General features: G+C 35.7%; 4 protein-coding genes and 1 long non-coding RNA gene across 16 annotated transcripts; 2 read left to right on the top strand and 3 right to left on the bottom strand.

Moving 5' to 3' along the window:
• The first annotated feature begins 488 nt into the window (after positions 1 to 488).
• Sara (Smad anchor for receptor activation) lies at positions 489 to 6,217 on the top strand. Its single transcript, XM_073956264.1, has 10 exons — positions 489 to 553; positions 619 to 1,068; positions 1,138 to 3,894; positions 3,963 to 4,259; positions 4,326 to 4,825; positions 4,883 to 5,156; positions 5,216 to 5,462; positions 5,535 to 5,655; positions 5,726 to 5,905; positions 5,971 to 6,217. The coding sequence occupies exons 3-10, from the start codon at positions 1,290 to 1,292 to the stop codon at positions 6,121 to 6,123; spliced, it is 4,377 nt and encodes a 1,458-aa protein (XP_073812365.1). The 5' UTR covers positions 489 to 553; positions 619 to 1,068; positions 1,138 to 1,289; the 3' UTR covers positions 6,124 to 6,217.
• Positions 6,218 to 19,808: 13,591 nt separating this feature from the next.
• Fkbp14 (peptidyl-prolyl cis-trans isomerase Fkb14) lies at positions 19,809 to 81,299 on the bottom strand. 2 transcript variants are annotated; one of them, XM_073956291.1, is made up of 6 exons: positions 80,805 to 81,299; positions 69,335 to 69,459; positions 63,668 to 63,720; positions 27,419 to 27,507; positions 20,975 to 21,162; positions 19,809 to 20,687 (listed from the first exon to the last, which is right to left on the bottom strand). In XM_073956291.1, the coding sequence occupies exons 2-6, from the start codon at positions 69,455 to 69,457 to the stop codon at positions 20,508 to 20,510; spliced, it is 633 nt and encodes a 210-aa protein (XP_073812392.1). In that variant the 5' UTR covers positions 69,458 to 69,459; positions 80,805 to 81,299; the 3' UTR covers positions 19,809 to 20,507. The 2 variants fall into 2 exon arrangements, with proteins under 2 accessions (XP_073812392.1, XP_073812391.1); XM_073956290.1 differs by having other exon boundaries at positions 20,963 to 21,162; positions 80,805 to 81,025.
• Positions 81,300 to 98,204: 16,905 nt separating this feature from the next.
• MESK2 (misexpression suppressor of KSR 2) lies at positions 98,205 to 205,180 on the top strand. Of its 11 annotated transcripts, none has more exons than XM_073956253.1 (8): positions 106,083 to 106,601; positions 148,400 to 148,761; positions 178,538 to 178,621; positions 179,653 to 179,846; positions 179,922 to 180,042; positions 185,112 to 185,676; positions 185,743 to 185,827; positions 199,030 to 199,892. In XM_073956253.1, the coding sequence occupies exons 2-8, from the start codon at positions 148,544 to 148,546 to the stop codon at positions 199,113 to 199,115; spliced, it is 1,353 nt and encodes a 450-aa protein (XP_073812354.1). In that variant the 5' UTR covers positions 106,083 to 106,601; positions 148,400 to 148,543; the 3' UTR covers positions 199,116 to 199,892. The 11 variants fall into 11 exon arrangements, with proteins under 11 accessions (XP_073812350.1, XP_073812354.1, XP_073812357.1 ...); XM_073956248.1 differs by lacking the exon at positions 199,030 to 199,892 and adding an exon at positions 204,701 to 205,180 and having other exon boundaries at positions 106,120 to 106,601; XM_073956255.1 differs by lacking the exon at positions 199,030 to 199,892 and adding an exon at positions 191,282 to 191,475 and having other exon boundaries at positions 106,120 to 106,601.
• On the bottom strand, positions 155,147 to 170,150 carry LOC141387110 (uncharacterized). Its single transcript, XR_012408481.1, has 3 exons — positions 170,028 to 170,150; positions 168,663 to 169,070; positions 155,147 to 155,423 (listed from the first exon to the last, which is right to left on the bottom strand). It is a non-coding gene; the product is annotated as an uncharacterized lncRNA (long non-coding RNA).
• A 20,633-nt stretch (positions 205,181 to 225,813) lies between the features above and the next one.
• On the bottom strand, positions 225,814 to 226,128 carry LOC141406137 (uncharacterized). Its single transcript, XM_073991248.1, has one exon. It carries the CDS (start codon positions 226,126 to 226,128, stop codon positions 225,814 to 225,816), a length of 315 nt encoding a protein of 104 aa, XP_073847349.1.
• Positions 226,129 to 243,793: the final 17,665 nt, after the last annotated feature.

The following is a 243,793-nucleotide window of genomic DNA, read 5'->3' as shown; positions in this document are numbered from 1 at the left end:
AAATCACCAATAAATGATTAAAATACGGCTCGAAAAAGACTCCTAACAAAGGAGTCATTTATGATCAGAAAATGAGCACATATTCCATCTTTTTAATTGTGCAGTCGGATCAAAAAAGACTCGAATTTGATTAAAAATTTCAAAATATGCTCGCGGGAATAAACAGTTACGAAGTAACGTTAAAGGATCGAAGAGAACGAAAGGAACTATTGCTCTGTTCCTTTAGGTGCCTGAGGTTACCATTTCTTACCATTTTTAACCTGTTAAGTGTTCCCTTACTTTTAATAGCATACAATTTATATGATAGCAGTTTACCACTTTTACCATTTTCTGCCACTGTTACCATTTTTAAAAGTAAAGGAACAGACCATATATGAACGCAACAGCTGGATATAGTTCCAATAGTTCATTTTCCGGAATAGTTCCTTGGAACTAGTTCGTTCCGGAACTACACAACTCTACCTTCTTTCTTGAGTCCTCTTTGATCGATAAATTCTTTCCGGTTTCCGTTTGACTCTCGTTTCGTTTTCCGAAAAAAAAACGAAAAAAAATTGTAATTCCAAGAGATAATTATCTCTGTTTCGCTCTCTCCTTACGCGTTTTATCTTTTTTCGAAAGGAAATTTATCTGTGTTTGAATTTCAATTGGAATTATTGGAAATGCGAGACGAGGACGGACAACCAGGACAATCAGAGAATGAGGGAAACAAAGAAGGACAATCAGAGAATGAGGGAAACAAAGATAAAAAATAACATCAGCCAACCAAACAACAAAGAAAACATAAAAAAAAAACTACTAATGTTAAAAGCGGAGCTGATCAAAAACATTTCTTGTTTGTGCTAAAAATCCAAGATAATTTTCATTGTGCTGCGTGCGTGTACTATGATGAAGTCTTTGTCTAATGCCCTGTAAATAACATTTATTTGTTTACCAAACAAATAAAATCGGGCCGTTGGCGAGATTAAAATTAAGCAATAATTAAATCAGTGATTCATCTTTATCATCTCGACACACTCCACTTCACCACTGCTCCACAAAGGCTGCTAAAATCTTCAGATACACGATTGGGTAAAATTAAATAAAAAATTAAAATATTCTTAGTTTTCATGTCGATGTCTTTCGTTTTCCTCTCTTCAGGGGTCACTTCTGTATTCTTTCGCCGGCAGCTAATTGAACGATGTTGATGTCGAAGTAGGAGGTAGATGTCAGCTGTTGCCAGCTTTTAAGCAGTAATAATTTATTTTTTTGTCATTGGAATTGAAGAAATACTACCTATTTGACGTTGCAACATGGATTTAGTTGATATAGATCAGGTATTGGACAACTTAGAGCTCCATGAAGAGGCAGCAAATGAACAACAAAGAAAAAGACTTGAGGAAGCCAAGCAGAAGGAAACAGTAACGCAGCCAAAATCAACAACGAATGGATTTGGTACCCAAGCTAAGGATGGTTCTGGATTCAAAGCTGTTTCACAAGTTTTCAACAGCCTGGATGACTACTGCAAGAATGTTGAATCTTTGGAGACAACGGTTACATCTGTGTCAGCACTGCAGAAATCCGATGATTATGATGATTATGTTGGTAGACCAACAGAATTTCGAGAAAAGTCAGGTTTTCAACCGTCAGAATTGGTAGCCACTTCTCGCCAAGAATTGGAAGAGTATGAACACGAAGTCGAAGAAAGTAAGGATATACATAAATTCACCGAGAAGCCTCGCAGTAGAAACAAGTTGGCTGCTACTGTATGTGATAGTAAAGATTCATGTGACGATTCCACTAATAGTCAAAGTTCTGAGTCATTGACTACATCATCCAACTCCACATTCTCTTCTGGTCCTTCATTGGAACCCGAGGATTCTCTGGAAGAACCTTCCCCATTAACAAACTCGCCAGAGAATGTAATGCCGGCGGAAGAGACAAAACACCTAGAAATTGTAAATGGCAATAATGAAAGTCATGAAAAACCTCAAAAAGAAGATGATCCATGTGAGGATTCTATTAGCAATACCGAGGATCAACCTCAGGCTCAAGCTGTTAGTGAAGGAGCAGCATATTTAAGTGAAATTTCCAATTCCCTTGATTTAATACAGAAAAACCTGGGAAGCACAGCAAATGTAGAGGATCTGACACAGGGTCTGTCCTCTATATCCCTCACAAGTGCAAATCTACAATCCCAGTCTGTAATGCATTTGGAGACTTCAATGTCTTCGTCCATGGGAAAGGTTTTGGAAAATCTATCAGATACCAATATGAGCTCAGCTTTAAGTCAAACTAGAGATTTGCCCATGGCAGCAAATAACACGCCGAACGATGAATCTTCTGAGGCAGCAAATACTTCAGTGGAAGTATTGACTGAACAATCCGTACCTGAGATCAACCACCAAGAACAAAAGCAGCAATATCATGAGCAACAATTTCACCAAATATACGACTACAATCAGGCCAAATACGAGGATGCCAATTCTATTGTACAACAACCGGTTACATTCTGTTCCACTATGGATGAAATTTCAGATGCAGAATTGGATTCCATGTTGCAAGAAATGGATATAGACGATGAGGCCGTCACGGAGCACCCACAGCCAAATATTGATGAACCCAAGAAGGAGGCAGAGAGCCACGTTGTAAACGACCTCAATGCTGTTTCCAAAACAATCTCACACTCGGAGCAGGAACAAGTAAATATTTGTGCCGAACATTCAGACGATATTTTGTCCAATGTCAGTTCAGGAGACCACCCTAATGGCGACAGTTTTTCACAAGCTTCAACTGTTGAATTCTCGGAAATAAGACCCCAAAATCATCCCGACTTACCAGAATGTGAGGATAATATGATAATCAACTCGGCCGCATCTTCTTACAGCAATAGTGAATCATCGTCTTTGGAGGGTGACATAATACATGCCAAGAATATCGACGCCGATGATTCTGATCCTTCACGTCCCCAAAGACCCACGTCACTGGATTTACCGGCCATACAAGCCCTCGACATGTATGCCAATGCCGGTCAAACGCCACCTGGAGAACAACCGGAACCTTCAGATTCACATACTCCGCAACGAGATGGGGAGGACTTGCAAGCAGCACCATCACCCGAAGGAGGCGAGCCACAGGTCAACCCTGTCGGTAATGAAATAGCTGAAGCGACGGGCTACAGTGAAGACCCTCACGCTAATTTGGGTAAAATTCCTCCCATATGGGTGCCGGACAACATGGCTACAGGTTGTATGCAGTGTGCTGCTAAATTCACAATGATAAAACGTCGTCATCACTGTCGTGCGTGTGGCAAAGTTTTGTGTTCAGTGTGTTGTTCACAAAAATTCAAATTGGAGTTTTTAACAGAGCCTGAGTCCAGGGTTTGTGTCCAGTGTTATTTAATACTAACCCAAAGACAAACAGGGCAGTCATCAACAACAAACGTTACTGGACAGGGAGCAGGCGGCAGCCTGAATAGATCACCGAATCCAAACAACCCTATGGAATACTGTTCAACAATACCACCATATCGTCAGGTTAGTGCCGATGCCAAGACACCACCATCGGTGATTGTGCCAGTCGGTGTTTTGAAAAAGGACAATGGGAGCTACTCCTCGACATCCTCAAACTCCAGTGGACAGAAAGCCCGCAAACGGAAGTCGGTAATGTTTAGCGATGGCATTGCTCCGGGCAGTGACTTGGCTAACATAGATCAATGGAATGAACAGCCCAAACAGGCGCGACGGCAAAATTCAGCAAATCGTAATGTAAACAACAATAAACCAGCAACTCCTCGCTCGGAATATATAACAGATGCCACAACAATGGGTTTGGTGGCGCAACTATTTAGAGGCTCCATACCACCCATGGCGGCAGCTGCAACACTAAATACAGCAAGCCAACAAACAGCAGCTAGTGGTAGGTTACAATATGGATTTTTTGCTTTCGACTTCTGACTGTTTCCGCGCATTCTTTTCTATTTCTAGCACTCAAGCCATCTAATCAAAATATAAATACATCGCCTGTCAGTGGCACAACTAAGGCTAGCGAAACAACAAATCGCCCTAAGCGTGTCCCACCCTCTGGGTGCGATGATGATGGCTGTTTCATACCCGAAGCTAAAGACAGTTTGCCACCCATTGTTGTTACTAAAGATGAAACTGGTTGTGATTTTGACTACAAGGATGTGGCGAATAACTACGATTTAGTGAAACGTTTACAAAACGAGACTCTCAAATTTGCAGTGCAAAAGAATTTCTTTGTTTTTGTAAAAATTGTTAGTTGTAAGTAGTACAGATTCTTATTTGGTTATATGCACCAAATTTATTAACACCGCATTTATGTTTCAGTGAAATGTTGTTTAAATCGTACGGTAATAAATTTTACCACCTGTGGAATGCATCATGTGGGCAATGATGAAATTATCATACTCTTAGAATTCGAACCACCAAAATCCAAAGAAACCGCCAGTACGAGCTCTCTAATTCCTCGAGATATCTTTGTACATTTAAATGAAATCTACAATAATGCCGAGGCTGGTAATCCGATACAGGAATTGTCACACACAAGTCCAATACAGAGTACATTTTTGGGATCTCGTGACTATGGAGGGTTTATATTTATACGTCCGACATTCCAGTGTATGCTAGATGTAATACATCCCGATAAGCCATATCTGATAGGCATACTGATACATCGTTTTGAAATTCCTTGGGCAAAAATATTCCCCTTGCGTTTAATGCTGCGATTGGGTGCCCAGTATCGCTACTATCCCTGTCCACATGTGTCAATGTGTAATCGTGAATCGGTATATGCGGAAATAGCTCAGACAATAATTAACTTTTTAGCTGTAAGTCATGGGGAGCTTTTTGTGGTGGACAAACTTAATCATTTTGAATCCTTGCAGGATTTCCGCAATTACTCATATACCCTGCCATTCATCAGAGGTATGTACATACACATGGAAGACCGCCAAACAACGGTGGTCATACCACGCAATCGCCTGGACGATGTTGTCAAGGCAATAAACAATTCCAGTGAACATATATTGGCATTTGGTGGTAATTTTTCGAAGAAAGCAGATGGCCATTTGGTTTGTATGCAAAATGTAAACGATGAACGTTCCGAAATGTATGCCTACTCGACACAGGCCATAAATATTCAAGGACAACCGCGCAAAGGTAACGTATAATGGTCACAAGAACTCTTGTTTTTATAACTTAGGTAATTGTAATTTCAGTTACTGGTGCCAGTTTCTTTATTCTAAATGAGTCCTTGAAAGCCAATAGTGGCCTTAGTGGCAAATGTAGCATAGTTGAGGATGGTCTGATGGTACAGATACTGCCATCTAAAATGGAAGAAGTTCGTGAATCGCTTAAAAATCAAAAGGATGTCACAATTGTGTGTGGTCCCCTCGATGCTGATGAACAGCACACGGAAATTGTTTGTCTGAAATGGGTGGAAAATGATAAGGAATTTAATATTGGGTAAGATAGAAATGTCATTCGTTGGAACAGTATTGTAAGAGGATTTAAACCCTAACCTTTATTACGTTTTAGTGTTAAATCTCCTATTGATGATCGTCTAATGGATGGTGTGTCAAGTATGCGGGTTCATGCCAGTTTTAGCTACTCGAATTTAAACTATGCCATACGCTTGACCGATATCTATGTGATTCAGGTAAGATTTCGCACTTTATAAAATAAATATAGAATATATTTTTATTTAGAAATGTTTGTTAATGTTCTAGCATACCGATTGGTATAACACAAATTCTTCAATATTAAGTGCTGAAACAACATCCGATGTTACACGAATGACCGAACAAATCGCCCGAAGTACATCAATGGCATTGGTGCCATTCTTGGATCTTTTGGTGGCGAGTAAAAGTACGAAAATTGGTTTGAGAGCCACATTGCATCAGGACAATGTAAGTGAATGGGGCGACAAGTTTCTCAATAGTAGATAATTATTGAAATCTGTTTTATTTCTCAGGTTTGTTATGAGGCTGGTGCACGTGGCTCAAAATTGCCACCTCTCTACATGAATGCACTGGATAACCATTTGATTCCTACTTTACATGGCATCTCATCAGGCATAGAGGAGGCGCTAATTCTAGAGTTAATCTTTTACATATTAAATGTTTAGTTAAATCAGATTCTTCATAGTTACGAACGAAAACGAAAAGAAGCGCCAAGTTTTATTGAATAAACCTAACAACAGTGTCCCATTTATTAACGAACTAACTGTGCAATGATAATTCAAAATATCAAACTAAGGTCTAAGGTTAAGAGTTGGAATTCTTTTATTTAGAATAAGACCAAAACTAATTTAAACTGATGTCACATTGTTATTCTTCTTCTCTTATACACATTGAATGTGTAGATGGAAAATAACTTTCTTTCTCTTTTATAACTTTCAATCTTTCTCTTATCGGGAAAGAAACAAAAGATTTAAACAATTATTTTTAACATTTTATAGCTTTTATTTGTTACGTCTATTTTTGGGGGGACACCATACTATATACATATATATGAATAATTAAATATATAAACAATATAATGATATGTTATAATGTAGTAATATAAAATGTATTATAATGATAATAATATGCTCTTATTGTTTAATATTAATATCATTATCCAATCAATTTTATTTTCTTCTCAAAATTCAAATGTTTTTTGATCTATTAATAGTAATGAAAATAATCAATAAAGAAAAAAGTACCTTTAAATGAAGATGAATGTTTTTGTTTTTATTTCAAAATAATTTCTACATATTTGAGATTTGCTTTTCAGCCCAATTATGAACGGCATCTCACCGTGAGTTTTCTCTTTCTCGCCTCCTCCCCTATTATAAACATCATATCGCCGTGAGTGCTGTTATGTTCTCACTCTTCCCTTATTATAAACAACAAGAGGGTAAGCAAAACTCACGTTCGTGAAAAAATTAGCTATTACAAATGTAAAAAAAGTGAGAAAAAGAGGCAAATTTGTGCTGAAATTTCTCACTACCGAAATCAAAGTGAGTTGAACAAAAAAATTTAAGTGTGGTCATTTATTTTAAAAAATACGAATATTTTGTATCTGTAATGATAATTAATTGTATTTTAGGTTGAAAGCAACAAAAAATAATTAGAAATTTTTTATGTTTTGAGGTTATTGTTGACCTTTGGACGCTTTTTTCTTTGGTTTTAATTTTGGCTTGAGGTCAACTTAAGAATTAAATTTTTTTGTTTTTATTCTTATAAAAAGAAAGAAATATCATTGTTATTATAAATTTCTACCATATTGTTTATAGTTGCATAAAACAAATGTTCTTGTTTTTGAAAGCCAATCCCTGAGGATGACCATCAAAGATGGTTGAAATATTGGAAATGGAATAGATTCTACCTTATTGTGATAAGAGTTTCTTTATATTTTTAATCGCAATATGTTTTCGACAAAAACAAATATTAGGACATTTACCGCTAACATTTTTTCAGAGTTCTTTACGAATTCGGTCTGAATCTCTGAATTCTTTCAGAATTTGGTACAAAATTGGGTCTAACTTCAGTTCCAAGAATGGGATGTAACTATCCACTGAAGTTAAATGACTAGGTTTGGCATCGCACCTTTAAAAGACGAAGAGTGCTATGCATGGTGCTATCAACATTTGCCCTATAAGAATTTAGACGACTGCAATATCCCGAGTATAGTTGAGCAAAAACTACTCTGGTTGGACTTTATTCACACTATATTTCACACTATATTTGTTTACATTAGAAACTGCGACTATGTGAAAGCTATACAAACCTACTAGAAATGCTTGTTGAGCAAGGGGTTCTCTCCTGTATCGTTGGGCTTTCCTCTCTAAAAAGTGAAGATCATTCTTGATGGACCTAGTGTGTCGGGCCAACCTACTAGATGGTGATTGGGATGGCTCTCACGGTAACGCCCAAGCAAGTACTGTAACTAAAGCGTTCCCCGTTTTCAGGTATGGACAGATCAAAAAGGTGCATACTGTATAAAGCGGTTCACAAATATACAAGGACCCAATCTGGAGCAACCCATGTCTGCGATTGTTGTTCCTAGAGAGAGTAATGTACACGATTTGGAACTTTTGGGGTCGCAGTCTTGGAAAAAATGGGTGCTGGTGCTAAAAAGATGACATGTCCAATCACTTGCCCTCAAGCTTGAATAGAATCAAATATTTTGATGGAATATAAGTCCAGACCGTTGCCCCAAAAAGATCCAAACCATTTTGAGATCTTAATCACGTCATCGTCGATAACCCAGTGGAATGGTATCTACACCAAGCAATTTCCTGAAATAGTATTTTAAGTACCGGTTGTTATATGCCATGAACAAAAAAAAAATTGGAATTACAATTGAAATTTATTGAAATTGTATTTAAAATTCATTAAATTGGTTTAATTGTTGAAGAAAGCATTAGGAATTATACTTAGCATTCATAGAATTGGTTCTTATACTGGAGAAAATATCGGATGTTTCACGAATTGTATTTACAATTCTTGGAATTGGCTAAATGCTGAACCTCATTTGAACCAATCATTGATCTCCTGTGATGTCCTAACATCGCTGGTACAGCTTCCACTCCATTTCCTTGGTATTCCTCAGAACTTGCCATTTCTGTTATCACCCAAAATGCAACATTAAACATTTACTTATTGTAGCCATTTAATGACGTTTTTAAACGACATTTGTTCACTTATTTACGATTTTCCAATAAATTTCACGAATTCTTCAGTGTAAATAAACAATTTTCACATATCTGTCAAAACAAAAGAACAGCTGTTACAGATGTTGCCATGTTGTTTCAATGTTGTATTTTCTTTTACCAATATTCATGTTCTTTTACAGTGGATTTTTAATAACCGACATTTTTCTTGCTAGAAATGTTTATTAATTTGAAAATTTATTTACTTTTTATGCAAAAAATAAGAATTTAATAATCCCAAAGTTATTTGTGCAAAAAATGACGGTATGGTAACACAAATTATTATTTCAAGGGTTCACAAGTCGCGCCATTATTTTCCATTTTCCGACTTGTCAACCCTTGTTCACTTTTTGTGCTCCTCCCTGCCCAATCGTAATAGCTCGAGCAGGTGAAAGTGAACTGCAACTCACTTGTGAGTAGCTCCCTACGTGAAGATTCATAATCGCTATTTGTTTAACTGCGTAGAAAACTACAAACATACAATGAAAAATTACAGCTTCTATTTGCCAGTTACCCCGGTTTTCTTTCCTTATTACATGGTCATAGTGCAAAATTTAACATTTTTTATTATTTTTTTATTTTCATAGATTACACTGGTCAACATGACTTTTGTTTTAATCGAAGTTCTTGTTGTTTCTAAATGAAATCGGTTATTTATTTTCAAATCTCCATCTTCCAAATTTTTCTCCATCAGTAGGCCTATTCTGTAAATTTTTAACAACTTTACTCATTGTTTATTTTACAACAATTTCATTTGTTTGTTTTGTTTTTGTTACAATAACAAAAGAAATTTAAACAATGTCGATAGTTGTTAAAAGTTACAGAATAGGCCTACAGCTCTTGTTGTTGAGATATAGCTTAAAATCGTTTTTTACGAGTTTTACCCAGAATTTCGTTATTTTCGGATACAAACAAATATTTTTTGTGGAGTGTTCGACACTAATATATTAAGGAGATATAGTACGCTCGATAAAAAAAGTTTCTGAAATAATTATGGTGAATATATATCAAAAAATGTAGAAAACATACGACGAACCCTGTAAAAATTTAATATTTTTAGTAATTTAAGCTGTGATTACGTTACGAGGGAAGTCATAGGATCTTCATATGGCATACCGGATATGCTTAGGGTGTCTACTATATAGTCCAGTATTCAAATGTATAATATAAAGTTCAAATATATAATATAAATATCGTCTGCTCCGTCGGAAAAGGTCGTAAGTCCACTTTTTTTGGAAATCGCGTTTTTGTTACAGGATGATAGTACAAGTCAAAACACGTCGTATGATACAAAGAAAATGGTAGTATGTCGCGTTTTTCTATACGTTTTGCCCTTGTCGGAAAAGGTCGTACGTCCACAAAACGTACAAATTTGAGTACGAAAAGGTCGTAAGTCCACAGGAAAATGTATACTTTAAAAGAATACTACAGCTAATGTAGTTCAGATATAATGTTTAACGTCATCCATGGTTGGGGTACAATGTAAAGAACTAGCCTACACCTTTGGATGATAATCGGATGATATTTGGCGGAGTCTGTGGACCAAACTTTTGAACAAAAATGATATCATTTCTATATTGCAACGAAAATTTATATTTGAAATCTATTTTCCCCTATAAGCGAACTGATTATGAAGGATGGACTTCTGGCCTTTTCATTGATACAAATTGGGATGCTGTATGTGTTCAAATACCTCATGTATTGAAAAATTTGTAAAAAAACAAAATTTTTACTGTTTTTTTTCTGTCGTATATCTTACTAAACTTTATCAACTGGTAATTTGTGGTTTCTCTAGGGACATTTATTCATATAACGAGATTAGTTTGTATTCTGAATTCAATAAAGTAATACCTTCTAACGGACGGGTAAGTGCAATGTTTATATTATTAAATGATTCTAAAATAATAATTGATTGAAATGTTATTAAACTAAGAAGACATCATGGTTTTTACAGTATTTTATTTAACTTGCTTTGGTGTGTGTTTAGTTCAAATCTGGTAACTCATTTTTAACACGGTTGACCAATCGAACTGAAACTTTGCACACTTTTCAGATTTGGATGACAATACATGAATATGGGCCCAATATTTCCTACAGTCCCCATATAGCGGTACCATCCGATTTCAGCTATTTTGAGGATTTTATCTTCATTTTTGCCCGAATTAGCTGCCATTTGGCATTTCCAATGATACAGACATTTCCCCACCAAAAATTGTGAACATAGATCCAGGTTTTGATATAGCGGTATCACCCGACTTCAAATATTATGAGGATTTTATCTTCATTTTGAGACCGAATTGGCTGTAACTTGGCATTTGGAGTCCCCAATGGTACAGAAACTTCTCCACCAAAAATTGTTGACATAGGTCCAGGTTTTGATATAGCCCCCATATAGTGGTACCACCCGATTTCAAGTGTTTTAAGGATTTTATCTTCATTTTTAGACAGAATTGGATGTAACTTCGCATGTGGAGTCCCCAATGGTACAGAAACTTCCCCACCAAAAATTATGGACATAAGTCCAGGTTTTGGTATAGCCTTTATATAACGGTACTACACGATTTCAGGCATTTTAAAGTTTTTATCTAAATTTTCGGCCTAAATTGACTGTAATTTTGTTCTAAGTGGTAAAAAAAAATGTATTTACTAAAAAGTTAAAAATAAAATATAATTTAAAAAAAAAAATAAGTTTCAGTGTTTTATTTAGAAATGCACTTAAAACTAGAAAATCTCTCAAATAAAACGTTTGCATTTAAATTATAAATGGTGGCAAAATTAAACGGCAAGCGTTTTATTTGAGAGATTCCATCATGAGAAAGAATATATTTATTGAGGCTAAGCGACAAATTATTTTCTAGTTTTAAGTGCATTTCTAAATAAAACACTGAAACTTAATTTTTTTTAAATTATATTTTATTGCTAATAAAGACCAGTATGAATTTTGAATGGAATTAGACGATGGTGTCATGGGTCTAGTTCCCTATGGTTTTCACGGTGATTCTGAAAGCTCTGATGATAAACTTCCTAAACGCAGGAAGACATTACATGCAGAAGATTCTACATGGTTTGCAGACAAAAACAAAAGATGCAGTGAATTGTGGCAGAAATACTTGGGAAGACAAAAAAGGACACTATTTGGGATTGCAATGTAATATAATAAGAAACCACGTTCATTAACGGAATTAATCACGAACCGGTCCACGTTTCTGGCCCTTGAAACAGTTTATGTTACCTTTTCTTATGTCAATTTTTCATCGCAAATTAGTTGGGATATGCAAGTGAATATCAATACCAAGTAAGAACGTCGTAAAATTCGGCCAGGCCGAACTTGTTATACCCTCCACCATGAGTTGTATTGAATTTTAGTTCAATTAGTTTCCTTTATGAAGTAGACTAAATACCGAATTTCAGAAATTTCGGTAAAACAATGTGGCTAACCTTCAAAATACCGAAATTCGGGAGGCACCGTTCTATGGGGCTATATGAAGGCGTGGACCTATATAGACAAATTTATGGGAGAAAGTTTTATACCCGAAATGAAGAATAAATACCAAATTTCAGCCATTTCGCAGGAATATTGAGGCCACACCTTCAAAATACCGGAATTCGGGAGGGACCGTTCTATGGGGACTATATGAAGGCGTCAATACCAAACATTCTAGAAGTAATAGAAACTTCTATACCAAATCACGAAGATCTATCTTAAAAATTGCGAGCTGTATCTTAATTTCAAAAGACGGACAGACGGCCATGGTTATACCGACTTTACTCTGGTCGGGTCTTATTGTTTAAATATGTACCCACGATTGGGAAAACGGAATCGTTCGTAAGTTTTATATATATAGGGCATTTAAAAAATAGGGCACAGGTGTAACCCGCTCCTCCAAAATTCAACAAAATATATAGCCAAGGCACATCCCTGTGCATAATCTGAAAATAACATGGAATAAGTACTTAGGGTCAGAGATTCAACAACCGTTGCCTCGCAAATTAATTTTCTGACCCAAACTTTCATAACTTTTGCCCCTTCCGAAATTCAAAAAATATAAAGCCTATTTTCACCTCGGTTGTTCCTTGTATATTCTCTGAAATTTTCAAAAAAAAAAAATCGGTTCAGCCGTTTTTGAGTCTATGCGGAACATACAAACATACACACATTGTCTTTTATATATAAGATTTCACACAAAAGTTTTGGTCCATTAAACCCGCTAATAATTATCTCATCACCATGTTAAATTGCAAGCTTATTCTTTGTCTTAAACTCAAATCATTCTTAAAATTTAGCTTCGATCGGAATATTACTGCGATCTACAGGACAGCTACAAAGTCGGGTAAAAATTGTGGGTTTAGTCTATTTCACACCTTTCGATCATAACCAACATCTAATGGTGTCACTTCTGGTCGGAACTCGACCTCTCCACAAAATTTCGTGACGATCGGTCCAAAATTGAGGCCTGGAGTTTTATTACAATTGTTAATGGATGGACGGACACACATAGCTAGATCGCTTTATCTCGTCAAGATATGAAAAAACGGCGAAGGGAGGGGGTCTACGACGAATACTTCGCGATGTTACACGAATATTGGACAAAACAAGCTTATAATACCCTTTCCACATTGTTTTGTAAAGTATAAATATTTTATTTTAAAAACGTCCGTAAATTGTAGGAAAAGGTCGTAAGTCCCTACAAAAATACAAAACTGTACAAGGAAAAGGTCGTAAGTCCAAAGACATCCAATTATCTCCCAAACGCGTCGGAATTTTATCAAACAAAGTACAGGTATTGAAGCGGAATAAATAAACGAAAAATGCTGCCTTTACCACCATAATAAAATCTTTAATACAGAAAGCGCTGGAATGTTTTTTCTTCCTCCTGAAAAATTTATTGAAAGGGACTTACGACCTTTTCCGACGGAGCAGACGATATATAATATAAAATCATCATGAAGACTACTAAGGAAAAGTAAAGGAACTCCTTTCCTTTACCGACCCACCGCAGAAAATTATGAAAAAATTACCACAGATAGTGATTTTTATCCCGATACCAACCATGTATTGCTTTTGTTGTGGAAATGTATACTTCCCGAGTTATGGGCCTCCAAAGATCCACAAAGACCCTAACCTATAACTTTGCAAAACATCGCAGAAAATTATGAAAAAATTACCACAGATAGTGTTTTTTATCCCGGTTCCAATAATGTATTGCTTTTGTTGCTGAAATGTATACTTCCCGAGATATGGGCCTCCAAAGTTCCACAATGGCCCTAGTCTAAAATTTTGCCAAATTAGATATTTTTCTCTAAATAACCGGCCTTCGGCCGGGATTTAAGACTTTCTCCTATGGACAGGTGCAAATCTCGGGAACGGGAACAAATTTTTCTTTTAAATTTAATATTTTTGGATGCCTATATCTCGGGAAGTATACATACCCTTCAACAAAATAATACATCGTTGAAATCAGTATAAACATCAATATTTGTGGTAAATTTTTAATAATTTTCTGCGGAGGTTTGCCAAAATTTTAAACTAGGGCCTTTGCGGAAATTTGGAGGCCCATATCTTGGGAAGTATACATTTCCGCAACAAAAGCAATACATCGTTCGAATCGGGATAAAAAGCACTATCTGTGGTAATTTTTTCATAATTTTCTGCGATGTTTTGCAAAGTTATAGGTTAGGGTCTTTGTGGATCTGCGGTGGTTTGCCAAAATTTTTTACTAGGGCTTTTGTGGAACTTTGGAGGCCCATATCTCGGGAAGTATAGATTTCCACAAAAAAAGCAATACATGGTTGGAATCGGGATAAAAAGCACTATCTGTGGTAATTTTTTCATAATTTTCTGAGGTGGGTCGGTAAAGGAAAGATAAGCCAAAGTAAATGGCTTATGTGGTAATGATATCACTGGTAAATTATATCTCTTTAGCAATCTTAATGATGATTTTTAGGTTATGGCCGAATCATGGGCGCTATGAACTTTATACTTTATATTATTTAATAGTTACAGAAATTTGACCAGGAAAAAACTATTCTGAACCACTGTGCGGCGGCCAAGTCTGTGTACCGAATTGACTCGGAAGAATCTCCGACCAGGGGCCTAATTACGTGATTCGACATCGAGTTGTTTCGACCCGAGTACTCAAAGTTGGGATGACAACATTCGTTATCGAGTAAAATTATCGAGAAATTGAGCATAAATTTGCGAGTAATTTCTCGTAGCCAAATGGCCTATCGTAAACAAACAAAATGAAAGATTTCTTATTGTATTTGTGTTTAAAATGTAAAAAATTTTTGTTTATTGACGGTTTATAGAGGAAAAATGATATTAGTAAATAATTGTGAGCATTTTTTACACAAAATAAGAGAAATTGGGAAAAGTCCTTTTCAGTCGTTTTAAGAAATTGTGATAAAATTATAATTAAAATAAATACATATGCATGCTATCATTAACCAAAAATTAGTGTTTGCAGTCGTTAAAATATAAGTTGAAAAATAAGCATTTCTGCAAAACAAAAAATTATTTAATATTAATAGGCTTTATTTTATAGGTGAATAACTTTTAATAAAGTGCATTTTAAATAGTTCATCCCCCTTTGTTTACTAAAGGAAATACTCTCTCAGAGAGGCTAATGCAAAACACCCACCAAATTCTCTCATTTATTTTGAGAGAGAATTATTAAGGTAGATGTATTAGCAATCTGTAACAAGAATGACAAAACAATTTTGCAAACATTAATAATCTTCATATTTTCTTAGCACAAATTCATTCCAAAATTATTATTCAATGTATTGTTCAAAAAATTCCACAAATATTTACATTTTTTCATTCATAATTTTGTTTTTTTAGTTTTTGATTTGAAATAAACACATTTTTGACGTCTACCTTCATAACTTTCCCCAAAGAACACATAGTTCGATTACCGGTAACTCTCGAAACATTCGATCAGTGATTTCGATCGAGTCTTATCATGCCGTTTTTTTCTCGTGTCGAAAACTTATTCACGAGTAAATTCTCGATCGAATCACATAATTAGGCCCCAGGGTTACAACATCAGGAGCTCCGAATAATAGACCGCTAAGCCATTAAGTTTCAATTTGAAAACAAGATTATTTAAATTCTCTATTGGAAGTTATGACCGCCACATAACATCGGATATAAGTTACAAAAATGTTAGACGTTATGTTCTATATCAAGTGTATGATATTCTAATTTTTCTAACTCCTTAGGTTTGTGAAACGATTTTCTTCTTTTGTAACGTTTACTTACCTTCTCTAACATATTAGAAATCTGTCAAAATGCCTGTTCGAGTTATTTTATTTGTAATTCGAGTTATTCTATTTGTAATTCGAGTTATTCCATTTGTAATTCGAATTATTCCATTTGTAATTCGAATTATTCCATTTGAATTATTCATCGAACCACCAAAGTGGTATACCAAAAATATCTAACAAGTAAGAACGGCGTTAAGTCCCAATTTACATTAGGCGAGTTTACTTGCGGCAATTGTCAGTTTGTAGGTGAGAGAGGGGGCTGAGAGGCAAAGGGTTACCATATGCCTCACCTCTCTCTCCCTCAAACTGACAATTGCCGCAAGTAAACTCGCCTAATGTAAATTGGGACTATGTTCCGGCCTGGCCGAACTTGTTATAACCTCCACCACGAGTTATATTGAAGTAAAATGGAACAATTAGTTTCCTTTTGTTTGAAGAAGACTAATTACCAAATTTCAGCAAATTTCGTCGATCTATACCGACAAATTCATGCGGAAGGTTCTTAGACTCGAAGAAGACTAATTACAAATTTCCGATATTTCGGTAAAATAATGTGGCCAAAACCTAAAAAATACTAAAATTAAGAGGTATGCTTCTATGGGGGATAAAGGAAGACGTGGACATATACTAATAATCCTTTTCAGGAATACTTTATAACCCCCCTGGAAGACTAAATAACAAAATCCAGTCATTTCGGTGGGATATTGACGTCACAACCTTTCGAATTACGAAAATCGGGAGCTACCGTTCGATTGGGGGCTATATAAAGGCGTGGACCTATGCCGACAAATTTCATATGGAAAGTTTTATATCCCAAATAAAGACTAAACACCAAATTTTAGCCATTTCGGAGGAATATTGAGGCCACAACCTTCAAAATAAAGAAAATCGGGAGGTACCGTTCTATGGGGGCTATATGAAGGCGTTGACCTTTTTTAAAGTTGTATACCCCCAACAAAGACTAAGTACCAAATTTCAGTCATTTTGGTGTGATAGTGAAGTTAAAACCTTAAAAATACCGAAAATCGGGTGGTGCCGTTACCAAAACGTGGACCGATATAGCTCATTTGCAATACTAATCATCGTAGGAGTAATATAAACTTCTATACCAAATTACTAAGCTCTATCTTCAAAATTGTGAGCTGTATCTTGATTTCAATAGACGGACGGACAGACTGACATGGTTATATCGACTTTTATCCTGATCAAGAATATATATACTTTATAGGGTTTCCGATGAATATTTCGATGTTTTACAAACGGAATGACAAATTTAATTATACCCTCCATATTACGGTGGAGGGTATAATAAAGCTATTTTGAAATGTGTGTCCGTCTGTCTGTCCATTAAAAATTGTAATCAAACTACAGGCTGAAATTATAGGCCAATCGTAACGAAATTTTGCAATGAGGACGGGTTCGGACCAGAACCCGTATAGTTATTGGTGATGATCGCAAAATATTTAGTGAGTGAGGTGAAATGGACCAAAAACCAAAATCTTACCTGATTTTGTAGCGGCTCTGTAGGTCGCAATTATAGTCCGATCGATCGATTTCAGTAATGTTTGAATTTATGACAAAGAAGGTGGTTGCAATTTGACATGATGATCAGATAATATTTAGCCGGCTAAATGGACCAAAACTTTTGCGTGAAAATTGGTAAAAATTTCAATATGTTACTTATATTTTTATTTCTGGAAGGCACAATCCCACGTGAGTTATATTAAGAAGAGGAGCCTTTGACCTTTCCATTGATGTCAATTATGTTGATGTATCGGATCAGATAACAGAGTTACAGCCTAGAATATACTAGAGTTGGGCAATCTCGTTCAATTGAACGATCCGGATCACTGTCCAAAAACCAACGTGTGAAATTAAGTATACGCAGTTTTGTCAAAGAAGTTACGGGGTCCATTGAACGAGTTAGTGATCCGGATCGTTCAATTGAACGAGATTGTCCATCACTAGAATATACAAGGATTCCACACATTTAATTCTGTGTAGTGTCACCATAATCACGCTAGGGGTCGCAGGTATTGTTCAATACTGACAAAATTTTGCACGAGCTAAGAGTTTTGGTCAAGGAAATGCCAATATTTTTGGATAATGATTGGGAATATTTAGCGGGCGAAATTGAATATTATTTGTGTGGGAAAAAATCCAAAATTTAATAATTTGGTTTGACCCACATATTAAATTCTGGGGGTATATTTCGACAAATTACGGAAACAAAACTTGAAAACAAATGTAGCGGTTAGAATATCGTTTTGTTTATAAAGAACTATGTACATTTACGATCCATGCTACAAAATGTCGGAATCATGATTGAAGGGTCTTCAAATCATGAGAGAGAAATTCCAAGTTTTTTAAGTTGATGCAAATTACAACGCCGTACGGGTTCTTGAAGTTTTTGTTGTGCTAACATTGCACTGTGGTCGAACTTGTATGGGAAGAGCGGCCAAAAATACTTCCTGTGCAGATATCAATACGAATTTGTCAGTAAAGGCTAGTTTAGCAACACAAAAAAGGGAGCAAAAAAATCAACGTAGGTCCAACTTTAGATATAGCCCCCATAGAACGGTACCCCCTGATTTCTGGGGATCTTGACTACATCTTTCAATGAAATGGGCTGAAATTTGGCTATCGGTATTCCCTAGTGTTAGAAAACCTTCTTGCAAAAATTTTTGAATTGGGTCCACGTTTTGATAGGGTCCCCATATAATGGTATCACCTGTACCTGCAAAATGACAAAAACACCCTGAAAGGTACCCTTAGTATTTTTGGAACAAGTCCCAAAGTCGCGGAAAGACACAGCTGATACATATTTTGCAAATAGAATCTATAGACTACTACTTATCCTGTAAAAAAATTTCGTTGGGGAGAAAGAGGGGGACATAACTAAAACTTTACATGAAATTTAGGGGTCGATTATGGATAGCCACCCAACTCCAGTTGCGTTGCCCACAGCAAATTTAGTAATAGAATTTTCTATTTCCGCATTAAAATTTATACTTTATTACAAATAAATTAATAGCTGAAGTTTTAAAACACTGATATTGATTGAATTTGACAAAAATTTCCGTCTTTTTGCTGGTTTTAATCGCAAGATTTTCTCCTCTGGCAACGCAACTAAAGTTGAGTTGCTGTCCATAATCGACCCCTTAATTATCTTGAAGAAAGGACATTCAATATTTAATCCCAAAACTTAACAAACACAAAATTGCATAAAATTGCATTGTTTTTCAGTATTCGAATTAAGTTTGGTTAATATAGAGTTCATTTAGTCTGATAATAACATTTCTCTTTCACTTAAATTTTGCACTGAATTCACCTCGAAATCCAACCAGTTAAAATTTCTGTTTTTTGATGCTATTCTCAAAGAGTACAGTAAGAAGTAATCCATAACAAATTTATTTTAGGGACATTTAACATGTTAGGAGTAGATATGAATACATTTGGTACCAAAAATTGGACTTTATTTTTTAAATTTTGGCCAATGGCAATGCACAGTGGGCATTGGTAAGAAGTAATGTAATACCTCGAAATATTGGTCGTTTATTCATTGGGCGATAAAAATCGTCCAAAGTCTATTTCAAAGGTCCGGCTGTCCATTATAAAATAAGGAAATGACGGTGTATGTAGATGCAATATTTCTCACATGTTATCATGTATATCATCTTATGTATGCATTATCGGACGGCAAACATATTACGTGGAAACCTGGTGATGTTCAAGGGTAGTGGGGTAGGGTACCACATGGTCGGCCCCGTCCGACTATAACCCTCTCTTACTTGCTTTAAAATACTTACCGCCAACAGAAATGTGCATATTCTTATCATAAAACATTTGTTTTCTCATTAAATAAATTACTTTATTTACTTACAAAAATGTTGATTGTGAACAATTGTGTGTACATTGTTGTTGTTGTTGTTATTTTTTACAATACAAAATTAGAAAAAACACTATTCTCTTATTTATACACTTTGTCCAGTTAGTTGTAGTAGCAAAGAATTTGCAAGACGTCTTCTTGAACTGTTTCATATTAACATTTACAACTGAATTTCCCATTTTTTTTTTTTAATTTGTTGTTGTGTTTAGATTTTTAGGTTTAACTTAATTTAATTAAGTTTACATTATTATTACACAGAAAACAACAAAACTAACATGTGAAATAAAAAAGATGGGGAAATTCTAACTGAGCTCTTTAACAAATATGAACAACAAAGGAAGAGATAGAGAGACAAAAGAGACGACAAATCTGTCTACAAAACCTTTTTACTACAAATACTCTTACAATGAGAGTAACTTTTTTAAATTATCAATTATAATGAAATGTTAACAATGTTTCGATTTGTATATTATTTTTACATAAAAAAAACTTAAATTAAACAACCAAAAGAACGAAAAAGAAAAGCTCAAATGACATGTATGAAATTAAGAATTACTAAAGTGTTGGAATTGTTTGGTTGTATACTACTAATGAAGAATGGAAGGAAGGAAGGAAGGAAACACCTTGGCGCTTAGAATTGTAAGAGTAGCAATTCTTACAGTTCATCGTGTTTGGGTCCAGAGAATTCATCATGTGAAATGAAACCATTCTTGTCCTTATCTTCGTGTTGGAAGATTTCTTCAACCAATTTGTCGTTTTCCTTCAACATGTTTTTCAATTCTTCGGAATCTTGACCTTCGACGGCAGTCATTTGTTTCTTCAGGTATTCGCTGACCTGTAAGGGAATAATTAACCAAATAAATATAAAGAATGATGGCATAAAGATGATATATGTATATTTCAAAGTGCATTGTGTGTTAATTAAAATGAGTTTAGTGTTAGTGCTACAATGATGAACTCTGTGTTAATAAGGAAAATTATTTTTTTTTTGTTTCTTCTTCCAGGAGAAAGGAAGCAGAGAGAGATAGTATAGCAACCCATCACCACAACATGAGTGTTCCAAAACCAAATCAAACAAAAGTGTAGAAAATGAAAAAGTGCGATCCATACATATTGGTTTACCTCTTCGCGGCTCAATTGCTTGTCACCGTTTTCATCGATTTCCTTGAAGACATTGGTGGTTGGTGGGCTGTTGCTAATGTTGATGAGTTCAACATCAAAGACCAAAGTAGCCTTGGGTGGGATAACGTTGCCAGCACCGCGATCACCATAGCCCAACTCTGGTGGAATGGTAAGTTTACGTTTTTCACCTAAAGAAAAAAATTATTGAAATCAATTAAGACTAGGTTAAAAAAAATAAAATATTGAAATGGCATCTAAAAACAAACTATGAAATAATAAGCATAATAAACTGCAAAAAATAAGCTTTCAATTGTTTTTCACGCGAAAAACAAAAGACAATTCCGAAGAGACAAAAGAATACTTTTCTCATATTAAAGCATAGATGAACAAGATGAACAAGATGAACACTCGCCTTCACGTTTTCGTACGATTAACCATACAAATTCTCTCTTCGTGTTCATCAGTGTATTAAAGATTACAACTCAATTCTATTTTTGCTATTTGCATTAACATCAAACACTGTCACATCAACACATGCCCAATATTAGTTTGCTTTTAGAGGGCGATAACCGTCTGGTGCTAGGGGACTTCAATGCTCATCATGAGCTTTGGCATTCCGTCCTAGGTAATGACCAGAGGGGTACAGCGCTGGCAGAGCAAATCGATAGTTGCTGAATGAAGACGCTCCTACGAGGATTAGAGGGAACTGCCACAGTTCGCCAGATATCACCATTGTGGCACCAGGTCTGATAAATGACGTATCCTGGCAAACCGTCATTTACCTTATCATCGTCTCCGTAACAGACACGCGACTTCATAACTTCTGAACGCCTCACTTTCCTGAACCATAGGAAAGCTGATTGGCAAGGTGTCAGAGAATTTACCAATCACCGCTTCAGACAATTACCCACCTCCTCAGATCCTCGGGTAGCTGAGAGAACTTTCCGAGACATCATCACTAAACCAGCCGCTCGCTACATACCTGCTGGTCGAATACCCGAAATAAGACCAAATTTCCCAGCAGAGGCGACGGGACTAGCAAATGAACGTGATGAGCTTCGTCGTACGAACCCCGAAGACCCAAGAGTTAGAGAACATACTCTTGAAGTCAACAGGCTAGTGGGCGAACATAAGCGGAAAAAGTGGCTAGACCATCTGAAGCAATGCAACATTGGTGCAGGAATAAGTAAATTGTGGGCAACGGTTAAATCACTCTCGAGTCCGGAAAAGAAGGATGACAGAACGGCTGTTACTTTCAACGGCGTGACAGTAACTGACCCAAAGAGGTGCGCGTGTTATTTTAACCGGCAGTTCACAGAGCACCCCGAGAGTGATAGGGCGAAGAGAAATGTGCTACGCCGTATATGAAGAACTCTTCCAGCCGAGGAGGTACCACCACAATTTACGATGAGCGATGTTGCAGATGCCATCCGAAACGCAAAATCATCCAAAGCGTTGGGCCCGCACCGAATATCGATGGTAATGCTTAAGCAGCTGGATGAACCTGGAGTTGAGTATTTAACAAGTGTTCTCAACCTATCGTTAGCCACCCATGTTGTACCGGATGCCTGGAATGTTGGCAGGGTGGTCCCGCTACTGAAGCCTGGCAAGGATGCCATCAAAGGTGAATCGTACAGGCCGATTTCACTCCTGCCGCCAGTAGCAAAGATCCTAGAGGCGCTACACCTCCCCACGACGAGAAGATGTTTTCCAGTTGCCCAACATCAACATGGATTTCGGAAAATGCATAGTACTACAACAGCATTAGACGCCATATCCACACATATCAGTAGAGGACTGAACCAGAAAAGGCCGTGCGACCGAACAGTCATGGTGGCTCTTGACCTATCGAAGGCCTTCGATACCGTCAACGATGCCAAGCTGTTCGAGGATATAGAGAAAACTAATCTCCAGCTATGTTTGAAACGTTGGGTAATCAACTATATGTGTGGACGCCAGTCTTTGTAGAATTCAGAAACAAGAAGTCCAAAACCCGTAAAGTGAAACAGGGAGTTCCCCAAGGAGGGGTGATATCTCCGGAACTGTTTAACCTCTACCTTTCTGAAATTCCACACCCTCCAGACGTGATGAGATCGTGATGTATGCGGATGATTGTACGATCTTGGCGTCGGGTCCTATCGTCGATGACATATGTGATAGAGTTGCGTCGTTCATGAACGAACCGGCTCAAAGGAACGATTCCGTGAAAAGAACGAACGGATCCGTATCCAGCTCACTTTTTTATATCGTTCATTTAGATCCCCGATGGACGAGTCATTGCTGCTTACAAAATTAGCAGCATTGATTTTGCAGTCAAACTCTAAACAAATTTCCACACAAAACAAACAGTGATCCAGAGCTCTCTGAGAGCTACTCTCGCTCAGTAACTCACTTCATTCAGTAGCACATCTCGGTCATATCTTTCTTTTGCATCATTCGTTCATCTGGTTCTTTCATATCAAAACCACCACCACTACGTTCAGAAACAAAACCACCCCCTTAGCACACAAACAAACAAACAAGCAAGTAACACATCGCTTGTTTGTCATTCGTGACCGAACATTATCAAAAGAACGGTTCGGTGAAAAGAACGACGGAGTCATATGCAGCAGAGAACGAATGACTTCATAAGAAAATAAAACATTCAAATGTATTGTTGAACGAAAAAGAGCCAACGAACGAAGTAAACGACCCGGATCTTTTTGGTGAACGGAATGAAAAAGATCGATCCGCTCAATGAACGAGATTGCCCAACACTAATATGTGATAGGTTAAATGTCTAGATAGCTGACCTAGTCCAGCTCTTCCATCTGAGGAATATGAAAATATCCGCCGCTAAATCCACAGCCACGCTGTTCACAACATGGACGGCTGAGATGAGGCTCCCACTGAACATATTGGTCGATGGTGCACTGATTCCGACCACTAACTACCCTAAAATACTGGGTGTAACGTTCGATAGCATGTTCAAGTCGTCCGCGCATGCCACAGCTACTTGCAATAAGATCAGAAGTAGGAACAAGGTTCGCAAGTCGCTGGCCGGCAGCACTTGGGGTGCTGATATAGAAACCTTGTTGACCACCTACAATGCAATAGGCCGGTCTGTGGTAAGCTATGCGACGCCAGCGTGGTCTGCAAAAGTTAGCGCATCGCAGTGGAAAAAGATTCAAACCTGCCAGAATGCCGCACTGAGGACTGCAACAGTACGAAGATACAGTGGGAATGCCGTACTTGGAGTCCATCCCCCATCCATCGCAGCAGAACAACGCCAGCTGCCAAGGCAAACACTAGTGGTTGTAGCTCAGTTAAGATCCGGACGATGCAGCCGCCTCAATTCGTATTGGGCCAGAATTGACGCCACGATACCCAACATATGCCGAGCATGTGGATTGGGACCACACGATACTCTGCATTTATTCAAATGCCCAGCTAACCCCACTCACCTGTCTCCTCATTCTTTATGGACGCAACCAGTCCAGGTTACAGAATTCTTGAGTCTGGATACAGAGGAACTTGATAACTGAAATAATACATGAACGAACATACATGCGTTGCTACAACAACAACAACCAACCATGGATTTCTCCGGAGGCGGTGCAGTTCAATGCAATTTAATTAATCGCCATGATAACCATTACGGAATAAGTCGCAATCACCTTGTGCGACTGGTCACTAAAGTTTATGAGTGTGTGATGGAAAAGGTATGAAGCTACCCAGCAAACCAAATGTCTGATGTGCGACACGTCCGAACAATTTCGGAAGCAAAGTCGTTCAGATTTCGCTCCGATTTCTAAACGATTTTTCGGAGAGGAAATAGTTCAGATTTTGTACCGATTTCGTACCGATTTCGGAACAAATGTCGAAAAGAAATTTCCTTTCCGAATTTCCCAAAGATTTTCTTCAGATTTCGTTACGAAATCGATCCGATGTCGCTCCGACATTTCGTTCCGAAATTATGTCAACCACTTCATACAACTTTCGTTAAGATATCGTTACGATTTCGGATCAGATATCGGACGTATCGTCCCAATTTTGTTCCGATTTCATTACGATGTCGATACGATTGGTTTGCTGGGTAGCCACACGGGCTTTGCGTACTTATGTCTGAATAAGAAGTCCCGCCAACTGACACGAAAGTGTAACAAGTGTTGAGAATTATTTGTGGAAGTTTTTGATTTAGTTGTGTCGGCCAACAAATCTGCACTCCCCCTTGGGTTATTGCCTCACTTCATCTCTTCGGATGTTGTGTCACTTCTACTACGCGCGTTGTTCCACTAGTCAGTACATGTAGTATGTTTTAGATGCTAGCGCATAACATATGGGTATTTTACACGATATGTTTTTTACATATGGATTGCCACTTTTTATATACAAAATATATATGGAAAGTGACAACACATATGTAAAATAAAAATAACATATCGTGTAAAATACCCATTAGCACTTATGAACCACTATAACACGAACAACGGGAGGCCGAACACCTGAGTCACCAAGAGGTTTCTTTCAATACTTATCGGGAGGACAAACTGGCTAGACAGATTGGCTGTTCATATCTATATGAGAAAAGTTTTCCCTTGTTGCTTCGGGGATGTTGGTGGGAAAAAGTTTTTATGTGCAATAATAGCGGTATTCACTTATGGTGGTAAAGTGACATTCTAGATCTTGTAGATGTTATTAACTTTGTAGATCTACAACTGTTTACAATACCACAACAACAAAATACATGAAAGTTTAATTTACAACAGGGTTGTTAATTTACTCGACCTAAAAGTATTGTAAACATTCCACTGTACTTTTACAAGGGTGTAGAACAGCTGATTGTTTTGCCGCCATTTTGTTGTGAGTTTTATTTTTATGTCGGAGTTTTGTTTTGTGGTAGAAAAATGGGAACAATAAAAAGAATAAAAGAATGGAAGCCAAGAAAAAATATTTTTTTCATGAAAAAGTGTAATAATGCTATGTTTACATTTACGAAATCCACTCGATTTCATCTGTCAAATCCATAGGTTAAACGTCAAATGAAATCCAATGGATTTCAGATGAGATTTCATTTGACGTTTGAGCTATGGAATTGACAGATGAAATCGAGTGGATTTCGTAAATGTAAACTTAGCATAAAACTGAAACTAAAACATAGACACGGTGCGCCTTAACTAATTTTAAATGGAAGGTGTTTACACCTGGGAAGTTTTTGCAGATTCTGAAACTACAATGTTCATAGATGAGAAATATCTAGAAACACAAAAATCGCCGGAGGGATTTTCAAATAAATCGCGATTTAAGTTCACTTTTTTAGGGGTTCTTTGGGTTTTAACGATTTTGCTTCGAAACCGCGCGTCCTATGTAAATGGGCCTAAAGAAAATGTTGTAGCTGTGAAAATATTGACCTTTATGATACTTTCGTAGGTTTCATCGTTTTTGAGATATAGAAGTTTAAATTGAGACAATGCACTGACTGTATCGCCCCCTTATAAAACAATGTCATTACTGCAATTTCCCAAATAAAACTTATATAATTGAAAATTGCGGTTTCCAAAATCTTGAAGACTTAAGATAAAAACCTAAAAATTTGAACTGAACCTCTATATCTCAAAAATGGTAAAACCTACGAAAAAACCTAAAGGTCAGTCTTGTAGAGAATTTTCACAGCTACAGCATTTTCTTTAGACTCATTTCGATACGACTTGCGGTTTCCAAGCAAAATGGTGAAAACCTAAAAAAACAAAAACAAAATTGTGAATTTTGAACGCGATTTATTTAAAAACCCTCCGGCGGGTTTTCTGTTTTCTTAATTTTTCTTATCTGTTTCAGAATCTGTGAAATCTTCGCATGTGTAAGCGGTTTTCATCAAAAGTTAGTTAAGGTGCACCGAGCATGATATTGTTTTATAAGGAGGCGATACAGTCAGTGCATTGTCTCAAGTTGAACTTCTATATCTCAAAAACTGTAAAACCTACGAAAATATCATAAAGGGCAATCTTGTGGAGAATTTTCACAGCTACAACATTTTCTTCAGGCCCATGTACATAGGACTCCTGAGAACCTAAAGAACCCCTAAAAACGTGAACTTAAATTGCGATTTATTTGAAAATCCCCACGGCGATTTTTTTGTTTCTTGATATTCCTCATCTATGAGCATTGTAGTTTCAGAATCTGCAAAAACTTCCCAGGTGTAAGCACCTTCCATTTAAATTTGGTTAAGGCACACCGTGTAGGCTGACGATTATGTTAAGATGTTTTGATTTGTTTACAATATTCACAAAAAAGACGTTCACATTTCGTTGTAAAAACCCTAGTACATATACAAGAGTTTACCACCATGAGTGAATACCGCTAATGTTTTGTTTGACAATCTGCTCGACCTTCTTTTAGGTAATGATTTTGGATATTTCAATCATTTAAAGACAATTAATAAATCTTGAGAAGAACTTCACAACTTACCAACACACATATCAACTAAACCTTGATCCCAGCCTTTGATAACTTGTCCAGCACCCAATTGGAAGGTAAATGGTTGGTCACGATCCAAACTGAAAGAAATAGAAAAAAGTAAAAACAATTAGAACGAATTGAAGTTAAGTGTCATTCGAGAAAAAAACTGTTCTGCAACCACATGAAGAGCCCTTCTCGAAAACGATGTAACAACACTTCACATTTTTAACGTATGCTCGGCACATCATTTGTATGTCTTTTTCTCTAGGATGAACCCGGACCGCATGAACAATCCATCATTTGTAGGAAAAAAGGAAATGGATTAAAAAATGTAAAACCGTGGAAGGTGGTTTAAGCGAAGCGAAAATGTGATGTAAGGAATGATTCATATGATTTTCCTATTATGGTATTATGAGAAAAAAATATTGTAGATGGGATAATTGTGGGAATTTATGTCTATATAAATATCCATATGTATGTATGTAGCCATTTTTAGGCACAAAAAGTATGGGAACTGTCTGCAAGCACCTTTATATTGCTACATTCATACATTTAATTATTGTAATATTTGTTTACAAAACGTTTGGTTGTAACAATCAAATTTAATGCGAACATCTTCCTAAATATTAATGTTGTCAATGGGATTTTGTTTTGAGGTTGTGCCACCCATCCCCTCCGACACACGAAAACAAATGACACACGCGGGGCTAAATAAAAAATGATTACCATAAACTTAAACAACTTATCACAGACAGCGCTTAGGGAGGATGCTGCAGCAAATGACGGAATTTTTAAGAAATTTTTGCATACCTAATAATTTTGTTCTTACAAGACGATAATGAATGGAATGCTTCTAAGGAAATCTGTTTTGGTTTTACGGCACTTTAAAATGCCTCTTGAGTTTTTTTTTTTGAAACATCATTGTTAGGGGACATGTTATGAAGATATGGGCAAGTTGAACTTCAAATTGTAATTATTATTCTTTGTTTGAAAATTCACGCGGAAAGCCACGAATAGCCGTATCTGCCCTTATAAATAACAATTATCATATTTAATGAAAATAAATCAATGTTCCAATATTAGGAAGTTACGATGATACACTCCTCTTGAGTATTAATATAAAATCCATAAATTCTGATATACGGAAAAGCTTACAAAGATTTTCAAATGATAATAAAAACCAAACAACAACAGCAAAGGTAATAACAATACAAGCATATTGGGAAAACGTTGGCACACTGAATAACGCATAAAATTAGTTATGCATTTGCAAAAACCCAATAAAAAAATCTAGCATTTGAACCATAAAAAGACACAAACACACATAAGCAGTTTAAACAGTGACGTAGCATTGGGTTGATGTGAGTAACTTAATCATAATTGGGTATATGTAGCGCATCCACCCAAAACCCTACACCTCTGGTTCTAAAGACATCTGTGTGCCTTCACTCACATCTCGCAATAGAATCGTCTTCGTCATCATCATCATCTTTGTAATCTCTTAAAAGAAATCCTCCACAACATTTGCACGACTTGTTTTCTAGGTGTTTATGGCAAACGGACGGAAGCAAGTGTCAGTGGTTTGTACAAAGAAGCAAACAAACAGAAAAATGTTCACAACAAACCGAAATGCAATAAAAATTCAAGGTAGAAAAAGATGAACTCTGCTCGTATGAATGCGTCGTGTGTGGTGGAGTGGGGTTATCAAGGTATAAGCATGCATAACATATTGAAGTGCAAAAAAATAGAAACATAAACAGGTGGGGGAAGGCACTCATAATCCCCAGGAATCCCCCAGGTTCTTCAAATGTTCCTTTTTATAAACGCATTAATTTTAGAGTGTTAGATGCCACCGCAATAACGCGTTTCTGTTACAAATATTATACGTCCGTAGAAATGTGGTCTCTTTTTACAGGAATTCCATGACATTTAAAGGTGCTGCTGCTACAGTTCAACTGTCACCTCACATGGTTGTTTAAAACAACAACATGTTTTGCACTAACCTCATAGGAGATTATCCTCACTTCTTTTCTTCTTGCCACAAACAGTCAAATGTCGTTTGGGTGTCTGAAAAAACAAATCTACTTCATCATTGTTTGAAAATCATCATCATCAGTTAAGCTTCTTCTAACAGTAGCCGAAACACAAGTGTATGGGAATTGTTCCTCTTGTATTGTATTTACAAATGAAGACAACAGCAATATTTGAATTGTTACAAAGTCCCCCCAGAGTAAAGGCATCATATAAAATATTTAAACCCGCCACTTGTTTGGCGCGCTGGCTGTTAAATAAGCGTAAATAAAAAATGTAAACTTTGTAACCTTGTACCAAGAACAAGTAAAATGTGGCATTTGAATGAAATTTTCTCTCCATCATTTGCCGTCGCCTGACTTGTAGTCACAACAATTGTTAGTGCTAACTTTTTTAGTGTTGTTTTTATTTTTCCAAAAGTGTTGCATTGGGAGGCATTTTTCATCTGTTAAAAAGTTTTGTTGCACAAGTGATAATCATAAGGTCTGGATGATTTGCCAAAGAGGAGGACAGTTAAAAAAACTATGTAACTACTACTCTAAATTTATTAGTCGTTTGTTTTATTCTATTAAATTTAAGCCCAAAAAAATAGTCATACAATGAAAGGAAGAGGGTGAAATCAGGGTAATGAGATGGATAGAACTTTGATATTCGTTGCTAGTTTATGGCCATATAATTTAGGTAGATCCGAAGCATTGGGTCTTTATTGGTCGTTTCTTATTTCTTTCTCAATATTAATTGCACACAGAAAGCCTTGGGTTTGAAGTTCTTTAATCCCTCAGTGTAATATTGGTCTACATGCTCGGAGTATTTTAGCTATATAAAACTTCTTTACACACTACACTCCATTCGGACTCGGCGATAGGGAGTTTCTACAGCTTTAAAATATTATTGCAACGCACTCTTTAATATGAAGAGAGAAATAATATAAAATTTGATACGGCGTTAGAACTGGTAAAATATGGATATCAGTTACAATATTTCCAATTTAATCTGTCGATAACCATCCATCATTAAGGAAACACTGCGGACCTTAAACTTCTCTGAGTCAGCCAATCGCAAGATATGGTACTTGTATAAGTAGAAAAGACAACAAACAGGTGACAAGTCGGGTTATGATCTAGACAGTCTTTGGTTCACTGACAAATTCAACTGTTCGGAACATTGTCTTCTCGGGCGAAGGAAATTCCAAATATATGCGTCAATATAACCTACTGGATTTAATTGTGGATGAGATTAACTGCTGGAAGTTATTGCCAGCATGGGTGCCAGTTCCCCAGTGGGCCCAACCCACTTACAGACTATAATCACAAGCGAAATTCCTATCTACAAACCGGGAATTGAAAACTTGTCTGTTATGTATATACAAACTAATAATCGATAGTGATTTTCAATATAAAGTAGCGATATTGGCGATATTGTCCACGATTTTTTGTCAGTTCTGTGTGGAGTCCAGATAAGTACTGTATATGTTAACTTTTATTGTACTGTACAACGATATTTGTACTGGGCGGAGAATGATAAACTCTGCACACTTTTAGGCGCAAAATATATTTAACTAATAAATACTGACCCAGTTGTTCAATAAATAGCAATTGTCTACTTTGACATGGGCAAGTAACTAGTTACTCATGGAACCTAGTTAATTTACACCCAAAAATGGCACACAAAATAACCTATAGCCCGATTTTTTAACTGGAAATAGGCTTCCTTGTCTATCATGTCAATTGACTAGTTACAGGTAATGCGGCGTGTAATATATTGACTATTTTATAGACTACCGATGGATAGTGTAATAGACAATGTTTCTCTCTTGTAATCACTTTTCAACATTATTTCTTTTTTTAACAAAATAGAAAAAATAATCTGTCATTTTGTTCGTTTGTTCATAATTTAAAAACTTATTGATGCGTTTGTTGTGAAAAAATTTAAGATGCAAAAAAGAACGTGTTACCAGCTAAATCATAAGAAGGATGAATAATTTAAGAAGAATATTTATAATATATATGTGGTAAGTATTGATACATATCTTGACACAATTCATTATCGCGTCATTTCATTAAACTTCTATACATTTTATTTCAGGAACTTTTGAATGATCTGATGGACCCACGAGTCGCTGTATCAAGTAGTCATTCACTAGTTCCAGTACCAAGGATCAAGATCTATATGTATACAATATTATATTGTCCTTTGTAAAATATTTGCACTCCATGTATTAAAATAAAGTGTGGCTAATGCATATATGCATTAACCCATTTATCTGACTACAAGTTACTAGTATTTTTGGCTATCATTTCTGACTACCGAATTGACCGGTTACTCGTAATGCACTGAGGAGACAATTGTCTTTCATACGACTATCGAATTGGGTGGTTACTGGTAATGCAGTGAGGGGACAATAGACCCCTTCCTATGACCTCCCCATGTTAAATTCACCAGTCTATAACATTGCGAGTAGATTGGGTGGTAACTAGGGGTGTTTACCAGTAGCCAGCAAAATTGCTAGTTATTCCCTAGTTACCCGAACAACTGGGGAACTACCAGCTTTGAGCAAATTGCAGTCTAACCCCCATTATTACAAGTCTTCTTTTGTTATATTTTTGTTATATTTCGGACAGATTTAGAGCGTTCCGCTCAACTTAAATTTAAAAGTGATGATTGAATTTCAAGGAGGAGCTTCTTGGCATTAACTTTGAATGTAACAATTATATTTTTAATGCCTTCAAATTGGTTTATTTTGCGTTTTTAAATCCATTAGATAGTAAAAGAACACATACATATAATAATAACCCTTAGATTATTACCATGAAAATATGAAAAATTCGATAATCGTGGGTCAGTATTTAAAACATGTGGGCATCATAACCTCAAGTATACTAAAATTAATATTTTTGAAAGGATATCATCTACCTACCGAGAAAATCAAAATAGGGAAAATTTAACACGCAATACCTAAAAAGATATACCCACATATGGAGGCTATTCAAAAATTTTTGCCATTATAAAGTTTCTGAGAGAATCCAAAAATTAAACTACAGCCAATTTGGCTTTCATTTCTTTTTATAGTTATTTGTTGTTGTAATAGTGGTTTTTATGATATGTTTGTATATTCGTTCGTCTGCTAAATCTGGCTCAGGGTCAATCTTCAGATCCACTGGAGTAAGTTGAGTAGGTTTGGTGGGGCAGTAGAAAATTTGCCGTGTGTTGTGTCGTCGATCTATGCCCTATAGGAATTTAGACGGCTGCATCGTTCGATAGTTATCGTGCCAACCAGCGATTTTAGTTGGTCATCGAGAGATTTTCAGAAAGGAAGCATGGACTTTTTTACAGCATAGACTAGCCCACGAAAAACATAGTAAATAGGATAGAAAAAGGCCTCGAGTGCAAAAGTTCAAGTTTTGCCCACCCGATGCACTCCGAAATGGTGACAAGAGGCATTTTTGGACTAAAGGTATTATGCTATGTAGACCTTATTGGAACTTAATTTACGTTTGAATAAAATTTTACTAATGAACATGATCCGTGATGAAATGATCCCGGAGATGTCCTCGTGTAGGAGCTACCAGAAGGGATGGAGCGATATAGACAATATTCGAACCTTATCTATACAATACCTTATCTTACAATAGGGCGATCCAAAAAACAGCAGTTGTGTTTATAGAAGTCCTACCTCCTAATTTTTTTCCATTTGATCCAAAAATTTTATATATGACAATTTATGGCGATCGGTTTACGTTACTTCGTGAAAATCGGATAGAATTTTGATATAGTTTAAATATGTATATTCGGGCGACTGTGGGTACTTTTTGGCTTTTTTGTAGGATTCTATTTCAAATTTTTGTAGGATTTTTAGCCACAACAATAAACTGTGTTTTAATTGATTGGACCATAATTGCGACCTTTAGAGAATTTTCGTGAAAATGCACCTTTGGTCCCATACAAATAACTATGAAAACAAATATCGCACGGGTTAGCATAAACCGATCGATTTCATAATATAAGGTTTTTGGATCAAAAATTTAGAAGGTAAAGGCCTGGTTACATAAGCTGCATCGCCTGCTTGCCTTGCTTTCTTGCTTCATTTCTGTCATAAGAAAATAAAAGACTAAAGAAGGCCGAGCAAATTTCGAACTGGGTTGCCCTTTTCTTTTTTATTCTTTTATCAGAAGCAAGCAAGGCAAGCAGGCGAGGCAGCTTATGTACCTACACGCAGAAAAATATATGTTAGAAATATGTTTGAATCCAAACAAATATTTGTTTAGGACTGATTGCAAACAAATATATGTTTGGATCCATTTTGTAACATATCTCAATTTAATATGTTTGGGTACCAACATATTTTTTATTTTAGAACATATTTTTTATGGGTGGAGAGGATTTTGGTCAAAGAGGGTAACAACAGGGCTCTCGGAGCTACGGAATGCTGGTTTATAATAAAGAGCTGTGTGCATGTGCATTGTTCCGATTTCGTTACGATGTCGGTACGATTGGTTTGCTGGGCTGTTATTCCCTACATTTTCATCGGTCTCATCGCCTCACCATCACATTGGCAATGTATAAACAAACCACAACACAACCCCCACCATCGTCTCATGATAACATTGAGACTTTATCAACAAAACACACAACAATTACCGCTGTCGCGGTAGTTGTTTGGTTGACAAACCGACAAACCAAACAACTACAGTGCGTTTGGTGTCGAAAAAGCAAAGTTCGTATAGTCAAATACTTCGCAACTACAAATTTGTAATATCTTTAATATAAAGGCAACATCTAATATCTCAACCTAGCTGTGATAGACTCAACATGTATGTACATATTATTCATATTGTTGCTATGCTTACAAGCGATAACAACTACAGTGAAAATCTTTAGAAGAAATATTACAAAATAAAAGAATTAATAAATAAAAATCAGCAAAATTTGTCTCTGCTTTGTTTGGTGGTGTGTGGTGGTTGTTAGTTTAGTCAATAAACACAAAAACTTGCAAAAAAATCTCTCAGAAAAGCCTGTATTTTTTTTTTTTTTTTTTTTTTTTTTTTTGCTTTATGAAAGGCGTTGTTATGTTTGGGACTGCTTGCAAACAAATATATGTTTGCTGCAAAATATGTTTGAGACATATTTTAGGCCTTAAAGGAACTGCAAGAAGCTACTATTTTTTACTACCATAACATTTTTTCCTTTATGTTATCGAACAAAATATTAAAAATTATTAGATTCTTGCAGTACTTTAACAGACCATAAGGAAGGCCGAGCAAATTTCGAACTAGGTTGCCCTTTTTTTGGTGGACTGGGAGGAGTAGACCGACCGATCTAAGTTTGCATAAAATATAATGGGACCAAATCTGTCGATTCGTTCAAGAGTTATCGTACGCTCCAGCCAGTCAGACGAACAGGGCTAAATCGACTCCAAATTGTCTGAAACGGATTTCGTCCAAACACACTTGGGGTCTAAAACCATTATTTCGATGAGGCATATTTTTATTGTATCAACGTGTATATATCCTCATTAGCCTAAAGGCTGGAGGTATAAATATAAGAAATAATTTCTTTCAAAAAGAACCTAATAATAATAGTAAAATGTAATGTATAATGTACTGAGATATACTAAAATAATTTTAATCAGCTTCTGCACACATGGTTTTGTATGGAAACGCATTTTTCAGTTCTAGAAAATTGAAAATCCATATATTAGTTTAAATATTTTAGGGTTTTTAATAGATTAATGCGATAATTTGGCTTTTGACATGACATTAATTATAACAACAATCAGAAACAGTGGTTAAGGGTAATTATTATGAATTGTAAAATTATTTGGCAATTTTAATTATTTTCAATAATTGTGTCCAAACAATTAACAAATATTATTATTGCTGATTTAACATATTTGTTTGTTAAAACATTTTTTTATAAAAACAAATTTTCACCACAAATTTCTCTTGAAATGTTATTTATTATTGTCATGCTAGCGCCATTGTTAGCCCAATTGTAGCCTTTAATAGCTGCTATTGTATGCTGATGGTGATGATGATGTTGAGGGCATTATGTTTGAGAAAATCACTTGTAACACAGTTTAACTGATTGTTAGTTTATTTGTGTTGTGTTGTTTTGTTTATTTCAATATTTTATATTGAATACATATTTCCCGAGGCACAACGACGATGGAAGGTATTGCCTTTTACCGGAATTAATTTGTTATTGATGGTGGTGATGAATTGTTAATCGCCGTGTAAACAGTTAATTGGATTGTCACATCTTTGACTGTTTAAATATGTATGTATGGCGACGCGAGACGGAGACGACGACACCAACATATCATCATCATCTGGATCATCTGGGGAAGGGAGAGGAGTAAGGAACAAACCATGATAGTCTGTGCAATATGAATGAGCCGACTTTCATCCGACCCGAGAGTGAATGACGTTGGTACATACATACATACATATGTATGTATATATATCCATCATTATGATGAATATGGAGTAACCAAATATCGACAGGTGCTGCTGCAGCTGAGTTTTGATGTGTCATTCAAAAATCAACATTTCTTTTTATTTGAAATTTCAATTGAAATTCTTCTCAGTAGGCGAGGTTCCAAAATTAAGTGGTCTCAAATTCACTTAAATCAAATATTTTAGAGTGGTTAAGTAATGAAAGCTTCACGAAATATGCAGCAGCAGCCACACACAGATTTATGCTATGAATTCGAAATACATATGTCCAGAAAGTGATGAACTAAATAGCAACGTGGAAATTTTACTAAAACATGTTTAGGTCATTAGCAAGTATTTTATTACGCTTGTCGTCAGAGATGCACAGTGGTGGCACTTACTTGGGAAGGTGTGACAAAAATATTTCTAAATAATATATCGAACTGAAATTGTTATCAATGGGTCATAATGGCCTAAAAACACTCTAAGTAAAATATTGGGGTCCTAGGTCCAAAATTTCGCGTGGTTGCCATGTAATTAATCATTCTGGATTGAAGTATTTTACTGTTACCAACACATTTTTCAACCGAATTTGCTGTAATCCGGTACCAAATGTTTTTAATGCATAGTAAACCTCACTGCGAAAAATTGTCAGTATTGGTCCATTATTTGGTATACTCCCTATATGACTTTTATATCGATTTATTTAGGCAGATGTCAACCAAATATTCTAAGCGAATATGTTTTTATAATGAACCCAGACTTCAGAACACCATCTTATAAAGAAATGTCATATCGGTCCACTTTTGACCACAGCCTCCATATAGGGTTACCATCCTTTTCTTGGTACATTATAAGATTTAACCACATTTGTCTGCAGAATTACTTGTAATAATGTATTTTTGGTTCTCAGTGCCGTAAAAATTTCCACTTAGGGCTTCCCAAAAATAAAATAAGTTATTTGTTAAAGTGAATACGCCCAAATCTTTTTTCTTTTGCGAGTTTTCATCACAGTTCAAAGTTACCATGACCATATAAATCGCTAATTGCACAAAAAACATTATATTAAAACTAAATGTAAGAAAGGATAAAAAATTATCTAAAAATATTCCAAAAATATTAATTCAGCAACTAAAAAAGGGATTTAAACTTTTGGTCATAATTGCCAAAACCGCAAATTTCCGCAAAAAATTTTTACAGTTTTGAAATCTACAGGCGCTAGGCTTCAATTTGGTACTAGTGGCCATTCTTGCCAATTTTTGGAAAGTAACTTAAACTTTAAGTAAATCCATACATCTATATTAAATATTTTCATTTTGACCGATATTATAACTAACCGTCGCTGGAGCAAATATTTGCCTAATGTGACTGACCTTACCTAAAGACTTTTATTACGAATTATTGATGTTTTCGGTTTATCGACATTCCAATGTATATATTCGTACCATCTAGTATGCTGTCGCACTGATACGTCAAAAATGTATATTTAATGTATCCTAGTTTTTGACACACCATCTCCGTTGATAAACAACAAACTAAAATGTTAAGTCTATTAAAGAAATGTTATGGTCAAGGTGATAATAATCTCAAAGAAATGGGTGTCTAACTTAGGCTACGTTGTTGGCTGGTTGGTTATTTGGCTGTCACCACAAAATTGTCACACAAAAAATTGTAATGTTTGATACTGAAGTTAAAATAGGAAGAGGTTCAATCAACTCCAATATTGTTGACTTTCACTGCTCTCTCTACACTCACGTTTATGACACTTTAACACAACACAAAAAGGCAATTCAGACCCCCACTTTAACATTTATTCATTTTACCATCCACTCGGCGTCAGCCACCCATCTGTTTTGTAAAAAAAAGTGGTATGCCTGCATTCATGTAAAATCAACAACAACAAAAAATGCTCGCAATGTTGCAGCTTCATAGGACACGTAAAAATTAAATGCTCCGGAGAAAATATGAAACGAACTTGAATTATTTTTTGCTGCTTATAAAGTTAGAAAAGTAAAAAAAAAATAAATTGCATAATTTATATACACACATTCATACATTGTCAAGAAACCAGTCGAGGCAAGTGTTTCCAGTTTTGTTGCATGATTAAAGGTGTCTGGCCAAAAAAGACAAGAAATATGACCAACCGTTGAGGATTTTTTTCGGAAGTGAGATAGTTTGGCGAAAAGTTGTTACACAGTGGAAAGGAAATCCACAAAGCACAGTGATGCGTAGTTCGATTTTAACCGGCCAAAAGTCCCGTTATTTTTGTTATAGGATCCAGCATTTCATCGATTGTAACAAAGTATTCAACTGGAAATCAAATTGACTAAAAAAAATTCCAAACGAAGTTTTCCTATTTGGATGGGAAAGTCCATCGGAGTTTTACTCTTTTTATGCCCTCGACCTTTAGGCTTTAGTCTAATGGTTTTAGTTAGATCCCAAGTACGTTTGGACGAAGTCCGTTTAGACAATTTTTCAACTTTTTTTTCTGAAAATTTAATTTTTTCCATAGTAAAAACAATATATAAAAACTCATATATTAAAAAAATGTCCATTTGTGTAAAAAAGCTATTATTTATATGGGAAACGGTATTGAAAAATACACATTTTTACCTATGTAATTTCAAAATATTTAAAAAAGTGTTAAACGGACGGAAATTGACTGGTACAAAAGTATATGTGGGCAGAAAGAGGACACTCTCGGGCATCATTCTGTGGAAACTGAACTTTTTTCCAAGCTGTTCCTAAAAGTTCTAGTTTCACTAAAATTTAGTACCTGAAGAAAAATAAAAATGCCCACTTCGTGTAAACCCTACTGTAATTTAAAAACAACAACAAAGCCTAAAAAACAATGAACACAATATCTGTTATAGTTTCCGAGAAGTAGCTATTTCTTTCTCCAGAAATCGTCAAAATTTACGTATTTTCCAAAATTGCGAAAAAATGGTTGTTTTTGTTGTAACAGTGTTTTATTATTATGTTTGTATGTTCGTTCTCCTGTTCAATATGGCTCTGGGTCTATCTCCAGTTCCAGGAAGTTGGCTACTTCGATGGGATGTAACCACAGATCCACTGGAGTCAGATGAGTAGGCTAGGCGGGGCAGTTGAATAGGTGCTTAGTATCGTGCGGACCCATGCCGCATACTGGGCAGATGTCTTGCACGGTGCGATCGTTTCCCGCCCAATAGGAATTTAGGCGACTGTAATATCCTGAGCGTAATTGAGCCAAAACTATTGTGTCCGTGTGAATGCTGTTCAAACCTGCCTGATATGCCTGTTGATCTAGAGATTCTCTCCTATATTGTTGGACCGTCGTCTCTAGAGCATGAATATCCTTCTTGATATGCCTGGGTGTATCGGTGGCCAGCAGATGGTGATTGGGATGGCTCTCACGGTAACACCCGAGCAAGTACTGCAACGATAGCATCTCATTATGTTGTCGTACTGGATAAATCTTTGCCTCCTCATGTAGATGGTCCACTGTATATTTGAGGAGACACCCTGTTGCTGTTCTCAGGGCGGCGTTCTGACAAATTTGAATCTTATCCCACTGCGTGTCACATAAATTCGGGGACCAAACTGGCGCCGCATAGCTCACCACAGACCGACCTATCGCTTTATACGTGGTCAACAAGGTTTCTTTATCTGCACCCCAAGTGCTGCCGGCTAGGGACTTGAGGACCTTGTTTCTACATTTCAGTTTATCGCAGATAGCTGTGGCATGTGCGGACGACGTGAAAGTGGTGTCGAATGTTACCCCTATAATTTTGGGGCTGTTTGTTGTCGGAATTCTGTTACCATCGACCCTGATATTCAACTCTCTTCTATACTGCGCCGTCCATGTGGTGAACAGAGTGGCCGTTGATTTAGTGGCGGATATCTGCATATTCCTCGCGTGGAAAAATGTGGTAAGATCGGTTAAATAGGAGTTCAGTCTCTCACAGATGTCATCAGGGTAGGTACCTGACGCCAGGATCGTACAATCATCCGCATACGTTGATGATCGGCAACTTGATAGCTATTTCTAATGCTGGGGAGGACTAAGGCCTCAAGGTCTTCGCTACGGGTGACAAAAGCGAAATCGGCCTGTACAATTCACGTTTGCTGGCATCCATGCCTGGCTTCAGTAGCGGGACCACCCTGCCCATTTTCCAAACTTCGAGAGTGACTTAACCGTTGTCCACAATTTGCTTATACCGGCTACAATGTTGCAACTCTTCAGATGATTTAACCACTTGTTCCGCTTATGTTCTCCGACCAGCCTGTTTACTTCCAGTGTCAGCTCCCTGACTCTGGTGTCGTCGGGGTGGTTCGACGAAGCTCATCACGCTTATTTGCTAATTCCGTCGCCTCTGCTGGGAAATTTGGTCTTACTTCGGGTATTCGACCAACAGGTATATGGCGAGCGGCTTCAGCATTGATGATGTCTCGGAACGTCCTTTCAGCTACCCGAACATCAGAAGGATTGGGCAATTCTCTGAAGCGGTGATTGGTGAACTCTCTGAAACTCGGCCAATCAACTTTCCAATGATTCACGAACGTGCGGCGTTCAGAGGTGATGAAATCGGGTGGTCTGCTAATGGAGACAATTACGGGGAGATGGTCTGATCCAAGGGAAATGACGGGTTGCCAGGTGACGTCATTTGTCAGACCAGGTGACACGATGGTTATGTCTGGCGAACTGTGACACGCTCCTATAATTCTGGTAGGGGCGTCCTCATTGACCGAGCAAAACGTAGAGCTATGAATCTGCTCAGCCAGCGCTATACCTCTCTGGTCGTTTTCGAGGGCCGAATGCCACATCTCATGATGCGCATTAAAGTCCCCCAAGACCAGACGATTATGACCTTCCAAAAGCGGGCTAATGTCAAACTTATAATCTGAGATACAGCTATTTCTCGGCGGAATGTATACGTTCAGCAACTCTATCTCGGCAGTCCCACACCTGACTGCTACCCCATACATTCCATGTACGGGCCATTAGAGGCAGGCTCAAGCGAGATAGGTCTGTATTGAACAGACTTGTGTAATAGGAAAGCTAATCCCCCACCTCCACATCTTATTACGTTGCAACCATCACAACGTACCGAGCTGTGGTCGTTCAGCATGGTTTCCTGCACCGTCGCGACCGTGATCTTCTTCCGATTCATAAAGTCCACTATTTCATCGATCTTACCTCGGAGCCCATTGCAATTAAATTGCAAAAAGGATGCATTTTCTGGGATTGGAACAACAACGGCTGGTGTTAAGTGCTGCGCGTGCGGCTGCTGTTGGGGGGACTGCGGGGGAGTTTCGTAATCTGACGACAAAGGAGTTTCGTAATCTGATACTTTTTTACTTGTTAACGTTATTTTTAACCACGGTTCTACCAACTAACTATAAATATGCTGCTTGTCTCCTTTACATGTAACAAATTAATAAAAGTTTTACTTCGACATTGTAGCGCTAGAACTTTCCCTGGCAAATAAATATTTTTTTTTCGAAACTCTCATGCCACTTCTTCTAGCTCATCAGACGTTTTTGTTTCCTCCACCACGAAGATGTATGACATGTTTATATCATTTTAAATGATGAAAATGAAATGTCAACAGCATGAAAAATAAACATTGACTACAAAACAGCTATTTTAACAGATACATATACATATAGAAGGACAGGTATGCAGGCAGAGTGAAAAAAAAAAAACCGAAATGAACAAAAGAGTTATGAGTGTTTATGACTTTTGTTCGAGATCTGCATAAATAATAATTTCAATATTTAGGTTTTCAGGTTAGTCAGCAGCATAATAAACTAATTAGAGAATAAGGAGGAACGGAAAGAGAAGGATAAAGGACTTGTTGCTGCAAATGCTGTGGTTGAGGTAAAGAATAATGGAATGGAATTTCTTAGAACTCAAGGTATGATGGCTGGAGTGAGGAAAACTTGATAATAAAAAGTTATTCCGCCTTCAATTGCATTCTTATTGAATAGCTTGTCTAGATATTCTGTAATTTATGCTTTGTTTGCCCAGCCTATTATAATATTCTTCCTTAGCTTCTTTTAAATTGTCTACTGCACTCATTTGTCTATGGAACACGTGCTTCTAATGTTGTTTTGTTGATGTTTTGCCTGTCTCTGAATTTATGCTTGTTTTTATTTAACACCTTCTGCTTTTGGTTGGTTGGTTCGTTGGTTATGGCATGGAAAACAAAAGGCTGGGTGGAACATGATAATAAAAGCCTGTAAAACGTGACCATATCCTTTTCGTTAGCGTTAAATAATTTATAAATTGTTTTTGTTTTGGTTGTTGTAACACAGCTTTCAGAAAAATTGGAGGTGTGTTAGAGCAAAAGAGTGTGTCTTAATTATGTAAAATGTGTTCAAATGAGTCTTCCTTTTGGCATTTAAATCTTTTAGTTTATATTAAGTCTGAAAGCATTCTAACATATAAACCCAAAACAATCAAGGTTAAAGCAAGTGGACAGGTAATAGTTTCGGGTACAAACATTATTTTAACGTCTCAAATTATTATTTTAGAAATAAAATTGAGTAGAGAATCAACTAGAGTACCTTTCTTGATACTTATCAATGTGATCTTTATTAGTAGTGGGAGGCTGGGGCGTATAACTACTGTCAAAACGTATACGTAGCTAATTTATTTTGAGATAAGGTAATAAAAGGTATTCTTATACGGAGATTGAGTTAATTCTAGAAGAATCTATTTGAAAGACGAATAGGTGTAATTTTATCACTGGGAAAGGCCGAATCTAGTATAACATATGACAAATCGAAAAGAGTTTCCGAATTATTTGGATCTGAGCATCAATCTGAATAATTTGTGATTGTTGGACCTTTTAGAACGTCCCCATCGAAATTTTTATTTTGGTTTCTTTTAGATCGTGGGCTTTTTACACCAGTGTTCATCAGCAACAACAAATTCAACCGCTGCGTTTGTGTTGGGCACACACACGAGATTATCTATCCCTCTCCAGATAAACATCGTGTGCGTTGATTCATTGCCAAAACAAAGAAGATGATCGGTGGTGAGAGCAACGTTCAAACTCACCACAATTGAGATTGTGTGTGTTCACACAGACACGGCTCGCGAGCCCAGTGGTGATTAACACTGTTTTACACTGAAAGTTGTGGGATAGAAAACTGGCACTTTTCAAGCGATCGTAACTACACTCAGCGTAATGCTGGCACATTTGAAGATGGCAATTCGAACTCGGCAATTAGAACAGAAGTTACATATCAATTGAAATAAAAGGTAAATAGGAATGGTTCGGATTTGTTGATATGTATGACTAAAAAAACAGCCGCAACAGACCTAAATATCCCATGAACAGATCAGATCCATTGTGAATAAATTGCTTCTACCCTAATTCATTTATACACACCGAAGCTGCATTTTCCGTATTCGAGTTTTTCAGGACTTTGAAAAAGAGAGTATCGTGGAAAGAATTCGCTATTCTAATTCTAATCGAAACAATAATGACTAGAAATTGTACAAATTTCCAAAACCTGGATTTTAGCGGATATTTTAATATGTTTGTGGGGGATTTAGCATATTATTCAACTTTCTACACGAACATGGTTTGGTTTTTTTGAACTTTTAGTCCATTTCATCCATATCCAAAAAACAAAATCCTATCTTGGCAAATATCAAAAGATATACCCTCAGCCTCGAACCTAAAGAAATGAAGCATACACAATTCTTCTGACGTCTATGTGGGTTTTTGAGTTTTTGGGCCAATTTCTCAGGAAGTATAGATTCGCCTCGAATAAAATTGTACCGTTTTAACTAAGGCTGTATACAAAACATGTTGCCAAAAACTGAAAAAAACAATCCCAGATCAGTGGTTAAATAGCACTCTTTCTAATCTTTGTGTGGGAGGTACCCGAAAGTGTGGCCCGATGTAGTCGATATGCGGATATAATTCGAGGCTGTAAAGAAAACAACGATGTACAACGTTTGTACCAAATCGGTTTCTCCATTCGAGGGTTATCTTACGTACTGCTTAGTTTAGTTGGCGGTGGCAGGCTTTTGTGGAGCTTTTGGGTCATTATCTCAGGAAGTATGGACTTGCTCCCGAAAAAAATTCGCCGTAGTAACAGGGCCCGTAACAAGAATTTTTTGGAAAAAAATTCAAGACGATATGAGATGAGCTGCTAAACTACACTTTTCCCACATTTTGTGTGGGAGGGACCCGAAAGACGGGACCGATATAGTTCATATTCCAACATAACTTTTTCCGAATTTGTATTCTGCGTGGGAGATACCGGAAGGTACCCGATATAGTCAATATTCGAATTCGATCTGTACCTGAAAGTAATATTACCATATACAAAGTTATGACCAATTCGGTTACTCCCTGCGAAAGTTATTCTGCGCACCATTTTAGCGAAAATGTTTGTACTTTTGTGGGGGGAGGTACCGAAGGGAGCAGACCGATAAGACCCATCTTCGAACTTAAACTAAGTTTGGACAAAATATTACGAATGCCAAATTTTGGACACGTTCGATTGCCTGTGCAAGGTATTCTGTCATAGATAAGCTTTATAAAGCCTTCTGTCTGTAGAAGACTCTTTATAAGCTCTGCTTTAGAATACCTTTATAAGGTCGACTATTTATAGAAGACTTTTATAAGGTATTCTGTCTACGGAAGACGTCTTTTAAAGGGTCTTTTGTTTATGGAAGGACGTTATGAGGTCTTCTGCTTTAAAATATCTCTATAAGGTCTTGCGTCTTTAAAAAAAAAACCTTTATAAAGTCTTTTATCTATAGAAGGTCTTGATAAGGACTTCTGTCTATAGAAGACATTTGTAAGTTCGTCAATCTATAGAAGGCCTTTCTAAGGTATACCGTCCCTAGAAGACTATATAGAAGACATTTTATGAGGTGTTCTCTCCATAGAAGACCCTTTATAAGGTCTTCTGACTATAAAAGATTTTGTAAGGTACTCTTGTTTATAGGATGCTTTTAGAAGGTCCTTTTTTATAGAAGACCTTTATAAGGCATTCTGTCCCATTGAAGAATATTTGTCTATAGAAGACCCATTGATTCTTCTGCCTTTAGAAGACCTTTGCAACATCTTCTTTGTATAGAAGACCTTTATACGGTCTTTAGAAGTTCCATCTTTATAAGGCCTTCGTCCATAGAACACCTTTCTTAGGTCTTCTGTCTGTAGGAGACTTTTATTAGCTCTTCTGTCTATAGAAGATCTTTCGCAAGTCTTCTGCCTTAGAAGACCTTTTTTAAAGTCTTCTGTCCATAGAAGATCTTTATAAGGCCTTCAGTTTATAGAAGACCTTTCGCAGGTCTTCTGCCCATAGAACACCTTTATAAGGTCTTCTGTCTATAGCAGGCTTTTCGCCAGTCTTCTGTCGATAGAAGACCTTTCGCAGGTCATCTACCCATAGAAGACGTTTTTCAGATCTTCTGCCTAGGTCTTCTGTCCATAGAAGGTCTCTATAAGGCCTTCAGTCTGTAGAAGACCTTTCGCAGGTCTTCTGCCCATAGAAGACCTTTATGAGGGATTCTGCCCATAGAAGACCTTTATGAGGGATTCTGTCTATAAAAGAACTTTATATGGGCTTCTGCCTATAGAAGACCTTTACAAGATCATCTTTTTATAAAATACCTTTATAAGGTCTTTAGAAGTTCCATCTTTATAAGGCCTTCGCCCATAGAACACCTTTCTTAGGTCTTCTGTCTGTAGGAGACCTTTGTAAGGTCTTCAGTCTATAGAAAATCTTTCTAAGGACATCTGCTTATAAAATACACGTATAAGGTCTTCTGCCCATAGAAGACATTTCTCAGGTCTTCTGCCCATAGAAGACCTTTCTCAGGTCTTCTGCCCATAGAAGACCTTTATAAGGCCTTCAACCTATAGAAGACATTTCGCAGGTCTTCTCTTCATAGAAGACCTTTCGCAGGTCGTCTACCCATGGAAGACGTTTTTCAGATCTTCTGCCCATAGAAGACCTTTCTTAGGTCTTCTGTTTGTAGAATACATTTTATGAGGTCTTCTCTCCATAGAAGACCCTTTATAAGGTCTTCTGACTATAAAAGATTTTGTAAGGTACTCTTGTTTATAGGATGCTTTTAGAAGGTCCTCTTTTTATAGAAGACCTTTATAAGGCCTTCTGTCCAAGGGATATCCCTTCATAAAATCGTATTTCTATAGAATACCCGCTTTCAAGTTTCATCTTTCTATAGAAGACCTGTTTATAATAGAACGATCCTCTATAAGTGCTTCTGTCTATAGAATATCCATTTATAAGGTTTCTGCCTGTATAAGACCCTTCTTCTGTCTTTTGTCTATGGAAGATCCCTTTATACAGCCGATTGTCCATAGAAGGTCTCTTCATACGGACTTTTGTGTATAAAAGTCCCTTTATAAGGTCTTCTGTCTATGGAAGACATTTATAAGGTCCTCTGTCTATATAAGATGTTTTGTTTGTAGAGGATTCCCATAATGCCTTCTGTATATGTAAGATCCCTTTATAAAATATTCTGTCCATTGAAGAACTCTTCATTTACAGAAGACACTTTATAAGTTCTTCTGTCTATAGAAGGCTACTTCATAAGGTTTTGGATTTTAGAAAAATTTGATAAAAAACTTCTGTCCATAGGAAACCCATTTACAAGATCTTCCGTCTATAGAAGATCCCTATAAGGTCTTCTGTCTTTGGAATGAATATCCCTTAATAAAGCCTTCAGTCTATAGAATTACCTTCATAAGGATCCCCTTACAAGGTCTTTTGTCTATAGAAGACACCTTCGTAAGTTCTATCAATAGAAGACAATTTTATAAAATCGTATGGCCATGGAAGACCCCTTTATATAGTCTTGAGTCTATAGAAGACTCCTAAATAATACTTGTGTTCGTTATGGAAATTTGTGAGATTTAATTCAAAAATCTTTAAAATGATTTTTTTCGCACTCCAAGCAACCTTCATAGGCTCCAATTGGAACCATACCGTACTTGTGTTTCTTGTTTTCATTACCCATAAATTGTGTCTGCAGTCCATAACGTTGTTCAGTGTAAAAAACAAATGTTATTATGAAGTCAAAAGGTCAATGTTTACATACCCCCGCACCCCCTCCACCCCTTCACTACTACTCTCAGTATCTCCCTCACCATTGGGACATTGTAATTTTTTAACCGGATCCTAAATATTTAATAAGCTTCGATTTTCAATGAAAGCAGAAGCAGAGGAAAATAAAAGTCGGAAAACAATTCAACAAATGTTGCAAATAAAAAACCAAACAGACACAATGCCATAACATTTCGAAATCGCTTGTAATGTGAATGTTAAACAGGATGAATGAAATTGATTGCACTGGTTGCGAATGAATCCTGGCTAGTGTTTTGTTGTTTCATTTGCAACTGTAACACATTTAAAATGTAAACAAACCCCAAACATAAAAAAATGGGAAGGGGAAGGATATCAAACCACCACCATTATTACGAAGAAGGTTCAGCAGAATGGGTATGAATAAATAAACCAATAACCGGTGATAAACTCTGGCTCTCACACCAAAAACTCTACTCTCGCAAAAAAGCACGTGATGTTGTCTGTTTTACAGAAATCATATCATTTCCCACAACATATCCTAGCAAAAAAAGGATGCCACAAACGTTCATCACAAAGTCATAAAATAAACGTAGAATAAACATATCGATGGGATTCATTTATACATCTGCCCGTACAGCAATGGATTTATAACATGAAAAATCAAAATTCAGTATTTTCCAGACAGATGAGACAAGTTATGCCTCGACTCTTCCCTCCCTACTGTAAAGTCAAGTGTGTGGCAAAATGAAATTTAAAGTTTTTCCTGTGGACACAATTCTTCTTGCCTCCCCTCTGTTCTTCTCCCCTTTTCTGAGTCACTCACGCAGTGATTACTATGAGGTTTTATACCTAAGTATCACCTAAGGGATTAATCGTTTCTACCACTTGTTTGGGTGTCAAATAAAAGGATAACTTGGACAGTTTGTTCATCACTTTAACACTTTACAAAGTAAGTTTGGAGTTCATACAAGGAGGCATCGTTTATAAAACTCCATGGCTTTTGTGAGGGTTTAAGGGGTGTTGGTTCCCCCCATTGGACAAAGCAATTGCAATGTGCTGTGGCAATATATTCACCAACATTTTTTTGGGAAGTTTGCAAAAACAACACGTACCAAGATGCTCCTTTGGAAATGAATAAAGAACAGCAATACTTTTTTAGCGTTATTGCTTTGAATCCTTTAAATTATTCAAAATATTTTGCGATTATATGTTTCCATGTACTGCTCATCTTGGGTGGAACACGAGAAGCAGGCTATAAATGTACATTCCCTTTGCTATCCTTATAAGACACACCGTATCATGTGTAGAGAGTAGTGAATATTTTTTGAAGATTATTTTCTTGCTATAAAATTTGTTGAAGATGAAACAGAAAAAAAACAACAAACGTATGTTCATTTTTCTCATTGAGTTCGTGTTGTTGTTAAAATGTAAAGTTAATGTGTCTGCATGCAGTTGTAAATGTCGGAGGCTGTTTGTTATTCTTTTTTTCTTACTTGACGTAGGCTCTAAGGCAGAGCAATTTTGGGTGGAGAATTAGTAAAAAAAATAAAGGTTTATTTGAAAAAGACAACATATGATGAAGTTTTGAAATCTTATACCAGAATTTAAGGAGTTGAAGAGGATATTTTGTCCCTTGAAGACATGTACTATAAACTTTTTTGCAGAGGACCTGTATAACTACACGCAGAAAAATAAATGTTTGGGTGCAAACAAATAATATGTTTAAATCCAAACATATTATTTCTTTGCTGCATATTTTTTCTCCGTGTCCGCTTGAGTAAAGAAGACCTGTAGCAATACATGGAGGATCTGTATAAGGCTTTCTGTATATGGAAGACCTTTAGAAGTTATTTGATCTATAGAAGACTTCAAGGCTTCAAGACTTTCTGTCTATAGAAGACTCATTTATAAGGTCTTTTGTTATACTGCAATTTGTCTATAGAAAACCTCTTTATTATAAGGTTTTCTATCCATAAAAGTTACCGTTTGTATACTGTCTATAGAAGATCTTTATAAGATCCACTGTCTAATGGCCTTTTATATGCCGTAAAAGTCTAAAGAAGATCCCTTTGTAAAATCGTCTATCTATAGATGACTTTTTATAGGGTATTTTGCCTATGGAAGTCCCTTTTATAAACACTTCTCTTTATAGAGATTCCCTTGTAAGGTATTGTGTCTATAGAAGTATCACTTACAAGGTTTTCTAACGGTTTCCATTAAAAAAGATTTTCTATCTAAGGACAGAAGACCAATACAAGGTAGTCTATGTAAAGAAGGCCATTTTAAAATAAAGGAAATATTTGTAAAGTCTTCTGTCTTGTAAGGTTTTTGTGTTTAGAAGAACGCTTTATAAGATGCTATAACAGACACCTTTATAAGGTCTTCTGTCCATGGAAGATCCATTTATAAGATTTTTTGCCTATAGAAGACGTTTATAGAATTCATCTGTAAAAGACCTTCTGTCTATAGAAAACCCTTATAAGGGCTTCTGCCTATAGAAGGCCTTCTGCCTATAGAAAACCTTTATAAGGTCCTTTATGAAGTCTTCTGTCGTTAGAAGACCTTTATGAAGTCTTCTGTCTATAGAAGACCTTTATAAGGTCTTCCGTCTGTATAAGACCATTCAAAGGTCTTCTGTATATAAGAGACCTTTCTTAGGTCTTCGGTCTATAGAAGACCTTTATTAGGTCTTCTGTCTATAGATGACCTTTATAAGGTCTTCTGTCTGTAGAAGATCTTTATAAGGTCTTCTGTATATAAAAGACCTTTCTTAGGTCGTCGGTCTATAGAAGACCTTTATAAGGTCTTCTGTCTGTAGAAGACCATTCAAAGGTCTTCTGTATATAAAAGACCTTTCTTAGGTCTTCGGTCTATAGAAGACCTTTATAAGGTCTTCTGTCTGTAGAAGACCATTCAAAGGTCTTCTGTATATAAAAGACCTTTCTTAGGTCTTCGGTCTATAGAAGACCTTTATAAGGCCTTCTGTCTGTAGAAGACCATTCAAAGGTCTTCTGTACATAAAAGACCTTTCTTAGGTCTTCGGTCTATAGAAGACCTTTATAAGGTCTTCTGTATATAAAAGACCTTTCTTAGCTCTTCGGTCTATAGAAGACCATTCAAAGGTCTTCTGTCTACAAAAGACCTTTCTTAGGTCTTCGGTCTATTGAAGACCATTCTCAGGCGACCTTTATAAGGTCTTCTATCTTTGGAAGACCTTTATATGGTCTTCTATTTTTAGAAGACCTTTATACGGTCTTCTGTCTGTAGAAGATCTTTATAAGGTCTTCTGCCTATAGAAGGCCATTTTCAGGTCTTCTGTGTGTAGGAGACTTTTATAAGGTCATTTTTATAGAAGACCTTTCTCAGGTCTTCTGTCTTTAGATGACCTTTCTAAGGTCTTTTGACCATAGAAGACCTTTCTCAGGACTTCTGTCCATAGAAAACCTTTATAAGATCTCCTTTCCATAAAAGACCTTTCTAAGTTCTTCTCTCTTTTCTCAGGTCTTTTATCTATAGAAGACCTTTTTCAGGTCTTTTAAGTCTTCTGTCATAAGGTCTTCTGACTGCAGAAGAGCTTTATAAGTAAACCCCTTGATGAGATCTTCCCCTCTCTAGAACATGAGTTTTAAGTATATCCGCAAATCGTTTGTATACCCTCAGTCTTTAGGCTAACGAGCGTATAGACATATACACGACCAACAAGTAAAAAAGTATCAGTCGGCTTTGCCGACAGAGATATACCCTCAGCCTGTGCAAATTGAAACACTTTTTTCACAAAAAACTTATCTATTTAGGGGGTTTCAAAATTTTAGTCGTATGAACCGACAAAAATGTTGATTAGGATTAAAGTTCAAAAATTTTGCGGAAAAGGTACTTAAAGGAATGGACCAACATAGACCATGGGGGTGCCATAGGGGGTTTGTGTAAATTATGGACCAAATCGGTCCATACATTTTGGGGTAGGTACCTGAAGGAGTGGACCGATATGGCTTATCTACGAACTTAAACTAAGTTTGGAAACAATATTACGTAGGCCAAATTTTGGCCGGAATCGGCATATCCGTTCGAGAATTGTCTTGCGCTTCCACCCATAATCATGGTGTCATAGGGTTTGTTTTTCAACTTTCAGGCTATTTTTTCAGGAAGTATGGACTTGCCCCTGAGGAAACTTGTACCTTCGTATAGGGGACAGTGAATAAAAGATGTTACAACAAAACAAGGCGATTCGAGAGCAGGTCCTAAACTGAACTCTTCCGAAATTTTGTGTGGGAGGTACTCGAAGGAGTTTACCGATTGAGTCCATATTGGAACCTCATCTAAGTCTGGTAGAAATTTCATAATGTGCAAAGTATGAACCAAATCGGTTACCTCCTTCAAGAGTTATCGTACGCACAAATTTTCCGAACATTTTTGAACTTTTGTGGGGGAGGTACCGGAAGAAGTGAACCGATATAATCCATCTTTGAACTTGAACTAAGTTTGGTCAAAATATTACAAAAGCCAAATTTTGGACCGAATCGGCAGATCCGTTATCTTGCGCTCCAACCACTACACACGGTGTCATAGGGTTTTTTGTAACTTTCAGGCTATTTTCTCAGGAAGTATGGACTTGCCCCTAATGAAACTTACAGCGTCGTATAGAGGACAGCGAATACAACTTGCGTAAACAAAAATCAAAGCGATTCGAGACCAGGTCCTAAACTGAACTTTTCCGAAAATTTGTGTGGGAGGTACCCGAAGGAGTGGACCGATTGAGTCCATATTGGAACCTCATCTAAGTTTGGTATAAATTACACGATGTGCAAAGTATGGACCAAATCGGTTATTCCGTACAAGAGTTATCGTGCGCACAAGTTTTGCGACAATTTTTGAACATTTGTGGGGGAGGTACCTAAAGGAGTGAACCTATATGGCCCATCTTCGAACTTAAATCGAATATGGACAAAATATTTCGATAACCAAAATTTGAACCGAATCGGTTGATCCGTTCGAGAGTTATCGTGCGCACCAGCCAGCCAGACAGACAGACAAACAGACGGACGGACATTGCTAGATCTACTCAAAATTGTCTGAAACGGATATCGTACAAACATACTTGGGGTCTAAAACCATTATTTCGATGAGGCACATTTTTGGTCGTATCAAAGTGTAAATACCCTCTTGCCTCATCTAAATAACGGTTTTAGACCCTAAGTATATTTGGACGAAATTCGTTACAGACAATTTGGAGTCGATTTAGCCATGACTTTCCGCCTGCCTGTCTGGCTGACTGGTGCGCACGATAACTCTCGAACGGATTTACTGATTCGAATCAAATTTTTTCACATCGTAACATTTTGGCCAAACTTAGTTTATGTTCGAAGATGGGCCATATCGGTCCACTCCTTCAGGTACATCCCACACAAAATAAAGTGAAGTTTAACAACTCCTCTCGGATCGTTTTGAAATTTGTTTCAGTAAGTTGTCCATGCGGCTCCCTTTACGACGGTACAATTTTTTTCTTGCGCAAGTCCATATTTCCTGATATATTGGGCAAAATGTTCCAAGAAACCCGGACGGCACCACCCAAAATGGCAAATCCGCAAGATAATTATTGCAGGGAGTTTTTGATTGATGCAGACTTTTCACATCATATTATGTCATCCAGTCATGTATTAGGTTGGAATATGGACTATATCGGACCAACCCTTCGGGTACCTCCCACACAAAATTCGAATAAAGTGAAGTTTAAGAACTCCTCTCGGATCGTTTTGCATTTTTTTTTCAGCAGGTTGTCCTTGCAGACCCTTTACAATGGTACAACTGTGTTCATGCGCAAGTCCATATTTCCTGAGATAATGGCCTAAAATCTCCAAGAAACCTGGACGGCACGAACGAAAATGGAAAATCGCAAGATAACTCTCGCAGGGAGTTGCTGATTGGTCCAATATTCTTTGAACATCGTATTACTTCATCCATTCATGTATTAGGTTGGAATATGGACTATATCGGTCCCGTGATTAATGTACCTTCCACACAAAATTAGGAAAAAGTGTAGATTGAGGACTTGTCTCGGATCTATTTGAAATTGTAGTAGGTTGTATTCACGGTACCTATTACAACGGTACAATTTTTGCCGGTGTAAGTCCATACTTCCTGAGATAATGGCCCAAAACTCAAAAAACCCTGCCTGCACATATTAAAATGATAGTGCGCAAGATAACTCTCAACATTTTCAAAAATTTCTTCCAAACTTAGTTTAACGTTATTTTATATTTCGAGTTCTCTTTGAATCAGAAGTTAGATTACTAAACATTTTTGGTACACATATGTCAATGATTTGGTATAGCCCCACATTACTGTTCCTACAGATTCCACGCACTTTGAAGCAAACTTGTATTACAAAATTAATATATTTTATATTCGGCATAATTATTGTGTTTGCTTCTTTTTTTGGTCAAAGGCTGAGGGTATATCTCCGTGAGCACAGCTGACTGATGCTTTCTTACTTTTTAATGTTTAGAAGAAGAAACGTCTAACATTATAATTTTTTGTCTTTAGAATATTTCTGAGAAGCATTCCATAAACATTATTCCTAACATTAATCAAAATTTTCATTTAACAGAAGGACAAATATCCCTTCTCATTGAATAATTATTTTTCAGTAACAACCAAAAAATGCAATTATTGCATTTAATCCTTTTTATAATTAATCAGACACGTATGCCAACGAAAATTCAACTTTACATTGGCTAGTCCTCCGAAAAAAACAGCGAAAAAGTTGGCAAGCTTCCACTACAGACCATGAAGTTATACTCCTTTCTTCATAAAATGTTAGCGGACATTTTTATGGGAAAGACAAAAGGCAATCTAAAATGGCAATGATGGCCACAAAATGCTCGCCACAAACATGATACCTTGTGGCTCCTGCTCATCTACTCAGCATACATTTGTAGTCAGTCATGTTCAAGACATATCTAAACAATTGATTACCACTTACAAAAGAATCTTCCAAGCGTGGCCCCATAAAAACACTGTCATTTTCAGGGTAAATGAAAATTATCATCAAATTGAATGCAAGGAAATTAAAACACTGAAGAAGAAGTGAACAAAAACCTCCCCCTCTATAAGAAGATGGTGGAGCTAATAAATATTAAAGCTAAGGCGAATGGATGAATGAATGATCGGTGTACCTCATAGAGAATAAAATAGTTAATTATTTTATGTAGAAAAAGAGGGAGAAATAATTGTTTATCATTTGGACGCCTAAGTGCATCCTTCACTAACAGCTCTCTATGCCATTCTTACACCTGCCAAGATTTCCAATTGGAAATGTGGGTGGGTGTTAATGTCAGCTACTTGAGTAAAGCAAATGGGTTTTCTTTGAAGAAAGCCCAGACCCAGGGTGATTAAAAATGCGCGTATTTCTTGTTGTTGTTTGGTGGCTTTGCCTGAGTTGCATTAAATGCGGTTGTTAGTTTTTGACGCAACGATTTTTATCGTTTGTCTTGTTAGTTATTATTGTGGCCGTCGTCGTCGTTATTGTTGGCAATTTCCGGTAGAGCCAAACACGACTAACAACAACAACAGCGACAATAGAAAAAAAAAAACGAACCAACCTTTGGAGGAGAATGCAGTTTATATGCTTGAGTAACTTTGCTGCTCATCTCCGCTTTTGAGTTAAAGAAGGTAACTAACGATGCTCATCGTTTTTGACAAGAAGACAACGTTCAACACATTTTAGCTCTAAGCCAAATTGCTGTAACATTGTTAAAGAAATAAAAACAAAATCCCAGCACTTTATTATAAAAGAGTTTTGAAAAAGGCAAAAGACTTCCTTGCTATTTCTCCACCCCCCATATTCACTAATAATGCATCTCTTTACATGGCACACCTGGTTTTTTCAAGGTTCCCTTTTTCTGTTCGCTACGATGATTAAGTAATGCAATGTCTTAGTTTGTGTTGAATTGAAAAACCTGAATTATCCTGTCTTTGGTTATTCCACCTCATGACAGAGAAAGAGGGTGGAGTGTAACTGCCTGTATGCAACAGGTGTTGTCACAAGTCTTTGTGTTTACCTTGCCTTTCATCATTCAGCAAAATATGATGACGACAACGGCGAAGATGATGATGATGAACAACAAGACCTCCAAAGAGTGTGGTAAATTGAGGCAACACAAATAAATCTTGGTAAATTAAACACAAATCATAATGAAGCGGAGAAAAATAAGTCACCATACATAACACAAACTTTCACTTTGGGAGTACTACTTGAAGTAGATAGTTGGTAAAGGAGGATGGTGGAATGTGTGTAGACATAGAGGAAGAGTAAAATGTTGTTAAGCAAGAAATGACATATTTTTAAAAACCTGCAGGTAGGGAGGTTCATAGGGTGCGGGGAAATTGAAAATGAAATCAGAGCTTTTTGGGTCATAATGTCAAGAAGCATGGACTTCCCCACGAAAAAAATATATCGTTGTAATAAAAATCACAAGGACTACCTTCGATTAAAATTTCAACACAATCCTCGAACAGCCCTTAAACAAAAATTTTGTGAAAGGGGTACATGAAGAAGTTGGCTGATCAAGTCGACAGACCAATGTCAGTCAATGTCTTTTCCATTATCACCATGCCCATTTTTTGTTAACGTAGGAGTTTTTAGAACTTTGGACCATTGTGTCCGGAAATATGGGTTTCCCCAGGAAAAAATTATAATATGCCTGTAACGGGACCAAAATAAGTACCTTCGGTAAAACTTAAAAAAAATATCCTCTAACAGAGAACACATCTGTCTACAGAAGACCTTTATAATGTCCTATGTTTTAAGAAAACCTTTATAAGGACTTCTGGATATAGAACACCTTTATAAGGTTCTCTGCCTATAGAAAACGTTTATAAAGTCTTCTGTCTTTATAAGATGATTATGAGATTTTCTGTCTTTGAAAGACACGAAAAACATTGTATCATTGTAAGCAGGACTACAAGGAGCACCTCTGGTAAAAATTTCAAAACCATCCTCGAACAGAATTGCACTTAATTAAAATTTTTTAAACTTTTTTGAGGAAGATACCGGAATTAATTGTCCGATATAGTCCATCATGGAACATAATTTAAGTTGAAAAGAAATATTACGATGTCCAAAGGTCAATCCTTTTTTCCATACTTATCTTTCCATCCAGGCGTTTTTGGATTTTTAGAGCTTTTGGACCATTATGTCAGGAGGCATGGGTTTCCTCAAGAAAAACTTCACATCGCTGGATCAGGACCATAAGGAGTATCTCGGTACTAATTTCAAAGTTATCCTCGAACAGCCCTTAAACTGCACTTAAGCGGCATTTTTGAACATTTTTTCGAACTTGACTTAAGTTTGCAATAAATAATATTAATAACTGAAATAATTTTAGTCACCCCTTTCGATAGTTATCGTGCCAATCAGAAGTTTTAGTTGGTAACCGCTGGATTTTTTAGAGATTTTTCTCTGTTATGTCAAGAAACATTGACCTTCTGTAAAATTTCAAAACCATCCGATCAACGTACCGAACTTAAGCGAAAATTTTAAACTTTTGTGAGAGAGGTATCCGAAGATTTTATCAATATTTTTTTACTATAGTCATTATCTCATGATAATGATCCTCAAAGAGTCCGTAATCTACACTTAAGCGAAAATTTGCGGCTTTTGTGTGGGAGGTACCCGAAGGTACCGGTAAGAGAATGTGGCTAAAACTTAAAAAATACCGAAAATCAAAAAGTACGCTTCTATGGGGATGTAGGAAGACGTGGACCTATACTGATAATACTCTTCAGGAATATTTTATAACTCTTGGAAGGCGAAATAACGAATTTTTCAGCCATTTCGGTTGGATATTGACGTCACAATCTTCAGTATTACGAAAATCGGGAGGTACCGTTCTATGGGAGCTATATCGAAACGTGGACCTATACCGACGAATTTTAGTCAGAAATGGGGCAACATGAAAGCGTGGACCTGTACAGACATATTTCTGGCGAACAGTTTTATATCTCATTGAAGACTAAATACCAAATTTCAGCCATTTTGGTGGAATATTGAAGACACAGCCTTCAAAATACGAAAAATCGGGAGGTACCTTTCCATGGGGGTTATATGAAGACGTGGACCAATACCGACAAATTTAAAGGGGAAGTTTGAGTGCCCCACAACGAAGTCTAAATACCAAATTTCAGCCATTTCGGTGGAATATTGAGGCCACAACGTTCAAAATACCGAAAATCGGGAGGTACCGTTCTATGGGGCCTATATGAAGGCATGGACCGATAACGACAAAGTTCTGGAAGAAAGTTGTATACCACCAACGTAGACTAAGTACCAAATTTCAGCCATTTCGGTGTGATAATGCAGCTAAAACCTTCAAAATACCGAAAATCGGGAGGTATCGTTCTATGGGGGCTATATGAAGGAGTTGGCCGATACCGACAAAATTCTGGGGGAAAGTTTTATACCCCTAAAGAAGACTACGTACCAAATTTTAGCCATTTTGGTAATGAAGCTAAAACCTTCAAAATACCGTAAATCGGGAGGTACCGTTCTATGGGGGCTATATGAAGGTATGGACCGATACCGACTAAATTCTGGGGGAAAGTTTTATACCCCTAAAGAAGACTACGTACCAAATTTCAGCCATTTTGGTAGGATAATGAAGCTAAAACCTTAAAAATACCGAAAATCGGGAGGTACCGTTCTATGGGGGGCTATATCAAAACGTGGACCGATATATCCCATTTTTAATACCAACCATCCTGCAAGTAATACAAACTTCTGTACCAAATTTTGACTCTCTATCTTTAAAATTGCGAGCTGTATCTTGATTTCAACAGACAGACTGACGGACAGACAGACGGACATGGTCAAATCGACATAGAAGTTTGTGCTGATTAATAATATATATATATACTTTCTAGGGTCTCCGACGAATATTTCGATGTGTTACAAACGGAATGACAAATTTAATTATACCCTCCACCATATGGAAAAGGAGAAATAATACAATCTATATATATAAAAGAGTAGTGAGGTGAGTGACTGACTGACTGACTGATTGACTGACTGACAGACGAAACCGCTGAAGCTAGAAAGTTGAAATTTTGGGTGTAGGTTGCTGTTGGTGTGTAGGGGTGAGATAAGGCTGGATTTTTCGAAATTCGAACTGGAAGGGTACGAAAAGTACCAAAAGGTACTAAATATGGTACCCTTTGTATTACACGAACGCGTAGAGCTAGAAGTCTGTAATTTGGAACGTGGGTCCCTATTTATGTGTAGGATAGATGTACCAAAGGGTTTTTGGAAAATCGTACTATAAGTGTACGAAAAATACTGAAATGTACTAATTTTGGTACCATTAGGGATCATGTGAACGGATAGAGCTAAAAGCTTCAAATTTTGAATGATAATTAAGGTTGAGAACTAACGATTATATAAGGAGTTGTTTTCTGGCTGTGAACTCATGTGTACGAAATGTACTAAATGGTACTAAATTTGGTACAATTTCGATTGTGGGTGAACGAATAAAGCTGGAATCATGAAACTGGAATTTAAGATTACTGCAGGAATGTAGTCTTGAGATATGGAGATACTTTTGGAAATCGATACTTATGTGTACTAAATGGTACTAAATTAAGTACAATTTGGATTTTAGGTGAACGAATGGAGCTGGAATCCTAAAATATGGAATTAAGATTATTGTTGGAGTTTAGGATTGAAATGTGGAGGCAGTTTTGGAAAATCGTACTTATGTGTACGAAAAGTACTAAATGGTACTAAATTTGGATTTGAGTGAACGAATAGAACTGGAATCGTTAAATTTAGAACTATGATTACTTTTGGAGTGTAGGATTGAGATATGGAGATAGTTTTGGAAATAGATACTTATGTGTACTAAATGGTACTAAATTTAGTACAATTTGGATTTGAGGTGAACGAATGAAGCTGGAATCCTGAAATTTGGAATTAAGATTGAAAAGTAGAGGCAGTTTAGGAAAATAGTACTTATGTGTACAAAAAGTACTAAATGGTACTAAATTTGGATTTGACTATTCTTTCACTCAAATCCAAATTTAGTACCATTTAGTACTTTTTGTACACATAAGTACTATTTTCCTTAACTGCCTCTACTTTTCAATCTTAATTCCAAATTTCAGCTGGAATCCTGAAATTTAGAAAAAAAAGATTACTGTTTGAGTGTAGGATCGAGATATGGAGGTACATTTGGAATGTCGTAATTATGTGTACTAATTGGTACTAAATTTGGTACAATTTGGATTTGGGTGAATCGATAAAGCTCGAATCCTGAAATTTAGATTTAAGATTACTACTGGAGTTAAGGATTAGATTTGGAAATTCGTACTTAGATGTACCAAAGAGTTTTCGGAAATTCGTACTATAAGTGTACGAAAAGTACTGAAATATACTAAACGTGGTACCATTAGGTATTATGTAAATGGATAGCGCTATAAGCTTGCAATTTGGATTGATAATTAAGTTTGAGAACTAAGGTTTATACAAGAAGGTGTGTTCTGGTTTTAAACTCATGTGTACGAAAAGTACTAAATTTGGTACAATTTCGATTGTGGATGAACGAATAAAGCTGGAATCCTGAAACTGGGAATTAATATTACTGCTGGAGTGTAGGATTGAGATATGGATATAGTTTTTAAAATGCGTACTTATGTGTACTAAATGGTACTAAATTTCGTACAATTTGGATGAAGTAATAGAACTGGAATCCTGAAATTTTAAATTAAGATTTCTGTTGGAGTTTAGTATTAAAATGTGAAGGGAATTTGGAAAATCGTACTTATGTTTACGAAAAGTACTAAAAGGTACTAAATTTGGATTTGAGTGAACAAATTGAGCTGGAATCATGAAATTTAGAACTATGATTACTATTGTAGTGTAGAAAAGTCGTACTCATGTGTACTAAATGGTACTAAATTTAGCACAATTTGAATCTGCGTGAACGGATGGAGCTGGAATCCTGAAATTTAGAACAAAGATTACTGTTGGATAATTGTACCAAATGGCACTAACTTTGGTACAATTTGGACTTGGGTAAACGGATAAAGCCGGAATCCTGAAATTTAGAATTAAGATTGAAGATTATGATTTAAAAAATTTGTACTCATATGTAGTAAATGGTACTAAATTTGGTACAATTTGGATGTGAGTGAACGGATGGAGCTGGAATCCTGAAGTTGCAATTATGCGTACTAAATGGTAATAAAAATTTGGACTTGGGAGAACGAATAGAGCTGGGCGTGTTGGATTTGAGATATGGAGGTAGTTTTAGCAGGTGATACATATGAGTACTAAATGACACTAAATTTGGATTTGAGTGAACCAATAGACCTGTAATCCTGCAATTTAGAACTATGATTACTATTGAAGTGTAGTATTAAGATGAACGGTACTAAATTTGGTACACTTTGGATTTGATAAGTGAATATAAGAGCTTGAACACTGGATCTGGATTTAGAAATAAAGGTAATTTTGAATAATCATATTTATGTTGACGCGTTATATACGGTCTACATTCCCATGCACATTAAGTACAATTTTTTGTTAAAATTTTTTTTCTAACCTTTCATGCCACAAATTCCGAATTTCGGTTGGAAAATGTCCAGAAGATCTTCAAAATACTATAAATATTCAAAATATCTTTTCTAATGGATTGAAGTGGGCATTTTTTAAATTAAACTTTTATATCCTCTGAGTAATCAAGGTCCAAATTTAAAGAAAATTGGACGATATAGATTTGTTCATCTTTTAAAATACACTAAGTCGAGGGGTGCCGTTAAATGAGGATATACGAAAACGTGGGTTTTTATGGCCATTTTGAATGCCGAAAAATTTACTGACCTATTCGTGTTCTGGCGGAACTGCTAAAGCTAGAACCTTGAATTGTGAATGTGCGTTATTGTTGTTATGAAGGGGTGAGATAAAGTTTAGTGCTTGGAAATTCGTACTGGAAGGGAATGCTGTGTTAGTAAAGGGGTAAAACCAGGAGTCAAGTCTGAAATTTGCAATATGAGTCGCTGTTGGTATATGTCTGTGATATGAGGTCGTAGTTTTGGAAATTCGAAATAAAAAATATGATAGCTGTTTTGGGACTACAGTGTACAGTATTAAAAGGAATTAAAACGAAAAAATCTTGCTAATAAAAATAGGTCTTAGTACAACAGAATCTCCAGTGTTCACCATTTCCATATTATGCTTATATATATTTTGTTTATATATATTTTGTTCCCTTTCCGCATACGAAGTAGCGGGCATTTGCTAGTTGATTTTATATAATAAAAAGACACAAAAATACAATTTAGTTTTCCGGAAAATTTGTACGTGTGACTACGGACTAACTTTCTTACATCCTGAAAACCGAAAGCCGCTTAATTTCTATTCATTTCAATAGATTTTAGGTTAGGATTTTCTAGTCCGATAATTTCGACAGACAAAACTATTTATTAATATTGAATTTTTAAAAAATAATCGATACTATCGATAGTACCATCGATTTGTTGCTCTAATCAAAAAGGACCTAAACTCGTTTTTAGTCCACTTTGATCATAATCGAAAGATTGAAAAGTATAGTTTTCAGTTGAAGGTATAAATTGAAAGATCGAAAAGTCGACTTTAGACTTCCATTAAGCATCCCTAGGCTCAACAGACTTCAAATTGTCTGAAGCAGACTTCGTTCAAACCAATTTGGTACCCAAAACCATTATTTTCATCAGACTCTTTTTTGATTGTCAGCGTAAAGGCTGAGTATACCTCAGGTATCCGATTTAGCATTGCCAACCTTGCATTCAGACTTGCCGATTTATATGTTGGACACACATATCACAAGCTCCAAACACAGCTAGTCTGATCTGTCTGTTTATCTTATTTACCAAAATAAACTGTTCCAATGTCCCTTAATTTCATTCTTTCAAAATATTAAATTTAAATGGAAACCTATTTCTGCCAAAACCTAAATCCTTCGGCCCTTTCCTCTACTAAAATATGGAAAAACTGACCTTTTCCCTTAAGTTAGCATAATTTTCAATCTCTTTCAGTATTTAAATTGCCCATAACTTTTTAACATAAGAACTCTATTATTATTTAATCAAGCATATAACAAAATTTAAAGGACAAAATTGCATACCTTTCCCTGCGACTGGCAAAGCAAATTTGTTTGGCAATTTGCATTTAATAAAATCACAAAACAATTTCCCTTGAAATTAAATAAATTCCAAAACTAAATCTTCAAATTGGGTAATGTCACTAACATAGTAGTTGACATTTACAAATGTGTGGTTGAGTGCAGTTCATGACAGGCATAGAGAAGTACCACTCACATGGTGGGTTCTCAGCCCAAAAAAAGCAAAGCAATAAACTTCTAATCTTTGAGAGTATTTGGACATAAACAATTATTTCTAATCATTTTTCTTTTTTTGGAAAAAAAATAATAGAAAATCATAACAGCTAATAGAGAATAAATTTATTATCACAAATATGGTGTATAGGAATTATGCCTTGCCTGACAAAATGTTTGATAAGCAAACAGTTTGCCGCTCTAATAATAAACCAGCAGAATTTTGTTTCTTTCTTGATTTTAGTTCGTTATCATTTGGTGGATTTAGAAATTTTGTGGGTTATCAGGTTTCGTTCGTTTTGGGGGAGAGAATATATGCATATCATGTTGCTGTCAGCATATGGAGAACCCTTGTTTTCGCACCCAGGGTGTTTTTGGTATCAGACTTTAAATAATGACAACACAATAAAATTTATTTCGTTATGTTAAGAAAAAACATATCTTCATAAATTTTAAATTAGAGTTTTTCAATGTTGATAATTCGGTTTTCTGGTGATAACAATTCTCAGTAAAGAGTAGGGAGGGAGTTTTATGATTGAATTTGTTAAATAATTGTATGTCAGATGAATGCATAGTTTTGAACTTTAACGCGGCATTGATATGTAAAAGAGAAAGTCAAAGTTTTTGACATTTTTTCAGCCATCTAGCCTGAGAAATTAAGATAGGTGGAAGCAAAAAAACATATTTTGAAAACTCCTTTCACCATCCTACACTTCAGCAGATTGTAGAAAAACATTCAGAGTAGATGTGTAAGTAAAATGTACTCTGCTTTATAGTAAGGATATTATGACAAGGATTTTTAAGCCCTCCATCTTAGGGACCTTTGATGTGTTTGGAAAAAACCCCAGTCTATTCACATTGTAGTCAACGTTTTTCCTCTTTCAGCAACGTTTTTCCCTACCCAAAAAAATTGTTGACCATCATCATCGAAATAATAAAAGCAAGCCTCTTTAATTTGTGGCCAACAAAAGAGTTGAGTTCTCATTTTTGTCGCCGCTGTAGTCGCTGTTGTTGTTGTTTACTATTGAGAACCAAAAGATTCTTATCAATGATTTTTGCAGCTAATTTACGACAATGTTTATAGCAAACGTGTTAAAACGTTGTTGTTACAAACTAGGAACAATACCGCAAGAGTTGGATGTGAAACACATTATAATGGGGACATGTTGCTGTGGATGGCCCATCTTTTTTACACGTTAAACACACGCATACCCCTTTCGAAAAGGGACATAAATTAAAATAAGCCAATAAATAGGCATAACAATGCATTTTGTTTTTATCCCAAAGGGCCGGTCATGTTGCAGGCAGAACGAATGAATAGTAAGTAGGGACTGCGAGAAGAGAGAGAAAGTATTGTTCAAACTTACCTAGAATCGAATTTTTTGCCATCAGTCAATGTGCCGGTATAGTGCATGGTGAGCTGTAATGAAAAGAAGGGGGAAATATGATGAGAATTTGTAGGATGATGGATGAACATGGAGAAGTTATAATCAAAGTAAAGGTTCAAAACTAAAATTGAAACTTTTAAATTGTGGATTAAACAAATTTTGACCTAGGCACACGTAATCGAAAGCAAAAGTCGGCTTTTAAGGCTTCGGCTTTCTTGCTTAAGTCATTTCTGGCAAAATAATAAAGAACAGCTGAACCAAATTCGATCTAGGTTGTCCTTTCCCTTTTAGTCTTCTACCAGAAATAAAGTAAGCAAGAAAGCCAGCCGCTTAAGCCGATACACACATTCAAAAAATAAAATATTAAAGAACAATGTTGCCCTTTTAATTTCTTTTTCAGAAATTACGCCCAACTTTACTGAAACGTTGGATGTGTTTTCGGCTTTATGTACATGGCATTTTAGAGTTTTCCATTTTTGAATTCAGCTATAAAGTCGATTGGGTGACGTAGGGGATGGAATATACCAGGCAACGGTCCTGACCGGCTTTAACATGGCAAAGCCTAGGATTTATCTTGGTCCCTCTTTCATCTCAAGTGGACACTGACCTCCCCGTGGTGTCACCTGGGGAACTGCCTTTAACGCCCGTTAAAGGTAGTGAGCTAACATGTGCCGCGCGTTCACCCATAAGAACGTTAAAAACTTGGGTTTGGGCGTCGGGTTAGTAACCCTACCCTAGAAAAACAGCCTACTATGGAAAAACTCCCCTCAAAATCCCTCAAAATTTGACGACCCCCGCAAACGTTTTAAGGACCATGATCTGGGAATCTGCACCTGGAATGTTCGCACTCTTTACAGAGAAGGTGCAGTTTACGCATTGGCAGATGTACTGGAAATGTACAAGGCCGAGAATACTGTCATACAGGAAATACGAAGGAATGGGAAAGGCGTCACAACAACACCTAAAGGTGACGCACTGTATTATAGCTGCCATGACACAAAGCATGCGTTTGGTTGCGGATTTGTAGTTGGTCGGAGGTTAAAACATCTGGTCTCCAGCTTCACCCCAGTGAATGAAAGACTCGCTGCAATTCGATTAAAAGCAAAATTCTTCAACATCAGCTTTATTTGCGCTCATGCTCCCACTGAACAAGGACGAACAGACCAAACATATTTTTTACGAGCGCTTAGAAGAAACTTATGACCGTTGCCCTGCCCATGAAAGGAGAATATCTTTGGTTCAACAGTCGGGAAATTCAGTCTCCACAGTGAAACATCTGACAATGGTATGAGACTGATAGACTTTGCAGCTGCAAGAAACATGGTAGTTAGCAGTACCAGATTTAATCATCTCGATATTCATAAGGGCACCTGCCTGTCTCCAGATCAGAAAACAAGAAATCAAATTGATCATGTTGTGATAGATGGAAGACATTCATCGAGCGTGTTGGATGTACGATCGTTCCGAGGTGCAAACATAGACTCGGACCACTACCTCGTTGCAGCAAAGGTGCGTACCAGATTAACAAAGTGTGCAAACAAAGTGCGAACAGACACAACACGGAAGTTGGACATCGGTAAGCTGCAATCACAACAGATAGCCACAGCATATTCCACTCAACTGGACCAACTGCTTAATCAAAGCACTCCTCATCCCTATAATATATCAGCGCAATGGCAAAACATTGCCCACTCCATGCAAACAGCCGCAAAATCAGTACTTGGATACCAGAGACTTCCACCAAGGAATCCATGGTATGACCAGGAGTGTCATGCTGCTACCGAAGAGAAAAATGCGGCATATAGGGCTACTTTACAATCAGTAGCAACGCGTAGCGCACTAGAGAGATATAGGGAGAAATGGAGAGGGGAGAAACGTCTTTTCCGCAGGAAAAAGAGAGAGATGGAAAAGCGGGAGTGTGAACAAAGCGAGATGTACAGGAGACAGAATGAAGTCCGAAAATTCTACCAAAGAGTGAAGCATCAAACTGATGGCTTTGGTACAGGCACATTCTCCTGTAGAGACCAGCAAGGTAATTTGGTAACCGATACAGATAGTGTACTCAGGATATGGAAAGAACATTTTTCAAAACTGTTGGTATCCAATAGCACCGAAGACGACGAAGATACCACAGTCCCAACCCCAGAAGATGGTATTGAATATATACCGCCCAGCCAAGATGAGGTAAAGACAGCAATAAATCGGCTGAAGAATAATAAGGCAGCAGGAGCCGATGGCTTACCAGCCGAGCTGTTCAAATCCGGAGGCGACACGCTGATAAGGTGTATTTATCAGCTAGTTAGCACCATCTGGCAGGAAGAACGAGTACCCGACGATTGGAACCTGAGTATCATGTGCCCCGTCCACAAGAAGGGAGATAAGACTGTATGCTCTAACTATAGGGGCATAAGTCTACTCCCTATTGCCTACAAGATCGTGTCAGGTATATTGTGCGAACGACTAAAGCCAGTGATCAACGAGATAATTGGACCATACCAATGCGGCTTTAGACCTGGCAAGTCCACCATTGACCAGATATTTACCCTGCGGCAAATCCTGGAGAAGACCCAAGAGATGCAGATCGACACCTACCACGTTTTTGTCGATTATAAAGCAGCCTTCGACAGCCCGCTGCGTTCAAAGGTATTCCAAGACATGTCTGAATTTGGTATCCCCTCAAAGCTCATCCGTCTTTGCAAAATGACTTTAACTGACACGAGGTCCTCAGTTAAAATAGGAAAGAACCTTTCCGAAGAGTTTGGTACCAAAAGAGGTTTCAGACAAGGAGACAGCCTTTCGTGTGATCTCTTTAACATCCAGCTGGAAAAGGTTATACGAGAGGCAAACGTCAAAAGAAGTGGCACAATCTACACCAATAGTCACATGTTACTTGCTTATGCTGATGATATAGACATCATAGGCCGATCAGTAAAAGAAGTAACTGATACCTTTATGAAGGTCGAAGGAGAATCTGCTAAAGTGGGTCTGGCGGTAAACGGTGAGAAGACCAAGTTGATGGTGTCGACGCGCAATGCGTCCATTGAGCTCGGACCGACTGTGGAAGTTGGTTCCTATAATATTGAGGTAATAAAAGACTTCGTCTACCTCGGCACCTCCGTAAACACAACAAAGGACATCAGTTGTGAAATAAAAAGAAAAATTGTATTGGTCAACAGATGCTACTTTGGTTTAAGTAAGCAGTTTAAAAACAAAGCCACATCTCGTCAAACAAAAATAACGCTCTACAAAACACTGATACTACCCGTGCTGATGTATGGCTCCGAAGCCTGGGTACTTGCGCAAGCAGACATGGCAGTGCTTGGTGTGTTTGAGAGAAAAATTCTTCGAAAGATGTACGGACCAATCTTCGTTGACGGTGAATATCGACGTCGCATGAACCACGAGTTGTATCTGCTATACAACGACATCAATATTGTTAAACGTATCGAGATGCAGCCAACGCAATCGTTGGCTTGGCCATATCATAAGAATGAGCGATGATGAACCCGCTAAAAAGGCGTATAAACACGGACCGCTTGGCGGTGCACGCAGAATTGGCAGGTCAAGGAATATATGGCGCAAACAAGTGGATGATGAGATGAAAAGGCGCGGTATTCCAGAGTGCGAAGCAACAAATAGAGAGAAATGGAGATCTTTTCTTTGTTCGGCCTATGGAACATATATTCTGTAATGGGCCAGCTAAGTAAGTAAGTAAGCTTCATTATCCCACCAAAATGGCTGAAATTTGGTATCATCATCGTTGGGTGTATAAAACTTTCCACTTGAAATTTGCCGGTATAGATCCACGCCTTCATATAGCCCCCATAGAACGGTATATCTCGATTTTCGGTTTTTTGAAGGTCGTGGCCATAATAATTCACCAAAATGGCTGAAATTTGGTGCTTAGACTTCATTGGTGGTATAGAAATTTCCCACAGAAATTTGTCGGTATAGGTCCACGTTGTTGGGGGGTATAAAACTTTCCTCCAGAAATCCTCCATAGAGCGGTACCTCTCGAATGTGGTTATTGTGAAAATTAGCCACATTTTTTACCGAAATTGCCGTAATTTGGAATTTTGTCTTCTTCATACACGAAGGGAAATTGTTCCATTTTACTTCAATACAAATCGTGGTGGAGGGTATAACAAGTTCGGCCCGGCCGAACTTAACGCCGGTCACATGTCACGGTCACCGGTCACATGTGTGGATTCGAATCACCGGCTTTTCTTTTTCACATGCAAAAAATCTTCGGCATTAAGCTCCACTCCAACGAGAAAATTAAATAAATTTGTATTAAAACAAGTAAAAAAATATCGGTCGTCTTGTCAATGAAAAACATATTATCGCAGTAAACAGGAACACTAGGAGTACCTTCGGTAAAAATTTCCAAAGGATCCTTGAACACTTAAACAAAAATGTTGAACATTTGTGTGGGTAGTACCCCAAAATGAGAGGACCGACCCACTTTTCAACTTAAACTAAGCCGAAGAAATATTACGATTCGATTCGTGCTCACCAGCCACTACACTAGTTGGAAGTACGAACTTGCCACTCAAAAAACGTGTAGCATCGTAGTAGGGGCGTTGAGTACAACCTGTTGCAAACAAATCAAAACGATTCGAGAGGAGGTCATAAACTGCACTTCCCAAAATTTTGTTTGGGAGGAACCCGAAGCCGTTGGCATATATAGTCCATATTATAATCTGAACTATGTATCGTAAAAATAGTGCATATAGTATGTTTATAGTGCTGAGGGTATAATAATAATAGGCAAACATTTCCAAAAATATTTGTATTTTGACTTCTGTGGGAGTACAGGTATGTATTTTGTTATAGCCCTCATATAACGATACCTCCCAAGTCCACGTTCTCAACTGATATTGTCAGGGTGGTGAAAAATTCCAAATGGAGGTAATGGTATTAGTCCATAACAGCTTTGAATTTTCACGCCATTTTTCGAAACGATGGGGTGTTTTAAAATCGTTTTAACGCTATAAATTTATTATCCATAGCTTTGTTCCCGTTCTTTTTAAAAGTAAAACTCGTAAAAGAGAAAACTGTAAAAAAAATTGTTCTCACACAAAAATTTTTTTGAAATAGTTTGGAACTGAAAAATGGAAAAAACGTCAAAAAAACTGGAACAAATGTCAAAGTCGGCCAACCAGCCAATCAGAAGGCGGCAACCATGTTATAATTTTTTACACGCTCAAATTTGTCGTGTAAAAAGTTTTTAAAGAGAGCGTCATTCAGCTCTTCAGTTCTGGAACAAAGCTCATATTTGTCTCGGGAATGATGCAAAAATACCGCCAGTGGGTGCTCTCTAAAATATAAGCAGGATTATAATCTTTAGTGTAAACCGCCAAAATGCACAAAAATTCATTGCGGGGGCCTACTAAACCAAATATGACTTTTTTAGGAAGCGAAATGTGAATGGATAATGGGACGGGACCTGCGTCCCCTAGTGTGTACCATGTTTAGACTGTGTTGATAGGGTCTGTCAGTGAAATAATCAGGCAGACGGTTTATGCTACCTACCCCATGAAAGCCTAAAATTGTACGCTCACAGTCGTGGGTTGTGGCTGGGGCAAAGCCGATTGCTTGTTCTATTTTTTATTCGTTTTTAACTAAATTTTTATCAACACTTACCGTATCACCAACTTTGGACTTTTGTTCACAAACTTCGGGTACGCTGACGACATCAACTTTAAGATCCTCGCTGCGTACAGCAGCCACTAAAAGGCACGAGACAATAAGTACGGATTTGAACATGGCTGTAATGAAATAAAGAAGAAAAAGAAACGGATAAAACATGATAAAAATATTCAAAATTCAAATTTTGTCTTGGTTTCATAACAACAATAATGATTTTTGGCAAACAATCATAACCACGTCTACGTCTGGACCGACAGAGCAAGGTTAACTAAAGAAACAACTTCTTCGGAGAAAAAAATGTTTGTAAAACCAAACCGGCATAAGGGGGTAGTGGTAAATGCCACATAATGTTGCATCATAACCATGAAAATTCATGAAAACAAACAAATCTTTGCCGCAGATTTCATCAACAGCAGAGAGGACGCGACCAGCTTAAATGCATCCGCAACGCAGTTCAACGCAATATACAACACAGAGAAAAAAATGAAAATCCAAGCAACACCATCACTCATCTGTATGCCAAACACAATGGTCAAATCGCATAAACTTGGCTGGCTGGCTCAGCCATATCTCTTCCTCTCTCACTATCTTATTGTATGAAGTTCAGTTGGATGGTTGGTTTTTGCATTAAAGCCATTTATTGTAAACCACGTTGCTGTTGTTGCCATTGTCCATTTGTCCGCATTATAATTGTTATGCAATTGCGTTTTTTTGGCCAATATGTTGGTTGTTCCACGTCTCTCCTCAAAAACAAGACTTAAACGGCACAAATAAATGTGTTTAGCGTAATCAAATTGTGGTGAGAGGTGAGCTGAGGATGCCACCCTTGCACCTTTAAATTTATTGATTTCACTTTTAAACGTGTTTATGTGACGATAGCGATGACGATGATTTTGTGCTTATTTTTATCTTTTGCAAAAAAATACACTAAAAACATAAAGAAATTACATAAACAATTTGGCGATCATGTAATAGGCACAGTGGGACATGCGGATATGTCACAGATGTTCAAAATGAATTGATGGGAAAATACATACACAAGTATGTTAAAAATTAATGGTCTGTTCCAGAATTGCAAGAGTCTATTTTTACTACTTTTTTTGGTAACATAAAGGAAACATTGTTATCATAGTAAAATTTTGTAGATTCTCGCAGGTTCTCGAACTGAGTATACTTTTAATGAAACCATTGGTTTGCAAGAATGTACTAAACTAATTATTTGGTCTACTATTACTATTTTTCCATAACACAAAGGAAAAAATTTTAGCGTAGTAAAAATAGTAGCTTCTTGCAGGTTTGGAATAGACCAATTACTTTTTTTTCGATAACGTAAAGGAAACAAGTAAAAGAGTATCACTCAGCTTTGCCGACCGAGATATACCCTCAGCCTGTGTGAATTTAAATACTTTTTTCCCAAAAAAACTTATGTATTTAGGGGTAGTTTACACTATATGTAAATGTCATATGACATGAAATTTTCCATAGTAATATTGGAGATTTTCCTTACGTCATTTACTCTGTGCGTCCACACCAGCAAAAATGTAAAAAACTACGTCTCCACATTGCCTCCGTGGGTAAATATGGAATGTTTTTATTTCGTGTCATATGACATTGATAGATAGTGTAAACTACCTCTTAGGGGGTTTTTCAATATGTTGGGCGTATGCAACGACAAAAGTATGGATAGGATTAAAGCTCAAAAATTTGCGGGGATATCGATAGATAGGGTTTTTTTATCACACTAGCCTACGAAAAAGATAATATCGCTGTAAACAGGGCCACTAGGAAACAATTCGGTAAATATGTCCAAAAGATCCTCGAACCACACAAAAATGTTGAACATTTGTGTGGGTGGTACCACAAGGATTTTACAGATATGGCTCAAATTTGAACATAAACTAAGTTTCGATAATATGTAGATATCCAAACTTTGGACCAAATCAGTTGCCACGTCTATGAGAAATCGCGCGTACCATTTTAGCGAATATTTTAGAACTTTTGTGGGGGAGGTACCGGAAAGAGAGGACCTATAAGCACCACCTTCGGATTTCATCTAATATTCGAAGAAATATTACAATATCCAAAGTGTGGACGAGCGCAGTATTCGGTTCGAGCCCTCCAGCCACTACATATTGTTTTTTACAACTTTCGGGCTGTTTTCTCAAGTGAATTTATCCAAAATTTTTTGTGGAAGGTACCGAAATAGTGGACAAATATAGTCCATATTCGAATCTGATCTATATCTTGTAGATATTTCAGGATGTGTAAAGTATGGACCAAAGCGGTCACTCCCATCAAGAGTTATCGTGCGGACAATTTTTCCGAACCTTTGTGAACTTTTGGGGGGGGGGGAGGTACCTGCAGGAGTGGACCGATATGGCTTATCTTCGAACTTAAACTAAGTTTGCACAAAATATTACGAAGACCTAATTGTGTACCGAATCGGCAGATCCGTTCTAGAGTTATCTTGCGCTCCAACAACTACATACGGTGTCACAGGGCTTTTTTTTGTACCTTTCAGACTATTTTCTCAGGAAGTATGGACTTGCCCCTAATGACATTTATACCGTTATAGGGGGGACAGTGAATACAATTTCAGGGGGGCAGTGAATACGTACTATAACTCTTGAAGGGAGTAACCGATTTGGTCCATTTTGCAAGTCGTGAAATGTCTACCAGACTTAGATGTGAGTCCAATATGGACTCAGTCGGTCCACTCCTTCTGGTACCTCACATAAAAAATTTCGGATAAGTTCAGTTTAGAACCTGCTCTCGAATGGCTTTGATTTTTGTTTTAGCAACTTGTATTCACCGCCCCCTACATGATGGTAAAAGTTTCATCAGGGGCAAGTCCATACTTCCTGAGAAAATAGCTTGAAATTTTGCAAAAAAAAAAAACCCTATAACACCGTGTGAGTTGATTGGCGTAAGATAACTCTCGAACGGATCTGCCGATTCGGTCCAAAATTTGGCCTTAGTAATATTTTGTCCAAACATAGTTTAAGTTCGAAGATAAGCCGTATCGGTCTACTCCTTCAGGTAACTCCCCCACAAAAGTTTAAAAATGTTCGGAAAAATTGTTCGTACGGCAACTCTTGAAGGGAGTGAACGAACTGGTCCATACTTCACACATCTTAATATATCTACGAGATATAGATCAGGTTAAAATATGAACTATATTTGTCCACTCATCCGGTACCTCCCACACTAAATTTGGGATAAGTTCACTTTAAGAACTGCAATCGAATCACTTTGATTTTTGTTGAAGCAACTTGCGTTCGCTGCCTCAATTACGATGGTAAAAGTTTTTTCATGGACAAGTAGATACTTCTTGAGCAAACAGCCCGAAGGGTGTTAAAACCCCTATGGCACCATATGTAGTGGCTGGAGACACACTTCCTTAATGGTTAATCCATTCCTTTAATTATCTCCTTCGCAAAACGTTTGATCTTTAATCCTAATCAACATTTTTGTCGGTTCATATGCCTAAAATTTTTAAAATCACCTAAATACACAAGTGACTGATACTTTTTTACTTGTTCAATTATCTGTTGATGGTCAGTTGTTCAATGTTTGTTTTGATTTCATCATTTCTTATTTTATTAATTTACATAAATAAAGACATTTGTTTTGATCAAAACAAATACTTAAACGTCAAAAACAATCAAAACATACAACATATGATTCATGCGTTTTGATTGGTTAAATAAATTTGCCGCGAAGTTCATATGCCAAGGCAAAATGTTTTGTTTTTCGCTTTGTTTGCAAATTTTGATATTTAAATTACAAAAAAGTGGCTTTGTTATAGCAATTCGCCGATGCGCCTACCTTGTTAACTTTGCCATGGCGATTTCAATAATAACTTTGAAGGAGTTAAAATGAAGTCATGATTCTAATAAGGTGTCATATACCAATCTGCCAAAATCCTGAATAGAGGTATTGGATTAGAGATTCACCGGGTGTTGAGATTCCCTGTTAAAATAGTACCCAAGCCAATTTTAATATAACTGTTCAGTCTCAAAACTTTCAGTGCTATTCCTTGTAAAGCTTGGTTTAGACTATACACTTATACAATTATTAAGTGCATTATCTCGATTTTTTTTACATATATTGTATGAAAATGACAACTTAAATCCACCGGATTTGCGAAATCAAGGATAGTCTAAATGTACTGTAACCATCATAGCCAAATCTATGAGATCTCTGGAGATATTCACAATGTCAGCACAACTAATTTTGATGAATTAACTGAAATTTGAAGTCGATATAGAAATGCAGTTAAAATGACCTTGACTTAACATGTTTACAACAAATAATGTCAACATATTTTTTGTAAGATATTGCCAATTTAAATCAAGCTCATAATTGGAATTAAACAGTTTTTAACTACTCGCCTTTTTCGACCTTAATTTCAACAAACGGTTTTAAAATGCTCATTTATGTAATAACGTGTGCTCCAAATTTACCAATTGTGGCGAATAATTATGGTAAGATCCAAAAATAGTGACAATAGAATAGTCAACAGTCACTGTGACTGGGCGAAAAAAAGAAAGTCAAATATCATTGCTTTTTTCTCCGTTGTAAATCACTCACATATGGTCATGAAGATGGTGATGATGACATCTGACAATGATCATGAATGACTACATAACGATGGTTGGTGGTCTTCATGGTTATAATTATGGGGCTTTAATGGTGATGACCAACTATTTTGTGAGTTTAATATTCAATTGCCCTAAAAAGGTAATACCTAACACCACATGACGACAATGGTTCATTTTCAGGAGAAATCTTAAGTTGTTACATTTCTTTGAGCAGTATGGAAAAGTCGAGACTGAAAAAAAAAAACAAAAGTGTTTGTGTTAGAGATATGACTTCATTTCCGTTAGCTCACCAAAATTACCTTTATTAACTACAAACGTTTTAATTTCTCTTTTTTCAAAACAGTTTTGTTGATATACTCCGTTTTAAATGTTGGCTTAGTTCGGAAAAAAAACTCTACAAGATTTTACGCTTTCCTCAATTCAAAACAGATATAATAAATTGTATTTTTGTTTATATGGTATGGTGTGCGTACAATACCCAAGTTTTTTTCTTGTTGTTGTTCGTTTGGTATTTGCCCAACCTTGTCATAATTTAAAACATGATGTTGATAACACCTTCACTTTGGTTCCTCGCAATGATTTATAACTTCTTCATCTTAATGAAGAGTTTAAAGTTTCATAAGTGAAAATGCACCTTCATTATTAAGCGTAACGCTGCTACATATTGTCTAATTGGCCCATCATATGAGTTGCCCTGTTTAATTTTTCAAGCATAACCGCCCATGTAACAAATAATCTGGGATGAATATTTTTTGGATAATTAATGGGAAATTAGTTCATAATTAAAGCTTTATTATGTTATTGAGGCAATGAAGTTTTTATAAGTTTAGAGAAAGAAACTTGGACGGTGGAGGAATTTGGGGCATTTATAAGTTTATGAAATTTTGGTGTAATAATGGATATAAAATAAAATTTGTATACCTATAATAAAATCTTTAGTGGGTCAAATACTGACCTCTGAGCTTTTTATAAAAAACAAGCACTTTGTTTTCAATCACCAATCTTCTTGTCGATGCAGCTACCTCAGGATAAGTAAACCTAATCCATCAAAATTCAGTGATTGGAATGGGTGATATGTATTTATATTAAAATTTTATGGACAAAGTTAAACACCTAACATTTTATTTTAAATGTCATTATTTCACTGATATAAGGGTATGATACATATAAAATATAAATGGATTTTTTTAGGTATGTATTAGGACTTTTAAAAGTTTCATTCGATATTTTACTTGTGGACACACACCAGCGTTTAAATAAATAAACTCCCGCTATCAAAACGCTTCGTAATAGGTATTATTGTTTGGGGTTGAAAATTTTGTTTTTATAAAAGCAAACATGATCACGACATTGTTAACAATGTTTCTAAAATTTATTTTCAAAGAAAAGTGCAAAAACTTTTGTTCTGGGCCCTGATTTGTTCCTCTATCTATGGGGCAAGCCTGGCCGATACAGGACTTTCCATATGTCATTAAATTGTTTGTACGTACTCTAGAGTCTAGACATAACCATTAATGATTTTTCATAGTAGTTTGTTCTTAAGAATTAAGATTTCCGTTTATCGATGGAGTAATTTCAAACAACACAACAGATAGCCACAGCATATTCCACTCAACTGACCCAACTGCTTAATCAAAGCACTCCTCGTCCCGATAACATATCAGGACAATGGCAAAACATTGCCCACTCCATGCAAACAGCCGCAAAATCAGTACTTGGATACCAGAGACCTCCATCAAGGAATCCATGGTATGACCAGGAGTGTCGTGCTGCTACCGAAGAGAAAAAACGGCAAATAGGATACTTTACAATCAGTAGCAACGCGTAGCGAACGAGAGAGGTATCGGGAGAAAAGGAGAGAGGAGAAACGTCTTTTCCGCAGGAAAAAGAGAGAGATGGAAAAGAGGGAGTGTGAACAAATAGAGATGTACAGGAGCCAGAATGAAGTCCGAAAATTCTACCAAAGAGTGAAACATCAAACTGATGGCTTTGGAACTGGCACATCCTCCTGTAGAGACCAGCAAGGTAATCTGGTAACTGATACAGATAGTGTGCTAAGGATATGGAAAGAGCATTTTTCCAAACTGTTGGTATCCAATAGTAGCGAAGTCGACGAAGATACCACAGATCCAATCCCATAAGATGGTATTGAATGTATACCACCCGGCCAAGATGACAGCTATAAGCCGGCTGAAGATTAATAAGGCAGCAGGAGCTGATTGCCTACCAGCCGAGCTGTTTAAAACCGGAGGCGACACGCTGATAAGGTGTATGCATCAACTAGTTAGCTCCATCTGGCAGGAAGAACGCGTACCCGACGATTGGAACCTGAGCATCCTGTGTCCCGTCCATAAGAAAGGAGATAAGACTTTTTGCTCCAACTATAGGGGAATAAGTCTTCTCCCTATCGCCTACAAGATAGTGTCAGGGATATTGTGCGAACGACTAAAGCCCATGGTCAACGAAATAATTGGAATATACCAATGCGGCTTTAGACCTGGCAAGTCCACCATTGGCCAGATATTTACCCTGCGGCAAATCTTGGAGAAGTCCCAAGAGATGCAGATGGACACATACCACCTTTGTGCCGATTATAAAGCAACCTTCGACAGCCCGCTACGTTCAAAGGTATCCCAAGCAATGTCTGAATTTGGTATCCCCGCAAACCTCATTCGGCTTTGTAAAATGACTCTTACTGACACAAGACACAACAAACATTGTTCCACAACATCCCATACGGGACAAGGGAGACTTCTCTCATATCAATGAGTGCACCCCGATTCATATTTAGCTCAATGATATGGGACCTACTGTTTATCGCCGAGTCCGAACGGCGTGTCTTAAGACACCACTTGTGGAGAAGTTTTTCAAGGCTGAAATACTCAGGAAATGTCGCCAGCATTACTGAGGGGTATTTTGCCACCGTTGAAAAATGTTTGATGTTGACTGGCCGGGGAATCGAACCCCCGACCTTCTGCGTGCAAGGCGGGTGTGCATACCATTGCACCACGGTGGCACCCAACAACTGACACAAGATCTTCAGTTAAAATATGAAAGAACCTCTCCGAAGAGTTTTGTACCAAAAGAGGTTTTAGGCAAGGTGACATCCCTTCGTGTGATCTTTTCAACATCCTGCTAGAAAAGGTTATACGAGAGGCAAACGTCAAAAGAAGTGACACAATTTACACCAATAGCCACATGTTACTTTCCTATGCTGATGACATAGACATCATGGGACGATCAGTAAAGAAAGTAACTGATACCTTTAGGAAGGTCGAAGCAGAATCTGCGAAAGTGGGTCTGGCGGTAAACGGCGAAAAGACCAAATTGATGGTGTCGACGCGCAAAGCGTCCATAGAGCTCGGACCAACTGTGGAAGTTGGTACCTATAACTTAGAGGTAGTTAACGACTTCGTCTACCTCGGCACTGCCATAAACACAACAAACGACATCAGTTGTGAAATAAAAAGAAGAATTGTATTGGCCAACAGATGCTACTTTGGCTTAAGTAAGCACTTTAAAAACAAAGCCACAACTCGTCAAACAAAATAACGCTTTACAAAACACTGATGCTACCCGTGCTGATGTATGGTTCCGAAGCCTGGGTACTTGCGCAAGCAGATAAGGCAGTGCTTACCGTGTTTGAGAGAAAAATTCTTCGAAAGATCTACGGACCAATCTGCGTTGACGGTGAATATCGACGTCGCATGAACCACGAGCTGTATCTGCTATACGACATCAATATAAGCTTTGTTCATTTACTTTTTTAATGGTAAAAGTGGTAAAAGAGAAAAGTGTCAAAATTGCTCTCTCATAAACATTTTTACCAGAAAAGTAAAGGAACGGAAATATGGTAGATCAGTAGTGGAATTCTGTAACACATTTTTTGAGTTACCGACAAAAATCGGTCAAATATAAATACAAACTTATGAATGAAAAGTATCAAAAAAGTTGACAACACTGTTGCTATCGGTAGAACTTAGCGACAGCTTGATTTTAGTTGTTAATTTACCGAAAAATTTCGTTAATTACCGAAATTATAAGCATATTAATTTTACCGATTTTTGTCGGTAAGTCGAAAAATGAGTTACAGAATTCCACTACTGGTAGCAATGTCAAAAAGAAACATAAAAAATCAAATTTCGTCTTTTATTTCAAAGTTTTTAGTTTAGTTTTGTCAGCGTTCGACTTTTTCTTCTGTCTTTCGTCCATATTTTCTTCATTATGAAATAATCGTCAAACAAAAGTCGAAAATCTGTTCCACAATTTTTTACCTGCGGAAATTTTGCTAGTAGCCTGTGGTAGAAGAGAAAGGCATATGTGATCTCTCTCCTCTCTCACTCTCTTAAAAATTGCTGCCAGTTTTACCACTTTTTGGGGTTAAGGAACGCTTTGCACGTCAAAAATGCTATCAAATGGCAAAAATGGTAACTGGTAATTAAAGGAACACAGCTATAGTTAAACGTATCGAGATGCAGCGATTGCGTTGGCTACGCCATATAATAAGAATGAACGATGATGAACCCGCTAAAAGGGCGTATAAATTCGAGCCACAAGGCGGTGCACGCAGAATTGGCAGGCCAAAGAATAGATGGCGCAAACAAGTGGATGAAGAGATTACAAGGCGCGGTATTCCAAAAAGCGAAGCACGAAACAGAGAGAAGTGGAGATCTTTTCTTAGTTCGGTCTATGGAACAAATGTTCTATAATGGGCCAGCTAAGTAAGTAAGTAGTAATTTCAAACAGTACGGTATACTTTTCCAATTGTTGCCTCTCCATACAAGTAGAAACCACATATTTTAACTAAAATTTCTGCATTAACAGTCTGTTTATGTATGTCGATACGAATATGTGAGTGAGTAAAACACACTCAAACTTTAGTTTTCGAAATATTACTTTCCTTGCTTTTGCTTCAGAACAAAAAAAAAAATGGAAAAACACAAGAGTTTAGAGTATTTCTTATGCATTCATTTTCTTGTCGAAATACATAAGCTGGCTAGTATCCATTTTACATATTATTTTGTGTCTTAAAAGATTGAAGAAACAGTGATGAATAAAATCCAATTGATTTATAGTATTGGCAATAAATTTACAAAATATTTTGATCGCTCAATTCATATTCAATAGAATCTATTAGTACCTTTTTTGGAATATCGATGAAGACTTTATTGATTGTAAGAAGACCCACAATTTTTGTAGGGAAAGTAAACATATTTAAAGGCTCAGTTTTGTAATTCATTTTAGACAAAATCATAAAACTCATTCAATTCCCATGTTTGAGAGTGATAGAAACTTTAAATCTTCAGTCGTTTACCATTTATATTTATGGTATTTTGGACGATTAGAGCTTCTCGACATAGTTCTTGCTTTCTAATCTTTCAATCTAAAGTTGCAAAGTGTCCTTTATAAAATACTTGCTGAGCCTCCCCGAGAGTTATATAACCATAATGGGGTCAGTCATAAAAGGATACAAAAATATGTAGTATGTTTGCGTTTATGTCTATGTGGTTCGGGTCCCCGAACTGGTAATTTTTACACATTTTACTATACATATTTTACTCTCCCATAATCCATTGAGAAAAAATCATAATTTAGGAATAAGGCGGAAACAGTGTAGATATGATGAGGAAGTCAAAACTGTATCACCCTTTTATGCGCGTTCACCGGTAGAGCTGATTTCAGGTTCAATAGAAAGTAGCTTAACCAAAACGAAATTACAGCAAAGTTGGGCCTAAAAATGCCACTAATCCAGTTTACCTGGCAAAAAACAACTCACTGATAAACTGGTTTCGATAAAAAACGGTAGTCATAAATAAGCCCGCATTTCAAAAAAAAGTAAATTTGTCTTCACAAATGCCGGTTGTTTTTGTTGTACATTTTAGTGAAAATGTGTGAATGAACGATCCGTTGTCATCCCACTTCACAGTTGGCGGCGGCTTGTATCTGGTATCTCTCACCACTTCGTTTAGTTTATAGAGGAAAAAATACAGTTATGGTATGTTGTTGTGGAAACCACTTCTTCGTTTGTACAAATAAACGTGATGAGGTCCCCAACACTCCTCCTGCCCATGAACATTGCTGCGTTAACATGCGTAAATTTCGAGTTCAATAACCGTATAGCGTTTCGAAAAAAATTGTTTATTTTTTCGGTATTATGCCGACCAACATGAAAATATACAAACAATATCTCCGAGCATTGCCTCCACCCCCAATTAGAGTTAAATGGTGATCAAACAAGAATGATGGACAAAGGAGAATTGACAAAGATTTGTTTGTAAGCGGATTGTGATCAGTTTTTATGAATTCTTTTTTCTGTTCTTCCTCTGTTGCGATGAGTAGTATTAGTAACCCATTTTTTTTTTATTCCCACTTTAGAACGCAACACTCGTATTCGGCATTCTCTTCGCCGCTCTTTCGGTAGATATTCTTCAATTGCGAGTACAACAAACATGTGTGAATTACCCTCTCTCTTGACCTCTTTCCCCAAAAAAAAAAAGAAAAAAAAAACAAATATTGTAAATTCTTATTTGATTGAAAGATCACAACTTGCCGTACACAAAGGCAGAGAACGAGTTTTGTGACGTCAGTGGTACTACGAACTGGGTGAAAGAAATTTCATTGTCGAATTTCCAAAGATTTCTTTGATTTTGGAATTTGGAACTGATTGTATCGGTCGGCTGATATTAAGTTAACATTACACGTATTGTTGTTTTTGCTTTGTGGATACGAATTATTTATACACTGCGTTAGCATTGGAAACATACGACTCATAAATTTTCCCATTTTAATTTTTATTAAAATTAACATTTTCAATTTACAAAAAAAAACATTGTTTTTATTTTAATTTTTACACTAATTACCTTTTATATTTTTATTAAACCTTGTTTCTATTAAGGAATGTCAAAAAACGAACAACTTTTTTTGTACACACAACCAACACAAATCACGACTGAACCACAACCGTAAGTGTGAACGCTTAAACCTCAACTGAGAGCTGCCGTAGAAAACTTATGGAAAAAATACCTCACCGACAACGATCGGATCGCGCGTCAATCGACGCTGACAGAGAAGCAACGCAGCAACAATGCGATAAAACAATGAAGGAAAATAGTACAACAACACATGTCCACGTAATCAGTTGGACGAACAGTTGGAGTACAAGTTCAACATGAGAGATTTAAATATTGTACAGTTTTTTTCATTTTCTTTTGTACTTCGCTAGAAATATGGAGAGCGATAACTTTTGATCTCTTCAACCATCAATAAAATCTCTTATATTAAAAACGAACACAACTGCTAATACCCAATAAAACAGCTGATGATTTACGAGACCAGTTTGATAAGTTTTGACATCATTATAAAAATTACATTGGTAATGTGATAATTCGAAAGAAGGCAGAACATTTTTGAGCAGTGGATACGCTGATAACCCAAATCCAAATTGTACGAAATCTAGTACCGTTAGTACTTTTCGTACATTTCAGTACGAGTTTCCAAAACAATATGAATCCTATATTGGAAATAATAGGACGCCTACGACACAAGTTCATATAAACGTAGGCCAATGAATTTTGGTACAAGTACTAATTCTTGGCTGACAAAGTCGAGGGCAAAAAGTTAGGAAGGGACTGACTAGTCCCCCTATAAAAGTACTTCTCAATTTTTGACATTTTTATAATACCTAAATTGATCAACCAGTTGACAAAAAAAACGTTCACGATAAAAATTGTGGACATATGTCCACGTTTGGATATGGACACCATACAACGGTACCTCTCGATTTCGGTATTTGGAAGGATGTAGCCCCATTATCCAACTAAAGTAGCTGATAGTTGGTATTTAGACTTCTTAAGCCAGAGCCGCGAAACATTCATACAGAGAATTGTTTGAATTGGTCCACGTTTGAAGGTTTTAGCAACATTATCCATCCGAAATGACTGAAATTTGCTGTTCAGTCTTCGTATATTTTTGTGGGCTTATTGAATACTTCAAAATTTTATCTTTAAATAAAATAAAATAAAATATAATTAAAAAAAAATTAAGTTTCAGTGTTTTATTTAGAAATGCTCTTAAAACTAGAAAATAATTTGTCGCTTAGCCTCAATAAATTTATTCTTTCTCATGGTGGAATCTCTCAAATAAAACGCTTGCATTTAAATTATAAATGGTGGCAAAATTAAACGGCAAGCGTTTTATTTGAGAGATTCCATCATGAGAAAGAATATATTTATTGAGGCTAAGCGACAAATTATTTCCTAGTTTTAAGAGCATTTCTAAATAAAACACTGAAACTTAATTTTTTTAAATATTTAATTTTTAACTTTTTAGTAAATACATTTTTTTGACAACTGAGAACAAAACAAGTAAAAAAGTATCAGTCGGCTTTGCCGACAGAGATATACCCTCAGCCTGTGTAGACTGAAATACTTTTTTCCCAAAAAAAACTAATGTATTTACGCGGGGTTTCAACATTTTGGCCGTATGCACCGACAAAAGTATGGATAGGATTAAAGCTCAAAAATTAGCGGGAATATCGATAGATAGGGCTTTTTTATCACACTAGCCTGCGAAAAACATAATTTAGCTATATTCGGTAATATATTCGGTTCGATCCCTCCAGCCTCTACATATGGTGCCATAAGGGTTTTTTTTACAACTTTCGGGCTGTTTACTCAAGAAGTATGGACTTGCACCTGAAAAAACTTTTACTGTCGTAATTGAGGCAGCGAATGCAAGTTGCTTCGACAAAAATCAAAGCGATTCGAGAGGTGACCCTAAACTGAAATTTTCCGAAATTTTGTGTGGGAGGTACCCGAAGGAGTGGACCGATTGAGTCCATATTGAAACCTTATTTAAGTCTGGTACACATTTCACGATGGGCAAAGTATGGACCAAATCGGTTACTCCCTTCAAAAGTTATCGTGCGCACAAAATTTCCGAACATTTTCGAACTTTAGTGGGGGAGGTACCGGAAGGAGTGGACCGATATAGCCCATCTTCGAACTTAAACTAAGTTTGGGTAAAATATTACGAAAGCCAAAATTTGAACCGAATCGGTTCATCCGTTCGAGAGTTATCGTGCGCTCCAGCTAGCCAGACAGACAGACGGACGGACATTGGTCAATCGACTCCAAATTGTCTGAAACACATTTCGTCCAAACAGACTTGGGGTCTAAAACCATTATTTCGATGAGGCACATTTTGCCCGGACTTATGTCCATAATTTTTGGTGGGGAAATTTCTGTACCATTGGGAACTCCAAATGCCAAGTGACGTCCAATTCTGGCTAAAAATGAAGATAAAATCCTTAAAACACTTCAAATCGGGTGGTACCCTTATTTGGGTGCTATACCAAAACCTGGACCTATATCAACAAGTTTTGGTGGAGAAGTTTCTGTACCAATGCACACTCCAAATGCCAAGTTACAGCCAATTCGACCTAGAAATGAAGATAAAATCCTTAAAACACTTGGAATCAGGTGGTACCGCTATATGGGGGCTATACCAAAACCTGTACCTATGTCCGTCATTTTTAGTGAGAAAGTTTCTGTACCAATGGGGGGTCCCATTGCTAAGTTACAGCCAATTCGGCCTAAAAATTAAGATAAAATCCTCTTTAGGGGCTATACCAAAACCTGGACCTATATTCACAATTTTTGGTGGGTAAATCTCTGTTTCATTGAAAATCCCAAATGCCAAATGGCAGCTAATTCCGGCAAAAATGAAGATAAAATCCTCAAAATAACTGAAATCGGGTGGTACCGCTATATTGGGGCTTTAGGAAAAAATGGGCCCATATTCATGTATTGTCATCCAAATCTGAAATGTGTGCATAGTTTCAGTTCGATTGGTCAACTGCAACTGCGTTAAAAATGAGTTTCTAGATTTGAACTAAATCGGGTGTTACCGCTATATGGGGGCTATAGGAACAAATGGACCCATATTGGTTCATGTATTGTCATCCAAACCTGAAAAGTGTGCAAAGTTTAAGTCCGATTGGTCAACAGCAACTGTGTAAAAAATGAGTTACCAGATTTGAAATGCAATTTAAATAAAACACCGTAAAAACACTGTAAAAATGATAAAAATGGACCAATTTTGGTTTTGATTTCATATTCATGTATTGTCATCCAAATCTGAAAAGTGTGCAAAGTTTTAGTCCGATTGGTCAACTGCCACTGTGTCAAAATGGAGTTACCAGATTTGAAATTCAATTTAAATAAAACACCCTTAAAACACTGTAAAAATGGAACAATTTTGCTTTTGATTCCATATTCATGTGTTGTCATCTAAATCTGAAAGGTGTGCAAAGTTTCAGTTCGATTGATCAACTGCGACTGTGTTAAAAATGATTTACCAGATTTGAACTAAACGGACACCAAACCAAGTTAAATAAAACACTGTAAAAATGGAAGCCCACCCAAACGTAGCTTGTGGAGTCAGACTTTTTGGCGAAACTAAAGCCACTTTTGATGAGGTGTGGAAGGATGCTGCGGAGCAATTAAATATTAGTGGTCCACCAAACCGTACACCAGATGAATGGCACAGAGTGTCGACTCCTTTTAAATCCAAACTAAAGAAAAAATGTCTCAACATAGGGAGAACTGTAGTTGTAATGTTCTTCCTATTTTGAGGAAGTGGGCCATCACAAGCAATATCTTAATACTTAATACCTTTGACAATGTGGGTTGAGCCATCCCGAGGTTAAAGTCATTGACATGGGATTTTTGAAAGCTTCTTCTGCAAAAAACCTTAAAGCAGCACACACTTTAAGCAGTGCCTGTATTGCTGTTGATCTGTGGGTTTTTAAAGTCATTTTTAATGCCTCTAGTATATAAATAACAGCGTCTTTTGGAAGCCGAAAATAGGCTTTAAACCTAAAAAATTAACAATTTTTTTTTTGGAAACCAAACATACTCACAATACTGATGACAATTCTAAAGGATTCGATTTATCTCTTAAGTGTCGTCTGATAGATGCTACGTTAACTATATTTTCTTCTCTATCATCATAAAATAGTTCCACTGAGCTTATCATTTTAGAAAACTATAACTTTTGTGTACAACTTGTTCCGACAGTTTTTCTCATTTATTGAAATCAAAATAAAAAAAAGCTCCACTACAACAAGTTATCGGCGATTATTTTCTATCGCTTCACGTAATACAAATTTTAAATTTTGTCGCAGAGACGATTGACAACGCGATACGACTCGTGTCGCAAAACAAACATGTAGGCAAAGAAGCTGTAGATGATAAATGGAACAAAAGGCAGTTGACATGATCCACCGCAGCATCCGTTAGAGGACTTTCTTTATTAGAAACGGGAATCCGACACGCCGTTTGGTTTAAAATTCCAATTGGTAACAATTCAGAACATTCGGACTCGGAAGGCGACATGAGGTAAGACCATATAGATAATGACAGCTCGGATGGGAGTTATATTATAATACCAGATGACGATACCATCTTTCCATAACAGCCGTGATGCACGGTTTTAATGTAGAATCAGGAATCAGCAGTGAGCGAACTCTGAAGCAGATGGCAAATATGACAGCTCGGTTGATGATTAATTACACTGGTCAACACGACTTTTGTTTCAACCGAAGTTGCGGTTGTTTCTAGATGAAATCGGCGAGTTATTTTCAAATCCGGTCTCGGTTTTTCTCCATCAGCTCTTGTTTTTGAGACATAGCTCAAAATCGGTTTTTACGAGTTTAACCCAGACTTTCGTTATTTTCGGATACAAACAAATATTTTTTGTGGGTTTTTCGACATATACAAATCGTTTTTGAAATAGTTATGGTGAGTATATATCAAAAAATATAGAAAATACACGACGGACCTTGTAAAAATTGCATATTTTGAGTACTTTAAGCTGTAATTACGTCATCAGGGGAAGTCATAGGATCTTCATATGGCAGTGCGGATATGCTTAGGGTGTCTACTATTTGGTCCAGTATTCAAATATATAATATAAAGTTCATAGCGCCCATGATTCGGCCATAACCTAAAAATCGCCATGAAGACTGCTAAAGGGAAATCATTTACCAGTGATATCATTACCACATAAGCCATTTACTTTTCAATGGCAGTCTTCATGATGGTTTTTAGGTTATGGCGGAATCATGGGCGCTATGAACTTTATATTATACATTTGAATACTGGATTATATAGTAAACACCCTAAGCATATCCGAAGTACCATATGAAGATCCTATGACTTCCCCTGATGACGTAATTACAGCTTAAAGTACTCAAAATATGCAATTTTTACAAGGTGCGTCGTATATTTTATATATTTTTTGATATATACTCACTATAATTATTTCAAAAATGATTTGTATCGAGCGTACAACATCTCCTTAATATATTAATGTCGAAAAACCCACAAAAAATATTTGTTTGTATCCGAAAATAACGAAAGTCTTGGTAAAACTCGTAAAAACAGATTTTGAGCTATATCTCAAAAACTAGAGCTGATGGAGAAAAACCGAGACCGGATTTGAATATAACTCGCCGATTTCATCTAGAAACAACTGCAACTTCGTCTGAAACATTCAACTTTTTCAATTTTGTTGAGCAGTGTTATTCTTCCAGATTCTGATATGTATATAAATTGTTGAAGGAGATCTATTCAACACATTTTATAATTTATCACCATGTTATTATGGCTGACTTCCGAAAAGTCGTTTGCTTTGTATATTGCATGAAATTAGGAGTTCTTAGATCGAGTTCCCCACTACTGCAATTTCATAAAATTACTCTAGTATGGAACTCGATCTAAGAACGCCTAGTTTCATGCACGAATACAAAGCAACTAACGTTTCGGAAGTCAGTCTATACTTGTTTTTTCTTCTTTATTTGCAAATCCGTATTCAGATATTAGCGATCTTCTTCTTTATTTACATATTCGATCTCCGAATACACTGTGAACACAAATTTTGGGGCAGAAATAATTCCTTTTGGAGATGAAAGTCATTGATGAGTATATTATATAATTGTATTGATCGCTTATATCACTGTGCAACAAAATGGAGGTGAAAGTCTGGGGCACGAAAAATTCCTGTTGGGAAGAAAGACCTTGGTGAGAATATTAAGAATCACAAAGGACATATTCGCCGTGAGTCGAACTTCCGCGTTATGACGCGATGAAGTTTTTGGTTGAGACCCTTTAAGGCATTAGGACTTAGCGTTATATCTTTGTTCGCTGTTGTTTTGGCTTATTTTTGAGATGACATGTCTTCAGTCGAGTCGAATGAGGATTATTTTCGTAGAGCACTTCGACCTTCTAACTCGCTTCCTTCAATGTCTTTTTCGTCCTTTATTTTAAGAGCCGCTATAAAAGTACCACTAGATGACGCTTTTCAGCTTCAAAATTCTGCAAAAATGTCGCTCAGAAAATTTTAGGTACGGCTCTCATTGACAACTAATCGGTTGAAAGCGCCCAATACAATTATATATCATTATTTGTTACAAATATTAAGGTATGTTTATATATTTATCGTGATCTCCACAAGACATCTCTATTTCTGGCTTCACCCAGTAGGATTGAGAGTTGTCCAATGCCGCTCCATTTAAGAATATTGTCAATCCAATATGTTTCTTTCCTCCTCTGGATGGCTTCCCTTCTATTGTTCCGATTATGGTTTGGACAAGCTTGTATTTTGGGTTCCTTATACCTTTCAGTATTTTTCGTACTCTTCTAATTCGAATATCCGAAAACCCAGCCTTACACACCAATAACAACCCCCACCAATAATTTCAAGTTTTTAGCTTTAGCGGTTTCGTCTGGGCGATGATCTGTCAGTCACTCACTCATTCACTCCGTCTGTCCATCACTAAGCTATTTTATATATTAAGAAGATATGTATTTCGTTTTAATTTTTACTCACTGTTTGTTACAAAAAAAAAAAATTGACCACAAAATCGAATGTCTTTTTCAAATTGTTTAATTTTAATTTTGTTTAATATTTTTCGATATTTCCGTATACAACCTTGCTTCAGCGAACTTGTAAAATAAACTGTAGCATACTTTGTGGATAAGACCTAGAAAAGCTTTCAATGCCTACATTAAGGCAATCTAACAAAAATATGTTTAGATACAATGTTGCTGCAGACACAAGTTAACTCCGCCCAAATTAATTCAATGGCATGCGCAGCAAAATTTTACATTTTCACCAATCACAAGTCTGTTTTGTAATTTTTTAAGTAAATAATCGTAGTGTTATGTAATGTAAGTCAAAATAATTATTAAAACTATTGATGACAGTATTATAACTCCATAAAATGCAAAATTAAAAAATATTGAGGAAAAAGATATTTTTTTATATCAGACTCAAAGGTTTAAACTAAAAATATACATTCATACATCACTTCAAAATATGAAGTCCAAAATACCGTATAAGATATATAATTATATACTACCGTATATTTTATATAATTATATTATTATATCTGTGATTTTCTTGGAAAACGACACAAGTCTAAAAATCAAAATTTTCAGGAGAGGGAAAATAATATTTTTTGTAATATTTACTACATGTCGATGATTTTGTTTTGGTTTTTTTCTTACATATTCACAGAGAATGTCAAAAACAAACATTAGGAATTATGGTAGAATAAGAAAAGGTAGCAGCAATACACAGCTGACTGAACTGGGTTGTAACGTTAGTGTCAAATTTAATATGACATTTTATACATTTATTTCTATTTCGATGTACATTAGGGACATATATTTTTTGAGAAAAAAAATATATCATTCGGAAAAAACCATTTCCCAGAAAGACTTCTTCATATCAATGATATGTAACCTCCTCCAAGTTCGAACGATAAGCCGCGCAGTAAATCCCCGCTGGTAGAGGCGATACAACGTTTGTTAATATGTGAGGTATATTGTTAAAATTTAAAAAAATAAAACCCTAATAAACATGAGCTTCTTTGATTTCAAAAACAAAACATTGAAACAGCTTCTCCTTTTTCTATGAATTTCCAGCGACCCCAAACTTTTCTGCAAGAATTCTATTTTCTGCGAGAATGTATGCATTTAGTGGAATAATGTGGAAACATAAAAATTGAAAATGTAACGAATTTTCATTCATATTTTCCAAAATATTCAACCAAATGTGAAAAATTATTAGTTTCTTAAATTCCAATAATTTATAGACATATCCTTGTTTTGTTTACAAATACAACTGTCAGACAAATTCCTTTGTGGTTGTTGTTCGAGTTGTATTTGTTGTAGTATTTACTTTACCTTATATTTGTTCTACCATGATTAGGAATAAAAAAATTACAACTTTGTTTAAAAATATACTTTTTATTAAATTTTTTTAAAAACATATCTTTGCATGTTCGTTTTATTTCTTACAGAAATTGACACATTTATACTTATGTTGTTTTCTATGAAAAATAGCGGAGGAAATGGAAAATACATGACGAAAATAAACTAAAACAGAATCAAAGTATTCTTCATACTAATGATATTTAGAAATAGTGGGCGGTATTGTTACACTGTGACACAAAATGGAGGTGAAAATCTGGGGCAGAGATAATTTAAGGTACGACTCTCTTGAATCAAATTTAAATGGAAGGTGCTTGCACCTGGGAAGTTTTTGCTGATTCTGAAACTACACTGTTCATAGATGAGAAAAATCAAAAAACTAAAAAAATCGCCGGAGCGCTTTTTAAATAAATCGCGATTCAAGTTGACATTTTTGAGGGTGTTTAGGTTTTCACGATTTGGCTTGGAAACCGCAAGTCTTATTGAAATAGGACGAAAGAAAATGTTGTAGCTATGAAAATTCTCTACAAGTGTGATTCTTATAATATCTTCGTAGTTTTTACCGTTATTGAGATATAGGAGTTAAAATTAGGACAATGGATTGACTGTATCGCTTCCTTATAAAACAATGTCATGACTGCAATTTCCTAACATAAACCTATATATCTGCTATTAGCTATTTTCGTCCAAAATCTGAGAAAAAATTGCCATATGTCATATTTATCTTAAGTATTTCAAAAATTCGTCCGACTTTTTATTCATGCAAGATTTAAAAAAAAATATCGTTATTTTTACATTTTTCTACAGCAGAGAAATTCCAAAGAAATAACGAACAAAAATTGGTGGTATTTTGTTTTTGTTTTGTGCGGAACCTTACCTTATATTGCCAAAAAGTCACACAAATCGTTTCTTGTCCAATACACGAAGAATAGAACATAACGCTCAGTGCACACTGGTCCCACCCTGGGACAAAAATCGAAAAATCGATATCAGCAAATCTCTGCGACAATTCAGCAAATTGTCTCTAAATATATCATATTTTAATATTCCAGCACTGTTTTTGTAATTTATAACGGTATTTAACAAAACAGACGAAGTTGACATTTACGTATGATTTCTTAAAAACTTTAATAGCATTAGTAAGGTTGTGACTACTTACATGCATGGTAGAACAAATACAAGGTAAAGTTAATACTACAACAAATACAACTCGAACAACAACCACAAAGGAATTTGTTTTTGTTTGTAAACCTTAGTGTCAACGTAAATGTAAACAAAACAAGGAAATGTCTATAAATTATTGGAATTTAAAAAACTAATATTTTTTCACATTTGATTGAATATTTTGGAAAACATGAATGAAAACTCGTTAGATTTTCAATTTGAATGTTTCCATATCATTCCACTAAATGCATAATTTCTCGCAGAAAGTAGAATACTTGCAAAAATGTTTCGGGTCGCTGGTAATTCATTGAAAAAAGAGAAGATGTTTCAATCATTTGCTTTTGAAAACAAAAAAGCACATGTCTATTAGGGCTTCCTTCTTTTCAAGTTTAACAAAATACCACACATATTAACAAATATTGTACCGCCTCTATAAGCGATGTTTTAGTGTGCGGCATGTCGTTCGGACCTGGAGGAGGTTACATGTCAATGATATGAAGCCGTCTTTATGGGAAATAGTTTTTTTTTTTGATGAATAAATTTGTTCTTCAAAAATATATATCCCTAATATACATCGAACATAGAAATAAATACATAAAATGTCGAATGGAATTTGACACTAACACTACAACCCAGTTCAGTCAGCTGGGTATTGCTGCTACCTTTTCTTGTTCTACCATGACTTACATGGCAAGTAACTCACAATTGAAAGGATAAAATTATTTTTTTCGAAATGGAAGTTTTAGTACAGGGGTTTCTAATTACTTTTACATAAAAATGTGTACACATTATTCCCATAAAACGGGCTGGAAATCACATTTTTTATAATACTTTTTTGTGGATTTTTTTCCATGTCCTAAAAATTGAGGTAGAGTTTTACTAACTTCGCAATCCTTCGCCACTCTCCAAATTTTTTGAAGAATGTTCGAAATTATGTCAAGTTTACAAAAAATTTGGTTTCCGCTGCATATACAGTTGAACCTCGATTATCCGTGAATCGATTATCCGGGAACCTCCATTATCCGTGATAGAAAAGATATGTTGGACTTTTTTCCATTTCTTCTATTTTTCGTTATAAACTTCATTTCCCGGGAGTAAAAACACACTTTTCAATTAATCTGATAAAGCAAAGAAAAGGTAAACAAACGAAAACTGGAAATTCTCCCGTATTACACAATTTGTGAATCTGATGATGATGATATTATGTATCCCTTTAAAATTTGGTGGATTACCGTAACAAATTTAATAAAAATTGCTAATTTTCATATTATTGTACAATATTATGTCATTTTTACTTAAAAATATGTTCAAAAACTGCATAAAAGCTTTGACTCCATTAGAATTACAAATGGAATAATTCGAATTACAAATGGAATAATTCGAATTACAAATGGAATAATTCAAATTTCAAATGGAATAATTCGAATTACAAATGGAATATTTCGAATTACAAATGGAACAATTCGAATTACAAATAAAATGTTACGAATTAAAAATAGAATTCTCAAATTACAATTAAAATAATTCGAATTACATCTGAAAAATGTGTAGTGATGGGAAGGCAACATAAAAACCTTTAGGATGATGAAGCAAAATTAGATGCGGTTAGATTAAATGGAGAACGGAGGAACTCAAATGTGATTGATTTTAATGGAAACTTTTTTTAATTTGTGTTTATATAATAAAATTCTTTGTATTCTTGTTTTACTCAAATAATAAATGCATTTTATTTATTCTGGGATATTTCGCATTGGCTTGCATTTTTATTGCATCTTTAGACTGATTAAAAATGCAATCCGAAAAATGCCTTTAAATTTAATTCAAAGCACTGCATCTTTTGATGCCGTGGTTTGGATCGAAAATGGAGTGCATCCTAGCTGTGTGCTGTGGAAGCAAAATGGAGTGCATCCTAGCTGTCCGCTCCCTTGTAAAATTCATAAGTGAATTCATAGAAATAGATGTACTCCAACGGCACTTGTACTGTACACTTATAGTGATTCAATTGCATCGGCGGATGCAAACTTTTTGCTGGGTAGAATTAAATTTGCCATTCCGTTTGTAACAAATCGAAATATTCATTGGAGACCCTATAAAGTACATATATATTGTTTGTTGATCAGCATAAAATTCTAAGTCGAAATAGACATGTCCATCCGTCTGTTGTAATCAAGATACAGCTCGCAATTTAAGGATAGAGCTTTATAATTTGGCATACAAGTTTCTATTACTCCTAGGATGGTTGATATTGAAAATGGGCAATGTCGGTCCACGTTTTCTTATAGCCCCCATAGAACTGTACCTCCCGATTTTCGGTATTTTGAAGGATGGGTCCACGACTTTATATAGCCCCCATAGAAAGGTTTTCGGTATTTTGAAGGTTGTAGCCTCAATATACCCTCGAAATGGCAGAAAGTTGATATTTAGTCTTCGTTCGGGGTATAAAACTTTCCACCTGAAATTTGTCGGTATGGTTCCAAGACTTTATATAACCCCTATAGAACGATTTTCGGTATTTTGAAGGTTGTGGCCTCAATATCCCCTCGAAATGGCAGAAAGTTGATATTTAATCTTCGTTGGGAGTATTCAACTTTCCACCTGAAATTTGCCGTTATAGGTCCACATCTTCATATAGTCCCCATAGAACGGTACCTTCCGATTTCTGGTATTTTGAAGATAAGATTTTAGTCTAATTTTCCTACTGAATTGGAATTTTGTGTTCCCAGAAGATAGAAAACTTACTCGCAAAAAACTATCCATGTACATATATGTAGATTTTAGTCTAACTCCCATGGGCCGGTATCACACAATTTTATTTATTTCGAGGGGTTGTTTTTTGTCAAATTTTAGAACCGATATTAATTTATTTTGATATTGTGTTTAGACAGGGGATAGAAAGAACAACGATCACCTCTTTTTCAAGTGTATTTTGGAATCTCAATGGGTAGAAAACCTCCACACAGAAAATCATCAGTATAAAAAGGTTATCCTATAAATGGTATCGACTGTGGATTGGCTTCTCTATCCTAGAACTTTTTGGTTTTTCAAATGCAAATGTGTTTTTATACAGCCACGGATATTTGGCCGTTGAATTGTATTTCTTCATGACAAACGCTTTTCTGCGTTGCCTTTGAAGTTATGAGTTTGGCTTTGAACGCTAACACGCCGTGACAACATTTTTTCATATATTTTCAAGGATGCGTGTTCTAATTCCCACCCGGGCTCAGCCAGTTTTTTATTTTTGACATTTTGAAAACCCAAAAAGTTCTAGGACAGAGAAGCCAACCCACAGTCGATACGTCTGAAGAGCTGCTCAACTAACAGCGAAACCAGGTCACGTAATTTGGTGACTGTGTGGGTTCGAGTCCTTGGCTTTCCTTTTTCACTTGCAAAAATTTTTCGATCATCAAGCTTAACTCTAAACGAGAAAATTAATAAAAACCATTAAAAATTGATATTCGCCCTAACAGGAAAAATTTCAAAAAATGGTTATAATCAGTTAAGATATTATTCTCCTCCAAGGAATTATACTTAACGTAGAGAAAGAGCTTAGTAGTTCCTAATTGTTCATATTTACACAATACAGTGGTGGTGAAGGGTATACAAAAGTTCGACCCGGCCGAACTTAACGCCGTTCTTACTTCTTTTATTAATATCGCACATAATGGGTCTGTTCGATAACCCAAAAGTTTGTACAAATTTGTTATGAGTTTGGCTTTGAACTTTGTACAAACTTTTACAAAATGCTGTTCGATAACAAGCTTGTTCAACAAAAGAGAAATGAGAAGTAGTTGCAAGTACTTGCAAATACTTTTTACTTGCGAAGTTATCGAACAGGCCTAATATTATGCAATTGTGGTGGAATGCTTAGGGGTAGTTTACACTATATGTAAATGTCATATGACATGAACTTTTCCATCGTTATATATTCGCTAATATGTGCAATATTGGAGATTTTCCTTACGCAATTTACTCTGTGCGTCCACACCAGCAATAATGTAATAAAACTACGTCTCCGTGGTAGATATGGAATGATTTTATTTGGTGTCATATGACATTTACATATAGTGTAAACTACCCGTTAGCTGCTATGCCTGTACTTAGCATATCTTCTTGTACAAATCCAAATTTTGGGCGTAATAACCGACAAAAGTATGAATAGGATTAAAGCTGGAACATTTGCGGGGTTAACGATAGATGGGGCTTTTTATCACACTAGCTTACGAAAAACTAATATCGCTGTAAACAGGGCCACTAGGAAAACCTTCGGTAAAAATGTACAAAGGATCCTCGAACAGACCTTAACCATACAAAAATGTTGAACATTTGTGTGGGTGGTACCGCAAGGATAAGACAGATAGGGCCCAAATTTGAACATAAACTAAGTTGGACAATATTTAGAGATCCAAAGTCTGGACCAAATCGGTTGCTACGTCTATTAGAAATCGCGCGTACCGTTTTAGAAATTTTGTGGGGGAGGTACCGGAAGGAGTGGACCTATAAGCACCACCTTCGAATTTCATTCAATATTGGAAGAAATATTACAATATCCAAAGTGTGGATTAACGCAGTATTCGGTTTGAGCTCTCCAGTCACTACATATTTGGATTTGGGTGAACTTGTCCCTGAAAACTATTTTACCATCGTAAGTGCGGCAGCGAATGCAAGTTGCTTCAACAAAAATCAAAGTGATTCGAGAGCAGGTCTTAAAGTGAACTTATCCGAAATTTTGTGTGGGAGGTACCGGATGAAGTGGACAAATATAGTCAGTATTTGAACCTGATCTATATCTGGTAGCTATATTAGGATGTGTAAAGTATGGACCAATTCGGCCACTCCCTTCAAGAGTTACCGTACGAACAATTTATCCGAACATTTTTGAACTTTTGTGGGGGAAGTACCTGAAGGGGTGGAGCGATATGGCTTATATTCGAACTTCAACTATGTTTGGACAAAATATATATCGAGAGTTATCTTGCGCTCCAACCACCTCACACTGTGTCATAGGGTTTTTTGCAACTTTCAGGCTATTTTCTCAGGAAGTGTGGACTTGCCCCTGATGAAGCTTGTACCGTCGTATGGAGGGCAGTGAATAGAAATTGCTAAAACAAAAATCAAAGCGATTCGAGAGCAGGTCCTAAACTGAACTTATCCCAAATTTTGTGTGGGAGGTACCCGAAGGGGTGGACCGATTGAGTCCATATTTGAAACTCATGTAAGTCTGGTAGACATTTCACGATTTGCAAAGTATGGACCAAATCGGTTACTCCCTTCAAGAGTTATCGTACGTACAAATTTTCCGAACATTTTCGATCTTTTGTGGGGGAGGTACCGGAAGGAGTTGACCGATATAACCCATCTGCGAACTTAAACTACGTTTGGACAAAATATTACGGAAGCCAAATTTTGGATCGAATCGATTGATCCGTTCGAGAGTTATCGTGCGCTCCAGCCAGACAGGCAGACAGACAGACAGACGGACGGACATTGCCCAATCGACTCCAAATTGTCTGAAACACATTTCGTCCAAACATACTTGTGGTCTAAAACCATTATTTCGATGAGGCACATTTTGCCCGTATGAAAGTGTATATACCCTCGTTAGCATAAATGCCGAGGGTATAAATATAGAGTGCAGGGGCACCTACATTGGTGATAAAACTGATTATTTTCTGCAGACGAATATGGTCTTTTTTGATACTCATGGTACTTGTATAAAGATGTACATATGAGGAAAATTCATGATACGTATTTACAAACGATTACAAATAGCTTTTAGCCATTCTGGGAATTGTCGTGATGTCTTTAGGTAGATAAACAGATAAACTACAACAACCAATTGAACAGGTTAACAAACATCAACTGTCATTAATCACTGTTTTGTTTTGTTATTTTATAAACCTCTCCGACGTCTCATTACATCAACCTGCAAGCATCTTGGACATATGTACTACATGCATAAAATAATAATAAAACTTTCATTTTCCAGAATTCATTTCAACAAAAATTCCCTTTGTTTAGTTTCTTATTTCCAGTCGTACTAGCTGTTAGTCTAGCAAAACAAAATATTTCTAATACACTTCAGTATTTTTAATACAAAGTGGTTAAATGGTCGTTTATCGCAAAGCAAATTGTTCTGCTTATATCCATGAACCACAGAACTTATAAAAATTAAAACAAAAGAACTGCAATACTTACAGTGCACGATGGGGCCGATGATATGTTTTTGAGGCAAAAAATCACAGGGGCAAGCTACACCTTCAAAATTTCGTGCAGATGTTTATAATCGGCCTAGAAGCTAATCTGCCAAATTTGGTTGATATCGGTTCATATATAGATATAGCTCTCATATATATGTTCTGTCCAATTATGATGATATTTGGAATATGTGGACTGGAAATAAGTTTGCCAAGTTATTTTGAAATCGGTTCAGATTTGGATATAGCTCCCTTATATATTTTCGCCCGATTTGAGGTATTTCGTGCAACAAACACGCAATTTCTGTCCAATTTCGAAGAAATTTGAAACGTGTGACAGGATTTGGTCTAGAAATATGTTTGCTAATTTATATTGAAATCGGTTCAGATTTGGATATAGCTCTCATATATATTTTCACCCGATTTTAGGTATTTGGTGCAACAAACACGCAAATTCTGTCCAATTTCGATGAAATTTAAAATGTGTGAAGAAATTACGTCTAGAAAAAAAAGTATGACAAATTATATCGAAATCTGTTCAGATTTGGATATAGTTCCTATATATATTTTCTCAACATTATTGAGACATCATATTGAAATCGGTTCAGATTTGGATATATCGTTCATAATTTTTCTCTGTCGAAGTTAATTGTTTTCTCAATTTAGTTGGTTGATACCGAACTTCCTTGAGAACATAGTTTACATATTATTCTTTTGACATATTGGACGAAACAGAGGCGGCATGAATCAAAGGTTTGGTATTGCAGCAGACTTCCGAAGCAAGTTTTCTTCCTTCACTATAATCCACATTAGGGTGCCCTCTCTTCTTTTTATCATTACCTTGTTCTAGCGTAAATACTGTGTTGCTAGCTAGCCATAAGCTTTCAAATTGTAATACACGACTTTTTGACCTCCAATTTTTTATCCATTTTTGGTTAAGGTGTGCCCAAATATTATAAATTTGCTTTTTTATAAATTTGCTAAATTTTGCAGAAATCCACTCTATAAGGTGTTTAGGTTTTCATTGATTTTCCAACCAAAAATTAAAAATATCCAAATTTTAAAGTTTTACGAAATCTGGAAGTTGATAATTTTTTTATTCGCAAGTATACGCAAAAATTCTTTTCAAAATCTGTTAGCCGACATTGTCACCTTTCACCAGATACATATTTTTACGAGAAAGCACCCTGAAGCCGAAAGTTCTACTCCAAAGAACACATGGACGATACCACAGACTACATCAAAAACCATCACTTACTGACACAACAAATTATTGACCACATCTAATATTACATTTACACTTTTAATAATAATCTTAATTTACATAAGATTACCCGTATTTTCCATTTTTAAAAAATAGATAATATCAACAGATCAAGTTTTGGCGCCAAAATACTTAAATTGTTTAATTACGACTGAATGTCACAAATAAACGGAATCATAATTATGACATCTTTGACAGCTTGGCATGTCGCCGTGGGTCGTTGCCAGATTGTAATTTTTTGGTTTTGGAGGTTTGAAAGTGTTAAGAATATAATTCCGTTATCATTTGATTTCAATCGCTGACTTGAAAAAATGACTTTTTGCCTCAAAAACCTGCCATTGGCCCCATCGTGCAGTGTTGTGAACAATCCATTTATAATCTGTCACAAAAACGACCACGGTGACCAGAAGCGGGGTGAAGTGTGTCAATGGTGGCATTAAAAATAGGTTGATTTTGTTGCAAATATTTATATTGACATATTTATTGTTTCCACATTACAAGATTTGCGGTAGTTGTTGTAGCAATTGATGCCAAAGCTTCTGAGTTGAATAGCCTTTATATATGGTCACAGCAAGTGAAAACAAATACCGGTGATGAATAAACGCAAAACGCCCCTTTATTGATTGTCGCGTTTTTTTTTTCTATTCGGTTGACATTGGTCACTGGGGCGGGCGATCGATCGATAATTCGTAACACTCCCAAGCGTCGTCACATTTCAATACAAAACAAAAAAGAAACACCGGTGATGGTGATGATGCTATTCTTATCGCTGCTGTAAGTTCCACTTGATTGCATTTAAATAATTCCAAGCTGAGCTAATAGTAAATTAGATTAGATGCGATTTTAAATTGATGATCCACCAGAAAACGATTTTTCCAATTCAAACAAAATATAAACAATTTGTTTGTCATTCAAAGAGTTTTGTTTTTCAGTTGTATTTTTATCGGAAGGCTTTGCATTATTTCTTCATGTTTCGCTCGCTATTTTAGAACTTATATGTGCGGTATTGACAAACAATTGAGTTTATAGCCACAGTTTTGCAGTTTCTGTCGGTTACGGAATAATCCAACAACGGGCAAAACAACGACATATTTCAAATCATTCGCGACGTGATTTTCAACGCGTTAACAACACATTAGCCGCCAAACCATTTCGAAACTCAAAACTCGGACTCATAAATGTGTAATTTGTAAACAATTTGAAAATCCAGCAAGTGCATCTTCGCTAAAAAGAAAACAAAAACCACATAATAAATAAAATAGCTAAAAAGTCATAAAATTAGTTGTGTGATTCACTGAAGCTAAATCAAGTCAAACAAAAAATAGTAAAGTGTCAAATTAAAATTTATACGCCTGTTAAAATTCTAGTTTTTAAAAGTATTTTCTTCGCAAAACAACCTAAAAAGTATTTAAAACAATCAACAATATGACCGAAATGGAAGATTGGCAGACGCTTGATTTGGAAACAAACCCCGATTCAACGACCAAATCAAATAACGAAACACCTGCAGCCTGTGATGGTTTTGAAAATCCTGGATATCTGCCAGAGAAAAATGGGTAAGTTGTTGTGTGTTGCTGAGGTTTGTTTATCACGTTGTAGTTATGCCAAATAATGTTTATAAAGCTCTAATATATACAAGCTTTTAAGTAAGCAACATGTATCTGGTTACAAAGGAAATGGAAACAAACTTGAACTTTTATTGAAAGCTGTTTATCTTTTTCAATGAACATCTTTTGTTATGGGGAGTACACATCATCATTCAAAACTGACAGTCAACGTACTTTTAAGACAATATGTGTTGATAATTTTGTTTTATTTGGTCCAATTTTGTTTTCTATTGTGTATTATACCCCGGCTACACTAATGAAGGTTAACCCACTGGGTTTAATAGATCCAGTGGGTTAATCTTTGCTGGTTACACTTAGCTTTTCGAGGATACGTATACATACAAAATAACTAATAAGGTCGTGTTTTACACTTTTACAATTTCTCGTATGAGATATCGTCCACTCTTTGCTCATATTGGTATATTTTACACACAGGGATACATTTTTGTATCATGGTATCAAGTGTACTTTTTGTTAAAAAATTGTCTAATGTAAAAAAATAAATAATTTTATGATTTTCAAATAACTTTAGATTTATTAACTCCATAAAATCTCATGCGACCAATCGTAAACGTGTAAAGCACGACAAACGCTGTTGCAAAAACAGCTACAACTTTTGGTACTTTTTGAGTAGAGTTGTTTTTTTTTGCACAAATACCGAATACAACACTGTATTTTTGGTGGATTTGTGCCGGATTTAAAATAAACCCAGCCGTGAGAGGATTTAATTTTTGTATGGCAAATCTGGTCAGATTTGACCAGATTAAGCAATAAATCCTCATGAAGTGGGTTAACCCGGCAAAAAGCTGTAGTGTAACCGTGCTATTAGTTAAGCTTTGTCGACCTAATAGCACGCTTACACTACAGCTCTTTGCGGGTTAACCCACTTCATAAGGATTTATTTGCTTAATCTGGTCAAATCTGACCAGATTTTTCATACAAAAATTAAATCCTCTCACGGCTGGGTTTATTTTAAATCCGGCACAAATCCACCAAAAATGCAGTGTTGTATAAGATGTATGTGCAAAAAATTGCAACTATGCTCAAAAAGTACGAAAAGTTGCAACTGTTTTTACAACAGAGTTTGTCATGTTTCACACTTTTACGATTGGTCGTATGAGATATTATGGAGTTAATAAATCTAAAGTTATTTGAAAATCATAAAATTATTGATTTTTTACATTAGATACTCTTTTAACAAAAAGTACGCTTGATACCAAGTTACACAAATGTATCCCCGCGTGTAAAATAGCAAAGAGGGGACGATATCTCATACGAGAAATCGTAAAAGTGTAAAACACGAATTTATTACATTTTCGGCAAATGTTTTCTTTGATCACTACATTTTAATTTTTGGAAACAATTTTTTTGATATTTATGTGTTATTTTGTATGTATACGTAAACAAACATCAGCTGACAATTTATATCCTCGAAAAGCTTAGTGTAACCAGCAAAGATTAACCCACTGGATCTATTAAACCCAGTAGGTTAACCTTCAATAGTGTAACCGGAGTATAAGTTTGTGTAAATAAAAATTCGTTTTTATTTCATTGGTCCCGACGTTTCGTCAATTTCTGTTGACATCTTCAGGGGATACGTACTAATTTTGAATATATTCACCTGAAGGTTCTCGTCAAATAGCACAATGAATGGCAACACATATGGTGTGTCTTTTTACTTACTAAAGCTTCGTTCCCGTACTTTTTTATGGTAAAACTCGTAAAAGAGAGAACTGTAAAAAAATTGTTCTGACACAAAAGTTGTTTGAAATAATTCGGGAACGGAAAAATGGAAAATACGTCAAAAAAACTGGAACAAATGTCAAAGTCGGCGTATCAGCCAATGAGACGCCAGCAACCATGTTACTGTTTTTTACTCGCCCAAATTTGTCGTGTAAAAGATTTTTAAAGAGAGCGTCATTCAGCGCCATTTTTGTTTAAAGAGAAGTGAACATGTTACAACTTTTTTGTGTACGGGAACGCTTTTTCGAGTAAAATGTGTAAAAGTCGTAAAAATTGTAAAAACTTTTTAGTTCTGGAACACAGCCTAAATGTTGCTGAAACAATTTTGTCAGCAACGTTTCCTTTATACAACTGTCAAATGCTTGGTTTAAATTCGGCGTCGTTTCGTGATTTCTAAGGCGTTTCGTGATTTCGCGCAAAATCAAGCAACATTTATCATGATTTCGCATACAAAAATGAAATCATCTCATTTCAATTTCAAAATAGCAAAAATTCCCACAGAGCTAAATTTTGGTGGAGAGCTAGGGTTTGCCGTTAGAAGCAACGTCCTAAAAGTCCCCATCGATCCCATGTGTGCAAAAAAACTTATTCGGGGTCAAAGGTCAAATTTTAAGGGTTTTTAGGTTTTCGGATTTATTTCTTGAAAACGGTTGATCTAATCAAAAAGTTACTAAAGTAAATATTGTAGACAGAAAAATTATCTACAAGTTTGACTCTTATAATTTTTTTCTTAGAAGGAACCATTCTTGAGATATAGCTGTTCTAAAAAACACATAATTTTTATGCACTTATAAGGGAAATATGCACATATTCAGGCGAACCGGCTAAAATAAGCGAAGTAATCGGGTCTGTCCCCCAAAAAAATATATATTTTCTTGAAGGGCGAAATTATAGCTATCTTCTAAAAAAAAATTCCAACAAATTCGGAGTGTGTTTAGTAGAGTTATTCAATGTTAGAGTCATTTTATGCAAAAATAGCCCATTTAACCCACATGTATAATCGAAAGCCCAACGGGAACGACCCCAACGAAAACTCTACGATTTTTTCCAAGTTTTGTCCGAAGGTAGGGTTTGTTGCGCTGATTACGGAAATGAATATTTTCAACGGTTGCAGAACCGGTTCGCCGGTTATTCGACCCGAAAAGCCAAATTTAAAAACCGGGTTAAACCCGGTTCTACTGAACCGATTACTGCAAAGGGGATATCGTTTGAAAGCTTACGGAAGTATCTAACACATAGTGTCGTTACTTTAACCGGTTCGCCTCATAATGTACTTACGCGGCTAATTTTTTATTTCACCTTTAGATCGAGATATCTCGAAAATGGTAAGTCTTTTTTAAGAATCGTAAGGACCAATCTTGTAGACAATTATTGAATCTACAACTTTTACTTTAGCGGGCTATGTATTACCGTTTTTGAGAAAAATTAAAAAAACTGAATAATGCCTCCAAAAATGACCTTTGACCCCGAATAACTTGTTTTGCACACATGGGATCGATGGGGACTTTTAGGACGTTGCTTCTAATGACCAACCCTAGCTCTCCACCAAAATTCAGCTTTGTGGGAATTTTTGCTATTTCCCCCTTATACGCATGTCTATTTTGACCGGACTAATCAATATACACAATTAAAATATTCCTGTTCAAAATATACATATTAAATGTTATATGCTGTTTATATTAGAGCATTTTGGGAGGTTAACCTTCATTATCAGAATTTGTTTGACGTATATGTAATGGAATTGACATTTAAAACCCAGTGGGTTTGTTAAATCCGGTTATATATAAACGTACTATTAGGCTTTTAAATCTTTCATTTCAAACAATTCAACCAATTTGTCGAATATTACACCATGTTTACATTATAACTTGTTATGAGAATTTATACGTATATCCAATGAATTTGACAATTAAAATCCACCGGATGAAAAAATGAAATAAATATAGTTATATGTATGTAAAAGTAGTTTTAAGTACGATTTTTAATATTTAATAAACCCACTGGGTTTCAAATGTCAATTCCATTGCTTATATTTCAAATAAATCTTCATAGAGAAGGTTAACCCTGCAAAAGGCTATAATATAAACATGTCCTAAAGTTGAATTTTTCTACATGTAATTTGAAACATACTTAGTTTATATACAGTAGTGATTTAAAAAATTTCATTAGAAATTTGAATTATAGCTCTGTTCCTTTACGTGCCTGAGGTTACCATTTCCTACCATTTATAACCTGCAAAGTGTTCCTTTACTTTAAAAAGCATACAATTTATATAAGACCAGTTCACCACTTTATCATTTTTTGCCACTGTTACCATTTTTAAAAGTAAAGCAACAGACCATATGTTAACTTTTAATGAGCATTATTTCGTTTAAGGTGTGATTTTTTCTATTTCTTCTAAAAAAACAAGAAACTTTTAAAAATTGGAATAATTTATATACTTTTCATTTTGAAATGACGTGCATCTTCTTTTAAATTCCGTCATTCTACCGATATTCGTCGCTAAAATTTTTGTATCGATAACATTGAGTTACAGAATAGCACTTTCGGTAATTCAACCGAAAATTTTCGTTAATATCGGTTCGGTAGAAAAAAAAGTTACAGAATCCCACTACTGGCCTTAACAGCTTTAGACTTTTGTCATTAGGTGTGTTCGTTTACTCAATAATTTGTACAAGTCCAGTAACATCTTGTAAACGACTAAGGTCTTTTGTATTGTACTGAAGAGTAAACGAACAGCATCCAGTAACAATTTGTACAAATTTTGAGTAAACGAACACACATACTATTTTGCGAGAAAAATTGAACTCAATTAGTTCTACTTGTAATGCGCACACAAAATTTTTTACGTTGCGTTAGGCGACTAACTCTCCTTCACAATCCCTTCTGTTACAACTCTGTGAGTAGCACTCCCAGTGTGATATGGCAACTCTTAGCTTTTGATGGGAAATAAGTTTGCTGAATTAATTTAGTATTTATTGAATGAAAATAAGTTACAAAACACTGATAAATGCTTCACAAAAGGTCTTTAATGTGTGTAACTGATAAATGTGTGCGAAAATCTTTATAAGTAGTAACTAAAAGCAAAACATGATAACATTTATTTTAACGGACGTGTTGTGTGGTTTTTGTTTATTTCCCTTTTGTTTATATTTTTCGTTAGAACAAGACAGACAATTTTGTAGGGCTGCCATTTCATGGTGAGTGACGTCTGGTTTGATAAGTTCTCAATGGGTGCTGTTCTCTCAGAACAGTGATGCCAGATTTGCCGATTTGTCGTCATTTTGATGATTTTTAGACCAAAAAACAAAAATGACAATTTTTACCCCTAAAATGCCGATTTTCAGTTATGACAACTTTTTCACATAAAATCTGAAAGACAACTATACATAAATCTATTACCTTATTATAGTACGTTTATATATAAACGAATTTAATAAAGTCACTATCTTTTAGATGACAATTCCATTGTGCTTACGTCAAATAAATCCTTATAAATAAGAGCTTCGTTCCTGTACTTTTTAATAGTAAAACTCGTAAAAGAGAGAACTGCAAAAATTTGTTCACACACACAAATTTTTTGAAATAGTTCGGGAGCGAAAAAATGGAAAATACGTCAAAAAAACTGAAACAAATGTCAAAGTCGGCGTATCAGCCAATCAGACGCCGGCAACCATGTTACTATTTTTTTACTCGCCCAAATTTTGTCGTGTAAAAAGTTTTTAAAGAGAGCGTCATTCAGCGCCATTTTTGTTTAAAGAGAAGTGAACATGTTACAACTTTTTTGTGTACGGGAACGCTTTTTCGTGTAAAATGTGTAAAAGTCGTAAAAATTGTAAAAAACTTTTTAGTTCTGGAACACAGCTAAGGTTAATCCGAAAAAAAAACTATAATAAAAACAGGATATTAATTAACCTCTTAAAACTATATTTGCATTAGTTTTTTAAAGGGTCACTTCTAGTCGTGCAGCTGAAAAAAACACATCATTTTGTATGATTTTTTTTTTTCAAACAAGTAGCAGTCTTTTTTAACAGAAAATGCAAATTTTTGTTGAAAAATATTGCAGTTTTGTGGCAAATTGCCATATACGAGACACTGTTTTTTTTTTTAAATGGTCTTGCGGTGATCGCTCTATCTCTAAAACGACTAGACGGATCATCACAAATTTCTATTGACTTATTACGTACCTAATAATCTTGTCCTTAGACGACGGAATTTAAAAAATATAAATTTTTTAAAATGGTGGACTTCCAAAAAACTTTCAAAATTTAAAAAAACCGCTTCTTTAAAGAAAGGATTTGTATGTGCTTAATAAAATAGTATAATTGTTCCACAAACATCCCAGAAGCGACAAGTGGTGGTTGGGTTGGTGTTGTACTCAATAAGCCCACAAAAATATATGATGATCGGTACCTTCTCTACCTAAACAGTGTTTCGTAGGTGGTCATTTGTTACAAAACTGTTTTTTTTAATGAATTGGTAATTGTTTTCTTTACTCAACATTTTATTACAGTGCTTTATTTAACTTGCTTTGGTGTCCGTTTATTTATTTATACATATATTTGGCCTGTTCCTTTACTTTTGAAAATGGTAAAACCGGCAAAAGTAGTACAAGTTGTAAAGTGCTCCCATATGAATTGTATGGTGCCTGAAGTAAAGGAACGCTTTTCAAGTAAAAAGTGGTAAAACTTGAAGATTCTTGCACGTAAAGGAACAGAGCTATTAATAATTTTAACTAATATACAAGTTACATTGTATTTGACGATTTGAAATACTATTTTGCCGATTTGACGATTTTGGTTCCCGAAAATTGACGATTTTCGACCAAAATTATCTGGCATCACTGTCTCAGAACAGTGAGAGAGTGAGTGTAAAAAATTGAATCGGTGAGAGAATAAAAATGTAAAGAGAGGAGAGTGTTTTAATTTTTCCTTATTTCTTTTATTTTCATTTTTTCTTATTTCTAAACTACAAACCAACAAATCAAGTCAAAGTCTCGGAACAAGGAAAAGTTATTTTAATATTTTCTACACAAACTTTGGCTTTAGTTACCCAAAAAATAATACAAAATATTCCACGGAGGAAACTCTTAATTAACACAACGAAATCAAAGAAATTGAAAACAAAAGCTCAATTAAATTGAAACGAATAAAGACGTGTTTCGGTGTGTCAAGAAAAGCAAAAAAGTTGAAGCAAGAAATTATTGATTTTTCAACGAATTATATTTTGAATAACACTTTTTAATTGTGTAATTTGTGAGTTGTTTGTGGAGCGTTACATTGCCTAGGAAAAACCTTGGGGAAAATAGATTTGTGAAGTGTGACATAAAATTGGTATCGTCTGCTGTGCGCTGCCCCATAACGCGACCTCAATCTCTGTTCCAGTAATCAAAAATATCCCATTTCAGGTAAGTTTTATAAACAAACATCCAATTATCAATTATTCTGGTGTGGTTTAATTATACATCATAAGAGGGACATCGTTTGTGTTAAGTAAATAAGAAAAAAATATAAAACAAATAAGATATAAAAAAGCAAAAGCAGCTGATCTTTTAACATACACAACACCCACACATCTACATTGTCATCTAACACCGTCATCAATAAAAAAGCACTCAACTTGCTCCACCACAACAATAACCAAAAAATAAAATTAACCCATTTTTTTGATTGTCCACCATTCTTCGTTCTACCAACATTCCCCAAAATCCATGCAAAAACTCCCATTATATATCTCTTACATCTTCCATCCATTTGGTGTTGTAATCATTTGCTCTCAATTTTTTACACCATCCCTTTGAACAAAATTCGCCCCAATTTATAAACACCACCCCAGCCTATTTTGAGTTGATTATGGGTCTCCCCTTCTGTTTCTTGGGTTATAAAACTTCTCTTTGGGTGTTGTTGCTTTGCCTCCTGTCTGAAGTGAATTTGCAAAAATAAGTCAAGTCTTTTCGCAAAGATATGTATTTATAGCAAGTGGTTTTTGTTAAGGAATTCGTCAAACAGAAATTTTGTTTTTTTACCATGACGAATAATTTTTTTTTTTTTTTTTAAGTACAAAAATAATTTATATTTCCTTCCGTTTAAATATTGAGAATGTTTGTATTATAGATTTTTTGAATACTTTTCGTTTGTTTCCTCAGCCCACTTTTATTGTTCCGTTATTTGTTTTAGTCAACTTCCTTTTATGTTAAATTCGATTAAAAATCCAAATTTGGCATAAAGCCTAAAATGTGTATAAAAAACGTACGCCAGCAAAGACTACGACGACAACAGAGACGTGCCTCCAAAGTTTGCAGGTTGAATTGTTGTTGTTTTTGATAATGTGTCGTCGTTTTTTGTTTGTTTTATTAGAATTTTCTTCAATTTCTTTCGTAGCATTAGCTTTATTTTAGTCATGCCATGCCGAATGCGAATGCCTGGCTGCCTGCCTGCCCATTCAACTTGCTGCATATACTCCGTGGTTTTTCTTCGTCATGTAAAGAATTGTTTCCTCAGTCTATGCGGTCGCCACTCGCCCCTTCAAAAAACATTGTTATGTGGTCTGACGTAATTTCCACTTCCTAAGTGGGAGTTGGGACATTTGTTTAGTAGATTCCCACATCAAGTCAACAGTTTGATCAATTAACAATGCTTTGTTTTAATCGTATTGTGTTTTTGCTGCACCGTCATTCTTTTTGGCTTGAATTCAATTTCCCGGCTGATTAGAACAATTTTGAATTTTTTGTGTGAACGTGCTCCAGTCAATAACCCAACTTACTATAATTTGGAATTGCCTTCCGGCATTGTTTTTAAATTAAAATATACCCAGCAAAATGTTCGATGCCAAAAATGCCATTCAGTCATGGGTGCAAATGATCTGGCATGTCATTTCCACCAATGCTTTGACATGTAATTTTCATCAACCCTTTGCAACTTTGTATGAGTCCAAATGCTGATGAAAAGATCGGATTGTTTGAACCAATGCAACGGATGCCATGAAATCACGTCATCGCATGGAACCCCTTCTTCCAAATGTTGCTGGGTATTGTCGTTGCTGTGAGAGCACTACCTTTATTACGGTATGAAACGAATAGCTACGTCAGGATTTATAAGTCCAGTGAGGATACCTTTCTGCTTCCAATCATTTTAGGAGTTTATACCAAGATTACCATTAAAAGATCATATGAAAATTAATATTTAATTAACGCCATAGGTTCTGCGAAAGGAAAAAGTTTGCATCACGTTAGCACCAATCAGTTCGCGACTAGTCTATCCAGAAAGAGTACTCTTAATATCATCTTCAAATGTATTCAGTTTCACCTCCAACAAGTATTCATTATACCCTCAGCATTTATGCTAACGAGGGTATATACACTTTCATATGGGCAAAATGTGCCTCATGGAAATAATGGTTTTACACTCCAAGTATGTTTGGACGAAATGTGTTTCAGACAATTTGGAGTCGATTGAGCAATGTCCGTCCGTCCATCTGTCTGTCTGGCTGGAGCGCACGATAACTCTCAAACGGATGAACTGATTCGGTTCAAATGTTGGCTTTCGTAATATTTTGCCCAAACTTAGTTTAAGTTCGAAGATGGGTTATATCGGTCCACTCCTCCTCCCCCACAAAAGTTCGAAAATGTTCGGAAAATTTGTGCGCACGATAACTCTTGAAGGGAGTAACCGATTTGGTCCATACTTTCCCCATCGTGAAATGTGTACCAGACTTATATAAGGATTCAATATGGACTCAATCGGTCCACTCCTTCGGGTACCTCCCACACAAAATTTCGGAAAAGTTCATTTTAGGACCATCTCTCGAATCGCTTTGATTTTTGTTTTAGCAACTTGTGTTCACTGCCCCCATACGACGGTACAAGTTTCATCAGGGGTAAGTTCACACTTCTTGAGAAAATAGCCTGAAAGTTGCAAAAAACCCCTATGACACCGTGTGAGGTGGTTGGAGCGCAAGATAACTCTCGAACGGATCTGCCGATTCGATCCAAAATTTGGCCTTAATAATATTTTGTTCAAACATAGTTTAAGTTCGAAGATAAGCCACATCGGTCCACTCCTTCAGGTACCTCCTCCACAAAAGTTCAAAAATGTTCGGAAAATTTGTTCGTACGGTAACTCTTGAAGGGAGTGAACGAACTGGTCCGTACTTCACACATCCTAATACATCTACCACATATAGATTGGGTTAAAATATGGACTATATTTGTCCACTCATCCGGTACCTCTCACACAAAATTTCGGATAAGTTCACTTTAAGACCTGCTATCGAATCACTTTGATTTCTGTTGAAGCAACTTGCATTCGCTGCCTCAACTACGATGGTAAAAGTTTTTTCAGCGGCAAGTCCATACTTCTTGAGCAAACAGCCCGAAGGGTGCAAAAACCCCCTATGGCACCATATGTAATGGCTGGAGATCCACTTCCATAATGGTCAATGTCGATCCATTCCTTTAAGTATCTCCTCCGCCAAACTTTTGATCTTTAATCCTGATCAACATTTTTGTCGGTTCATACATCCAAAATTTTTAAAACCCCCTAAATACATACGTTTTTGGGAAAAAATTGTTTCAATATACACAGGCTGAGGGTATATCTCTGTCGGCAAAGCCGACTGATACTTTTTTACTTGTTTTCCTTAATATTGCCTCGATTTTGTAGCCAACAACACTTTAAGACCAATCAATGGTTTTCAAGGCCTTCCTGCAATTTTGATCAGCTCTAGATTTTAATGAAAGGGATCCAAAGCTTCAAGGGCAGCCTGTGCTTTTCAACATGACCATTGACCACACTACCCGCAATCTGTGATTTTTCCTTAAAATTTCGAAGGCTTTCGATACAACAAATTTTTTAATTCTCAAGGAGAGTGGAGCGTCTGACATCCAATGTTTCATGGACTCGTTCTTGTCTCCATATTAGAGCCATTAGTAAAGATAGCTGGATGGTGTACCCTGCAGCCACTCATTTCTTCTAGTCGAAATATCACAATTTTCCAGACCAACTTACAGAATGCTTGCATGACCAAACTGTGAGACACCACCTTACATACAGCTCTATGAAACTCCAAGTATTTCGAAAACGGACCAAAATATCAAGATAATTGCTTTTTTACATATCGGGTAATAAGAACTGATGTAATCCGCTCACAGTGATCAATTTGGACAAGTTTGAGTTATAGCCCAAGGCTTATTGCTAAAGAAGATACCCATAGGTTAAAATAGGTCAATTTAATAAATTGTCTGGCTGGCATCCTAGCCTCCTCATCAAGCTTATCTGCATATGCCCTCCCCTGGCAATCTATAGCATCTCGGAGGGCATCTTATACGAGCTAATTAAACTTCTATGAAGTCGGATTTTTTTGTCCTATAAAGGCAAGAAGTTCGTCGAAGATAAATACTCGAAGAAGACGGCTAAGAACGTTAACCTTCAACTACATTATCGAACTTCAATCCGGATCATTTCACATCTTGTATAACGGCATAAATAGGGTTTACCTGCGAACTTCCAATTCTACTGAAATTTTTGTCGCATGTAGGTTTCATTGTCCTCAATAGAACAATATATATTTTATCTATGGAAAGTCCATACTCACCAAGATATAGGCCTTCCAAGAAATCTCGTAGCCGTATAAGCCTTATATCCCCACCAGAAGGCCGGCTATTGGTACAAACTTATAACTTATAAGAAAGTTTAGTTCCCGTAGCCGATTTTGGCATCTGTCTATAGGAGAAAGTATCAAATCCCCAGCCAGAGTTCGGCTATTGGGGAAATAGTAGGGTTTAGTCGTGGCCCTGCGATTTCTTTGAAATTTTTACCACAGATAGGGATTGTTGTCCTGAACACAAAAATATATTTTTTATTTTTCGGCCGTGTAAAACATTGTTGTCTTTGCAGCATTGCTTTTTATGTTTGTGCTTTAACTTTCTGCTTAAAATTCACTGAGAGAGGTTGCTGGAACTTGCTGAGTAATTATTGCTGGGCAAGTTATCGTACAGACCTATTGTCAATAGAAAATTTGTCGATATTTATTTGCTTGTTTTGGTTTTCCTTTTTCTAATTTTGGACAATTTTTCTAATTTCGAACATAATCACTATAGATGTGAGCCTGTTTCTACTATGCTTCAAATTGTTATTCATCTTATTTCTAAGACGTCTATTCATAAAATTGTCCTTCTAGTCCATTCACCAACAAATCTAATAAGTGTATTTTTATTCGACACTTTTTTAAAATATCACTTTTACGAAAACACATTTTCTGCCACAGTTTAAAGTATAGCCCCAAGAAAACGTAGCCTGAAAACATGTTTTCCGTGGTGCTGTGTTTAAATATTTATAATTGTTGATACCTTTAGGATATTGGTATGCATGTGCATATTAAAATGTGTTTTCTTGCAATCTTTTTTTCTTCATTTCACCACTATTTAACCACAGGGCAATGAGAAATTTTGCTATATGTACACATTTATATAATCATCGTGTAAAAGAATGCAAAACAAATATCAATAACAGTCTACATCTGCAGCACCACACTGGCATTACCTTGGACTTTTAAATCAATGATAACATTGAATTCTTCTCCTCCATCTTCCTTATCGATGGTCAACATCGTCATCATCACCGTCAATGACAGCAATAATTTATACATTTTAATGACACTTCCACCATGCATTGCAAAGGATTATATAAAACTTAATCAATGACAACAAAGAACTTACATTGAAGTGGCTGGCTCTCTTACACAAACTATTCTCCATAAGTTAAAAGGTTTCCATGGTAAAATAATGATTACCTCTTTCTTGTGTGTTAGCAAATTATTGATATAATTTTTATGTTAATATCTACTTTACAACGTTAACATACATACTATTTATTAGTAATGATAGATTTGTAACAATAGTAATTCAGTAACATTTGCGGTTTTTGTTGTTGCTGTTATTATAATTGTTATGTAATAATTACAATTGTTGTTGTTACATTCAAGTACAATCGAGAATCGAACAATGAAATACAACAAAAACAAATTGCACTGCATATCTTCAAAATTGTCGGTACTAGGCACATTTGAATAGTTTTTTTTTCTTTCCCTGATTGCCTTTCTGTATTATGATAACTTTCGGTTTGCGTGATTGTTAATGACTTTAGTTTTTCACTTTGATAAAGTTTTTGCACTATTGTTATTGTTGTTTTGGGATTTTCTTTTTGATTTAGAGGAAATCAGAACTTACATGGTGGAAAGCATTTGTTTGCGGTTCAAAGGGAAGAAGAGTGTTATACAATTTTACAAAAAAAATGTTTTTAGCAGATATTAGAAAGAAAACAAGAAAATATATTTTTATATCTAAGATGAAAATAAGAATTATTAAAAAAACAAGTAAGAACAGACTATAGTCGGACGGGGACGACCATGTGATACCCTATACCACTAAACGCGTCTTCTTGGGATAAAGTTATAAGATGTGCATTAGAAATTTTACCAATTTTCACACAAAAGTTTTGATCAATTTAACCCGCTAAATATTATCCGATCATACCGTTGACTTGCACGCTACTTCTTCATCTCAAACCAAAACTACGTTTAAAATTTCGCGCCGATCGGACTATTATTGCGACCTACAGAGCGGCTACAAAATCGAGCAAAAATTTTGTTTTTGGTCCATTTCATCCCTTTAACATTTCACGATCATCGCCAAAAACTAATCAGTACTATTCTGGTCCAAACCCGACCTCCATACTAAATTTCGTGACAATCGGTCCATAATTGCGGCCTCTAGCTTGATTACAATTTTTAATGGACGGACAGACGGACGGACGGACGGACGGACACACATCGCTAAATCGCTTTATCTCGTCGAGATATGAAGTTTGGTATACCACATGAGGGGTCTACGACGAATATTTCGCGGCGTTACATGAATTTTTGGGAAAACAAACTTATTATACCCTTTTCCACATTGTGGTATAGGGTATAAAAAAAAAACAGTTATGAGATATATGCATACAAATATCCCACGATATATAGGCACCGATTATTTTCCTTTATTGGGGGTTATTCTGGAGTGTTTTGTGTTTTCTCACTTTCTCCTTTAATTTGAAACGACATAGAGACAAAACTCGCTGGGTCTTTACATTGCACGGCGCTCTTGAAACAATTTTAAATGGAAGGTGCTTACACCTCGGAAGTTTTTGCGGATTCTGAAACTACAATGTTTATAGATGAGGAAAATCAAAAAACAAAAAAAATCGCCGGAGCGCTTTTTAAATAAATCGCGATTTAAGTTGACATTTTTTAGGGGTTGTTTAGGTTTTCACGATTTTGCTTAGAAACCGCAAGTTCTATCAAAAGGGGACTAATGAAAATGTTGTAGCTATGAAAATTCTCTACAAGATTGACCTTTATGGTATTCTCGACGGTTTTACCGTTTTTGAGATATAGAAGTTCAAATTGGGACAATTCAAATTCAATAAAATTCTGTATCGTCCCCTTATAAAACAATGTCATGACTGCAAATTCCCAACTTAAACTTATATATCTAAAAACATGTTACAACCTAGGATAAGTTACTTTAGCCAGTCTTGTAGAGAATTTTCACAGCTTTAAGATTTTCTCAGGTCCCATATCGATAAGACTTACCGTATTCAAGCAAAATCGCGAAACCCTAACAAAAAAACCTAAAAATGTAAACTGAGCTTCATTATCTCAAAAATGGTACAGGCTGGGAACAAATGATAAACGTCAATCCTATAGAGAATTTTCACAGCTACAACATTTTCTTTAGCTCCATTTCAATTGGACTTGCGGTTTCCAAGCAAAATCGTGAAAACCAAAAAACCACCTAAAAATGTGAATTTTGACCGCGATTTATTCAAAAATCCCTACAGCGATTTTTTCTTTTTTTTTGGATTTTTCTCATCTATGAACACTGCTGTTTTAGAATTCACAAAAACTTTCCCTTTGTAAGCGGTTTTCATCAAAAGTTAGTTAAGGCGCACCCTTCATGACATTGTTTTGTAAGGGGGCGATACAGTCAGTGCATTGTCCCAATTTGAACTTCTATAACTCAAAAAATGGTAAAAACTACGAAAATACCATAAAGGTCGATCTTGTAGAGAATTTTCATAGCTACAATATTTTCCTTAGTACCATTTTGATAGGACTTGCGGTTTCTAAACAAAATCGTGAAAACCTAAACAACCCTTAAAAATGTTAACTTAAATCGCGATTTATTTAAAAAGCGCTCCGGCGATTTTTTTTGTTGTTGGATTTTTCTCATCTATGAACATTGTAGTTTCAGAATCCGCAAAAACTTTCAAGGTGTAAGCACCTTCCATTTAAAACTGTTTCAAGAGCACCGTGATTGTCATGTTCAATCGAAATTGTTAAATTTTAGTGGAAATGTTGACTGCAATGCTCGTTTAAACCTAGTATGGGCATTTTAGGATTACGATGCTATGGTCGGTGTGGTCAGGTTCCATCCCAGATATAATATAGCATTTGCAGCAGTTATGTGAAATGTGTTGCTTTAATTTTTCTGCTGATATTTCCACGAGTTTTATAAGCTAAAATAGTAGAGTTGTGTAATTCCGGAACGAACTAGTAACGATTCCCAGCAAAATTTGAAGGAAGGGGTTCCATGCGATGACGTGATTTCATGGCATCTTTTGCATTGGTTCAAACGAAGTCATAAAAGATCCGATGTTTTCATTAGCATTTGAACCAATGCAAAGGAAGTAGTGAAAGATCCGATCTTTTCATCAGCATTTGAACCCATTCCATCGATCTAATAGAGATGCATCTTGTGTTTTTATTTATAGACATTTTTCTAAATATAAAAGATTAATTATTTACAATAGGCTTGATGTTGTCGGAGACTCGAAGTCACAACCAACGTTGTTAAAACTCTCGTCGTAATGATAATGTCATTGCAAAGGGTTGGTGAAAATGACATACCATTTTTGGATCCAAAGCTTGTCATTTACACCAATGCTTTGATATGCCATTTTAACCAATGCTTTGGCATGTCATTTTCACCAACCCTTTGCAATGACATTATCATTACGACGAGAGTTTGAACAACGTTGGATGTGACTTCGAGTCTCCGACAACATCAAGCCTATTGTTACTCTGTATTGCGATGCGTTTGCGTTTGGTATTTTATTAGCGCTTAGGGGGCCACCGTGGTGCAATGGTTAGCACGTCCGCCTTGCACTCAGAAGGTCTGCGGTTCGAATCCCAGGCCAAGCAACATCAAATTGTCAACGGTGGCAAAATTCCCCCTCAGTAATGCTGGCGACATTTCCTGAGTATTTAAGCCAGGGGTGAGCGCGCCTTTGTGCTAGCACACAGGCAAATTGTTAAAAAGATACTCTTAATTTTTGTGAACCATGAATAATTAAACATTTATGCAATTTTTTTATTATATTTTTTAATAATTTGAATTGTGGACGATTTTAGACAGCATTAATGTTTAAAAAATTTTGAAATAAGTAATGAAACATCAGGAAAAATTAAATATTAAATCTCCCTTAATTTTCCTCTCTCTCCATTTTGCTCAGCCCTAATTTAAGCCATGAAAAACTTCTCTACAAGTGGTGTCGTAAGACACGCCGTTCGGACTCGGCAATAAAAAGTAGGTCCCATATCATTGAGCCAATATGAATCGGCGTGCACTCATTGATATGAGAGAAGTCTCCCTTGTCCCATCTGGGATGTTTGTGGAACAATTATTATTATTATTTTATTAGCGCAAGATATTTGCGTTAACACACGATTTTGACATATGCTTTTGTATTACAGATTGCGGCGGTGCAAGAAAGGAAATAAGAACAAAAATACTTGCGAAAGGAGATACGAAAAAGTATTAGAGACGCATTTAATTTCCTTACGCATCGCATTTTTCTAACGCATCGCAATAGAGAGTAACCCCCCAGATCACTTGCACCCATGATTGAATGGCATCTTTGGCATCGCACATTTTGCTGGGAATGAACTACTATTGGAACTACATCCAGCTCTGGCGTTTATATAGTTCCTTAGTTCACATCGTTGCTTTCGTTCTTTTCATTCCTTTAATTTAACGCCTACGTCGATCTTTCATCGATGCAATGTATTCATTTTTTGTCAATTCATCCACCAAAGGCTGAAAACATTTTGTCTCATAACAATTTGGAATACAATGAAACAAAAAGAACGATGATAGAGAAAGATTCGTAGAACTATATTTGCCTCGGAACAATTTGGAACTATGGAACTATATTAAGAAACTAATTACTTTTGGGAAAAGGAACTAGAAAGATGGATCCGCTCCGGGAACTAGATTGCCCAATTCTATAAAATAGTAGGAATAGCTTTCACACTGGGGAGGTATATTCCTAAGTTCAATAGTTACGGAGATATTTTGTCGCATTGGGGAACTCCTTGTCCAACTCTAAAGGTAAGGTCACATTAGGCAAATATTTGCTCCAGCGTCAGTCAGTGTGTGCTTACTGAGAGGAAGTGAACATAAACTTCAATGCATTATTTACGCTCACTTGCTCTCAGCGCACACTGACTGTCACTGGAGCAAATATTTGCCTAATGTGACCTTACCTTAAGGCTTTTGACTTCTCGTTTCCAAACCCAAGAAACGTCTGACGACAAAAGAAATGACTGACGACCGCTAAGTTCATTAGTTACGGAGATATTTTGTCGCATTGGGGAACTCCTTGCCCAACTCTAAGGCTTTTGACTTCTCGTTTCCAAACCCAAGAAATGACTGACGACCGCACGTATGTAAGATCCAACTTTGTAAACCCGGTATATGTAGGTTTGTGAGCTTAAGATCCTCACAACAGGACAATTGAGAGCGGTTGTGAACTGTCCTGTGCTCGGACATGGCATATTCTGGTTGTTGTTGTGACATTTTTATGTTAGGGTCTGTTGTGAGAATGATTTTGTTTGGAATTAGGTGGTAGGTAGGGAGTTTGAGAAATTTTTTCACTTCGATGGGATGAACCCCATATCTATGGGACGTAAATATGTGGTTAGAGTTGGATATTTGTCAGATGTTCTGTATTATGCCTGTAATGGGGGCATATGACTCTGTGTGACTCTGCTACGTCTAGAAAGAGCCCTCACTATCTGCATTCCTAGTGGAAGTTCGTCAAGGACACTGTCCTAGCAGAGTTTGCTATGTAGTCTTTTTAGGTGCTGTTCTGATTGGCACTCCGTCGATGTCCGAAGGTATTATGAATGTCCGATCTGTAGTCCCTGCGCATGTGTCCAGGCAGTGGTCCACAATGTGAAGGTCAAAATGACCAGGCAGATGGGATGACGGGAGTAACCGTCTCGTGAGCAACTCATGCCTAACAGCGGGTTCTTTCGTACCGGATTGACCCGAAACTATAGTGTTTCGGCCAGCGGCTGCCAACCCAGCATCAACCCTATGCTTCTACGTAGGTTTCATGCTGCTACAACAACAACGTATAGATGGTTTACTTGAGTCATCTAAAAACACGGCAAGGATTCTGACGCGTTATTTTGTAAGGTTTCGAGAGTTCTCTATTGCGTGTAACTCAAAAAATGACGTCCTATTCTGGTTGAAACCTCTTCTAATACTCGGAGTCATGAAGTGACGGACTGCTCTTTGTATTGTTGAACTTCCGGAAACTATGTTGGAAATAGCAAATCGAGTCATTCTTCGAAAACCTTATTGCCAATGACTAATTAAACCTTGGTTCATTACTCCACTCCCGTGAATTACATGACCATGGAAACCCGCTGGGACCATTTACCATGGATTATTTCGTACGACTTTCAGTACCGGGGAACTGTAGTGGGTCAGTGTCGGATGAATGTGCGCGATTGCGACCTGAATATCTTCACTTCGCCCTACGTTATTGTCAATGACAGGCTAATCTTCTTGGTTCAATAGTAGAGTTGTGCCAAAGGAACTATGTATATGGAACTATCTAGTTCGCTTCGCAGTTACCATGGATTATTTGGTACGACTTTCAGTACTGGGGAACTATGGTGGGTCAGTGTCGGATGAAAGTGCGAGATTGAGACCTGAATCTCTTCACTTCGCCCTACTTTATTGTCAATGACGAGTTAAACTTCTTGCTTCAATACTAGAGTTGTGCCAAAGGAACTATATGGAACTTTCTAGTTCACTTCGCAGTTCCAATGGCCCATATTTTTTCTTTGAACAAACTGCGTATACTTAAAATCACACGTTACATTTCATGATGTTATTCATACGTTTTGGAACTAGTACAAGGAACTAGGAACCCAACTATATTCAATAACCCACTCCCGCGAGTTCGATGAAACCCGTCAATCCTCCTACTAAGCTTGGAAAGCGATTCCACCGCTCACCAAGGTTTTCAAAAGTTAGTGACAGGAGTATATGAGCAGTTCTCTAGGTAATTAACCCATTTGCTTCACCTGTGCTGTTAAACAACCTATTGAAATCGAGGGTCGATTTCCTAACTCTGGGGAACTTATGATGGGAAATTGTGTCTAATCACGGAAATCACACCAGCAGATGCAGTATTGATAATGCCTCAAAATCCTTTCTCAGTTACTGAGTATTTGGGGGTTTAGCCAGATTAATGAATCGATTATTGCTGACCTCCCTAATAAATATGATGGTTCGATGTAAACTAAATGTGAAGTCTTCAGTTTCCTTAACTTTGTTTGGGAAACAAAGCAACCACCGTGATGTGCATTCTTGCCTTGCTCATAAAATGTGTGTGTGGTTCAATATGAGGCCGGAACATCATCATATTTTCGGCGATGGCATATGCCCTCAGCAAAATGTTATTTTAATTTTTTGTGTATTTTTTATAAGTGGCCATTCCTTCTCGCCGCTGAAAAAGTGGTTTCATGCCAAGGAGGGAAGGAATAGTCTTGGATCCGGTCTAAACTGGAACATTTCCTGAAGTGCGCCCAATCCAGCATCTATTGCTTCGCACAGATAGCCAGGTAAAGGGTGTTTTTTTAAGCCCGATAGAACTTGAAATTGTAAAAAATAACACAAAAAATTAAATTGTAATCAATTTTTTTTTAATTCGAAAGATCACTACGTGACATTAACATTTGAAAATGATTTCGGGCATATGGGCACCGCGGCTGTTCTTGACGAAGTGCATTCTGGACGTCCAATTTTTGGCCACTTTTTCGAGCACTGCTGGCCGTATGTCACGAATAACACGAACAATGCTGGCCTCCAAGGCATCAATTGTTGCTGGTTTATCAGCATAAACCAGTGACTTCACGTAGCCCCACAGGAAATAATCGAGAGGTGTCAAATCGCACGATTTTGGAGGCCAATTGACAGGTCCACTTCTCGAAATCAACTTATCGCCAAATTTTGATTTCAATAAGTCGATGGTTGCGTTCGCCGTATGGCACGTAGCGCCATCCTGTTGAAACCACATCTCCTCCGGATCAATGTCATCCATATTTTCAAACAAAAAATCATCGATCATGGTGCTGTTGCTATCCTTGAACAGGGCGACGTGATTGATCGCGTCAAATCGCTTACACGGGGGGTCTGAGGCCATTCATTTTGGATGAATCATTTATTCATGCTTCAATGCCTTAAATGATTGAATATAATTTTCAAATTTTCCATTTTGAAGTTATTCAGAAATTAGTTTGTAGATGGAGGAAGTCAAAAGCCTTTCTGGTTGTTCATAGAAGCATACCAATAATGGAGGCATCATCATCTTAGCATGTTTTTAACAATAAACTGTAGCTACGTAATCATACAATGCGCAGCTATACCAGATTCCTGTAATACGAACAAAAAAACTAACGGGAATCCTAATCTGCTCACATGACATTTTACAGTTTGCCATTTGCAATGGTATTGTCATAATTAATTTTTTTTCGTTTGAAGATGATGGAAGAAGGGAGGTAAAGAACCTTAGGTGCCAAAAGACGCTCAATTGTTAATTGAAAATTATGAATGGCACTCTTGGAATTGTAATAGTTTTTCCTGCCATAGGAAATGGCTTATTTAAAACAATGGTGGTGTAAAAAAACGGACGGGCGGACGAACGGTGAAAAAGACGAATGCATTCGAAATGATAAGCAAGTTTTCCCTCCCTCCCACTTAATATTCATTTTTCTTTACATTTCCACTTACACTAAGGTTCAAAATGAATATACAAACCTATGTACATATGGTAGGGGCTCAGACGCCCCTATCTCTTCTCTACCAACTACTGTTCATCCCATAATGTTTCACTTTCACCAAATAGAATGGTATTTTTGCTTATTGTTTGAAATCGGTGCGGGTATTTTCATTAGTGTGTGTGTTTTTTGTTTTAGAGAGAGCACAGCTAAAGGTCGGTCATAAAGTAATTGCTTTCTTAAGCTGGAACTCACCTTTCACCATGAACATTGTTTGTCCATGGCGGAGGAGGAGTGTGGGAGTTGTTATAGTTCTTGTTTTTCCATTATTATTTTTGTGCTTTGTTTTTCGTGAAATGATTTTTATATAACTACCACAAGGAGAAGGAAGAAGAAGGAATGCCACAACAACTGTTTTTCGTTCTTTCCGTTTATTTGCATGCCAAAAAGTGCAAATAAAAATATTTTGTTGGTCTTTCTCCTCCACTACTACTTCTGTGAAGAACTTCTTGTTTTTCCACACTTTTTTCATTTTCTATTTATTTTTTTTTTTCATGTAAATTTTTGGTGTAACGTTTTTTTTTACTAACTGTTGGAACAAGCGGCACAGCCTTGGGGTTATTGTTATACCTTCAATATCCATGTACGAGTACATTGATACAGTAAATGAAGGAGATTATGATGATGATGATGATTGTGACAGGAGACGGAGAGAAATAAAGGGTGTGGAATAAATTTACCTCCTGTAAAAATCGTCATTTTTAGATTTGCATGTCAGTGCCACTAATGTCGCTGAAAATGTCACCATTTGTAAACATTAAAAAACTGAGCGAACAGAAATGTCTTCCCTAGGTTCTATTTGCCTTGAAACATACATTTCGGAATTATGTCAAAATTGTTGTTCTCCCTGCCCTGCTTTCCTACTTATTTTGTTTTGTCTGCACCACTGTTTTTCGGCCGCAGAAAGGGGTCTCTGTGAAATTTGTTTAAGAATAAATTCTTAGCATTTTATTATTACTATTATTCTTGTTGTTGTTGCCGTTTTCGTTGACTGTTCGTATATTTTATTAAATAAATCACTTGAATACTAATATTCAACCTTGATGCGACGTGATAGTAAAAATTCATAGCTGACTTAAAAGATGACAGTAGAGAGAAGGGGAAGGGTAGTAGAGATTTGTCATTCATATTTTTGTTTCGGTTTCGGGGAGACACGACGGTAAATAAGTTATGATTCCAATATGCGTAATTGTTTTGCATTGTAGTGTAGGAGAGAGGTAAGGTAACAGTAGGTGTCAGGAACGCAGCCAAGGAGTTCCATGACTTCTTTTTATTGGATTTTTCGCCTCCATAATTAGAAATGAGAATTAACGGCCCTCTACTGGGTTCCCATTAAAAAAATATTTGTAAAATGTCTATAGACAGAAGACGTTCTTTAGGTCTTCTATAGATAGAAGACCTTCTCCAGATTTTCTATATATAGAAGACCTGTGGAACCTTCTTCAGGTCTTCTACAGATAGAAGACCTTCTAGAGGTCTTCAATAGATAGAAGACCTTCTTTAGGTCTTCTATAGATAGAATTCCTTCAAGTCTTCCACAGATAGAAGACCTTCTTCAAGTCTTCTATTAAAAGAAAAACTTCTTCCGATCTTCTATAAAAAGAAGACCTTCTTCAGATTTTCTATAAATCGAAGACTTTCTTCAGGTCTTCTATACAAAGAAGACTTTCTTCAGGTCTTCTATAGAAAGAAGACCTTCTTCAGTTCTTCATTATAAAGAACACCTTCTCCAGATCTTCTATAGACGGATAAACTTCTTCTTCAGGTTTTATATAGACGAAGACCTTCTTCAGGTCTTCTACAGATGAAGACATTCTTTAAGCCTTCTATAGACAGAAGAACTTCTTCAGGTCTTCTATAGAAAGAAGACCTTCTTCAGGTCTTCAATAGAAAGAAGACCTTCTTCAGGTCTTCAATAGAAAGAAGACCTTCTTCAAGTCTTCTATAGAAAGAAGACCTTCTTCAGGTCTTCTATAGAAAGAAGACCTTCTTCAGGTCTTCTATAGACAGAAGTCCTTCTTCAGGTCTTCTATAGAAGGAATACCTTCATCAGTTCTTCTGTATAAAGAACACCTTCTCCAGATCTTCTGTAGACGGATAAACTTCTTCTTCAGGTCTTTTACAGATGAAGACCTTCTTCAGGTCTTCTATAGACAGATGACCTTCTTCAGGTCTTCTATAGAAAGAAGGCCTTCTTCAGGTCTTCTATAGATAGAAGAACTTCTTCCGATCTTCTATAAATAGAAGACCTTCATCAGAGTTTCTATAAATCGCAGACTTTCTTCAGGTCTTCTATAGAAAGAAGACTTTCTTCAGATGACCTTCTTCAGGTCTTCTATAGACAGATGACCTTCTTCAGGTCTTCTATAGAAAGAAGGCCTTCTTCAGGTCTTCTATAGATAGAAGAACTTCTTCCGATCTTCTATAAATAGAAGACCTTCATCAGAGTTTCTATAAATCGCAGACTTTCTTCAGGTCTTCTATAGAAAGAAGACTTTCTTCAGGTCTTCTATAGAAAGAAAACCTTCTTCAGTTCTTCTTTATAAAGAACATTTTCTCCAGAACTTCTATAGACGGATAAACTTCTTCATCAGGTTTTATATAAACGAAGAGCTTCTTCAGGTCTTCTACAGATGAAGACATTCTTTAAGCCTTCTATAGACAGAAGAACTTCTTCAGGTCTTCTATAGAAAGAAGACCTTCTTCAGGTCTTCAATAGAAAGAAGACCTTCTACAGGTCTTCAATAGAAAGAATACCTTCTTCAGGTCTTCTATAGAAAGAAGACCTTCTTCAGATCTTCTATAGACAGAAGACCTTCTTCAGGTCTTCAATAGAAAGAAGACCTTGTTCAGGTCTTCAATAGAAAGAAGACTTTCTTCAGGTCTTCTATAGAAAGAAGACCTTCTTCAGGTCTTCTATAGAACGAATACCTTCATCAGTTCTTCTGTATAAAGAACACCTTCTCCAGATCTTTTGTAGACGGATAAACTTCTTCTTCAGGTCTTCTACAGATGAAGACATTCTTCAAGTCTTCTATTGACAGAAGACCTTCTTCAGGTCTTCTATAGAAAGAAGACCTTCTTCAGGTCTTCTATAGACAGCAGACCTTCTTCAGGTCTTCTATAGACAGAAGTCCTTCTTCAGGTCTTCTATAGAACGAATACCTTCATCAGTTCTTCTGTATAAAGAACACCTTCTCCAGATCTTCTGTAGACGGATAAACTTCTTCTTCAGGTCTTCTACAGATGAAGACATTCTTCAGGTCTTATATAGAAAGAAGACCTTCTTCAGGTCTTCTATAGAAAGAAAACCTTCTTCAGTTCTTCTTTATAAAGAACATTTTTTCCAGAACTTCTATAGACGGATAAACTTCTTCATCAGGTTTTATATAAACGAAGAGCTTCTTCAGGTCTTCTACAGATGAAGACATTCTTTAAGCCTTCTATAGACAGAAGACCTTCTTCAGGTCTTCTATAGAAAGAAGACATTCTTCAGATCTTCTATAGACAGAAGACCTTCTTCAGGTCTTCTATAGACAGAAGTCTTTCTTCAGGTCTTCTATAGAACGAATACCTTCATCAGTTCTTCTGTATAAAGAACACCTTCTCCAGATCTTTTGTAGACGGATAAACTTCTTCTTCAGGTCTTCTACAGATGAAGACATTCTTCAAGTCTTCTATTGACAGAAGACCTTCTTCAGGTCTTCTATAGAAAGAAGACCTTCTTCAGGTCTTCTATAGACAGCAGACCTTCTTCAGGTCTTCTATAGACAGAAGTCCTTCTTCAGGTCTTCTATAGAACGAATACCTTCATCAGTTCTTCTGTATAAAGAACACCTTCTCCAGATCTTCTGTAGACGGATAAACTTCTTCTTCAGGTCTTCTACAGATGAAGACATTCTTCAGGTCTTATATAGAAAGAAGACCTTCTTCAGGTCTTCTATAGAAAGAAGACCTTCTTCAGGTCTTCTATAGACAGATGACCTTCTTCAGGTCTTCTATAGAAAGAAGGCCTTCTTCAGGTCTTCTATAGATAGAAGAACTTCTTCCGATCTTCTATAAATAGAAGACCTTCTTCAGAGTTTCTATAAATCGCAGACTTTCTTCAGGTCTTCTATAGAAAGAAGACTTTCTGCAGGTCTTCTATAGAAAGAAGACCTTCTTCAGTTCTTCTTTATAAAGGACATCTTCTCCAGAACTTCTATAGACGGATAAACTTCTTCATCAGGTTTTATATAAACGAAGACCTTCTTCAGGTCTTCTACAGATGAAGACATTCTTTAAGCCTTCTATAGACAGAAGAACTTCTTCAGGTCTTCTATAGAAAGAAGACCTTCTTCAGGTCTTCAATAGAAAGAAGACCTTTTTCAGGTCTTCAATAGAAAGAAGACCTTCTTCAGGTCTTCTATAGAAAGAAGACCTTCTTCAGGTCTTCTATAGACAGAAGACCTTCTTCAGGTCTTCAATAGAAAGAAGACCTTCTTCAGGTCTTCAATAGAAAGAAGACCTTCTTCAGGTCTTCAATAGAAAGAAGACTTTCTTCAGGTCTTCTATAGAAAGAAGACCTTCTTCAGATCTTCTATAGACAGAAGACCTTCTTCAGGTCTTCTATAGACAGAAGTCTTTCTTCAGGTCTTCTATAGAACGAATACCTTCATCATTTCTTCTGTATAAAGAACACCTTCTCCAGATCTTTTGTAGACCGATAAACTTCTTCTTCAGGTCTTCTACAGATGAAGACATTCTTCAAGTCTTCTATTGACAGAAGACCTTCTTCAGGTCTTCTATAGAAAGAAGACCTTCTTCAGGTCTTCTATAAAAAGAAGACCTTCTTCAGGTCTTCTATAAAAAGAAGACCTTCTTCAGGTCTTCTATAAAAAGAAGACCTTCTTCAGGTCTTCTATAAAAAGAAGACCTTCTTCAGGTCTTCTATAAAAAGAAGACCTTCTTCAGGTCTTCTATGGAAAGAAGGCCTTCTTCAGGTCTTCTATAGAAAGACCTTCAGGTCCTCTATAGCCAGATGACCTTCTTCAGGTTTTCTATAGACAGATGACCTTCTTCAGATCTTCTATAAATAGAATACCTTCTTCAGATTTTCTATAAATGGAAGACTTTCTTCAGAAGACCTTCTTCAGATTTTTTATAAATGGAAGACCTTCTTCAGGTCTTCTATAGAAAGACCTTCAGGTCCTCTATAGCCACATGACCTTCTTCAGGTTTTCTATTGAAAGAAGACCTTCTTCAGTTCTTCTGTATAAAGAACACCTTCTCCAGATCTTCTATATACGGATAAACTTCTTCTTCAGATTTTCTATAGACGACGACCTTCATCAGGTCTTCTACAGATGAAGACATTCTTCAAGTCTTCTATAGACAAAAGACCTTCTTCAGGTCTTCTATAGACAGAAGGCCTTCTTCAGGTCTTCTATAGAAAGAAGACCTTCTTCAGGTCTTCTATAGACAGAAGACCTTCTTCAGGTCTTCTATAGACAGAAGACCTTCTTCAGGTCTTCTATAGACAGAAGACCTTCTTCAGGTCTTCTATAGACAGAAGACCTTCTTCAGGTCTTCTATAGACAGAAGACCTTCTTCAGGTCTTCTATAGACAGAAGACCTTCTTCAGGTCTTCTATAGACAGAAGACCTTCTTCAGGTCTTCTATAGACAGAAGACCTTCTTCAGGTCTTCTATAGAAAGAAGACCTTCTTCAGGTCTTCTATAGACAGAAGACCTTCTTCAGGTCTTCTATAGACAGAAGACCTTCTTCAGGACATCTATAGAAAGAAGACCTTCTTCAGGGCTTCTATAGAAAGAAGACCTTCTTCAGTTCTTCTGTATAAAGAACACCTTTTCCAGATCTTCTATAGACGGATAAACTTCTTCTTCAGATTTTCTATAGACAGAAGACCTTCTTCAGGTCTTCTGTAGACAGATGACCTTCTTCAGGTCTTCCATAGATGCAAGACAATCTAGAGGTCTTCTATAAACAGAAGATCGTCTACAGGTTTTCTATAGGTTGAAGACCGTCTACAGGTCTTATATAGGTAGAAGACCTTTAATAGGCCTTCAATAGAGAGAATACCTTCTACAGGTCTTCTATAGAGTGAAGATATTCTTCAGGAGACCGTTTATATGTCTTCTATATACAGAAAACTTTTTATAGGTCTTCTATATACAGAATATATTCAGGTCTTCTATAAATGAAAGACCTTTAACAGATATTCTATAATAAGAATACCTACTATAGGTATTAGAAACCCCTTCCATAGGTCTTCTTTGGGAAGAAGACATTCTACAAATCTTTGATGGGAGAGCATCTACAGGTCTTTTAGGGGGACCTTGTATAGGTTTTCTAAAAAAGGAGACCTTTTATAGATATTCTGTGGTAAGAATACCTTCGAAATATAGATGGGGAAGACTTTTCAAAGGCCTTCTATAGTAAGATGACATTCTACAGACCCTCTATGGGGAGAAGGCCTTCTACAGATCTTCTATGTACACACACCAAGTACATTCTACATATCTTCTACAGACAGAAGTGTTCTACAGACAGAATATCTTCTACAGCTCTGTCGGTCTTCTATAGGTACAAGAAAATTGGCATGTCTTCTCTTCTTTTTATTCTTACTTTACCCAATTTTCCCAAATTTTTTGTTGGATCAAAATAATATTTTGTTTCGAAAAAAGTGCATTCATCATGACGTTCAAACAAACTAAGCTACGTAACGTTTGTTTTGTAAAGTAAGTCTCATGACAGTTACATAAATATTTGTTTTTCGGATAACGACAAGATAGAGCGTGAGTAAGTCAGTCAATAATCAATATCAAGCAAATGATTTTGATCCATTTTTACTATCTTCTTCTTTAGTTTTGTTTACTTCTTTTGAGTTGATTGCCATTGAACTGAAATATGTTTAAATAGTGCGAAGGAGGAGCAGGAGTAAGCTCTGTTGTTGAAATGCGATGCCAATGCGACTGTTGACAATGTAAACTTTTATCAGTTGTGAAGTTTATTTTTTACACCAACAACAAATTCTAAAGCGGCTCAACCATACAAAAACGTATTTCAAGTGCCTGAGTAGTGTGTTGTGGATGATGGTATTCGATATATTATCCGACACACACACTTTATAAACACTGTTGGGAAGGGAGGAGAGGAAGGAGGCGACAGAACAGCAGATAGTTTAACCTAGAATAAAACACACAACACTTGATACGGACGGACGACAATGTACGTACGAATGAATACATGAGTCCGACCACGCCTTTGGGAAATCAAATAGAAAAACAAAAGTAATAATAATAATTAGTTATTAAATATAGACGGGGCGACGAAGACGACACAAATGTGGGTTTGGACTTGGACGGCAGAGTGACATATTAGCGGCTCAGTACATTTGACTGACATTAATTTTCCAGCCAGCATGCATCTTATCTTAGTCGTTGGCGTAGTTAAGCCCTGTTGCTTGCTTTTCTTGCTTTTTATAAGTTTCATTAGTCTTAAGACGACATTTCATGTTCCTCTCCGGCTGCTTCTTGGTGTCTTGATGAAGAGGATGAACGTTTTAATGAGGAAAAAGCCATAACGTTGATGAACAGCATCAACGAAAATAGAATTCAACAGCAATGCTCATTGTTTTTTGTGTTATCTCCAATTATCTTAATAAGCGACAGTAACTGCTTTAAGTAGTGCACAAACGCCTACGTTTTTTTCACTCAGCTTGTAAGTACCCAGCTGGGCTGTTGGAACTGATTTTCATTCCTCCTTCTCTGTCTGCCCATCTTGTTTAGGCGAGGCTTACAAAAAGTCATCATGAACAACTTGAAGCATATACATTAGGGCTATAACCAAAAAAATACCACCACATAGCCGTGTAGAGCATGGAAATCTATTATGAAATACGGCGTCAATTTTTCTCTATCGCGAAAAAAGTTTCCGCACCAAATGCATTGAAGTTCAGTAATGCATTTTTTAATTTTAGCTGTTATGACAACATATTTGCTTTTAATTAAAATTTTTATTTTTTTGTAATCTAATTTAAAATCATTATCAAAGCGTTCTGGACCAATTTGTTCTCAAATCGCGCCATTTCGGAGCATTTTATGAATTTTTGACACTATTGCAGTTTTTGCTTTTTCTTTATAAACTCGTGAATTTTATGTTTATGTTTTTTGTACCTACCGGACAAAAGAATATGGGGTCATTTGCAACGAAGTCGCGAAAGTTACAGGCTGTTTTTGTTGACTTTGCCTGTGAGAATCGTATATGTTTTTTACAAAAATACAACACCAGTACCACGTGGGGAATTTTGTCCTAATAATGAAAACGCGTTTCTAAGATCGATTCGGTGAAAAAAGTTTCCGCGCCGACTGTAATTACTAAAACCCTTTTGATATTTTTTCTACTTATAATTTTAAATTTGCTTTGTTTGAATAAATATTCATAGAAAAAAATACAATTCTCACAGGCAAAGTCATTAAAAACTGTCTGTAACTTTCGCGAATTTGTTGCAAATGACACCATATTCTCTTGTCCGATAGGTACAATAAATATAAACATAAAATTCACGAGTTTATAAAGAAAAAACAAAAATTGCAATAGTGTCAAAAATTCATAAAATGCTCCGAAATGGCGCGATTTGAGAACAAATTGGTCCAGAACGCTTTGGTAATGATTTTAAATTAGATTACAAAAAAATAAAAAATTTAATTAAATGCAAATATGTTGTCATAACAGCTAAAATTAAAAAATGCATTACAGAACTTCAATGCATTTGGTGCGGAAACTTTTTTCGCGATAGAGAAAAAATTACACCTTTTTTCATAATAGTTTTTCATGCTCTACACGGCTATGTGGTGGTATTTTTGATATTTGCAAAAAAGTGCAAAAAGTTATATCCCTAATATACATATATAAATATGTATGTTATGTGTATGTATATAATTCTTATGAGGCCATTATTCATACTTAAAGTAGGTAGGTGGTTGGGTGGTTATGTATCTTTTTCCTTTTTTTCACAAATCTTAAATGCTCTGGCCATTGTAGTTGAGTTGATGTTTTATGGTTATTTTATTATTTACCATTTCCTCAGCTATTACCTACCATTTGACAACATAAATGAACAGTCTTTAGAATGTTGAAAATTATTAAATAATGTGGGAAAACTTCGGCCCAAGTTAAGCAAAAATATTACAAATCTTGGTTTATTCCAATTTAATGGGATGCAGTATCAAATAAGAAAACTGCTACACATTGGCCAAGAAAGAACCACCTTTTCTATTAAGACGAAATACGTTTCAGACAATTTGGAGTCAATTTAGCAGTGTATGTCTGGCTGACTGGAGCGCACGATAACTCTTGAACGGATGAACCGATTTGATCCAAAATTTGGTCTTCGTAATATTTTGTCCAAACTTCGTAATATTTTGTCCAAGCTTCGTAATATATGGTCTATACTTTGCACGTCGAAATATTTCTTCGAGACATAAATCAGTTTCGAATATGAACTCCATCGGTCCACTCCTCGGGTATAGGGATAGGTAAGTCGACTTTCGGTTAATCGATTAATCGACTTTTTGCAGTTCAAAATCTCAAAATCGTAGTCGACTTTTGTGTGGAGAGAAAATCGCATAATCGATTATCTTGTGATCGATTTTCGTGTTTGTCCATAGATTGTGGACTTGGCGCTTTTACACTTTGGCGGTTTTACAGTTTCCAAAGGAAACACGAAAATCGACAAATAGTCGATTATAATCGATTTTATGCGGTTATGAAAAAGTCGAAAGTCGAGTTTTAAGACAACTGAAATAATCGCAAGACAGAAAAATCGCATTTTTAGTTTTAGACCAAAATCGAAAAGTCGAAAAATCGATTATTGCTTTCCATTACCTATCCCTACTCGGGTACACAAAATTTGGGAAAAGTGCAGTTTATGACCTCCTCTCGAATCCCTTTGATTTTTGTTTTAATAATTTGTATTCACTGTCCCCGTTACGACGGTTCAAGTTTTTTTAGGGGCAAGTCCATACTTCCTGAGCAAACTGAAAAACACCGTAGGGCACCATGTATAGTGGCTGGATGGCACGATAACTCTCAAACGGATCAATCGATTCGTTCCAAAATTTATCATTCGTAATATTTTGTCCAAGCTTAGTTTAAGTTCGAAGATGAGCCATATCAGTCCTTTCCTTCATGTACACCTCCACCACAAAAGTTCAAAACTTTTCGCTAAAATGGGGTACACGATAACTCTCAAAGGGAGTAACCGAGTTGATCCATACTTTGAACATTGTAATATCTCCACGAGATATAGATCAGCTTAGAATATGGTCGAAATAGGTCCAGTTCTTCGGGTACCTCCCACACAAAATGTCGGAAAAGTGCAGTTTAAGACGTCCTCTCTTCGATTTTTGTTGTACCGTCGTAACGCTGCCCCCGCTACGACGGTACAAGTTTTTTCAGGTGAAAGTTCATACTTCCTGAGAAAATTACCAGAAAGCAGTAAAAAAAAACATATGGCACCATGTGTAGTGGTTGGAGCGCACGGTAACTCACTAACGGATTACCTGAATCGGTTCAAAACTTGGCCTTCGTAATATTTTGTCCAAACTTAGTTTAACGTTGAAAATAATTCATATCGGTCTTCTCCTTAGGGCAGCTCCCATAAACATTTTTTTAAGTGCAGTTTAGGATCTGTTGGAAGATCCTTTGGGAATTTCAAAGTACAACATTTTTGTTTAAGTGCTGTTTAAGATCTGTTGGAAGATCTTTGGAAATTTATACCGAAGCCACTCCTTGTGGTCCTGTTTACAACGATCTTATGTATTTCGTGTTCAAGTCCATGCATACTGACGTAGTGGTCCAAAAGCTCTATATTATACGGTGACCAACTGAAATTACTAGTGGGTGAGATATCTATCGAAAAGAAGTGACACCCAAAAATAAGATCAAATCCATATTTTTCGGCATGCTCATGCGTCCAGAAAAAAGCCACAAAATTCAGAAACCCCTCTAAATACATAATTTTTAGGGAAAAGGACCTTGGTTGTGTGTCGACTTTTCGAGCTGCCCGTAGATGAAAGTTTCTACTTACACAGGCTGAGGGTATATCTCTGTCGACAAAGCCGACTAATACTTTTTTTACTTGTTTTACTTTACAATTCAAAAATATATGTTTTCTACCTCGTTTCTTCGGATCCGTTGATAAACCAAGTTTTTCATTGAATGATTTTAAATTGGTTTTCCATATTTTATCTGTAATCTCTCCTTTTTCAAACGGACTTTGTAGTTTTGTAGATATAACATATTTAAAAGGGGGCGTGGTCGTCTTGAATTAAATACGTAAAATCGGAGACACGACCACCATTGTCTAGCAAATTAATTTTCAAGCCGATGCATTCGTAGTGTTTGCAAATATATCGTTAAAAAATTGGGCGTAGGAGGGGGAACCCTTCCCCTTCGAAATTCAAAAAAATTTGTAGTCGAAAAAAAGTTATTTCACCGGGCCATCCCTGCACATTCTCTGAAAATTTCAGGAAAATTAAAAAAAGAAAAATATGTAAAAAATGGGTGTGGTCCGTTAATTTCTCTTCAAATAACTAGGTACTACTTAATTCGGAACACAACCGCACTGTCAACCAACATAAAGCTTAAACCGATATGGTCATAACATTTGCATACATAGCGTTTAAAAATAGGACGTGGGGAAGGTTCCCCACCTCCACCGAAATTCATAAAAATGTACATTATCACTGTAAATCGTGAAAACGGTTCAGTAGTTCTGGAGATATAACAAATTTAAAAAAGTTGGAATGATCGGGTCTTTAGGCCCAACAAATTTATTTTCAAGGCGATACGTCCAAAATGTTTTCAAATAGAGCATTTTAAAAATAGGTCTCAGGGGTGGTACCCCACCCCCTCCCAAATTCAACAAAATATATATTCTATTTTCACCAAGAGAGAACTTTAAACATTGTCTGCCAATTTCATGAAAATCCCTTCCGTGGTTTGTAGATATAACATACTTAAAAAGTGGGCGTGGTTGGCCGAAAATAAATACGTAAGATCGGAGAAGATCACCATTGCCTCGCAAACTAATTTTCAATCCGATACATTACAGTAGGTGTAAAAGTGGCCGTGGCCAATATTGATTTCCGTAAAAACCTAAGTTGGACTATGACAAACATTAAAAAAAAAAAAATATTCAAATCGGTCCAGCCGTCCTCAACTGATCACAACGAACGCTATTGGATTTGATTGAATTTTCAACGTACCAAACTTTTACAATATATTAGGTGGATACTGTAGGCTTACTGACTTATTTTCTCATTTGTAACTTTAAGTGTTGGCTTTTCACCCCTCCCCTTTTTTGCTCCTCTTCCATACATATCCATAATGAACGCACGGGGGGAGGTAATAATCTGTTGTGATCCACTTTATGTGCATTTTAATATTTCGTTTACATGCAAGCATTTTACATTAGTTGTTGCTTCTGTTATTGTTGTTGTTGTTTTTGTCTATCTTTTTCCATGATTATTGTTTTGTTGGGCATTTTTGTCGTTATCATCGTCATCATCATCATCTGTGTACAACACTGTCTCTATTTTTGTTATTATTGTTTTTTTTTTCTTTTCTTTTTGATTAGAAACCATATTTCAAAAGCTAAAAAATCCTCAAAGCGTAAAAACACCACAAAAATAACAACAATAACCGACAAATAATTTTTTTATGACAAATGTAGGTAGCTTTGTATATAGCTGCGCTGCGCTAGTCAAATAGATATCAAAATAATCCATCAGATAAATACAACACAAATCTAATGTCGTCTCAAATTCGCCGCGATTTTGTTTCTGTTTCTGTTTCTGCTTCTTTTTTATACCCTCCACCATAGTATGGAGGGTATATTAAGTTTGTTTTTCCGTTTGTAACGCATTGAAATACTCATTTGCGACCCTATAAAGTATATATATTCTTGATCAGGGTAAAATTCTAAGTCGATCTGAGCACGTCCGTCCGTCCGTCCGTCCGTCCGTCCGTCCGTCCGTCCGTCCGTCTGTGGTAATCACTCTAGCATCCACAAAAATGGAGATAGGACGCTGAAATTTTGGGAAAATGCCTCTTTTGTTTGCAGGCAGGTCAAGTTCGATGATGGGCTATATCGGTCCACGTTTTGGTATAGCCCCCATATAACGGTACCCCCCGATTTACGGTATTTTGACGTTTTTAGCTACATTTTCAGACCGATTTGGCTATAATTTGACATTTAGGGTTCTTAAGTATCAATAAACATATATAACAAAACTTGTTGACATAGGTCCACGTTTTGGTATAGCCCCCATATAACGGTACCCCCCGATTTGCGGTATTTTGACGTTTTTAGCTACATTTTTAGACCGATTTGGCTATAATTTAACATTTAGGGTTCTTAAGTATCAATAAACTTATATAACAAAAGTTGTGGACATAGGTCCACGTTTTGGTATAGCTCCCATATAACGGTACCCCCAGATATACGGTATTTTGACGTTTTTAGCTACATTATCAGACCGATGTTGCTATAATTTGACATTTAGGGTTCTTAAGTGTTAATAAACTTATATATTAGAAGTTGTGAACATAGGTCCACGTTTTGGTATAGCCCCCATATAACGGTACCCTCCGATTTGCGGTATTTTGACGTTTTTAGCTACATTTTCAGACCGATGTAGCTATAATTTGACATTTAGCGTTCTTAAATGTCAATAAACTTATATAACAAAAGTTGTGGACATAGGTCCAAGTTTTGGTATAGCCCCCATATAACGATACCCCCCGATTTGCGGTATTTTGACATTTGTAGCTACATTTTCAGATCGATTTAGCTATAAATTTACATTTAGGGTTCTTAAGTGTCAATAAACTTATATAACAAAATTTGTGGACATAGGTCCACGTTTTGGTATAGCCCCCATATAACGGTAGCCCACGATTTACGGTATTTTGACGTTTTTAGCTACATTTTCAGACCGATGTAGCTATAATTTGACATTTAGGGTTCTTAAATGTCAATAAACTTATATAACAAAAGTCGTGGACATAGGTCCACGTTTTGGTATAGCCCCCATATAACGGTACCCCCCGATTTACGGTATTTTGACGTTTTTAGCTACATTTTCAGACCGATGAAGCTATAATTTGACATTTGAAGTTCTTAAATGTCAATAAACTTATGTGACAAAACTTGTGGACATAGGTCCACGTTTTGGTATAGCCCCCATATAACGGTACCCCTCGATTTACGGTATTTTGACGTTTTTAGCTACATTTTCAGACCGATATAGCTATAATTTGACATTTAGGTTTCTTAAGTGTAACTAAACTTATATAACAAAAGTTGTGGACCTAGGTATACGAGTTGGTATAGCCCCCATATAACGGTACCCCCGATTTACGACATTTGACGTTTTTATCTACATTTTCAGACCGATTTAGCTATCAATTGACATTTAGGGTTCTTAAATGTCAATAAACTTATATAACTAGTGGACATAGGTCCATGTTTTGGAATAGCCCCCATATAACGTTACCGCCCGATTTCAGGTATTTTGAGAAATTTACCAACAAGTTTTAACCGAATTATCTGTAATTTGAACATTTGACATTTGAAATTCTTAGTGGTCACCACACCTCTCCACCAAAAATTGTCAAGAAAGCCCCCATATAACGGTACCTCCCGATTTTCAGTAATTTGATGATTTTAGCTACAATATTAAACCGAACTAGCAGTAATTTGACATTTGAAGTTCTTAGTGGTCACAACACCTCTCCATCAAAAATTGTCAACATGATTTTGTATAGCCCCAAAACAAACCTCCCGATTTTCCGTACCTTAGCTTTATTTTTGGACGAACTTTCTGTAATTTGAAATTTTAAAGTTAACAAAAATTCTGCAACAAAAATTGTTCATTTAAGTTCATATTTTCGTATAGCCCAGATACATCCGAACTAGCTGTTAATGACATTTGAAGTTCCCACGTTATGTACCGATTTTCGATATTTTGAGGATTCTAGCTAAATTTTTTAACCGAATTAGGAGTTATTTGACATTAAAGGCTCCCATCAAAAACTCTCAACATAGACACATGTTTTATTATAACCCCTATATAAGAGTACCTCCCAATTTCTAGCCCACCAAAAATTGTCAACAGTTAGATATAGGCACCATAAAAAAGGGCCTCCCGAATAAAGCATTTTATGTACATTATCTGACATTTTAACGTACTCACTTAAAGTTGGCGACAGGAATGAATATTTTATGGTGGAGGGTATGAAAAGTTCGGCCCGGCCGAACTTAATGCTTTTTTACTTGTTTTGAAATCATAAAATTGAAACGAAAACAACAAATCACTTTTTGTTGTGTTTGATTAAAATTTATGACTCACAAACTTTTGGTTGTTGCTATTTTGTTGTTGTTGCATTCTTCATCAAATGAGGCTTTAATTGTGGAACAATTTTTACGTCGTTTCTAATTTATTTTTGCAATTTGTTTTTTTTATCTTTATAAATTAATATTTTTGATTGCAATTTCCATTGAAAGCGAAATGCCACTCAAATTCACAATTGGTTTGGTATTGAGAGTTACATTTGAAATGAGCCTATTTCAGACGACGAGGGATAGTAAATACAAATGCTAATAAGAAGATTATATCAACATTTGTTTGAGAATTTTTAAGCCATGGATGTCCTTTATTGCAAAACTTACAATATGTACCCTTTGTACGCAAGTTCCAAGAATATATCCCAGACGAGACATGAATGAACATGGAACTGAAGCCGGACTTCTTTTTTCCGGTAATAAAAAAATCTATTCTCAAGAATATATCATAACAATAACCAGTCTACTTTCTTACTTAGCTGGTCCATTACAGAACATTTATTTTTTCCATAGACCGAACAAAGAAAAGATCTCCAATCCTCTCTGTTTTTCGCTTCGCTTTTTGAAATACCGCGCCTTTTCATTTCTTCATCAACTTGTATGCTCCATCGAAGCTTAGGCCTGCCATGTGGCATGTATTCATACGGCTTTTTAGCGGGTTCATCATCGCTCATTCTTATAGATATGGCCTAGCCAACGCAATCGTTGCATCTCGATACGTTTAACTATATTCATGTCTTTGTATAGCTGATATAGCTCGTGGTTCATAAGACGTCGATATTCACCGTCAACGCACATCGGCCGTAGATCTTTCGAAGAATTTTCCTCTCAAACACACCAATCACTGCCTTATCTGCTTGCGCAAGTACCCATGCTTCGGAGCCATACATTAGCACGGGTAGTATCAGCGTTTTGTATAGCGTTATTTTTGTTTGACGAGATGTGGCTTTGTTTTTAAATTGCTTACTTAAACCAAAGTAGCATCTGTTGGCCAATACAATTCTTCTTTTTATTTCACAACTGATGTTGTTTGTTGTGTGTATGGGAGTGCCGAGGTAGATGAAGTCTTTAACTACCTCAAAATTATAGGTACCAACTTCCACAGTTGGACCGAGCTCTATGGACGCTTTGCTCGTCGACACCATCAATTTGGTCTTTTCGCCGTTTACAGCCAGACCCACATTCGCAGATTCTGCTTCGACCTTCCTAAAGGTATCAGTTACTTCCTTTACTGATCGTCCCATGATGTCTATGTCATCAGCATAAGCAAGTAACATGTGGCTATTGGTGTAAATTGTGCCATTTCGTTTGACATTTGCATCTCGTATTACCTTTTCCAGCTAAATGTTGCATAGGTCACACGAAAGGCTGTCTCCTTGTCTGAAACCTCTTTTGGTACTTAATTGTTCGGAGAGGTTCTTTCCAATTTTAACTGAGGACCTAGTATCAGTTAAAGTCATCTTACAAAGCCGGGTGAGCTTTGCGGGGACTGTCGAATGCTGCCTTATAATCTACAAAAAGGTGATATGTGTCGATCTGCATCTCTTGGGTCTTCTCCAGGATTTGCCGCAGGGTAAATATCTGTGCCAGGTCTAAAGCCACATTGGTATGGTCCAATTATTTCGTTGACCATTGGCTTTAGTCGTTCGCACAATATCCCTGACAATATCTTATACGCAATAGGGAGAAGACTTATGCCCCTATAGTTGGAGCATACAGTCTTATCTCCTTTCTTGTGGACGGGACACATGATGCTCAGGTTCCAATCGTCGAGTACGCGTTCTTCCTGCCAGATGGTGCACATTATCAGCGCGTCGCCTCCGGTTTTAAACAGCTCGGCTGGTAAGCCATCGGCTCCTGCTGCTTTATTATTCTTCAGCAGGTTGATTGCTGTTTTTACCTCATCTTGGCCGGGTGGTATACATTTTATACCATCTTCTGGGATTGGATCTGTGGTATCATCGTCTTCGCTACTATTGGATACCAGCAGATTGGAGACATGTTCCTTCCATATCCTGAGTATACTATCTGTATCAGTTACCAAATTACCCTGCTTTTCTCTACAGGAGGATGTGCCTGTACCAAGCCATCAGTTTGATACTTGACTCTTTGGTAGAATTTTCGGACTTCATTCTGGCTCCTGTACATCTCGATTTTTTCACACTCCCGCTTTTCCATCTCTCTCTTTTTCCTGCGGAAAAGACATTTCTCCTCTCTCCTTTTCTCCCTGTATCTCTCTCGTGCGCTACGCATTGCTACGGATTGTAAAGTAGCCCTATATGCCGCATTTTTCTCTTCGGTGGCAGCACGACACTCCTGATCATACCATGGATTCCTTGGTGGAGGTCTCTAGTATCCAAGTATGGATTTTGCGGCTGCTTGCATGGATTGGGCAATGTATTGCCATTGCGCTGATATGTTATCGGGATAAGGAGCGCTTTGATTAAGCAATTGGGCTAGTTGAGTGGAATATGCTGTGGCTATCTGTTATGATTGCAGCTTACCGATGTCTAACTTTCGTGTTGTGTCTGTGTCCTTTGTTTGTTACGTTTAAGCGGGTGCTTACCTTTGCTGCAACAAGGTAGTGGTCCGAATCAATGTTTGGGCCTCGGAACGATCGTACATCCAACACGCTCGATGAATGTCTTCCATCTATCACAACATGATCAATTTGATTTCTTGTTTTCTGATCTGGAAACAGCCAGGTGCCCTTATGAATATCGAGATGATTAAATCTGGTACTGCTGGCTACCATGTTTCTTGTAGCTGCAAAGTCTATCAGCCTCATACCATTGTCAGATGTTTCACTGTGGAGACTGAATTTCCCGACTGTTGGGCCAAAGATATTCTCCTTTCCAATTTTGGCATTAAAATCGCCTAGAATGATTTTAATGTCATGGGCAGGGCAACGGTCATATGTTTCTTCTAAGCGCTCGTAAAATATATCTTTGGTCTGTTCGTCCTTTTCTTCAGTAGGAGCATGAGCGCAAATAAAGCTGATGTTGAAGAATTTAGCTTTTATTCGAATTTCAGCAAGTCTTTCATTCACTGGGGTGAAGCTTGATACCAGATGTTTTAACCTCCGACTAACTACGAATCCGCTTTACGTCATGGCAGCTATAATACAGTGCCTCACCTTTAGGTATTGTTGTGACGCCTTTCCCAATCCATCGTATTTCCCGTATGGCAGTAATATCGGCCTTGTACCAATGTCGGCCTGCCAATGCGAAGACTGGTGCAGGTTCGCAGATCATGGTCCTTAAAACGTTTGCGGGGTTCGTCAACTTTTGAGGGGTTAGTTTTTCTATTCTTTCGTTGTTTTCATAGTAGGCTATTTTTTCTAGGGGAGGGTTACTAACCCGACGCCCAAACCCAAGTTTTTAACGTTCTTATGGGTGTTAGCTCACTACCTTTAACGGGTGTTAAAGGCAGTTCCCCAGGTGACACCACGGGGAGGTCAGTTCCCACTTGGGATGAAAGAGGGACCAAGATAAATCCTGGGCTTTGCCATGTTAAAACCGGTCAGGACCGTTCCTTGGTATCTTCCATCCCCTACGTCACCCATATTGTTGCAGAAACAATATATATTTTACAAAGTTATTGTAACTTTGTTGTGATGAAATTCCTTCTCTGTGCACAGTTAACAAGTTGGCGGAGGATGTAGAGAGGAGACAGAGATACAGAGAGAATTTGTCTGAGTACACAAATGGAAAAGATTCGATTAAAAATCAACACCGTATGGTGTCAACATGAGCACAGACGTGCTCAATTTTTTTTTTTTGACCACGGCTGTTGCCTTTTTTTGAATCTGACCACAAATGGTGTCAATATGAGCACATACACGTGCTCAATTTTTTTATATTTCGACCTCAATCGTGCTCACTTTGTCCACGGTACGTTGTCAATTCTCCAAACCTGGTGTCAATGGTTTGTCAAATTCACAACGGCGTGCTCATTTCGACCGCAAAAGGTGTTGATACACTATCGACAACGGATGTGGTCAGTTTGACCACGTATGGTATCATTTTTTCTCTGGGTCTTTCGGTTTTTTGTCTAAATTATAATATGAAAATTTTTTTATTTTCCTGTAAATATTTTAAATAATCAATTTTATGAATAGACTGACAATTTTTTCCGAATTTCCTAAATAAGGTATTATCTTTGAGCAGGGCTGCCCTAGGGCCGTAATATTAGGAGCTCAATATTGTCGAGCAACATGATTGTAGAGTTTCCCAAACGGAAATTCTGTCCAGACAATGTAGCAGATCTCACTTAAGTGCCACTCCAGGAAACCAAAAGTGCCACTTTCCATAGCCTGGCGCGTCACTATTGGTACTCAAAGAGATCTCCTAGAATCCCTAACCAACTAATTCACCTTTTGTTGGCTGTTTATTATAGTATATGACCACGCTTTATAATTTCAATAACCTAACCCAATAATTATTGGAATGAAAAATTAATAAAATCACATAAAATTGTGATGGGAAAATTTTTCAACTTTGCAAGAACACACGTACAAACACAGTCATTTAATATAGACCAGGAGATTTTTTGTTGTTGTTGTTAAACTTGTTTGATTAAATCGCATGACTGACTAATTATTTTGCTACATATTTGCATTTTTAATTTTCAAACCAAATAGGGCCTAATTACGTTGTTGAGGTTACTGCTATTGTTTTATGCGTTTTTATTCACCATTTTTTTCCATTAAGAAGAACAACAACAGCGGCAGCAAGCTCATGACCATGCTGCCATCAAGCTATTGAAAATGACGCAATTGTGTCCACCATTTGAAATGGTTTTCCATTATTCCACCTTCAGTGTAAATGGGATGGTAGTGGGTGGTTGGTTGGATGGATGACAAAATCAATTTGTCATTTTTCTCGTTGATTGGTAATAAACTATAGTTTATATCCTTCAATGGGTCATTTTTATTATTTTTTTTTTTTTTTGCTATGCGACACAATTATAAACATATTTCCACCATCCTACCTCAATGAATATTTTATATGACCCTCGGCAAGGAATGTGTGTGTGTTATTGGCTTGTTTTGTGAAAAAATTGTTGTTTTATTACCAACTGAGGGTGGTGTGGAGGGTGTTCTCTACCCTTTGTAGATGGAAGGGATTGCGCTGGACCACCACCAATCAAATCACTTGACACAGTTCAGCTTTGACGCTTTATTTTATTTTTTTTGCCACATGTTCGTCAATAATATGTGTTAATTATTTGTATTGAATGTTTGGTTGGGTGCACTTGATAATCGGATAAATGAAAAATAACCTGTTTTTTGTTGTTGATTAAATATTAAAAAAATACGCAATAAGTATTTTCATTATACGAGTATTCTAAATTACTCATGAAGAGGGAGAACAAAAATTGCCTAACCCTAGTTCCTCCCTTTTCTCATCATATTTTTGTAGAAGTAGAGAAAGTACAGTTTGTTTTTCCAAGATTAAGCCAATATAATACCCTTAAAATTATTTGGTGTTAAACCTGCTACTTAACATTGTCGTCTTTCGTGTTGATGTTAAGAACTTTAATGGCGATGACGATGTGGAGATTTACTTCCAAATTCCATTGTAATGCATGCAAGCCATTAAGGCGTTTAATTTATGTAATAATAACAGCAACAACAGCAACAATCCTTAATCTACATTTTGAGTAAAATGTTGGCTGGCCTGCTGTGCTGTACTGCTTACTACTTGCTTTTGACTTTATATTTGCTTGTTGTGGTATAGCCAAGGAACAACATGGCAACATTGAAAAGCCCAAGACGTAGCAAGTGACCAGCGTTGTTTTTAATTTGCTCTTAACAACACCTCTGCTTCGTCGTACACACATTTATTTATACCTACCTTTGGTTTTTCATTAACCTACTTTTTCTTCGCCCAATTATCTTTGATGTAGTTTTCTTGTTGCGGTTCTTTGCCGGATTCTTTAACCGCAACCGTGGATTAACCAGGCAAGACGAATGGCATTTAATCAATAATGGATAATGACGTTGTTTATTCGGATATTTAAACTCAAAAAACCCTACTATACCAAGAAGTGTGGAAAGTAAAAGGGTGAATGTTCGCTTTGGAAGAGCAGAAGTTTGACTTTTGCACGAACAGAATTTTAAAACAAGTAAAAAGTATCAGTCGGCTTTGCCGACAGAGATATACCCTCAGCCCGTGTATATTGAAACAATTTTTTTTCCAAAAAACGTATGTATTTAGGGGTTTTTTAAATTGTTGGGCGTTTGAACCGAAAAAATGTTGATTAAAGATCAAAAGTTTTGCGGAGGAGATACTTAAAGGAATGGATCGACATTGACCATTATGGAAGTCGATCTCCAGCCACTACATATGGTGCCTATGGGGTTTTTACACCCATCGGGCTGTTTGCTCAAGAAGTATGGACTTGCCCCTGAAAAACACTTTTACCATCGTAATTGAGGCAGCGAATGCAAGTGATTCGATATCAGGTCTTAAAGTGAACTTATTCGAAATTTTGTGTGGGAGGTACCGGTTGGAGTGGACAAATATAGTCCATATTTGAACCTGATCTATATCTGGTAGATATATTAGGATGTGTACAGCATGGACGAGTTTAGCCACTCCCTTCAAGAGTTACCGTACGAACAATTTTTCCGAACATTTTTGAACTTTTATGGTTATTTTCGAACCTAAACTATGTTTGGACAATATATTACTAAGGCCAAATTTTGGACCGATTCGGCAGATCCGTTCTAGAGTTATCCAACCACTTCAAACGGTGTCATAGGGTTTTTTGCAACTTTCATGCTATTTTCTCAGGAAGTATGGACTTGTATGTATGGCCGCTAATGAAACTTGTACCGTCGTATGTGGCGCAGTGAACACAAGTTGCTAAAACAAAAATCAAAGCGATTCGAGAGATAACCTTAAACTGAACTTTTTCGAAATTTTGTGTGGAAGTGGACCGATTGAGGCCATATTAATACCTTATCTAAGTTAGGTAGAAATTTCACGATGTGCAAAGTATGGACCAAATCGGTTACTCCCTTCAAGAGTTATCGTGCGCACAAATGTTTCGAACATTTTCGAACTTTTGTGTGGGAGGTACCGGAAGGAGTGGACCGATATAGCCCATCTTTGAACTTGAACTAAGTTTTGGTAAAATATTACGAAAGCCAACATTTTAACCGAATCGGTTTATCCGTTCGAGAGTTATCGTGCGCTCCAGCCAGCCAGACAGACAGACGGACGGACAATGCTCAATCGACTCCAAATTTTCTGATACACATTTCGTCCAAACATACTTGGGGTCTAAAACCATTATTTCGATGAGGCACATTTTGCCCGTATGAAAGTGTATGTATATACCCTCGTTAGCATAAATGCTGAGGGTATAAAAATGTCCAGCAAAATCGGAGCATGTTTAGTAGAGTTATTCCATGTTGGAGTCATTTTATGCAAAAATAGCCAGTATGTGTAACCGAAAGCCCAACGGGAACGACCCCAACGAAAACTCTCCGATTTTTTTTTAATTTTTGTCAGAAGGTAGCGTTTGTTGCGCTGATTAAGGAAATGTATAATTTTCAAGGCCAGTTTTAAAACCTGTTAGACCAGGTTCTACATAACCGATTACTCCAAAGCGGGTAAAAGCTTATGGAAATACCTAACACATGGCGTTTTAATTTTAACCCGTCCGTCTCATGATTCTCTTACGCGGCATCTTCAAATGTGTAATTTGACACATATATCACCATATCCCAAGCAGAGCTCCGAAATACTCGCTCGAAATTCCACTCGCGAATGAAATTCGAGCGGGAGTACTCGCGCAAGTAGAAAAAATAAATCGAGTATACTCTATTTTTGCTAGTCACTCGCGAAGCATACTTCAGTCTTGCTCGATTTTACTCGCGAGTGAAAAGTGTACATGAAGAGTACGAGTTTTGCAATGAAAAAAACGTGTGGGAGTGAAAATGCTCGAAATAGAGTACGAGTTTACTCGAAGAGAAAATCTAGTATAATCGAGTAGGAAAAATTTATTTATTTTTTGACCGTTTGTGTTTGTTTCGGAGGTACGAATTTGGAATTGGAGGTCCAGAGGAGGTTGTTCCGAAGTTCGGAGGAGGGTGGTCGGAGTCCAGAGGAGGTCGTTCCGAAGTTCGGAGGTCCAGAGGAGGTAGTTCCGAAGTCGGAAGTTCAGAGGAAGGAGTTCGGAGTTCCGAACAACCTCCGACCACCCTTTTCCGAACTTCTGAACAAAACTTCCTGTGGACCTCCGACCACCCTCATCCGAACTTCGGAACAACCTCATCCGAACCTCCGAACACACAAACGGTCAAAATTAAATAAATTTTTCCTACTCGATTATACCTCTTCCGAACTTCGGAACAAAACCTCCTCTGGACCCCCCAAACAACTTGCTCTTTACATATTTAGTCCACAGAATCATCAAATCCTGTTCGCTACTACACACGCAACAACACACAAACAGCACACAAACATCAACAAAATATTTTTTTTTTTCACTCGATTTTACTCTTTTTCTTTTTATACCCTCAGCCTTTAGGCTAGAAAGGGTATATACACTTTCATACGGTCAAAATGTGCCTCATCGAAATAATGGTTTTAGTCCCCAAGTATGTTTGGACGAAATGTGTTTCAGACAATTTGGAGTTGATTTAGCAATGTCCGTCCGTCTGTCTGTCTGGCTGGTGCGCACGATAACTCTCGAACGGATGAACCGATTCGGTTCAAATTTTGGCTTTCGTAATATTTTGTCCAAACTTAGTTTAAGTTCGAAGATGAGCTATATCGGTCCACTACTTCCGGTACCTCCCCCACAAAAGTTCCAAAATGTTCGGAAAATTTGTGGGCACGATAACTCTTGAAGGGAGTAACCGATTTGGTCCATACTTTGCACGTCGTGAAATTTCTACCAGACTTAGATGAGCTTCCAATCGGCCCCCTCCTTCGGGTACCTCCCACACAAAATTTCGGATAAGTTCAGTTTAGGACCTGCTCTCGAATCTCTTTGATTCGACGGTACAAGTTTCATCAGGGGCAAGTCCATACTTTCTGAGAAAATGGTCGGAAGGGTGCAAAAAGCCCCTATGACACCTTGTGTAGTGGTTGGAGCGCAAGATAACTCTCGAACGGATCTGTCGATTCGGTCCAAAATTTGGCCTTCTTATTTTTTTATCAAAACATAGTTTAAATTCGAAGATGGGCTATATCGGTCCACTCCTTCAGGTACCTCCCCCACAAAACTTCAAAAATGTTCGGAAAAATTTTGCTCACGATAACTCTTGAAGGGAGTGACCGATGTAATCTATACTTTTCACATTTTAATATATCTACCAGATATAGATCAGGTTCGAATATGGACTGTATTTGTCTACTCCTTCTGGTACCTCTTACACAACATTTCAGATAAGTTCACTTTAAGGCCTGCTCTCGAATCACTTTGATTTTTGTTGGAGCGATTTGCATTCGCTACCTCCATTACGACGGTAAAAGTTTTTTCAGGGGCAAGTCCATATTTCTTGGGAAAACAGCCGAGAGCACGATAAATCTCGAACTGTTCAACCGATTTGGTCCTACATTTGGTCTTCGTCATATTCTATTCAAACTTAGTTTCATGGGCAATACCGGTCCACAACTTTCGGTACTTCTCCCCAATGTTTAAAAAATGCCACTAAAATGCTTGGACGATATCACTTGAATGGGGCAACCAATTTGGTCCAAACTTTGGATCTCCTAATATTTTATCAAAATTTAGTTTAACTTCTAAAATGGCCCATATCGGTCCTCTCTAAGAGTACCTTCCCTACAAAAGTTCAACATTTGTGTATTAGTGCAGTTAATTCGAAGTCCACATTTTTGTTGGCAAGTTCAAAGGTCCAAAAAGGGCCACAAAATTCTGAAGAGACCTTAAACCTTACCTTACCTACCTTACTTGTTTTACTCTCTTTCAAGTATTTTCACTCGCACTTTTATTTTTAAACCAAGAGAACTCGCGAGTGCTCCCGAATAAAACAAAAGAGAGTAAACATCTTGTAAAAGTCGTACTCTTCGAGTACTCCCACTCGCAGGTATTTTTCACTCGCGAGTAAAAACGAGCAAATCAGACTTTTTACTCGCTCTCCGAGTTCTCCCACTCTCTAGTAAAAACGATCAAATCGGAGCTCTGATCTCAAGAATGGTAACTCCTATTGAAAAGTCATAGAGATCATTCTTGTAGACAATTTTTAAGCTTACAACTTTTACCTTAGTCAATCTCTGATAAGAACGATAAGACCGTTCTTGAGAAAAAAAATCTCAAATTGCAAACAGAAACGAGGAAGTAGATAAAGGGAGCGTATTGGTGTTTTGGAAAATACAGACCATAACACCAATACGCTCCCTTTTCTACTTCCGCGTTTTTGTTTGCACTTTGGTATTTTAAGACTTCCTGCAATTCAGTTAATTTTTCATGGTGGAAGCAAATGATTTGGAAACTATCTTACTGTATAAAACATGGCGATCTTGCATTATCCATTCACGCACGGGTTATATATTTTTTTGCACAACTGTCGTTTGTACGACCTTCACGACTTTCGTTTTTTAGAGAGTGTCAGCCACGATTGAATTCATTAAACCAGTTTTTCTCAGTACTATAGTATGGTGCTTCATCGTCATACAAAGATTTAGGGATCGATTATGGATAGCAACTCAACTGTATTTGCGTTGCCAAAATAGAAAAAAATCATACAATTAAAATAAGAGAAACGACGGCAATTTTTGTCAAATTTATTCAATATCAGTTTTTTGAACCTTTAGCTATTAGTTTAAACTGTCAAACTTTCCAATGGAAATGCCTTCATAACTGTCAATTCCCTTAATGTCATTTGAATATATTCTAAATCTTTAGAACGATTAATATGTTTTATGAATTCATATCGCTACTATTTTGCAACATCTTGTAAAGTTTTAATAAAATCCTCAATTAGATCTTTCATATTAATACAAATCTGTTGAGATTTGAACAGAATTTTGTGCATCTGTTTTTATATTAACAGTGGCGGTGTGAAGTAAACACAGAACCTTTTTTGTCATTCAATATAGCTTATCAACCATTGTTATATTATTTTTGTAACAATTTTTATGACAAATCTTTTAATATGTAGTTGAAATATTTAAAAGTGTGTCAAAGTGGTTTTGATTTTTTCGATTTGTTTTTGTTTTACGCTTTATTATAACATTTATTTGTTTAAGGCAAATTCATGTTGATAGATAATGGAAGATATGATGAATTTGAATTGTTGGTCACTCAAAAAACTCACATTGTATACTGTGTATACCATATTCTGGAAAGGTGTTCTTTGTTTCAGAGACAAAAGATAAGATAATCGCACCCGAGGAATGAGCAAACAGTATGTCTGTCGTCAGATAACAGGTGTGTGACGTCCAATAATCATTACGTAGGAATCAAGATAAAATTTTCAAATTCATTCCTTTCCCCCTACCACCACCCTGCAACATTATCGACCATAACAAAAACAAAACACGACAAGAACACGTCACTCATCACTCACCGTCATCATCAGCCATATAATTTCATTTTCGTTTTGTCCATGGTTTTGGTGCTTTAACTCATATTTTAGTATTTAATAAATATGTGATTGTGTTTAATTTAGATTTAATATTTTTTGTGTACATATAAACATGTTTGTATGTATGTCTGTATTGTATTATACATTGATATTAATTTATTTATGATTTTTTTCTTTTGTTTACTTTTTTCTTTTCCTCCGTTTTTTTTGAAATGAATGGTTAATGTGTAATTTGAATGCGCTGCAAACATGATTTGCATTTTGTTTAAATGGAATTTTGCAAATATGAAATGCAAACTCAATCAAATGGCACTTGAATAAAAAAACAAAAATAAAAAAAAAAACTTTATACACCACAAAAATAAATTGTATTTATCAACAAACGTTTGTTGTTGCCGTGCCGTTTTGATGTTGTAATGAATTTGTGCTGTAATTATTTTATTAAAAACATATTTGATTTCCTTCCTCCCACACTGTTTGTGTCTTCTTGTAATATAAATTGTAATACTTGTATGTATGTGTATGTATTGAATTGCACCCACCAACTAAACAACAAAAACAAAACGAACAACCGACCAACCAACTAATCGTGCAATTGATCGGCCGTACAATCAACCTCAAAACTTCACAAACCAAAACAATCTGCGGCACCAAATAACCAACCAACACTTGTTATGCTGCCTGTTGTTTTTTTAAAATATTAAATAAATCCAAAACCAACAACAAAAACAACGGCATAAAACACTAATATACTAAATAATAATCAAAATGGAACGATCTAACTAAACTACACCACCAACACTGCTTCTACCAACCAACAAACACCACCACACTACCACAAAACCGCCAACCCCCCACCTCTACACCAACACCACCCTCTATACCGCCTCCGCCGCTTATACCGACCGGCATACATTTATATTTCTTCTTGCCTGCTACTGCCATGGGCAACAACTGAACCTCCCAACTAACTCTGATGACGACGACGACTGCCATCAACCCACCAACCACACAACAAATTCTCGACCCATTTTAATCGAAACTAAAGGCTAAGTATTTTAGTAGTATTTCAACTCCTCATCGGTGAATACTTCCCCAAAGGAAGTTCTTTGCGAAGCAGAAAAGAAGAGAAAACCGACAAAATAAAATCACATAAAAACATATTGCTCGCATCACATTACACATCACAAATATGCCACAAGCCGAGGGTGGTTATGTGTCCCTAGAGGGAACGGGGGCCAACAATAATGGTCAATCGATTTACCAATCGACCACAGAACCAACAGGCCCTGTCTCCGTCTTTGAAAGTGTCAAGAGGGCCATTGGTCAAGTGGTGGGAACTAACAATGCTCACGATTCCGATGATTTGCTCAATAACGGTGGTCGCCAACCTGTCATAATTGGTTCAAGGTAAGTTGTTGTTCTCGTTCTTGTTAATTTTTCTGCTTGCCAGTTGTGTTTGTTCAGTTAGCATGACATTTATAATGTGTAATGTAGTTGTTGTTGTTATTTAAATAATCCTCTACTCTCTCAAATTGGCAAATGCTCTCTCTTTGACTAAAAAACATAGTGAAATATTGACCCAGAAACTAGGAAAGAGAGAGCATTTCCGTTTTTTCGTTTACCGGCATTATTTTTCTCTTGTAAGTACTTTATTTATGTGAATGTTTTTTGAATTTTATAATGTATTATTAATATTTATTATGTGTAAATTTATAGAGTTTTTAAATATTTTTGTAATTATATATTTTACATGCACATTTAAATATAATTAAATAATATTTTTAAATTTTAAATTATCATTTTTTGAACACTGATACAGTTGGATGAGACAAATGTTTTGACACATTTGCCAACAAATGTTTTTTTTTTGCTGTGTTATCCAAAATTGGTAAAAGTGGATCGTTTTAATAGATACTCATATGCACTGACTTGGCTTTTTTAAATTGTTAGCTTTTCCAGAACCAATACGAATTTAAATTGTAAAATTTTTGAATCGATACCGTTGAACAAAGCTTGTTACACCTTAACTTATGAGTGAGAGTATATACCCAGCGACAAATTTGGGAGCTACATGATCCGAATAGAAAATTATAAAATAATGTAAACAAGCTAACTTTTGTATTAACTTCTGCTAACAAGTAATGTTACAAGGCAAATTTACTTATTTTACTCATTACAAAGTAATGAGTACAGTGGCACAGAGTGTGTGTGTCCGACTACAAAACCGAGAATGAGTTCATCGTTAACCATCGGCTAACGAGATTTTATACCCTCAGCCTTTAGGCTAACGAGGATATATTGACTTTCATACGACCAAAAAATGTGCCTCATCGACTCCAAGTATGTTTCGACAAAATTCGTTTAAGATAGTTTGGCCTCGATTAGCCCTGTCCGTCCGTCTGACTGTCTGGCTGGCTGGTGCGCACTATAACTCTCGAACGGGTCAACCGAATCGAACCATACTTTGCATTTCGTAATATTTTGCCCAAACTTAGTTTAAGTTCGAAGATTGACTACATCAGTCGACTCCTTCAGGTACCTCCCCCACAAAAGTTCGAAAATTTTCGGACAATTTGTGCCCACCATAACTCTTGAAAGGAATAACCGATTTGGTCTATACTTTGCACATCGTAAAAATTCTACCAGACTTACATGAGGTTCCAATATGGGACTCTATCGGTCCACTCCTTCGGGTATCTCCAACACAAAATTTCGGAAAAGTTAAGATTAGGACCTGCTCTCGAATCGCTTCAATTTTTGTTGTAGCAACATGTATTCACTGCCCTTCATACGACGGTATAAGTTTCATTAGGGGCGCGTCCATACTTCCTATGAACATAGCCTGAAAGTTCAAAAAAACCCCTATGACACCGTGTGTAGTGGTTGGAGCGCAAGATAACTCTCGAACGGATGAACCGATTTGGCCTTCGTAATATTTTGTCCAAGCTTAGTTTAAGTTCGAAGATGGGCCATATCGGTCCACTCCTTCGGGTACCTCCCCCACAAAAGTTCAAAAATGTTCGGAAAAATTGTTCTTGAAGGGAGTGACCGATTTGGTCCATACTTTACACATCCTTATATTTCTACCAGATATAGATCAGGTGTGGGTACCACCGTGGTGCAATGGTATGCACACCCGCCTTGCACGCTGAAAGTCGTGGGTTCGATTCCCCGGCCAGTCAACATCAATATTATCAACGGTGGCAAAATACCCCTCAGTAATGTTGGCGACATTTCCTGAGTATTTCAGCCATGTAAAACTTCTCTACAAGTGGTGTCTTAGGACACGCCGTTCGGACTCGGCAATAAGCAGTAGGTCCCTTATCATTGAGCTAATATGAATCGGGGTGCACTCATTGATATGAGAGAAGTCTCCCTTGTCCCGTATGGGATGTTTGTGGAACAATTATTATATTATTATAGATCAGGTGTGAATATTTGTCCAATCTTTCGACTAACTCCCAAAAAAAAAATCGGATAAGTTCACTTTAAGTCCTGCTCTCGGATCACTTTGATTTTTGTTGAAACAGATTGCATTCGCTGCTTCAAATACGACGGTAAAAATGTTTTTATGACAAGTCCATACTTCTTGAGAAAACAGCTTGATAGGTGGAAAAACCCCCTATGTCACCATATGTAGTGGCTGGAGAGCACGAAAACTCTCGAACTGATCAACCGATTTGGTCCAAAATTTGGCCTTCGTCATATTTTGTCGAAAGTTAGTTTCATTTCGAAGATGTGTTGCCCAACTTCCGGTACTTCCCGCAATATTTAGAAAATATCACTAAAATGGTATGCACGATATCTCTTGAACGGGGCAACCATTTTGGACCAAACCTTAGATCTCGTAATATGTTGTTCAAATTTAGTTAAATTTCTAAAATGGCCCGATATGGTCCTCCCCTTAGGTCCTCCCCCACAAAAGTTCAACATTTGTGTCTAAGTGCAGTTTAGGGTCTGTTCGAACATCCTTTTGCAATGTATACCGATGCTGTTCGTTGTGGTCCTGTTTAAGCGATATTATATTTTCGGTGGACAAGTCCTTGCTTCCTGACATTCTGGTCGAAAAGAAAAGACATGACTCCCAAAAAAAGATCCACTTCCATAATAGACGGTCCATCCAGAATCATTCGGTCCACTTCTTTAAGTACCTCCTCCGCAACACATTTGAACTTTAATCCTAATCCACATTTTAGTCGGTTCATACGCCCATAATTTTAAAAATACCCTAAATACATATGTTTTTTTTTTTTTTTTTTTTTTTTTTTTTTTTTGGAAAGGTGTTTCAATTTGCACAGGCTGAGGGCAAGGCCGACTGATACTTTTTTAATTGTTTTTTCTAAAATGGTGTAAACTATTAACTTTCGAAGGGGCAATCGATTTGGTCCAAACTTTGCACATTGTATTATTCCTTCCAGATATAGATCAGGTTCGAATATGGACTATATGGATTCACTCCTTCGGGTACCTCCCACACAAATTTCGGATAAAGTGAAGTTTAAGAGCACCTCGCGGAACGTTTTGAAATTTTTTTCCGCAGGCTGTCCTTGCGGCTCCATTTACGACGGTACAATTTTTGTTTTGGGCGCAAGCCCATACTTCCTGAGGTAATGGCCTAAAAGATCCACGAAACCCTGACGGCACCAAGAAGACCAAGACCAGAGAGCATGGAGTTTCTGATTGGTGCAGACTTTAAACATCGTATTATTTTATCCAGCCATGTGTCAGGTCGGGTAATCTAGGTTGGGTTGGGTAATCTAGTTCCTTGTACTACTTCCAAAACGTATGAGCAACATCATTAAATGTAAAGTATGATATTAAGTATACGCAGTTTTTTAAAAGAAAAAATTTGGGTCATTGGAACTGCGAAGTGAACGAGATAGTTCCATATAGTTCCTTTGGCACAACTCTACAGGTCGGAATATGGACCTCGGGTGCTTCCCCCACAAAAGTTCTAATTTTTTTTCTGTAAAATGGTGGGAACGATAACTCTCGAAGGGAGCAATCGATTTGGTCCAAACTTTGCACATCGCATTATTCCTTCCAGACATATATCGGGTTCGTATATGGACCACATCGTCTTGTGGGGCCTGTTAATATGGCACATTTTTTGGGGGCAAGTCCATACTTCCTGAGATAATGGTCCAAAATCTCAAAAAATCCGGCCGGTACCAACTAAATTGAGTAGTACGTAAAATAAGCCTCGAAGGCAGAAACTGATTTGATACAAACGTTGTACATCGTATTATTTCTTACAGCTCCGAATTATGTCCGAATATCGACTACATCGGACCACTCCTTCGGTTACCTCCCACACCAAGTTGAGAAAGAGTGCAGTTTAAGTACTAGTTTGGGATTGTTTTTCAATTTTTGGTTTACATTTTAAGTTTTGGGGCAATGGTATGCACACTAGGGTTATGAATTTTTTACAACCTCATATTCCTGTATCATAGCGTGATGAGTTTTGCCATAAGATTACATAAAATCATAATTGTAAGGTGATTCGGTGAAAAAACCTCACGCACAAAATGATATTAAAATTTGAATTTATCAAAATTATGGACAATTTTTTGAAGTCACTGTAAGCAGATATATGTACAATTGAAAATAAACTTTAGAGTCACATGAGATAATTAAACTGACATAACATTTATTTCTCACTAATTCAATTCAATTCTGAGAATCGTAAAAATGTCGTAAACGCTTTTATTTAAAGATATAATTTTTTAACAAAAAACAAAAATTTTAAAATTTTTTCAAAGTGGTTTGTACATGACCTTTTTCAATATTTGAATGAAATAAACATTATTATAGTTTATTTATTATAGCATAATTATAGTTTTTCAAAAAAAAAAAAAAATAAAAAAATTTTAAAATCGATTTGTGCGTGAATTTTTTTATATTTCAATGGAATAAACGATAGCGTAGTGATTATTAGGCAAAAGTTCATTCATCCTTGCTACAGGAAATCATTTTTGAAAAAAAATGTCAAAAAGTCATAACCCTAATGCACACCCGCCTTGCATGCTAAAGGTTGTGGGTTCGATTCCCCGGCCAGGCAACATCAAAAATTTCAACGGTGGCAAAATACCCCTCAGAAATGTTGGCGACATTTCCTAAGTATTTCAGCTAATTTGTAACAAATATTGCCTTCTTCTGGCACCTCCCGCACAAAATTTCAACATTTTGCGCAAAAAGTATAGTTTATTTTTTCGACGGTGGTAAATCCCCTTAGCGTAATGTTGTATTTCAGCCATGAAAAAACTTCTTTACAAGTGACTGTGTATGTATGTCTGCAGTTTAAGACCAACTTTCGGATCGTTTTGATAGTTGTCTTCGGGGACCCTTTTACATTGGTAAAATTTTTATTTCCGCGATAATATCCCAAAAGCTCGTAAAGGTGTGACCGATATTGGTTCATCCTTTGTACATCATCGGACAACTCATTCCGGTAACTCCCTCACAAATGTTCAAAATGTTTGCTAAAATGTTTAACGAAGGTACTCCCCGTTGCCCTCTTTACAGAAGGTATAATGTTTTTAGAGGACAAGTCCATACTACATACTGTTTTTTGTAAGTCTGTTTCCTGACATAATGGTCCAAAATCTATAAAAACCCCTACTGTGATCAACCAAATAACTTACGAATGGAGTATCCAATTTGGCGGAAACTTATTACATCGTACAATTCCTTCCAGACGTACATCAAGTTTCAAGAAGGTTTATATCTGACAACACCTTCGAAAGTTTCGCTTAAATACGATTTAAATGCTTTGGAATTTTTGCTCCTTGTTGTCCTGATTACAACGATGTAAGGGTTTTCGTTGGCATGTCCATGCTTCCTGACAGAATTGTCCATAACCTCTTAACCCATTAAGCCCCAGGACATAATTGCAAAAAATCACATATTGTTAAAAAAACGAACAAAATGCAGAATAAGGGTGCATTTCTTAACTTTTTTTCTTCATTTGTCTGTTAAACGTAACGTGGGGAATACAATAATAAACTTAAGATTGCTGAAATTATTGTGCAACAATATTTGTGCGTGCTTTTGTGGATGTTCCTGTAAATTTTTGTCTGTACTCAAGCGAGTACAATGGATGGTAATAAGTTAAAGAATACTACGGTGACCAAGTAAAATGAGCTGGTTACCCAAATTTGCCCAGCATCCCATTTTTCCTAAATCTTAAATCACGTTCCAAGCTGGTGTATATGGAACGATTCCATGTGGTACCTCCCTCCTAACATTTAAAAATTTTAAGAACTGTTCGAAGATCGTTTTGTGGTCCTACTTGTGGTTGTGTTTACAGCGAAATAATGTTTTTTGTGGATGTTCCCTGGCAAATTGACGACAATTACCCAAAGGAATGACTCTAAAAATTAGATCCAGTTCCAAGATGAAATGTCGGTGCAATATTCTTTTCTCCACGAAAGTTCAAAACTTTTGCGATTTAATCCACTTCTCGAGTTGTGTTAAAATTTTAATTAGAAACATTGTGGCGTTTTTTTTATTAAAATTTTAATATATATTTTTTGCTATTTCCTGACACAATGGGTCGGTCATATGTGTCTGTATGGAATATATATTAAGAGAAACCCCTTGCATTTAGCCTCTTTGTTAAAATTGCAAAGATAAATATTTAAATTTTTATTTAACAAATAAGAAAAGGAAAATATCAACAAACACCGTCGACATAACGATCAGAGATAATTATTAAATTTACCACAAATCCCCCAGATTGTTTTTTCTGCAGATTTTTGTTCCCATCTCATCTGAGTTTTTTTGTTTACAAACAAAACAAACAAAGACATTTTACAATGAACTGCCGGCATCGCCGTTGCACTCACCTCACATTTTTTTTAATTAATAAATTAAGAAAATCCAAATTGAATTACAATAAACATGAATGAACTGGTTGAAGCCGGTAAATTATTTGCCGGTCGGCGTCGTCGTCACATAACTCCATGATAATGCCCCCAATGCGATGTTCAACTCAATACTTTACAACAATAATAACAACAACAGAAAAACGTTTACAACCAGCAGCAGCAATAGTTAAACAGCGTCGGCTATGAATACATTAAAAATATAAACAAAACGTAAAATTAAACAGCAGCGTTAATAGATATCACGCCGCACAGAAAGACAGCTCAAAGTGGCGGGAGGTATTGTAAATTTATGTACGGATGTATGTATTTGCAATTATCGCCAATTAAGTTGGCAAGTGAGAAATAAAATTGAAAAAAATTAAAATAAACTCAGCAAGATAGTAATAATTCAAACGAGTTGTTTATAAACAAAAAGAAAGAAAAAAATTATTTAAAATTATGGATTTGTAATTTGTCATGCTCTGAAATGTCATTAAATCAAATGCTGTTGTGTTTTTAATTTATGTTGCCAATTGAAACTTGAATATGTTATAAATTCTTAAATATTTTCAAAATGTTCTGCAGGCAATTTTATTTTAATATTTTATATTTAAATTGCTTGGACCATTAAGAAATTGCCATGAAATTTGTATATTGGCCAATTTTATTCTCAAGCTATGCATGTGTTTGTCAAAACACTAATGCCACTGCCTTCCTACCGCTGGGTGGTAGATATATCAAAACACTTGCCAAAAAAAGGATATTCAAATATGAGTTATGAATATTTACTGTGTATTTACTGAATGTGTGTAAATATGTCACAAAGGACAAAACCATTTGGTATGTACATGCTCGTATATGGCTTAAATCGATAAGAAAATGTCCGGTCAAATTTGCCATTTGAAAAAGGAAAACATGAAAGCCAATGCCAATTTCTTGTGCAAAGTAATTACAGTAGCTCCACCACCTGTGGGGAGGCAATCGATTTTTTACTTTCAGTTCCACGAAAATTGTTCTGACAAGATGGGGAAAAATAGTTAAAAATGCAATAGTTCTATTAGGATGACTGATATTAGCCGACATATTTGTCTATAACCATGTTTTAAACTAACGTGGGTAGGATTAGGAGTGACTGACATTGGTCCAACCTTTGCTATATCTAACCTATATCGAGCAACTCCTTTCGATAACTCCGGATAATGATTATTTCTGGTTGCCACGAAAACTATCGGAAGAAATGACTTCCAAAATGGTGGTTTATGTCGGTCCATACTTTCAGGTACCTCCCCGCACAATGGTTCAGAAATCGACTTCCTGGCCAAGACCGCAATTTTTTGTTGTCACTGTGTTTAAATGTCGTTATTCGTTAGTAAACATATTTAAAATAAGGAAACCGAAAAATAATGTCAGAATGTTGAAAGGTGTGGACATGGCGTGCTTCTGTGTATTGGTGCATACCTTCCGCAAAAGTTCAACATTTTTTCCATTTTAATTCAAATCAAATTTATTAGAATGTGTCAATATTTGTTAAGATAAAAACCCCAAAAGTTTGTATATTTTTGTAGGCGAGTTCATACGTCCAAAAAAGGTGTATCACTTTCGCCAGAACCGACTGATACATTTTTACTTGTTGAACTCTAGAGCTGAATTAAATGATTCATATATTTTGAAGAAACGTGTAAATCAGTACAAGCGGTTTTAAAGGTTATACTGAGAATTATTGCCTTATTACAAGCATTTAAAAAATACCATTATTCTTTGTTTTATATTTTGAAATACATACAAACAGTTTAATAACCCTTCATCGTATCGTTTATTAAGAACATTAAGAAAGCCATGCACGAAAAACAGACTTTGTTAAAAATAACAAATGTATGTTATTTCAAAAAAAAAAAAAAAAAAAAAACGAATGATGGCGAGCCAAAGTATATTATCAGTCGCTATAACACCTTTTTTGAAAAAAAAAAAAAAAACAACAAACACGTTATTTTTATTTATTTTGTGTGTATTTTTTGTTATTCCAAATCCATCTCAACAGCGTTCATTATCATTCAGATTTTGTTTGTGCCTGGCCTGCCTTTGTCCCAGTTAAAAGATTTGTCGTTCATAAATGCAGTCCACCAATGCAAATGTATGTAGGCATGCAAATGCAGCAGAGCAACAATCATCATCGTCATCATCACACCACACGTGGCAAAAGTGAATGGGAAATAAACAAAAAAACAAATAAATAAAAAACATTAAGCAAAGCTTAGAGGTTGGATATCAACGATTTGTTGAAACGGTATAAGATTCTCTATTGTATTGGGAAAATATTAAATAAAACCATTGCCTAGCTATTTAATGGATTTTTTAAGAACTTCTCTAAAGAAATTAATATACATTTGATCTATGATAAGAGCGGAAAAATTATAAACCAGAAAATTTAATTTAATATTTTTCATTTATTAATTTCCATTTTTTCCGAAATTTATTCTCTGAAGTTGTATTTGTTGACAACTTCTAGTTTTGCAAATTCTAAAATTCTAAACATGTCTCTATGCGACTTGTGTAGGGTACACCAAAAGCGAATGAATTGCCTTGACTTGTAAATTCACTTTTATAATGTATTCAAATAAAGTGGGGTAATTGCAATGTACTGCACTTTTTCGTTGGAAATCCGCAGAACATGAAATCTACATTTGAACGGTGAAAGAAGAACAATATTATGTACATAAGTTTGTATATGCATATGTACATACGTGAAGAAAAATATAAAAAATAGCACATATTTTAAGAGAATAAATATTGTGATTGTACCCAGAAATATATCCCTAGAATTATAAAGGATATTTTTGTTGTATTCCAATATCCTCAGCTTCATGGCTAAAGGATGAAAAATGTCTCTCACAAAAATGAATGAAAAATGAAATGCACACTTTTGTTAAGATCAAATCTGTTTTAGACAATTTTGATTTAATATGAGTTTAAACTTGTCCATACGTCTGTGTTTGTTTGACTGATGCGTACGGTATCTCTTGAATTATCAGCACTTTCTTGTGTCTTTTCACCAAGAGTTTGAATATTTTTTAACGCGTGTAGTTTTAGAAATGGTTTTGAAATTTGACTTGAACTGCATGTAAATAATTCCTAAGGTAGATGAAGAATTTCAGAATTTAATACTTAAATCAAGTGGATCCGTTATTCTAAAACGTGGTCTCCTATGTATACAATTTTTGGTAGAGATGTTGTCTGACCACTAGAAACCCTAAATGTCAAATAATAGCTTATTCGGTAAGAAATTGTAGCTACATACTTCAAAATGCATTAAGTCGGGCGGTACCATTATATGGTACCAATTTTTGAACCCTAAATACCAAATAACATCCAATTTGGGCCGAAATATCGATAAAAACTTGAAAATACCTGAGATCTGATTGTTATGTCCGAAATTTTGGTGGAAAGTTTTTTTGAAATATCGATAAAAACTTAAAACAAGTAAAAAAGAATCAGTCGGCTTTGCCGACAGAGGTATACCCTCAGCCTATGTAAATTGAAACACTTTTTTCTCAAAAAACTTATGTATTTAGGGGAGGTGGAGGAGGAGGAGGTACTTAAAGGAATGGACCGAAATAGACCATGGGGGTGCCATAGGGGTTTTTACACACTTCGGCCTGTTTTCTCAAGAAGTATGGACTTGCCCCTGAAAAAACGTTTACTGTCGTAATTGAGACAGAGAATGCAAGATGCGTCAACAAAAATCAAAGTGATTCGAGAGCAGGTCTTAAAGTGAATTTTTCCAAAATCTTATGTGGGAGGTACCCGAAAGACTGAACAAAACAAATATAGTCCATATTCGAACCTGATCTATATCTGGTAAATATATTAGGATGTGTAAAGTATGTACCAAATCGCTCACTCCTATCGTGCGCACAATTTTTTCCAACATTTTTGAACTTTTTTTGGGGGAGGTACCTGAAGGTGTGGACCGATATGGCTTATCTTCGAACTTAAACTAAGTTTGCACAAAATATTACGAAGGCCACATTTTGGACCTACTGAGTAGATCCGTTCGAGAGTTATCTTGCGCTCCAACCACTACACACGGTGTCATGGGGTTTTTTTGCACCTTTAAGGCTACCCAGCAAAAATACGGATCCATTAGTCATTACGTAACCCATTACAAAGTAATGCAAACAAGCTTCTTTTTGCATTATAAGTAATCTGAAAAGTAATGGGATACTTCTTAAAAAAATACAGGGCAAACCTACTTACTTTGCTCCTCACTTAGTAATGAGGACGGTGGCACAGTGAGTGTGTGTCCGACTATAAATCCTAGGGTTGTGTGTTCAACGCTCACAGTCGGCACGCGAGTTTTTTTTATTAAAAAATAACAGTTCGTGCACATTTAAGTTCTTAAGCAACCCTTAATGTTCGTGTGCGTGGCACAGTATGTAGTGTCTTTGGCTAGAAATCAGAGGGTTCGTGTGTTCAACTCGCACAACGAGCGAAATAAAATAAAGTAAAGTAAAAGTTTGAAGTGTGATGAAATTAAAAACATATTCTCTACATCCAACTGTTCTAAAAATAGAATTTTTTTTCACCTTACTTTTCAACTTCTAGTGGCAACAGAATAACTAGTTATTCTAGTGGTCATAAAATAACTACAAACTGAGTGCGACATGCCTTTGTAAAAATAATGGGGAAGAAAGGGGGTTTGCGAGTAGTTCCGGCTGCCAAAAATCCCTTACAAAACCCATGATTTTTGGAGGACTTTTTTTTGCTGGGTAGTTTCTCAGGAAGTGTGGAATTGCCCCTGATGAAACTTGTACCGTCGTATGGGGGGCAGTGAATACAAGTTGCTACAACAAAAATCAAAGCGATTCGAGAGCAGGTCCTAAACTGAAATTTTCCGAAATTTGTGTGGGAGGTACCCGAATGGTTGGACCGATTGAGTCCATATTTGAACCTCATCTTACTCTGGTAGAAAGTTACGCAGTACAAACTTTTCGAACATTTTCAAACTATTGTGTGGGAAGAACCGGAAGGAGAGGACCGATGAAGCTCATCTTCGAACTTAAACCAAGTTTGGGCAAAATATTACGAAAGCCAAAATTCGAAAGTCGTTCGAGAATTATCGTGCGCTCCAACCAGCAGGACAGACGGACTGACGGACATGTCTAGATCGACTCCAAATTGTCTGAAACACATTTCGTCCAAACATATTTTGTATTTTAATCGAAAGATATCGGATATGATTTGATGAATACTGTTAACGGATGGCCTTTGTATTTTAACTGTAGGTAGTGACCTTGTGGTAATGAATACAACCATCTGGATTTTTGCTCGGGAAGATTATATATACTTAATATTTAAATGTATATAATCTAGTAGCCATTATTGCAGCAAACTTTTAAAACTGGATCTAATTTTGGGAGTCATCCTTTCGATAGTTATCACACCCACCACCCATTTTTTTGCCATCGTAGACATTTTTAAGCTCTTGGGTCATTATGAAGCAAAGTTTTGCCGTCGAAAAAATTATATCGTATTAATACAAAATTACAAGGAGTACCTTCATTAAAACTTTAAAAGCCATCCTCAAAAAGCTTTTGAACTGCACTGAAGTGAAAATTTTAATCTTTTGTGTGGGAGATACCCGAAGGTGTTGTCAGATATAGACCTTCTGGAAACTTAATTTTTGTTTGGAAAACATTTTAAGATTTGAAAAGTGTCGGCCAACTTGGATACACAATTCGTGAGCTTCCGACATTTAAGTTGATGCCGGCAGGTTTTTTAGGGCTATTGGACCAATATCTTAGGAAGTATAAACTTGCCCCCGATAAAATTGGGCCGCTAGGGCCACCGGCTGCTGCTGCAAAAAAAGAAAAATGCAAAAAATTAAAAATAAAATTGAAACAATCTGAGGCATGTCCATAAGCTCCCCTGCGGACATTTTTGAAATTTTGGATACCCGAAGGAGTGAAGCGATATGAAGTCGATATTCGAATCTGTGTGGAAGAAATATTGTAATGTGCAAAGTTTTGGCCAAATTGGGTACTGCACTCCCTTCGATCGTTATCATACGCATCTAGCGAAAAAGTTGAACTTTTGTGATGGAGGTACCCGAAGGAGTAGACCGATATTGCCCATTTACAAACTTGACCGTGCCAAATAGACAAAGGGACCAACGGAGCTAAATAGGCAACTAGTTGTCTAAAACCATCGCCGTAGCCCGGGGCAATTTTTATACCCTCAGTTTTTAGGCTAGAAAGGGTATATACACTTTCATACGGGCAAAATGTGCCTCATCGAAATAATGGTTTTAGACCCCAAGTATGTTTGGACCCCAAGTATAAAGTCCGTCCGTCTGGCTGGCTGGTGCGCACGATAACTCCCGAACAGATGAACCGATTCCGTTTAAATTTTGGCTTTCGTAATATTTTGTCCAAACTTAGTTTAAGTCCGAAGACGAGCTATATCGGTCCACTCCTTCCGGTATCTCCCCCACAAAAGTTCAAAAATGTTCGGAAAATTTGTGGTCCATACTTTGCACATCGTGAAATTTCCACCGGACCTGCTCTTGAATCGCTTTGATTTTTGTTGCAACAACATGTATTCACTTTCCCCCATACGACGGTACAAGTTTAATCAGGCGCAAGTCCATACTTCCTGAGAAAATGGTCTTCCAGATATAGATCAGTTTCGAATATGAACAATATTTGTCTACTCCTTCTGGTACCTCTCACACAAAATTTCGGATAAGTTCACTTTAAGGCCTGCTCTGGAATCACTTTGATTTTTGTTGAAGCGATTTTCATTCGCTACCTCCATTACGACAGTAAAAGTTTTTTCAGGGGCAAGTCCATATTTCTTAGGAAAACCGCCCGAAAAGTGTATAAAAACTTCTCGAACTGTTCAATCGATTTGTTCAAACATTTAGTCTTCGTCATATTATATCCAAACTTAGTTTCATGGGGCAATACCGGTCCACAACTCCCGGTAGTTCTCCCCAATATTTAAAAAAATGTCAATAAAATGCTAGGACGATGTCACTTGAATGTGGCAACCAACCAATTTGGCCCAAACTTTTGATCTCCTAATATTTTGTCAAAATTTAATTTATCTTCTAAAATGGCCCATATCGGTCCTCCCTAAGGGTAAAAATGGGGAATAGTACGAAATTTCGCTTAATTTTTTTATATAAGATTTCAGTGTATAACAGCTTGAAAGTGTTATACATTGCTCCATTTGTTTAATAACACACATGTCTATTTAAACTGAATATTTTGCTAAAATTGTCTTGAACGACTCAGCTTCAGCTTCTTTTCCATATCCTCTTGATACTCGAGTTCTTCCTCACTTTATATCCACAAAACCCCTCAATCTTCTTAGTTTTCTTCTTCTTCTTCTTCTTGCATAATGTTTATGGCATGTGGCAAGTGTTCATCACATATTCTTTAACAACGAAAAAATGTAAATTGTTATTGCACGTTTTGCATTTAACCTCCAAAGCAATTCCCGTGTTACAATTTACTAATTAATCTTAAGCTTCCAACAGCCACCACCACCGCCATCCATCCCATACGGTGTTCGTTCTTCTCTACTCATCATTTACACATTTTGTTGCAAAAGTTGGTAATTTTTCCAACAGAAATAAATTTTAAAACTCGAGTGAACACACCATTCCATTATACACTGATGCTAGGTGGCAGGAGCTGAATGACTGACTACCTTCTTCTGCTCGTCGTAACTCACACTTGAATGTTAATTAAATGTAACACCTGTATTACCATCACAATAAAATGTTAACAAATGTATATGCCCGAATTTCAAAAACAACATTCCACATTACCCACGTACTAACAGCAGCAGCAAGGTCATGATGATGATATTCCCATTAGGACGGACCATCATCTAAGCAAAACAGAAAATAATGAATGGCTGAGAGAAAGCGAGCTAGTAAAGCCTTAAATGTTGTAAATGAAATCCGTAAAGTATTTCAAATAATCCTTTGGTTCAAAAATCTTTCCACAGCGTATGAACACTAGCGTGTGTGTGTGTGTGGGAAAAAAGTCCTGAAAAAAAAAACAAGGAAAACAAATAACCCATGCTATATGCTGCAAGTTCAAAAGCACCAAATAAGCACAAAATAAAAACAATGACAACAAGCAGGCATTTATGTTCTTCAATTTGCTTGCCATCATTTCTTTTTTTGTTTTCCTTGTCAAAAAAAGTCGCTCTCTCAATTTCTTTCAAGTGGTCATTAACATTTTCCCATGATGTGTTTGCTTTTTTTCATTTTTGAAATGACTGCCTGACAACGACATGCTAGTCAATAAGGCGACTACGACAAGTACACATTATACATGACACACTCAGACCCCTCTCTCCGGCTGGCGGAGGGAAAAAACGTGTCTACTGGCTTCTCTACCACCAACACCCTATTGTCAAATTAACCTTTCTGTCTTTGATGTGGTACAAGGCAAAATGTTCACAAAAAAAAAAAAATTCTTTCTATTGATTATTGTTTTCCTCGTTTGGCGCTTGTCTGCCTCTGTTGTGCCACCAACTACAACAGTAGCAACCAACTTTTTTTTATTGCAAAATCCATAAAATGACTGAAGAAAAAACAAAAAAAAAAAAAAAATTATGTCACTTCTTTTTGTCACTGAAAAAAGCAAAACAAATACTACATAGTATGACAGACATAAAACTAGGTAATTGCTAAAGTAACAAACTGTTCACATTTGCAAGTACACAGAAAAGGCTTTCTTTCAATGACCCTATCCGTCCATCCAACCAACCATTCATGACAAAGCACTTGCTCTGCCCATACATTCATATGTAGTATATTTGGGTGGTAAATCGTTTTGGGGCAAGGAAGGTGGCGGAAAGGAAATGGAAGAGAGGAGGCAGAGGAGGGTGGTTGGGAAATGAAAAACAAATACCATTTTATGTGATGTTGTTTTTGTCACAATAATTGATCGTCTATAAAGAAAATGTAGATGTATGTGTTTTTTCACAAGGAATTAAACTGTCAATTTTATCGAAGGTCATACATGTCACTACAAGGAGGAGATACAATACAGTTTTAAAAATGTCAAGCTCTAAGGTTAGGTGTTGGATGTAATAAATATTTTAATTATATATTCTGCTTTCCATGTATAACAGTTTTAAACTGTTATAAACTAGACATAACTTGCTTACTTCAAGAACAAATGTTCTGCTGAAGCAATATTTTTGTGTAATGGACCCGAACTGAGGACAGATTTCCAAACGACTGGGTAATCTTTGCTACCCAACTTCTAAAACCAAGTTTTGAAGTGTCCAGATCAAGGAGGTGAAATGCATCTTCCTACCAACCTATTATTTGCCTCTAAAAGTCGAAAAATAAGTAGCTAAAAAATTAATTATGTATTTTGTCGAAGTGGCCAAAAATAACTAATTATTTCTGCCCTTGTTAACACGTTCGCGGACGTGAAAGCTATAGCATGCATTTTCATGGTGACGCAGGATGACGTGAATGCTATAGCATTCACTTCCAAAGTCAACTTTTAGTCATTTACTTGTATACAATTGAATGTTTTTGTGATTAATGTACATAATACGACTGATTTCATAAATATCCATAATACAATAAACAAAAAATTATAATAATATTAATAGTTAATTAATAAATACAAAAAAAAAAATCCAAAAAAAAAATTGTTTGTCATTTTTTGCACCTCTCTGAGCTTTTTGGCGTCCGCGAACGTGTTAAAATAATGGCTTAGTACGGAGATTTGCAATGAGATTTTTACTGGATACTTCTAAAAAAATCTACATTTATTTGGTCTGAAGGTCTTTGAAAAAAAATTCTTAAAAATCGGGTTTATTTGATCTGAAGGTCCTTTAAGAAATATTCTGTAAAAGATCCACTTTTTTGTTCTGAAGGTCCTTGCAAAAATATTCTTTAAAAATCCACGTTTATTTTGCCTGAAATTCCTTGAAAATTTTTTCTATAAAAACCGAAGTTCCTTGAAAAAATATTCTTTATTTCGTCTGAAGGTCCTTGAATTATTTTTTTCGTTAAAATCCCCCGTTCATTTGTTCTAAAAGTCCATGAAATTTTTTTCTTTAAAACCCACATTTATTTGGTCTAAAAATCCTTGAAATTTTTTTCTTTAAAACCCACATTTATTATCCTTGAACTTTTTTCTTTAACAATCCACGTTTATTTCTAAAAGTCCTTTAAAAATATGAAAAAACAAGTTTATTTGGTCTGAAGGTCCTTAAAATATATTTGAAGATATTCTAAAAAATCAACGTTTATTTGGTCTGACGGTCTTTGGAAAAATAAAAAAAATCCAAGTTTATTTGGTTTGAAGGTCCTCGAAAAAATATTCATTTAAAACAATCCAAGTTTATTTGGTCTGAAAATTCTTGAAAAAAAATTCTTTAAAAAAATCCACATTTATTTGGTCTGAAGGTCCTTGAAAGAATATTCCTTAAAATCTACGATTTTTTGAGACCCTTGAATGAATATTCTTTACAAAATCCAAGTTTATTTGGTTTGAAGGTCCATGAAAAAAAAAATTATTTAAAAAACCACGTTTATTTGGTGTAAAGGTCCTTGAAAAAATATTTTTAAAAAAAATCCACGTTTATTTGGTCTAAAGCTCTTTGAAAAAATATTCTTTAAAAAATACACGATTATTTGGTCTAAAGGTCCTTCAGAAAATATTCTATAAAAAATGAACGTTTATTTGGACTAAAGGTCCTTGAGAAAATATTCTATAAAAAATCCATGTTTATTTGGTCTAAAGGTCCTTGAAAAAATTCTTTAAAAAAATCCACGTTTATTTGGTCTGAAAATCCTTGAAAAAAATCTTTAAAAAATCCCCGTTTATTTGGTTTAAAGGTCCTTGAAAAAAATATTATTTAAAAAATCCAACTTTATTTGGTCTGAAAGCCCTTGAAAAACTGTTCTTAAAAAATCCATGTTTATCTAGTCTGAAGATCTCTCAAAATATACCGAAAAAATCCACGTTTATTTGGTTGAAAGTCCTTAAAAAATATTCCGAAAAAAATCCTCGTTAATTTGGTCTGCAGGTGCCAGAAAAAAAAATTTCCGAAAAATCCTCGTTAATTAGGTCTGACGGATCCTGAAAAATGTTCTTTAAAAAATCCTCGTTTATTTGGTCTAAAATTCCTTAAACAATATTTTTTAAAAAAACCACGTTTATTTGGTGTGCAAGTCCTTGGAAAAAATATTCTTAAATCCACGTTTACTTGGTCTGAAGGCCATTTAAAAAATATTCTTTGAAAAATCCAGAATTCTTTGGTATGAAGGTCCTTTAAAAAAACCTTTGAAAAAATCTTCTTTAAAGTTCACGTTTATTTAGCTAAAGGTCCTTGAAAAGTATTCTTAAAAAATCCAAGTTTATTTAGCTGAAGATCCTTGAAGAAATATTCTTTAAAACATCGTAGTTTATTTGTTAAAAAAATATTCTTTAAATAAAAACATTCTTACAAAAAATCTACATGAAGGTCCTTGAAAAATATTCTTTAAAAAAATCCAAGTTTATTCGGTCTGTTGGTCCTTGAAAAAACATTCTTACAAAAAATCCACATGAAGGTCCTTAAAAACGTTCTTTAAAAAAATCAACGTTTACTTGGTGTTAAGGTCCTTGAAAATATATTCTTAAAAAAAAATCCACATTTATTTGGCCTAAAGTTTCCTGAGAAAATATTCTTTAAAAAATCCAAGTTTATTTGGTCTAAATGTCGGTCCATGAAAAAATATTCTTTAAAAAATCCACGTTTATTTGGTCTGAAATTCCTGAAAAAATATTTTTAAAACATCCTCGTTAATTTGGTCTGAAAGTCCTTGGCAAAAATATTCTTAAATCCATGTCTTGGTCTGAAAGTCCTTGAGAAAATATTCTTTGAAAAATCTACGTTTCTTTGGTATGAAGGTCATTGAAAAAAGTATCTTTAAAAAGTCCACGTTTATTTGGTCTGAAAAATATCTTCTTAAAAGTTCACGTTTATTTAGCGGAAGGTCCTTGAAAAGTATTCTGAAAAAAATCCAAGTTTATTTAGCTGAAGATCTTTGAAAGGTATTCTGAAAAGATCCAAGTTTATTTTGTCCGAAAGTCCTTGGAAAAATATTCCTTAAAAATCCAGGTCTATTTGGTTTGTCCTTGAAAAAAAATCAGTCCTTGGAAAAAAAACCAAGTTTATTTGCCCTGTTGGTCCTTGAAAAAACATTCTTAAAAAATCCACATGAAGGTCATTAAAAATATTCTTTAAAAAGTCCACGTTTATTTAGCTGAAGGTCCTTGAAAAGTATTCTGAAAAAAAAACCAAGTTTATTTAGCTGAAGGTCCTTGAAAAGTATTCTTAAAAAATCCAAGTTTATTTAGGTGAAGATCTTTGAAAAGTATTCTGAAAAAAATCCAAGTTTATTTTGTCCGAAAGTCCTTGGAAAAATATTCTTTAAAAAATCTACGTTTATTAAGTCTATCCTTGAAAAAAATTCTGTCCAATTTTATTTGGTCTGTTGGTCCTTGAAAAAACATTCTTAAAAAATCCACATGAAGGTCCTTAAAATATTCTTTAAAAAATCCACGTTTATTGGGTGTGAATGTCCTTTAAAATATTCTTAATAAATCCAGGTTTATTTGGTCTGAAGGTCCTTGCAAAAATATTCTTTAAAAAATCCACGGCTATTTGTCCTTAAAAATGTTCTTAAAAAACCAAGTCTATTTGTTCGAACGTCCTTGAAAAAATCCGCGTGTATTCGGTCTGAAGGTCCCTGAAAAATATTATTTAAAAAAATCCACCTGTATTTGTTCTGAAGGTCCTTGAAAAATATTCTTTAAAAAAATCCACCTTTATTTGGTCTGAAGGCCATTGAAAAATATTCTCTAAAAAATCCACCTGTATTTGGTCTGAAGGTCCTTGAAAAATATTTTTTAAAAAATCCAACTGTATTTGGTCTGAAGGTCCTTGAAAAATATTCTTTAAAAAATCCACGTGTATTTGGTCTGAAGGTCCTTGAAAAAATGTCCTTTAAAAAATCCACGTGTATTTGGTATGAGATCCTTGAAAAACTATTTTTTAAAAAATCCACTTTTATTTGGTCTGAAGGTCCTTAACAAGTATAATTTAAAAAATCCACGTTTATTTAGTCTGAAGGTCCGTGAAAAATATTATTTAAATAATCCACGTTTATTTGGCCTGAAATTCTAAGCTAATTAACCAAATCTCTTAAATATCATTGGTTCGTATATTACTTTCTTTTATATAAATAACCGATAAATGTTTTTCCTTATCGCCATCTTAGGCCTATTCCCTGTCGCAGTAAACCCATTTTTTTAAAATAACAAAAATAAAATATAAAACAAAAACTTTCGAATAATAAAGTCATTAAAATAAATTTTATAAATAAAAATCTTTTCAAAGAAAACTCACATTTTGTTAGAGCGTAAACACTTGCCTCGCTTTTTCTATAATTTAATAACAAATAACGCACTTTTCCTTCCAACCAACCAGCCTATCTATCATCCATTCCACAGAAGCCAATTTTGTTAAATGTATTCACAAATGTAAGTTTTTATCGGCTTATATACCACTACCCGTCCTCTATGTAGTTGGTTGTTCGTCATCGTTGTTACTATGGTAAGTAATTAAATTTTGAAGGATTCGGAATCTTTGGTTTAGCTGCTACTAGCCTAAGCTCTTGGCACATTCAGTTTGGTTTCTCTCGGTTGTTTTTCTCTCCATTTTCGTCCATTTCCATAAAATCTCTTTTTCCTATGCTTTGCTTTTGGTCTCAACGAGTCATTGGCCCCTCACAATGAATGACACGTTTTTTGTACACTTCAAAAAAAAAAAAGTTTTTAAGCCTTCCTTAATATTTTAAATACTTTTTAGTTAGTGTTTTTGTTATATACTGTGTATGTATAAATTTTTGAATCCTAAAAAATTGTATAAAAGTTATCCTCTGCAATTTGTTTGTCCCATTTTTCCATTGTCTGTGTCTTTTTTTATATTGCCCAGTTTCAGTGGGGGAGATCCTTCATAATTTTTTAAGTGTAATTTTTATTTGTTTCAAAGCTTTTTCTAAAAATAACTGAATTTTCTCAGACTCTATAAATGATTTAAATTTAATTTAAACGTTTTTTTTTGTATATCTTCTTTAACTTCCCTTTTCGTTTCAATTGAATTTGAATATTGTCATGACGTTATTTTTTTTTACTCGACAACAAAATCAAGTGGCAAATTGCCTGCTCTCTTTTTAATAATATTTTTTAAAAGTGACTCTAACCTGCAAAAGTCTATAGTTCGTTTATGGTAACTGCATTATTTGTTTGCCAGCCCAACTCATGGCATTCACAGGAGACGACTCCTTTACTTTGTGGAGCTCACAAACTCTTTTTGCTTCCCCATTATTTTCTCGCTCTCTCTCTCTTTTTTATTGTGAGTTATTTCCTTTTGTTGTTGGAAGGAAGAGATAAGAGATGTGGCCAAAGGAATACGTCATTGATGTTGTAACTGTTGGTTCCCTTTGCCTTTTTTGTAAGGTTGCCATGGTTACCATCATTTTGCAGAATATTGTATTTGTGTCTTTACTGTTTTATTACTTTTTTTACTCCTTCCAAGTCCTTGTACTGTTGTTGTAGAAGAGAGTAAGAGAGCAAGAGAGGTGGGCGAGTCGTTGAAAGTATGGAAAACATATATTAGAGTCCGTTGTATTTATTGTTTGATGGCGCTTTTGTGGCGCCATTCTTTTCTAGGAGTTCTTCAACACTAATCCTTGCACACACACACACTCACATATTTGTATTTGAATCCCCATTTACACCATCACAAAGGAATAAAACACATTTCTCTTTTCACACACACACACACACAAAATCCCCTGTGTAAGGAACTTGTAATGGGAAATGGTTGTTGGAGCCTATGAAACCGAGAACTAGAGCGAAAGTTTATACAATATTTTCCTTGAATTACTGTTGTTGTTGCTGCTTTTGTTGTAGACCCACCGTCACTGTTCGTGTATTGTAAGCGCTCACTTCTGTTTCTGCTGCTGCCACTGGTTGGTGACTCATTTTATTCGGTTTTTCGACTTTGAATTGGAATAATCGTCGTACATTTTATTTACTTTGTTTTTGTGCAGACGGCGGCGGCGGCACTAGTGGCACAGATAGTAGCAGGAACACTTTTCCTCAGTGTGTTGTTCCGTTCTTTTCGTGTTGTTTATAACTCGCCACATTCGAATTTGTGTTTTTTTCCAACCAAGACAAAGGAAAACAGTTGAAATAGATAAAAAATAAAACAGAAAAAACTAAGGCAGTGAAGACCAAAAAAGGAGGGTCACAAGGACTGAAAAAGGAAGATAATTTGATTTGTGTCTAATGTCTTTTGATTTGTGAGAGGCTTCTTTTTTCCTTTTCGCAACTGAAAATATTACCAAGAAAAAAAGTAATACAAAAGCAAAACTTCATTTGCTTTACTTAACTGTAACTGCCAACTAACCAACTGTCAGTGTTCTACATTTGTCGAAAAGTAAGTAAAAATCCAAGTGAATAAAATAAAAATACCCAAATAATATAAATGTGCATGTAAAAGTGTAGATTAAATGAATTTCCATTAGTTAATGTTGTTTAAAATGTTGTAAAAATGTTTAATTAATTATTTGTTGTGTGTTGTTTGCCTGTGAATGTTTAATAGATGAAAAAAAAAAAATAATGTTACTTCACAATTTCTTGGAACTTAATTCTATGGCTTTTGTTTCCAGTGGTCTAAAATGAAATTATTTTAAATGGATTAATTATATTTAAGTATAAAGAAAAATCGTCCAACACCTCTTTGGAAAATCAAATCTAAAAAAAATAAAACAGTGAATAACAACTCTATGTTGAAAAAAACCTTTACGTAATATCTCCCTCCCTATTTGGGGGAGGGAGTTTAAAAATTGTACTGCTGCTGGTGTAAACATCATCAATATACATGTGGTGTATTGCATATGTACAATATACTACGTATTGTATGGATGAATGTACTTGTGTATGGGTGACTACTAAATATTGATTGTTGTGACCACCATCATCGACGGACCGACCGACCACCATTGTTCTTCATTCTCGCTCGCCTTCACTTGAATCCTAGTTCAAATTAAATTGCTTTGCTCAGGATGTGTGAGCTACTAATTGGGGGAGAATTTTTGTTTCAGTAAAAGTACCATTGTGGTGCTACTGACCACATCGCTTGTATGTGTGTTTTTTTTTCTTTTGAGCGAACGTTATGAGTTTGGAAAAAAATTGGTCATCCCAATACTCTAGGCGCCACAGTACACAATGCTACCATTTTTTAAGAAATAGCCATGAATTTTATTATTCATGTTAACAAACTAGGAATCTTTATTAAGATAAAAGCTTATATTGTAATTACTGTGTCATGTTTAGATAGTTTACGACTTTATGCTTTAAAACTACAAATCCCAAAAAAAAAAAAAATAATAATAATAACTAAGGACTCCTACATATCCCTTAATACAATGTTATATTCTTTGTAGGTCATACTTCTATGACGCGTTATATAAATACATTCATACAACAATTTAGAAAGATGTAAAAATAAGTCAGAAAGTGTCAGTCGATTTCGTCGATAGAAGTATATCCTCAACCTATGATAGCAAGCAAAAAACAAGTAAAAGGGAATCGGACTAAATCCCCTTAGCATATGATGGTACAAAAAATATATATGTATGTATATACCACTCCTGTGTCGTATGAAGTTTTGGATTTAAACAGTGTAGATTTTTAGACGTTTGTGGGGCAGGTATCATAAAACGGGAATCTGGTTATCTCATTGGCAAACCCTGTTGATTACCACACAAAAACCTATAAGTCTTCTTATATTAGGGGAATAATTGTACTGTTCTATCCATGCTCATAACGACTACCCTGCTATTAAAATTTCATGTCATGTTATTTGGTCACCATACGATTTTTTACACCATTAAGTCAGGAAGCATGGGCTTCCACACTAAAAATATTTACATAGATCGCTGTGAACAGGACTACAAGGAGGAGAACCTAAAAATTTCGAAATGATCCTAAAAAAAACTTTTGCTAGAGAGGTAACCGAAGCTGTCCAAAGTATGGACAAAATCGGATACTCAATTCGTAAGTGACCATGGTTATAACTTGTTGTGGCAATGCAAATATGTTCGTTCGTATCACTTGTTTAGTTATCGAGTTTTGGTTCATCTGTGTCCAGATTCACAATTTCTAATAGAAAACAAGTAAGGACGTACAGTCAGCTAATACCCTCAGCCACTGACCAAGAAAAAAACAACAAAACCCAACCAAACACAATAATTATGCCGTATATAAAATATATTGATTTTATATCACGAGTTTGCTTTAAAATCTGTAGGTACCGTAACGTGGGCTTATACCAAATCATTGTCATATACCAAACATTTTTGGCAACCAAACTTCCTCATAAAGCACTCAAAATATTAAATTATGTTAAAAAAGTTTGAAAAAAATTTTTGAAAATATCCGACAGGATTTTGAAGCTTTTGGGCCATTATCTTAGGAAGTATTGACTTACTCCGGAACAAAATTTACCATTGTAAATGAGACCGCTCCAACAATCTGCTGAAAAAGAGTCAAAATGATGCGAGAGGAGCTCTTAAACTTCACTTTATCCGAATTTTGTGTGGGAGCTACCCGAAGAAGTGGACCGATATAGTCTATATTTCAATCCCATACTGGACTGGATGAAATAATACGATGTGCAAAGCCTGCATCAATCAAAAACTCCCTGCGAGGATTCTCTTGCGGATTTGCCATTTTGGTTGGTGCCGTCAGGGTTTCTTGGAGCTTTTAGGCCAATATCTCAGGAATTATTGACTTACTCCGGCAAAAAATTGTACCGTCGTAAAGCGAGCCACAAAAAAAAACTTACTGAAAAAAATTTCAAAACGATCCGTGAGTAGCTCTTAAACTTCACTTTATCCGAATTTTGTGTGGCAGGTACTCGAAGGAGTGGACCGATACATTCCATGTTCCAACCTTATACATTACTGGATGAAATAAATTCCCTGCGAGGATTATCTTGCGGATTTGCCATTTTGGTTGGTGCCGTTAGGGTTTTTTGGAGCTTTTATGCCAATATCACAGGAAGTATGGACTTCCGCAAGAAAAAAATTGTACCATCATAAAGGAAGCCGCAAGGAAAACTTACTGAAAAAACTTGCAAAACCATCCGAGAGGAGCCCCTAAACTTCACTTTATCCGAATTTTGTGTGGAAGGTACCCGAAGGAGTGGACAGATGTAGTTCATATTCGAACCAGATCTACATATATATGGAAGGAATAATACGATGTGCAATGTTTTGACCAAATCAATTGCTCCCTTCGAGAGTTATCGTTTGTACTTTTGTGGGGGAGGTACCAGAAGGAGTGGACCGATATGGTCCACAAAATTTGGTTCGAATAGGTTGAACTGTTCGAGAATTATCGTGCGCACAAGCCAGACAGAAAGACATTTTTCGTATCAAAGTGTATATACCCTTCTAGCCTAAAGGCAGAGAGTATAATTAGGAGGCAGGTGAGTGGGTTCCGCCGGCAGTTAAACAAATTCTGTTTGTCGTCCGGTCCGGGCGCTCAACAGAGATGGTCTGTATGACGATTTTTTAGGTTTTCGACGGTAAGAAAGTTGTAAACGTCGAAAACGTCATTTACCCGTAGAAAACGTATAAAAAGTAGTAAACGTTATAAACCTCAAAAAAGTATGTTACCACCATATTTTTCACTTAATATTAATTCTGCAAGCCTGTCTTTGTTATTGAAGAGCGTCCGTGCCTTTTTTGGAAATAACAGCATATTTTTATTAATATTTTAATTTTTAAAATATCTGAAATAATTGAACAATAAATTGGATTATGCACTTAGCACGCCATCTACAATATATTCCGAACACTACCACTACTTTACCTATGTTTCAAAGAATTTGCGGATGAGGTAATAAAAAACATAGGTATAATGTCCATATAATAAAAATATATATATAAAATGTACATTTTAGAGTGAAATCTTTGTATGTCTGTTTTATAATAAAATAGGATCTCAAAAAAAAAAAAAAAAATAATAATAATAAAATGAGTTCTATTATTATGAAAAACATCGATTTTTAGGTTATAAAATTCGTTTGTTTATTCTGTCAAATACCTTGTTTGTTTGACTAGATTTACGACGTTTCCGACGTATGTAATATACGTCAGAAATGTATGTCAGATACGTCATTATTGCAGACAGACCATCTCTGGCGCTCAATCCACATGCAGGGCATGTGTTGAGTATCGTACTATCAATTCAGCCTCAATACGAATTGAATATATCTTAAGGAATAGCCTCATGTCTGCCGTCCAAAGACAAAAAAATTGTACCCTCGTAAAATGGGTCACCAGTGCAACCTGCTTAAAAACGAAGCAATAGTTTTGAGATATAACATTTTACTTTGTATTTTTATACACTCAGCCTTTAGGCCAACCCCAAGTATGTTTGGATGAAATTCGTTTCAGACAACTTAGAGTCGATTTAGCCATGTCCGTCCGTCTGGCTGGCAGGCTGGTGCGTACGATAACTCGCGAACGCATCAACCGATTCGAACCAAACTTTGGGTATCGTAATAGTTTGTCCAAACTTAGTTTAATCGGTTCACTCCTTCGGGTACCTCCGCACAAAAGTTCAAAATTTTTCTGTAAAATGGTGTGAACGAGCTTCAAGAGTAGCTAGCAAACTTCCCACATCGTATTATTCCTTCCAGATATAGATCGGGTTCGAATATGGACAATATCGGTTCTCTCCTTCGGGTACCTCCCACACAAAATTCGGATGAAGTGACGTTTAAGAGCTACTCTCGGATCGGTTTGAAATTTTTTTCAGTAGGTGGTCTTTGCGGCTCCCTTTACGACGATACATAATGGTCTAAAAGCTCCAAGAAACCTTGGGGTTCGAATATGGACTATATCGGTCCTCCCCTTCGGGTACCTCCACACAAAATTCGGATAAAGTGACGTTTTAGAACTCCTCTCGGATCCGTTTGAAATTGTTTTCAGTAGGTTGTCCTTGACGATACATAATGGCCTAAAAACTCCAAGAAACCTTGAGGGCACAAAATAAAATGTCAAATCCGCAAGATTACTCTCGCAGGAAGATTCTGATTGGTCCAAACTTTTCACATCGTATTATTTCATCTAGTCATGTTTCAGGTCGCCCATATATTAGACCCGTCCTTCGGGTATCAACCATACAAAGTTTGGAAAGAGTGCAGTTTAAGGACATGCCTTTTAACATGTTCTGTATGCGTCTCTAGTTAAGATGGTACAATTTTTTCGGACCGAGACTGAGATCACTGCAGACTGATACTTTATTACTTGTTATATTGAAAGAATACCACTTTGGAACATTATGGAGTGTGACAGGTGTATCAAGCAGTGGTCTTAAATATTGGGACATTTCAAGGCGTAGATCTCGGAAAGTATTGTCATCCCCTGGGCGAAACGATCCGAAAAATTGCCTTAAACTGGGTTAAAGCGCAATAATGTTGGACATTTTGAAGGAATGGACCGCCATAGTACACCTTGAAACTCAATTTAATTTCGCTAGTATTAATTTCTATAAGATTTTTGAAGCTTTTAGGTCTTTTTTTGTAATCAAAATTACAATCACCATGGCAGTGGAGTTTTTCTGCTGCAAAAGATGGGGGTTGGCTTCCGAGTACGCTATTCACTCGATAACATTGTATTGCCTGCCTGTGCGGTTGAATCAGTGTGAATGCTGTCCAAGCCGGACTGTAGATCATGAAGATTTCTCCTGATGTGTTTGGGTGGAGAAACCTGTAACTAGATTGTGGTAAGCGTACTCATGCTCTTGTTGTGCTGATGCGCCGGTAAAACCTCCGTCCCCACTTAAAGATGTTCCACTGGTCTCATGAGGAGGCACCGTGTTGCAGTCATCAAGGCAGCATTCTAACATATTTGAATATTCTTCCACTGTGTAGTGGTAATGTTTGGACAAAGAAAGAAAGACTATCCGTATGCCCATGACTCCAAATCATCTGATATGGATTTCGTACAAATTTATTTCGATAAGCGATGGCTGTGACATACTATATGTCATCATAAGATTATTTCTGACATTTTATTCGGATATAGCCTTAAGACATAGTTGAAGAAAGTTTCCACCATAGTTTCGGTTCCAGATTCTACACATTTTCATAATCCAAAAATTGTTGATTTACTTATGTTCACCTTTTGAAAGATCGTTATGATCATCACATAGATAGGCGTCAATGCCAAGGTTTCAAGACTTGGGCCGCAAAATGACAGCAATACTTCGTATACTCCTGAGGTTGGTGTACTTGTCGTAATAAGCCTTGCATTTTTACTGGCCTGCATAAGTTCTTTTACATTAATTTATTCCTTTTTAATACTTCGCCCTTTTTATGCAATGTCTCTACTGACTCACTACCTCCAATGTCAACACATGGTCCCTCAGCAACTACTGACTTACTACTGACACATTAGTTCCAATGTCGCTACTGATTTTCGAATGACACGTTCAAAATGTCTATAGGAAAATACATGAGTTGTCTACAGTTTGTCAATGTTGACAATGTTACTGTTGACAATGTTAGTAGTAAATCAGTATAGATTCGCTATTGACATTTCCTACAGGGTACTTACGTCTCCGACCCTTTAATACAAAAATTGTTAATAGTTAGGATGTCCTAAAAAAACATTTTCCACGAACATCACCAAAAGGACAAGGCTACTTTTTTTGATATTAGCGAGTGCAGCTCGATTATATTTAAGGTTTCAAAGCGTCGTAGTACGATATGTCTTTAAACTGAAAATTCCGAACATGTCAGCCAACATAACGCTGAGGGTGTCTTGACGCTGAGGGTGTCTTGTCTAGAACTCGAACTCACAGATTCAGAGCACAAGACGGGCGATCATATCTGACCAATACGCAATCGCTCCATCCAGCTAGATCAGCCAAGATCATCCATATACGTTAACGTGACTGCAACAATAATGAATGTTGTCTTTATTCTCATCCGTCTTGGTTTAGCAAAGGAAAAACTCGCTCAGAGAGACTAATGCACAAAATATTTTGAGCACCCCCGAGTTAGATACAAATTTCCTCAATGTGCGTATACGTATCAATAGTGGTCATACGCCACATATGCTGTACCTATAGGGGTACCAATTCGATGTATCTGAGTCTGAGTATCTATATCTACTTGACTATCTATATCTACTTGATTTATATCTGCAGATATATTTAATATTTTCTTCTTTAGGCCTAACAATAAGTCAGTTTTAAACAGACCTTGTGATCTTAGTAGAGCTACTTATTCCTTCTGTTCTCATTTTTATCAAATGTCTCCGTTTTTTTTTGTAGAACAGTACAATCGCAAAATAAAACAGTTCATATTAACTCCTCCATATCAAACCAGCGACAAAACCTAGTTATTCATACATTACCGTAATGAGTAGGTACAGACAGGATCGCGTGAATGCGTGTCGATAGTCATTTGTGTTTTTAACTATATTTAGAACAACGACAACAGCAATTCAAGTGGTGTTCCCTTTGATTACATTACAAATGTTGATATAAAATACAGACTGCTACTGTATAACAGTTATATTGCAATATTACGTGTTTTATTTCGTACACAGAGTTGTTGACATTTTTAGATGGGAGTGAAAAAAAGTTGATTATTGTTCTGTATAATATTTTGTACAACATTTGAAATACACACTGTTTTATATTTACGTAACTTTTTGGAATTTTAGAATTTATTGAATATATTTTAAGATTTGATTTTCCAAGGAATTTGCTTGCAAAAATTATTCACAAACACACACATAAGGTCTAACTGAACCAACAATTTATCCCAACATAATAATGCATATCACCTTCAACATATCTCCATAGAGGAAAAACATATTTAAAGAGAAAATATAAAATTTATCAAATCATAAATATTCATAACTATACTGCTACTCTACACACACACAAATACATATTTATATAAACAAGGAAAAAAACTGAATAAATAACTCATTTAAGGAGGGTACGTTGCTGTTGTTGTCATCATCATCATTTGTCAAATGCGAATGATGATTACGGCAATAATGAAACCTGGCGTACACTTTTATCAGTTCTATTCGACATTCTATTATTTTATTATTCTTTCTTTTTCTCTATTTTTTCTTTACGTTTTTTTTGTGCTTGCATGCTCATTTAAATCTATTTCAGAGACCGGGATAAAACGGGTAAGACACTCAACACCAAGATGCCATCAGCACCAGCACACACTGCCGAGGAGGCTCGTCTTCTGGGGTAAGATTTGAATGAATTCGCCTAAACCATACAACGGTTCTATTGAACCAATCAACCAACCAACAGCCTACCAAACAATCCAACCAACCAACATGCATCCAGATAACAAATACTCTCACAATGAACTAAACCCTTTAGTTTTGAAAAAAAAATGCATTTTGCTTTGAGTTTGTTAGAATATCTTAACCTTTTTTAATTTCATATTACTAAACCCGTTCGTTCCAAAACAACAATAATAGCTTATAATCTACTTTGAGATTTAGATCCACAGCTTGTTATGGAGACTCCTAGTTTGTATGTACAAATTACTAAAAGTATACCTCCTCAAAGCCACAAAAAACAAACAATCCAACCAAACATCCAAAAGTTCATACAAACAAAAATAGTGTAATGTATTTTACAATAAATCACTAGATGTATATTCTATCCATATATATAAATAGCTTGTATAGATATTGTTATATAGATATTTTTTAAATATTTTTTTTTTTCAGTTTGGATTGTTTTCAATTTGTTTAAATTTTATTTTGTAACCCCTTTAGTTTTTTTTTATATTATTCCTCCTAAACTCAAACCCATAAACCATAACTAGGACTTTGCCAAAATCCAAAACCATAGCAAATCAGCTGTATATTGCAATTTAGTTATCAAAACCTAGACAATATATAGGAACCCTATGAAAAAGTAAAGTTAACACCCTCTTTCAGTCATAGTCACCAAATACCCATAACTTTTCAAAGGAAAAGTAGCGTAAAAACAACAATATTTACGTTCAAATTTGTTTCCATAAACCAGATACAGAAACTGCAAATAAATATTATATTTACATGTATTAAATTTTTTACATTTTGTCTGTTCCAGTACTGCAAGAATCTACTAATTTTTACTATCTTTTCTATTATTTTTTTGATATCATAAAGGAAAAAATGTTATCGTAGTAAAAATTAGTAAATTCTTGCAGGTTCTAGAACAGCCATATAATTTACTCCTAAATATTTTACTAATTTAGTGTCTTCTTTTTCTAAACTTAGAACCATGCCTGTTGATCCCATGGATGACATTGAGCTGCGCTCAGTTCAACTACAATTCCCACATGCCCGTGGCTCCATCATTGACTCCTGTGATCAGAGACGTGTTGCCACGGATAAAGGTGAAATTCTAGTTGCTATTCAAGGTGATACATCGAAACCAGCTATTTTAACTTATCATGATTTGGGTTTGAACTGTAAGTTGTTAATATTTGGAAAATTTGTTTTTCAATTTCCATTAACGAGAATTTTTGAATTGTTTTGTTTTTCAGATGCCACAAGCTTTGCTGGCTTTTTCAATTACCCCTTGATGCGTGGTCTATTGGAAAACTTTTGTGTTTATCATGTAACTGCACCGGGCCAAGAGGAGGGTGCACCAACATTGCCTGAAGAGTAAGTAGATAATTTGTTACTAGTTTAAAGAGAATAATTCTGAATGTAAAATAATGATGCGATTGTTAATACTGCTCGTTTACAAATTTGGTAAAGATGCGTGATTCCTTTATATTAGGCTAATATACCAAATCCCAAGTTTTTGTGTGTTAAAAACTAATATGGAGAAACAGATTAAGGTTCCAAGAGTGAAGGACGTACAGTTTTGGTCCAGGCCCCGTTTACTTGAATTATTGAGGCCTCTACATGAATATGTAGATCATTCTCTATCTCATAATGTCCATTGAACGTTGTATCCGTTTTAATTAATTATTTAGGCGCTCATAGTGCCCAGTACAATAATTGTATGATATTACACTATGCAACACTGAAAATGCAAACAACTTCTAGTATGCAATTTTTGAAAGTACATATTTAGACTACAAAAACCTTAGTAGGGTTTTGTCCTGACAGATCCAGTTCGGATTTTATGGCCTCATCTAAACCGGGTTAAATCTACACTTTTTTGCATTTATCAGGCCTTTATCTCAGAAACGAAAAGGAATTTGCCCTTGCTGTCTTTAGCAATATTGTAGACCTAAACTAGTAGAAATTATCTTTTAAAAAACCACATAAGAAAAACTCCATCTAGGGCATCAAAATCTATAAAATATAGAAAGTTTTACATAATTGCTGAAATTCTGGTCAGTATCGTCTTAACTATTGGGAGTTGAACCAAGTAACCTTTCGCAAAAATCTTCCAAATAAAGTTCTCAAAAATTCTTTAGAATATTCCGAAACTCTAAACTGCTTACTTCCTGTTGTTTCAGCGGTATTTTGCATCATATCTTTTACAGCACGTATTTCAAACACAGTTCACACCAACAGTTTATTCTCGCATTTCGGGTTTCACTACATTATTGACATTCGTCGTTGAAAAATGTACTGAAAACAACGACATAGAGGCATTTTACAACAATGACATGTTCTGAAGAGTTGTGTATTACAATCCAGGGAATATTTTTCAAAAGAAAATGTTCAGAAAAAGATAACGGTTTTGGAGATACGGTGTATGTAATGTACAAAAATTGTGGAATTTTTGCACATATCTTGAAATTTGAGGCAATAAATGTAGTTTTTCGAGTTGATTATTTCTCCAAATATGTTATTCTTGTCCTTATCTACAAATTTGTTTCAGAGGTCAGAAGAAGATTCGCATTGGTTTCAGAGATTTAGCCCCGAATTTTTTTAAAAACTCAATGGGGGTTATCGTGAACGGCAATTCCCCGTGAATTTTTTCACTTTCTCCCTTAAGTTTCAACGGCGGAAAGACGAAACTCACGGGAAATTTCATTCATGATAACCCCCAATATGTAACCATGTTTGGATGGGGCCATAAGATCCGAGCTGGATCTGACACTACAAAACCCAACTAGGGTTTCTTGTCGTTTGTGTCTGTACTTTCCTCAAATCCTCAGTTCGAAATGTTTGCACAAGATCACCTTAAAAATGTTGCACAGTGTTACCCTAGTGTGGTCTGAGGAATGACTTGTCATGTAAAGCCGTCATTTAGCTTAGTTCGGACTACCTTCCTATCATCGTCTCCGTTTACAGACCTCTGACCGTCGTACAACCATGGAAAAGCTGATTGGTAAGAGTTCAGAAAATTCACCAATCACAGTTGCAGAAAGCTTCCCATTCCTTTGGATTAGCGGGTAATTGAGAAAAATTTTCGAAGCATCAACATAGCTGCAGCCGCCCTACAATCCTACTGGTAAAATATCCCAAATTAGACCTAATTTCCGATGGGGGGACTAGTAAGTGAGTGTGATGAGCTTCGTCATACGAACCCTGAAGGCAACAGGTTTAGACCACCTACAACACCACCAATGCAACGTTGGACTAAATAAGTTGGGGGCAACGACAAAATCACCATCGAAACCGGGATAGAAGGATGATGGAACGGTTGTTACTTTCAACGGCTTGAAAGTAAAGGATACGAAGAGATACTCATTATTTTAACCAGCATTTTAAAGAGCACCCAGAGAGTAATAGGACGAAGAGAAGTGTGTTCGCGGCATAAGAGCCCTCAGATCTATGGAGGCACCATCACAATTTACGATGCGCGATGTTACAGATGTCATCCGAACAGCTAAATTATTCAAAGCGTTGGGTCCGCACGGAATCTCAATGACAAAGCTTTAGTATTTGAATATTTGAAAAGTATGCTCAGTTTATCGTTAGCCATCCATATAGTACCAGAAGCCTGGTTGCATGGTGGTCCCGCTAAGAAGCCAGGCAGGAATGCCAGCAGAGTTGGACCCCTACAGGACGATTTCCCTCCTGTCGCATGTAACGTAGATTCTGGAGGCACTACCCCTCCCCACGATGTGTGGACGTCAATTGTTTGTGAAATTCAGAAATAAGAAGCCATAGAGTGAAACATTGAGTTCCTGAACGCGGCGTGATATATCTGGAACTATTTAACCTCTACCTTTTTGAAGTCCCACATCCTGCAGACGGCATAGAGATTGTAATGTACGTCGTCGTCGGATCTTATTGTTTATGACATATGTGATAGGATAAATATTAACATAGCTGACTTAGTGCAGTTTTTATACCCTGCACCACTATGTGGAAAGGGTATTATAAGTTTGTTTTGGTAAATATTCATGTAACACCGCGAAATACACGTCGGAGACCCCCAATGTGGTATACCAATCTTCATATCTCGGCGAGATAAAGCGATTTTGAGATGTGTGTCCGTCCGTCTGTGTGTCCGTCTGTCCATTATAAATTGTAATCAAACTCCAGGCCGCAATTATGAACCGATCGTCACAAAATTTGGTACGGAGGTCGGTTTCACATCAGAATAGATCGCTATTTTAATTGGTGATGATCGTGAAATATTTAGCGGGTGAAATGGACCAAAAACATAATTTTTATCCGATTTTGCATCTGCTCTGTAGGTCGCAATAATAGTCCGATCGCCTCGAAATTTTAAATAAGGTAAGAGAATATGACAAAGATAAAGCTTGCAATGTGAGATGGCGATTAGATAATATTTATATGGTTACGGGGGCCACAACTTTTGTGTGAAAATTTTGAAAAATTTTAATATACAGCTATTATCTTTATTCCTGGAAGAGACATTCCGGGCAAGTAAGCTATAGTTGGAAGAGGAACGCTTGACCTTTCTATTGATGTCAATTGTGTTGGTGTACATGATAAGATAACAGAGTTACAGCCTAATATACCCTGTAATTTCTTTATAGTATAATCATAAACACGCTAGAGGTCGCAATTACAGCTCAATAATCACGAAATTTTGCACGAGGCGAGACTTTATTTCGAAGTAGATGCTTAACATTTTGGATGATAATCTGATAATATTTAGTGGGTAAAATGGACCATTACTTTTGTATGAAAAATACGGTACTAGAATGCACAAAGTTATTTTTTACAATAAATTTGTTTGTTCCATAAAGAAATTTTGATATGTGGAAAGCTAATTCCCAGGAGTAAAGTTGTAGGGTAACACATGGTCGGCCCCGTCCGACTATAGCCTTTTCTTACTTGTTACATCTGAATAATATGTATATATCCGCCACACCATCCACTGTTCACTAGATGAACGGCTGAAATAAGGATCCCCCATGAACATATTGGTCGATGGTGTCCTGATTTTGACCACTAAATATCCTAAGATATTGGGTATAACGTTCGACAGCACGCTGAAGTCGTCCGCGTAAGACACAGTAATTTGCGACAAGATCAGTAGGAACAAGGTCATCAAGTCGCTGGACGACAGCACTCGAGGTTCTGACAAAGAAACCTTGCGAAGCAATATGTCGGTCTACGATAAGCTACGCTACGCAGGGGAAGAATATACAAACTTGCAAGAATGTCGAAATGAAGACTTGAACATGGTGCCTCCTCATGACAGTAGTAGACCATTTTCATCAGGAGACGAAGATTTAACTAGCGCATGAGCTCAAGAAGGTGTTGTCAATGCAGTATCTGATTGGGTGTTATCTATCGCCCAGGGACGTCAGGAGAGACCTTCATGATCTAGAGACAGGGAGGTTCAAAGGTATAAATGGAAAACTCTACACCAACGAGCTTATCAGGCAGGTTGAATAGCACTAATGCAGTTGTGCAGGCAGTACAAAGATAAAGTGTGAATACCGTGATTGTAGACCAACCCCTGTCCATTGCAGCATAAGAACGCCAAGGCAAACACTAGTGGTTTTAGCAGAACTAATATCCGGAGTAGAGTTGTTAAATCTAGTGAACTAGTTCAGTACAATAGTTCGTTTGCGAATGAGTAATATCCCGAAAACAAAGAGATAATATTACTCATTCGCAGTTCGTTCATACAAATGACAGGTGTCCACTGAACTATATAGTGAACTAGATCGTTCAAATGAACTAGATTTTAACAACTCTAATCCGGAGTGCCACCGTGGTGCAATGGTATGCACAACCTTGTACGCAGATGGTCGTGGTTTCGATTCCCCGGCCAAGCAACATCAAATTTTCAACGGTGGCAAAATACCCCTCAGTAATGTTGGCGATATTTCCTGAGTATTTCAGCCATGTAAAACTTCTCTACAAGTGGGTTCTTAGGACACGCCGTTCGGACTCGGCGATAAACTGTAGGTCCCATATCATTGAGAGAAGTCTCCCTTGTCCGGCGTGGTATGTTTGTGGAACAGTTATTATTATAATCCGGAGTAATCGTGCGTATCATCCAACCAAACAGAGTGACGGGCGGGAAGGGCTAACTGGATTACAAATTGTCTGAAACGGATTTCGTCCAAACAAACATGGGGTCTAAAAGCATTATTTCGATATGGCACATTTTTGATCGTAACTGTAATAGAATGTGAGTGGATTTACATACCTACCCACTTCATCTACAAGATAATGAACAATCAAAAGTACTTCAGAAATTGACAATAAAGCTTTCGTCTGTCTCTTAAATTTATATTTTTAAATTTAGTATAGTATATTTTAAGTGTAGTGTATTTCAAAATATACTTTTATCAACAAATATAAAACAACAATTTCCTCTCTTTTCTTTTCAGTTATGTTTATCCTACCATGGATGAATTAGCCAATCAATTGTTATTTGTTCTATCCCAGTTTGGTCTTAAATCTGTTATCGGTTTTGGCATTGGCGCTGGCGCTAATATTTTGTGTCGTTTCGCCTTAGCACATCCCGATAAAGTTGGTGCAATGTGTCTCATCAATTGTGTATCGACACAGTCCGGTTGGATTGAATGGGGCTATCAGAGTTTTAATGCACGTTTTCTACGCACCAAAGGTATGACACAGGGTGTCATTGACTATTTGATGTGGCATCATTTCGGTCGTAATCCTGAGGAACGCAATCATGATTTGGTACAAATGTATAAACAACATTTTGAACGTGGCGTTAATCCCACCAACTTGGCTATGCTAATCAATTCGTATATACATCGCAACGATTTGAATATTGCTCGTACTCCAACTGGTACCACAACAACGGAGACATCGGCAACAACATTGAAAATGCCCATTATGAATATAACGGGAGCTTTGTCGCCACATGTAGATGATACAGTGACATTTAATGGTCGCTTGGATCCCACTAACTCTACTTGGATGAAGGTTTTTATTAAAATGAATTATTTTGTTTGTAACAAAAAGATATTGATTAAATGTTTTCCTTTTTAGATTTCTGATTGCGCCATGGTCTTGGAGGAACAACCAGCAAAATTGGCCGAAGCCTTTAGGCTTTTCTTACAAGGCGAAGGCTACGGTAAGTGTTAGACACGAAGTGAAAAGTTGACACTCACTCTTAGTAGTGTGTCAATTATTTTACCAACCAACAAAACTATTTGATAACTGTCGTATTCACACACTACCACCAATATATACAACAACAAAACTGAAAAACAAGAAAATTTTATAATACTCTATATATAATCGACCAAATATATATATATAAACTCACGCAAAAATCGTTCGTACAAGCAATATATACCTATCTCCTTTAAATAGTATGAAAATCATTTTAAAATACATATTCGTATAAATACATACATTTATATCTGATGACGATGATGATATAATCATTTTTTTTCCTTCATTACTTAATTTATAATATATACTCCCTCAACAACAACAACAATAATACTATGCCATATTCATCACTAGTCAAATATATCAATCATTATAATTAGCTTTACAATTTATACAACAACAACATTCCTAGAACAAACAAACACACATGCATACAAAGAGCATAAAGCAAATACACCATATACTCCTTTATTCCATATTCATTTTACCATAATAATATCGTTTCGCACCCTTAGACACCCACCCACCCATCTACAACAAATATCCTATAAAAGTTTGGTTAGATTTTCTGTTCACTATTCCTCATCTCCCCCCATTGTTGTAGCACTTGATGATTAAAAGAATTTCAATGATAACAATAACAAAATAAGAACTCCTTGGAAATTTTGAGTTTTGCCAACAAGGATTTATTTTTGAATTTCCTTTTGTAAAACTGTGCAAGTGATCCTTTTTCAAATGAGGATGTTTTGTTTTTTTACCCAGCACCAGGGATGACATGTGTGGATGGAATCAATGGATTCCATTTTAATACCATGTCATAAATATTTTGGCATAGTTTGCTTTTTATATACATATGTAATTTCTCATTACCAAATGTGGTAATTGATCTCCTTTGACTTACCCTTGAGGTTATTTTTGTTTTATTTAAACGAACGATTTTCCTTGACGTTTTCTCCTCCCCCACCCCCAAAATAAGATATCCAAAAGAAATTCATTATGAAATAGCTTTAGCTTGTAAGCTTTCAATGTATGTATTTGTAATATTATTATTTATTATAACATTTTAGTTAGAACTATATGAAAATATTCGAAAAAATGTTGGTTACTGTCTGCCGCATATCAAACTTGGAAAGGTAATCGAATATTATGTTTGAAGTGTTAAGTTCAAATAATGTGAAAATACGTCATATTTGTTTTTGATATCAGGGAAAATGGGCTATAAGGATATTACAGGACGATAAAAATGGTGACTTCAGGAAATAGTCTTTTGGCACCACATTTGAAACGAATTCCTTTAGAAATGTACATACATATATTTTATTATTTATGCATATAATTTCTTGTGTCCGAACGATTATTCTGGGAAGAAATGGCCTGTCGAACATTATTTCCAAATTTAGATCATAGGTACACTATATCTGTCCACTTTTTATACCCTCAGCATTTATGCTAACGAGGACATATACACTTTCATACGGGCAAAATGTGCCTAATCGAAATAATGTTTTTAGACCCCAAGTATGTTTTGACGAAATATGTCCGTCTGTCTGTCTGGCTGGCTGGCGGGAGCGCACGATAACTCTCGAACGGATCTGCCGATTCGGTCCATAAAAGTTTAAAAATGTTCGGAAAATGTTTGCGCACGATAACTCTTGAAGGGAGTAACCGATTTGCTCCATACTTTGCCCATCGTAAAATGTGTACCAGACTTAGATAATTTTTCAATATAGACTCAATCGGCCAACTCCTTCGGGTACCTCCCACACAAAATTTCGGAAAAGTTCAGTTTAGGGCCACATCTCGAATCGCTTTCATTAGGGGCAAGTCCATACTTCCTGAGAAAATAGCCTGAAAGTTGCAAAAAACCCCTATGACACCGTGTGAGGTGGTTGGAGCCCAAGATAACTCTCGAACGGATCTGCCGATTCGGTCCAAAATATGGCCTTAGTAATATTTTGTCCAAACATAGTTTAAGTTTGAAGATAAGCCATATTGGTCCACTCCTTCAGGTACCTCCCCCACAAAAGTTCAAAAATGTTCGGAAAAATTTTTCGTACGGTAACTCTTGAAGGGAGTGGCCGAATTGGTCTATACTTTACACATCCTAATATATCTACCAGATATAGATCAGGCTCAAATATGGACTATATTTGTCCACTCCATCCGGTACCTCCCACACAAAATTTCGGATAAGTTCACTTTAAGACCTAATATCGAATCACTTTGATTTTTGTTGGAGCAACTTGCCTTAATTACGATGGTAAAAGTTTTTTTCAGGGGCAAGTCCATACTTCTTGAGCAAACAGCCCGAAAGGTGTAAAAACCCCATAATCAGCATATGTAGTGACTGGAGATCCACTTCCATAATGGTCAATGTCGATCCATTCCTTTTAGTATCTCCTCCGCAAAACTTTTGATCTTTAATCCTATCAACAATTTTGTCGGTTCTAACGCCCAAAATTTTTAAAACCCCGTAAATACATTTTTTTTGGTAAAAAATTGTTTCAATATACACAGGCTGAGGGTATATCTCTGTCGGCAAAGCCGACTGATACTTTTTTACTTGTTTCGCTTAGCTTTCCCACGGAAGTTGGCCAATCCCACGGCAGCGTGTTCTTTCCTACCAGATTGACCCGAAACCATAGTGTTTCGGCCAGCGGCTGTCAACCCAGCATCAAACCTACGGTTCTATGTAGGTTTTTATGCTGCTACAACAACAACAACGAAAGTGGGTGAATTCTGGAAATATGGTTTTGGCACGACATTTGGAACGAATTCCTTTAAAAATGTATATTTTATTATTTACGCATATAATTTCGTGTGTCCGCACGATTATTCTGGGAGGAAATAGCCGATTTTGTCTACAAGATTGTGGCAGGGATGCATGTTTTGCTGTTGCACTGGAAAAATCTTCACCTCCTCATGAAGATTGTCCACTCGTCTCGTTAGGCAGGATTGAGTATGCCACCATTGCGTAACGCTAACATTTGCGAAACACACTGGCGCCGCTTACCTCAGACCGGACTATTGCTCTATAAGATGTCAACAAGGTTTCTTTGTCAGCACCCCAAGTGCTGTTGGCCAGCGACTTGAGGATCTCGTTGCTACTTCTAATCTTGTCGCAAATTGCTGTGGCTTGCAGGCGAGTCAGTGGTCGGAATCAGGACACCATCGACCAATATGTTCTGAGCTAGCCTCATGTATTAAGCAGTGTGGTAGTAGATTTACCGGTGGATATTTTCTTGTTCCTTAGATGACTAAGTCAGAACTTCACATATGCCATCAACAATAGAACACCAAGATCGTACAATCTCCCGCATATATTGCGATATCTCTGCCGTCTGCAGGGTGTTGACTATCAGAAAGGTAGAGGTTAAACAGTTCCTTAGTTGTTGCCCCGCCTTGAGGAACTTCCTGTTTCTCTCTACGGGTCTTCGAATTCGTATTTCTGAGTTCTACAAACGACTGGCAACTAACACGACTGGAGGGACGTCTTCTCTATATCCTCGAAGAGCTTGTAGTCTTTGTGGTGGCGATTATAAAAAAATAATTTAAGGCAAGATGAATGTAGTGTCTGGACTCGGAAAAATTTGAAATGAGGTTCGAAAAGCTGAAAGTTCCGAAAAATACGATTTTTGCCAACGAATTTTGAATTTTTTTTTGCAATTTGCCTTTGCCCATAGCAGAAAGTCTTAAATCTTTTTTAAATTTTTCTGTGGAAAAATTTTCAATTTCAATTTTGCAGGTAGCTTATCAGCATTGTAATTTAAGCCAGAAAGAATGAGTTTAGTTCCAAGGTAAACAAAAAATAGCGAAGGATCATGATAATTCGTACCCCGAACTTCAACCCTTAACAGACCTATAGTCCCTTTAATTTCTTTCACTCTTTTCTTAGTCCCATTAAATAGAAAAGACTGTCCCTTGACATTACGATTCATCCTTGTCTTTGATATTGTGACAGGCATAATTTGACAACTAACCAACATAGTTAGATATTTTTTAATTCAGTATTAAAGAAAGACCTAAGAAAACATAAAACACACACGCATAACTGTTACACATCTACTAGACAAATTTACAGCAGAGCATTTGTTATTGTGGTTATAGTATATCCCAAATAATATTTATAGTTTATATTATTATATACATAGATGCAAAATGTTTTCAAGATTTTTGTTTTTTAATTCTAAAGAAATTTGTTAGGTCTAATTTATGTAATAAATAAGAAAGCTTAAACGAGAAAATTAAACGAAATAAAGTTATTTGATATATGCATAAAAACGAAACAAATTTTCAAATTCTTCTTTTATTTGTTAGAAAATTAAAAAAAAAACAAAATTGAGGTTAAATTGGGAAACATTACGTTATTTTATATTAAACCCTAAAAGGAAATAGTTTAAATTACATGGTTTTTATTTGTATGAAATTTTTATTACATTTCATTTATTAATTTAATGGAGATTCCTTACAAACTAAGAATTCAAATAAGCATTCATGTTATAATTTTAAAATTTAAATCATATTTGTTTCGTTTGTTAGCATGGCGATTTGTATTTAGGCATGTCGTTTTTATTTTTACCCCCTTGTGACCTAACCACTCCAAGAAAAATCCTAAACTTTTAAACGTATTATATTTTGGATATCTTAAATATTTACAACTCTCTAAACACTTTTTAACACTATACCCCCCTAACATTAAATTACACTACACTACCAACCACACCACATACACACCAATACTTCTAACAACAAAATGAACAAATTTCAACAATAAAAACAACAGCCGAAACATTCAATGAATTACAAACTTCAAGTAATTTGGACCAAAAATATGTATTTTCTTTTCTTTTTCTCTTCTAAACAAACCAAATAAACCCCAAAAAATATATAACAAATTAAATGAAAATATCCAAAAAAAATCTCAATCTCAACATTGAAATCAATTACATTACATCACTCACCCACCCACCACATTCTTCCAAATCACACAACACTCAATCAATCAATCATAATCAATGCATCTCCATTATCAATCACAATTATTGCATTCTTCTGAATTTTTATGCAAATTTTATGTTGTTTAAATATAATTTGCCTCCTTATGTTTCTTATTCATATTCGATTTTCTCCCAATTTATCCAATTATACTCTAAATGATTGTTAATTTTATTTTAATTTAAAAACTAAACAAAAAAATTGGTTTCTTTTCTATTCCAAAAACCAATATCAAAAAATAATGTCTCCATATTAAATGTTGTGGTATGTATATATGAACCAAAATTGTATTTTGTTCTTCTTTTTGTATTGATTCGCGTGTTTTATTGAATTTCCCTGGTATTTTCTGTTCGGTGTTCATGTGTTTTCTCCCCCTGTGATTATTGGCTTTGTATTTATTTCGCCGTTTGTGTAGATAAATCTCAGTAAAGCTTTCTTTGTGTATTTTAAATTTTGAAGATATTTCTTTCGAACAACTCTAAATGCTTGCTTAGGTGTAGTACATGAAAAAAAAACTCCCCCATGCACTTTATCAATGTTGTGTTCCTAAGAAAATGTATTAAAAACAACAGAAAAAAACTTGTCCTAAAATGATTACCAAAAAATAAAGCATTCACATTCCAGAATTCATATATAAAAAAATCGTAATTTGTTTTATTAGAAATAGAACTTAAATGCTTCAGCATTACGGTAAATGATGGAGATTCATTAACATGACTATTGGCGATTGACCTTGAATTTTTCCATATATTTTTTAAAAATGTTAACGTCGTTTAGATCTATGTTGTATACTTGTTTCCATTCTCCCCTACTCTCCTTTTTTAATTCATCAAACCTTCTGGACTTTAAGAATGATGAACAACCTTGCTCTTCAAACCACCAGCATTTCCGCCTGGGGGAAATTATCTTAGGTCTTGAACTTAAGTTTTTTCTTTGCAATTCATTTCCAAAACTTTTATGACTTCTTCAGTGATGGGTTTTATGTCTTCCTTGAAGATCTACAGAAAATACTAATATTTTAAAACAACGAATTTATTAGTGAAGGGAAGACTATGGTTTCGATCCTCGCCACAGGATGTCATCAGTTCCCTAGTTTTTTGTTTGTGAATATTCTCCACCGAAGTTATTTTTCAATAACTCCTTCAACAAAAAATTTTTTATACCCAACCATCAATAGGCGGCTCGAAATATAAGAGTAAGTGACCAAAGAATCAATTTCCATGAGAAGTTCTTCTTTGGCAATCACATGTAACCACATCGAAAATGCAAAACGAGACATGCCTTCTCCACTGTTATGTGGAGAATTACAACGAATGCAACATAACAAAATTTGTTATTTTTCTCTTTCGGGACGAGCTAATTTATCAGAAGGTTTTTGTAAATGAAAAAGAATGTTAGAGAAATTTTCTTCACAATCCACTACACTACATGTTTCGCTCTTGGTGAGAGTGATCATTGTTCGCTCTTGGTGAGAGTGATCATTGTTTTTTGTTCTATATACTGAATTTATTGGGAGATTGCAATTAGGAATTCAATACAAAACCAAAGATACAACAGTTCCAGTGTTTCTCAATCAGAACATTGCGTTGAGTCAAAGATGTCAATATTATAAGATAGGAAAAGTCAATTGTGAAAAATTAGCTGTAGAGGGAGTTAACCTCTGTTGCTACGATATCATAGCAACATTCTGTTAAACGAAAACTGTTACTAATGTTTGTTGTATATTATTTATACTGGGCTGAATCGGTCAGTATTTTGATGAAAATAAAACTAATTTATTTCATTTTTCCTCAACGTTTCGTTGGTTGTATTCCAACTTCATCAGGAGATTTTTATTGAAAATCCTATATAAAACATAAACAATCATGTACATTCCATAAGATCACAGTGTGGGATATTCGCATTAAACTTTACTTACAATTAGTTCTTTTCACATATTCTTGTAAATTATTCTTATTATACTAAAAAAACGGGACATCACAACACGAATTTTTGTATAAATAAAAATATAATCAAAAAAATGTAAAAATATTGCAGCAAAAAAACTTAATACTAAATCACAGCACCGTACTTTTCAAAATATTGCGATCGAATATTGCAGTTTTTGTGTTATCTTTATCTTCTTTCGTATTCATAGATGTATGTATTCTCTCCTGTATTCTGAGACTCTCCAGAGTGTATCTTTTATTTTCTTTTCTCTCTCTATCGAGAATTTTTACATTTTCGAAGTCAGCATAGTGTCCCCACTGTTTCATATGTTGGGACAGGGCTGTGTTCTCTTTGCCTTTTCTTATATCTGCTTCGTGCTCATTTAGCCTTACACTCAACATTCTTTTTGTTGTCCCCACGTAAACTCTATTGCATTTCTCCCGTCCATTCCCCTTGCACTTCACTTCATACACCACGTCGTTTTGTCGTAGCTTGTCTGTTTTCTTTCTTCGCGAGAATATTTGTTGTAATGTGTTGTTAGACTTGTAGGCTAATACTATGTTGTTGCTGTTTATTATTGGTGATAAAGAGTTGTTGTCTGTTAATTTAGGTATGTACGGCAAACTGAGAAACTTTTTTGCGTCCAGTTCAGTTTTTTCTTTTATTGGATTCTCAAAGTTTTTGGATTTGTTTCTTATTAGATGTTTGATGATTTTAAGCGGAAAATTATTCTTTAATAAAATTTCGGTTATCTTATTTAAGTTTTTGGGAATGTATTTGTGATCACATATATGGAATATCCCTGTAGGGACTGTGGCCGGTTTAAAGCTCACTTAAGGTTGGCTTTTTTTTAAACATAAGTGGCATTTTATCGATCATTTTGCCTTATGCCAACTGACTAATTTTACAAGGCGATGAGCGCCTGAGTGGTCAGTATTGTCCAACGCCAGATAACTTTTCGACTGATAATAAACTAACTTTTTTTTTGCCTATTTTTAGTCAGTTTAAAACATAATGTGAAAAAAAAACAATTTTTGTTTCTGTGTGTTTTTTATTTTTGACTTTTCATATTGTCTCTCTCCCTCTCTTTGTCTCTCTCTCTCTCTTTTTTTAGAGAGAAGAAGGGGCAAATTTGTATATTTCCTTTGTGTTCCTTTTTAATTCCAGAATAATACGAGTAATATGTACGAATATGTTCAGTCCATCAACACTGTATTCTATAACTGGATGCTGCATTTATACGAAGAATATTAAGAAAAAGCAAGTGCGAATTATTTATACATTTGTGCCTAATTTCTTCGACAAACACAAATACTTTGCAGACGGTACATGTTTCTGTTTTCAGAGTGGTTAATCTCTAGATAACTTTTCGACTAACTTTATATTGGTCGAAAAGTTATCTAGACATGGACAATTGCCGAAAATTTTTTCTGTTCAAAGTGGTTCATCTCTAGACAACTTTTGAGCCAGTTTTTAGTCAGTTTAAAAATTATCGATCTATTATCAATCATTTGATCAACTGGTTAATAAAAGTCCGACAGGGATTTTATCTATTAGATTGTTGGCGGTATTTATTATCATATTTTTCGGTTGTGTTGAGAAATAGTTTGTCATGCGACCAGAAGATGTCGGCTTTGTATACCAATCCGTTTCTACTCTATTGTTTTGCCTAATGATTTTCATGTCTAAATACGGTATTTGCTTTTCCTTTTCCATTTCCAAAGTAAATTTCAGTTTGCTATGATATGAATTCAATAGATGTAATGTTATGTCAACGTGTTTTTTGTCTAATATGGCAAAAATATCATCCACGTATTTGGAGATTAGTTTAATCTTGATCCCTTTTTGCTCCAGTTCCGATGTTACGTTATCTAATAATGTGTCCAAAACAATATCGGCTATGGTTGGTGAAAGAGGGTTGCCCATTGGCATACCATACGTCTGATGGTAAATTTTTTCCTCATATTTAAAGTAATTATTGTCTATAAGACAGAATTGCATCAGTCCCATGAATCTTCGCTTTGGAATCGTCGTATGATGTTGCAGGATTTCCCATTTGTCAAGAATGTTCTTAATGGCTAAGTGAATTGGTATGTTGGTGAACAACGACACCACGTCAAAAGAAACAAGAACATCATTCTCCTCCAAACTTATCCCATTTAGTCTTTCTTTTAGCTGCATTGAGTTTTTTATGTTGTATTCCGTAGAAATAATATGCTTCAATATTTTTCCTATATGTTTCGAAAGGTTATAGCAAGGTACTTTAAGCGATGATGATGAAAACTGTTACTCATTGGAATATTGACAAGAAATACATTAAAACTCAAATTTTACGGCGTTGACTTTTGTTTTTTTATTAAATAAAAAATAAAAAAAGTGAAGAAATAAATTTCAGCCACAAAACACGACGTTAATGTTTTCTGCCGCGAGAAATGGGAATCAAAAACGATTGGCATTGCTGTTAACAATTCCAGTGAGTTGTGTAGCCATCTGCAACCAAAATGTGGAACTATTAGCATATGTTTTTGGAAAATGCATTTCTTCTAGTATTTATTACTATACGTCTTTGGTTGAGTTTTTTTATTGGGATAGCTGTTGTAATTTTTTTTCTTTTCAAAATAGTCTGCCGTAATCCGATTTTTATTCTTTAAATACTTTAAAGGTTTTAATATTTGAAAGTTTTATCTTTGTGGCCACAGAGCTTCATTTTGATTTTCTCTTAACTGAGTTACGGAGTAATCGTCATATTTCCATGGAGTGGCCATTTCCAATGTACTTCTTGTAGAATGACATTTTGAGGTACCTTCTACGTTTTTATAACTATCCAGTGTCCTCTTCAGATGAAAGATTAATCAACTTATACCTGGATATTGAAGTTATAAGTGAATTAGTTGCGTTGAATTGTATCTACATTCGATTCGATTTGCTATGTCCGCCTGTTCATGCCTCCACCTGCAAGAATTCGATTTTGTCTAAACTTTGCTCCACGTAATATTTAATATTCGTAAAATCTCTTCCAAACGTACATCAAGTTCCAAGAATGTCTATATAAGGGACTTTGAGTTCTTCCCGTGTTGTTCGAGGATCATTTCGAAAATTTTTCGAATACTCCTTATGTACTCTGCATGCATCGATATAATGTTTTTATACCCTCAGCATTTATCCTAACGAGGGTATATACCTAGGGTTATGACTTTTTGACATTTTTCCTCAAAAATGATGATGAATGAACTTTTGCCTATTAATCACTATGCTATTGTTTATTCCATTGAAATATAAAAAAAGTTCACGCACAAATCGATTTAAAAAAAAATAATTTTTTGAAAAAAAATATGAAATGAAAAAAAAATTGTTCAAAAAATTATTTTTTGTTGCACGAATGAATAAATATAAGCCTACTAATAACTATAATAACGTTTATTTCACTCAAACATTAAAAAAGTTGCGAAAAAATTCACTTTGAAAAAATTTTAAATTTTTTGTTTTTTGTTAAAAAAATTATATTTTTGAATAAAAGCGTTTACGACATTTTTACGATTCTCAGAATTGAAGAAAAATGGTGAGAAATAAATTTTGTGTCATTTTAATTATCTCATGTGGCTCTAAAGTTTATTTTCAATTATATATCTGTTTTCAGTGACTTCAAAAAATTGTCCATAATTTTGATAAATTCAAATTTTAAAATCATTTTGTGCGTGAGGTTTTTTCACCGAATAACCTTATAATTAAGATTTTATGTAATCTTATGGCAAAACTCATCACGCTAAGATACAGGGATATGAGGTTGTAAAAAAGTCATAACCCTAATATACACTTTCATACGGACAAAATGTGCCTCATCGAAATAATGGTTTCAGATCCCAGGTATGTTTGGACGAAATGTGTTTCAGACAATTTTGAGTCGATTGAGCAATGTCCGTCCGCACGATAACTCTCGAACGGATCAACCTATTCGGTCCGAAATATGGCTTTCGTAATATTTTGTCCAAACTCAGTTTAAGTTCGAAGATGGGTTATAACGGTCCACTCCTTCCGGTACCTCCCCCACAAAAGTTCGATAATGTTAGGAAAATTTGTACGAACGATAACTCTTGAAGGAAGTAACCGATTTGGTCCATACTTTGCAAATCGTGAAATGTCTACCATACTTACATGAGATTCCAATATCCTTCGGGTACCTCCCACACAAAATGTCGGATAAGTTCAGTTTAGGACCTGCTCTCGAATCACTTTGGTTTTTGTTTTAGCAACTTGTATTCACTGCCCCCCATACGACGGTACAAGTTTCATCAGGGGCAAGTCAATACTTCCTGAGGAAATAGCCTGAAAGATGCACAAAACCCCTATGACACCGTGTGAGTTGGTTGGAGCGCAAGATAACTCTCGAACGGATCTGCCGATTGGCCTTAGTAATATTTTGTCCAAACATAGTTTAAGTTCGAAGATAAGCCATATCGGTCCTCTCCTTCAGGTACCTCCCCACAAAATTTCAAAAATGTTCGGAAAAAAATATTCCTACGGTAACTTTTGAAGGGAGTGGCCGAATTGGTCCATACTTTACACATCTAAATATATCTACCAGATATAGATCAGGTTCAAATACGGACAATATTTGTGCACTTCATCCAGTTCCTCCCAAACAAAATTTCGGATAAATCACTTTGATTTTTGTTGAAGCAACTTGCATTCGCTGCCTCAATTACGATGGTAAAAGTTTTTTCAGGGGCAAATCCACACTTCTTGAGCAAACAGCTCGAAGGGTGTAAAAACCCCCTATGGCACCATATGTAGTGGCTGGAAATCCACTTCCAAATTGGTCAATGTCGATCCATTCCTTTAAGTATTCCTCCGCAAAATTTTTGATCTTTAATTCTAATCAACATTTTTGCCGGTTCATACGCCCAACATTTTTAAAAACCCCTAAATACATACGTTTTTTGGGAAAAAATTGTTTCAATATATACAGGCTGAGGGTATATCTCTGTCGGCAAAGCCGACTGATACTTTTTTATTTGTTGATTAAATAGAATTGCAGCCGCTGTCGGATATACCAATCAAATATCAAGGCAATATCCCGCATAAGAGTTCCAAATTTTTGGTCATATGAATTTCTTATACTTCTCCTACAAACGCCTAAAGGCATCGGTAAATAAGCGACTGGGTTTCCATTTTATGTTATTTGTAGTGAAAGATTAAAGGACAAAGGGTAACATAGTTCGAATTTGGTTTGGCCGTTCTTTATTGTTTTATCAGTAATTACTTCAGCAAGAATCTCCGATTATGTACCAGGCCATAAACTTTTCGCTTAGAGCCAGCTTAAAGACTGGTATTGGGTCGTTTAAAAAATTCGTGGTTCCGATTACAACAGTAAATTTTTTTAGTGAATTTTTCGGAATGACTGTGTAATAGAAACACAGTTACTCGTTTTGTTTCTGTTCTGAAGAATATGATTTATTTCTAAATGCCCTGAAGGGTCACAACGCTAATATGATCACCAACGAAAATTCCGTTTCTTTCTTCGGGAAATGTGGATTGTACTCACATAGCCGTCGTTATGACGGTTAATAGAACATTTTGGTCCACTACATTAAGTGTCATAAGTTGAACATGGCTGTAAAGCCGTCCGGTTCTTTTCTATATGTACAAGTTTGTGAATTTTTCTGGAGAATTTATTGTTCGTAATCGGTAAATCGGATCCACATGGATTTCATAACAATGTGGAAATATTAAAAGCTTTTGTTAAATTCTTCTTATACCAAAATTATTTTTTTTAAGCAAATTTAGGTTTGTAAGATTAGAAATATAGTGTAATATTATATTTGTCCATATATGTATATGCTTATGTTGTTACATCGTTTATACAAATACCGTGTATATTAGATTTATTCAACAGATTTCTTGATTTAGTACCCTTATACCTTATTTTGTATTGCTTCAGGTGAATGTTTTCACATCTTTATTTCACTTTATAAGCACTGTTTGTGTCTATGTTTAAAATATAAATAGCAATTTTCAAAAAATTGAATGCTTTTGAATATGTTCACTTTTTTTACAAAATATATTTATTTGCCTTTTTTTAGTTTTTAATATTATGTTTTGTTGAATATTTTATAATTTTTGTTGATTTATTTTTTTGTTTTTATGTTTTTTTCTAACTCAACCGAAAACTGAAACATTCTTCAATGAATTCGTTCGTAAATTGTTTGCAAATGGTGCATCCATCCCATTCCACAGCTGTCGGTTCACTGCAAAAGCTGGGACGAAAAATGTCAACGGTAAGCCAGAGTAATTCAACACATGTCGAATTGAGCGTGCATTAGGCGAGAAGCAAATGAAAGACCACCACCAGAAAAACAAATCCCCCAAATCCATACACAAAATAATTGACCCGACAAAGGGAGCAGAATGCTATTATTTATGCCTTGAAAACAAGGGGAAACAAATTAAAGTTAAATAAGCTTTTATATTTAAGTTAAATATATGAATTAAAAAAGAAAAAAAAACTCCCATTAACAAAAAGAAATTAGTGTAAAATATTTCATTAGCTTTATTTTTATTTTTTTGTTTTATTTTATACAATTTTTAAATGCTTTTATAATTATTTTTGTTGTTTTTTTTTTGGTATAATTTTCAATTCTCCAAGTGTTAAAAAACTCATTTTGTATTTGTTAAGTGTTTGAAAGAACATTTTTTTTAAATAAATTGTAAACTGTATGTGTCTTGTAAAGCAGCACTGGCTTTAAAGATCCAATATTTTTGTTAATTAATTTTTTTTTTTTAATTTATGTATTACCATTTATTGGCTTTAGTTCTTCTTCCGTTTCCACTTATTTTTTGTTTACCTACAAATAATTGTTAACACAAAATTGCATTTTGTCAGAAGCCTACATTATTTACTATAAATATTTACATACATATTACATAAATAATGATAATAGAGCTCTGTATACATACTACATAATATAAAAACCCCCAAAATATTAAATAAATAATAACAAACAAAAAATAAGAAAAAAATATAAATAATAAAAAAATACAATTTTGTTTGAACTTTTAGAGAAATATATGGCTGATCGATCGGCTTTAAAAAGGTGAATTTTATAACTCTCCACCATTCAAGGGGAAATATATCAATAGCAAAATAACGATATTAGAAATATTACATTTTTAAAATATTTACATATCAAATATATTCATATTGAGAAAAAACAAAAAATGATAACTCTAATGTACAAATTAAATAATGGGGGTTTTTCTGAGAGAAAACTCCCCATCTGTCCATGCTAGGCTTGTCAGAGAAAAACTATTCCTTAATACATGCAGGACCATACACTAATATCGCGATTTACCTCCTTAATTGGGACACGTCTTACGTACGGACAAACATTTTTAAAGAATATTTTTCACGAATGTGGATTTTTTAAAGAATATTTTTTCATGGACGTGGAATTTTTCAAAAATATTTTTACATTTTCTGGATTTTTCATGGACGTGGATTTTTTTAAAGAATATTTTTTGATGGACATGGATTTTTTAAAAATATTTTTTGATGGACATGGATTTTTTAAAAATATTTTTCATGGAACTTGATTAAAAAAAATTAATGGACGTGTATTTTTTTAAAGAATCTTTTTTATGGACCTTTGATTTTTTAAAGAAAGCTTTTCTTGGACGTGGATTTTTTAAGTATATTTTTCATGGACGTGGATTTTTTCAAAAATATTTTTTCATGGACGTGGATTTTTTTCAAAAATATTTTTTCATGGACGTGGATTTTTTCAGAAATATTTTTTCACGGACGTGGATTTTTTCAAAAATATTTTTTCATGGACGTGGGTTTTTTAAAGAATATTTTTTCATGGACGTGGATTTTTTCAAAAATGTTTATTCATGAACCTGGACTTTTTAAAGAATATTTTTTCATGGGCGTGGATTTTTTCAAAAATTTTTATTCATTTTTTCAAAAATATTTTTTCATGGACGTGGATTTTTTCAAAAATTCATTCATTTTTTCATGGACATGGATTTTTTCAAAAATACTTTTTCATAGACCTGGATTTTTTCAAAAACATTTTTTCATGGACGTGGATTTTTTCAAAAATACTTTTTCATGGACCTGGATTTTTTCAAAAATATTTTTTCATGGACGTGGATTTTTTCAAAAATACTTTTTCATGGACGTGGATTTTTTCAAAAATATTTTTTCATGGACGTGGATTTTTTCAAAAATATTTTTTCATGGACGTGGATTTTTTCAAAAATTTTTATTCATTTTTTAAAAAATATATTTTCATGGACGTGGATTTTTTCAAAAATTTTTATTCATTTTTTCATGGACCTGGATTTTTTCAAAAATATTTTTTCATGGACTCGGATTTTTTCAAAAATATTTTTTCATGGACGTGGATTTTTTCAAAAATATTTTTTAATGGACGTGGATTTTTTAAAAAATATTTGTTCATGGACGTGGATTTTTTCAAAAATATTTTTTCATGGACGTGGATTTTTTCAAAAATATTTTTTTATGGACTTGGATTTTTTCAAAAATATTTTTTCATGGACGTGGATTTTTTCAAAAATATTTTTTCATGGACGTGGATTTTTTCAAAAATATTTTTTCATGGACGTTGATTTTTTCAAAAATATTTTTTCATGGACGTGGATTTTTTTAAAAATATTTTTTCATGGAAGTGGATTTTTTCAAAAATATTTATTCATGGACGTGGATTTTTTCAAAAATATTTATTCATGGACGTGGATTTTTTCAAAAATATATTTTCATGGACGTGGATTTTTTCAAAAATATTTATTCATGGACGTGGATTTTTTAAAGAATATTTTTTCAAAAATTTTTATTCATTTTTTCAAAAATATTTTTTCATAGACGTGGATTTTTTTTACAAATTTTTATTCATTTTTTTCAAAAATATTTTTTCATGGACGTGGATTTTTTAAAAAATATTTTTTCTCGGACGTGGATTTTTTCAAACATATTTTTTCATGGACGTGGATTTTTAAAAAAAATTTTTTCTCGGACGTGGATTTTTTCAAAAATATTTTTTCTCGGACGTGGATTTTTTCAAAAATATTTTTTCAAGGACGTGGATTTTTTCAAAAATATTTTTTCATAGACATAGATTTTTTCAAAAATATTTTTTCATGGACGTGGATTTTTTCAAAAATATTTTTTCATGGACGTGGATTTTTTCAAAAATGTTTTTTCATGGACGTGGATTTTTTAAAAAATGTTTTTTCATGGACGTGGATTTTTTCAAAAATGTTTTTTCATGGACGTGGATTTTTTCAAAAATGTTTTTTCATGGACGTGGATTTTTTTAAAGTTTACTTTTAATGGACGTGGATTTTTTCAAAAATGTTTTTTCATGGTCGTGGATTTTTTCAAAAATATTTTTTCATGGACATGCATTTTTAAAAATATTTTTTCATGGAACTGGATTTTAAAAAAAAATAATGGATGTGGATTTTTTTAAAGAATCTTTTTTTATGGACCTATGATTTTTTAAAGAAAGCTTTTCTTGGACGTGGATTTTTTAAAGTATATTTTTCAGGGACGTGGATTTTTTTAAAGTATATTTTTAATGGACGTGGATTTTTTCAAAAATATTTTTTCATGGACGTGGGTTTTTTCAAAAATATTTTTTCAAGGACGTGGGTTTTTTCAAAAATATTTTTTCATGGACTTGGATTTTTTTAAAGTATACTTTTAATGGACGTGGATTTTTTCAAAAATGTTTTTTCATGGACGTGGATTTTTTAAAAAATGTTTTTTCATGGACGTGGATTTTTTAAAAAATATTTTTTGATGGACATGCATTTTTAAAAATATTTTTTCATGGAACTGGATTTTAAAAAAAAATAATGGATGTGGATTTTTTTAAAGAATCTTTTTTTATGGACCTTGATTTTTTAAAGAAAGCTTTTCTTGGACGTGGATTTTTTAAAGTATATTTTTCAGGGACGTGGATTTTTTTAAAGTATATTTTTAAGGGACGTGGATTTTTTTAAAGTATATTTTTAATGGACGTGGATTTTTTCAAAAAAATTTTTTCATGGACGTGGATTTTTTCAAAAATATTTATTCATGGACGTGGATTTTTTCAAAAATATTTTTTCATGGACGTGGATTTTTTTTTCAAACATATTTTTTCATGGACATGGATTTTTTCAAAAATATTTTTTCATGGTCGTGGATTTTTTCAAAAATATTTTTTCATGGACGTGGATTTTTTCAAAAATATTTTTTCATGGGCGTGGATTTTTTCAAAAATATTTTTTCATGGACGTGGATTTTTTCAAAAATATTTTTTCATGGACGTGGGTTTTTTCAAAAATATTTTTTCAAGGACGTGGGTTTTTTCAAAAATATTTTTTCATGGACTTGGATTTTTTTAAAGTATACTTTTAATGGACGTGGATTTTTTCAAAAATGTTTTTTCATGGACGTGGATTTTTTAAGAAATGTTTTTTCATGGACGTGGATTTTTTTAAAGTATATTTTTAATGGACGTGGATTTTTTCAAAAATATTTTTTCATGGACGTGGATTTTTTCAAAAATATTTTTTCATGGACGTGGATTTTTTCAAAAATATTTTTTCATGGACGTGGATTTTTTCAAAAATATTTTTTCATGGACGTGGATTTTACCAAAAATATTTTTTCATGGACCTGGATTTTTTCAAAAATATTTTTTCATGGACTTGGATTTTTTCAAAAATATTTTTTCATGGACGTGGATTTTTTCAAAAATATTTTTCATGGACGTGGATTTTTTCAAAAATATTTTTTCATGGACGTGGATTTTTTCAAAAATATTTTTTCATGGACCTGGATTTTTTCAAAAATATTTTTTCATAGACGTGGATTTTTTCAAAAATATTTTTTCATGGACGTGGATTTTTTCAAAAATATTATCACCGTTATCCCTCGGGGACATTTGTAGAGATGGTAGTTTTCTTGCACGTTTTCACTAAATATTTAAAAAAGGGTGCAATCAAATAAGTAGTGTTTGTCCCTATTGCTATGTTGTGGCCAATATTTCTGTTTGAACACTGGTACTTTAGTTTGTTTGGTGGAGAGTTTGTAAAATAATGAAATTTGTAAAATTTGTTTTTGTGTTTGAAAAAGCAAATATTTGCTGTTATAAGGCACTCACTTTGTATTCATTCTTAAAACGCTTTTTTGGCAAAAAATATTTAATAAATATTTTAAACATTGTTAATGACTGGCTGTTCTGGCTCGCTCGTAAGCTGTTTTGTTATATACCTACATATTATAGCTCATTATCGAAACATAACTCCCCATGAAAAGCGCTTCTATCTACTAATCGTTTAATCAACCCCTCCCCTCAAAACCCATTGAATCATTTGTAACATTTAACGCAAAAAAACGACACAACAACATCGACAACTCAAAATAAAAATCAATTCATTTGGCACTCTTTGAACTCAAAACTCAACAATTTCATTTCACATCAACATTTATTAAATTAAAAAATAAATGAAATAAAAAATAAACGAAACCCCCTCAAAAAAACGAGAAAAGAAATATTACAATTGAGAACATAACACATACAACGAACGACCCACCCGAACCACCACCACCACACATTACACCTCAGACACCACGACATCAAAATTGATTTGAAATGAATATTTACACTTAAACACTAAATAAAAAACAATTAAAACATAACAAATCAAAAACAAAAAAACAATCTCCAGATCAAGTTTCGTAATAACAAAAGCAAATACTACTACTACTATCCCCCCAAAAAAATATCAACTCCACAAAAACTAAATCGATATGAAACCACCATCCTTGGATATCAACAACTAAAAACTCATCATCTTTAATGGAAACTGCCAATGAATATCATCACCTTAGCCACACCTTTGTCTACACCGGCCTCATCGCCATGCGGTACCAAATACCTTTCTTATTCCAATATATTCTTTGCCAATTTCAAAGAGGAACACGAACGTATTTTGGCTGAGAAACTGAAGCAACAGCAGCCACCAGCAACACGTATACGCACCAATACCCGATTATGTCGTGAGACGGCAATCAATAACAACAATGAAAGTTCAGAGACATCGTCTGCTGGTGGCCAGGATTCAAATAATGGTAATGAAACTGCCACAGCATCATACGATTGCAACAATCCGGATATCTTGGAGAATCTCAATGAAGAGGAGTGCTCCCTAAACAACCATGCCATCAAGGGTAGCAGCAGCATTGCTGCCAACACCAATCAACTAACAACTCAAGTCCATACTGGTCAATCGAAAAAGATTCGCATTACAGAAAATCCACTGCCAGAACCTGTCAGCTGTTAAACAGCCAATAGGTTTATTAAACCAAAAATTTAAGAACAAAAACATTCCCTTTGGCCATTCCTTACATCATCGTATATTGATGAGCAAAGGAGGAGGGGCCGCACAAAGTTTTGGTTCATTTATCCCAATTCTTTTAGATGAGTATACACCACCATTTCTCGCCCCACCATCAACACCTGCATATAGCTGCGTTTGAAGACTCAAAAGTTTGGCATTATATTTGACACCCAATCGCTATAAGGAAATATTCAATCACCTAAATTTTATTTCTTGTTACCACCAGCAGCGGAATTACACTTCTTCGATAGTGCATGCTGCGACGCTATAGATATACAAGGTATACTAGAAAATCTAGAAATTGGTTTAAATTTCAATACTAAATTGTTTCCTGTAGTAGTCTAGGCATTCCTAGAAACTTGTTTTAGATAGAGCTTAAGCGAATTTTTAGACTTAAAACAAAAAACCTCTTTTCACTTGGGCACAGATCAGCAACATTAACAAGGTGATATGGAATGGAATTGTTTCGTATTTTATTGTATATTGAAAAGCAAATATTGATGGGGGGCTCCGTCATATAAGGAGAAGATATTAATCTCCTAATATCTTCCACTATACAATCAAATATTGTATTTTGATCAAAGTCTGTTGTTGTATCATATTTAAATTGCTCCCGTTATATAATCAACGGAAAGTCTCGAATAATGAACACCAATCAGTTCAACACAAGATTTGACACTAATTGTTTTTAAGAAAAGCGCGTTGGAGTCAATTTTTTCTAAGAAACCAAACTTAGAACGGTTCGCGATTCAAGGTAGAGCTGCTTTTTGCAATTTCCGCAAAGCCAAAAAATTCTTGAAAATATCCCTACGGCTACTATTTTCAAGAATTTTTTGGCTTTGCGGAAATTGTTGATTTTTTTCGGTGTACAGACTAAGTTGTCAACTCGGTTTTCGGTGTACAGACTAAGTCGTCAACTCGGTTTGTCCTGATTTCGTTGAAATGTGCTTTGAGTATGATTAAGTTGGAAACGCCGTGTAGCAAAAAATAAATTAAAGACAATCAAATCTCGGTGCGCCGGTGAGATTTGTATACCCTCAGCCTTTTGGCTAGAGGGTATATACACCTTGATATGACTAAAATTGTTCCTTGTCGAAATAATTTGGGTCAAGTATGTTTGGACGATATCCGTTTCAGACAATTTGGAGTTGATTTAGCTATGTCCGTCCGTCTGTTGCGCACTATAACTCTCCAATTTTGGGTATCGTAATATTTTGTCCAAACTTAGTTTAAGTTCGAAGATAGGCCATATCGGTCCACCCCTTCCGGTACCTCTCCCACCAAAATTCAACTATTTTCACTAATATGGTGCGCACGATATCTCTCGAATGGAGTAACCGAATTGTAATATTACTTCCAGGCATAGATAAGGTTTGAGAATAGACTAAATCGCGGTGTATTCCTTCGTGTACCTCCCACACAAAATTTGAAAAAAATATAGATTAACAGCTCGTCTCGGATCGTTTTGATTTTTTTGGCAAAAAGTTCGTTACGACGGCGCATTTTTTTGAGGGAATGTCCATACTTCATGAGATAATGGCCCAAAAATTCCAAAAAAACATGCCGGCACTTACTAAACTAAGTAGTACGTAAGACAACCCTCGAAGAGAGAACCCGACTTGTTCCAAACGTTGTAGATAGTATTATTTCTTACAGATTCGGATTATGTCCGAATATTGACAAGATCGGTACCTCCCACACAAAGTTTGGAAAGGGAGCAGGTTAAAGACTCGTCTGGGATCGGCTCTAGTTACGGCGGTACAATTTCTAAGGGGGCAAGTCCACACTTCCTGAGAAATTGGTCCTAAAACTAGAAGCATTTGGGGTTATTCTGAACGAAAATTCTCCGTGAGTTTTTTTTCACTTTCTCCCTTAAGTTAAAACGGCAAAAAGACAAAACTCACGTGGAATTTTTCGTTCAGAATAACCCCCCATTATCTTTACTTCTTTTCTTTAGTTCCAAGGCTGTGGGTATATCTCTGTCAGTACAGCTTTAGATTAAGAAGGGCATATACGTTTTGATACGTGCCTCATTGAAATAATGTTTGGACGAAATTCGTTTCTGACAATTTGGAGTCGATTTAGTCCCGTCCGTCTGTCTGGCTGGTGCACATGATAACTTTTGGCCGGATCAACCGATTTGCTTCATACTATACATTTTTATACCCTCAGCATTTATGCTAACGAGGGTATATACGCTTTCATATGGGCAAAATGTGCCTCACCGAAATAATGGCTTTAGACCCCAAGTATGTTTGGAGTTGATTTAGCCACGACTGTCTGTCTGGCTGGCTGGAACGCACGATAACTCTCGAATGGATCAACCGATTCGGCCCAAAATTTGGCTTTCGTAATATTTTGCCCAAACTTAGTTTAAATTCGAAGATGGGTTATATCGGTCCACTCTTTCCGGTACCTCCCCCACAAAATTTCGAACATGTTCGGAAAATTTGTGTGCACGATAGCTCTTGAAGGGGGTAACCGATTTGGCCCATACTTTGTACATCGTGAAATTTCTACCAGACTTAGATGTGGTTGCAATATGGACTCAATCGGTCCACTCCTACGTGTACCTCCCACACACAATTTTCGAAAAGTTCAGTTTAGGATCTTCCCCCGAATCGCTTTGATTTTTGTTGTAACAACTTGTCTTCACTGTCCCCCATACGACGGTACAAGTTTCATTAGGGGCAAGTCCATACTTCCTGAGCAAATAGCCTGAAAGGTGCAAAAAGCCCCTATGGCACCGTGTTTAGTGGTTGGAGCGCAAGATAACTCTCGAACGGATCTGCCGATTCGATCCAATATTTGGCCATTGTAATATTTTGTCCAAACATAGTTTAAATTTGAGGATAAGCCATATCGGTCCACTCCTTCAGGTACCTCCCCCACAAAAGTTCAAAAATGTTCGGAAAAATTGTGCGCACGATAACTCTTAAAGGGAGTGGCCGAAATGGTCCATACTTTACACATCCTAATATATCTTCCTGATATAGATCAGGTTCAAATATGGACTATATTTGTCTACTCCATCCGGTAGCTCCCACACAAATTTCCGGATAAGTTCACTTTAAGACCTGCAATCGAATCACTTTTATTTTTGTTGAAGCAACTTACATTCGCTGCCTCAATTACAAGAGTAAAAGTTTTTTTCAGCAGCAAGTCCATACTTCTTCAGAAAACAGCCCGAAAATTAAAAAAAAACCCCTATGGCACCATATGTACGGCTGGAGAGCTCGAACCGAATGCTGCGTTCGTCTACACTTTGGATATTGTAATATTTCTTCGAATATTAGATGAAATTCGAAGGTGGTGCTTATAGGTTCACTCCTTCCATTACCTCCCCACAAAGGTTCGAAAATATTAGCTGAAATGGAACGCGCGATTTCTCATAGACTTGGTCCAAAATTTAGATCTCTAACTATTGTCTAAACTTATTTTATGTTCAAATTTGGGCCCTATCTGTTCAATTCTTGGGGTACCACCCACACAAAGGTTCAACATTTTTGTGTGGTTGGGTCTGTTCGAGGATCCTTTGGACATTTTTACCGAAGGTTTTCCTAGTGGCCTCGTAGGCTAGTGTGATAAAAAAAAGCTCTATCTATCGATATCTCCGCAAATTTTTGAGCTTTAATCCTATCCATACTTTTGTCGGTTCATACGTCCAAAATTTTGAAACCCCCCTAAATACATACGTTTTTTTTTGGAAAAAAGTATTTCAATCCACACAGGCTGAGGTTATATTTCTGTCGACAAAGCCGACTGATACTTTTTTACTTGTTTAATATTTTTTCCCCAATTTTCATCAAGTTTGAAAATGGACTTTATCTATATACTTCCGGTATCTCCCACATAAAATTTAAAATTTTTTCTAAAAATTGCAGATTAAGGACTTTTTGTTTAAGGTTTTGTTTTTTGCAGCAGATTTGGAGCAAATCCATGCTTCCTTTAAGATAATGCCACGAAAGCTATATAAATTCTAACTAAAATTACTGATGAGCATGACAACTTACGAATTGATTATCTGATTTTGGCCGACACGTTGCACATAATCACCTTTATTCTGAACGTAAATTACCCGTGAGTTTTCTCGATCTCTCTAAGTTGAAACGGTAGAGAAGCCAAACTCACGGGATTTACATTCAGAATAAGGCTGAATGGGTTTTCCGTGCAACTGCATGCTTCCTTCCTGTCCCAAAAAGATCCTATGGTGATCAATTTAAATGGCTGATGGTCACGATAATCGAATGGAGTGAACATCGTAATATTTTTCTAAAACTATAAACAAACTCGAAGATAGTTCCGGTATCTCCTATACAAAATTTTCTTTTAAGTGCAGTTTAAGGGCCTTTCGAGGATTTTTTTTATATTTTCATCGCAGGTAGTCCTTGAGATTCTGATTACAGTGATAGCAAAATTGCTGCTTGGTACAATAACTATCGAACGAATTGATTTGGAAAACAAGTGAGCCAAGGCTATAGTCGGGTCGGGGCCGACTATGTGATACCCTACACCACTACCCCTGTTCATAAGCTTTTCACTAATAAAATTCAAAATATTAAAATTGGGATAGCTTAGCGCCTTTGCTCTGAATGTCTTCATTAACACAGGTCAATTTTTTTGAAACGCATTTAAGTGCATCGACAGTACAACCCAAATAAAAAATGGAAAAGTGGGATGTATGCCAACCATCAATAGGCTTCTTTCTCTGTTAGACCCCCATAAACCCAAAAATTTCGTGAGGACCCGATCAAAATTTCGCAGTGTGATTGCACAAAAATGGAAAAAGGGATGCATTACCGACTATTGCGATATCTCTGCTGTTTGACCACCTATGACAATCTACTTCACATCGTTGTAAAGGTGATATTTTCTACTTTCCTTGCCAGGTTTTGCTTTCGATATACCTCCTACAGAAGGGAGATATTAACTTTGAAATAAAACGTTGGTCTTTTTTCCAAATATTTTTTTTCACATTCCGACCCCTGAATAACATCCGACCATTATCAAAAATCAAAAGGTTTTTTCCTCTGTGGGACGCCCAATAACACCCAAAATTGCGTGACGATCCAATTGAAATTGCGACCTTTAGCGTGATTTCCAAAAAAGTGGAAAAATGGGATGTATTACCGACTATTGCGATATCTCCGTTATTTGGATACCTACGCCAACCTGCTTTACATCATTGTAAAGATGGGATTTTCTACTTTCATACTCAGACTTTGTTTTTGGAAGATCCCCAACCGAAGCTGTGATATTCGTCATTATTATTAAAATCGCAAAAATAAAAAGTTGGGTTCTATTAGCGGCTATTGCGATATATTCGTTGTTGGATCACCTACGAGAACCTACTTTACATTATTAGAAAGGCGATATTTTTTACTTTCATGGCCAGGTTCTGCTTTTGGTATATCCCATATTGAAGCTGAGATATTTGCTTAGGAAAAGAACGTTGTTTTTTCCTCCAAATAAGTTTTTTGCCCATTACGACCCCTAACTATTATCCGACCATCACCAAAATCAATAGGCTTCTTCATCTGTGTGACCCCCATTAACCCTCAAAATTTCGTGACGATCCGGTCAAAATTGCGACCTGTAGCGTGATTTCCAAAAATGTGGAAAAATGGGATGTATTATCGACTATTGCAATATCTCCGTTATTTGGTCACCTGCGCCGACCTAGTTTACATCATTGTAAAGATGGGATCTTCTACTTTCATAGCCAGGCTTTGCTTTTGGAAAGTCCCCAACCAAAGCTGTGATATTCGTCATTATAATTAAAATCGCAAAAATGAAAATTTGGGTTTATTGGCGACTATTGTGATATCTTCGTTGTTTGATCACCTACGAGAACCTATTTTACATCATTAGAAAGGTGATATTTTCTACTTTTATTGTCAGGTTTTGCTTTTGGTATACCCCGTATAGAAGTTGAGATATTCGCTTTGGAAAAAAACGTTGTCTTTTTATCCACATACGTTTTTTGCCCATTCCGACCCCTAAATATTATCCGACCATCACCAAAATCAATAGGCTTCTTCCGCTCCGGGACCCCCATCAATATCCAAAATTTCGTGACGATCCGATCAAAATTGCGACCTGTAGCGTGATTACAAGGTTTAGATGGACAGACGGACAGACGGACAGACGGACGGACGGACGGACTGACGGACGGACACACATAGCCAGATCGACTCAGCTCGTCGAGACATTCATTTTGGTATATATAAGTATGGGTCTACGACCATTATTTCGATGCGTTACAAACTTTTTGGCCAAAACCAACTTATAATACCCTCCCCACATAGTGGTGTAGGGTATAATTAGAGTCAGTACCAAGAAGGACCATGTCGGTTCATTCCTCTGCCCCGGTTACAGAGACAGCAGGATCTCTGTAAGTGAGTGTAAAATTCAACTGAAATGTTTTGCAGAATAACGACGTCACTTTCACTGGTGAGTTCAAGATTTTATATCAACTCCGGAAGTAATAAGTCGTCTGAGTGTTCGTTGTGTGCCACAAAAATAATCATTTCGACAGCAGATGTTTGGCAGGCAAAAACTCGCAAGATTCCATTCGAAAGTGTATTCAACAACGGATGCCGTAATCCAAATATTGAAAATATCGATCGAAATAACTCGATCACGTATGCGAGAATTAGGCCCCAGATTTCATTTGTCGTGCTGTTAGAGAAGTCTTTGGATCTTACTACTTAGAAATATGAGACTGCTTATTAGTGGTGGTAACATAGCCGTTCGGTTATCGGTTACTCCTTGACTCACAGCAGTAGATCTGACCTTTAAGCCCACATTTAATAATATACTTTTTGTTCAAATTCAGTTGTTGTATCACTTTACCATTTTCAACAGAGGACACAGAATGGCAGACTTGCGAAACGTCAGTTGCTTTGTATTCGTGCATGAATCTAGGTGTTCCTCAATCGAGTTCCCCACTACTGCAATTTTATAAAATTACTCTAGTATGGAACTCGACCTAAGAACCCCTAGTTTCATAGACAAATACAAAGCAACTGACGTTTCGGAGGTCAGCCAATCTTATACGTTTAAGTGTCTCAAAAGGGTTAGAAGCTCTATGCAGATGCCATTAAGCTAGAATTGGGTTATTTTTATACCCTCCACCATATGGAGGGTATAATTAAATTTGTATTGTAAATGGGCTATATCGGTCCACGTTTTGATATAGCCCCCATAGAACGGTACAACCCGATTTTAGGTATGTTGAGGGTACTAGCTTCATTATCACACCGAAATTGCTGAAATTTGGTACTTAGTCTACGTTGGAGGTATAAAACCTTCCCCCTGAATTTTGTCGGTATCGGTCCTGCCTTCATATAGCCCCCATAGAACGGCACCTCCCGATTTTCGGTATTTTTAAGGTTTTAGTTTCATTATCACACCGATATGGCTGAAATTTGGTACTTAGTCCACGTCGGGGATATAAAACCTTCTCCCTAAATTTTGTCGGTATCGGTCAATGCCTTCATATAGCCCCCATAGAACGGTACCTCCAGATTTTCGGTATTTTGTACGTTGTGGCCTCAATATTCCACGAAAATGGCTGAAGTTTGGTATATAGCCTTTTTTGGGGGTATAAAACTTCCCCTATAAAATTGTCGATATAGGTCCACGCCTTCATGTAGCCCCCATAGAACGGTACCTCCCAATTTTCGGTATCTTTAAGATTGTGGCCTCAACTTTCCTTCGAAATGTCTGAAATTTGGTATTTAGACAACGTATGGGGGTTCTCAACTTTCCTCTTTAAATTTGTCGTATAGGTCCGCGCCTTCATATAGTCCCCATAGAACGGTAACTCCCGATTTTCGGTATTTTGAGGATCGTGGCCTCAATTTTCATCCGAAATGGCTGAAATTTGGTATTGAATTTTCTTTGAGTCTAAAAACTTTCCGTCAGATATTTGTCGGCATAGATCGACGTTTTGAAATACCCCCGATAGAACGGTGCCTCACATTGTTTTCCCGAAATTGCTGAAATTTTGTATAAAGTCCTCTTCATACACGAATTGAAACTATTTGTTCCATTTTACTTCAATACAACTCATGGTGGAGGGAGTAACAAGTTCGGCCCGGCCGAACTTAACGCCGTTCTTACTTGTTTGAAATAAAATATTCCCTTCTTTGTTCATGTTGCTGTTCTGTGCCCCGGTTAAAAATCTAATCTAAAAATAAATCTATAAATTTTGTAGTGAAACAAATTATTGGATAATTTTTTTTTGTTAGATATAAATTTAAAATATTTCATTACTTTTTTAACAGTGTGATTCGTTTTTAATTCCCCCCACTAAGTTCTTTCCTTTAACTCCCTCCTACTTGATACTTGTTCTCTTAGTTAGTGTTGTCCAGTAGTTTGTACGATCAAATTGAAATAAACAAAACAAAAATTAAATAGGATAACCGTTTTAAATTGTTCCAAGAAAAAAGACAACTACAAAAATAAAATTTGAATGTAGAAACAAAAAATGTCCAATCTAATTTTTAATCAAAAAAATAGAAAAACACACAAACACAAAAATAATTAGGATAAAATTGATAAAATAAATTCAAATAATCTCAATTTAGATGAAAACCATTATAGAAAAAAATTCAATAAAAACATTTATAAAAAAGGAAATAATGCTGCTATAAAATCGAAATAAAAATCAAATGGCAAAATTATTAAACAAAAAGCTAGCTATAATAAAACATAACCTTACAAATGGTTCTATTGCGGCAAATCTTAAAATAGGAAAACAAAAACTCTGTAAACAATTGGAGAAAATAGCAAACAGGAGAAAATTGTTAGTTTTTTTAAATTATTTTGTTTCACTTTGTGCCTGAAAAACACACACAAATTTTTTAAAACCAAAAAAAAAAAAAAATGAAGCTAACCCCACAATTTATTAAAAACCAAAACCAACAACAACACACAAAACAGCGAGCTTTCATAACTATTATTATGATTATTATTACAAATAATATAATTACTATTGTTGTTATTGATATTCTAAGAAGTATTGAACACCGAAAAAAAACATTATTTTGCCATAAGAGGAATATCTTCATAGGATGACATAAGAGGAGGAGATAGATGAGAACACCCGGAAGTTTATTGAAGGCGCTTTAAAGCTTGAATTTGATGTTTCTTTTTTAATTCAAATATTTTAGATAAAAATGTCGACCATCTAATCACGGACCGTTTCTAAAAGAATGCTCGAAGGACCAAATGAGTTAAACGGATAAAAATATAGTTTTAATGTCTTTTCAACATAAATAAAACAAAAATAACAAGTCATAAAAAATAATAAATAATAAAAATAAACAACAAATAATAAAAAATAAATAGTAAATAATAAAAAATAAATAATATATACAGTGCAATCATGAATATTTGCTTCGGAATTCGCATGGAAAATAACTTAAAAAGGTGAAATTCTTTAAAAATCAATATTTTGAAACATGAAAAACTACTAGAATCGCCTAATTATAGAATATGCTCGCTATATTCCCTTTTTGGGCATAAATACGGAAATAAAAAATTGGGGAAAGAGAACAAAGTTCCACGGAATTTTTATTCATGATTGCCCTGATAATAAATAATATATAATAAATAATACATAATAAATAAAAAGTAATAACAAATAAAAAAAAAATAATATAATATTTACACGGCGATGTTGGTGGTCGACGAAATTAAAAACTACAAAAATCCAGTATGAAAGTAAATTTATCTTTGTTTGCCTAAATTTTAATTTAATGACCACTCCACAATATTGAGCGTTTCCAAGCAATATATTATTTTTGACAGTGCCTCTTCGAAATAATTTACAAGCTAATTTCGGGTAAAATAAATATTAAAAATATATAAAAAATAAATACTTAAAATGGAACCATTGTATAGCATATCAAATGTTATTTAAAAAAATAATAATAATACATATATTAGAAAAATAAAATATAAAAAAAAAAACTAAAAAGAAAAACGTATTTATTTACTTTTTTGTAAGAAGTGTATTTATTTTCCAAATAAAATAAATTATAATTATAAAAATAAATAAAAAAAAACAAACGTTACTTTACACAACAACCACAACACAGCTTAATGTTAAACAAAAGAATTAAAAAAAAAATGTTTTGAAACCAACCAAAAAAAAAAAAAAAAATACATAAAAATAACCAAAAAAATCTATTGTTAAAAACAAACATAGGTAATAGGCGTTTAAAAATGCAAACATAAAAAATAATAAAAACTATATTATTATTATTTCGTAAATTAAAAAAAAAAAACAAAATAAAACAACATACATCAAATATTTGCTTTTGTAAACATTAAAATAAAATAAAAAGAAACACAAACAATAAAAACAAACTTAACATAAAATATTGTGCATTCAAAATGAAGCCTATTGAGTATAAAAAAACAACAACAAAAACAAAAATTTATATATAGTTTCTATTCAACAATAATAAAAATCATTTCAAAAGGCTTGAAGACAGCTGCTGTCAGAGCAATTTCTATAAGCTTTCTAAGGTAAGGACAAGGAAGAAGGGTTGGTAGAAAGGTAAGTACACATTCTGATAATATTTAGATAAAAAAGTAAAAAAAATAACGGGCGGCTTTGCCGACAGAGATATACCCTCAGCATGAGTGGACTGAAATACTTTTTTCCAAAAAAAAAAAAAAAAACTTATGTATTTATGGGGGGGTTTCCAAAATTTTGGGCGTATGTACCGACAAAAGTATGGATAGGATTAATGCTCAAAAAATTGCGGGGTAACGATAGATGGGGCTTTTTTATCACACTAGCTTACGAAAAACATAATATCGCTGTAAACAGGGCCACTAGGAAAACCTTCGGTAAAAATGTCCAAAGGATCCTCGAACAGACCCTTAACCATACAAAAATTTTGAACATTTGTGGATTGGACAGATTGGGCCAAATTTTAACATAAACTAAGTTTCGACAATATTTAGAGATCCAAAGTTTGGACCAAATCGGTTGTTTCGTCTATAAGAATTCGCGCGTACCATTTTAGCGAATATTTTCGAACTTTTGTGGGGAAGGTATCGGAAGGAGTCAAGCTGTAAGCACCACCTTCAAATTTCATCTAATATTCGAAATATTACGATATCCAAAGTGTGGACGAACGCAGTATTCAGTTTGAGCCCTCCAGCCACTCAAGAAGTATGGGCTTGCCACTGAAAAAACTTTTACTGTCGTAATTGAGGCAGCGAAGGCAAGTGAAATTATCCAAAATTTTGTGTGGGAGGTACCCGAAGGAGTGGACAAATATTGTCCATATTCGAATCTGATCTATGTCTGGTAGATATATTAGGATGTGTAAAGTATGGACCAAATCGGTTACTCCTATCAAGAGTTATCGTGCGCACGATTTTTCCAAACATTTTTGAGCTTTTGTGGGGGAGGCACTTGAAGGAGTGGACCGATATGGCTTATCTTTTAACTTAAACTAAGTTTGCACAATATATTACGAAGGTCACATTTTGGACCGAATCGGCAGAGAATTATCTTACGCTCCAACCACTACTCACGGTGTCACAGGGGTTTATTGTACCTTTCAGGCTATTTTCTCAGGAAGTACGGACTTGCTCCTGATGAAACTTATAGCGTCGTATGGGGGCCCGTGAATAAAAGTTGTTACAACAAAAATTAAAATGATTTGAGAGCAGGTTCTAAACTGAACTTTTTCGAAATTTTGTATGGGAGGTACCCGAAGGCGTGGACCAATTGAGTTCATATTGGTCGGTTATTCCCTTCAAGAGTATATTATATATGGTCATTTGGATTGACATTGAAATGAAAAAAATTAAATTAAAAGTGTTGCAGAGGAGGCACCTTAAGGACGGAGAGACACCAAATAGACTAGGAAATGGATCATATATTAGGAATCAATCCTTCTTATCTACCAAAACCACCGTATAATTTTGAGCTTTTGAACCATTATAACAGGAAGCATAGACTTGCTCATGAGAAACCTAATATCGCTGTATAAAGGACCACAAGGGGCACCTTAGATTAAAATTGTCTACGGATCCTCGAAAAGACCTTAAACTGAACTCGAAGGAGTGAACCGATATACTTCATATTCAAAGCTGATCTATTTCTGGAGGAAATATTACGACGTGCAAAGTTTGGACCCAATGGGTTACTCCGTTCGAGAGTTATTGAGCACACCATTTTAACTAAGGAGTGGACCGATATGGTCCATCATTGAACTTGATCTAAGTTTGGACAAAATATCACGAGAAATAAATTTTGGACCGGTTGATCCATTCGTGAGTTATCGTGCGCTCCAGCCAGACAGATGGATGGATAAAAACGGATTATACAAAACATTGTGAAAATCGGATCGGATTTTGATATTGCTATACAAGGCCCAAAGTACCTAAAATAGAACTGGTAAACTTTTTTTTATCGATTGGACCATAATTGCGGCCCTTTGAGAATTTTCGTGAAATGGCCCATACAAATTACTATGGAAAAAAGATCGTAAGATTGGCACGAGTTAACGTTAACCGATCGCCATCAAATTTCATATATAAGGTTTTTGGATCGAATGGAAAAAATTTGGGGGGTAGGAGCATGGTAGAACAAACCAGGTAAAGTACGAGTAAATACTACAACAAATACAACTTAACAACAACCACATTGAAATTTGTATTTGTTTGTAAACGTTAGTGTTAAAGTACATGTAAACAAAATAAGGAAATGTCCATAAATTATTGGAACTAATAATTTTTCACATTTGATTGAATATTTTGTAAAACATGAATGACAACTCGTTAGATTTTCAATTTGAATGTTTCCATATCATTCCACTAAATCAAAATTTCTAGCAAAAAGTAGAATTCTTGCAAAAATGTTTGGGGTCGCTGGTAATTCATTAAAAAAGAGGAGCTGTTTCATCGTTTGCTTTTGAAAACAAACAAGTAGGAAAAGCGTTAAGTTCGGTCGGGCCGAACTTTTTATACCCTCCACCACAAATTTCAGCCATTTCGGTGGATTAATGTGGCCACAACCTTCAAAATACAGAAAATCGGAAGGTACCGTTCTATGGGGGATATATGATGGCGCGGACCTAAGGGGGAAAGTTTTATAACCCCAACGAAGACTAAATACCAAATTTTAGCCATCTCGGTTTGATAATGAGGCCAAAACCTTCAAAATACCGAAAATCGGGAGATATCGTCCTATGGGGGCTATATCAAAACGTGGACTTATATAAACATTTAATGGTGCAAATGTTTCTTAGCCTCTGGAAACACAAAATACAAAGTTACAACCGAATCTGTTGTCAAACGGGACTAATACATTCGAAATATATTAAAATGACGCGTACTTTATATGGGGGCTATACCAAAAAGTGGACCTATATAAACCAACTTTGGTAGGAATGTTTTTTGGCCTCTGGAGACATAAAATACCAAATTACAACCAATTCGGTGGTAAAATGAGACAAATATCTTAAAAATTTCTTAAAACGACGACGCGTTACGCGTCATTTTGTATGGGGGCTACACGAAAGCGTGGACCTACATAGCCCGCTTTCAATACCAAAAGTCCTACGTACATATAATAGATTTTCCCAAATTTTCATCCACCTACGTCAATTCGTTCGAACGCTAGATTGATTTCCACTGAGGGACAGATGGACGGACATGGCTATATCGATGTAGAATTTCACGCTGATCAAGAATATATATAGTTTGTGGGGTCTACAATGATTATTTCGAGTACGGAATGACAAACTTAATATACCCCCATCCTATGGTGGAGGGTATAAAAAGCACATGTTTATTAGTGCTTTATTCTTTTTAAGTTTAACAAAATACCACACATATTAACAAATATTGTACCGCTTCTATAAGCGGTGTTTTAGTGTGTGGCATGTCGTTCGGACCTGAAGGAGGTTACATGTCAATGATATGAAGGAGTCTTTATGGGAAATAGTTTTTTTTCTGATGAATATATTTTGTCTTAAAAAATATATATGCCTAATGTACCTACATCGAAATAGAAATAAATATATAAAATGTCGTATGGAATTTGACACTAACATAACAGCCCAGCTCAGTCAGCTGGGTATTGCTGCTACCTTTTCTTGTTCTACCATGGGGTAGGAGTAAAAAAAAATAATATTTTTTGTGTCGCCCTAATGTACCATCTTTAGCCTAAAGGCTGAGGGTATAAAAACCATGATACGTCATTTTTGAGAAAAAAGTGTGAAAGGTAAGTAAGGGTATAAACTTCAGCCTTTAGACAATAAGGTTATAAAAATTTTAATACGATCAACATGTAAGCAAAGGCTTCCCCTAGGCATAGATCGAAATAAGGGTTTTAGACGAAATCCGCTTCAGATAATTTTGAGTAATCTTAGTCCTGTCTGAATCTTGAACGCATCGACGGGTTTGATCCAAACTGAGCACTTCGTAATATTTTATATTTTTGTGGGTATTCATGCACTCAGTGTTTCGCTACTTGTTCGTTAATGCTAGTGCCACGATCTTGCCTCTAAGACATACTACAGGTATTAACTAATGGAATAATGCGGAGTGTACATTTTTTATAAACCACAATTAAATGGGGACCTTCCAAAAGTAATTCGCAACACCCTTTACACTGACCAAGAATACCAGTATTCATACACATCCAAAGCCTGTGTAGCTAACTTCTTGCAGTAGCGAGCTTCGCATTATCACCATAAACTAAAATACATATGTCAACAGTCGCACAAGGCGATTGAAAATTATTCCGTAGTCATGAACATGGTCCTTAGTTAAATTACATCGAAATCATTGATCTAGCGGCACGAAATTAATAATTTGAAAAATGAATTGAGATATATTTCTGAAATTTTGCACAAACTCAGCCTGTGTCTTTAGGTAATAATTGGCTGAATATGAACAGTATCAGCTAATCTTTTGGTATAGCCCCATATAACGGTACCTTCCGATTTTGGGTATTTTGAGGATTTAAGCCACATTTTCCTACCAAATTAGCTTCAATTTGGTACTTAGGGTACCTAGGGGTCACTAAACTTTTCCACAAAATATTGTGGACATTGTTTTACATTTGGGTACAGCCCACACATAACGGTACCTCCCGATTTTGAGGATTTACACTACATTTTTCCCTCCAAATTAGGGCGTTTGGGTTCCCAGTAGTTACAAAAATTTTACACCAAAAATTGTGGACATAGGTCTATGTTTTGGTATTGGCCTCATATAACGGTATCTGTCAATATTCGGTATTTTAAAGATTTTATCCACATTCTCAGACCAAAAGAGTTGGGCCATCTAGATCTTTTCGAAGTTGACGGAGGAGGAAAAAAGACATAACAAAAATAGCCGGTTCGTCAACTGAGATTCACAGCTTCAGTTGAAGTTTGCCATACATAAAGTAATTTTGACAACTGGCAACTCCACTCAACGATAATTGCTATCGATAATTGACCCCTAATACCCTAGACAGACGGCAGAGTTAATTTGCATTAAAAATTCCTTAATTTGAATTAACTTTTTACCCTGACAGACGATAGTTTCTGCATTTATGAAACAGCTGTTTGTGGTGTTTGTTTGTACCCAGCAGACCATTTCATAAAGTTTTACAAAATTTCGCCAAAATATGCGAATCAAATATACTTTCTACCATTGACTTTTTCACCACGATAATGCAAAAATAAATGTAATTTATTCGCGATATTTTTGAGTCTTTTTAATATTAAAAAATGTCGCAAAATTTAAAGGAAAATTTGAATGAAAGCTTGTGAAAATAAAAATTTTAAAAATAGATTTGACAGAAGGCGCGAAGAACGATTAGCTGCTATTCTATTCGAGAAAGATTTGAAAGAAAATTTCTGATTTGTTTCCTTTTTTATTTTCTTAAACATGGAAATTTGACAAAAGACAATTGATTTTCAATGCAAATTGTGTCTCAGAGCATGAATATGCTCTCTCTCCTACATGAATATGGGCTCTCTTTTACAGCATTGCCATATTGAAATACCTAAATACAGTTTAAATTTCCTTTGATTTTGTGCATTAAGAATGTGGATAATGCACGATTTAATTTGAATTAAGGTAGTTAATGCAAATTAACGCTGCCGTCTGTCTAGGGTATAAATCACACCCACTCCCCTATTAATTAAAATATTTTTTTTAAAATATTATTAAGAATTTATTTAACAACTAAACAAATTTGATGCAGCAAAATTTCTTGCATTTGATTGTGAATAACTGATTGATATAACTATGCTGATATAACTATGGACCCAGAAATGCCCCCAATATTTAGGACCACTACTTCATATACAGCTGTGGACGCATAAATGGCACGTTATAAAATTGAAAAATACAATAAATTATTTTCGAACTAAAATATAATAAAATTGAATGTTTAATAATTTTTAATTATTGCTGCAAGGTACTAGTTCCAATCCCGTTCAAAAGTTCCGTTATATTTTGCTTATTATTTACCATTATAATATTATGTAAAAGCGGTGGTGGATTCTGATCTGGTGAAACCATTACAGTGGATTACTTCTGATATTCGTGAATTAAGGGACTAGGAATAATCTAGTAGGCTTCACTAAAGAGTATCAAAGAAGAAAAATGAGTGTGTTTGTGATTCTAGAAAGAATACCACGGCATCCAAACGGAAAATCATTGAAAGCGCTTACTCCATACTAGGACCTAAAATCAAATTACTACAAACACAGTTTTTTTCAATGTTCCGACCTCGTTGACGGTTGTATTCCTATTATATAGGATAAAAGATTCTGTCACAAAGATTTTGTCACATAGTCTTATAGATCTTATAGATTTTAAGCATTTTCCGTTCAGAAGATCTGGCTTTCTTTCCGGAAACGTAAACAAACCCATTTTTCTTCATTAACACTCTTTAGTAAAACCTACTAGATGTTTACAAATCCATAAATTCACAAATATCTGAAGTTATCCGCTGTAATGGCTTCACCAAATCAGTATCCACCATTCTGGCTATGGCGTAGTTACTGATTTCATCTGTTTTTCGGCACAAAGATCTCCGAATTCTTCCATAAATCAATATAACGGGATTCTCTATAGAAAATTTTATCGAATCCTAAAAGCTTTGGTCAAGAAAATGTCCATAGTTAAGAAATTTTTTCCACAAATACAAATTTTCATTCTCTTCCCATATTACATGACTTTCCTACCCCGGTAAGACATGTAAGCCTTACATAATTTACTTAAGTTTCTTCTATTGATCTCATTTTCCAACTTTCTAAAAATATTACAGGTGATTTGAAAGAAATTAACACGGATTTTTGCAATTTAAATAAAGTGTGCCATTTTTAAGTCCATTTAAAATCAGCACTGCTTTTACAAAATATTATAACGGTAAATAATAAAGGGCTGTTTACACAATCTATCAATGTCATATGACATTCTCTATGTTTGTCAAAATTGACGTCATCCATACAACTTTCAATTTGTGCGTTCATACCTACAAGTGTTATTTTCGTATGACATAACCTATAAATATAAAAACAGCTGTTTTTGTCATTGTTTACATTTATTGTTGAGTTGCAAATTTGTGCAAATTTTAATTTTGGTTAAAGGAAAATGAATACCTAGCATGTTTGTTGTGGTAGAATAGGTTTTTGGGGTTATAGAGGCACTTATGTTTTTGCCACAAAGCAATCATTTCCAAGACTGCTTCTTTCGACCAATCGATCTGAAAATTACATTATAAACACTCTTTGTTTACTTTTCTAAATATTTAAATATACATAACTTTCCATTTTCTTTTTTAAAAGATTTTGTTTTTCTTTTTTTTTTGAGAATGCCAGAAAACAGCTGATAAATTTATGTTTACATACAAGAATGCCGTATCAAATAGAGCGCTCCCTAAATGAAAAATTTACATATGAGTTGCCAAATCATTTTGATAGATGAAAATTTTCATAGTGGTCACACTATGTGTACAACATTCGCAGGTAGAAAATTTGGCATCTCACACGACATTGATAGATGGTGTAAACATCCCTTAAGCGAAATATAAGGCATTTTTGAATTTTATAACGTGACATTTATGCGTCCATAGCTGTATCTCTAGCGGCACTAAAGTTTTAATAGTCTTTGTGGTTTTTATTCGCTTTTTGAAGTCAAAAGAGGAGAACGGCGAGGGCATTCCTTAATAATTTGGAAACCGGACAAAGCAAACGACGAGTTGATTGAATCTTGGCCGTTACAGTGATATAATTTTATTATGTATCGATTAGTCTAAGGTCACACTAGCGCTGTTCCAACATGGCGACTTCGAGTTTATAGGCGAGGGGTATGAGGTAGTGAAACCGCTGTACATGGATTTCTGTGTTGGCGGTGTTGCCTCTTCCTATTATTCGTTTCAAGAAACTCCCTAGTGTGACCAAGGACTTAGCAGAACTGACTGATATTTGTGTACCTGTCTCTTCACCCTTTGGAACAGTCCCTCGAGAACAACTAAATTGTACTATAATACTTGTTGATTTCATTCAATCGAGATTAGAAATATGAAAGTTTAAAAAACAATCTCTATCTCCAAGAATTTCGTCATTGTAATTACATTCACTCTTTATTTAGTTCCAACGAAACCCTTAAGTGTTTGAAGTACATATTTCAAGTATGTTTATTAAATAAGTACCCTGTGTATTGTTAAAAGTCTCTTCTCGAAACAACGTCTACCCATATAAAGAATGAATTTTTATATAAATATGTATAGGTCTACAATTTGGACTAGTCCTACATTTGTATTCAATCCTTCTGTAAGCAGATATTTATTTTTTTAATAATTGTCCGACATGAAGTTATTCACAATATTCTCTATTGCATTATTTATCTGTTTGATAAGCTGCAGCATTGGTGCTGTTGAGTTGGTGGAAGACTCTTCAAAAAACGAAGTTGATGAATATGGCCGTGTGAAAGTAGTTACCTGCGATTTGTTGGGCTTTCTTGGAGACGCTGCATGTAAAACCCATTGCCTTTTCAAAGGTGGCGGATATTGTAACAAACAAAAAGTTTGTGTATGTCATAACTGAAAAGCTGGTATTCGAGAATTTGCAATGAAGTTAATTAAAAAAACGTAAATAAATATATAATTTAAATAAAAAATAAAAGCATTTTTATTTAAGCCCCATTATTATAAGTTTAATTTTGTTATTGCTTGGATTGTTCGATTGGATTTATATCTCATAAAAACAAGATATACCCCCAGCCTGTTTGGATTGAAATACTTTTTTCCAAAAAAAAAAAAAAAAAAAAAAAAAACGTATGTATTTATGTACCGACAAAAGTAGGGATAGGATTTAAGCTCAAAAATTTGAGGGGATATCGATAGATAGGGCTTTTTTTTATCACACTAGCCGAAGAACATAATATCGCTGCAAACAGCCACTAGGAAAACATTCGGTAAAATGTACAAAGGATCCTCGAACCACTGAAAAATGTTGAACATTTGTAGTGGTACCACAAGGATTTCACAGATATGGCCCAAATTTGAACGTAAACTAAGTTTCGACAATATTTAGAGATCCAAAGTTTGGACCAAATCGGTTGTTACGTCTATGAGAAATCGCGCGTACCATTTTAGCGAATATTTTCGAACTTTTGTGGCGGAGGTATCGGAAGGAGTCGACCTATAAGCACTACCTTCAAATTTCATCTAATATTTGAAGAAATATTATAATATTCAAAGTTTGGACGAACGCAGTATTCGGTTCGAGCTCTCCAGCCACTACAAATGGTGTTATAAGGGTTTTTAACAACTTTCGGGCTGTTTACTCAAGAAGTATGGACTTGCCCCTGAAAAAATTTTACTGTCGTAATTGAGGAAGTTGCTTCAAAAAAAATCAAAGTGATTAGAGAGCAGATCTTAAAGTAAATTTATCCAAAATGTTGTGTGGGCGGAACCCGAAGGAGTGGACAAATATTGTACATATTCGAATCTGATCTATGTCTGGTAGATATATTAGGATGTGTAAAGGATGGACCAAATCGGTCACACCCATCCAGAGTTATCGTGCGCACAATTTTTCCTAACATTTTTTACCTTTTTGGGGGAGGTACTTTTAGGAGTGAACCGATATGGCTTATCTTCGAACTTAAACTAAGTTTGCACAAAATATACGAAGGCCACATTTTGGACCGAATCGGTAGGTCCGTTCGAGAGTTATCGTGTGATTCAACCACTACACACGGTGTCATAGGGGTTTTTCCACCTTTCAGGCTATTTTCTCAGTATGTATGGACTTACCCTGATGGTACTTGTACCGTCGTATTGGTGGCTGTAAATACAAGTTGCTACAACAAAAATCAGTTCCAAAGACTTTTTTAAAAGGATTTTTGTCATTGTTATTTTTTTAGAAAACTAATATCTCAGATTTACGTTTGGGAATAGGAGTAGGGAAGGATTATATGTGTGTTTACACATAATTTCTTAATAGTTGTCTGTTATATATACAATAATTTTTCATTTTGTCTGAAATAAAAATATCCGTTTCATTAAATGTTCCACAATTTATTTACTTTTAAAATAACGGTTGAAAGATCCGTTTAGTAACGACAAACACAAACTTTTTGTGAATTACAATAACCACCACGTCTTCCCAGCCATAAACAGTGTGCTGCGCATGCCGTATCACCAACATTCCAATAGCTCAACAAATCACAACTTATAACCTGGACACGTCCATGCTCATCAGGTTCATTATTTGAGGAAGAATTATCACCATCAGCGGCGGAGTTATCAGCTTCAGCTGCTGGTTCGTTTGGAGCGTGCTCAGACGTAGTTGCTGGAGCTGCAATGGCATAGCAAGCCAAAGAGGCCACCAATAGTAGAATGGTAAAAATGTTATTGAAACAATTCATGACAAAGCGCTTTTTTCTCTATGACGAAGAAGACGATAATGTCTGTTGGGGATATAATGTCTATAATGTCTGCAGGTGTATTTATACTCTACTTGAAGTTAATGCTTCCGTAATTAGTTCTGATCTTCTTTCTGACAATTTCGATAATTTTAAAGGAGATTGATTACTTGGGTAATTAGTGGAAAATCGTTTAGGTTATAATCTTTAAAGTTTATAATACTCAAATGTATTCTAAACCGATTCACAGAACGGCGGATACAAGTTGACAAAAGTAAAAAATTTAACTTTTAATCTACATAAATAAAAATCAAATGTCGTTCGTTGGTAAGTACATCACTTTAGAACGGCTGGACCGATTTGGACAATTTGTTTAATGTTCGTTCGATGACCCGCCCTCTTGCATGGTAGAACAAACCAGGTAAAGTACTACAAGAAATACAACTCAACAGCAACCACATAGGAATTTGTTTTTGTTTGTAACGTTGGTGTCAAAAATAAATGTAAACAAAATAAGGAAATGTCTATAAATTATTGGAATTTAAAAAACTCATATTTTTTCACATTTGATTGAATATTTTGGAAAACATGAATGAAAACTCGTTAGATTTTCAATTTGAATGTTTCCATATCATTCCACTAAATGCATTATTTCTCGCAGGAGGTATAATTCTTCTAATTCTAATATAATTCTGGAAATTCATTGAAAAAGGAGAAGCTGTTTCAATCTCTTGTTAATTAGGGCTTTATTTTTTTCAAACTTATCAAAATACCACAACATATTAACAAATGTTGTACCGCCTCTATAATCGGTATTTTAGTGTGCAGCACGTCGTTTGGACTTGGGGGAGATTACCAGTCATTTATATGAAGAAGTCTTTATGGGAAATAGATTTTTTTTCAGATGAATATATTTTTTCTTCAAAAAATATATATCCCTAATATACGTCGAACATAGAAATAAATAAAAAATGTCGTATGGAACTTAACACTAACATTACAGCCCAGTTCAGTCAGCTGGGCATTGCTGTTACCTTTTCTTGTTCTACCATGGCCCCCTTGAAAATAGGCAACATCTTTTTTGAATTTCGGAAGGGGCGGGGTACCTACCATATTCCCTATTTTTTAATCGCAATATTTTCAAAAATTACGAATATATCGTTCAACATTTTTTTCAAGACAATGCACAGTGGATGCGACCATCAACAAAAATAAAAAAAAAAAAAAAAACATGTCATCATTTAAGAATTTAAAGATGCCAATCGCTTTTAAGCATTCCAAATTTTTCGAATTTAAACGTTGTTTTTCCATTTTTCGCGGTTCTTAAGGAGAAAAAGCCTTACAAACTAGACTTATTCTGGGGAACAAAATATTTAAAAATGAGAAAAAATAGTTGTATTAAAAGTGAGTTTCAGAAACAAATGATTACTATTCACGCCTTAATTTAAGTTTTATCTTTCAGTAGATTGCCTAAGCTTTGTTTTCCTAATAATAACAATTCCTCGTAATTGCAAGAGTTGCCAGGTATTGTGGTTATAATATTGGGCAAAATAAAAATATTTAATATAGATCATGGTGGAATAAGAAGGTATTACATTAAATCATACCAAACGTCAAATTTGGTCACAATAATGTAATATTGTGAATTGGTTGTTTACATTTTGTATGTGTTTTTATTAACAATAATGAATTTTGAAAACTAGTGTTATAACCAGCTGTTTTTGCCGCTGTACCTCTATTATTGTGCCATGGTATAGATGTATGGATTTCCACTAGTACCAAATTGAAGCCAAGGATCTGTAGATTTCAAAACTGCGGATATTTGCGGTTTTGGCAGTTATGAACAACCGGGCTCATCAGCGGTTTTTAGGTGGTGTATTTATATTTTTTGGAATATTTATACCCTTAGGGGTAGTTTACACTATATGTAAATGTCATATGACATGAAATTTTCCATCGTTATATATTCGCTAATATGTGTAATATTGGAGATTTTCCTTACGCCATTTACTCTGCGCATCCACACCAGCAAAAATGTTAAAAAACTACGTTTCTACATTTCCTCCGTGGGTAAATATGGAATGTTTTTATTTCGTGTCATATGACATTGACCTCTTAGCATTGTGTTTCAGACAATTTGGAGTCGATTTAGCAATGTCCGTCCGTCTGGCTGGCTGGTGCACACGATAACTCTCGAACGGATGAGCCGATTTGGTCCAAAATTTGGCTTTCGTCAACTTTCGGTACTTCCCCCTCAATATTTAAAAATGTCTCTTGGACGGGGCAACCAATTTGTTCAAAACTTTGGATCTTCTAATATATTGTCCAAATTTAGTTTAACTTCCAAAATGACCGATATCGATTTACTGGTCCAAAATATATACTGAAATGACTATTGGGCGCGATATCTATCAAAAATAAGATCAACTTTTGTAGTGGACTATGTCGGTCCATTCCTTTAAGTACTTCCTCAGCAACACTTTTGAATTTTAATCCTAATCCACATTTTTGTCGGCAAGTTGAAATGTACAAAAAGAGCCACACAATTCTGAAAAGACCCTAAATACATTCGATCTGTCCGTAGGTGAAAGTTTCACTTCACATAGGCTGAGGGTATATATCTGTCGGCAAAACCGACGGATACTTTTTTACTTGTTTTAAGTAATTTTATTATCTTTTCTTATATTTATGTTCAATATAATGTTTTTTGTGCTATTAGCGATTTTTACTGTAATGGTAACTGGGAGCCGCACTTAAAATTCGCGAAAGAAAATGTTTTGGGGGTACTCACTTTAATAAATAATGTTGGACCACGCCAAAACGTGAAGATTTACCCGCACTGAGACCCAAAAGTACATTATTACAGGTAATTCTGCAGAAAAAGGTGATTTATTATACCAAACCATGGACCAATACTGCGGGGAGGTTTAGTATGCACTGAGAACTCCTGATACCGGATTACAGCTAATTCCGTTGAACAATGTGTTGGTAACAGTAAAATACTTCAATTCAGGATGATTTGTTACATTGGAACCACGCGAAAATTTGGATATAGGACTACAATATTTTGATACAAATTTCAGTTCGATATATTATCTAGAAGTATTTTTGTTACACTTCCCATGTAAGTGCCACCACTGTGCAATGGTGGTTATGTTATGTCTACAAAACTACTGAAGGGGATTTCAACAAATTTGCAGACAGTGCTTAAAGTGTTCCCATGGTGAAAATAGAAAATATATTTTGATGAATTTCAGAAGGGCTGGGGTACGTTTTTTAAACGCTATACACGGTGCTCTTAAATCAAATTTAAATGGAAGGTGCTTACACCTGGGAAGTTTTTGCGGATTCTGAAACTACAATGTTCATAGATGAGAAAAATCAAAAAACAAAAAAAAAAAAAAAATCGCCGGAAAGCTTTTTAAATAAATCGCGATTCAAGTTGACATTTTTATGGGTTTAAGTTTTTGCGATTTTGCTTTGCTATCCTATTCCCATTAAAAAAATGTTGTAGCTATCAAAATTCTCTACAAGATTGACCTTAATGATATTTTTGTAGGTTTTACAACTTTTGCGATATAGAAGTTGAAATTGGGACAGTTCAAATTCAATTCAATTCTGTATCGTCTCCTTATAAAAGAATGTCATGACTGCAATTTCCCAACTTAAACTTATATATCTAAAAAATGGTACAACCTAGGAAAAATTTTATTAGCCAGTCTTGTAGAGAATTTTCTCAGCTATAAGATTTTCCCAGGTCCCATGCCAGACTTGCCGTATTCAAGCAAAATCGCGAAACCATAACAAAAAAACCTAAAAATGTAAACTGAGCTTCTTTATCTCAAAAATGGCACAGCCTGAGAACAAATCATAAATGTCAATCCTGTAGAGAATTTTCACAGCTACAACATTTTTTTTAGCTCCATTTCGATTGGACTTTCGGTTTCCAAGCAAAATCGTGAAAACCTACAAAACACCTAAAAATGTGAATTTTTACCGCGATTTAAAAATCCCTACCGCGATTTTTTCTTGTTTTTGGATTTTTCTCATTTATGAACATTGCTGTTTCAGAATTCAGAAAAACTTTCCCTGTGTAAGCGGTTTTCATTAAAAGTTAGTTAAGGCGCACCCTTCATGACATTGTTTTATAAGGGGGCGATAAAGTCAGTGCATTGTCCCAATTTGAACTTCAATATCTCGAAAATGGTGAAGCCTACGAAAATACCGTAAAGGTCAATCTTGTAGAGAATTTTCATAGCTACAACATTTTCTTCAGTCTCATTTTGATAGGAGTTGGGGTTTTCTACTTCTGCCTTAAAAAATCTTCATTATAGCGAAGCTTTTGTTACATGGAAGTTCGTTATAGAGAAGGTACCCGATATATTGCATCGATATAGTTCAAATACCAAACTGATACATCACTAGAAGAAATAATATGATGTGCAAGGTTTGGACTAATCAGAAAGTGCATGCGAGAGTTATCTTGCGGATTTGCCATTTAAGTTGGTGCCGTCATGGTTTCTTGGAGCTCAGCAGTAGGAATTTGCCCCAGAACAAAATTGTACCACAGTAAAGGACAACCAGCTGAAAAAATTTCAAGACGATCCGAGAGGAGCTCTTAAAATTCACTATTTTCGAATTTTGTGTGGGAGGTACCCGAAGAAGTGGTCCAATATGGCCCATCATCGAACTTAAAGTTTGGGCAAAATATTATGAAGTGCAAAATTTTGTTCGAATCGGTTAATCGTGTGCACCAATAAGCCAGACAGATGGACGGACATGGCTAAATCGACTCCAAATTGTCTGAAAGAGATTTCGTCCAAACATACTTGGGGTCTAAAAACATTATTTTGATTAGGCACATTTTTGGTCGGGTCTTTGGATCTTAATCCTAAAGGCTGAGGGTATAAATCGCATTATTGTCGTCTATTTTTAGTAGTTTGTGCTATAGGTATCTAACCATGTACTAATTACTCCACTATACAAAAAAACAATTACCAAATTTCAACCATTTTGGTGGGATACAGAAGCTAAAACCTTCAAAATTCCGAATATCGGGAGGTACCGTTCTATGGGGGCTATATGAAGGCGTGAACCTATACTAACAAATTTCAGGTGGAAAGTTCTATACACCCAAAGATTACTAATACCAAATTTCAGCTATTTTGGTGGGATAATGAAGCTAAAAACTTCAAAATACCGAATATCGGGAGGTACCGCTCTATGGGGGCTATATCAAAACGTGGGCCGATATATCCCATTTTCAATACCAACCATCCTGCAAGTAATAAAAACTTCTGTACCAAATATTGACTCTCTATCTTTAAAATTGCGAGCTGTACCTTGATTTCAACAGACAGACGGACGGACGGACATGGTAAAATCGACATAGAATTTTATGCTGATCAATAATATACCCTCCATATGGTGGAAGGTATAACAATACTTCTTATATTGCAATAATACCACTTGAGAGTTTTTTTTTGGAACATTTGAGCCATTATTGAGAGAAGTATACCATTGCAACAAGGCGGCAATCACCACAGATACTACTAAAAACGTTATTGCGAGATGTTATAATGGAGTGGCCCTAAATACTGGGACATTTCTGGGACCATATCACTTTTTTAACAAACACGTAAAAAAGTATCAGTCGGCTTTGCCGAAAGAGGTATACATTCAGCCTGTGTGAATTGAAAAACCTATTTCTCAAAAAACGTATGTATTTAGGGGCTCTTCAGAATTTTGGGCGTATGAACTTGCCGACTAAGATATAGATTAGGTTAAAATCTCAAAAGTTTTATGGGGGAGGTGCCTAAAGGCATGGGCCGACATTGTCCATTTTGGAAGTGTGTTTTATTTTGGGAGTCATTCCTCTCGATAGGAAACAGGGCTGCTAGGAGCATTTTCGGTAAAAATTTCCAAAGGATTCTCGCACAGAGGATTAACCGCACTTAAACAAAAATGTTGATCATTTGTGTGGGTGGTTCCCCAAGAACCGATGGACCGATAGGGCCCACTTTTGCACATAATCGAAGTTTGGAGAAAATAATTCGATATCCAAAGTTTTGACCAAATTGATTGCTCCGGTTATTAGATATTGCGCTTACCATTTTAGCTAATATATTCGAACTTTTGGTGAGAGGTACTCAAAGGAGTGGACTGATAAGCACCATCTTTGAATATCATTTAATATTCGAAGAAATATTACGATATGCAAATTGTGGACCAACGTAGTATTCGGTTCGGGAGTTGTCTTGCGCACCAGCCACTACACATCCTGGGATAGGAGTTTCTTGCAGTTTTCGGACCATTTTCGCAAGAATTATGGATTTGCAACTGAAAAAACTTGTACCATTGTAATAGGGGCTTTGAGTGCAACCTGTTGCAAGAAAAATCAAAACTATTGGGAGGAGGTTACTGCCTTCGAGAGTTATCGTGTGCACCATTTTAGCGAAAAGTGTTGAACTTTTGTGGGGACGTACCCAAAGAAGAGGACTGATAAGGCCCATCTTAGAACTTGATTTAACTTTAGGCAAAATATTACGATTGCCAAATTTTGGATCGAATCGGTTTATCTGTTCGAGAGATACGGCGCACAACACATGCTGTAATAGTGGGTTTTTACAGCTTTCAGACCATTTTCTCAGGAAGTATGGACGTGTCCCTGAAAAAACTTTCACCGTCGCACAGAGGACGAAATCATTGATCTAGCGGCGCGAAAGTCAAAAAATCTAAGTATAAAATTGCGAAATGTTTTCCATTATATCGATTACAGACACTCTGCTGACTAAGATTTTGTTTTTACTTTTTTGTTGTTGTAAATATTCACTCAGTTATTCAGTGTCAAGTGCAAGAAATTTTGACGGATCAGATTTTAATAGAATTGTTGCTAAAAACCTGATCTCATATTTGTTTAATTGTTAAATAAATTCGTAATAAAACTAAACAAAGTTTATTTTTTATTGATAGGGGAGGGGTTAAGTTAAATTAAAATAAAATGTTTGGGGCCTGAAGTTACATAGTTATAAAGCAATAAATTTTCAAAAATTATTATTTTTTGTATGTTTGTAGTGCAATATACCTTTGTTGGATGGAGCGTAACTACAAAGGTTCACCGAGGTTCGGTCCAGTTATTTTTTTAATAATTAAATTGGACTCCATAGATTCCGAATAACCAAAATTTAGCTGCAAATAGCTGCAAATCTTGCTGATAAATTGTCTTGAAAAGTAGCTTAAATCCTCAAAATACCCAAAATCTGTCGGTACGGTTATATGGGGGCTATATCAAAATATAGACCTATGTTCGCAATTTTTGGTGGAGAATTTGTGTGTCCACTGGGAACCCCAAATACCAAATTACACCTAATTTGGTCGGATAATGTAGCTTTAAATCTCCAAACTACTGAAAGTCGGGAGGTACCTTAAAAGGGGCCTATACCCAAACGTGGACCTTTGTCCACAATTTTTGGTGGAAAAGTTTAGTGATCACTAGGAACCCAAAGTATTAAATTACAACTAATTTGGAAGGAAAAGATGGCTTAAATCCTCAAAATATCGAATATCAGGAGGTACCCTTATATGGGGGCTATACCAAAATATTTGCCTATGTTGTTCATATTTAGTCCATAATTACCCACAGACACAGATTGAGTTTGTGCAAAATTTCAGAAAGATATCTTCATTCGTTTCCAAGTTATTAATTTCGCGCCGCTAGATCAGTGGTTTCGACCACTGTGCGTCGTAATGGGGGCAGCGAATACAAATTGTTGCAACAAAAATCAAAAGGATTCGAGAGGAGGTCTTAAACTGCACATTTCCGAAATTTTGTGTGGTAGATACCCGAAGAAGTGAACCGTTATAGTCCATATTCGAACTTTATCTATGTTTGGTAGAAATATTACGATGTGCAAAGTTATTGTTTAGGGTTTCTAATGGAAATGAAGCTTGGATGGTGATTTTCAAACTGTTTCTGGGAATTTATTGATTTATTTCTTATCATAAATTAGTTTTGAACCTCAAGGAGAACTAAAGTACAGGTTTCTCATTTATATTTTTTATTTTACTCTCTTACCTTTATTTTTTATTTATTTGTGTGCAATGATATTTTTCATTCGTAATTATTTTTTAATATTTTATAGATGTCATTAACTAAAGCAAAAAAAAAAATAAATAAATACAAATTTATTATGCAGTTACAAGCAGAAAACTGCTTAATTAATCAATAATAGCGAAATGTAATTTTGAAATGATTCTACATTTTGCGAAGAAAGATGCATCCCATGATTGATGCCACTATGGGTATTTAAATCACTGTTTTCGTTTCATGAGCATGAGTCTCCCATAGAAACTTGTAACGAGCGCAATGAATTTCATTAAATTTTTCACAATAACTCTGCTGTTGTTGGCTTGCTGCAGCTTTAAGTTTATGGTTGTGTCCTCAGCGGAAATTGATGCAAAAAAGGATGGATCCGTTGGCGAAAGTAAATCGGAAATAAAGAAAATTCCTTGTCTTATTAGTTTTGCATCAGCAAGAAGCACATGCAATATTCCTTGCCGGTCCCTGGGAAAAGCTCGAGGATTTTGCAAGGCCGGTGTTTGCGAGTGTAGTGATTGATTTTAACAACACTAATGTGTGAATGATTTCATAAATAAATATTGAATTGAATAACAATAAATGTAATATTTTATTAAAGAAGTATGGGAGAGTTTTACAGTTTCGCTAAGAATAAAACTGGAATTAATTTTACGTGATAAAAATATAATTAAGGGTAAATAATTAAAGAACTTCCTCAGACAACCATTTTGAAGATAGGAATCGGAATAAATCTAAAGGAAGAAAAAAGGAAGGAAGAAATGAAAGGCATTGAAAAAATTAAAGGCATTTGTTGCAGTCTTTTATTGCTATAGGATTTTTTATTATAATTGATATTCTAGTTCTTATCATATTGACTTAATGATCTGCAGAATCAGTGGTAACCCACAAAGGTTCAAACTGCTTCGCTAAAATATCTGCTTCGGATAAATATCGATATGAGTAACCGATTTAGTCTAAACTTTGTGCATCGCAATATATCTTCCAGACTTAGATCAGGTTAAAATACACGGTGCTCTTGAAGCAAATTTAAATGGAAGGTGCTTACACCTCGGAAGTTTTTGCGTATTCTGAAATTACAATGTTCATAGATGAGAAAAATTAAAAAAAAAAAAAACTAAAAAAAATCGCCGGAGCGCTTTTTAAATAATTCGCGATTTAAGATGGAATTTTTAAGGGTTGTTTAGGTTTTAACGGTTTTGCTTGGGAACCGCAAATCGTATCTTAATCGGACTAAGACAGATGTTGTAGCTATGCAGATTCTCTACAAGATTGACCTTTATGGAATTTTCGTAGCTTTTACCGTTATTGAGATATATAAGTTCAAATTGGGACAATGTATTGACTGTATCCTCCTTATAAAACAATGTAATGACGGCAAATTCTCATATTAAACTTATATATGTCAAAAATGGTACAGCCTAGGAAAAACTTACAAAAGCCAAACTTGTAGAGAATTTTCTCTGCTACAATATTTTCTTTATTGCCATTTTGATAGGGTTTGCAGTTTTCAAGCTAAATCCTGAAGACCTAAGAAAAAAATCGGAATGTTTAATCTGAACGTCTATATCTCAAAAATCGTAAAACCTAGGGAAATATTAATCAACCAATCTTGTAGGAAATTTTCACTGCTACAATATTTTCTTTAGCCTCATTTCGATAGGACTTGCGATTTCCAAGAAAAATCGCGAAAACCTAAAAATGTGAATTTTGATCGCGATTTATTTAAAAATCTCTCCAACGATTTTTTCTTGTTTTCGAATTTCTCTTACCTATGAACATTGCTGTTTCAAAATCAGCAAAAACTTCCCAGGTGTATGCGGTTTTCAGTTAAAGTTAGTTAAGGCGCACCACGTATGATATTGTTTTATAAGGAACCGATAGAGTAAATGTATTGACCCAATTTGAACATATATATCTCAATAACGGTAAAACCTACGAAAATATCAGAAAGGCCAATCTTGTAGACAATTTTCTTGGCTACAACATCTTCTTTAGTCCGATTTCAATAGGATCTGATGTTTCTAGGCAAAATAGTGAAAACCTAAACAACCCTTAAAAATGCCAACTTGAATCGCGATTTATTTAAAAAGCGCTCCGTCGTTTTTTTTAGTTTCTTGATTTTTCTCATATATGAATATTGTAGTTTCAGAATCCGCAAAAACTTCCGAGGTGTAAGCACTTTCCGCTTAAATTTGCTTCAAGAGCACCGTGAATATGGACGGTCTACTCCTTCACGAACTTCCGATTCCAACAACTTCAATTTTTTGGATCGTTTTGGTCTATTTTATTCGGGCAAAAGTCAGTACATTCTGAGAAAAGCTCTAAAACCCCTTCTTTGGAATTAATAATCCGATTTTGCCCAAACTTTGTACGTTGTAAAATTCTTCCAAACGTTTTTACTAGGTCAAGTTCAGAGAAGGTTCATATCGGACAACACCTACCAGGTTGAGAAACTCATAAAGTACTGAAATAAGGGACGTCTTATGTACAAAATTTCCCATTGGAACCATAGTATCTTCTCAGCTTCACTAAAATAGGATTTTCAATAGAAATATTCTTTCCTTGGAGTGTCTTTTTGTATCACTTTTAATACATACCTTATATTAGCAAATAAAAATAATTTTAATTTGATTTTTTTTAGTTATGCATTTATTTGTTTCTTGTCACCAATTAACAGTACAAAATTGTCGGCTTAACGACATTCGCAGACAGCTTTGCCATTGCAGAAACCTCCACTCTTGCCAAGCAACAAACAATGGGCAGCACACACCGAATGATTAACTCCGAAAGCACTGAGTAAATCACAAGAAACCACTTGAACACGGCCATAAGGATCAGGTTGATCAGCTACAACAACTGCTTCTTCGGCATCAGCTGGACGAGCGGTGGCTGAGTGGAAAGCCAAACAGGCCAACACAAAGGCAGCGAAGGATAAAACTTTGAAGAATTTCATTGTTTCCTTAGACTTGTAGCTTTGACAATGCTGATTGTTTGCTAGAAATGTTCCAGTATTTATATTCGATTTGTCTTTTAAAAATTATCTGTGCCAGACGATTACGACACAGAATCTGAAGTTATTGCTCTTGATTATAATCGATGAAATATTTACTTTACAATATAATAACATTGTAAAGAAAATATACTTAACATTTTCAATAGTCTGAAAATAACTAATCGACATTTTTATAAACAATTAATTGGTTGATACTATTTACGAGTAACATTAAAAAAATGATAATTTAAACTGAAAATATAATGATAATTTAAACTGCACTAATTCAAAAATATAGAGACGAAGAATAAATCAAATTCCTTGTAATTTACAAGGCCAGGCTACACCTAATTCAGCAAAAATACCCTTCGGCTACACTGTGAACAGAGATAATTTCTTTTGGAGATGAAAGCCCTTGGTGAGTATATTAAGAATCCCAAATGACAGATCCGCCGTGAGTCGAACTTCCGCGTTATGGCGTGATGAAATTTTTGCTAGAGACCCTGTAAGGCATCTGGAATTATCGTTATATCTTTGTTCACTGTTGTTTTAGCATATTTTTGAGATAGTATGTCTTCAGTCGAATCGAATGAGGATTATTTTCGTAGAGCATTTCGCCCTTCTAACTCGCTTCTCTCACTGTCCTTTTCGTCCTTTATTTAAGAGGCGCTATAAAAGTACCACAAGATGACGTTTTTCAGCTTCGAAATGTTCTGCAAAATGTCGCTCAGAAAATGTTAGGCACAGCTCTCATTGACAACTAATCGCCATATCGCGGAAGTTCGACTCACGGCGGATCTGTCCTTCGGGGTTCTTAATATAATCACCAAGGCCTTTCTTCCCCAAGAGGAATTTTTTGCGCGCAGACTTTCACCTCCATTTTGTTGCGCAGTGCTGTTAAAAGTCGGTCCTATATGATTCAGCTAATATCAACCAGGGCAGGGACGTAGCCAGGATTTCATTTCGGGGGGGGCCCACCTGACCAAAATTTTGAAAGTTCATGTTAGCGAAAATGTCTTATTTAGCAAAGATGTAAACCTTATTTTAGACTTATTTTACTGATGAAATAATTTACATTTACATTAATTCAAATGGCGTAAGACTTCTTGGCCAATTTTATCTTGTTTTTAGAACTTTTTTGACACACAGTATATATATGGTCAAAACTATGAATATATTAATAATCCCATATATTTGTGGGCGTATCATTTATCAAATAATTCACAACTACAGTGAATGTTATGTAATTCAGTGATATCACTTCGGTAAGACCAAAAGAAAGCGAATACAATCGGAAAACCCTAGAAATATCATAATATTTAATTTTCAAATATCTTATCTTATCAAGGTCTATACCTGTACACATTCTTTTAGCAAAAATGCATAAACAAAATTTTTCCCAATCTACATTTTTATACTCTCAGACTTTAGCCAAAATGTGCCTCATTAAAATAATGGCTTTAGGGCCAAAGTGTGTTTGGAAGAAATCTGTTTCGGAAAACTTTGAGTCGACTTAGCCTGGGTAGCTGCCTGGAGAGCACGATAATTCTCAAACAGATCAACCGATTCCAAAATTTGGCCTTCGTGATATTTTGATCAACTTCGAAGATGGACCAAATCGATCTATTCCTTCGGCAAACTTCCGCAGAGTATTTCAAAAATTTTCAGCGAAGTGCAGTTTAAGACCTCCCTGGATAAGCTGTGTGTTTAAGTTAGAAACTCTCTATTGGTATTTTCACTACAAATCTCCAGGGAGCCTTTGTTCGCCTAGTTCGGATCGCAGAGAGGCCTCCCTTCCTTAAGTGTTCTCTACAACTCTCTGAGAAACTATGTTCGTTTACGGCGGACCGTAGGGTGATATTTCCAATCATTGCCCTACAAATCTTCTCAGAGACTATGTTCGCTCAGCGCGGATCGTAGAGAGTACTCTCTTGATAGTGGAATTTCTCTGCAATTTCTCCCTGGAACTGTATTCGCTCAGTTCGGATCGTAGTGAGAACTTTCCAATAAGCAGTGATTGCCTCAGCCTTGATTCACTTTCGGTTTTTATACAAAAAACACTTATAAGTCATCTCTTCACCTGTACAGACGTATGTACATTTTTATAAGTCGGTTTCTCACCTAAACATCCTTGTTTATACACGCGAATTGTAACGCGTCTCACCCACACCAGGTAAAGTCATCAGCACTTTTCGCCTAATAAATCACCTACACACTATTGTTATTATTATACAAACTAAAAACCTTTGTGTTTTATTTTCCTCACCTCTTTTATTTATCGGTAACACTCGGGTTTGTATCACCATTCTCATCTCCACAAACAACAACTATTCTCTGCGGCCTTTCTGAGCTATCACCTAAACATTTGGTCCAGTCGAGCCGGATAAGTTCCTTTGGATTTTGTTGTTGTCCACCTAAACATTTCATATAATCGAGACGGATCAGTGAACAACTTACTCAGTGTTGTTTGTGCTATTCGGAGTTTTTTTCTCTTTTTACCACACAAAAGATTCCCCAATCACCCCTCACCACCATCCTCATCATCAAACCATCATACATTATCACCAACAACAAATATTTCATCAAAAACCATACCAGGTATGTAAATTCAGTGTTTTCCATAAGTGAGCAAATCGCGAGTGTTCAATTTTTTATCTCTTCTCGCATAAAAAATATTTCGGTATACTGATCGCCTTTTATTCACCCTATCGGTCGGCAATTACAAATAACATCTTCATACAGTCCACACAATAAATCTTTTAATAGTTATTCTCACCAAAATACGGTTGTGTTCCCTTTAAAGTACATGCAAATTGCGTTTATTTTTTACATCCAATACATCTAATATACGGCATACTGTGTTTATTATTCACCAACAAGTGTAGTGATACGTATTGTTGTTTTATTTATTTCGGTTTTCTTCTCACTATCCCTACATCCATAATTATTCCAAAGGGAGAGCCCTTTAGTGAGAATTGCAACAACAAACGTATTACAATTTACCCGCCTTTTTACATTTATTTTAGCGTCACCTAATAAAACGAAAAAACCTACCAACAACAATTCAATACGTTGTGGTCTCTCTACCTGCTTACCTACTAGTACATACCAGCATACGTCTACTGCGACGCTAGTTGTGTTTAATTTTGTTTTGTTATACCTCTTCGTTATAACTACGGTTACAGTGGGTCGCAGGTGGAAAAATAATTTTTTATATAAATTATTTTTTAATGTATTTTTTCGGAAAAATAAATATTTGCATATTTTTGAAAAATAATCGGTATTCGGTATAAACGGTTTTTTGGACATCGTACACCCTACAATCGGCATTATATATTTATATTTTTAGTAAATATAACATATATATTTATTCAAATATTCAATATAAATTTATATTTTTATACTAAAATCACCTTTTTTATTAACATATTTGAATTTTCGGTTGCGGTTTTTTGCTTTTTTGGTTGTTCTGAAATAGTGCACCCTACATTCGGTCCCTTTGGAATTTAAAATTTTCATTTTTCACAAGGAAAATTCGCAAATTATTTGGTTTTCGATATTTTGGCCATTTGTGTTTTCCCATTTCACAAAAATTAATCGATTTTGGACATTCAGTCATTGATTCACCCTACACCTCGCTGCTAAAACAATAAATTCAATTGATTTTTTGCAGCTTTTTGGAAATTATTGACTTTTTTGCAATCTTTTGAACGGATTCTCGGGAATTTGTTTAATTTTTCGGACATTTGGTTTATTTGTGTTTCCTCTTCACCTAAATAAATTTGTTTTGGAACATTTAGTCCTTGATTCACCCTACACCTTGTGCAAAAATAATAAACTCTATTGCATTTTTGAAACTTTTTGTTAATTTTTGGGAATTATTCCAACAAATTCGTGGAAATTTGTCTAATTTTTCGGAACAAAGAAATTCTCTACAATGCCGGTCACACCTTTAGATCTCTTTATCAGAGCTTCGGATGCTTTGATCAAATTCGATTCCCATTTCAACCAAATGCGAGATGATCAGTTAGATCAGTACGACTTAGAGTTTCGTAGCACAGAATTGGACAAGCTGTGGTCAAAGGTCCAATTAACATTCGATCGTTGCCTTGATTATTTAATGTCGGCGGTAGATTCAAAAAAGGATGACATAGATTCGTTAGATAGTAAATACGAAGTGTGTCATCAGACTTACATTACTTGTAGGTCAACTATGAATCGCAAATTGGGCAAAATTCTTAAATCCTCCGAATCTTCACATCACACCTCAATAAATAGTTCAGACTTCTCGGCACAAGAATTTCAGGGCGACCATGCAAATAACTTGAGCACTTCGACACAGGCGTCGCGGGAAATCGGCACTCAGGTGGATCCTCCTTTCTTTCAAAACAGTTGTCATACTCGTGACTCAATCTTTTCTGCACCAAATCCGGATAGTGTACATAACCTTGTACTTCCTCCATGCGACATAGAAACCTTTCATGGTGATTTCTTGTCGTGGCCAACTTTCCGAGACCTTTTCTCCACGATATATGTAAATAATTCTGGTCTCAGTGACATTGAGAGACTCTGTCATTTAATTAGAAAGACAGACGGCGAAGCTAAAGAAATTGTTTCCAAGTTCCCATTAACTCACCGTAGCTTCGTCTTAGCATGGACAGCTCTCAAAAATCGGTATGACAATAAACGGGTTATTGTCAATAGTCACTTGAAGCTTCTTTTTGATCTTCCATATATCGATCGTGAAACTAGTTCGGGATTGAAAACCCTTCAGCGCGGAATAAATAGTTGTTTATCTGCTATGGCCGTATATGATATCACCACAGTACATTGGGATCCTATCATAGTCTTCATTTGTATTCAGCGATTACCGCGAATAACTGTCACTCTATGGGAACAGAGTGTTAGAGACAAATCGGCTTTGTCTTCTTGGGAAGACTTGGATTCATTTATTTCTGAAAGAATTCAGACTCTTGACTGTTTGCGTGATATCAAAGGCCCTGAAACCAATAAAAAGTCTTCTTCGAAAGAATTTAAATCACCTATCACCAATAAATCGGTCTCTAGAAAATTAAATTCACCTTCCATGTTAACTTGCCTTCTATGTCCTACGGAAATTCATTCTTTGCGATCTTGTCCGAAGTTTAAACAATTGCCTTTTGACCAAAAATCTTCAACGGTGAAGAAACAAGGCAGTTGTTGGAATTGTCTTTCACGGGGTCATACAATTAAAACTTGTTCTAGCGCCCATAATTGCAATATGTGTCGGGGAAGACATCACACCCTCCTCCACCGTATTACAAATTCACCTCCCTCAACTCCTTCTTCATCAAATTCTACACCTTCTTCTTCCCGTCATTCTGTAGTTCACGACAATGACAACATAGCCTCTACATCCACCGGCGCCAACCCAACTATAGCAAATCAACAAGTTTTCCATACATTACAGAATCGTAATGTTCTTCTGGGAACTGCTATAGTGAATCTAATCCATAACGGTAAAGATTATCCAGTTAGAGCTCTGATCGATCCAGCATCAGAGGGTTCTTTTATCTCAGATACCACAAGAAAACGGTTAAATTTGCCCACTCGCTCTTCTCTAGCTCGTATTTCAGGCGTAAACAGAACGGTATCAGCTAATACTCAGAAAAGTTGTTCTCTGAAAATCGGTTCAAGAATCAATTCTTCTTTTGTACTTCAAACGGAAGCATTTGTTCTCCCTCGGATATCGGATGACCTTCCATCGGTCTCAATGGATCCCGATATAACACATTGTTTGCCAAACATTCGGTTAGCTGATCCACTCTTCTTTGATAGTAGACCTGTAGATCTATTGATCGGAGCTGACTTATATCCAAAAATATTAAAAGTCGGAAGTCAGCAAAATATACTCGGCTCATTACTTGCACAAAATACGGTATTTGGATGGATTCTAACTGGTCCAATGTCCTCTTCACCTAGTAAATCCAGTGAATAAAATTCAAAGGGCAGCACCAACAGACAACCAAAATTCTTCGCATCTAAACTATTTTCACCAGGAAGAATTTCCATTCGGTTCTCACCACGTATTCAAATATACATTATCTGACTGGTAATTCTAAAAAATGTTTTACAATTAAGTCGTCATCGGGATGATTCTAACGTCATATAATTATTTTTCCCTTCTCCAGTTGTATTAGATACCCAACGGCTATCGTTTGACACAGTACTAAATTTGAAATATAAGATCGCCAACATATTGAATTAAAATGCAATCATCGGAAAAGCTCACCTAACTGAATTTACATACTTGGATTCCTAGTTGTAAGTTACTTTAAGTTCACCCATTTTATGTTGAAACACCCCTATGTGTTTCAAGGCTGGCGGCTAATGTTTAAGTTAGAAACTCTCTATTGGTATTTTCACTACAAATCTCCAGGGAGCCTTTGTTCGCCTAGTTCGGATCGCAGAGAGGCCTCCCTTCCTTAAGTGTTCTCTACAACTCTCTGAGAAACTATGTTCGTTTACGGCGGACCGTAGGGTGATATTTCCAATCATTGCCCTACAAATCTTCTCAGAGACTATGTTCGCTCAGCGCG

This window comes from Musca autumnalis, unplaced genomic scaffold (genome assembly GCF_047663935.1).
Source record: "Musca autumnalis isolate F117 unplaced genomic scaffold, ASM4766393v1 scaffold_5, whole genome shotgun sequence".
Classification (NCBI taxonomy): domain Eukaryota; kingdom Metazoa; phylum Arthropoda; class Insecta; order Diptera; family Muscidae; genus Musca; species Musca autumnalis.
This window is presented reverse-complemented; position numbering and strand designations above follow the sequence as displayed.

Excerpts from the sequence above, each read along its gene's own strand:
- Sara (XM_073956264.1), top strand. The coding sequence starts at position 1,290 with ATGGATTTAGTTGATATAGATCAGGTATTGGACAACTTAGAGCTCCAT. Across the intron at positions 5,463-5,534 it reads GATAAGGAATTTAATATTGG|TGTTAAATCTCCTATTGATG; the intron begins GTAAGATAGAAA and ends ATTACGTTTTAG. Across the intron at positions 5,906-5,970 it reads CCACATTGCATCAGGACAAT|GTTTGTTATGAGGCTGGTGC; the intron begins GTAAGTGAATGG and ends TTTATTTCTCAG.
- Fkbp14 (XM_073956290.1), bottom strand. The coding sequence starts at position 69,457 with ATGTTCAAATCCGTACTTATTGTCTCGTGCCTTTTAGTGGCTGCTGTA. Across the intron at positions 21,163-27,418 it reads TTTAGTTGATATGTGTGTTG|GTGAAAAACGTAAACTTACC; the intron begins GTAAGTTGTGAA and ends TTTTTTCTTTAG. Across the intron at positions 20,688-20,962 it reads GCGAAGAGGTAAACCAATAT|GTCAGCGAATACCTGAAGAA; the intron begins GTATGGATCGCA and ends ATTCCCTTACAG.
- MESK2 (XM_073956248.1), top strand. The coding sequence starts at position 148,544 with ATGCCACAAGCCGAGGGTGGTTATGTGTCCCTAGAGGGAACGGGGGCC. Across the intron at positions 178,622-179,652 it reads GAGGAGGCTCGTCTTCTGGG|AACCATGCCTGTTGATCCCA; the intron begins GTAAGATTTGAA and ends TTCTAAACTTAG. Across the intron at positions 180,043-185,111 it reads GCACCAACATTGCCTGAAGA|TTATGTTTATCCTACCATGG; the intron begins GTAAGTAGATAA and ends TTTTCTTTTCAG.
- LOC141406137 (XM_073991248.1), bottom strand. The coding sequence starts at position 226,128 with ATGAATTGTTTCAATAACATTTTTACCATTCTACTATTGGTGGCCTCT.